The 275,572-nt window shown below is 47.9% G+C and overlaps 17 protein-coding genes and 1 long non-coding RNA gene across 73 annotated transcripts; 9 read left to right on the forward strand and 9 right to left on the reverse strand.

Annotated features, from left to right (window-relative positions):
- The first annotated feature begins 12,500 nt into the window (after nt 1-12,500).
- Nucleotides 12,501-42,967, forward strand: RBBP6 (RB binding protein 6, ubiquitin ligase). Of its 13 annotated transcripts, none has more exons than XM_085514098.1 (18): nt 12,501-13,062; nt 19,399-19,498; nt 21,300-21,338; nt 21,973-22,009; nt 26,467-26,511; nt 28,927-29,015; nt 29,138-29,234; nt 30,015-30,154; nt 31,046-31,218; nt 31,926-32,029; nt 32,399-32,739; nt 33,824-33,917; nt 34,000-34,096; nt 34,197-34,254; nt 35,452-35,817; nt 36,176-36,277; nt 37,666-39,414; nt 40,397-42,967. In XM_085514098.1, the coding sequence occupies exons 1-18, from the start codon at nt 12,897-12,899 to the stop codon at nt 42,468-42,470; spliced, it is 5,871 nt and encodes a 1,956-aa protein (XP_085370224.1). In that variant the 5' UTR covers nt 12,501-12,896; the 3' UTR covers nt 42,471-42,967. The 13 variants fall into 13 exon arrangements, with proteins under 13 accessions (XP_085370224.1, XP_085370225.1, XP_085370231.1 ...); XM_085514099.1 differs by having other exon boundaries at nt 34,018-34,096; XM_085514107.1 differs by lacking the exon at nt 12,501-13,062 and adding an exon at nt 13,172-13,326.
- Nucleotides 42,968-43,261: 294 nt separating this feature from the next.
- Nucleotides 43,262-43,727, forward strand: LOC146758695 (uncharacterized). The gene is made up of 2 exons (XR_014933853.1): nt 43,262-43,393; nt 43,528-43,727. It is a non-coding gene; the product is annotated as an uncharacterized LOC146758695 (long non-coding RNA).
- A 2,783-nt stretch (nt 43,728-46,510) lies between these two features.
- On the forward strand, nt 46,511-106,039 carry TNRC6A (trinucleotide repeat containing adaptor 6A). 28 transcript variants are annotated; one of them, XM_085514085.1, is made up of 27 exons: nt 46,511-46,784; nt 53,471-53,544; nt 64,537-64,584; nt 66,927-66,962; nt 73,079-73,210; nt 76,112-76,133; nt 82,163-82,498; nt 84,828-84,875; nt 88,037-90,628; nt 91,498-91,662; nt 91,974-92,149; nt 92,442-92,522; nt 92,966-93,017; nt 94,416-94,558; nt 94,907-95,053; nt 95,229-95,366; nt 95,606-95,734; nt 95,848-95,925; nt 96,185-96,395; nt 98,558-98,692; nt 100,129-100,287; nt 100,680-100,820; nt 101,314-101,421; nt 101,627-101,848; nt 102,413-102,483; nt 102,599-102,738; nt 102,953-106,039. In XM_085514085.1, exons 5-27 carry the CDS (start codon nt 73,151-73,153, stop codon nt 103,326-103,328), a joined length of 5,730 nt encoding a protein of 1,909 aa, XP_085370211.1. In that variant the 5' UTR covers nt 46,511-46,784; nt 53,471-53,544; nt 64,537-64,584; nt 66,927-66,962; nt 73,079-73,150; the 3' UTR covers nt 103,329-106,039. The 28 variants fall into 28 exon arrangements, with proteins under 28 accessions (XP_085370211.1, XP_085370197.1, XP_085370209.1 ...); XM_085514071.1 differs by lacking the exon at nt 46,511-46,784 and adding an exon at nt 47,546-48,415 and having other exon boundaries at nt 73,120-73,210; XM_085514083.1 differs by lacking the exon at nt 46,511-46,784 and adding an exon at nt 51,562-51,797 and having other exon boundaries at nt 73,120-73,210.
- On the reverse strand, nt 57,892-59,142 carry LOC146758696 (uncharacterized). The gene is made up of 2 exons (XM_085514119.1): nt 58,140-59,142; nt 57,892-57,992 (listed from the first exon to the last, which is right to left on the reverse strand). Exons 1-2 carry the CDS (start codon nt 58,711-58,713, stop codon nt 57,958-57,960), a joined length of 609 nt encoding a protein of 202 aa, XP_085370245.1. The 5' UTR covers nt 58,714-59,142; the 3' UTR covers nt 57,892-57,957.
- On the reverse strand, nt 105,558-111,134 carry LOC107320658 (uncharacterized). Of its 2 annotated transcripts, XM_015876750.3 has the most exons (11): nt 110,860-111,131; nt 109,942-110,049; nt 108,199-109,818; nt 108,008-108,120; nt 107,873-107,931; nt 107,634-107,791; nt 107,384-107,540; nt 107,117-107,308; nt 106,822-107,025; nt 106,246-106,399; nt 105,558-106,144 (listed from the first exon to the last, which is right to left on the reverse strand). In XM_015876750.3, the coding sequence occupies exons 1-11, from the start codon at nt 110,891-110,893 to the stop codon at nt 106,070-106,072; spliced, it is 2,874 nt and encodes a 957-aa protein (XP_015732236.2). In that variant the 5' UTR covers nt 110,894-111,131; the 3' UTR covers nt 105,558-106,069. The 2 variants fall into 2 exon arrangements, with proteins under 2 accessions (XP_015732236.2, XP_085370239.1); XM_085514113.1 differs by having other exon boundaries at nt 107,384-107,791; nt 110,860-111,134.
- Nucleotides 111,135-112,149: 1,015 nt separating this feature from the next.
- On the reverse strand, nt 112,150-114,007 carry NDUFAB1 (NADH:ubiquinone oxidoreductase subunit AB1). Its single transcript, XM_015876945.2, has 4 exons — nt 113,706-114,007; nt 113,531-113,618; nt 112,941-113,052; nt 112,150-112,322 (listed from the first exon to the last, which is right to left on the reverse strand). The coding sequence occupies exons 1-3, from the start codon at nt 113,976-113,978 to the stop codon at nt 112,961-112,963; spliced, it is 453 nt and encodes a 150-aa protein (XP_015732431.1). The 5' UTR covers nt 113,979-114,007; the 3' UTR covers nt 112,150-112,322; nt 112,941-112,960.
- A 115-nt stretch (nt 114,008-114,122) lies between these two features.
- Nucleotides 114,123-122,856, reverse strand: PALB2 (partner and localizer of BRCA2). Of its 7 annotated transcripts, none has more exons than XR_014933849.1 (13): nt 122,704-122,856; nt 122,562-122,621; nt 122,383-122,479; nt 120,333-122,213; nt 118,792-119,494; nt 118,375-118,458; nt 117,671-117,832; nt 117,117-117,202; nt 116,679-116,840; nt 116,419-116,535; nt 115,978-116,065; nt 115,239-115,387; nt 114,123-114,400 (listed from the first exon to the last, which is right to left on the reverse strand). XR_014933849.1 is itself a non-coding variant. In XM_015876941.2 (13 exons), the coding sequence occupies exons 1-13, from the start codon at nt 122,752-122,754 to the stop codon at nt 114,175-114,177; spliced, it is 3,975 nt and encodes a 1,324-aa protein (XP_015732427.2). In that variant the 5' UTR covers nt 122,755-122,767; the 3' UTR covers nt 114,123-114,174. The 7 variants fall into 7 exon arrangements, 2 of the variants coding, with proteins under 2 accessions (XP_015732427.2, XP_085370238.1); XR_014933846.1 differs by having other exon boundaries at nt 117,671-117,938; nt 118,792-119,603; XM_015876941.2 differs by having other exon boundaries at nt 118,792-119,603; nt 122,704-122,767.
- DCTN5 (dynactin subunit 5) lies at nt 122,839-128,535 on the forward strand. Of its 2 annotated transcripts, XM_015876942.3 has the most exons (7): nt 122,839-122,927; nt 123,355-123,423; nt 123,594-123,712; nt 124,162-124,273; nt 124,439-124,541; nt 125,292-125,383; nt 127,806-128,535. In XM_015876942.3, exons 1-7 carry the CDS (start codon nt 122,880-122,882, stop codon nt 127,824-127,826), a joined length of 564 nt encoding a protein of 187 aa, XP_015732428.1. In that variant the 5' UTR covers nt 122,839-122,879; the 3' UTR covers nt 127,827-128,535. The 2 variants fall into 2 exon arrangements, with proteins under 2 accessions (XP_015732428.1, XP_015732430.1); XM_015876944.3 differs by lacking the exon at nt 125,292-125,383.
- A 1,160-nt stretch (nt 128,536-129,695) lies between these two features.
- Nucleotides 129,696-134,684, forward strand: PLK1 (polo like kinase 1). Its single transcript, XM_015876835.2, has 10 exons — nt 129,696-130,180; nt 130,337-130,505; nt 130,598-130,742; nt 130,943-131,036; nt 131,336-131,555; nt 131,866-132,024; nt 132,242-132,319; nt 132,791-132,945; nt 133,380-133,562; nt 133,925-134,684. Exons 1-10 carry the CDS (start codon nt 129,803-129,805, stop codon nt 134,129-134,131), a joined length of 1,788 nt encoding a protein of 595 aa, XP_015732321.1. The 5' UTR covers nt 129,696-129,802; the 3' UTR covers nt 134,132-134,684.
- Nucleotides 134,685-135,014: 330 nt separating this feature from the next.
- ERN2 (endoplasmic reticulum to nucleus signaling 2) lies at nt 135,015-144,253 on the reverse strand. The gene is made up of 22 exons (XM_015876833.3): nt 143,445-144,253; nt 142,098-142,215; nt 141,819-141,852; nt 141,354-141,426; nt 141,067-141,139; nt 140,758-140,880; nt 140,398-140,499; nt 139,821-140,082; nt 139,553-139,631; nt 139,337-139,487; nt 139,135-139,256; nt 138,787-138,966; nt 138,454-138,697; nt 138,290-138,380; nt 137,888-138,077; nt 137,621-137,720; nt 137,282-137,481; nt 136,705-136,852; nt 136,480-136,607; nt 136,277-136,400; nt 136,061-136,128; nt 135,015-135,993 (listed from the first exon to the last, which is right to left on the reverse strand). Exons 1-22 carry the CDS (start codon nt 143,706-143,708, stop codon nt 135,802-135,804), a joined length of 3,066 nt encoding a protein of 1,021 aa, XP_015732319.2. The 5' UTR covers nt 143,709-144,253; the 3' UTR covers nt 135,015-135,801.
- On the reverse strand, nt 144,252-153,794 carry UBFD1 (ubiquitin family domain containing 1). Of its 2 annotated transcripts, XM_015876836.3 has the most exons (7): nt 153,741-153,794; nt 153,352-153,588; nt 153,074-153,282; nt 152,024-152,089; nt 151,696-151,801; nt 149,701-149,783; nt 144,252-148,461 (listed from the first exon to the last, which is right to left on the reverse strand). In XM_015876836.3, the coding sequence occupies exons 1-7, from the start codon at nt 153,769-153,771 to the stop codon at nt 148,351-148,353; spliced, it is 843 nt and encodes a 280-aa protein (XP_015732322.2). In that variant the 5' UTR covers nt 153,772-153,794; the 3' UTR covers nt 144,252-148,350. The 2 variants fall into 2 exon arrangements, with proteins under 2 accessions (XP_015732322.2, XP_085370244.1); XM_085514118.1 differs by lacking the exon at nt 149,701-149,783 and having other exon boundaries at nt 148,088-148,461.
- Nucleotides 153,795-153,984: 190 nt separating this feature from the next.
- Nucleotides 153,985-159,665, forward strand: EARS2 (glutamyl-tRNA synthetase 2, mitochondrial). Of its 2 annotated transcripts, none has more exons than XM_085514117.1 (9): nt 153,985-154,044; nt 154,170-154,325; nt 154,838-155,049; nt 155,293-155,765; nt 156,597-156,705; nt 156,860-157,013; nt 157,668-157,798; nt 158,322-158,457; nt 159,052-159,665. In XM_085514117.1, exons 4-9 carry the CDS (start codon nt 155,522-155,524, stop codon nt 159,133-159,135), a joined length of 858 nt encoding a protein of 285 aa, XP_085370243.1. In that variant the 5' UTR covers nt 153,985-154,044; nt 154,170-154,325; nt 154,838-155,049; nt 155,293-155,521; the 3' UTR covers nt 159,136-159,665. The 2 variants fall into 2 exon arrangements, with proteins under 2 accessions (XP_085370243.1, XP_015732490.2); XM_015877004.3 differs by having other exon boundaries at nt 154,860-155,049.
- Nucleotides 159,666-159,758: 93 nt separating this feature from the next.
- Nucleotides 159,759-168,441, forward strand: GGA2 (golgi associated, gamma adaptin ear containing, ARF binding protein 2). 2 transcript variants are annotated; one of them, XM_015876927.2, is made up of 17 exons: nt 159,759-159,839; nt 160,155-160,239; nt 160,416-160,491; nt 160,948-161,046; nt 161,635-161,758; nt 162,173-162,276; nt 162,718-162,798; nt 163,439-163,576; nt 164,030-164,111; nt 164,347-164,466; nt 164,733-164,900; nt 165,142-165,197; nt 165,498-165,646; nt 166,393-166,562; nt 167,298-167,467; nt 167,599-167,709; nt 168,179-168,441. In XM_015876927.2, the coding sequence occupies exons 1-17, from the start codon at nt 159,806-159,808 to the stop codon at nt 168,284-168,286; spliced, it is 1,875 nt and encodes a 624-aa protein (XP_015732413.2). In that variant the 5' UTR covers nt 159,759-159,805; the 3' UTR covers nt 168,287-168,441. The 2 variants fall into 2 exon arrangements, 1 of the variants encoding a protein (XP_015732413.2); XR_014933852.1 differs by lacking the exon at nt 166,393-166,562.
- A 131-nt stretch (nt 168,442-168,572) lies between these two features.
- COG7 (component of oligomeric golgi complex 7) lies at nt 168,573-187,584 on the forward strand. 2 transcript variants are annotated; one of them, XM_015876925.3, is made up of 17 exons: nt 168,573-168,746; nt 168,848-168,996; nt 169,892-170,008; nt 170,171-170,339; nt 171,164-171,246; nt 172,022-172,144; nt 173,862-174,060; nt 176,142-176,269; nt 176,567-176,721; nt 177,864-177,980; nt 178,507-178,572; nt 180,114-180,300; nt 181,209-181,349; nt 181,804-181,887; nt 182,592-182,706; nt 185,632-185,775; nt 186,831-187,584. In XM_015876925.3, the coding sequence occupies exons 1-17, from the start codon at nt 168,581-168,583 to the stop codon at nt 186,995-186,997; spliced, it is 2,310 nt and encodes a 769-aa protein (XP_015732411.2). In that variant the 5' UTR covers nt 168,573-168,580; the 3' UTR covers nt 186,998-187,584. The 2 variants fall into 2 exon arrangements, 1 of the variants encoding a protein (XP_015732411.2); XR_014933851.1 differs by lacking the exon at nt 180,114-180,300.
- Nucleotides 187,585-190,146: 2,562 nt separating this feature from the next.
- SCNN1B (sodium channel epithelial 1 subunit beta) lies at nt 190,147-201,466 on the reverse strand. Of its 3 annotated transcripts, XM_085514115.1 has the most exons (14): nt 201,237-201,466; nt 198,307-198,397; nt 198,079-198,191; nt 196,972-197,287; nt 196,515-196,708; nt 195,623-195,726; nt 195,030-195,193; nt 194,652-194,759; nt 192,874-192,991; nt 192,530-192,605; nt 192,287-192,344; nt 191,896-191,957; nt 190,747-190,822; nt 190,147-190,670 (listed from the first exon to the last, which is right to left on the reverse strand). In XM_085514115.1, exons 1-14 carry the CDS (start codon nt 201,449-201,451, stop codon nt 190,254-190,256), a joined length of 2,112 nt encoding a protein of 703 aa, XP_085370241.1. In that variant the 5' UTR covers nt 201,452-201,466; the 3' UTR covers nt 190,147-190,253. The 3 variants fall into 3 exon arrangements, with proteins under 3 accessions (XP_085370241.1, XP_015732497.2, XP_085370242.1); XM_015877011.2 differs by having other exon boundaries at nt 198,079-198,397; nt 201,237-201,362; XM_085514116.1 differs by lacking the exons at nt 198,079-198,191; nt 198,307-198,397; nt 201,237-201,466 and having other exon boundaries at nt 196,515-196,673; nt 196,972-197,109.
- A 4,010-nt stretch (nt 201,467-205,476) lies between these two features.
- SCNN1G (sodium channel epithelial 1 subunit gamma) lies at nt 205,477-215,703 on the reverse strand. 3 transcript variants are annotated; one of them, XR_014934086.1, is made up of 13 exons: nt 215,591-215,703; nt 214,962-215,280; nt 214,158-214,452; nt 213,537-213,730; nt 212,498-212,601; nt 211,898-212,061; nt 209,271-209,369; nt 208,086-208,220; nt 207,891-207,969; nt 207,756-207,813; nt 207,456-207,517; nt 207,200-207,275; nt 205,477-206,971 (listed from the first exon to the last, which is right to left on the reverse strand). XR_014934086.1 is itself a non-coding variant. In XM_015876991.3 (13 exons), exons 1-13 carry the CDS (start codon nt 215,616-215,618, stop codon nt 206,582-206,584), a joined length of 1,986 nt encoding a protein of 661 aa, XP_015732477.1. In that variant the 5' UTR covers nt 215,619-215,703; the 3' UTR covers nt 205,477-206,581. The 3 variants fall into 3 exon arrangements, 2 of the variants coding, with proteins under 2 accessions (XP_015732477.1, XP_085370838.1); XM_015876991.3 differs by having other exon boundaries at nt 208,086-208,203; XM_085514712.1 differs by lacking the exon at nt 213,537-213,730 and having other exon boundaries at nt 208,086-208,203; nt 215,591-215,700.
- A 137-nt stretch (nt 215,704-215,840) lies between these two features.
- On the forward strand, nt 215,841-238,263 carry USP31 (ubiquitin specific peptidase 31). The gene is made up of 16 exons (XM_015876953.3): nt 215,841-216,547; nt 221,827-221,964; nt 222,415-222,503; nt 223,572-223,664; nt 223,797-223,932; nt 224,425-224,569; nt 225,349-225,532; nt 225,788-225,899; nt 226,459-226,553; nt 227,053-227,130; nt 227,619-227,748; nt 228,747-228,866; nt 229,042-229,267; nt 230,049-230,207; nt 230,863-231,015; nt 231,523-238,263. The coding sequence occupies exons 1-16, from the start codon at nt 215,963-215,965 to the stop codon at nt 233,064-233,066; spliced, it is 3,987 nt and encodes a 1,328-aa protein (XP_015732439.2). The 5' UTR covers nt 215,841-215,962; the 3' UTR covers nt 233,067-238,263.
- Nucleotides 238,264-254,855: 16,592 nt separating this feature from the next.
- Nucleotides 254,856-264,667, reverse strand: HS3ST2 (heparan sulfate-glucosamine 3-sulfotransferase 2). The gene is made up of 2 exons (XM_015877027.3): nt 263,649-264,667; nt 254,856-256,027 (listed from the first exon to the last, which is right to left on the reverse strand). Exons 1-2 carry the CDS (start codon nt 264,119-264,121, stop codon nt 255,409-255,411), a joined length of 1,092 nt encoding a protein of 363 aa, XP_015732513.1. The 5' UTR covers nt 264,122-264,667; the 3' UTR covers nt 254,856-255,408.
- Nucleotides 264,668-275,572: the final 10,905 nt, after the last annotated feature.

A 275,572-nucleotide genomic window follows, 5' to 3' on the forward strand; every position in this document is an offset into this window, starting at 1 on the left:
AGCAGGGACTAAGCAGCTGCTCCTAGAACTGTGCACTTAGAGGAAGCCTCAAGTAACTGCCAGACCAAAATGATGGATTCCCACAGCAGCACCATGGGTGTAGGAGGCAGAAAAGCCCCCGACTGCCCTGTGCAAGGGAAGTTCCCGGTGCAGCTCCTGTCCTCGTGGCTTGTTTGCTGCTGTTGTAAGGAGTGGGCGAGAAGTCCTATTCGGATGCTAATTAGGCCTCTTAATTGCAGCAGTCGCTGATTGCATTATTAAAAACAGCCGAGGAAGTGAAGCATCCCGATCCTAGGGAAATATTTAAACATGAAGTAGTGAAGGAACTTGTGGTGTAGAATGCAGAAACAGCAACGTTTTAATTAACCTGGGGTGTGATCACCAGCCCCGCAGGTGTTTACAGCTCCCAGCACACCTCCTCCAGGTGGGTACCCTTAGAAAACATCTTGAGCAATGCCAGGGTGTCCTGGTGGCCAGCAGGCTGAGCATGAGCCAATAGTGTGCTTTCATGGCCAAGAAGACTAATGGTGTCCTCATCAACCTATGGTTGGCCAATAGTTGATGATGAGCCAGCAGTGTGTCCTGGTGGCCAAGAATGCCAATGGAACCCTGGGCTGCATTGCACAGTGAGGCCATCAGGTGAGAGTGGTGATCTTCCCTTCTGCTCTGCCCTGGGGAGGCCACACCTGGAGCACTGTGCCCAGTGTGGGCTCCCCAGGTATAGACAGACAGGGAACTGCTAGAGAGAGCCCAGCAGAGGACTGCAAACCTGTCTGGATGCATCTCTGTGCAACCTGCTGCAGGGAACCTGCTGTGGGGATTGGACTGGGGGGGCTCCAGCGCACCCTTCCAACACCTACAGCTCTGTGCCTCTTCTTCAGAACTACATCCCCAGAAAGCAGCTTCCAGCGAAGTCATCAAACACTGCAGGTAAGAATCTCTGATTGTACTTACCCGGAACAGCAAAGTGTGTGAGCCGGGAGCACGAGTAGCTGGGAACAAATCCTAGCAGCACAGCACAGCACAGCATACAATCCCCTGTCCCCCCAGCAGGAGGAGCAGCTACAGGGTTGGGTGGAGTGCAGGAGGCGATGAATGCCAGGAAGTGATGGTCTGCTGCAGGCAGAGAAACTCCAGCGTCATGGCAATTATTGGTGATGTAACTGAGAGCGTTGTTACAATGATGGCATCTGCTGTCTTGTATTTACTGCCTTTATGGTCACGTGTGAGAGCAGTGCTTGGAAGGAACTGGGGTGCTACCGTGCTATGTGTTGCACCAGCACAGCATTACTTTGGTGCACCAGAGTCATGTTAGGGATGGTTTGTGTTGCTGGTGTTTTCCTTGAGGGAAGTGAGCCAGGAGATGGCAAAGGACAGAGAATTGATTTTCCAAAGGTAACTGAGTTATCTCTGAGTCACTGACAAGAAACAGGAGGTGCCCTAGGCCATGATCTCTCTGTGGGGTGCCGGGGATGCAGCAGCACAGGCTGCACACCTCTGCTTTGCTTTCCTGGAAGCTGAGCTTGCTATCTGAAAGGTTTGTTTGGTTATTTCTGAAGCAGACCGCCTCCAGCTATTGCTCTCTGTAATGTCATTGTCCTTTTGTTTGGTTGGTTGGCTTTTTTTGTTGTTCTTTGTCCTCTATCCTGCCCAGCACGCAGCACCTCTGCTTCTGGCTGGGGAAAACAGGTACTGCCACTGCATCTGGTGGTAGTGCTCCAGCAAAGGCTGAGCTGGGAGGTGTCAGCAGAAAAGAGAGACAAACATGAAGACCTGGGAGCAGAGCAGAGGCACGGCCTTACAAATAGTGACATGAAATGAGTTGCAGCTGCTCCCTGTGAGCCTGAGTGGTGTGGCAAAGGGATGCAGGCAGGAGGTGGTAGAAGATGCTCTCTGCCATGTGCCATGTCTGCCCTGCATGCCTCTGTCTTTGTCCTGAGAGGGAAAATCAATACCCAGGCTAAATCCAGAGGCTTCGATATTTTTCACAGAAGCCAGAATCAATATGGATTTCTTAACAAGTTTAATTTCAATACCTGAAAGTCTGCATTCTGCCTATCTCCCAATCTTTCCAACCCTTCAGGGAAAAAAAGATTTAAAAGATTTGTTCACATTCAAGGAACTGGACCAGCAGCTGCCCCCTCACCTCCTTCTCTTGCTGCCAACCACAGGGAGCAGTGAGGGTGCTCACCACATGCTGTGTCCCCACGGATACCACCATGAGCAGGGGCCCCTGCTGCTCCTCCTCCCAGCCTGCACCAGCCAGCCAGCCCCAGCCTACATGGTGTGTGAGCAGCCTGATTTAAGGGTGCTGCAGAGCTCAGGAACAGCTCTGTATTTATCATACAAAGCCTTTTTGCAGTTTTAGATCATTATGTGGTCACTGCAAAATACTGCACAATGAGCACAAGCTGTGGGCTCACCTCACCTGAGCAGACGACTTCAGGTAGTGTTATTGCCCTCGGAATGACCCCACTGAAAATGTAATGAGCTTCATTCTGGTTACGCTGCTAATGCAACCGTGTCCACCAAGGTCAGTGTCTGTTGTTCCAATGTCAGCACAGGAGTGGCTGTTGCCATGGGTACTGCATCCATCCTTCTGCAGAGGGACCACTCAGTAGGGGCATGCAGGGGGCAGAGGAATGGGGCCAGAGGCACAGCCATGGGATGGGGATGTCAGCAGGGAGCTACAGCCCCTGCGTTCTGGTCACTGCAGGTCCTGCTGCTGCTTTCATCTCGAGGGAGTGCTTTAATTACTGTATTCCTGTTTTAGTAGACAGAAATCCCAACTAGGAGCTGCACACGTCAGCTGGCAGAAGTTGGCACCCATACAGAGATGGAGGGAACATCACCTGAATGTGGATCAGCGTGGAGCTTCCCTTCTCCTCCTCCCTTTCTCTTCCTTCCCATCCCACCATGTTTTCTCAAGCCCAGCTCTGCAGGTACTCACATCTCACACCGTGTTGTGGGATGAGCTGCTCAGCCCCAGCAGCCACCTCCTTGGTTGCTCCTTCCCTGACATTGTCCTTTGCCCTCCCTTGCTTTGATTTGTTTGTTGTTCTTTTTCTACCATTTGAAATAACTCTGAAAAGCCCAGGTGGGTCCAAGCAATTCATAGCGTGTGTTTATTATTTTCTTGATGGACAGTAATGGATTCTGCAGTGCCATTACTATATGTCATCTAAATCCAAGCTCTGAGGTGCTCCAAAGGGCAGCCTTCATTCAGCAGCTGCAAGAGCTCCTCCAGCACCGTTATCAGCTGCTGGGAGTGCTGCGCACCTTAAATCTTTGCCTGGCCATGGCTGCTAAGCCCAGCTCTTAAATTTCCCCAGGAAATGCCCAAGCAGCCAACCCTCATCTCAGTGACGTCTCTTTGCTGACAAACTGCTGTCACTCCATCACAGCTTCCCCCATCTTTAGTAACCATCAGGTCTGCTGGAAAACTGCACCAAGTAGTGTTAAGAAGCAACTTGGTACGTTTATTTTGATGAAATGCAATAATTATCATGCTTAGCAGCTGTTGCTATTTAAAATAAGAAAAAACGGAGCTTGCATTGAAAATGTTTTGTAAACCATGTGCACCAACAATCTGTTCCAATGAAACCAGCCATTATGGAAACCGTATAATAGCAGGAGCTCATTATGGAAAGTTAAATTGCAAATCATATTTTGTTTTAAATGAGCAAGATGAATGCATAATTTGCCTCAAAGAAATAGTTTTGCAGTTCTCATCCTGCTGCCAAGCACCGAAGCTCTCAGGCTGCAGCTGCTGGAGCTCTGATTGTCCATTTCAGACAACAGGAAGTTTTGGTTTCAAAGGAAGATTTGAAGAGAGAAGGGGAGGAATAACAGCAAAGGAAAAAAAAAATAAATAGGCCAAACGCTGCTGCTGCTCTCACAGTGCAGCACTTGCAATGCTCAGCGAGTTTCCTGCAGAGATCCCAGCACTGAAGTGGCAGAAGGCAAAAGGCTGCAGGGCTGGGGCCACCCTGCTGTGACACCAGATGATGGTGGCTGGGAGGCCCTGCAGGGGTCCCTGGTGGGTGCAGCCCTTCCTGCACAGAGCTCACAGCACCAGTCTTCAGCCTGCATGTGTTCTTCCATAGCGAGAGTGTCACTTATGCACGTGGCAGTGGTTATTATCCTTCCATCACTGCTCTGTCCCAGTGAGTCCAGCAATCCCCACACAATAATGCCATCAGAGCTCATCTATTTGCACCAATTAAAAGCAATAGTAAATACTCCATGGAGATTCAAGTCTCATCTGCTCCTCCCTGGGGCTCGGAGTTTTCCTTATTCCCTGTAGGAACACAACACTCCATTGAGTGGCTCTGAGGCTGCTGAGAGTGCAGATGCCATGTGTCCCCTGCACATGTCCCCAGTCCACAGGGATGGAGATCCCAGCACTGGGAGAGGCTCCCAGGAGCAGCACTCAGTGCGGCAGCACTGTCAACCCCCACATCAATGCAAACTACTGCCGCCAGGTTTTATCGACAGCCTTAAACCAGAGCATATGTAGTAATGGGACTTGGCAGGGGATCCGGACACACTCCTATAAATTCTACAGCTGATGGGGAACAGAGCAGAGAACTTCTGCCTTCTGGGAACACTGCAGGGAGCTGAGGGGTGGGCATTGACCATGGGATGGCAGTTGGGGGGGGGGTTGCCCCAGCAAAAGCCATACCAAAAGGACAGCATTGGGGGGAGGGAGAGGGGTTGTTCAAGAGCCAAAGTACAACAAAAACCTGCACTAAGGGCACCACACAGGCACTCCCTGTCCCTTGTCCCCAAACCATGACACTACAAGGGCTATCCAAGGAGTCAGTGAGCACAAAGCACACCTGCAGCAGGGCTAATTGGGGTGGCATTGATTGCAGCTGTACCAAAGGTGCAGGCAGCTGTGGGGGACCAGGCACAGTGGGGGCTCTGGGGGCTGTTCCTAACCTGCTGGGTGGAGCTCACTGCATCCTCAGGGTGCCAGGAACTGCTGTATCCAGTGCCAGGTGAGCCCATTGCTGCTGAGAGCTCTGCAAGCACTGCTGGCACCAGCGATGTGGCTGAGCAAAAAGTGCTCCGTTTGTCTCTTTCAGGCTTACAGCAAATGGAAAAGCAAGAAATTGGCAGCAGGTAAATTGTTGCTATTTGAGACTATAAAATAATGGAGAAGGAGCAAGCACAGCAAGCGGTGCAGTTGCAGGGCTGGGAGCAAGGAGTGTTCTCCTCCCAGGGCAGGCATGTGGCTCCTCAAAGCCTTTCAAGGTGCTATACATCTTCACAGAGGATTTCAAACCAGTTAACATAGCAGCAAGCCAGCACAAATAATTGAGAAGGCTAACGAGTGTCCCATAACCTTCATAAAAATAGCAAATATTTAATACTGCAGGCTTTTATTTTTTCTTGAATGTGGGCTTTTTTTCCCCTTTTTTTCTTGTCCTGGATCTCAAATCATACAGGTGATTCTTTCTGTTTCGCAGTCTTAATTAGCTTCTCTTTCCTGCCTCTTGTCAACACTGTGCAGCCAACTCATCTCTTCATGCTGCTGCCGGGTATCTGTGCTGCATGGCTGTGCTCTGGAATTAAAATGTTTATACGAAAGCCAAGATTTCAGAGTCTGCATCTTTACAAACCTCCTTTAAGGAAACAACAGTAAACCATGGGTGTCAGTGCCCCATCCTGGAGGGATGCTGGGATGTACCTGGGTCACACCTTCCTCTTACCAATGTAGGGCTGCAGAAGTCTCCTTACCTTACTCTCTTTTTGATCATGAGGCTGATTCCCTGCACCAGGTGTACTGAAGCTGTTTGCCCTGTGACAAGGCACATTTAGGCTAACATACAGTTGTGCTGGGCCTGATGAGAAGCCTTGTCAGATTCACAGATCTTCCCTTGGCTCACCCCCTGACGGTCGCTCATTGGGCATTCAGCTCAATGCTGGCTGCAGTTCAGCTGCTCACAGCCCGCATCGCCCAGCTTCTCTGCCTCCAGCACTGCTTAATCCGAGGCAGCACCTGGAGTGTGTGGCAATGATTTTGTCCTTCTTGAATCCTCTGTCCTCTCTTATTCCCTCTGTCTCACTCTGGGAGATCTCCAGTTCCCTCTGGAGGAGAATGTTACAGCTTAGTGCTGTGATGTCTCGAACTCCCTGGACTCAGGTCATGCTGGGGGATGTTCAGGTTGGATATTAGGAATAATTTCTTCTCTGAAGGAGCAGACAGGCACCTCCACTGCCCAGGGAGGTGGTGGAGTTGCTGTACCTGGAGACGTTCAAGAACCATGGAGATGTGGACCTGAGAGACGGTGGGCGAAGTGGGATGGGCTGGGGTAAAACTTGGTGATCTGAGAGGGCTTTTCCAACATCAATGGTTCCATGATTCACAGCCCTGTGCCCCCTGGCCTCTGCTCATGGGGCCATGCCACAGCACCAGATGTATTTAGGTGGAAGGGGCAGGCCATGGATCAGCCTGAGTAGGGCTGAACCTGGAGTGGGGTGCAGGTACACCTACCCCACAGGTGCTGCTTTGGCTCTGCTGGCAACAGGTACAAGCTCCAAAGATTTTGTGGATGATAACAAGCTGTGCCTTTATGGGTAGCGATCAGCAGTTACAGCCTGACAGCAGTTCCTCTAGCTGCCATTTTGCAGCCTGAGCATCTCTGATGTTTTTCTTCTAATTACTCTGTTAAAGCTCCCTCACAGGGCACTGGCAAACATCCGTCCAGCACATTGCTGCCTGTGGGTCCCTGAACTCTCCCACAAAGAGCAGTTTCCCAGGGAAACAAGACAAGAAGCAGACCAAAGAAACCCAAGCATCCTGCTTCCTTCCGCCACCAGATCTACAGATCATTCTGCTCTTTCACTCTCCTAACACTGACACCAGCTAATTGGCATCGGGCCTCAATACAACGATTTGTTCTTTTTCATCCATTTGTTCCATTCCTCCTGCACGTTATTCTCTCTATCCTCTGCCTGGCTCCCTGCTCATCCCTCTCTGTCTTGATTGCAATGAGAAGATGGAGAGGGTGCCCAGCGCCAGGTCAGGGCCACTGGTGCTGTAGTGACAGAACACCGAGCTCAGAGAGAGCCAAAGTCTTCCTGTAAAAGGGACATGACAAATGCAGGACGTGCCGCAGCTGCTGCTCATTGCCTGTGTCCCACTCATGGGTCTGATCATTATTTTAATGAGTTGCAGCATCTCATAGTGCACAGCACAGAGAAAATTATATTAAACAACTGTGAAAAGAAATCATTTATTTCCCTAATGTCTGTGTTTTGGGTTGTGGGGGAGGGGGGGAGGGGGGGAACAGACTCCAGCAATGTGACTTTTCCTGCCGAGCCACAATGTAGTAGGCTGCTCGTTAGCTTAGATCATCGCTGCTCAAAATGTAATCATCTTTAAAAATGATTAAAACCATGAGCCTGGCCAACAGAATGCACGGAGGCCAAGATGGCAAAGGGCCTGGAGCTTCCAGCACCTGGACTTTACTTTGGCCTGTGCTCTGCCCACCCGCAGACCTCAACAGCTTTAGGGCTGGAGGTATATGTACCCCAAAGCAGAGCCAGGAGGTGCTGCTCCCTCACAGGGCTCATTAGTAGAGCCCTATGCCGCACAGCCAGTGCATGAACCCAGATGGGAAATAAGCATGAAATCTGATTGCAAGGTTCGGCAGAGCTGATGGGCCTGGGCAGCTGGGACCACGGCACCTCGAAGGAAGCTGGGTGAGCACTGCTGGGCTCTTCCAAACACTGTTAAATAATCATCTATAGCCAATGATTATTCATGAGCACAATGAAGATTATCATTCAGATTCCTTAACAATTCCACACGGCTCCTGTTTGATGTGGTGAGGCTCTAGCAGTGCATTTGCATTAGAGAAAGTATTACTACTTTTGATGGAGAAGGATTACAGGAGAAATCTGCATAAATTTATTGGTAAATGTCATTTAGCATATGTCCAAATGTAATGTATCACTGTTTGTAGTGCAGACTCCCTGATTCACACAGGGCTTTTTTATTCAGAAGACAGACAAATAACCCCTGGGACACCCATCACCTCTATGAGATCGGACATTGTCACCACTGCACTGCTGAGTGAGTTCAGAGCTAGCCCCACAAGCTGGGCTTTCCATGCATGCAATGGAAGCCATGCAAACGCCCTGGGGCAGGGGAAGCCTTCACCTTCTGCCAACAGACATTCGCTTCTGCAGTGAATTCTGCACCAGATTCCCAGTGCTTCACCACCACACATCTCTGTCAGGCAAGCAAAGGCAATGCTCCATCATGACTACCTGATATGTCTTATCATCTTGTTAGCAATTAATATTAGCACGGTAGAAATTGCTAATATGTGATATACAATAATTAGAATTCAGTTTAATTGCTGAGGAGCTCTTGCACTTCGCATACAAATGTGGCTCTTCCCCCTTGGACCAAAGATGGTGCACGGTGAGGAAGTCTTCAGAGCTCTGCAGCTGCACTTCATTGGGTCCAGCAGCACCCTGTGTTCAGCTGTGCCTTATTGCAAGAGGATATGACCTCTTCCATTTGTGTCTTGAATGAGAGGGGGAGAAAATGCTTCTCCTGAAAACAGCAGGATGCTTTGTGTGTAACTGCAGGTACAAGATAAAAGGAGGGAAGTTTTGCAGGGGCAGCACTATGTGCACTAGTGTAGGTGGGAGTGTGGCCTGGAAAGCAGTGGATCTATAGAAAGCTTTGGGGCCATGGCAGATACCCAGCAGCATGTGGCCAGCTGAGTGGTTTGCAGTAATGGCTCTGCAGCATGACCAGGACAGCTTCAAGCAGGAACTCATCCTGAACTGTGCTTATTCCTGTGCAGAAGGGGCTGGCTGAGGATGCTATCTCCCAGGGATTTGTGGCTGCTGGTGACTCAGAACTGAGATGACTCAAAAGAAAGGCAGTATCTGAGGAATAAAATCAGCTGCCACAGCCCCACCGTCATCCAGTTCCACACCCCAGCACAATGTCTGGAGCGATTAGTGCACTGCATAGGGACCTTACAGAGGAGAAGCTCTCGGTTTTGGCACTGGAATTCTTCATCTGTTTGCTGCGATAGTGCCATGCACAGCAGCAGGGCCTGGCTGGGGCTGAGAGAGGGAGGCTCTGGAGGATGCAGAGAAGGGGCCTTTGATCCCCATAATTAACTTTGATTTAAAATGCATTATGAAGCTGAGAATTAGGAGGAAGCTGGGGCTGCTTTGATGTGTGCATAGGGACGTGGCCAGGAGGCTGTGGGGGGCAGAGGGTGCAGAGCAGCTGGGGCTGTATGCAGGAGAGGAGCACTGAGCAGGAAGGGCACTTGGGTGCTGCCCTCGGGGGAGACCACTGTCTGTACAAAGGGCTCCAGCACTCAGAAATAGAGGAGTGCTCTGTGCTGAGGGGAATTTCATGTCCTTCGAGCAGCCTTAAGCTGGGGAAGGCTATTTGTACAGGGCTGCTTTTTGCCAAACTGTCACTGATGAAGGTGACCTTCTGAGTTAACTACAGGGTGTTTCCTGCCCTTCAAAGCAGGAACAGCCACAGGTACCTCTTCCGCACTTGTACAAGTAGTCACTGCCGCAGCAGCTGCTCACACCTACGGCTTTGATGCCTTTGATACGGCTCGGTGAGGAGCTGCGGGCCCGTGTGAGGCTGCGGTGCCGGGACAAGCGAGGTCCTGTTTTGGACCCGCAGTGTTGAGAGTGAAGCGCACAGAGTGAGGTGCGGGGAGCGGGCCCGGCACCTGCCGGCTCTGCTGGAAACTGCAGGCTGAGCTTCGCTGAGCTCGTTTGCTCCTCGCTATGCAGGAGCAGCGCTGTGGATTTATTTGTTTCTTGAGTTTTGGCGTAACTTTTGAGGTTTTCCCCGACTCTAAGTCCTTCGAGCCTAAGGGAGCTGTAAAACATCACCAAATGCGAAACGGGATTGCAAACTGGGAGAGGAGCTTGGAAAATGGCTTTGGAAAACAAGCAGATGAGCTGTGCCAGCGCCTGCAGACTCACTAAGAAAGAATTCCCCCATTTCCTGGGGCACACACACCCAGAGATGAGGTCAGGTTTCCTCTGTCAAGCAGACTCGAGCTGTGCTATGGCATATCTGTAGGATTCTTCCTCCCTCCATCCTTCCCTGAGGTCATGAGGGCAAACAGGGCTGCAGTGTGCAGCACCTGATGGTTTTATCCCTGAATTTGCTCAAGCTGAGTCAGATCTGATAGGCAAGAATGAGCCATAATCATGGGCTCTGGTAAGAAGCTGAAGCTTAAGAAGTCAAAAGCAGGAAGAAAAGCTATCCAGCTGTGTGGGCCTTGGGATTGGCATTGTGTTCAGAACCTGGAAGCTCTCTGGGGCAGCCTGGCTGTGTGCTCTCACACTGCAGCTACAGCCATTCCTGTTGCTAGCACCCTTCAGGGCCTAATTAATGTCTGAGAAGCAACGTACAGATAAAAACTGCAAACACACAACAGTCCCAAATAGTAGGTTGGGCAAGAAGAGGTCTGACCCATAATGTTGCTTTGCTGAATGTTTCCTGGAGATATTCACCCACTAGGAAACAAGTTTGTGTTGTAGGGTGTTCTGCCTATGCTGGCAGAAACTGATGGAGTGGCTGCTGCCCAGCTCCTGGGAGCCTCTATGGCAGGACAAAAACCACACGCAGTTTTCTTCCTCGTTGCCAGGGATGCCGGATGGCAGCACTGCTGGTCACATGCTGCTTTGCAAAGGAACTACAGGGACAAGTAGTTCCAAAACCTCTGAGCACTTTTGGTGAATAAGACCAGCATGAGAGCAGTTATCATCTTTGGGGGTGTTAAATCCTAAGGAATATACATGGCATTGCTGAAAATCTATAGGTGACCCTATGAAGTCAAACTTCCCCTCAGTCTGTAGATCTCTCTCCTTTGTTAATTATTTCTCCTTCCTTTCACTTCATACTGCAGGACATTTGCTCACAGCTCACTGTAATATTTATTGGCACTTAAGGTAATAAACAACCCCTCCTGTGTCCGCCTGGAGTCCATTCATCCAGACTTTAGACCCCATCTGGCAGCAGTGATGGCTGTGGGGCAACTCGTGGTGATGACGGGGTGCAGGGGTCATGTGGGTCCTTATCTTTAGTGAATTGTCCCAGATCTCCAATGGATTATTATTATTATCATCATGGCAAAGTAATCTGATAGCTCAAAGTGGAGCAGCCAGGTGCTAATGGACTCCCGGGAGCTTTACCAACTTCCACCTCTGGGGGACTGCTCTGTATCAGGACAGGTAGGGAAAAGCCCTGGGATACCATGTGAATGAATTTGCTGTATTTCTCTAGTTACCAGGTGCAGATACAAATGTCACCACGATGCTCCTCCTTATCTGCCCCAGCAGGAGCTTCAGTGATTCAGCTGGGGACGTGGGCAAGGCACAGCACAGTCCTGTGGGCTTGCAGGTGAGGCAAGTTCCTCTTGTCTTGCACAGAAGTCACAATTACAGACAAAACACACTGAAACTCCATTTTAAATCAAATACACTCCCTTTATTGCACTTTTTAAAACTCATCTGAGTCTGATCTTAGAGAATGACAGCCAAACTTCCAGGCAACTCACTCTGCGGGTTGTTTTGCAGAGCTTAAAAGGCCAATTTACTGCTGAACGCATCTGAGAGTAAAGGGGTAAGTAACATTACAGACCAGTTTGAGGTGGTTCGTTATCACAGAATCACAGAATGACCCAGGTTGGAAGGGACCACAAGGATCATGTAGTTCCAACCCCCCTGCCTGGCAGGGCCACCAAACACACACCTTTACTAGATCAGGTTGTCCAGGAGACCCCATAGAGACCCCATAGATCAGGTTGCCCATGGCCCCGTCCAACCTGGCCTTGAACACCTCCAAGGACGGGGCATCCACAACCTCCCTGGGCAGCCTGTTCCAGGGCCTAACCACTCTCCTAGTAAAGAACTTCCCCCTAACATCCAACCTAAATCTTCCCTCTTTTAACTTAAAACCATTTCCCCGTGTCCTGCTATTATCAGCCCTTTCCAAGAGTTTACTCCCCTCCTGGGAGTAAGTTCCCTTCAGGTACTGAAAGGCTGCAATGAGGTCACCCCGCAACCTTCTCTTCTCCAGGCTGAACAAACCCAACTCCCTCAGCCTGTCCTCATAGGGGAGCTGCTCCAGCCCCCTGATCATCTTCCTGTCCCTCCTCTGGACCCTTTCCAAAGTCTCCATGTCTTTTTTGTACTGAGGGCTCCACACAAAGATGTCCAAGTGTGTCGAAGATCCGGCGGCCCCGCTCATCCACGCGGTGTATAACGCGTCGCGCCGGTAACGGCTGGGGGCGTTGTACCGCTCGTGGCGGCGTTGTACCGCTAGGGGGCGCCCCGCCCACATGCAAAAAGGGGGCGGAGCCACCTCCAGCCACGTGACCCGGGGCAGCGGTTCCTTTGTCATAATGCGCCGCGTCACGTGAGCGCTGGGCGTGACGTGCCGTTGCGCAGCCGCAGTGCGGTGCCCCGTGCGGTTGGCGGCTGGGAAACCCCTCGGAGAAACGCTGAGGCGGGGGCGCTGGATCCGCCATAGGCAGAGTGTGGGCCTGGGAACGGCGCGAGAGGACGAGGAGCGGGGCCGAGCGGAGCCCAGCAGCGGGGACGCTCCGCTAGGAAGAGCCGGGTGGGCCGCCGTGCTGCCGAGGCCTAGCTCGGTCGTCGAGAACCGGAGTCGTCGTGGACGCGGGGAGCGGGGCCTACCGCCGCCGCCATGGAGCCCTGAGGCCTCCCCGAGCGGAGCGTGCCTAGGCCGCGCGGCCCGGCCATGGCGCTGCGCTGCGGCCTCTGAGCGCCGCCCGCCTCAACTCGGCGCCGCCGCCCGCCCGGAGCTCGGTGCGGCCTGACCTGGAGCGCAGGCATCGCCGCCGCCCGGCAGCACCATGTCGTGCGTCCATTACAAGTTCTCTTCTAAGCTGAACTATGACACCGTCACCTTTGACGGCCTTCACATCTCCCTGTGCGACCTCAAGCGCCAGATCATGGCTCGAGAGAAGCTGAAAGCGGCCGACTGCGACCTGCAGATCACTAACGCCCAGACCAAAGAAGGTGCGTTGGGGGGCGGGCGGCTCCGGGCCGGGCCGAGCGGGGGTTGGGTGCAGGCGGTGCCGTGTGCTCGGGCCATAGGGAGCCGTGCTTATAGAGCCGGCAGGGCCGAGTTGTAAATTCAGAGCTACATGAAGAAGAACGTGAGGCCGATACGTGGTTACCGGTTGCCTGGAATTGTGATTAAAATAAGGAAAGATGGGAGGTTAACTTGTTACAACGAACTTGCTAGATTTATGTGAAATCTGATGGAGAAAGCTGTGAGAGGTAAACGTAAAACAGCTGTCTAACTTATCTAAAGAATTAAAGTAGGTTTGATAACTTCATTTACTGCATTGGAAAGCTGTTTTTGTGTCCAGAAACCGCTCCTCGGTCACAAGTTATCTGATCTATCGTCTTTGCAAAGCCTTAAAAGCCATTTTGTTCTCTACATGTAAATTATACTTTGAAATTTCCTGTTAGAGCAACTTTTGTCCCTCTTTTGCATTATTACATAGTAACTATGGCAGGGAAGTGCTGCATCTAATGGCAGAGGGCTCGTGGGGAGTTTGAGAAGGAATGTACTTGAAAATAACATCAATTCTTCTAATTCCAATATGGAATTATCAGTGATGATAATGGGTCTTTATTGCTTGGGGTGGTACTACAGTTTGTGGTGGTGCTGTGCCATCCTGATGTGTTTGGATGCGATTAAGGACTTTGGGATGTCGTTTCTCAGAAATAAAATGTATTTTGAAGTGTTTTTATGAAGCAGTGAGCTTTTCTGTTTGCCTTGTGGTTCTGGGACACTCTTACGTTTTTCCTTTATTAATGTGTGTTTTTTGTTTCACATTAAAATTCAAGCAATATAATTTGTATGCCAGTAACTGTAACTTCAACCGTAGCATTTCAGGTGAGTGGGCTTAAAGCTGATTCTCTACAGATACTAAGAAACTATTTTCAGGATGTTGATAAAGGGACTTAACGAGCATAACACCAGGAAGCTGCTGAGAGATGCCATTGTATCACATGTGTAGGTAGATGCACGTGTTACAAAACCCCTCAACTTTTGTATTGGAACTGAGTAAAATGGTGAGATGCTTTTGGAAATGTTTCATTTTAAGGACTTTACTCAGGAATGATCTGTGAATTCTGTGTGCACTTACTGGCTTCACAGAACTTGCAGCCTGAGTGAACAGCTGATACTGTGTTGTAACAGCCAGGTCAGTTTAAAACACAGCCTTCATACCTCAGTGTTAGATGGTAACAAACTGTGATGCAGACCCATTATTACCAGAACAAAAAGCTTTGATTTGATTTGGTTTGTTTGGCTTGTTTAGAGGTTTTCTTGTTTCTAACAGAATCTCATCACAGCAGGTGAGGAGCAGAAAGCAAAATGCTAAAGGAAAACAACACTAATTTATGCACATATAAGTGTGCATCCCATAAAGTGTTACTCGTATTCTTAATACGTATCAGAATCCTGTGGAGAAAAAGTATCTGCCTCAGTAGGTTGTTAAGAGTGGTGTTGTCTAAAGGTGGAGTATCTCTTCAAAGAGTAAGGCCCTTGTTTAAGGGCAACAGGATTGTCTTCTGGCCCCCTGCATTGCTTTTAGGTCACTATGAGAATAAGGGTAACTTGCAGACTTGATGTATTAGTGGTATGGATGCCTACTGAAGTTTTGTAGGACTAACTTCCACTTGAAATAAATAACTGAGGGTTTCAGGGCAAGGCCAGGTGCCAGTTATTTTAGTTTATACATACCCTTGAGTTTTGTATTAATCAGATTGAGGTGTTTGAATACACTATCAAAAGAAGAAGGAAAAATCAGACTAAGATGTTTTACTTGGATTGGATGTCTTGAGTTCTTGTATATGGACACAGAGTGTTCGTTTCTTGTGATTTCATGTATTTGTGGGGGGTTCTGACAGATGTTGATGTGATGCTGGAAAGAATAAAGTGAAACTTGACTGATGCTGGCCTGCTGGATCTGATTCTTTTGGATGCTCTTTCCTGCCCTAAAACCTTCTGAATCAAAAGCACTTAAGAGAATGTGCTATACTGCTAATATATATAAATACATTACAATGAGTTACAAGCTAGAAGTGAGTGAGCTGCTCGTGGTGGGATGAATAGTTTTCAGGAGGAGTGGTATCTTAAAATCTTGGAACTGGGATTTTGTATGAGTTCAGTGCTGTAGTTTGTCCTTAGCAGCTTTTCTGGTGCCCATTGTGGTGCCTTCAAACTCATGTTCACTCTGAAATCACATGAGCTCACAGCTGATGTCTGTGTGCTGGGGTGTCTTCAGCAGTTTGCAAACACAGCACTAAAGGTGAGACATTTAAGCAACTTTTAAGCCTTGTCGTTCACTGTACGATTTTATGCTGCAGTGCTAATGCTTTAGTTATACCTCAGTACAACCCTTGGGTTGCTATGCAATACTGGTACATAGAGCTGTCAGAAAGGATGTGGAGTTCCCCGTTGCCCTGGGAGGAGGGTAAGTTATGTACCTAGTCAAGGTCTGGTGTGGAGCTCAGATGCGGTGCTTGTCTGTGTCAGATGCTTTAACTGGCACCAGCAGGTCTGAGATCCATCCTCTTCGTGGGTGTCAGCTGGATTAATATCCCTTTGGCAGATGCTGTGGGCAAGCTCAGCCTGATCCATCTTCACAGTGTCTCCAGCATTGCTTTCACTTTCTCCTCAGTGACACAAGTGGAGCCAACTGAACGCTGAGGCTTTGGGCAGCCTGTGTGCTCAGATCGATGGTTATATGTTAGACTCTGACTCATCTATTCAGGATCACATAAGTGCTCTTATGAAGCACAGCACTTCACAGTAATGATGCAAATGAAAGGTCTGTGAACTATGTGACAGGTGAACTGGCTCATTAAAGAAATAGTATGTCAGGTGAGGTCATCGATACCTATTGTGGTGGATGCTGAAAACCAGAAATAGCTGCCCACTCCATTAATCAGAGTGTTTCAAGGCAATTTTTCAGTGCCAGCTACATAACTTATTTGCTTTTTCCAAAATAAAAATTGTAAGTATTGATTAAAACAGAGTAAAAAATAATTGATAATGAGGGAGCGTATTTTGAAGTGCCAAGGAGAAAAAAGCATCTTCAGGAGTTGCCCTATTTTATTTTTCTTTTAGATTAGACAGTTTTGAATGTTAGTGGTTGGTTTCCTCTCTTACTTTACAGATCCTTCCACCAATAGCACAGTGTCTGATAAGTGAGATATCGAAGCCTAGCAAAGGTCATTTTGCACACAGCCTCATGTTATTGAAGAGCACTTCCTCTCTATGCTGTGCTCAGAAAGATGCAGTGCTGTCAGACTGAAACCAGTGCATTAAAACAGACCATAAAATGCAGTAAGAACTTCTTAGAGTCACTCATTTGTAGTATGCGTAACAGAAATTACTAAAACCATCAGATTTTCAGCATTTTATACTTCTCTTTTTTGCAGAAGGTTACATAAATGAATGTTTTTTCATTTAAACCAGTTATTTTTTGATGTCTACCTCCATACAGTCCTTGAAATGTCTCTTTTGCTTGACCCTATCAAGTATATTATTTTCTTGTAGAACAGATAGCAACTTTTATACTGTTATGTCACTTCTGCTTAATTTGTAGTCCACATTTCCTTTGGTTTTGCAAGTTTTTCAGACTGAGTTCTGCATTTTAATCACAGGTCGGATTGACTAAAGCCTGGTGGCCACTCACTGGCTGGCACCATCAGTAAAGTGACTTTTGAGGAATCAACAATTCATGTACCTCCTGCTTTGTGGAGGATTTCTGTTAGAGCTCTGCTTGTCAAGTGTGAAAAGTGGCCTTGTTGAACATGATGTCACTGCTCTTTTGCAGATGTTCAGTCACATGGTGAAGCAGGGTGTGCAGTGACACTGCTTTGCAGATCCTGGGAGCTGCCAAGTCCCTGCTAGGCAATATTGCTATAGGGGAACAAGCTTGTGCTGGAGATGCCAGCTCAATCTGAGAGCTGTTAGACTGAGCTGGCTTCTGTTAAATTCAGATTGAACAAATGCATTTCAAGGTATTTGAGGAGTAGCTTCAGCTTTCATCCTTTTTTAAAGGAAGTTAAGTTTGTACTTTGCATTGTTTTACTTCGCTTTTAATAAAATTTAATCACCAAAATGCATTCAAGTAGTTAGGATCAAAAAGAAATAAACATACTGCAGCCAATAGATTCCAAGTCCTTTTGCAGATGTAACTCAACTTGTGCACTCAGCTGCAGGTAGTCACTCTTCCCCAGTTCTCTGTCACGCTATTATGGTGACAGAGCAAATGGGATGAAATAAATACCAAATACAAATGTGTCATAAGTGTCCTATGCAGGTAAAGTCTGCTTCACGAGGAGATATTGGTCTTCTGTTGATCAGTTTAAATATGAAAGCACTGATGACATTGGAATTTGCTTTTGTATCACTGCTCCTGGATGGCTGGAACTCTTTTAACATGCAGACTGAAAGCAAGCAGAGCATCTGTGTGCACGTAAGGGCAGCTTATTCCAAGGGCTCCTGTGTTGGTGCTTCTCTTCTAAGGGTCAGTAAATTGTCACAAATGACTAAAAGAAGATTTCTTCACCCTTACAACTTTTGTATGCATTTGGTTTGGCCTCTGCAGGCTTGCATGATTTATGAATAAAGCCATTGTCTGCAGGAGAGAATGGTTTAGACTCAACAGATTTATAATAGGAACAGAAATGAAGCCAGTTTTCACTACAGAAAAACAGATTGTGTATTTAAAAACAAAACGCAGTGTGTTTTTGAAGAGGAAAAGCGGAAGGTCCCAAAGTGTGTCTTCTGTGAATGGCTTTGGCTGTCCTAATTTAGTATTAAATTCAACTTTTTTAGTGTTAGTTTTCTGTTTGTGAGCTAGAAATTTTAAAAAGGAAAAAAAAGGGGGGGGGGGGGGGGGGGGGGCACTTCAAAGGTAATTCCTCATAACATTCATTGCCTGCGGTTCTTTTGCCTGTATTTCTGTATTTACGTTAGCCTAGGTTTTCCTGGATAATTTCCATGTATGTGTAATGCACATTGAGAGGAGTCCTTTCTGTTCCTTTCAGCTGAGGTCCGGACAAATCAGTCAGCTGCTCCCTTGTTCACTGTCTAGGAGAGGTGCAAAAATATGCAGTCTATAGAACTAATAATGTTTGTATTAGGAACAAGCATAGGAAGTTCCTACTTTGTTGAGGAGCCACTGTTGGTTATCCCAGAGCTCTGAAATCTTCATCCAGTGGCTCCTAATCTGAACTTCTCCATTGAGATGTCCTACTGCATGCAGGCCTTTCATGACAGCTTGCTTCGTAATGATTAGATTTTCCTAGAGCTCTACGGGGTGGTTTCAGGATATATAACTAAAGAAAAGCTGCTGTTTTCATAGATGTCATTAGGAATAGTCCTTTCTCGCACAGTTCTAAATGACTGAAATTCAGAGGAAGCTGCTGCTCAATTCCCTTGGGGAAGTTCAGAAATTAGTTTCAGCTGGATGATTTTTCAGTTTTTCAAAGCAGTAATTTATCATCTGGAAATAGGAATAAATCTTTCATTTCAGAGTTGAAATGATACCCTCTGGTCGGTGTGTTTCAGTCTAAATGAAGCTTCTTTTTCTACAAGTAACATGCTGAAAAATGGAGTGCAAGTCATAAAATAGTCTTACTTTGTGTGTGATCACTGGGCAAAACCACAGTGTGAGTGTATGCGTGATGGGTTACACAGAGCCTTTGGTTTGCCAATTAGTTCTGCAAAGCTTAATGGCTTTTTGTATTTAAAACTGTGGGTGGGTTATAGGGAATGGATGCTGACGGTGCTTTAGGATAGTCGTAGTTGGCTTGTAGAAGTTCAGTATAAAAGCCATTCTGATGGAGAGACTTTGGTGTTTCAATCTTATTCAGCATTGAAAGCAATAGCTCAGAGTTGTCACATTTAGTTAAGTCTCTGTCTTATTATTACAGAGCAGGATAACTGGGCTTAAAAATTAGTTTTGTGCTTGTGGGACTGCAGTGGTTTGTTTTTTCTCCCAAAGCCTATTGATATTGTCGCCTAACAGAAGTAAAAGCAACCTACTGTAGAAGGAATGAACCCTGTGCACTCACATACTCTTTCAGTGACCTTTGAGGCCATTTTGCTGTTGGCATCCAGAGTAGCTTAAAGTTGTTGCTTACGTTCGATTATCAAACTTAGTTTTTTTTTGAGTAGACCGTTATTTTAAGGCAGTAAAAGTGCAGATGGTATGTGTATATTTCTGCTTTTCTATCATTAAAAGAGTGCTCTGAAGTGTTATCAGAATGCATGTCAATATATGCTCTTATGACCTTTTTTCTGCGTTTGTGTTTTTTTAGAATACACAGATGATAACGCTCTGATTCCCAAGAATTCATCTGTAATTGTTAGAAGAATCCCTATTGGTGGAGTTAAGGCTACAAGCAAAACATATGTTATGTAAGTATACGTAAAGCACTCTATTCTTTGTGAGATGTTTCTTCACTTTTTGGATTGGCATGAGTTCCTAAAGGCATTCATATTGTATATTTATTTTTAAAGCTGCCATTATTTTTATCTTTGTATTGGGGTGGATTTTTATGCCTGCCAGCAGCAGCGACTTTTGAGGTGGTTCTGTTGGCTTTGTTCTTGGGGCCAATTTTCTGAGACCAAAGACTTTAGATCCCGTTTCCTCTACATGAGGAGATTCCTTATTATATACATTACTCTATTTGACTTTGTGGTAGATCAAAATTTACACTACTATGCCTATTTGTATGTTATTCCCATCTCAGCAGTCTGCTTCTCAGTGTGAAACCTTACTTGCCACATCACTAAGACAAAAATGCAAGATTCTTATGGCCCAAACCTGGTATTTTTGCATGCTAGCAATATAGGATGGAGCAAGGGTTACCAGTTGGTGAGCCATGCAAGTGAGACATGTCATGCATAACTGATTAGATTCCTTAAGACAATAATTGTCTCAAGCAAGTGAAAAAGAACAATACCCTTAAGTTTCTTGCTTTTTGTGTGAGTACCATGGAGGAATAGCTACAGCTTTCCTGACTTTAAACTTGGCAAGTGTGTTAGCATGCTGCCAAATGTTACTATTTAGCTTTCTGATTTTACCTTAATTAAGCTGGTATCTGTGCTCCAGGTTTTCGTCTTAGTATTCTTGGAGAACAGAGAATCACATGTATTTATTATAATTAGACTATGGGATTGTTGCTGTCATTTATTTATTCACAGAATCCAGTTCTGCGTCAGCTGCTAGCATTGTTTGAATGACCCAGTTTTCTGGCCTTCTCAAAGATACCTCTCCAATACAATCAGTAGCTGTTAGTAACTTGTGGTTTTACCTCATCTTTTTAACATTGATTCTCAGCAGATAAAGTTTACTGATGAGTTACAGTTTGTCTTTTCCAAACGCTGCAACAGTACCTTGGTACCCATGAAGCATTTGCAAGCAAAAAGGTTGAATTTACGTGGCCCTGCACATGAACTTCAGTATATTACTGCCATAGTTATTTTTAGCCCTTTCAGACTCTACCTAGTAATTCTGGACCGTATAGCACAGTGCTATAAGTATCACCTTGTCTTGTTGATGCATCCTCCATCTCTGGTTGGATGGCACCCCCTCCTGGTATCATAATGCTGCTCTAAAACTAGTGGACAGATGCAGCTAGTATCAATGATCTAATAAATATATTTATGTGGGGATAAAGGAAGAATTGTGCTGCTGTTTTAATGTTGAAAATTAACCAGGTAGATTAGCTTTCTATTCCTTCACCTGGAAACTCTGCAGAAACAAGTGGCAGAGTGGCTAAGTCTTGGGAATTATGAGCACATGCTCTAATGGCGGAGAGGCCTTTGTAAATGTTTTATTCTTCACGGAGTTTGTTCTTCAAGGTAAACACATAAAGAAACTTCTGCATGGTAATCTATAGTATTTCCATATACCTCCTCATCTTCGGGGTTTGCAGTATCAGCCCCGTGGTTTCCTAGCAGTGGCAGGGAACACAAGCCTGTCCCTGCATATGTCAGTTCCACAGCAGCCTTTAAATCGCTGCTGCTTATGGGACAAGTTCCAATGTTTGAACTGTTTGTGAATTCTGTCAGGGGCTGTGTGTCAGATTCAGGAGCAGTGTGTGGAATCTCAGCAAGTTGTCAAACATAAGAAATATTTCCTAAAGTATTGTAGAATTTTCAAGATTATTTTTAAAGCAAATTCTGGCAATTAAGACCGTTTTTTTTGTCACAGGACTCCTAAATCGCACAAAATCGTAGAAACTCCTTTCAGGTGACATTTCTACTACTATTTTCAGTCAATATAGCATAGATAACAAGTTCTAATATTTTGGCAATTTCATAGCTGAATATAGCAGATATCTGAACACAGTGCTTGGGCTTCCACAAACAAACACTGTTCTAAAGACTCCAAAGCAGAGATTTTTGTTATTGTCAGATGACTGACTATGAAATTACTTTTTGTTCACTTGAGTATATTTGCACTTCAGAGTATCTGGACTGTAAGTTCTCTTTTTCTATCAGCCCACTCATTGTAACGCTGGGGATATACAGATTGGCTAAAGCCGGCTTCATGCTTAGAATGTTATTGAAGAACACAAAGCCATAGTACAGATGTCATGTTTTTTTGCTGCTTACATAGCAGAGACAAAATGCTTGAGGATTTCTGCTTGCGTTGTTATATATCTGTAAATATATCAGATATATCTGTAAGTCTTAAAATCATATTTAACAGAGTAGAAATGTGGTTTTTTTTCATTGTACTGAATGTACAGAGGGAGAAGAGTTTGTTTAAATGTCTAATTTCACTGGACTTTCAGAATGTGATTTTTCAATGCTCAGGTTGTATAATCTCTTTGTACAAGTGCTTTTCCTTAAATTCTGATCACCTCTATTTCTTCTTCTAGAAGTCGAACTGAACCAGTGAGTGGAACATCAAAAGCAGTATGTAAAAACACAATCTCACACTTTCTTTTTCTACACACTGCACTTAATTATAAACCATGTAGTCTTACATTAATTTTCCAATTATTAACTTAATATCTTTTCAATCAAAACATAGTCTATGTTGTAAATACAATGTATTTGATTCAGAGTAGTAAAAACTGAGTAATGATATCATTTGCACAGTTCTAATGTGAATCTTGGTATTTGTGCCTAGTAATGCATTGTATTTCATATTGAACGTGCTAGAATATTCCCTGTATGACTTTTTGTTGTACAGATACTGTATGATCGTTTTAGATCGTGTAGGTTTGAGGTTTGCACAATTGAACATGGTGCCATGTTCTACATCTGTCTGTCTATAGCTAGTGATATGTATGTTTGTATAGGTTGTTGTGTGCTTTTTGTTCCTTGCAATAAAAATGTTTGGAGTGTATTTTTTTGCCATTTTCACATTGTATCACTTAGTTTTTGTTTTTAAATACCTTTTTTTGCCTAATGGTTTTTGAAAATGTTATCAAAAACCACTGAGAAACCATTATTGTTAAACTGGGTATTGTTTCTTACTTTTGACCTGGGGGTTCAAACAAATACCAAAACCAACATATCCCGTGCATTTTCTGAGGACGTTTCTGTGCAGCTAAATAATTCCTTTTCAAGTCCTTAAACACTTGAGTGTTTGCTCCTCAAACTGTAATTGAAGTGATATTGTTTGGGCCCCTCTGAGTACACGAATGTCTTGAAAAATCAACTTGAATTTGAGTATCATTGAATATCATTGCTACAAAGTGGTATTCTAAAGCTCTGCATTCGGACTTTTCACTTTATCTAATGAAACAGTTGAATAGTTTAAGTGAAAATGTCTAAAACGTGGTATACAAACTTCAGCACAAGGATAGAGCCTGGTGCGTTTGTGGCTAAAGTCTGTGTCAGCTTTCTGAACTTTCCTTCGTAGTGTATTTTTGAATCTGGGTGACCTCAGGGTTGGATGCTGCTTTAATTTCCCAAAGGTTAAGCCTCTCTTTAGTATACCACCATTTTGGATTTACATTTGGAAAAGGGGAAGTGTTTTTTGTCAGGCTTGAAAACACACTGTTACTCTGTTGCTAAAATATAGATAAGTACACAAGGAAATACTTGATTGGGAATGACCTAAATATTGATTTGCCACTTGGGTCAAATATTATGTATTATTCTGAATTTCAATATAGTCCGTACAGTATTAAAATTATTGTTTGGTGGTTTTTATTTTTCATCTTTAAGTATAACTGCTTTTTCTTCACCAGAATGGTGTGAGGCATTACACTAACCCTGGATCATTGGATCTGATCACTTTGAGTTGTTAGGATAACATAACATAGAAATCCATAAACCCAGTGTCTGTGTTCTATCAAGAATACAGCCTCTGGTTCTCACGGAATGGTTCACAATCAACTTCAGATCAAAACCTTTTTGTATGTAGGCCTAAAAAGACTTTAAGTCTGAATCTGACATCTGTAATTCAATCCCTGATTGGTTTGAATTCCTTTTGTGACATAAATACCTCTCATTATGAGTTCAAGTTAGCTTAACTGGGCCAGTGACCCTAGTAGTTAATGTAATGCATTTGCGTAAACCACGTTTAAGTATTTGATCTAATTCAGATGGCTTTTTATTTCTTGGTAACAGTTATTTTTCTTTTTGTTTACTAGCATGTGTATAAACACAAACCACATGTTCATAAATAAAGTTAACCTTCTTTTAGCCTTGTGTGTTCCCTGGCATGTCTGTATTGCATTCTTAAGTAGCATCTTATCATAAGCTAACGTAGATATCTCAAAAAAAGAAAAAAGGGTATCTGGAGTGTGTTGGGGGGGGATTAGTGTTAGTTAGGACTAATTAAAGTAAATGGAAGACAAAGCAAAAACCTTTCCCTCTTGTTTGCTCTGACTGCGCCCGGTTTGGGCTGTGGATGGGCATAGAGAGAGTGGAAACTCCCTGCATGTATATATATATATGTATATGCAGATATAAAAATAAAAGATTACTTTAAAATCACTGCATTGTCAGGGGCTTCTAGAGTTGGAAGCCCAGTGAGATTCGCTTCTAAAGGCAGCTCAGATCTTTGTCTAATGAGTATTTTCTTTTTATTTGAAGTAAATACAGAAACAAACAACCCAGGATGCACAAAAGCTTGAAGCATATTTTTTTCATTGTTTCTCTTTCATGATAGCTGTCCTGCTTCAAAATGTGTGTTGTTACGTTGTTAATACAGCTGAATCAAGGCAGTAGGTTATTTTGTTCTAGCATTAGCATTTCAGGAACTGCCAGAATCACTGTTTGGCGTTTATCCTTAGAGGCTGCAGAAATGCACAGTTCTGTCCTGTATTTTAGGGCCATGAAATACAGCTGCAATTCTTCCTTGCTGAATTTGCAGTTCATCTAAGTTTTGAGGTTTTAGACAACAGCTGTAGCTTAGCTCTAGCGTTCCAGCAGCAAGATTAGCCTTTTCCCTGTTTTCTGTCCCCTTTTCTCTCTGTTACCTTTTGTTTAGTCTTCTGTAGGAATTGAGAGTTAATGCATCTGACTGGTAACTCTGTAGGTTTCCCCCCCCCCCCTAGTTCTCCTGCAGTAGCACCTTAAGGCTGTGCACAGCATTCCTGGAGGTGTTTCTGCTTGACTCATTGGATGGCCTGGCAGGAATTAGTTTAGCCAAAATATAATGGGGGGAAAAAAAAATAGACAAGAGTGCAGGATCTTTGGAAGGATGGCCATTGGGCAAATGCACTGCATTATCTGCTTGCTGCTTTTGGTAGAATGGAGTATTGTTACCTCCTTAGGAAATCAAACTGTTGCCTGCAGGCCATGTATTGCGCCTTCCCAATGAAGTACAAGAACCGATGAATATTTTGTTTGTTCCTTATCAGTACCAGACTGTTCAATGTATCATCACATTTCTAGGCTTCATTTGGTAGTGTCCTTAACTTTTAATTTGCCCCTGAAAAACCACCAAATGATAGTGGCCAAGTTGTGCCTCCCATGAAACAACATAGGTCTCTCTTTCTTTCAATTTTAATGGAGTAGCACATGGAGTGTCATGCTTCTCAATGCTCAGTCTGACATCCTTTTTAACCTAATTGCATTTTCTGAAAAGAAAATGTCATTAACTAAAACCTGTGTGAGTGTTCATCTCCAGATAGGTATTTTCTTCCCCACAATCTGCTCAAGTTGTTGCCTTGGATCTTTCCTCTCTGTTAGGCAATAAGGTTTATTTTTCAAGGAAGGGTTGTTTATCACTTTTCTGATCAGTTCAGAGATCTCTCAAGGTCTGTTCAGTTCACATGCTGAAATTTTTTTCTACTCTTCTGAACTTACTATGTTTTAAGTCTAATTTTGAGCGTCTTTCTGGTAGTGCTTTACTAGTGTAAGCCTGCTGCTGCTTGTGACGTGATTCAAAAGCCAGATAAGGGTGCTTTCCAGTAGTGGGAAAACTATGCTTTGGTTCTCAGTAGTCTCAGTTCTCTGTGGACCATTATTAAGTGGCCTTAAGACCTCATTCCTGTAGGTTGATCCTGTATGCTGGAAGGGAGAAAAGTAGTTGTGACCGTGAAAAATACTGTTACGCTCTTTTCATTATTACCTTATTGTATGCTGTGTTTTCTTGCTTTTGTGCATTTAGCATTTGGAAGCTATTTTTGTATGATAGCAGGGAAAGCATTGAATTTTCATACTTTCTAAACTAATTCATATAGTAAGTGCTCTATTAAAGTAGTAGAAATCAGTTGTCATAGACTACTCTGTCATGGTAAGCCCCTTTATTTCAATAATTTAATCAGGGTTTTATTTGTTCGGGTTTTTTAGACAGAAAGCTGATGGGTTGCTTTTATGACCAATGCTTTGGGTTGCTATTTTTATTTGGGTTTGGTGGGGTTTGATTTGTCCCTCTCATTTAGAAATAGCAGAGTTCATAGTTTGGAGCTGATAGGCCTGTGCTTTACTTTTGCAGGCTGCCACTATGTTCAAATAAGCTTAACCGTGTGCATTTATAAATGGAGAAACATTAAGAGATTAATTTACCAATTACAGTGAAAATAAGTTTCCCCATGATGTTTCCTCCTCAAATAAATATAAATATTATTTTAAAAATCCCTTTTAACTGAAAATTGACAGTTTCCCAATCTACTGGACTTTTATTCCCTTGGGAACATTTGACAAAGGTATCTCGTTGAGGTACACATGAACAATAAGTTGATCTCAGTTGGATTTGGTTGTTTTTGTTTCTTCTCGTTAACCATATAGATACCCTTTAGCTCTCAATTGTGTGGAATTTGTTTTGAATAAATACAAATTATACGTTTAGTTGAAAATGCATCTTCAAGAGACGGGCAATATAGTGCAGACTTTGACTACAGTAGAGGTTAAATGTTGCCATGTTTTGATTGTAGAACTTGAATATGTGTTTAATTTTTTGTGAACAGATTGATGACTCTTCTGCATCTATTTCTCTGGCCCAGCTTACGAAGGTATATATATATTCTTGTCAAGTACTAAAAAAAAGCGTTTGCTTCGTATTTTTAAATCTCCTATTGTGATCTATAGTTGAGTTACTGTTGTAATTTGAAGAAATCTTTAATATTTACTAAGATTTTTAAGTATTGATTTTAATTTAAAACTGTGTGTAAATTTTGATACTATCCTGTAAAGAGTAGTTCCCAGTTTGGGAAGATGGAAGGGGAGTACCTTATCAGCCTCAACATAATGTTGCAGTATTACTCATCTTCAAGACACAAAGAAGAAGCACTTCAGAAGCGGTTTACCGTTTTTCATACGTTTCGTTAATTTTTCGTTGGAAACTAACACAATTTTTACAGAAGAATTTAATTGGCTGTAAGTTATGGACATTCCAGAGGGTTTTGCAACAGCCAAAAAACGAGTGTTTCTGTCACATGGACAATTGCATGGCTATTTTTGAATTTGTAGTCTTCCCAGATACAGATCCATTCCTGAATGTTGCACAGTTTTATAAGTTGTAGTATCTATAGTGGGCAACACAATCTAATTTGTTTGAACACAGACTGTAAGTTGTGTAAATGTACCTAATTGTTTATAGGAATATACCAATGTGTATGTGTGGCATATTAGCAGATGTGACCTTCTGAAACTGTTGTAATGCCATGTTTTGCTATGAAACTGCTTGCATATTTTGCTCAATAATGTGTGACTTTGTCTGGGAAAGCACTAGTGAATTGCACTTTGAAAAGGCTTAGTACCAGCCGATTAAACTGCTAGTCATCACAATCACAAAGATCAGAGAAGGCAGGGACTAATGCAGTGTAGCTGGAGTCTGTTCTTCTGACAGTAAATGCTGGAGTTAACTTCCAAGAGAGAAGTCTGCCCACTGGTAAATTCTTCCCTTACCTGCTACAGAAAAGTAAGTTCCATCCATCTGGCCAAGGGGAAAAAATAAAAAACCCCACCAAAAAAGCAGTTGGAATGTGGCCACCTAAAGAAATTGGTCTCCATTAGTGCTGTCCCTAAATATGTCCTTGGTTCTGTAAGCTCATGTCAAGTTTTATTCTAAAATGTGAGAAGGTGTCCAAGTGATGTACACACATTTAAGCTCTCATGAAAATCTGAGTATTTCAGAAAAGTACAGGAACACAAGAAGGCAGCTCCAAACTGTTACCTACCCTAATCTCTTCAGTGCAGACTGGCTTAGCATGGAGGCGATGTGTTAACAGTTCTGTTTTATTTTCACTATGTATTAAATGCCATATTTGAATTTTGGTCTATTCCTACTAATGTTTTGTGGGTTTTGGGTGTGTTTTGTAAACCGTTTGGGTTCAAACAAATTAGGCAAGCTTTTGTAAAAGTCTTCTGTAAATGTTAATGGAAATGATTTCATAGATGTCGACCTGTTAATGTTGAGAAAAACTGTGTATGTGAAACAACCATTTAATAAAATGTTGAAACTAGTTGGTTGCTTTTGTGAATGAATGCATATAAAAACAAAAACATGAGTGGTTGATCTGAATGATAGGTGCTTGAAGGTCCAAATAATTTGCAGTCACTCCCTTAGACCCTGCTTGTATCTGGACTAGTGTATAACAAAACATTTTTACAAATACCGCCTTAAAAATCAGCTTGCTTCAATGATTTAAAGATCTAGTTCTGTGTAAGGCTTATGTTACATTTTGTATGTTAAAAGGATACAGTGAATTGGGGAGAAAAAAAAATCCCTGCAGGTTTTGCTTGCATTTAAAGCATTTAGTATGAAGTTGTTGTAGTTTGTTGGGGATGATGTGCAGTTTGGACTTTCCACAGCACATGGTGGTCAAATTTCTACCAAAAAGATCCTTTGTCTTACTGAGCGTTTATTAAAAACTAGATTCTATTTAATGCTTCTCTGTCAGCATTTCAGCAAGCAGAAGCAGCTTCCCCAACAGCAAATTGTGTGTCCTTTTAATGATGCAAAATGTAAGAAGTGGTACTTGACATCCATATTTCTGAATTGAATCTATGATGGATATCCTCTCCAAAATAGTCTGGAGCCTAAAAATCAATTTTTAAAATACCAGATAGTTGGTGGTTTGGGGATTTTCTGTTTATTTTTACACGTAGCTTCAGTCCACATTATGTTGAAGAAATTTGGATTGGTTACACAAGTCTTTATGTAAGGTACAAACAGAGCCTAAGGTTTTGAGTGCCCAAGAATGCTCTTTTCAAGTAGATTAACAGGCACATAAACATCATGTAATGGCGTAAGGACTCCCCAGAACATCTTCAGGACAAATATATTTTATATAAGCAGCTGTTTTCATGCAACCTCAGCTAGAGTTGTGCTGCTCTTTACAGGATTGGATGAGTGGTGTTGTCTTTGGCTGTGTGGAATTAAACGTGTTTCTAATGTGTGTGTCAAATAATTACCTGTTAAACAGACTGCCAATCTGGCTGAAGCCAATGCTTCCGAAGAAGATAAAATAAAAGCTATGATGTCACAGTCTGGCCATGAATATGATCCGATCAAGTAAGTGTCAATAAAGTCAAATCTTTGAAGATTGCAGAAAAATATTATAGAGTTGTTTGCTTTAAAGAGAGATACACATGCATACCTTTTTTTTTTTCTTCCCTCCAAAAAAACTTCTATAGTTACATGAAGAAACCCTTGGGTCCGCCTCCACCATCTTACACTTGCTTTCGTTGTGGAAAACCTGGTCACTATATAAAGAACTGCCCAACAAATGGGGTAAGGTTGTGGTGAACTGCTGGCGTTATTTAGTTGCTTACTTATTTAAACTTAGTTACTTCACAAATATATCAACGTTCATTTTAAGAGTCAATTTTCCTGGGGTGAAATACAGAGTTGCAAGACAATATTGCAAAGCCCTTGAAATTTCAAGGGTAAAGGTGGAATTATAAGCATAAAATTTCCTTATTTTCCACAGTAATAGGCTTTAAACATCCCCACAGATCTTTCTCTGTGCATCTGTGTTTGTATTTTGATGCACTCCAGTTTAATTGGATGTTTTCTCCTGAACTTCAAGTTTTTTATGGCCATCAGTTAGTACTTTGTGTTGCAAGTGGATATTTCTGTTGACCCAATCTACTGAAGATTTGTACGTTGAGTATTCATACCATTTAACATTAGTCACTCAGCATAGACCTGTGAGGCATGAATCGAACCTTCATACACAGATAAAGAATTTTGGTCTCCAGTGACTGATTCAGAGCACTGTGATAGACTCCTTCAAAGCAAGGACTTATTTCTGTCTTTGCTGGAATGGTAAACTGGGGAATATTTAACCCCTGAGGAGCCAGAAGGGCATATGAATGTTTTTAAGTTCAGAATACAACTCAAACCTTTGAAACATTCTTACTGTGCTTAGGAAAATTAACATTTCAATCATGCAACCCTCACATCAGAGAAAAGGAGAGGATTAAAAGTTTTCACTGGTTAGAGTAATTTTTAAAATGTCATTTAAGTGTGGCTTTTAGGTTGAAATGTCTGCATTTCTTTTCTTAACAGGACAAAAATTTTGAGTCGGTACCCAGGATTAAAAAGAGCACAGGAATTCCCAGGAGTTTCATGATGGAGGTGAAAGATCCCAATACAAAGGGTGCTATGCTGACAAACACTGGAAAATATGCCATACCAACTATTGATGCGTAAGTATGGGAGTTTCCAGATGGACCATAAAGCAAACAAAATGTCATATGTGAACACCTGAGTGGCAATTCATACAAGTTTTCCAGCATCAGTAATTGGATTGAAGGATGCATTGTCATATTTTGAAATCAGTGTGATGACTATTGATAGTAAAATAGGGTGGTTTTACTGTTCACCCCTATAGAATTGGGTTAAACTAAGAACCCATATTTCTGCAGAACATTGTGGTAGTGTTTACAGTCAGAATTGTTCTACTGAGATAGCTTGATTTGTTTCTGGTTTGTGCTTCTGGTTTGTTTCTTGAAAGGTTTAACAAATAGCTGTAGATCTGAGATTTCCTCCCCCTCTGTCTATCAGATCTCACTTGTGAAACAGTGAAGTTTTCTTGCTGGTGTGAAGTGAGAAATACTAGTGTGCTCTGGGAGTAGTGTCTGTCTCTACTCCAGTTTTGGAAGTGTTTGGTGACACTTCTGTTTTTCTGTTTTGGATCTGCTTTTGTAGAAGCTGTAAGCAGACATTTTTAATTTAGAAAATGTAATTTCCCAGAGATTAAGTATATCCTGAGCCTACAACTTTGGTTTACGTTTGTACTGAAGAGGTGGAATTCTCTACACATGATTTCCAGCTCCAACTGTCAGTTATCTTTCTAGTCCAGGCTTCTTTTCTGTCTTGGTTGAGCTAAGAGTTGGAAGGATTTTCTAGAGAGGATGGACACTCCCTCTGATTGCATTGTGGCTGTAGGAAAAAAGGTTTAATCACAAGGCTAATAATAAAGTCCTCTGATAAAGTCAAAACCTTGGATAAGTTTAGGTTGTTTTTGGTTTTATTTTAATCTATATTCAAATTATTTTCTCTTTTCCTTCCCCTCCCATCTCCCTCCCTCCCTCCAGGGAAGCTTATGCTATAGGAAAGAAGGAAAAGCCTCCTTTCTTGCCAGAAGAGCCATCCTCCTCCTCAGAAGAGGATGATCCTATTCCAGATGAGTTGTTATGTCTGATTTGTAAAGATATAATGACAGATGCAGTTGTTATTCCCTGCTGTGGAAACAGTTACTGTGATGAATGTAAGTATTACTCCCAAATTTGTTAATTCAGAACATCAAACATGATCTACCGATGGGAGAAGTAGGAGCTAAGAAAATTGGTTTTGTTACCAGCTCTGTTTAGTACTGAAGTATAGCCTAATTAGAGAGGTACAAGTGGGGGGGTGGGGGGGGGGTGGAAGCAGAAAGCTTTTGTTGTCTGCAGAAGGATAGGTATGAGAAGTGTACTTATTTGTGCTGATCATTACAGTGCTAGGTGTTGAATACATTTACTTTGTCTCCAGCCTTTTCTTTCATTATGCAGTGTTAACATTATAGTTCAGAAGTCTTGACTTACTGTGATCTGAAACAAATGGATAGTTAGGTATTCAATGCAAGTTTTTCTAGTGAGGGAAGGTTGAGAACTTGTGAATCTGAGCTTACTGATGTTTTTTAGCAATGTTGTATTTGTTATTTGGAGGGTAGTTGACAGCTCACTGTAATAGGCAATGGGAAGGACTGGCTGAAATGGCATGATGCAGTCTGCTGCAGCTTCAAATGTTGCAACAATTAAGTATTGAAACTGTATAGTTGTTCGCTGAATATTCTTTCTTTTTATTCTATTAAACACTTAGAGCTTTCTGCCCTCAATTCAGGACCACGCTCATTAATCATGCACATGATTTTATAAATGATTAGAATTTTCTCAGTGTGCCTAAAAGTTATATTATTTTTCTAATTATTCACAGGTATCAGAACGGCATTATTGGAATCTGAGGAACATACATGCCCAACATGTCATCAAACAGATGTGTCTCCAGATGCTCTAATTGCCAACAAGTTCTTACGCCAGGTAATACGATCACTTTCACATAAACTGTAAGAAAAAAATGATTTCTAAAAAGCTAAAGTGGAAGAAAATACTGATTGTTGTCTCCTTCAGCAAGGCTACATTGAGTAAGGCTAAATCTGCTTCTCAAGTACACTGTCTGTTATTACAGAGGACCAACAGCTCTGTAGTGGCAGTTGGTGAACTATGGTCACTGTTTTTTTTAAAAATGATTGTCTTGCATTGGGTTTCAGCGTTAATGTTGAAGTCAAGAATTCTAAATACAGATACATTGACAGAATTGATTCCACGTGTAGTTTTACACCTTGGAAGCTTTTGTTTTGTTGCTGAATTTTCTTAACGACTTCTTTGCAAATGTTTTTCCACCTGTAGGCTGTGAACAACTTCAAAAATGAAACTGGCTACACAAAAAGGCTCCGTAAGATTCAGCAGCAACAGCAGCAGCCACCACCACCACCTCCACCGCCACCACCACTAATGAGACAAACGATAACACGCAACCTGCAACCTCTAATGAGGCCAGCAATTTCCAGACAGCAGGACCCATTAATGATTCCATTAGCTTCTCTGTCTTCTCACTCTGCTGCTGCCTTGGCACCTGGTCAGTCTGTTGCAGCTGGACTACCAGTAAATCCATCTTCTGTCCTTGTCTCCGATCTCCCTCCAGCAGTGTCTCTGTCTCTCCGTGGTGAAAAGCCAGATGGACCTTTTCGGTAAGCTAATCTGTAGCTCAACACAAATACAAAAGACAACAAAATGATGAAGTTAGGTTATTCCTATGAAGCTTCATGGTGATTTAAGTATGGATTGCTAATGACAGTTCCCAGTAGTTGTGTAAGTTCTGCTTTTTGTTTTTGCTTTGGATGAGGATGCTTTAGATTGGAGTTGTCTCATTCAAGACCTTCTAAGCGTTTCTTGTTTGATTCCCTATCAGTCATTTAGAATACATTTACTCTGTAGCAGGATTTCTTTTCTTCAGCAGCCCTTTATTTTAACAACAAGCAATTCCTAAAGTGATCATTTAGCTATCGCGTGAATTCGTTATGAGTGTAAGATTAATTTTCCTGTTACTGAGGAGACAGCCTTTTCATGAAAAGTATACAAGGTCAGTTATAGGTAAAATTAACCAGGTGTTTTCGTGTTACTTTTTTCTACAACAATTCTGTCATCATTACTACGATGTCAGAATCATCTTTAGTAAAACAGAGTTTAGTCAGTGACTCATACAGATTTGGGTAATAGTTCTTCAAAACATTGTAAGTTTGAAGTGTTTATAAACATAAAAGTCAAAGTTTGCAATCCAGTGAACTTGACTGAAAATATATTTATGATAGCAACTATTGTTCAGGGTTTTATATCCTTTTAACTTTATGCTTTAAATGCAAGTAGCTGCTCTGTCCAGAAGGCTGTCAGGCTCAGCTGTACTGTTGAGGACAGAGGGTCACAATGTAAAGGAAACCTCTAAAGCAGCTTTATGAACTTGTACATAAGCATGTCCTAGTAGAATTTAAGTGCTTCTTGCATCTTCCAAAACTGAGTTTGAGTGTGTAGGTTATAGGTACTCTAACCCTTTCGTTTGCATCTAGCTTAATAAAACATTTTTCCATTGAACTTTTTGTAGTTCGAATTGAATTCAGTACTTCATTTGTAATCAGCCAACTTTAATTTTGTAAATCTGGTGTAGATTATTTTTTAATTTATTTTTCCTTTTATGGTACTCTGCCTTTTCTTACTTGGAAATTTATATTTCCAGTAGCTCTTCAAAACAGTGTATTTGTTGGTTATTTTTTTCTCTAGTGATCCAGATATTATACCTCCTGCCGCTCTGGTGTCTGCTGCAGAGCTTTCTAAATCTTCCTCTTTGGCAATCAGCAGTTTGTTGGAAGAGAAGGTAAAGTTTATTTCAACAGATAATTGTATTTTAACCGATTTCAGCATCTTCTTGTATTTTAATTAATCTTATTTTCTAACAGTTTGCGTTTATTCACAAGGGCTATCAGGTTCCTGTATTAAGGCAACCAGCAATACCTAGTCTTCTGGGCCCACAAGGACAATCAATTCCCACAACTGGTCAGTATCTGCAGCTTTAGAATTTAAAAACAATCAAACGAAAAACCACTTCAGATAAACTGAATGGAGTTTTTTCCTTTTCTTCTTTCAAATCCAAAAGGTCATCCAATGAGACTTGGTGCAATTCGCGCAGCTGGTGGCAGGCCAGGTTGGGAACTGTAAGTATATTCTACAGAAATTCAATATATCATTACTTGCGACTCTTTGAGTATGCCAGTGACACATAACTTAGTCAACAGTTGATTTATAATGATATAAGAATATATATATAAGTACGTACAAACAATTATATAAGTATATATATACATAAGTATGTACATAGAATTGTGGAGCGGTAATTAATTTTTAAATGGCTTTATTTGAATTAGGTCTAACAGAGGGAATCTGAACTTCTAAAAAGATTATTTGAAAGAAGGCTATGTTGCGTAATTGAAGAGGACTGTGAAAAATGAACTCTTTTTGAGGAGTCAGTGATTACATATTCAAATAAAATATAACTAAAAGTCCAGATGGAAAGCTCTTAGGCTGAATATGATCAAATAAGTTGATTTCATGGAAATGAATCTCCAACACTATTTTTTTTCAGCAAATTAGTTGTTATATTAGTTGAACGAATTAGTGGCAAATTCAGTGCTCTTATTTTACAACTATTTGGAGTTTTTTCAGTCCTCTCAAACAGCCAGACTGCTTTCTCTCACTTGGAGAGAGAGGGGTCTGTTTTAATTTATTAATCATAGTGTTAAGTTTAGTCTTTTATTCTGTTAAATATTTGCTATAGATTAGTTTTAAGTATGCAGTAGGTTTATAAAATCTTAAGGATAAGTCAAAACAAAAACAAAAATTCGTCCCACAAATGAGGTGAAATTTCAGGTTCAACACGAAGGAAAAATAACAATTTAGGGATGAGGACAGGCCATCATCATGAGGCAACAACGTAGGATGCCAATGTGGAAGATGCTAGAAGAAATTCAAGAGAAGATTAGTTAATATTTGTGCTCTACTTCGAAGATCAGAAGTGAGAAATATTAGGTGTTTCAAGGAGTGGCAGAGAAACGATGGGCACCTGTCACATGGGAAATGGGAGTCTCTTTTAAGCATAGGCAGCCTCCATCTGTGGTTATGAAGATGAGTGTAAGCAGAGAAGACTGAGGGAGTTGTTAGGAGTGTGAGGATGAGGAAAGCAAGTATGAGGATCAGGAAATGAATGTAGACTGAAATGACCGGAAGGCAGGGAGAAAAGCACTTAAGTTCAGAACAAGATGTGGTCACCACTGCGCTCCTGCTTCATTTGCTTTCCTCTTTAAAATCAGGGCAAAGTGTAACAAACAGTGATACGTGTTTTTGGGTTTCTTTAGAAGTTCAAATCGAGGACGCCCGCATAGTGAACGTTCCCAAAGGACTCAGGCCCCAACACTACCAGCATCAGCACCAGTCTTTGTGCCTGTGCCTCCACCTCCCTTGTATCCTCCACCTCCCCATGCACTTCCTCTTCCACCGGGGGTACCACCACCACAGTTTCCTCCTCAGTTTCCACCTGGTCAGCCTCCATCAGCTGGGTACCCTGTTCCCCCTCCAGGATATCCCCCAGCTCCTGCAAACATGTCATCAGCTTGGGTACCAACAGCAGTACCAACGGCTCATTCAAATACCATCCCAACGACACAAGCACCTCCTTTATCTAGGGAGGAGTTTTACAGAGAACAACGGAGACTTAAAGAGGAGTAAGTATTTGGCTCAGTGAAATTGTGGTGTTTTTCATTTTTGTATTTCAGTAGCATATCGGACTGCAGTTACACCTAAAGTACATCTGACATAAGCCAAAATTACATATAGAGCATTTTCTTCCAATATACTTTTTCATTGCGGATGGTAAACTTGCAAAACTAAAGACAAATGTAACTCTAAAACTTTCCCTAAAACTCAGAGGAATTCTAAACTGTTTTGCGTAAATAGGATGTTCGCCTTTTGCATTTGCATGCAGTATACATTTTCTCATATCGGCCATGTTTTGTTTCTTGATGTCTTTTTGTAATAAAGGTCAAACTATAATTGTAATAAAGGTCAAACTTATTTTAACAGGGAAAAGAAAAAGTCCAAACTTGATGAGTTTACAAATGATTTTGCTAAGGAATTGATGGAATATAAAAAGATTCAAAAGGAGCGTAGGCGTTCGTTTTCCAGGTAACTGCTTTACATGTCCGTAATGGAGAAGCAGATTGTCTAGAAGAATCAGGAGGAGGTCCACTCCACCTCACTATCTTTAGATGGATTGGATAATTAAAGGGCTTAGTGTTGTTAGGAGTTTCATTTGAAGGTTGCTAGCTCAGATATGGCAGAGCACAGTTGACTTATAATTTGGCAGCAGTTATTGAGGAGCAGGTGTCTCTTTCACTAAAGTATTTCTGTAACCATCCATCACTTCCTGACAACCTTGAGGAGGCAAAGAACTGAGTAGGTTTAGTAGCTGGATTTTCTCTGTCACCCTATTGTGATTACAACTATTGCCTCAAAGCACTTGGGAGGAAATAAATGAGAGAAATTGTCTTCATTTCCTCTTGTTTCTCATGTGGTTACATGGAGAGATTTCAACCTGGACTGCAAACTGATGGCTTGCGCTAGTGTCTTGTTGACATTGATAAGTTTTTCTTAGGAATCGAAAGGTCAGATGTGTTTATAATGAAATCTTAAAGTGCTGAGGGACTTTTAGAGGAAAAGTGATGCTAATGAGCATGTGCAGAATAATGAGGAATAGTTGTTATAAAAATAGTCAAGGAAAAACTTGTCAAGGGGAATTCTTAGGGTAGCTGATATTTTCTATCCCAAAAAATCACTTGGACAACAGACTGAATAACTATCTATTAGTAATGCTATAAGTGTATTCCTTAGAATAATGGCATAATATTACTATTAGATAAGACCTTATTTGAAGCAGTGTCGCTAGTCTTGGTTAGAGATATGCGCAAAATTTTACTGGAACATCTGCCTAGAAGAGTTGATTAAATTTTGTGTTATGTAACCTTGCAGTATGAAGTATTATACATCCTTTACAGATTACTAAATAAACAGTGAAGTTAATTAGGCTGGTATTCTAAAATTGAGCTTTACTGTCTTCTAGTTGAATTCATATTTTCTTATTGCTTGATACCGTACTGTAGCGATTAAGACTTGCTCTTTTTGCGTCTTACTACATCATAAGTTGTACTTCATGTAGTTGCTAAATAGTGCTGGAAAAATCGTGCGTTCATGTACCAGTAGAGGTCAGCGTACTCCAACTTAAATATATCGATAGCTATAGTAGTTAATTTGATAGAAGCAAGTGGAAATAGACTTACCCTTCCTGTGTGTTTTTACACTAACAAAGCAGTGACTGTTTTGTCTTGTAAGCACAAACTTCTGCGTGTTATCAGGTTCTTCAATTTGCAGTAGCATTATGCCAGCAGCTGAAAGAAGCTTTGACATAAGCATATGGAGATTAAAAAAAAAATTAAAATTTAAAAAATGGGGAGAGCAGCTGTTTTGAATTAAATTATTTTCCTTTTCTTTTTTTTTTGTGCTGTGTTTTTTTGAAGGTCCAAGTCTCCCTATAGTGCTTCGTCTTACTCGAGAAGCTCGTATACCTACTCCAAGTCAAGATCGGGTTCCTCACGCTCCCGTTCCTACTCTCGGTCATTTAGTCGTTCCCATTCTCGTTCCTACTCACGTTCACCTCCGTATCCAAGAAGAGGCAAAGGGAAGAGTCGTAACTATCGTTCTAGGTCAAGGTCACATGGTTATCACCGTTCAAGGTCAAGGTCACCACCATACAGAAGATACCATTCACGGTCCAGATCTCCAGTATTTAGAGGCCAGTCTCCCACTAAACGGACTGTACCTCAAGGGGAAGGAGAAAGAGAGTATTTCAATAGGTACAGAGAAGTTCCACCATATGATATGAAAGCTTACTATGGCAGATCTATTGACTTTAGAGATCCATTTGAAAAGGAAAGATACAGAGAATGGGAAAGGAACTACAGAGAATGGTATGAAAAGTTTTACAAGGACTATGCTGTTGGAGCCCAACCTCGACCTCCAGTAAACAGAGAGAACTTTTCTCCAGATAGATTCGGTCCACCTGGAACCAGAAGAGAAAATTCACCATATGCTCGGGGGCGTAGGGAGGATTATGCTGGTGGGCAGAGCCATAGAAATCGGAATATAGCTGGAAATTTCCCTGAAAAGCTTTCAGGAAGAGAGGGCCACGGTATAAAAGATCCTACAAAATCAAAAGAGAAGGAAGTGGAAAATCCCCTGGGAGATGGCAAAGGAAACAAACATAAAAAACACAGGAAGAGGAGAAAAGGGGATGAGAGTGAAGGGTTTCCCAATGCTGAGTTGTTAGAAAGTACGAAAAAACCAAGGGAACCGGGTGCAGCAGAGGACGTTAAATCAGACTCTCTGTTCATGGTCCCAAGTAGAGACGATGCCACCCCAGTGCGAGATGAACCTATGGAAGCAGATTCTATAGCTTTCAAACCAGTGTCCGAAAAAGAGAAAAAAGACAAGGATAAGCCAAAAGCAAAAACTGATAAGACAAAACGGAAAGCAGAAGTAGCTGCTCCTCCAAAGAAAGACAATGTAACAAAACCAGCTAAAACTTCCCAAGAGAAGGTGGACGCTGATCGTGAAAAATCTCCTCGAATGGAACCTCCTGTGAAAAAAGCAAAGGAGGAGTTGCCGAAGACAGACAGTGTTAAAGCATCTTCCTCTCAAAAGGATGAGAAGACTGTTGGTACACCACGGAAAGTTCATCCAAAAGTGGCAAAAGATCACCCAGAAGCCAGACCGGCCAAGGAAGAAAAGGCAAAGAAGGACCATCCAAAAGAATTAAAGTCAGAAAAGCCGTCCAGCAAAGAGGACAAGTCAAAAAAAGCAGTTGAAAAAAGCAAATCTTCTGATGCAAAAGCTGAAAAAAGAAAAAGAAAAGCCGATGAAAAGGCTGATAAAGAACATGAAGCAGCTTCTGTAAAGGCCTCTAAACCAGAAACTGCCGAATCAAAAACATCGCCAAAGGGGAAAACTGAACCTGATGGTGAGAAAGGAGAGAGAACTCCAGAAAAGGATAAATCTGGTTTCCTTATCACTCCTGCAAAAAAGATTAAACTTAACCGAGAAACTGGCAAAAAGATTGTGAGTGGAGAAAATGTGCCACCCGTGAAGGAACCTGTTGAGAAAGTTGAACCGAGCAGCAGCAAAGTTAAGCAAGAAAAAGCAAAAGGAAAAGTGAGAAGAAAAGTAACAGCAGCTGATGGATCTAGTTCAACTCTTGTAGATTACACCAGGTACTTCATCATTTCTTTTCCTACATTTTCTCACTCCTCTCCCTCTAAAATTTTATAACTGATATTTATAACTGATGAAAGGAGAAGCTAAATCCATTCTCAGTGAATATGTGAATAATCTGTGAGGATTTTCTGCTAATCTGTACAATTGAAATTTTGTTGCAGCAAACAAGCAGTCTGAACAGAAAGCTGGTAAATTTAATGAATGGGTGACATTTGACCCTTACTTCTGGGACTTTTTTCCCCTCCTAATAATTAGACTTTTGAATACAGCTACATATTGAATCTTTGTTGTGTCCTCTCCATGTCTTCCCTCAAATCCTGCTTAATACCAAAGGCAAGGATAACAGATATATCTGTATCCTGCAGTATTTTGTATTTTTAAAATTGCAAGGTACTGTAAGTGATGATTTTTTTGCTACTATGACATGAAATTATAATTTGCAGAAATAGCAACTTGGCTGCCTATACTGCCTTGAGCACATAATCACTCCTTAATTGCTTGCTTGCTTGTTGAAACGAGAAGGTTTATCTAATTTGTCTACCACAGATAGAAATAGGACGTCATGGAATTACCTGATCAGGCAATTCCTGATCCAGTAGTAGAATCATAGAATGGTTTGGGTTGGAAGAGATCTTTAAGATCACCTCGTTCCAACTTCCCAGCTATAGGCAGGGTCACCCACCTCTAGACCAGTTTGCTCACAGCCTCATCCAGTCTGGTTTTGAATGCTTCCAGGGAGGAAGCATTGATGATCTTGTGTCTTTGTTAATTAAATGTGTAGGAGGAAGACACTAATTGGTTGCTCATAATCTTAGTCAACGGACTCATCCTTCATCTTGGCTGTCCCCTTAGTTGATCATCTTTTGAAAAACTACTGGACTTTACAAGTGAAACAGAAGTCATTTTATAAAATACTGCAAAAGACAGCTGTGCTTGCATCTCTACCATTTTGTTAATTTGTGATATTTTTCTTCTTAGCACCAGTTCTACTGGAGGGAGCCCTGTTAGAAAGCCTGAAGAGAAGACGGATACAAAGCGGACTGTCATTAAGACAATGGAGGAGTATAATAATGATATAACTGCCCCTGCTGAAGACGTCATTATTATGATCCAGGTCCCTCAGTCAAAGTGGGATAAAGATGACTTTGAGTCTGAGGAGGAAGACATTAAATCTACCCAGCCATCTTCAAACATAGGAAAACCTGCTAGTGTTGTAAAAAATGTGAGTGCTAAGCCACAAAATCCCATAAAACACAATGAAAAAGAAACGGAGCCTTTGGAGAAAATACAGAAAACTACAAAAGAGGTGAGTTATGAAAGCTCTCAGCATGATGTAAAAGGTTCAAAGAGTTCATTGTTGAATGAAAAAGGGAAAGCCAAAGAGCGGGATCATTCTCTGTCAGATAAGGACACTTCTGAAAAGAGGAAGAGCGGTGTTCAGCCAGAAAAAGAGCACTCAGAACGTGCAACTGAACAAGGAAATGGAAAAAATATTTCTCAATCTTCCAAAGACAGCAGATCTTCAGAGAAACACGATACTAGCCGTGGATCCACTGCTAAGGACTTCACTCCTAATCGAGACAAAAAATCTGACCATGACAGCAACAGAGAGCATTCTAGTTCCAAGCGTAGAGATGAAAAAAGTGAATTAGCAAGGAGAAAAGACTCTCCTTCGCGAAACAGAGAATCTACATCAGGACAAAAAAGTAAGCCAAGAGATGAACGAGCAGAGCCCTCCAAAAAGGGTGCTGGAGATTCCAAACGAAGCAGTTACAGCCCTTCACGTGACCGAAAGCAATCAGATCACAAAACTGCTCATGATTCCAAGCGTTCACTAGAGGAACACAAGCCCCTAGATAAAAATTCAGGTAAAGAGAAGGAAAAAGAAAAGGAGAGGGAAAAAGAGAAGGATAAAGAAAAAGAGAAGGAAAAGGAGAAGGACAAAGAAAAGGAAAGGGAGAGGGAGAAGGAAAAGGAAAGGGAGAGGGAGAAAGAAAAGGACAAAGAAAAGGAGAGGGAAAAAGACAAGGAGAAGGAAAAGGAGAGGGAGAAAGAAAAGGAAAAAGAAAAGGAGAAGGAAAAGGAGAGAGAAAAAGACAAGGAGAGGGAAAAGGAAAGGGAGAGGGAGAAAGAAAAGGAGAGGGAGAAAGAAAAGGAGAAGGAGAGGGAGAAAGAAAAAGAAAAAGAAAGGGAAAAGGAGAGGGAAAGGGAGAGGGAGAAGGAAAAAGAAAAAGAGAGAGAAAAAGAAAAGGAAAAGGAGAAGGAAAAAGAAAAAGAGAAGGAAAAGGAGAAGGAAAAAGAAAAGGAGAGGGAAAAGGAGAAGGAGAAGGAAAAAGAAAAGGAAAAGGAAAAAGAAAAAGAGAGGGAAAAGGAGGAGGACAAAGACAAGTACGCATCTGAGATAAAGAGCAATAAAGAGAAAGAGCCAAGTTGCAATAAGCCATCGCCAATACAAGAATCACCAGATGCAAAAAATGAGAAAGAAAATATGACTGGACAGAATGATAAAACTTGTGTCAAGATTAAGCCTCAGGTAAGCAACCCCTCGCGGCTCTCTTCCGATCCAACTCGAGAAACTGATGAGGCCGCATTTGTACCAGACTACAACGAAAGTGACAGCGAAAGCAATGTATCTGCAAAAGATGAGGAAACTGTAGGAAAAAATGCTAAAGAACAGAAAGAAAAAGATGTTGACAAGGTTAAGGAGGATACAGCAGCACCTGCCACGGCGAGCCAGCCTGAAGCAAGCAGAAGTCAAAGCCAGAGCAGCCCCAGTGTTAGCCGCAGTCGTAGTCAAAGCCCTGCTGGGAGTCAGACTCGAAGCCACAGCAGCAGTGCCAGCTCAGGAGAGAGTCAAGACAGCAAGAAGAAGAAGAAGAAGAAAGAGAAAAAGAAGCACAAGAAACACAAAAAACACAAGAAGCATAAGAAACACGCTGAAAATGAGCCGGAATTGGAGAAAAGCCAAAAACACAAACACAAGAAGAAAAAATCAAAGAAGAGCAAAGATAAAGAGAAAGATGACCAAAAAGTTAAATCTGTCACCATATAGAATGACAGATAGGAAAAAGAAAAACAACAAAAAAAAAACAAAAAAAAAATTGACTTAATTCCTAAGTCATCTGTATTAAATTTTGTTAAAATGTAAACGAATTCAAGCGTTGTAAATAATGACATGAAAGACCCTGTGCTGCACTTAAAACATTGCTGCTTGATTATTTGATTTTTACATCAGAGCTTTATAAAAAACAAAAAAGTGAACATTTTGTACAGAATTGTGAGTTGTGACCATGTAACATGAAAAGGTTTCGCTGGGGCGTCTTATTTTTCACCACCGTTAATTAGTTTGGGTGGAGTTTACTGTAACTGTGAAAATTTTCACATTTGACTTATTATTATTATTATTATTTGTTTTTGGTTTTTTTTTTTAATTGCCTGGCAGAAGAAGCTGGTATCCGTTATAAAATATCAGCGGAATGATTTGCGGAATACATTACGGCCCTGTTATGTCACTTTTTGATTACAATAAAAGGTTTTCAGTAAACTTGATATTCGGTGTGATGAGATTTCGGAGTCTCAGCTGGACATGGCAGCAGTTATAAGAGCATCCAATAAGAGCTGCTGGCTAAAGCGTATGGGAAGCTGTGTGTCGGTCTGCAGAGGCTGGATCAAGTGGAGCTCTTTGAACAGGTGGCAAAAATATGCAGCTATATTGTAAGATATGCCATAATCTCTGTCCTCTCACGAAGATGCTGATCACCAGCGTGTTTGGTTTTGATACAGCTTTGTTTGATGTTTCACATCTTCATACAGTGACTCAACGTGGCGCGTTGCCATGAATGGATTTGACAAGACAAGGAAAGCCAGTCAGGGCGGCAGAGTTCTACTTTAGACTGGCATGACGTCCCAGTGATGGCTGAGTTTGGTGGTGAAAGCCCTCTGCTGTTCATAGGGTTTGCCCCAAAGGAATTTCAGGTGCTACAACTGAAGCAGCTTTTCAGGGCTTCCTGCTTTGTGGAGGTGGTACAAAAAGTGCCACGTGTAGGAACTATCACTAGGATATTTAGTAGTACAAAGACAGTAAAATCATTCTTCCTTTTGCTTTTCAGTCGAGTGACTCAGCTTAGATATGGAGCATCCTTTCCTTCTGATGGTTAAAGCAGTAACAGACCAGAACTAGTACTTTGCACCTGTGTATGCCAAGGCACTCTTGGTGGATGTTTCCTGCGCAAGGTGAAGCAGGCGTTCAGAGGAAGCCACTCAAATATTTACATTCCAGAAGAAAAATAAAGTCTCTATAGTCATTCAATGGGCTCATCTAGCATTTACTGTTTGTGGTCCAGCAAACTCATTCCCCCAAAGCAAACACCAGCCGTGTTGGATGTGAGGGCATTCTCAGAGCTCTCTAGCAGTGCAGCTGATGGTTTTCCAGTCTGCCATGCATTTAATTGACTGTGCATGGAATTTCCTATCATTACTTTTTTTCCCAAGCTTTGTTCTTCGGAGCCAGAGGGATGCACTCACACTCAGTCCTGAGTGGGTGTTTGTTACTGCAGTCACGGTAAGAGCTTTTCAGCCTGGATTTCTGCAGCAGTGTGAAGGGGGGGGGTGTCATGGTGGCACAGGGGCTGTGTTAGCTGAGTTCTCTGCCAGTCGTGTTTTCCTGATTCAAAGTGATTTTTTAGGTGTGATTATGTAAAGAGTGAAGGTTTTGTCAGTAGTTTGCATTGGCTGTATGGTCTGATGGGAAACATCACAGTAAAGCGGTGCTTTATGAGGTTTTAACCCCTTCAATGGAAAAGGGGTGCCAAGGGCTGGGGCAGGTGGATGGGGAATGCTGGGGTTTGTTAACGGAGCAGGAGAGAAAGCAAAGGCAGCCCAAGGTTGAAGGAGGTGACGCCTCTGATTGAGACTAATTAAAAGGAAGAGCTAATCAAGGCCTGGAGCTCTCAGGAATCCCACTGGGCGGGGGGGAATGTGGGGTGAGCTGCTGCTGATGGAGCACGTTGCAGGGGAAGGAGGTTTCTCATTAACTGGGGTTGCTGAGGTGGAGGTGGGGGTGTTGGCAGGATCCAGAGCCTGCCCTGGGGGCACAGGGCAGTGGGACCCCTGGTGGTGTGGGCAAGGCCAGGAGGGCCCAGGAGCAGCAAGTTGTGTGACAGTGAGCCAAGCTGGGGGCTGCACACAATGATTGGAGCTCCACTACATCCATAGTCATTCAGCAAACACAAGTGGCCAGGTAGGAATAGCCCCAGCTGTCCCCCATGTCACAGACGGTTCATGCAGGGCTCCATGGTGTCAGGGGGTGCAGGGAGCATTTCATTTGAGAGCTGGATGATTGGAGGCGATGCATTCAGCAGCAGAATCCCTCAGCTCTGATTTGCCTCAGCTCCAGCACTGCACAGTGTGGGACCACAGAGCCAGAGACCACTCAGCACTGCTCCCCATGAGCCCTTTGGATTCTCCTTCTGCAGGTTCCTTCCATCCCTGTGTGTGTGTGTGTGTGTACGTGTGGGCTTTGGCCTCCTCTTTGCACACACAGTGGTAGCAGCGAGTGGGGCTCCGTGCCAACACCACCTCATTAAGCATATGCAGATTTGCCTCGTTTTTGGCTAATGACAGCTGCAAACAATTGCATGTTGTGCTTGTTGATTGGTGAAGGTGAGGCCGTGCAAGAATAGTGAACGAATGCTTGTCCTCAGGGCTGGGCATGTCCCATTGGCATCAGTGCTGCTCCCTGCACACCATGCTGGGATGGGGAGGGAGTCCCCTATAGGGCACAACAGGGGGGAACTCAGCCCCGGTGGCAGCTCCTGTCCAGCCCCACAGAGATGGATGAGCTGGATCTGGGTCCTGTGAGGAGCTCTGATGCCTCTGAGAACATTCGGAAGAGTTCCTGATTTTAATTGGGTTTCCTTAATTATTATTTACTTTGACTGAAGAAACTGTTGTGTTTAAATAACACAAATTTTTTTTGCCAAAATGCTGTCACAGAGAAGCTGCTTTCCCTTCAGGAGCCCTCAAACATGGGCTCCCTTCCAAACCTTGGGGCTGCACCCACAGCCGTGCTCCTTCCTGAGCCCAGTTGGGTTGGGGGGGGCCTGGGGGCCAGGTGAGCCCCATACAACATCCATGGTGAAGAGGGAGAGCAGCCCCACAGCATCACTGTGCACACCGGGCTGTGCGGGGACCCCGTGTTCCCATTGCCCGGACTCCTTATTTGGTATTTCTTTAATAATTAGCAGCAGATTTTGTACTTATGTTTGCAATTATCCGAATGCCTCTGGGACGTGTTCTGCCGGATAATTGAATCTCGTTGGTATGTGGCTGTGGAGATGCTGTCGGTGTGCACACAGTCAGTGTGTGCTGCTGCCTTTTGGGGTCACGCTCAGATAAATGAGGCTTTCTCCTGTTAAAATGTGAATAGAAACCAAGTGTTTTGCTCTGCCATCTTTAGCAGAAGCTTTACTAGTAGCCCATCCTCGGGAGGGAAATGCATTATTATCACTAATTAAATAGATGTACATGTTAATTCTATGCAGTGGCTCTTTCCTGGGCTCTGGTGACCCTTCCATGTGCAGCAGCAGCAGGAGAAGCAGGTGGATTGAGCCCAATTCATGTGTTCACTTCCCCTAAGGAAAAGCACTTCTATTCCTTATGTACCCGTGCTTCCCCTTGGGGCTTGGTGCTGGGGGCACTGCTGGGCACTGGGTCAGTGGTGGCTGTGCCCCTTACCCACCTGCAGCTGCCATGTCTATGTAGCAGACCATGGCCCCTTGGTGTGGTGAGCAGAGGGGTGGATGCTCCTGGGCATGACATGCCCTCTGCTCCAGCTCATCAGGGCCTCTCCACCCATGACAGCACACACAGAGCCATGATGCCAACAGGGCACAGCGCTGCTGCAGGCTCCTGCCTGACCCACATCCTGCTGCCCACAGACCCAGTGCCAGCAGCCCCCCATGCCGCTCTGTGCTTCGCCCCAGCCACAAAGCAGTTAACATGTGTTGATGGCAGCGGCGTGCTCGGCTCCGTGCAGCTCTCGCAGGCAGCGCGATCCTCCCCGGTCTCCAGGGATCTCGTGGCATTTTGCCCAGATGGCATCGGTCTGTGTCTCAAGGACATAACGCAGCAGCGCCGCGCTGACAGATGAAGCCGGGGCGCTCCTTCGTCTCCTCTGAGAGGGAAGAGAAGCTCCTCGACATGCCAGGGCTGCAGCCGGCCGCTCCCTTTCACCTCTGCGAATGAGGCAGTGCCTGGTGCCCACCTGGGTTGCAGCGCGTGGGGCAGCGCTGGCCAAGCACGAGGCCCCCCCCGTCCCCGTGGAGCAGCGGGCGCTCGGCCCTGTCCTCCCCCGCTGGCACTGCAGGTAGGTGTGGGACGGTGCTGGTCCATTGGGGCACTGCTGGTAGCGACAACGTGGGCTGGAAATGCCGCTCCCTGGGATGGCTGCTGGGGCCTCGCAGCCTCATGGGGAGCCCACGTGTGGTCTCGGTGGCTGCCAGCACAAGGGATGGCACAATGGTCTGGGGATGACCTGTGGAATGCATGTAGCATGCATGCAGTGGCCATGCTGGCACCATGGGCATGAGATTGGTGGTGCCCTCATCAGCTGTATTTAATTGGTGCATTCTGTTTTCTTGAACACGCTGTGGTGATGGAGCTGGCTCTGCTGCTGTTGTGCACGTGGGGATGAGTGGGGATGAGGTCGCAGTGGGGGCTGTGCCATGAGCCTGTCAGGGATGACATGGGACCTCCGGGAGGGATCCACCATGGGATGGAGAGTGACAGCATCCTGTGTTGCCATGGGATGGGTGGCAGCGGGATGTGGGGCTTCCAGGGCCTCCCCCAAACCTTCCCTTTTGTCCCCAGAGCCCCTCATTTCCCTGTTCTGTGTGTAGCTCATTTCATGCCAAATGGAAATGGGGTTTGTTTTTCCTTTTTTCCCCCCCTTTGCTCCTGCATGTGGCCAATGGAGTGTTTCCTCGCCGCGTTTCATTACAGCCCGTGCCGCTCAGACACCGCTCCCAGCGCTGCCGTGTGCCGGGAATGCCAATGAGCCCACACTGCCACTGCAAAGCCTATTTGTCCTGAATGCAGAATAATTAATGGTTTGGGAGAACCGAGCGAATTACATTGGAGCTGTTGCCCAATTAGTTAAACTAATTGAGAAGCGGGGGCAGCTACCACAGACCCTGCAGCATCACGGTGCTCCAACTCTGCTTCAGGAATGGGGCCATCCCCATGCATCCCCATAGAGCTCAGCGTTCTCTTTTGGATGTTCTGCTCCGTTTTCTGTCTGTTCCTACACAAACGTGTGTGTGTGTATGTTGGGTGGAGCTGGAGGGATGGGAGCACGATGCAGCACCATCGCTGCTCTGCAGGCGCTGTGGGGCCGGGCACTCACAGAGCTGCTCTTCCCCCATATGCGCTGTGACAGATTACAGCTTGATAGAGCCACAAACACCGAAGAGCAACAGAGGCGTCAATTTAGTTATTAACAAAGGGCAGCATTCAAATGGAGCTGGCGCGGCTCCAAGTCACCGAGCTCATGAGCATTTATTAAATATTCATCGAAATCTTGGCATTTCGCTCCCCTTTCACTCCCCCACCCCCCGAAATGAGTTGGTTCTAAAGGTTAGGAGCCCGCTTCAAAAAAATTAATTATTTCGTTAGCTCGCTGTAAATTAGATCTTTACAATGAAGTTTCAGAGGGTCGGTGCATGATGGGGTCACGGTGGCACTTTGGGGGCAGGTTGGCTCATCACGCTCACCCTGACCCTGCCACGTGGCGGCGTGTGGCCCCAAATGCTGCGTGAGCTCCACAAAAGAAAGAAAAGAAAGGAGAAAAAAAAACTTAAATACAAAAACACCAGCAGGTCTGTCTGCTTCCTTCACCTGCCCCTTTGTCTCCGAGCCGTACCTGCAGCACACAGAGCTCCGTGTCACCGCCGCGCTGCGAGACTCTGCCCTCTGCTTTGGCACCGCAGCTCCCGTTTGGTGAGTGCACCGCTGCTGCCAGCAAGTAATTGGCGCAGCAATCCCACCATCACTCATTAGCATGCAGGGTGCGTGCGGGAGCTTCGATGCCTGCAGCCTTGGCATGGGGCTGCTGGGTGTGGGAGTGTGGTGGGGTGCTGCAGGTTGTGGGGTGCTGCAGGTTGTGGGGTGCTGCAGGTTGTGGGGTGCTGCAGGTTATGGGGTGCTGCAGGTTGTGAGGTGCTGCAGGTTGTGGGGTGCTGCAGGTTGTGAGGTGCTGCAGGCTGTGGGGTGCTGCTGCTCATGCAGAGCCATGCACCAAGGGCTGTTGCTTGGTGTCTCTTCCTCCCACCAGCTCCCTGCTGTGCTCCTGTGGCTGCATCCCTGCAGCCGTTGTGATGCTCCCAGTGCTCCAGGCTGGTGGGACACCTGAAGCTGCCATAGCTCATTGCCTTGATGCTGGGATTAATTGTTTTTCTTCCCCATCTGTAAGCATTTGGGGTGAGTGTTTGGAGTGTGTGCTGTGCCGTGGTGCTGAGTCCAGGCTCCGCCATGCCCTGGTGCCCCACCTGCCCCCTGCCATGCTCATAGCATGCAAACAACCACACAACCCCAAAGGCAGACAGGGCCATGGGCTCAGCCCCAGCCTGGAAGGGGCTGCAGGGGCCCGACACAGGCACTGTCCATTAGGATGCAGGTCCATCGCCATCTCCCTGGAGACCATGGGAACAGAGGGCACGCAGAGCCGGTGCCTGGCAGCCACGCTGGGAAGGGGCAGCTGTGCATCGACTCTGAGAGCGCCGATGAATTACTGCCCCTGTTCAGGCAGGAGCCTTTGTTCCCCGCGCATTGTCAGCAGAGAAATTGGAGAGAAAAGTAAAATTAATCAGGCTCAGCTCGAGATATGGGGAGACAATGAGCCGAGCGCGTACCAGGAGATAGCGCTGTGCGGAGCATCCGCTCCGTTTTAAGCATTAGTAGCAATTTTTTTCCTGTCCTTGAACTAATTATCTACAAAAGCTCCTTTGAGCCGACGCTGGGTATGAATTGCCGTGCTGGTGCTGCATTGTGACGGCAGTGATCCCGTATTTAATACGCGGGGCATTCCTGGGTAATGGCTGGCCCCTTTGTGCCGCTGAAGGAAGCCATATGTTTCAGAGACATCCCGAAAGATCTCACAGCAACAACAAAACGGGGATTTCTGCGGCTGCTGAATGTGGCTGCCAATCATCCACATCCCGCTGCCGGTGCTGTGTGGGTCACTGCGGGACTGTGTTAGAGGAGGGATGTGCTGGCTGGGCACTGAACTCTCCGCGCTGCTGAAGTGCACCAAGGGAGCTGCTTTTCCTCCTCACTGCAGCTCCGTGTCCATCACAGAGAGCTGAGGAGCCTCCTGTCCCAGTTCCCGAGGTGCAGCTTGGGCGCAGTGTGCAGGGTTTTCTCTGTGGGTTTTTCCTTCCTTTTTGCTTGTACGGATTCGCTCCCAGCCATCTTTTGCGCCAGATTAAAACCTGTGAGCCCATGACTTCCTAGGGCATAGCTTTGCAATTGGTAGGAATGGGTTTCAAAGCCCCTCCTGTCCCATGGTGCTGAGCCCCAGCAGTGTGCCCAGTCCTACTCCTCCCCTCCCAGCACAGGGCAAGACCTGTTCCCATCCGCTCCCTTTGCTCTTTGGGTTCCCCATCTGACAGTCAGCACAAAGCACAGCTCCATCTTGATTTAGTAAGTACCTGGAAATGTCATCAAAGATGTGATAATAAAATATCAAATGCAGGCAAATGACTAGCCAAAAGGCATTTAAAAAAGTGAAGAGTGTCTGTGTAGTAGATTAAGACAGCCATTCCCATCCTGTACGGTCTCACCACCTGTCCATTACCTACATTTGATGCTTTATCACTCCAAAGGCTCAGCTCACCCAGCTCACATCCTCAGTTCATGCACTGCTACTTACAAGGCAGACAGAGACACTGATGGCAACAGCTACAGCTGAGTTCTGATGCTCAGAAGTCTCTCAGCAAATTAAAGCCCAGCCCCACACCCGAAGCAATAAGGACAGAGCCAGCTCAGCAGCACAGGGATGGATGTGTTAATGTTTTAATAGGCTGATTACCTCATAAATAATTTGCTCAGTTCTAGAGTAATTGACCCGGTCACAGAGGTAATAAAGGGCTTTCCCTTGGGTTCTTGTTCAAAGGCTCAGCAAACCCTTTCCAAGGGAGCCCTAAGTGCCTTTTAACAATATGTGTTTTATATGGTCACAGTCTGGTACCCTGCTAATTCAGCAGTCACTGCAAACACCATCAGTTCAGCTCCATGGACAATTCAATTAAATTAAAAATAATAATAATAAAATAAAGAAGAAGGGGAACCAACACCTTCAGCCCCAGGAGCTCTGTGCTGCTGTGTGTGGGCACTGCCCTCCTGCAGCTCCACTGTGCAGCCCCTCGGCTGTGCCCCTGCCCCCCGCTACTCCTGGCACTGGGCTTGTCTATGGCTGTGGGTCACTGTCCTGCAGCAGGAGCGGGCAGAGCTCAGGGCACAGCTTCAAGCTCTGACTCATTCACCCATCCCATTCATGTCAATATACTGAGGTTGTGCCCGTTGCTTTGGGCTCTCGTGTGCTGGGGATTCCTGCTGTGTGCTGTGGGTTCCTCTTAATTACTGTTTTCCTCCCCTCTGATGGGTTTTTTCCCGTGTGTGCTGGGTATTCCTGGGGTGTACTGCACGTTCCTGATGCATTTTTGCTGTTCTTCCTGCATCCCAGCTATTCCCATTGCACACTGTGCCCTTCTCCTTGCTGGCACTGGGAGCTGCAGAGCCAGGCTGTGGCCCAAACCGTCAGACATAAATCTAGCTGTGATGGAAAGTAAATTCAATATCCTTGCCCTTATTTTTGTAAATTAGTGTAACCGTCAGCTGCAGAATAAATGACACCTAATTACTGATGGGGCAGCTCGTGCAGGAGCGCGGAGCTGGGAGGCGATCATAGCAAAGCACTGTCAGTGATGGGAAATGAGCACGATGCCGGCTGTAGGGAGCTGTAATTACGGAGGACTGACACACTGTGAGCTGTTTATGGTAATGAAGCGGTGCATCAAATCAAATTAACCTTAGTTATTTGGCACAGAACGCACTGAGGACTTCTCTCAGTCGATGCCGAACCCAAACCCAGAGCGGTCGCCCTTTGGACCCAAAGAGTCAGAAATCTGCTGAAGGTGGAGGCAGTGGCTCTGATTTAGGATGTGTGCATGGCTGTGTGCAGGGTCAGGGATGCAGGGCCGGGCAGGTTGCAGTGCCCTGTGCCCTATGGGCATCCCCATGACCCCATGTCACCATGCACTGGGCACAGCTGGAGCAGGTCAGCTGGAGGAACGCCCACATCAGGATCCCTTCCCCCTGACAGGTGAGTAACATTTTCGATTAACCCAAATGCTTCATTAAAGATTAACGAGCTTTTAGCAAGGTCCCCCCACTGCAGTGTGTGCTGCATGGGGAGCAGGAGCCGGCACAGGGAGTATGTGGGCACGGGGTGCAGCTCATCCCTGTGCTGTGGGATGGACGAGGAGGGAGGGTCTCTACTGGAATGGCCGTGTCCCAGCAGCGCCTGCAGTTTGCCACGGACCCCTTTTACTGCTATGAGCCCCCGTTTGGCATCGGGAAGGATTTGCTCTACACCCCCCTGCCTGCATCGGGCCTCGGGGGGGGGGAGCCAGGCCCCTCCTCCAGGAAAAGGAATCCAGTGCAGAACTTCCCATTGGTTGGCAAATGTGAACTGCTGCTGCATTGAAACGGTTCGTTCCTCTGCTTAACTCAGAGCTGCGAGCACTGGAAAACCCGCCGCCGAACTGACCCTGAGCTGTATTCCTGCGTCACTCTGTGCTTACCTGGTTGGGTTTAGTTGGGGCAGGAGGAGCCGCACATCCTGCTGTCATTGAGCCCTGGTTCGTGGTGCAGGGTATGGGGCTTTTTGCTTATGGGTACGTTCTCTTCTTTCCATCACTGTGAAAATGCCTCGCAAGTCCCAACAGTTAATCTCTATTGTATGGGGAAAAAAAAAAAAGAGGGGAGATTTTCTCTAATCCCTTTTAAATGGCCTCCAAATGAGGGCTCAAGCGAAGATGACTAACGACAGACCTGATTAAACTAATTTGGGAGGGGGAGCTCTGACAGGAGCCCTCCAAGCCCAGGTTTAGCCCCGGGGATGCCTCAGTGCCATCCATGCTGCTCATCTCCTTTGCTGTGACATCTGAACCAAGTGAATTCATTGCTTTGTGGCTGTGATTTGACCAGATTTCCTTCTTCATTGCAAATGTTTTTGTCTGTTTGTCTGCAGACCTTTCACTTTGTGCTGCCAGATACATTCCCATTAATGGGATGTTAAACCCCAGTTTGCCAGCAGCCAGCCCTGCACCTCCCATACCTCTCACCAAAGCTCTCCCTCTGAACGTGCCTTCAGCTTCCCAGAACTGATAACATGAAGATACCCAAAGTATAGAGATACACAGACAGGCTCAGAGTGTCCCATCCCTTCCCTGTAGTACTAGCAGTGATTAATGTGACACCCATTCTGTCCATCTCGCTTTTGTTTAATTATCACAGTTGCATTGTTTGTGTCTCCAGAGACCCGATCTGGTGGGATTGCCCTGATGGATTATGTATGAAATCCAGGTCAGCGCGTCCAAGTATTACTGCCTCATAATTTGCTGCGCCGCAGAGGCCAATAGAGATGCCTTGTATTATTAATTATACCAATATATTTTCATGAGTAATGTGATTAATTAGGCCTGTGTATATTACAGTTCCAGGTCTGTTCTGTCGTGTGTTTGTTCTCAGATGGAGGTGGCTGACTCAGAGCAAGCGGCAAAATCTGCTCTGGGCAGAACTACCCAGTGCCAGGCAGGATGCACAGCCCCAGCAGCACAGCAGCCCCGGGGCCATGGGCAGTGCCATGGTGGTGGTGCCATGGTGGTGGTACCAGCACTGAGTTGGCACGAGCTGCACCACAGACACAGCTCTCAGGCTCCAGGCTCTGAATCTGGCACAGCTGAACTTCTCCCATCTCTTGTTTCCATATAGGTCCAAGAAGAGTCACCACCATTTAAGTGCCAAGAAAAGGCCTTCCACTCTCTGGTACAAGAAGAATTCGAACAGTAAGGCAGCATTTTTTTCTTTCTGAGCAGTTGCTGCTGGGTTGCATTTTACTCTGGCCATTTCTTCTTGCTGTGTGTTTGATCACAGGGGTCTGTTTCTTTGCTTTTTGACATAGCTCCGCTCTGGCAGGCACAAAAACAGTTGTATCGGGGATGGGTATCGTCCTGTCTGCTCGTGTTGAATTCCTTCCAGCAGTGCTTCATGCCCTCGAGTTGCAGTTTTCCCACCCAGCTGCCTCACTCATCCCTGTCATCCCCTCTCCTTGGCACCAAGGGAGTTAACCCAGCGGGCAATGCTGCACTGTGCTGGTGCAATGCAAGCACCTGCCCTGTGTTGTAGCACTATGCATGGAGCATGGCGAGGAGACCATCCTCAGCCACTCCCCAACCCTGCCTGGAGCTCAGCACAGAGGGAATCCTTCCTGGGATAACCTGAATGTCACTGTGCCAGTCTGCGGCCAAGAGCCAGGGAGGAGCCTCCTTGATTCTGCATTTAACCCCCAGGATTCACCCCTCCTCTAGGACAAACCCATGGTTGCAAATGCCTTTAGAAACTCCGGTCACAGACAGAATTAAATCAGAAAATGAACTATTACTCAAAGTGACTCGGAGTTGCCTGAGATTTATACGCATTGGGCAGCTTGAGCTCCATTTGCTGGGTACCTTGGAAGCCTCACCACTTCACACCGTGACCGTCTGCAATTTCACACCGCTATAAGCTCGCTCTCATTGAGATTGGGGAGATGAAAAGTGTCTTCATTAAGGGCAGTCACAGGTCCCCGATTGGCTGCTAAGTATGTATGTGGGGTGAGGGGTGCAGGGCTGCGGGTGGCATTGTAGTGACTGAGCTCCTGTGAGAGCTTGGTGGGAGAACTCCAGGTGAAGGATTTAGCTGTGGTTTTTTGGCTACTTGGACTGACTCGAGATGGTGGATGGCTCTTGCTTCAGGGCATTGTGGGGCTGTGCACCCCGGGACAGGCTGTGAAGTTGCATTGCCTCCACCTGTGCGGTGTTGCAGGTCCTCGCACTGCTGCCTTTTGCTGCCTATTTTGCTCCTTGAGAAACCTTGTGACATTCCCATTGCCATGTTTCCTCCTGCCCCCCCTGCCCCAGGATTTGTGGAGCTGCTCCACAGGGAGCTCTCACTGTATTCCTTGCAGTTCTTGGTGGTACCTCCTGTGGAGTGGCTGTGCACAGACACCCCTATATGCACAGGTGCGTTGTGCTCTATCAGTTCTCTCCATTACATATTCCTTGTGCTCCTAACAGTGATCATGCCCTGGTCACCTCCTTGAGTCATCGTCTGCATCCCAAGCAAGTCCTGTACGCTGCAGACAGAGCCGTGGGAGCGGCTGCTGCTTCCCGCTGCTCCTGTTTCCCCAGCACACCTCTGGGGGTGTCCAGCCCATAATGATCTTTTATTCCCACATTTGTGTTTTTACTCCAGGAATCATGCACTGAACCTGGAGCGAAGTCAAGCACGGAGCCTCCTCCCAGCTCATCCAGCAACACGTTCACAAAAGGCCCTGTTATTATCCCCACATCCACACTCTCTAACCCTGTAATTAGATGCTTAGGCTATGATTGCCCCATTGTCCGCTGGATGGGTTTAATCATTCTTTCCTCCTACAGTGGCAATTTTGTCCCAATTAATTATTTCAGTTTGAACAGCAATAGCTGGTTGAGTTTAGAGAGAAATTAAAAGGGTAGAGGAGAATAATGAAGAGCGAGGTAACAAGGGAAAGGCTGCAGACAGGGCTGCTGCTCCAAGGGCCGGAGCATGGAGCACCCCCTTGCCTGTGCATGGCAGCAGAGCTGTGTGTTCATCCTCAGGCCCAGCAGAAGGTGCTCCTTCACAGCGGTGGTGGCTCCAAGGTGAGTGGCAATGCAGGCAGAGCAAAGTGATGAGGGCAGTGCCACAGATTAGGGTCAGCCTATGGCTATTGGAGGCAGTTCCCAGAGGGGACAGTTCTGTCGAGGCGGACCCCTGAGGTCTGGGCTGTGCTCTCTGCCCACTCATCCTGCACCCAAACCCTCCCATTCACTCTTGGCCCCACGCTGTGACAGAGCCCTGCAGCTCCCCAGCGCTGCAGCGTGTGTTTTGGTGGCTCTCAGCAGGATACGTGCAGTTCTCCAGTTGATTTGGAATGCAATTGAATTGGGTTAAAATAAAAATAATAAGAAACGTTAAGGTTATATAAGGAGAGAGGGGGAAAAAATTCATGCCTTTCAGGAGTTACAAAAACGCTGCCTGTGCAATTCATGTATAATTCAATGAATTCCAGAGTAGTTTGAATATTTAAATTATGCATGATCAAAGCAATAAAGAAATCTGCATTTCCTCACTCCGAGCCCCCAGACATAATGCTCCCGAGCCGCCCCTCCCCAGAAGGCAGCTCCTCGCCTCCATTGTGCCTCATTGCTGCAAAGAAATTGAGCTTGTCTGGAAGAATGCAGCTCTGAGTGCAGCCGCTGTTCCCCAGCAGCCGTGCAGAGGTGGGCAGGTGGGGTCAGCCCAGCAGCATCCCAACCTCACCTCATCTCTGTGCTGGGACACCCAGGTGCAGGGTGGGGGGGTCTGGGCTGCATCTGGGGCTGAAGATCCCCAGCAAAATGGGTGGGGAATAAAGCAGAAGGGAGGGGGGAAACAGACAGAATGCTGCCTCTGCCCCTCCCTCTGGTTCCTGTCCAGATGCTGTAAATTGTCATTGGTAATCTGTAATTTAATGATCTATTCCCAAGAGAAAATTAGTCGTCAGTTTACCAAAAAAAAAAAAATCTGTTAATTTAAGCATAATGGTGGGAGAGCAGTGTGAGTGCTGCAGCCGTCCTCAGCCTCTGTGCTTCCCTCTGCTCAGCTCTGCAGAGGACAATTACAAGGCAGAATCTTAGTAATACGCTGAAGTCCATTTGAAATCTCCCAGCAAAGACTGCAGAGAGGTTCCTGGGGGCATGAAAAGCAATTTCCTCCTGGAACAGGAGGTGGTTCCGAGCTGGCACGTGGCTCAGCTGAATGAAGGCACTGAGACCTGGAGAGTAGGAATAGGTCCTGGGCTGGGGATGGCAGCGGGCACACCCCAATGATGTGGGCACACCTCAATGATGTGGGCACACCCCAATGATGTGGGCACACTCCAATGATGTGGGCACACCCCAATGATGTGGGTACACCCCACTGGTGGGGGCAGAACCTGAGCAGCGTGGCAGAGGCCATCCCCTCTGTGGGTATAGAGATGGATGGTGGTGGCTTTGCTCATTAGAGCCTGTGGCAAAGGGTCGGTGCTGGAAGTCTCCGTTGTGGGGAAGAGCTGTGAGGGGAGCTCATTAACTTGAAAAATTGGATCCAGAGGGCTCATTTGTCTGATATCAGCTCTGTGTTTTCTCTAGTAATGTAGAAAATGAGGGAGGGGGATCTGAGCAGCCCCTCAGTGACCGACTCTTTGATTTAGCTCTTCCTGATCCATGTCTTCTCTTTCAAATAGCCTGCAGCACAGTTTGCTTTCCATCGTTTTAAGCCTGTCCATGTGAACACAGCCAGGCCCTGCACCACACAGCTGTGCTTCCAAGGAACACACGGCTGTGCCCTTTGTCCAGGTGCTCATGGAGCAAGGTCCGGGCAGTGCAGAGCAGGGCAGCTTTGGACCACTGCAGGCCACCAGTTGCTGCTGTCAGGGAGCCAAAGCCATGTGCTGCATCCACACTACAACCGTGGCCATGCACACCACAAAGCAGGGATCTGGGCTGCTCCTCGATCCCACGCACCCAGCACTGTGCTGCCCCTGAGGCTCTGAATGCATTTGCAGCAGGGACCCCAGCCTGCTGGAACCCGGCCAGCAGCAAAAGTGACAATTAATGACAGCTTGAACAACAATCCTGCTAATTGCATCACACTATTAATAAGGCAGAGCTGTCAAAGCACAGCAACTGCTCGAGTGGAAGTCAGGCTCCATCCGTGCCAACCGTGGTCCCCAGCCCCACACGTGGCATAGGGGGAGGACGGGGAAGGTTGTGGGGCTCAGTGCTGCTGCTCCATGTGGGGGCAGCTCCCAGCCCCCAGCAGCTGCCAGAGGTGTAAGCAATGTTCTCTTTGCAGTCTCTCCCATTAAATTAGAAGGGAAATCTATTTCCTGTTTTGAAAACGAAGGCGAGCGAAGTCGGTGTCAAATATAGATATACGGTATGTAAATGAAGCTGACAACTGAGTGAATAAAAAATGAAGGTGTGAATTATTGAAGGGTGGGAGGAGATGGCGCATGCAAATAGCGTTAATGTGGCAGGAGGCAGCTCTACGAGCAGGGAACGGAGCTTCGGAAACGAAATGATTTCCTTTAAGAAAAGGGCAGCAGATGAAACAAAAGCCAACAGCAAGTGGCACGCGTTTATTTCAGAGGCCTTTCCTCCTGTCGTGCCACTTCATTCTCCTGCCATTTTTGTTTTCATTTCTTTGCCTGCAAATCAATGAGAGCGATCAAGGCTGCCGGTGCGCATTGCTGCAGGGATGCAGCGAACGGTCGTTTCTTCCCCCATGCACAGCAGGGCTGGCACCTTGCTGCACAGGGGGCTTCCTGCCCAGGAGCCCTGTGCATTGCACATACCCTGCGTGCATCCCGCGTGCATCCCGTGCACCCCCCGCCGCTCCGCCGCCATCTCCGTGGTAACGGAGCCGCTCCGCTCCTTTGTGTGCAGCGCGGCGCTGGCGAACGGCCAGGAGCGGCCCCAACCCGGAGCTCCGCAGCGGGGCCGGCTGTTTTCCGCCCTGCCACAAGCGAAGGGGCCCCGGGAGGGGAGCGGCGTGGCGGCCACGGGGCTCTCGGAACGGCCGGGCACGCGGTGCTGGCTGCTGAGCTGGAGGGGATCCAGCAGCAAAGAGCGTAGTGCCAGCAGGGCGATGCGATGCAAAGGAACGCCAGCAAAGCCGGCAATTCGATGCCAGCAGTGAGATGCAGCGGTACCAGCCCAGCCTGCTGCTCCCAGGAGGGTCAGAGCTTCCCCTGGGGCTTCTTTGCCACCCCAGAATGTGAAAGTCTTAAAGGCTGGATGTGGCTTTGGTGGCTGGCAGCCCTGCACGTGGTGGAGGGGTTGAAACGAGATGATGGCTGTGGTCCTTTTCAACCCAGGCCGTTCTATGACTCTATAAAACACAGCACTTACAGCTAAATGGAAATCCATTTGTCAAAACCAACACACTGGCCCTAAGCCCTAAGCAATGTGTTTGTTTGGCTGTGCAGTGAAGAAGGAAGAGATCTTCATCTGTGATCTCCAATGGGCTCCTCAGAACTGAACAGAAAGGGAAAATAAGGGCAGTTTATTCAAATAAAACAACAACAGCAAAAACATCCACGGGGAACATAAAGCAAACAAGCACAACAAAAAGAACAAACTTTTGTAGATGTAAATGAAAACAGACCCGACAAAAAGGAATGATACACTTGATGCTGAAATGTTTGTCAGGTTGGCAGAGATTTGTAATTAGATTCTTGTGCAGCACCTGGAAAGGGAGAAGGTGCACTGAGGTACCAGAGCAGGTCTGGAGCAGCAGACCTCACCTGTCCAAGTGTCCCCTCAGTGGCCATATGAGCCCTCCCCCTGCCATGCAGGGAACATCAGGGCAGCACTAGGATCCCAGTAGTGATGGGGACAGGGAGAAGCCCATGTTTTTTCCCTGCACTCCTCACCCCATAGTCCTGATGATGGTGGTGGAAGAGGACCCTGTTTTGTCACTGCATGCTTCTCCAAACAGTGCTGCACTACTTTAAGATTTGCTTTTTTATCTAGGAAAAATGAAAACAGACAAACAAAACTTGCAGAAACCAAGGCCATAAAGCTGCTAGCCATGACTCAGGTGGCTCCAGCACAGGCACAGCCTGGGGACTGATGCTGTGCCTGTGTCCCCTCCACATGGTGGGAAGGATGGAATGGACCCTCAGTGCAATTTCCTTCTGAGGTGTGGTGCAGCCCTGGCAAATAAATAAGCATCTATTGGAAGCATCTATTGCACTGTGCCACTTAGGAGACCAGGGGACTTGAGGACAGTGTAATTGGCTGGATGCAGAGTGAAAGTCAGGCTGAGCGATTCCATTTTACAGTTGGCAGCCTTCCCAAGTGCAGATCAAGGGAAGCAAGTTGGACTAGCTTTAAAACGTGGGGAAATTTGTTATCTTTTATAATTTTTTGCTGATTTAAAGGGTAGGATTAAATTCTCATTTAATAAGCCCAAGTGCCTGCTCCCCCCATTCTGATTGCTGTGTGTCACAGCGATAATGTTGGAAAGGCATTGGGAGCCTGGAGGCATGGCAGCAAATTCTGTCTTCCCAAGCACAGATCTGATGATTGCTCGCTGCTGCAGCCCATGAGCAGGCACTGGCTGCTTTGCAGTGAGCCTTGCATCATGGTATGGGAGCTGCCTCCCAGGGCTGCTCGGAAGGCAAGCCCAACATTTGGTGTTAGCACCTTCCAACTCTGTCGTTTGCATTGCCTCCTCCTAATTAAGGATCCTACAGAGACCCAGATGTGGAGCATAAATAGTTTGGTTGGCTCAACTGAGCTGCTCCTGGGCAGGCTTTGTTTTATAAGCAGGAACTGCTTCTTCAGGGCTTTCACCTTCCCAGCTCCTCCCACCAGCAATGTTATTTTTAAATAGTTCTAAAAATGCATCCTGTAAATAAAACCCCAACCATGAATGAGGAGAAGAGCTGTTCCGCAGTGCACAGAGCTTCTCTGTGAGCAAGAGAACTGTTTTCTCTTGTCTGTCAGATCAGCTCATTTAGATTATTTAAGTCAAGTGCAATTTTGAAAACAATCTGCTTTGCTCGTGACGGTTCCTCCATTCATGCATAATGATGCTGAATGTAACAAGCAGCAAAGGGTTACTGACGGCAAATTTTCCACATACTCAGGCCTGTGCTTCTCATGTAGACTTATAAAGGAGCCGCTTGCTTTATTTTCCCCAGACATTAGGCAGCAAGTATTTCCTAACATGTCAGCTTTAGAACTCGGTGCTGAAGCTTCATTTCACGTGAAGCCTTCACAGCAAACACAGATAAAGGGGAGGGTGGAGGGAAGGGGAGCTCTGAAATGGCGCCAGCTCCTTTTTAACTGCTTTTAGCCAACACGTTCTTCTGTCTCTTGCAGTTTATTCTCTCACTCTGATTATGTAAAAATCCTAATTAAAAAGTTAATGGGGAACTGAAGACAGGAGGATCCAGATGCATGCCAGGCTGGCAGGGGGCAGATGGGAGCTGCTGTTGGGAGAGGATATGTGGGGATCAGTGACCAGAAGGCCATGTTTACTGAGTGGTGAAAATGTAACAGAGATCCTTCGCTGGCAGCTGCCTGACGGCAGAGCAGGTTGTTCCCTTCAGTAGTTGTTTCCATTATTTCTAGTTTCACATATGGCCGTGGTGCTTTGGAGATGTTCAAGTACATATTGGGAAAGCAGCAAAGTTCAGTGCCAGCAGGACACGATGTGCTGCCTCCCAAGTCCCAAAGTACCTTTGTTTTGCTGGGATGCAGGCAGGAACAGGGCTGAAATAAAGTGCCACTTGGGAGGGTGAACGCTGAAGGAGTGCTGGGTTGGTGTGAGGAGATGTTGGGATAAGTAGTGGGGTTAGTTAATGCAGCTGATTGGCCAGCAGTACAGACAATTGTAATATTTATAAGACAGAATGGAAGCATTTTCTGCAGCAGTCTGGCATAAATGAAATTAGGGAACAATCTAAAATAATACAGAAAACTACAGATCTCGACTATGAATTTTATTGCAAGAGGCATAATAAAGTTAACAAAACAACATGAAAAGAATACATAATGAATGTATTAGCCTTCATCACTGAGGACTAACTTAACAGCAGCCCTCCTACATTGCGCAGTCCCTTTAAAGCCAGATAAAACAGAACTGCAGTGAATGAAACAGCCAAAGGAAGCTGAATCCAGATGCCAGCAAATAGCAGCTTTTAGTTGCACACAATTACATGACAATCCTAACTTCCCCACAAAAAAAAAAATAAACATTAAGACCAAATTTAACTTCCAAGTTATTAATAGAAGCAGAGAAACTAATTTCAAGCTGTCAGGGCTCCTTTAAGTATGTGAAAAATTATGCTATCACTTTATGCATGTGCATGTTCAGCTCACAGCAATGCAAGATCTATCATTAAGCCTCTAGGAAGAGGACAAAAATAACCTTGCTGGCTAGGCTGCATTGTCATAAGTGCTCATCTTGAATAAAGTAGGATCTGCTTCAGTTGAAAAATACTCCATTCATGCTGGCAGAAAAGCAGGTGATAGTGCAGGATACTTTCAGAGACAATTGCTCATTTGTCCAGGGCACCCATTTATTTTAAAGGCGAATAAAATGGCATTCATTATTATTTTATTTTTTTCACTAACATTAATAAGAATGGTGAAAGCCAATTGAAACTGAGCAGGTAAACGTTCATGATGATGTTGCAAGCTGGATGCATGAAGAGAGCAAGGACTTCCCCATGCTAAGAAAACCACTTTTCAATGCAGCTCTTATAATAAAGCAAGCAGGACGATGCTTATTTCCATGTGAACAGTGGAAGGGAGCTTAGAAGAAAATGAAATTCCTGAACAGTACTGCAGGCACATACAATAACAGTGATTCCTTGAACTGTAGCTGTTCAGACTGCTGGGATATTTTTAACTAGGGCTTTAGAACTAAATGCAGGAATGGCAGCAAGCAGCTGACTGAATGACAGTTTGGCTGTGCACAAAAACAACCCAGCATGGGGCCAGACAGAATATATTGAAAGCTAATATATCTCAATATTTTTCCTTGCAGAGATGTAGTAGCTACAAGTATGACATCAGTGTACTTGGTATGGCACAAGTGCCTTCACAGACCAGCCTTTCTAAAAAGAAAAGGATGATTTGTACTCACTGTATGATCTGTATTCACATATCAGACAGCCTGCTCAGAGTGGTGCATCTGCCGCTTTCTAAGAATATTATCCTGTAAGCTTTGGAACTTGGCAGCAGAAGTCAGCCATAGTGTTTGTAAATGCTTGTTAAGTTGACGAGTTTAAAACTAGTATTGCAAATCACCCCCTTATAAAAGCTTATTGTTTATGCCAGTAACAGCACTTTAAATTGCTCTAACTATATATATATATGTTTAAGACCCTCTTTGCCATTAGTTATTCTGTAGACTTGGGCAGTGAAAATTAAATGATTTCACTTTCATTTTTAGGAACTTTGCAGCTTACACTGGCAGTATTTGGGCCACAAAGACCCCATCCCAGAGCTTCCTCAGCCTCTGTGGATGCGGCTCTGCCTACTGCAGATTTCTGTCTGATCTCATCTTCCTTATCTCAGCATCACAGTTCTCAACATTACTGTTCTCAATTCGCTTCCTGTCAGCCCTCTCAACTGGTTTGATTTCTCCAAAGTAATTTATGGGATATTTTGACTGAACTTGAGAGCAGTAAAGCAGAGTGTGGCTCAGAGCTTCTCCTCTCTATTGCATGCATATGAAGTTCCAATAGCTCTGTTTACTCTTTGCATTAAGTTTAGTGTTCATATCAATCAACTTCTAGCTAGGTTAGTGAGCACTGGGTGCTTTTCAGCTCCTTCCCTCGACTTTATGAAGCTTGTGGAAGGATAATTGAAGCAGAATTGTCTTATTTGATGGTGGTTATTTTGACATTAATGCTTTTCCACCAGTCTTAGCAGCTACTGATGACCCAAAATTCAGAGCAGAGCTGTATCAGCAGTGCCCAGGAACAGAAAGAACCGTGACACAAAGGGGAAAATATCGGTGGAAATCTGTGTTATTTTCCTATTTGCGTGTTATTTTGCAATCCTCGGGGATGTGGCTGCTCTTTTCTATGGGATGCTTCATAAAGGAATGCTTAGAACTCAGTGTGTTTTCAAGGTTAGTAAGGAGTGCACTGACACCCAAAGCAATTTGCTGGTCAAAGGGAAGGAGCTCTGCTCAGATCTATCCATCCACACACAGATGGACACTGCCGAGGCCTAGTCCGGGTCAGGCCCCGAAACGAAGCGAGGGCTCCGTCACTTCAACCCGTCTCTAGGGCGGTTGCTACGGCGCCATGTTGGGAGAGCTCGGCAACCCGGAAGCGCTTCGGGGGGCGGGGTTTCGTTTCCTGTGCGGCGGGGCCGGACCCGGCCGGGTTAGGAGGCAGGAAATGGCGGCGGTGCTGCAGCAGCAGCTGCCGGGCCCTCCCGCTCCGCAGTGCCGGGCCCAGGCCGCTTAGAGCCGCCGTGCCAGCGCCGGGCCCGGGCCGCAGCCACGCCGGGCCGGACTCCGAGCACTTTACATACATGAGGTAGCGGGCGGGGCCGGGCGAAGGGAAGGGCGGGAGCCGCCGGGCTGAGGAGCCAGAGGGGTCTGGGGCGGCGGGCGGGGGAGGGGCTGGGAGGCGGCGGGGGAAGGGAATGGGAATAGGAAAGGGGAGAGAAGGGGAAGGGAAGGAAAGGAAAGGGAAGGGGGGCTCGGGGCGGCCCCGCCCGGCTGCGGGCTCGGCCCACCCGGCGGGAGCGGCCTCGGGCGCGGGAGGAGGCGCGGCGGATCGCTCCGCTCCGCTGCTGAGCTTTGCCCTCCCGTCCCGCTGCCGTTCGCTCCGTTCCTCTCCCGCAGTCGGTGCATGGGCTGAGGAGATGGGGAGGGATCACAAGAAATGAGGAGGGATCGGAGATGTGGGGATTGTGGTTTTGAGACGGATCCCCAAGTTTCAGTGATGCAGCAGAATCGCGTCCTTTGAAGTGCTGGAAACAATCCGGTGCGGGATGTGCGCTGTGGAAGGCTCCCCGGGCTCCGCTCCGTGCCCCGCTGTCCCCGGTTGACGGCCCGGCGCTCCGTGCTCCCCCCTGTGCTGCCGGCCGCCATGGGGCGCGGTGCGATGCGATGCGATGCGGGTGCGGCTCAGCGCCCCGCGGGTTGTGTTGGGTCGTTGCTTCCTGTCGCGTTGCTGTTGTTGATATGGGAACCGACATCGTTTTTTGTTCCAGAGAGTTGGAAGCTAAAGCTACCAAAGAAGTCGAAAGAAAACTAAGCAGGTAAGATGATCGAATCCACTCCTGAACTCAGAGCGTGGGGTTGGAAGCACTGTGGGGGTTGATCTGGGCCTTTAATGTAACGCTAATTGTACAGATTTAATCAAACGATGACTTGAAAATACATCCTGCTATTGCATAGAGGCATTGCTGTGATTTTAGTAAATATGCTGAGCACTTTGATGTGGTTTCTTACACATACAACATCAGATTCTATAATAGAATTTCTTTATTAGGATAGAATGCTTATGAAGAGACAAATAACTTGGCATTCTGTCCTAAGTTGAACCTAACAGTATTCCAAAAATGAATGAAGGTGAGGTTGGTTGGTTTGATTTTCCCATTATTCCTATACAGTTCAGGCAAATGTTGTTGAGAAGCAAGAAATTACTGTCTCAGGGGGGAAAAAACCCGGCTTTGAACTGAAATAAACTGCTGTGTGATTATGGGGTTTTTGCTTCTCATTAAGAGTTAAAGGTGGGAAATTTCTAGTTGTTGTGTAGTTTTTATCTCAGCATTTTACAGAATGGGCTGTTCCTTTTCAAATCCGTAACTCAACAGTAAAGAGTTACATTGAAGTGGGGATTTTGTGTGAGTTATATATGTCACTTCTGTATATAAGAGTTATTTTGCACTGTTTCAAGTCCAGTCGCATTCTTGCAAATATCTGTCATTTCTCTTCATCTCTTTCTATTCTCGTCCTACCTTTGTATGTATTCTTTTTCATTTAGGCCTTACAGGGACTTTCACGAGGGCCATTTGAAATACGCTGAAAGCCTGAATGTAGCTGATAGATTGCTGGTTTGAGCTCCTGGCAGCCTGTGTTTTTCTTGCTTACTGTGATTAATCAGTCCTGAACTTTCAGATTGATTTCCAATTCCACTGTGAAAACTGATTGGCTTTCCCCTATTGTCAGCGTATGTCTTTGGTTGTTTGGGGTTCTTTTGGTAGTAGGTTTAAATAGGAATAATTGTCCCGTTTTATTGATGGCATTTATGTAACTTACACAGAATCCTTAAGATTAATTAAAAGGGTCATTGTTAAATGGGTTTTACTTGAGTAGTAAAGCACGATTTTTTAAGTAATCAAATTATAATAAATCAAATTTCAACTTTTTAAGTAATCCTTCCACCAGAGATTCCAGAACAGTGTAAAAAACATAATGAAATCATTTTCATTCTGTACATAGTGCTTAGTATAACAGATAGCAGAAGCAATTTCAGAAACATATTCTTTAGATACGGTGATAAATTAAAAGTATTACGTCTCAAGTCTTAGTCGTAAGAATGTGATGATCTGTTGACTGAACTGTGAGCTCTTGTACTGGCAGCATAGATAGTGTAAAGAGGTGAAAGTAAACTAGAGCTGTGTAAACGAGGTGTTTGTGGGCAATGGGAGCAGATCAAGGTTCACTTCTGATATGAAACGGTTCTTGGTTTTGTGACCCAGGTATTTGTTTTACTCACTTAAAATATTCAGAACTTTTTTCTTTTCACTTTAACATGAATGTATCAGTTATTTTCAGAAAACTTTCTTCTAATTGCTTTCTTCTTAGTGAGGATGTTTGTTCCATGTGGGAGCACAGCTTGGCACAACGTGCCTGCTCTGCATGGGCTTGGTAATTGCATTAGTATTGCAGAACTCAACAGATAGCTGTCATTCTTTCTCTACTGTCATTATCTATGATCTTATTAAATTTGCAGTGACCTAGTCAAGTTGTAAAAGAACAAATATATCTTTTTTTATCATTATCTAGTAGTCCTGTGCCACAGTTTGTCTTAATGTAAAATTGTGGACTGTATATACATTCTGTTGTAAATTCAGTGGGATGCTGGCATTGCTTCATGTAAGTTCTGCAATTCCCTTTGGAGTTGATGCTCATGAATAAATTGTTTTTTAATCTCGCTAAGAATATTGCCTTAGACTATTGGTTTGTGATAGAATGAACGTTACAGCTGTTAATACAGATAGCTTATCCAGTTAAAGCGATGACTTTTAACCTCAGGTTTAGAAGTCTGGCAAGCTTGGCCTTTCATAGAAGGGTCTTCATTGGGTCAGCATCTTTAAAATGCTCTTTTGCAGAGCACTAGGTGTGTATTGCTGCTTGAGAAATAAGCACAGTGCGTGACTCAAACAGTAATTCAAATAAACACGTCTCACTTTTTGTTGTTGCATATTACAAGTGAAATGTCACCTGTTCAATCTGCCTCTGAACAAGAGTGTGTAACCCTCTGCTATTAACCAGAGGAACGCAGCTTAAATTTGGTTAAAATGAGGAGGAGTACAAAGGGCCATTCAGTTCTTCTGGTTTAAGAAATAACTTGTTAATTCTGTTTGATAAACAGGGCTTTCCTGCCTCACTTATGTGGAACTGAGAGAAGGTAAATATCTGAAATACATTTACAGTTTTATTCCTGAGCACATAGGTTTGACTTTTACTTCCCAAGCATGCATGTCACGAGAAAGGTTCACAGCACAGCTTTCATTCACCCATTTTTCTGCTCCATCTGCTTTGGCTGCAGGCTCTCTGTGTTCTCGGGGAACTGACTTTACCTGACATCACATGTACCTCTACATCTCACCCACATATTCTGCTAAGTTTCTGCTGCGTGATTTTCTTTCTTCACTCTTCTGTGTTAGATTAACAACCATCTTTCCACAAGGCTTTCCTGATTTGCTTTTGAAAATAGCTGAGATGGCTCAGCGATAGAGGCATAGGGATGAGAATCAGAGTGTGAAATGCAGCGGTTTCTGCTGATTCTTGATTTCTGTTTGTGTTGGGAGAGCAGGGGTTTCGTTTTATTTTTTTCCCCAATAAACTTCTGCAGTCAAATGGGAAGAGCTTATTGCAAAGAGGCAGCATCCTTTCAGAACCCTTAGAGATGCTTAGGCAAAATGATACATTACTTTCTCATCTACCCAATAAGTAAGATGCTTTTTCAGCTCGTGTGTAATTGTCAGGTTGTCCCTGGAAGACAGTTTGCTCTTACCAGACCCATCCTGCAGTACGCTTCTTGACTCTGCGTTGATAATACTGAAGCTGTAAGGGATGCACAGCTGTACGGTGAAGGTGGTGGACTGGAACAGTCAGCGTTCACATTCATGCCTCTGTTACAGATATCCTGTATGACCAGTTTGTTTAAGGAGGAGCAGTTTAATAGTTCTTTGCTTTCCCATTTGTAACGAAGATAGGGATTGTTTATTGCAGCTGCTGAAGTCTTGTATATTTGGGTGACAAATGTGTTGGGAAAGAGATTTGTGTGCTTATGTAGCAGTGAACATTGATAGACCCTAATCTGGAATGAAGCTTCAGGGACAAAATGTAACAAAAATATTATTCTGGAGTTACGGTGTATTTTCAGTTGTTGTAGTTTGGAATGTGGTTCTGTTGAACCAGCTTCTGCATGAGAAGAATGAGAAAGGTGAGTGAATTCCACACGGTTGTTAGTGCTAGACGTGTTAGTTGAATTTTTATCACTTTTATGGTGGTAATTTGAAGACTGGTATTTAAAAGTAAAAAAGAAAGTAGCTGGCACTCATTTGCCAATTAGTTATGCATTGAAGTATCAGTTTATAGCTTGGCAGCACCTCTTCTATACCTTAATAGCTGGAAAGAACACAGATGTAACATTTCTGATTCAGTGGTTTTCTCATTGGTGGCTTTCTTGGCTCTTGTGTAACGTACTGGGTTTTTGTGAACTTCATAGTAATGGCTTCTGTGCTGTGAACTTGGAGAGTGTTCCTTTCATTGTGATGCACTGTTTTGCGGGAAGCATTAATAAGGGAATTAAGGGGTCAATTTTTAGCCAGAACACACCTTTTCTAATTGGTTCTTGTATAGAAAAGTTAGCTACTGGTTTTTAGAAACTGAGAAATAACTTTATTGTCAGCTGTATATGATTGCACTATTAAAAATATCTTAGCAAACTATTAGGCAGAAATAAAGATGTTCTAAGTTCTGGAAGTATGTTTGGAAGGCTGCATGTAATGCCAACACGTTGGGTATGTAGTACATGCTCCATGCTTAGTGCCTTTGCAGAATTATAAGTGACTTTTCAGCTCTGTATTCTTATGTGCAGTTTTCTGTCAGTGTTACATCTGTGGTGTTGCAGCTTAATTTGTAACTAGAAGATAACCAAGATATATATATCACCGTAAATTTTAGAGTGGTTTCAAAACTGTATATAATGACTTCTAATTGCGTTTATGTTTAGTAGTGTAGTCATGAACTTAGATAAGGCAGAAATCCAGAAATCCTGAAGGCAGAAGCTGATGACTGGTGATACAGCATCCTGAGTGATGCTGTCCTCTGAAGAAGTGGGTGATGGATATTGATTTACATTCAGTTATTAATAAATATCTTTTCCCTCTCAGGGCCACCAAGGGCTGGTTGGTTCCTGGTCTCATTCCTGCAGCGTGAGGTGCCCCATGGGAGTCCCCCATTGGCTGGGAGCAGTGGGCACAGTGTTCTTAGTGTAGGGACAGAGCACTCCAAAAGCTTCAGCTCAGTGTTCGGAGAGCTTCAACATCAACCTAAGATGTAACACCTCTGGGAGAAGCCCTGCACAGCCTCACTGCTTCTGAAAGCATTTTCCACTGTTGTTAACGGTGCCTTTAAAAATGTGCTAGCACCATCTTGTGGGGCAGTGAGACTTTAATTGGGTTTGAAAGTGAGTTCAGGAGGTATCTGCTTGGCAAGCAAACACTGTGTGAGCATCTGTAACAGTGCTGACATCTTCAGAAGCATTTGAAGGATGAATTCTAACTGCTAGTGTTAGCTTGAAGAATCTCAAAGCCCAATTAATGCAATTCTGTTACAGAAGTAGTTTGGTTCTGGTAAATGCTGGATAACTGCTGTTAGTGGTGAGATGGCACATTGTTTTCTTTCAGAATTGACATTTGCAGTGTGTTTGCACTGTGTGCTTTTCGCTCTGAGATGCTGCGTTCATAATAATGCAGGGAGAGTCTTAGATCTTAATTTGTGTCAAAATTCTTCTTGTAACCATGATTCCCTCAGTGGGGTGACAAGAATTGTAATTTCATTGAGGCATAACGTCTTCCCTTTTGTAAATTATAAGAGCAAAGATAGCATGCTGTACAAACATTAATCACTGAATCCTCATTATGTCTTCCAGAAAGAGTGCGGTTCTCCTGTAGTGTAAGAAGAGAAGCTAAACACGTCTAACTGTCTTCTCTGTTTTGGCACAGATAATTTTACAGTGCCAAGCTGGAACTTTTAAAATCAGACATCATTAGAACCTTGTGGAAGAATTAAAGTTATAAGTACAATATGATTTGATGTAAGTTAGTATCTGGGCTGCTTACATTTGGAACATTGTGACTGCTTCAGTTTGCAAATAACAAATGAAGCCTCAGTGATAATAGGTATGAACTGAAAGACTCGAACTCATGTCACCCAGAATCAAAGGCACTTCTCTGTCTTGTAAAAGTGATGCAGACATTTGAGAAGGTGAGTGAGGTGCAGTTACAAGGTGGGCCAGATGTGCTGCTGCCGGCACTGTCCATGTACCCCATCAACGGGATAAACCTACCCAGATGCAGGGAAGAGTTCAGCTAGGGAATTTAGTCATCTTCCTTTTTTTTTTTTGGTCTTATTTCTGTGTTTCATGTGAGGTCCTACAAAGTATCATGGAGCTGTTGACAGTTTGTAGACTGTTACCAGAAATTTGAGTACCAAACAGGAATAGGGAGCTATTCAAGGGCAGGATGATACAAGGGAAATACTGTGTTACACTTCTGTTTCTAGGAATGTAGCATTAAAATGTATTATTGGTTGTATGTTTTAATAGGTGTTGGGGTTGGGTCTGTGGCACTCAGTGTCATGCATTTATGTGTTAGAAATAAAAGAAACTTGCTCTTTCAGCTGTTGGAGGTGGAAACTTAGGTGGAAACTTAGGAGTCTGCTTTGGACTGATAGCTTAATAGGAATTAACTTTGTATTTTAGGTTTAAGTAAGAGTGTCTTCCTCAAAAAATGGATGTTTTTAATGCAGAGGATGGGCAATAAGGGCTTTACTGCTAATTAACTGCAGAGTGGGTCAGTTTTGCTTTTCAGTCACTGAGATGTGACGTAATGGTAATGTAATGCTATTTTTAGGAGCTGCCTATAGGTAGGCAGCGTGCTGCGTTGTCTAGGGCTCTGATGCATACTAACCATGGTGTGTGTGTTCTGAGCTGGCTTTGTCATGCAAAGTCAATTTAAATACATAAAAATTGAATAATTAGTGTTATAATTTAAGTATTCTGTTGTTGCTGTACCGTGGTAGAGTAATCCAGAAGTAACTGTGTCGGTTGGTAACATTTGTATTCTAAAAACGTAATCATTTTGACTTAGTTGTAGCAGGACGAGTCACTTTTTTTGTTGTGAAAATACTACTTTGCATCGTACAGTGCTGCAGCTTTCTTCTAAAACCCGAATGATTTCAGTTTGCGCATTCCCAGGGCTCAAGGCGAGGATGGACAAAACATGTGTCACATACACAGCACACAAATGTCACTGCGGGTTAATCATTACCCCAAATTTGCACAGCATCCAAGGGGTTGCTTTAAAGCAAATTGGCACGCTGTGACTGTTTCCTGCAGTTACATGACTAAGCTCTTAGTTATCCGTGGAAGATTTTTGATGCTTAACTGCAAATTGTTTTTATATATAAAGACAGCCCTTTTTTTGTACAGAGCTAAACACTGGAGATATACGCCTGATAAGGCTGCTTATCCCCACTTTGACATAGGTTCGCTTCCGTCAGTTGTTTCTCAGCTTTTCCTTTTTCTGTGGTAAATAGCATGGGAGACTGCTCAGTTGTACTGCCCGAGAGCTGCACGGCAGCCAGGAATCCCAGCTCTTCTGGAACTGCAGCTGGTGAGGCACAAAGCACAGGCAGCAATGGGACAGGGCTGACTGCTTGTGAAATGCTACTCTACAAGTGAGGGCTTCTTCTGTTCTGAAATTTATTCATAGAGTAAATGAGGTGTCATCTTCCTTAGTCAACACTCGTGGAGTTTGTTCCCACATCCCATTCAAAGTATGCTAGAAACTAGGGAGGTGTTTGGAGAACATGATTGGCTCAGTGAGAGGGCGGTGTGCGCTGGACCGAGCATTAGGGCTCTGCATATCTGGTTGTTTGTGGCAGCCTATGAATGCTTCAGGAAGAGGCTGCAAAACATCTTCAGCCTTGTTTTTTTGTGGTTTTTTTTGGAGGGGGTCATTGTTGTTAGTCTTGTCCAAGCTAGAAGCTTCCAAGCCCTCCACCTTTAAACATTCCTAACTCTCACATGGTGAAAGTAGCCTTACAAGTAGGCTTTCTAGGAAATACAAATTCTTTACTGTCTGAATCTCGGACACTGAAGTAAGCAGGCATTGGTAGGTTTCCTCTGCCTTAAAGCATTTGGTGCAAGCTGCTGCCACTTGCCTTTTTATATTTGGTTTCATTGCTGTTTTCTTGACTTTGGAATCCTTCTTTTTGTGAGCAATAGTTTTTATTCTGATACCTGAAACAATGCATTAATCTTTGTGCATTTTGTTTTGTCGTGAGCTTTTTTGCATGATTAGCCCAAGTCCTTGTTTTGTCTGCTGACTCCCAGTCTTTTCTACCCATTGTGGTTTTGTGTAGATTTCCTTCTTGTTCTCATCAATAATCACTGCGTCTCCTCAAGCATGACATTAAAATACAGTTTGTTATTAGTTCATGCTGACACAAATAGATTGCATGCCTTCATTCTTTCCTGCTTTTGGTGCTCTCCGTGTTTTCTCTACTGTTTTTATTTACTAAGGTCTGACTTGAAGAGTGTAGCATAATCTGGGAAGCGGTGTTACTGCAAAGCCTTCTGTTTTAGCACCTGAAACTTTGTATTACGTGCATTTAAAATTAATGACATGTGAAAGCAAAACCTGTTATTACAAGTTAAAGTTTTGTCACTCAGTTTAGGAGCTCTAAAATTGCACTGCTGTTGAGAGCTCTGCTCTGACCATGCTCTTCAGTTGGTACCTGCTTGTTCATACATTCTTTATGTCAGCAGTAGCATCTGTACACGTGCACAGCTTGCTGAATTAGCTCAGTGCTTTGGCAACAAAATGGGTATGCGTTGCTTGGTTGTTGGCAGAGACAGTGTATAAGATGTGTGAGTGCTGCAGATGCCTGCCTGGGGTTGATAGAGGCAGTGCATGTGGCTGGGGAGCTGCCCACGGCCTGGTTCATGCTGGGTCAGAAACAATGGCACATGGCAGTGGGAAACATGGTCTGCGAGAGCTCAGGAACTGATTCACAACAGGGAGAGTTTTGGGGGGCTTGAGGGGGAAGGGTGGAAATCTTGTATGTACCTTGGCACTGCAGCTGCCCTTAAAAGTTTTGTCACTTGTGATTTGCAGTGAAAGTACATTGTCCCTGTGGGAGTCTTGCTTCTAATTGGATAATATTTCTCAGTTCCTTTTGGGTCTCTCTGATATAATTGTTCTAAAATGAATGTATGTGTGTACACAGATTGTATTTTGGGAGAGTTAATTACCAACTGTGTGGTTCAGGGATTTAGTGCAAGAAGAGGAAGAACAGTTGATGGAAGAAAGGAAAAAGAGAAAAGAAGACAAGAAGAAGAAGGAAGCTGCTCAAAAAAAGGTACGTTGAGCTTTAAAAAAGAGCACTGGTGGATTTTGCTTCATTAATACTAAATATTGTTTGATCTGGTCTTTAACAGCAGTGTTCTCTTAATTTCGCTTTTTATGCTTTATGTGTTCTGCCAGTATTATAATGGTAACTGACATCTTGAACGTCTTAACTGGCTTTGTGTACAGGTTACTTAGAGACTAAATATTCTTCTGAGATAACCTCTCACTTTCCTGATTCTGTTCTCTAATTGAAAGCTTCCTCAGGGGCAGTTCTTTGGCCTAAACAGAGGTGTTCCCTGGGCACCTATGGAAAATTAGGTATGTTTAATCTTACAGCAAATCTAAGTTTAAATCACATGTAAAAGCTGCTTTTGGAAGAAGTGAGATATTTGCTCACGTTCCAAACTAGAGCTTCCCTAATCTTTTCAGCAGCTGACAGCAAAACTGCATCGTCACTATTGGATCTCAGTTGTAAAAGTATAACTCATTTTCCTCTTGAAATTTTTAATCAAAGGCTGTAGTGGAGAGGCAGCTGGTTTACTTGATGAATGTAAATCTTCTCAGAGGTTCTTCATAGCCCCCCAAAGTTTAAAATTGTCATGAGTTTGAAAGACATGCTTGAATGTAACCTTTAGGAGAATTAAAAGCTAAATTGCCTGAAATTGAAAGTTTGGGTTTGCTTTTTCTGGTGGTGGAGTACCTGCTAAACTGTTCCTAAGCCATGTGGCTTTGTTTACTTGCTGTATGCTGAGAATAGCAAAATGTTACATACCTGGACTTCATACATCAAAAAATGTGAGAAGTTCCTATGGATGGAGCAAGAATCTGTATGATGCTGTAAGGGGGGTTATTTGTGTTTCTGGAGAAGCTTGAACTTGATCTGGATTAAAGATAACTCTCTGAGAAACGGCAGTAACAAGCTGTTAACCATTGAAAAGAAAAAAAACAGTTAAATAGTCCTAGTACAGACGTGGCTTGATTCTAGAATTAAATGGTAAACTTAATAAATTAGCTCTCAAATGTTCTGGGGAATTTTTAACTGCTCCTTCATATTTGTGAGTAGTTTCAGTTTGTCCAAAACTGCTCATTTCATCTGATAGTCTTTTTCTGTTTGATCTCTTCAGAACTTACTATCTGGTAATATATATATATATCAGTATATATCAGTCTTGGGCATGCTAGCAAAGGCTTGAAAGCGCATAACCATGTACAAGCTAATGGAAGGGAAAGCTAATGCTTGGTTTTGTGCATGCTGTAGTCTTATAAAAAAAGGAACTAAAAGACGATGCTGTAGGAGATCAGCAGTGGTTACAGATGTGTGGCACTTGGCTTGCAGAAGGTCTGTCCTTTTATTTGCACCTTGATGCAGAGCAGATTTTGCAGGACATCAACCTTTGGATTCCATACACCTTTTTATGCCCATAAAAAATATGCGTGGAAGCAAGTGTTCAGAACCAGCTGTTGTGCATAAACTATCCTGGAGATCCAAGTGCCCAGGAAACTTCCCAAGGCTTCAGTGTAATTTTTTTTTGTTAAACATATTGGTTAAATAAAGTCAGCATAGTGAAGAGTCATGTTATGTAGCAACCACAGGTACTGCAGCTGCCTTTTGGACAATGAGGAAGAGGAGCACTGACATTGGAGTCAGGGTATAAGGATAAGGGTAAACAGGCAAACTGAAAATGAATGGGATGAGGTTTTTAGAGGCATTGATATAAGCAGCCCTTGGTTTTACTTTGCTCTCGTTATTCCAGTGGGTGATGCATTGCCATTAGTAGAGTGGATTTTCTTCAGAGGAGATTTTGCAGACCTCTTAGTGTAGCTATTTTTATCAATCTCTAACAGCATAATTTTTATTAAAATAAATCTTTCTTGGGAGCACGAGGCTGTGTTTAGACAGTACAGCAATTTTTTGCAAGTGCCTTTGCCAGTTTAAGAAATTGAAGTGTTTTTCTGTTGATGTACTGTTAATTTCCAGAGAAGTGAGGATATGACAGTGAAGTGTCATGAATATCTTTTCTGTGTAAGCCCCAAGAGTATTAATATCTAAACCTAACCAAGGTTGACATCAAATGAGTGAATGAATTTTTTCATGTGCGCATGCTCTGTCTTTCTCTCAAGGTTTGAACTACAGATAATCAGAGCCTAAATATTGCTGCAAATGACTTCATTGTGTCACATGAATATGTGCAGTGCTGTAGTTAAGACAGGTTGTGTACAGTTACCAAAGTAACCCTATTAGATTAAGTCTCATTCCGCTTTAGCAATATAATGCATTTTGGAAGTGATAACTGAGAAGACTCTTCAGCTGGGAAGAACTGATTTCTGCTTCTGAGAGATCTTTTCTGAAGCCTGTTTCACTTGCTTTTCTAGGTAAATCCCCACCATTAAAATGTGTTTCCATACAAGAGATGTTTCTATCCTCATTTTTATTACAGGAAACTTTATTGCAGTAGATCTCCTATCTTTTCACTGTCACAGGAGCAACAAATTGAGCTGTGGAAATGAAAGACTGAGAGCTCTGGCATTTACTTTGCCTGCTTTAGATTTCTATGTTCCTCTTTGTTTCCCTGCTGTATTCTTCATGAGATGTGGTTGTGGCTTCCAGGCACAGTTTTTCACTCACATCAAACAGGTTAATTTGTAAGTTTAATTTAGTCTGTTTCACATGCTTATCTTTCAAATTAATTTGTCTTCTCTAACATTTTAGCAGCTTTCTAGGTGTGAGGAATAATAGGCGTGGGTTGGTTAGGGAGAAGTAGAAGGTTCTGATGGAGATTATTAAATAATTTTAAAGCATTTTAAAAGGAGGAAAGGCAAAAGCTAACGTTACTTGTGTAGCTGGCATGTGTACACGTGGCTCTTCCTCTTACCTGTGCAAACCACTAACACTTCTTCTTTCTTATTCTAGGCCATTGAACAAAAAATCAAAGGTAAGTTACTTTAGAGTTTTCTCTCTGTATAATATTTCTGCATTTTTAAGTATGGTGAATCATGTGGCTTAGCTGAAAGCTGTTGGAAAATGGGATCTCTGAGGTGTCAAAAAGTTGACACAAGTGGAAGAGTAAAAGGGAATGGTTTCTTCCTCGAGCAGGAATTTTTCTCACCTTCCTGTTTTCCATTCTTAATTACTTACTCAGCATTAGGCAAGTATGTAATACCTCAAGATCTCCTTAATTGCTTTTTTGCTCTTCTCGTCTGACTAGACCCACCAAATGGATCTGTTCAGAATGGATTTTCTAAGTTACATGTTAGTGAGGCTGGGAACATGATATATAAGGGACTGGTGTGTCCAGTTCTGATTGCTGTATGTGGAGGGTTGTTCCTGGCAAAATTATCCGTACTGTAAGAGCTGTAATGTAGCTGTTTGGTGCAGGCTGGGAATGCTGCCATTGCTCTCAGTGTTTGCAGGTTTAATAAATCCTCTGTTCCTTCTAGAAGCAGTGGAAACATCATTTTCACTTTCTTTTTAAGTTAGCTGGAAAGTGAATAACAGTCACATACGCAGTTGCACGGTGTGCTTCTTGAATCACTTTTCTGTGGGAACATTGGGTTTAGTTTAATAACTTGATCGATGTTAGAAACAGGAGCTTGGAAACCCTGCTCAGCATTGCTGCAGGTTTTGCTGAAAAATAGAAAACGCTGGAAGTGCTGCTGTGGTGTGAGGCAGCATGGTGGTGCAGGATGCTCTGTGCCTGCCTTCTAAGACGATATACCAGATCTAAATGGTGGAAGTGTTTGTATGTATTCTGAATTAACCATGTCTGGGGGAGAAAAATTATTAGCAAGGGAGAAAAATGATACAATACTTAGTTTTAAATAATAACATCCATTTTGGATGAACACCTGACCTGTGTACTTAGACGGTCCTGGTGTTGCATTAGAGATGGCCCTGCAGCAGCAACTGGCTAAACATGGCCTGGGGGGGTGAGCAGGGCACCCCGGGGGGGTCTTTACACAGTGGGGAAAATGCCTTTCTTATGAAGGATGAAATAAACTGTTTGTTTGCTTTCTCTTTGGAGATTGAGGGTTGTTTACAGAATAGAAATCTAGCATTCCAAACATAATGTTACCATGTTATTAAAAGGGTGTTTCAGCAAGCGTAGTGGGAATTCAGAGTTGTCAAAGAAGCACAAGCTGGCAGTCCCCTGAAGATGTATGGGCACGGTGGGATTCACATATGCAACTTTTTGCAAGAGTTTCTATAGGAACAAAATTTGTTGCTTGTGTTGCACCTCGCTCGTTCCTTGTTCTGCCTGTGTGTGTGTTCAGGATGCAAATTAATGTTTCATTAAGTCTCCGAGTTTCCATCACGTTGATGTCTTAAATTATTTATTTTGTGCATGAGCTGAAGATAAAATACAAGAGTGTAGGATCTCTAAATAATTCAGAATTATGTTCTTTCAGAAAAGTAGCCACTTCCAGGGGGGTGGGGAGCACAGGGGTTCGTTCTTTATTTCTAAGCACACCCTGGATGTTTCCATAATGTTTGTTTAGCAGAGGTAGAAATTGTTGCACCAGTAGCTGTCAGTGTGCATGCAAAGTATTGGAGCACCTGCTAAAGGAGTCAGAGGTGCTGATTTTTTTCTTCTTCCTTTTCGGGATTGAGAATGGAAGTAGTGGAGAACTGTCGATGTAAACTGTTTGGGTACAAATAGCATTTAACACAGTAGTATTGGTATTAAATATGTGCTTCATTCTTGTGGATCCCAGATATTCTAACCTGTCTGGTTCTATACATCTGGTTTTATCAAAAGAGGGAAGATGGTGTTCACAGGAGTTAAGGACAAACGCATTGAGTAGCTGTGAAGGTTTCTCTGTGTGACAGCCAGCAGAACAAATCCCTGTCTTGACAAGTGCCCTCCAAGTACTCTTGTATCAGGGGTTTTAGAAAAGAATGAAAGTCCTCTAACAGCTCCATAGAATTCTCAACAATCGCTCTGGTCTTCTGTCTGATGCCACAAAATAGGTATTTTTGCTGTGTTTGATGTTAGCACTGCTTTGGACAGATAAATCAATCCATTTCCCTGGGATTTCTCCTGAAACAGGCATCTGCAAACCATGCCTTGGCCAGGAGCAGTGATACACAGAGCACCAGCCTAAATGCTGCATAAGAATGTTTGGGGTTTGGTTTTGATGCTCACTTCAGTAACACGGTGCTGCTGCAGAATGGGAGATTTCATTAGGGGATCTTTTTTTAGAGTCAGACTTTAATTACATACAGAATAGCGTTGTGAAAGGATTTACAACAGCGGAGCACTGATGTTTGTGTGGATGCTGTGGAGGTGGCTGGTTGGTTGTTCTTAATGTTTTTTGTGCTTTGCAAAAACAGTAAAGCTGGATCCGAGCACATCCGTCAATCTCCTTTGCTTTGTGGAAGGCGCAGCTGTAAGGGCTGACTTCTCTTGCAGAACAGAATAAACTTCGAATCAGCCACTGAAACAGAAAGTGCTTTTAAAAATAGCTGGGTGTGGAATTGAAATCTTTGACTCATATTTCCCACCGTGGAAACTTCTTAATTCGTTTTTCTTCCCCGTGAAGCAGAATTGCTGGAGCACACTGAGCCTTCTGTTTGCATTGGGTGCGGGGTGTTTTTTTCGTCTGCCGAACTCTGCTTTACCTGATTGCAAGAGCTCTTGCGTTAGCTTTTCAACGTGTAAATAGCAAAAAATGAACAGAACTGTAAGTGCTTGCAGCTAAAATTGCCTGTATAAATGGCATCTGACTTACCTTTGTGCGGATCTTCAGGGGTTAATGAATTGGCAAACAGTGAGATATTTTCCAGATCAGCTAGCTGAGCTTACAGCTGCGGCCATTTTTCCACAACGAAAATTCTAGCACTACATCTTACGTGTGTCAGCTTGAAAGCCAGACTTCCTCTGTTTGCCCTTCAGCATTCCAGCACTGACAACTCTTTGGGGCATGACGTGCAGGCAGAGTGTGTTACAGTATATTTTTAAGGGGTCAGCTTAAACAGCAGCGAGAAGCAACGTTTAAATGACAGCTCGGTGCTGCTCTTTGTGTGGTTTAGGGGACGATTTGATCTTTGTGAGCTCATTTTGTTGCGAGCGAGAAACTGTTTTCCATCTGCACCGAAGTTATTCAGACAGCTGCCATTTTTTTTTTTACTGGAGGGGGAGTTGAAGTCACTGGGCCCCTACTCCAGGAGGAGTTGGCAGGCAGCACTCCTGTAGCAGTAAAATGACACCATGCTTCTCCTCCATTTTCTAATGAAATCTGCAGAGTGGGAAAGCAACACAAGTTGGAAGCGTCTGTCTTTGGAATCTCTCTGCAAACTTTAACTTCGCCATCCCCTGCTCTGTGCGTTCTCAGCAGGTTTGTTCTTTATAAAGAATCTGTGATTTTTATTTTTTTTTTTGGTGTTATTCCTTTCTGTAAAATGGCTGTTGTTTGACAAGTAAATTAGCTGTGATAGATAGTCTGCTAATAACGCTACTGTTCTGCTTTACAGTGGTTCAGAACAGAACGCTGCTGTGCACAACTGTTAATTAAGCAAGCAACTTGTTTGTAAGAAACTAGAAATGCTAAGGATTACGGGGTGCTGGAATTTCTAGTGGCCGCACTGGAATATGATCTATTATTTGATCTCCTGGGAAGTTGTGAAGCAGAAACTGTTGGGCACGATAAATTGTGGAGCTTTAAACTTACTCTGTGGTGCTCGGGGAAGTGAAGATGAAGTAATTCCATTGCACCTAAAAAGCACCTCTGATTTATTAACATACAAATATAAACTCTACCCATTTTAGTCTAACTGTATTAGCTGGTGATATTTCTCTATGTAGTTTGCTGATTGAAGCACAAAGAATACCATATTTCTTAAGGAAATTAATGCATTATATGAGAAGGATGTAATTTTCTTTAACTGTTTGGGAATCCCTGTTGATTTTGTAGCTTCTGGGTGGCTTGGCAGAAAGTAGCCTGGTCGTTATGTGTGTTCTTTTATAGTTGAAAGTGGTTCAAAGATCTAAAGGTCGATTAGATCTTTAGTTGTGAGCACTTAGTCTTAAAGCAGCAGTAATTAGGAAAGCAAACGATTAACATGATTAACATTGCTGTGTTGCAGCGATGCCCTAAACTTACTGCTTTCATCTGTTTGCATGTCTCATGATGTCGTACGGAGATAGTTTCACTTTATCTGAGAGGAGCAATTGTATATGAATGGAAATGGAAGAGAAGTGAATTTTTGGTTGACAGTTGTATGTGGGATCCAAAATCTCTTCTTGGGGGGTTACTTTCCACCAAGGCTGGCAGTGAAGCTAACAGATGTTACACACAGTGTGCAGAAGGCTACAGGAGCTGTGTGTGACCTTCAGCATTGCCATCGCTGTGTGACTGCCTTGGCGTGGTGATGGTTTGCTTGCTGCAAGGAGCCCTTGTTTTGTGTCGCGCTGTCAGCACGCCTCAGGTGTGAGCTGTAAGGAAGCCCTACAATTAGCATGAATCAGTTGTGGAAGGCGTGCTGATAGATCACAAAGCTGAGCTCTGGCCATTGGCTGCACAGACTGCCATATGTGAAGGAAACTGTTTTAATTTCCAAGCTTATTGCAGTACGTAGACCACAGAGATGTGATTGCTGCTCCTGTGTTGGGCTGCTCACAGATTCTGAGATATTTGCTAAAATGGATAGAACAACAAAATACGCTCAGTTATTTTTCATTTATCTCACTTCTAAAGCAGGAACTGTTGGAAGCATGGAGTGGAAATGCACTTGCATAAGATTTGTTTTTACTGAAATTGAGTTTCGATCTAAATTTGTTGTCATGCACAGAGTTTCATATGCATATAGGAGGGAATCTGAATTATCCGCTTATTGAATGTAGGCAATAACTTTAATGAATGGAATCTCATGCAGCGCTAGTAATTTTTTATCAGCTCCAATTTATCTGTGAGCTTTTGAATACCTTCTACTCCACGTGCTCTGTGCATTAAATTGACTCATGTCTGGGCCGTTCCTCCTCGTAGTTCCGTCCCTCTCCAGCCAGCTGTGAAATAGGGAGCAGCAGGTCAGCACTGTCAGAGTGTCTGAGTGCTGCTCTGCTCCACCCCCAGGATGTGCCAAAGGGTCTCCTGGGAAGCAATGGCTCATCCTCATTTTTCTATAGTAGCCTAAATATAATATTTCATTAAAACACAAAGCAGATGCTGAGTCTTAGGTGACGTTTTATTCTGAGTGTCCTGTTCGTCTCCTTTTCCTATGAGATCGTAACTTTTTGTATATGTTACACTTCTAAGTTTCCCATGGGAGTAAGAGTTCTATTTTTAGTATTTGAATGTTTTAACATAAGATTTAATTGTCAGAATGAACAGATGTAGCCCCTTTTCAGTATCTGAAGGGGGAGCTACAGGAAGTAAGGGGACAGAACCTTTAGCAAAGTCTGTGGTGATAGAACAAGGGGGAAGTGGCTTCGAGCACGAAGTGGGTAGATTTAGGTTGGATATAAGCAAAACATGTTTTACACTGAGGGTGGTGAGGTGCTGGAACAGGCTGCCCAGAGGTGTGGTTGGTTCCCCATCCCTGGAGACTTTCAAGGTGAGGCTGGATCAGGCCCTGGGCAACCTGATTTAGCTGTGGTGTCCCTGTTGATTGCAGGGAAGTTGGACTACGCAGCCCTTCAGAGGTCCCTTCCAACTCTAAGGATTCTCTGATTCTATGATTTGTCAGAAAAAGAGTGTAGGTTTCTTAGTAGTAGTGTGCTTTACCTTTGCTAGAAGGGATAGCGAGGCATTCCTACATCCAGATCTGTGCTGTTAAAGCTGTATGACTATGGGATAGTAGAGCTTTTAATGAGGAGTGAATTAAAATTATAATCAGGAAAAAAATAATTGCCATTGCATGATATCTAAACATATCGAAGCGTATCTACTTAGTGTTGAGTTATTTTAAGTTACTGTTCTGATGAATAACTTTGTCTAACTTTCTTTTTTTTGGGGGTGGGGGTAGTGCCAGAACAAACCAAGACAAGTGTAAGCCAGCCTCAGCCTGTCACCTCTAACGGCACTTCCACAGCAACCAGCACTAATAATAATGCCAAGCGGGCCACAGCCAACAATCAGCAGCAGCAAACCTTGCCTCGATACCCTCCTCGTGAAGTACCACCGCGATTTCGACACCAGGAACAGAAACAGCTTCTGAAACGAGGTCAGCAGTTACCAGTTATAGCTGCAAACCTGGGATCTACTCCTAAAGTATTAAACGGCCAGTCAGGAGGCAGCACTGTCACAACCAAACAGCCAGTGACCAACGGAGAAGTGCCGAACAGCAGCAAAAAACAGCCAGGTGAGGGGCAAGTGCCTTGGTTTTCTTTAATTAGAGCTGGATACTTGAAATGGGATTACTGACGAGCTATTTGTTCTAATATTACTTCAGGTGTAAGCTGTGGCATAATGAGAGATTCTCCAATGTTGTAGATTAATATTAAACATCACAGAATAATTTCAGCCATCTTTGTGCAAGATTGCCTAAAATGAAAGGCATCTGCTATATGTTGTTGCTGGTGGTGTACAGCAGATGCATACCAGTTTTTTAATAGATGTTGAAGCCAAGGTGACCACTACTGTATGTTCTGAATTTCCATTCTTTATCCTAATAGTTGGTTCAAGTATGATGATGGTACAAAGAAGTACATTCAGTTTTGATACGCGTATCTCAGGAAGAAGGATCTTTCAACTTCCAATTCTGAGTAGTATCTCAGACTTTTGTTTTTCAGATTTAGAAATGAATGGGATATGTCATCCTAGAATATCCAAATTGCTTTTGTTGTTAGGTCAGAGTTTCTCTTTCTTCATTAACCGGAATTTTGATTGTTTTAGAAAATCCTAGAGTCACAGACCAGCTTGGGTTGGAAGGGACCGTAAAGCCCATCCAGTGTTTGAATAGTAGTAGATCTTTGTGTCCTGCAAGTAACTAAAAGAGTGTAAGAGCCATTTGGGAGAGAGAAACGTTGGCCAAATTCCCTTCCCATTGTACAAAAGATTTGTGTTATCTTTAGTGTCCTCTCAGTCTTTGTGATGGCAGATCTTCTTAAACTGTGAGCAGTACTCAGGGCATTCCTGCACGTGCAAGGTAGACTTGTCAAATCTGGCAAATGGCATTGGGAGGCCGAGGTCTCACTTCTGTATGTACTGTGTGCGTGTCTGCTTGAAAGTTCTTTTGCCCAGTATAACCAGTGATAGTGTCTGTATGAGATGTTGTGAAGGTGAGTGCTTTGAGATGTGCAGGAAAGATGACAATAAAGGAAAATGATTTTTTCAGTGCTGGGTTTTTGTAATGGTTTCAGAATGTAGACTAATGAATTGATTTGTAAAGTAACGTAGCGGTGATGATAGTCCAGCATTGTGCAGGAGTACCTTAATTCTTTTGGGACTGAAAGCCTTGGTCTTATTCACCTTCCACAGTTTGTCTTCTAGACTCCAACCAGTACTTCTCCAATACACCCTGGAGTAACAACTTTTGAGTTTAGCTGTGATTCTAACTTTGGGTAGGTGATTTGTAAAAGCCAGGCAACACATGTACAGCTATATTTACATGCTTCCTTAAATAAACAAGCAAAAAACCACCCCTTTGTCTGTATTTAGTGTGTACAATCATCTGCAGTGCCATGTGCTCCTTTGGAAAGAGATACAGACTTATTGTACAGTTATTATTAAAATACAGTTATTTTAAGAAATCTACATAAATAACTCTTTACCAGAACATTTTCATACCAAATTCAGGTGATTGTAGTGCTGAAACTTCCCTCTGTGTATAAACTTCATGTAAGAGGAGGGTCTTGAATGCCACCTTGGTATGTTTGCTTGCCTTTATGCTTTGTTTCACATCAGAATAGCCAGGTGTTTATTCCACTGTGAAATGATTTATATAGTTACCTAAAATATTTGCTAGCAGTAATTACTTACAACTGTGGGATATAAGAGAACACGAGAGCTGTCAGGATTCTGGCTTTTGTCCAGGCTGAGTTATTTTGATTCTTTCATTGACATGAGTCATTCTTGCTTTATTCTTATACATCTTGCAGCAGTGCAGCTAATTTGCAACCAGAGCCTTTGGAAACAGAGTTCTTCATGTAAATTACATTGGTGTGGTCTTTTTTTGTCTTTTTTTTTTTTTCCCCTTGTGTATTGTAGGAGTAAGGGAAGAAGTGAGCAATTGAGACTGGCAGTTAGTAGAAATAAAGGTTGACTTAATTTAGGAAACATTGCCTTAAATGTAACAGTTATGATCTCCAGCTGAAAATGTGCCCCATTCTATATAAATGAAATCTTTCACATTAAGGAAAGAATTGGTCAAATTCTTAAATTAAAACCAGTTAAATGCCAAATGTATAAAAGCTAACTAGTGGTGGAAATACTTAGTAAAACCAGCAAAATTTCTACTTCATCTGGCCTACATTTAGGACTGAACTTTATATCAGTCTCTCTCCCCCTGTGCTGTGTTCTGAGCTATGGCGAGGCAAGTGATAGACCGAGAGAGAGCACTCTCAAGAGAAATCTCTCCTGAAGAGGGATGCTAATAGGTGGTTTAGAAGTTAAAAGTGCTTTAGGATCTCAAAGCTCTGAGTTACTTAAGCAGTGCTTCTGTAATTTTCTTGCTTTATTTTTTTTTGTAGGCATGCCTCCCATTCGGGACTTGGTGAGCCACTCCCCTAACCAGTCAGGTTAGCCATTTCAATCTCACCTTTTTTCACACGATGTGTGTTTGTAGTAGTTCTGTGTCTCACACAGTTCTGTCTGATTTTTTTTTTTCCAGTTCTATGGCTTATGTCTTTTCAATAGCATGTGCTGTGTGAATGTCTGACTCACATGTACTTTGTTTACACCTAGGTAAACATTTTCGATTTTCTAAGCTGTTAGGGTTCATGCAGAATTTTTTCTTTATTTTATTTTTTAAGACCAGGCTATGTGGCAACTTAGCTCTTAAATATGAGGGTTTTTTGCTTTTTTAAAAACCTCTCTGCTTGCTTGCTGTCTCTCGATGTTAAGGTGAATAATTTATGCAAGTTTGCTTTCTATCAGGGGTGTTTCACAGCATGGAGAGGAATTAAGTAGGTGATCATAGTCTGGAAATCTTCCTGTTCCAAGTACCCAGTTAGTGTTGGGCTGCATGTACATGTGGCTGTAGCTGTGTATGTTGCTTGCTAGGTGAGGCTGTGAGAAGCTCCTGCTGTTTAGCTAATTTACCAGAGGGCTAGATACTTGCCCAAGGGTGGGCAAACCACAGCTCGTGGTTGTGCTGCATGTGTAAGGGAAGGCCAGAAGAGGGGAGAGCGCGGGTATTTTTGTGCTATCTGCCAGATGAAAGGTGAGAGAGAATAGCTTCCTTCCTCAGAGTTTGGATTTTTTTATAGTTCAGGAGTTTGTGGGCTATGGAGATTTGAACAGGAGGATTTCGGAGCAGTGTGAAATCACTGATACATACTTGTGTCCAGGAAAAGGATGATTAGCCGAGGTAGTTCTGTTGGTAATAGAATGGGAGTCTGGATGGCTGGAAATTAATCATTACACCATGCTTCTCTATTGTGCTTGTCACAAACCATATTGCATCTAAATTAATACAATAGATTTCAATAAATTTAAGCTTTCATTCAATATATTCTCTTGCTGTGCAAATTACTGTGCTGCCATTTCACTCTGGCTTGTAGTCATAGCCTTTATCTCTTCACACTGAATTCAGACTGCTTGCCACCTATCTGTGTACTTCCATGCTGTTTTATAAAGCTGATCACGTTATTGGGATAACACTTATGCAATAACATCATGTTTTGTTAGGACGACTTTTTAATGCTCTCACTTCTCTTCTTCAAGTGAATGCAGGCAACTCTTTGATTAGTCCTTTGATGTAAGTTAAATGTCATCTTATGAAATGTCAGTGTGAGGTTTGAAATCTTGGACAGCTGCTCGTGTACTACAGTGTTTTTCCAGTAACATATCAGTGGGCAGGTTCTAGATTATGTTCTTCTGAATGAATGCTTTCCAGTTCCCCCGAGGTTGCTGTGTGGTTCCCTCCTCCAAGAGCCCAGAGCTGTAGAGTCGAGTAATGATTCAAATTTGTTATTCTCATTCAAAAATACAGGGTTTTCTCATTCCCATGGTATCCTCAAGTTCCTTTTGAGGGGCAGTAGCTCTCAAGCAAGGTCTCTTTAAATTGATATCACCTTCACTTCTCCTCAGTTCAGCCATTCATGCTTACCATGATAAACCTCGTCAGCTCTTCTTGCAGTGGAATCAGAGTGCTGAGAACAGGCTCCTGCTAAGTCATCTTTAGATGCTTTCTGTGTTTGGAACAGTTATTACCAGAAGTTGTATCTTATGTGTGTTTTAACCTCTGTTTTATTAATGTTTTTAATAGAGAAGGTGCAGTCTGTAAGGGATTGGAGCATGCTGGGACTTGAGGCTTCAGTTTGTGCACAGAGATGGTGTTGCTGGGAGCAGAAGGGAGAAACTAGAGGGACAGGCAGCTTCCCTTCACACTTAAAATCTGTTTCTAGGAAACACGAGAAGCTTATAAGTTAGTACTTCATTGTTAAAAACAGGCAGTTGCTACATGTTCTGTAGATAGCTTTTGAGAAAATTATGGATGGATGCCCGTAGCATTTTGTTACTGTTAGCTCTGTCTTAGCAGGGACAGGTCCAGCTTCATAAAGGCATTCAGTCAACATGAGTAGCCTTCTCTAGACAGATGTAAGGCATGTACTGTAAAAATCCATTGAGAATGAATACTAACAGGGATTTTCTTTAGACACATGCATTTACCATATTCTAAGGAAAGGCACAAAAAAAAACCCCAGCATTGCTTTTAGAAAAGCAGACTTTTAAAAACAAGAGATGATTTTATTGAGCAGACAGGTGACTTGCTACATATACAGCAACTGAGCATATGTTGTTTCAGTTCAGGGAAATAAGTAAACTGCACTGGCAGGTGTTGTATTTGTGTTTTGTTGCCATCTTCCTTACTGTATTTCTGTATGCCTCGTACTTCTGTAGTTTCATGTTGTGGTACATTTGTCTGTGCTTAGATTTAACAATTGGGGGGGGGGGGGGGGAGAGACAAATCTCTGCAATAAAGCTTTAGAAATATGAAATGAAAATAGACAGCACTTAATTTTATAGCAAATACTTCATGATATGTGTACTTAACCATGAAATATTTGTAAGTCTATTGAGATGTATTTCTTCCTGACTCCTGGACATAATCGTCCTATTAATTAAAAAAGAAATGGTAGTTCTTACATCAATGACAATGAGAAGTAGTAGTTCAGTTGCTGCACTATATGTGTGTTCCTACAGCAGCAGAACTTTAGATTGGCATTGTGACTTTTGTGTCGGGTTGTTGTTGTATAAAAGAATTAATTTGTACCTGAGAAAACACACATAATATCTTTTAATGGTGTGTGTTTCTGCAGCTATTGTCACACAGCATTTGCTATTGCTAGGTCAGTGTAATATCCAGTTTAGATTACTGCCTTTCAGAATCTTTGAATTAAAACACATTTTTCATAAAGAATTTTCTGTCTATTGGTACAGAGTATTAGAAGAAAACAAAAGCAGCACTATTTGGGGGAAAAAAAAGAACAGTTTAGTCGTGCTTTTTGTGAGAATTCTGCTTCGTGCATTTGATGAGAATTGTTCTAGGTTATGCATAGGGTGATGTTCTGAGCAAGTGTGCCGTAAAGTTTTCTCTGTAGTTTTCAGTGAGTGGTGTTAAAACAAGCAAAATAATTCTTGACTTGGTGTCTTTGTACATTGTTTTTCTTCTGTTTAATGCAGTAATAATACTGTGTTTATAATAATGGTCTTGGACTTTCCTTCTTCTCTTTAGATCTGAACCACAGTGGTCTAGGATCCCATTATGAAAATTCTCACTGGGGACCAGTCTCTTCAAATAGTGACTCCAGCACAAACTGGGATAAAGTTATTGTAGACGGCTCTGACAAAGAAGCATGGCCATCAATCACTGGCAGTGACCCAGAGTTGACATCAGAATGTATGGACACTGACTCTGCCTCTAGCTCTGGGTCAGAGAGAAACCTCATTATAATGGCTTCAGGGAGCACAGGTGGTGAAAGTGATGGCATTCGAAATGGCATCGGACATGGTTCTCAAAATAAGTTTGTGGTTGGTAGCAACAGCAATAATGTGGGCAATGGAAGTATTAATGGGCCATGGGGTTTATCCCATGGGACCATAATAAGCACATGTCAAGTTTCTGTGGATGCTCCTGACAGCAAATCTGAAAGTAGCAACAATAGAATGAATGCTTGGGGCACCATAAACTCTTCATCAAATGGAGGGTTAAATCCAAGCACTTTGAATTCAAATGGCAACCATGGTGCCTGGCCTGTATTGGAGAACAATGGACATGCCCTGAAAGGGTCTGTAGGGAGTGGTAATTCTGGCACAAATATTCAGTGCAGTACCATAGGTCAGATATCTAACAGTCAGAGTATTAGCTCTAAAGTGGGTGGTTCAGCCCATGGTTCCTGGGGAAGCCTTCAGGAAAATTGTGATTCTGAAGTAAATGGTACAAGGAAGGTTTCATTCAGTGGGCAACCTCAAAACCTTAACACTGAAATGAATGGACCAAATAACACTACTAACTTTATGACCTCTAGTTTACCAAACTCTGCTGGTTCAGCGCAGATTAACGAACTGCCTAATAATACAGGGCACGGGGCCTGGCGTGTGAGCACAATGAATCATTCTCAGATTCAGGCCTCTCCAGTTACAAATGGCACTTCCATTTCTCACCTTAGCAATGGTGAGGCGAAAAATGGTGGATCTTATGGTACTACATGGGGTGCCTATGGTTCTAATTACTCTGGAGACAAATGTTCAGGCCCAAACAGCCAAGCTAATGGTGACACTGTGAATGCAACTCTAATGCAGTCAGGCATTAGTGGGCCTGGCAGCACTAACTTTCAAATCAACGGGAATAAAGGAGGAGGGGTGTGGGAAGCAGGGGCAGTCAGCTCCCAGAATATGCCATGGGGAAGTGGAAATGGCGCAAGTGCTGGCGGAAGTAGAAGAGGATGGGGCAACCCTGCACAAAACACTGGCACTAATATTTCAAATGGTGAATGGAGTAAACTGCCTAGTAATCAGCATTCCAATGAAAGTGTAAATGGAAATACCAGGAAGTTTACAAATGGATGGAAATCTACTGAAGAGGATGAGCTTAACAGCCAGAGTTCTGCTGTGTCTCAGATAACTGAGCAGAATAGCGCGTGGGCCAAAACAGGTACAGGGGACGGTGAAGGTAGTACAGAGAGCACTGGATGCCATGAAGATAGAGTAGCTACAGAAGGACAGAATCGAGAGAGAAGAAAAGTTGACCAGCATGCATTACTCCAAAGCATAGTAAATAGAACTGACTTAGATCCACGTGTCCTTTCCAATTCTGGCTGGGGACAGACTCCGATCAAACAGAACACTGCCTGGGATACCGAAACATCACCAAGAGGTGAAAGAAAAACTGACAATGGGACAGAGGCCTGGGGAGGCTCTGTGACACAGACTTCTAGCTCAGGGGGATGTGTGGATAGACCTAGCCCTAATAATAATGATACCTCATCTGTATCAGGGTGGGGAGATCCAAAGTCTGCTACAAGGTGGGGAGACTCCAAAGGGTCAAATAGCCAAGGGGGGTGGGAAGAGGATTCTGCTGCTACAGTAATGGTCAAGAGCAATCAATCATGGGGAAGTGGCAAAGAGGAAAAGTCATCTTGGAATGACACGCAGAAGATGAAACAGGGATGGGTAGAAGGACAAAAGGCCAGCCAGGGTTGGGCTGTTTCTGCCAGCGACAGCTGGGGTGAAAATTCAAGAAGTAACCATTGGGGTGAGACAAAGAAATCCAGTTCAGGAGGTAGCGACAGTGACAGATCAGTATCTGGTTGGAACGAGCCAGGTAAATCAAATTCTGTTACTTGGGGAGGTAGTAATAATACAAACCCAAATAATTCTTCAGGATGGGATGAGCCTGCAAAGTCTAATCAGAGCCAGAGCTGGGGAGACCCTCCTAAATCCAGTCAGCCTCAAGGTTGGGGGGATTCATCAAAGCCAATCAACTCTCCAGAATGGAACAAACAAGATGTTGGATCTTGGGGAGCACCGTCTGCCACCAATAAACCGCCAGGCTCAGGCTGGCTGGGGGGACCGATGCCAGCCCCAGCGAAGGAGGAGGAACCCACTGGCTGGGAGGAGCCATCCCCTGAATCAATACGCCGCAAAATGGAAATTGATGATGGAACTTCTGCTTGGGGTGATCCAAGCAAATACAACTACAAAAATGTGAATATGTGGAATAAAAATGTCCCAAACAGTAGCAGCAGTTCAGACCAGCAAGCACAGGTACATCAGCAGCTACTGTCTTCAAGTGCCATGTCTAGCAAGGAGAGCAGTTCGGGTTCTGGTAAGACTTGACTTTACACAAGCTTGTGCTTTTGTTTAGTTGTAAAACGTTTCTCTTCTACTTGTTTCATGTAACATATTTTAGATTCAATGTGGAGGGGCGGAGGTGGCAACAGAAGTACCTTTTTATTATCGGTATTATAATTAAAGGAGAATGCAGGTAGATGCTTTGATATTTTTATACAAATTGGAAGATCTGTTCTCATTTTAAATAGTTTCAGTAATGTAGACTAGACAGCTCTGTTGAAATCCTGGGGTGTGGGAACAAAGGGTGAGTGCTAAATGCATATAAATATATAGATAGATATATCTAGGGAATAGTGTTTTTCTTCATTTGATTCTAAAAGCTACAACTTAATGTTGCCAAATAATCAAAAAAACCCAAAAAACAACAAAAAAAAAAAAACAAAGAAAACACCCAAATACCAAACCGAGTTGGGCTGCTACCAGGCAGAGTGAAATATGATTATTTTATATGCACCAAAGATCAGAATTTGCAGGCTTGTAGTTTTGGGAGCAGTAAATAGTTGTGGATGTGTCTTTGCAATGCATGCGAAGTGCTTTGTGCTGTCTTTTTGCAGCTGCAAAGAGGAGTAGCTTAAACACAAGGAGCAGCCCTTAGGAACTTAGTATTTTAGAAATGTCTGTTCTCAGTGTAATTCTTTATATATGAAATTTGTATTTTTGCTTCTTTTTAATGGAACAGTTTACAGTTTTAATAATGACCTTCGTGCAAAATGCAAATGTTTACTAATAAGCTCTTTACTGTATGCTATGGCTTTGAAAAGGCAAAGCACTTGATTCTTTAAAGTGGCTTTTAAAATCCTGTTTTAAAAAAAACATGCCAGTAACTCATACTGCTTTAAAAAGGTTGGGGAGAGCCTTCTACTCCAGCCACTACTGTAGATAATGGAACTTCAGCGTGGGGTAAGCCCATGGATACTGGTACTAGCTGGGGAGAACCCATCAGCGATGCAGGAGGCACCTCTGGCTGGGGAAACGCTTCTCTTGGTCAACAGGCTCCAAATAAACCCGGTGAGTGCTTTTGCACTGTCTTTGAGTAACAATACTGAAGGTGAAATGCTTATCTTTTTTGGAGGCTTTAATTTGAAATAAGCTCATTTCTGCCTGTGTTAAGGGCAGCCAATGCAAACTGATGGTTTTTTTTGTACTGGAGTAGCTACTCATTGGTGTGTGTTTTCCTTTACTACCGTGCCATTACTGATCTGACACTGGGCATGATTAAAGAAACTACTTCAGGTTTTAGTAGCTGATTTGAGTGGAGATTTTTGTGGTTTTAAGTGTTAACGTGTTGGGGTTTTGTTTTGGTTTGTTTTTACAACCAGGGCCTAAATCTATGCAAGATAGTTGGTGTGGAGACGATATGCCATTGACAGGCAGTCGTCAGACCAGCTGGGAGGAAGAAGAGGATGTAGAGATTGGAATGTGGAACAGCAGTTCTTCACAAGAAGCTAACACGTCTTTGAACTGGCCACCCTATATGAAGAAAATGCCCACAAAGGTAATTGTGACTTGTGAGATGTCAAGTCCACACACAGGTGCAAGTTGGCAATGGAAAGAAAGAAAAATTTATGAGGCTCCTGAGAATTATTTCTTCTCACTGTGTAAAATGGTTTCCTCAGGAGGTTGTGTCAGGGTTTTTGCACCGTTGTCATTCCTGAAAACTAAGAACGGGTTGCTGTGCTGAATGGAGTACCATAGAGCTTTCATCTTCATAATGTTTTATGGTTTAATTTAAGCAGTGGGTGGTAAATATCTTCTGAGTATCATGGGAATTCCTTTCTGTTTTTCAGGGAATAATGAAAGGTGGAAATAAGCAAGATGAAGCATGGATCAATCCATTCATTAAGCAATTCACAAATCTCAGTTTTTCAGTAAGTATTACACCTTTCCTGTCAGCGTTGCCTTTTTAGAGTGTTAGTTGCAATGCACAAAGATGAAAACACTTGATTGTCTGAAGCTCATTTTCATCGTATTTTCCTTTTTACTTCTATTTGTCTCCTCTGTCGCTCATCCCTTTTTTTCTTTGTACATTCTCAGTATAAAAAGACTTACTTACGAAGAAAGGCGTTGTTGTAAACACTACCAGTTATTCATCCAGTAGTCTGCTGCTCTAGTTGGTTACATGTGGATGTTGGTAAATACACCTGTTTTCAGTGGGGATATCAAAGGGACAAAATGCTTTAAGATAGAGCCCAATTATCTTGATGGTTTTCTTTTTTCCTGCAGGTCTGAATTGTTATAATATATATGAATCTCTTTGTTTTAGCTTCTAAAAAGATTATTATTAAATAATTGATTCATTTTATTACTTCAGAGAGAATCACCAGAAGAAACCATACAGAGCAATAAGATGGACTTGTCTGGAGGTAAGAAGAAAACATAATTAGATTTTACAGCTTTCCAATCTGTTAGCTTAAATATATCAGTTTGCATAAGTATATATTGTGATTTCTTTTATTTATTTGTGTATTTGCATGTATATATAATATTTCCTTAAATAATACTCTTGTAGAGCAGGAAAAAAAAAGACTTGTGCGTATAACACTGCGTACCTGATTGCTGCAGTATTGTTAATCCAGAAGTCAAACTAATCTTATACATACAGAGCTGGCATGAAAGTGTACTTATGTGGTGTGGGGTTTTGGTTTTTTGTTTTCTTAATACAAGTATCCAGACTGCTTTGTGGACAGCTTCCCTAAATAGGCACAGATGTTCTGAATACCACACTTGCTTCTTGTGGTTCATTCTTAGAAACACATTTTCAGTTCGAAGAAGTAAATTAATACCGAACAGTTACTTCAGATACATTTATACTTGAATGCAAAAATCACTTTTGAGCAGCCTTTGAGCTCATTTGCCATTGTGATTCCTCTAGCAAATGAAAAATAGGATAATTAAATTTAATCAATGGCCAGCAGTATATGATAGTAGGACATATGATGAAAAATAATTGTGGTGCTGTGTTTATTGTAGCTGCACTTCTTAATTTTAGTTGCAAATTGCTTTTTTCACTTTTGGCTCATGATCTGTATTGCATGAGTTCTTTGCATTTCAGATATTAAAAAAAATAATAGAAAGCCTCATGCTTAAATGATCTCAGTTCTTGAATTTGAATTCGAAATATCTGCTTGGAAACAATTCTCTTGCAGTGCATGCAGTGGAGTATTAATGGAGTATTATGCAATGAAGTACGCTGCTTTACTACTGCTTGTATTTTGATCTCCAAGCTTGCTTAGTAGCATTAACAATGAAAGTGAGATGTTACAATGAGCTTTCAGTAAACACCAGTATTTAAAATGTTCCCATCTGTTTGGTTGTCATTCCCTCCACAATAACTGAATCAAATTAAAGACCCTCTGAAATCTTATGCAGATGAAGGGCATGTAATAAAGATACTGCTTCAGATCCAAGACAGCACTTGTTGTGACTCTTCAAAGAAAAAACAAAAAGCTGACATTAATGTCTGTCTTAAACAATTATACTTGCCTTGTTTTTGCAGGCTGAGAATATTTTTGGGGAAGTGTGCAAAGTGTTGATGCTTTTCTGATTCCCAATTTGAAGCTGTCTGTAGCCACTATTCATAGTGTTCCCTTTCCTTTGAAGCGAAACCCAGGCAGTTTAAAATGGAACTGATGTTTTCTTTTACTAGTGCCAAGCCTGAATGCTGTGTTCTGTATTTCATGAGCATAAATCCATTCCGACTGTATCTGGAAAACGATGTGATCCTTCAATGTCGTAGTCACATCTCTCTCGCTTTCTCTTAGGGTTATTGCAAGATAAGAGAATGGAGATTGATAAGCATGGCCTCGGTGTTGGAGATTACAATCGTGTGGTTGGAAAAGGCCCTGGTTCTCGTCCTCAGATTTCCAAAGAGTCTTCCATGGATCGCAGTCCTTATTTTGATAAGGTTAGTAGCTGTCTTATTGGTGGACATTCAGAACTTCTTTGATTCAGCATTCCAAGTAATTGTCTGTGCACTCCTTAGCTTTCTGCATTTGGTGGAGAAGAAACTTAGTGCTTTCTTGTTAATCCATAAGATATGTTTTGTTCTCTTTAACTTACTGATATATAATACTAAGCACTTTCTGTAGCCCATTTGCAGTGCAAATAACTAACCTGATCTCTTTTGTTTTCTGCCTATTTCCTGCTGATGCTGGACTCTCATGTGACTCTTCCCTTCTGTTCCTGGCAATGGTTTCTCCCTACTGCTTGCTTGCTGGCTGGTTGTTGCGCATCGGTTTGTCCGTCCAATCAGGATGGCATTGTAGCAGACGAGTCCCAAAACATGCAGTTTATGTCCAATCAAAACATGAAGCTTCCCCCTTCAAATAGTGCACTACCTAACCAAGCCCTTGGCTCCCTGGCAGGGCTGGGTATGCAAAACTTGAATTCTGTTAGACAGGTAAGGCTGTGTGCATATCCTTGGCATGTTACTTGACAGTATTTAATACCTTTTATTTTAACATCCTAGCTACTAATGTGATTAATATGTTTTCTGGTTATAATGTAAATGTATAGGGGTGGGAGAAGTAGCAGAAGAGGTTTATTGTCACTAACCATCCATCTTTTTTCCCCAGAATGGCAATCCCAGTGTGTTTGGTGTTGGTAATATAGCAGCACAGCCCAGGAGCATGCAGCAGCCTCCAGCACAACCTCTTAATTCATCTCAGCCTAATCCACGTGCTCAAGTGCCTCCTCCATTACTATCCCCTCAGGTAACTAAGTACTTGGAACATTCTACGTATAAGCTAACAAAATGCTGCTTCAGAAGAATTTTCTATTTACTGGTATGGCTGATGTCTATTCTGTAAATGTTTGGAAACTTACTCGTCCTGATTGGTGTATCAGAAAATGGGCAACTGTTAACCTGAGATTGTAATATCCCATGGTTAGTATAACTACTTGTGCATACTTCATACATCAGTGTCACTGATTGTGCTGGTCCGTTCTGCAGGTTCCGGTATCATTACTGAAGTATGCACCAAACAACGGTGGCCTGAGCCCACTTTTTGGCCCACAACAGGTAGCCATGTTGAATCAACTGTCCCAGTTAAACCAGCTTTCTCAGATCTCCCAGTTACAGGTAAGCTAAAAAAGGTAGATGCTCTGTGTTCTGTTTGAACATGCAAGTAGAAAATTACCTCAACTGTACGTTTCTCTAAAACAAACAAACAACACCAAAACACTGTCTCCTAGCGGTTGTTGGCTCAGCAGCAAAAAGTGCAGAATCAAAGAAGCATGCCTTCTGGTGGTCGTCAGCAGCAGGAGCAGCAGGTAAATACTTTTATTATTAACTTCTCAAATAACTTTTTAAAACTGGCTTTGATCTTGAGCTGCGTTTCTTGTTATAAGTTGTATAAAAACGTGCAACAAGGAATTGGGTTTTGACAAGCTTTAAAGGAATATGCTTAGCTTAACGCTGGGTTTTTGCTGTGCTAACATGCATGAAACAAAGATTGATTTATTATCTTTAAGTGTAGAAGAGCTTTTGACTACTGATATTGTAACTGCTTTGTGTTTTTTTTTTTTGAAGGGTCGATCTATTAGTATGCAGCAACAGATGATGCAACAGTCCCGTCAGCTTGATCCAAACCTGTTAATGAAGCAGCAGACTCCACCCTCTCAACAGCAGTCACTCCATCAACCCTCCATGAAATCTTTCCTTGAGAATGTCATCCCCCACGCTACTCCTGAGCTACAAAAAGGGCCATCACCAATAAATTCATTCAGCAGCTTCCCTATAGGTGAGTTTTTTCATGCGAACTTCATACAGTCGATATTTATGTAACAAAGGGCACACAGCCTTTCTTTTGATCTTGCCTGCAGTTTTCCTCTGAAAACAATAGTGGTTGTAATCCTGTTAGTATGTACAGTTTTAACTGTGGTAGTAATAGTTAACGGGAGTCAGCCAGTTACCAAATAGCTTTTTCCACAAGTCTGCTTATGCCCAGAAATGATTATCAATATTTCAGTGCAAAATGTCTTCCATTTTGATAGTACGTCTGTTTCCTTTTACTTCTTGCTTATCCTACAGATCTCAAAGATAACACAAAGTCATTTTGCAGTCACATATCCTGAAGCTAAAGAACGTTAGGAAAGTAGAATCTATACAAAGAACCCATTGAAGCGGTCACATTTCTTTGAATTTAAAGGGAGTTTTCAATTAATCTGGAATCATATGGGTAAAACAAAGAAATGAATTTCTCTTCTAGTTGTTTTGTCCAGAAGAGGAAGCTTTTAGTTTTGTGTTTTTTAAAGAATGGTTGTCTCATTCCAGACAAAATGTCTGACCATTTATAAATGCAAGTATCTCCTGTTTCTTTCTCCCTACGTTTCCAGGCTTCAGTCCAATTTCTACTTCAGAAATTCCAGGCTTGTATATTTTCTCCTTATTTTAGGTCCCTTTTAAATGCTATCTTAATACAACTGTATACCATTTACCCCTGGTTTTTACCTCTATTTTTGTTCCTCCTTTTTACTTTGCTTTTCTTCTGTATTCTTTCAATCCTGCCTTTTCTGCTGAGCTGATTTCCTTTGCATTCTCATTGCCTTTCATGGAAAACTTTTGTTTAATTGAGACTACTGCTAAAATCCTTGTGCTTGTAGGTGAGGTGTTACAGAGCCAGGGAGCCGGTGCAAGCTGTGCTGTTGCAGTGCATGTGGCACATTGGAATTTTGCTTAAGTCCAGGCTGTTATTTAATGGTTGCTGCTGCTGATTGGCATCAAAATTAACTACTGCATTCATCCAAAGGGCAAGGCAGAGACATGAAGTTTGCTTTGCCATTAGAGGCACTGTTAGTTCTAATAAAAGGAATATTGAACTTTCTTGCCAAACTTCATACCAAGTATTTGCATCCTGTCTGTATTAGTTTCTTGTTGTTTCCACTAGATGTGGAATTCATTTGAAATGCCATTTAATATCATTAAGCAGCTGTTTTCTCACCTCAATCACTGCTACATTTCAGTAACCTGCAGTATATATTAATGCTTTGGGATCTCTTTGGTGTAGTACTGTGTAGTCAGAGAAGCAGGTGGAGTCACACTCAATCCACAGTTAAATGGTTTTAGGGAAGAAATAAGTTGCTGGAATTTCTTCACACCCCAGTGGTGAATTAGAATCAAGAGGAGTTTTTATGCACTTGGAGGATACTCAGAGCTATGGGAGAAGGAGCAGAAGTTGCCAAACTGTGTTCTGGAAAATTTTGTGCTGTTTTATTTTCTCCATGTTTTACTGTCAGCACCAGGAGATTTAGCAATGAGAGCAGGAAGCCCCGTGCACGTTCTGGATGACTGAATTGGTCAAAGTTGACCAGACCCATCAGCAGCAGAGACCTGGGGGGGTTGTGTGTGTGGTTTTTCTCTCCAGTTGACCAGTGCTGCAGTCAAGTTCTAATTCCTTTACAGAATTAAGTATTTTGAATAATAAATCTTGAATAAGAATGGGGTTGAGGGTCTAACTGCAAGTTCCAGTATGTAACTTTTGCTGAATAGGGATGTACTGTCACACCTTCCTGCTGGGAAAGGGGTCTGTCTTAGAGTTGAGCGTAGTTCTTCAAGGTACAGTCCTTGAGTTCAGCTGTTACACCAGTGCTACACTGGTACTAAAATGCCACACTTCTTTAGATGTTTACATTTTAGTTTCTCTTCCACAATGGCTTCTTCCACTGACACTTCTGCATGAAGACATCAGCTGTGAACTTCAGAGTGCTTTGCATTGCTTAGCTTAGCTTCTGTCTGTAGTAAGTTCACTGCATCAAGTGCTACTTAAATGGATGTTTCTCACACAGACTTGGAAGCATGAAAGAACTGTCGTAATATGCTCATAAATGTTGATTAGAACAGTAATGGTAATTACCACAATAAAGGCATTCAGTCTGTCTTTCATAAGTTGTGTGTATCTTTTAGGAATGAACTCAAACTTGAATGTAAACATGGATATGAGCAGTATTAAAGAGCCACCACAATCTCGATTGAGGAAATGGACTACAGTAGACAGCATTTCTGTGAACACATCTTTAGAGCAAAACTCCAGCAAACATGGTATGTTAAGTGCATCTTTAAATAGCATCTGACCTGTCACCTCAGAATTTCAAGTTCTGTGTGTAAGATTCAAGTTTGCTGTATTTATGCTTGTACTTGTAATACTTGTGTTGCTGCAGCTGTCAGTATTGTCTGTGCTGAACTTGCTGCTTGTCTTGTACAGCAGCCCACAGCTTTCTTAGAATTTTATCTTACAGAAGTCTTATGATGAGACTAGTAGGAATGTTGTGCAGGATTCCTTTAAGACTTTCAGCATGCCTGTTGCTACTAGCTTTACCTTAATCTGAGTTGGAAGTCTTCATACGTTTATAAAACCAGCATTAGATTTTTCCATCTACACCCCAACCCCTGCCCCACTGTGATGCCATCTCTGGAGGCATTTGAGGCCAGGCTGGATGGGCCCTAGCTAGCTGATCTGGTGGGTGGTGGTCCTGCCCATGGCAGAGGGCTTGGAACCAGATGGTGCCTTCCAACCTAAGCTGTTCTCTGGTTCTGTGATATCTCATTCCAGCGATCTGGGATTCACGTAATGTTTCAACTGTTGCGGTTGCTTGAAATTTCATCCAGTTAAAATTTGATTCTGTAGCACAAAGGTTCTATGTCTAAAGATAGTTAAAAATGTCTCCAGTCTCCTGTTACTGTTCAGATTGTTTGGATATTTTTAGATTTGTCAGCTGCTTTAATGCCGTGGAATAGTTTGCTGCCTGAAGCACGTAGTGGGGACATCCTGCTGCTGCACTTGCTTGCTCTAAACTTCAGCTCATTATTACCCATGGAAGTCTGAAGTGTTGATGTTGCTTTAATGTTTTCTCAACAGTGTTGCAAATTTGATCTTTTGAGCTCTATTGCACTAAATCAACAGTGACAGTTGCGTATTCCTCCAAAACTGTAGAATACAGCTTTTTTTGCTGTATAACTTCAAAGTTCTGACAGGATTTGCCCAGAACTGTGAATGCTGCTTTTCTTTCTTGCTCTGTTGCTGGTAACTTTTTTCTTTTCCTTATGGAAATATGAGCAAAACTTAAGAGCTTTCCAGTAGTTAAAGGTCATTTCGGACTTAGTAGGTGCTTCTTCAGGAGCATTCTCATCACAGAGAGTATATTTGCTCTATTTGTTATCCAGCTGGAGTCTTACATCTTGGTTTTAACCTCTTGAACTAATATTTTGGTTAAATTTATAGACGTGCTGGTTTAGAGATGATTGCATGGGGTTGTATTCTTCAGGTTTTCTGCTGAGTTCCTCAGAGACCTTCCATTTTAGATTATATGCACTTCTATGACTTCCTGTGTCACTGAACACAATTAGAGAGCAGTATGCTGGCATGTATTTTATGACTGCTTTACCTGGGCTTGTTTTTATTTTACACGTGTGCGATTTATACCCAGAATTGTCTATAGAAAATATAACCTTATTTTTATTTTTATTTTTTAACGTAGGTGCTATTTCAAGTGGTTTTAGGCTGGAAGATTCTCCGTTTGTTCCATATGACTTTATGAACAGCAGTACTTCACCAGCCAGTCCTCCTGGATCAATTGGGGATGGCTGGCCCCGTGCCAAATCGCCTAATGGCTCTAGCAGTGTTAACTGGCCACCAGGTATGCAGTGCCACCACTTGCATGGTTCTTAGTGGTCAGCATTCTTCCACATCCCTTGGCTGTTACGTGTGGAGGGTCACAAAAACAATACACAGTAAGCTATGAAGGATGTGCTGTATTTTACCTGATAGAAATTGAGAGCAATATTTTGATGGCACAGAGAAATATATGTCCCTGCTTGCAAATTTTACCCTGGTAAAACTAGAGATTAAGAAAGTGAAGACTAACAGAAGTAAATTAAGTACTTAAAAGGTCGTGGATTTTAAGTTATCTACTTAGCTGTCTTAACAATACATCTATACCTCCTGATTTAAGTGTGTGTATATATATATATACCAATAGGGGGGGAAAAAAGCAACACAAAATCTTCTTTTCTGAATCTCTGTTCCTAGAATTTCGTCCTGGTGAGCCATGGAAAGGTTATCCAAACATCGACCCTGAAACTGACCCTTACGTCACTCCTGGCAGTGTCATAAACAATCTTTCAATTAATACTGTGCGGGAAGTTGACCACCTCAGGGACAGGAACAGTGGTACGTTCGGGGGGTATTTCGCAGTGAGTTGTGCATTAGTCTGTTTGCAGTCGCATAGAGCAGTGGTTTATTTGAAAATCTGTTTGGTACTTTCTCATCTTGTTTATCTGTTGTATTGTGGATTTCATGACTGAAAGCTCATCTTTGGATCAGACACTGTTGCTTGATGCAATGCAGCAGATATTCCAAGAATGCAGTTAAGAGTGAGTGAGTACAACTGATGTGCATTCTGATGTAATCCTCCTGAGCACAGACAGGCAGTGTATTGGGAAGCAGGCAGTCTAGCCACTGCAGTAATGGAATGAGCTTTGCTTGTGGTGAGTGTAGGGTGCTTCCTGATGTCAAGTATGCTTGCCACCACTTGCCTTTGGTTACGAATGAGGACTAAGAAGAGTGGAGAAGATCATGTTTGACTCTGCAGATGTGTTCAGTCTCTTAACGTTTTTGCAATGTTGACACGCTGTCCTGTGACAGATTTGTATTTTTATTATAGGGTCATCCTCATCTTTGAACACCACGCTGCCTTCAACTAGTGCCTGGTCATCCATTCGTGCCTCCAACTACAATGTTTCCCTCAGCAGTACAGCACAAAGCACTTCAGGTAACATCGTCTTGTATTGCTCTGAGCAGACATTTTGTGCCTTTCCTGTTCTTCAGTGAAGTACTGCGTTGTCAGTAAAAATTAGGCGTGGGGTCTCATCTGAGTGGTAACTCAAACCCTTATTTTACTCTCCTTTATCAGCATTTATTTGTAGACTGGTGCAAGTGCTGCAGAGTATTGATTTCTTGTTGTCTTTGTCTCCTAGTAGCCAGAAACAGTGATTCCAAATCAACATGGTCTCCTGGATCAGTCACTAACACCTCTCTGGCTCATGAGCTGTGGAAGGTCCCTTTGCCACCTAAAAGCATCACTGCTCCGTCCCGCCCACCTCCAGGGCTAACAGGCCAGAAACCACCTTTGTCCACTTGGGATAATTCCCTTCGTTTGGGTGGAGGATGGGGAAATTCTGATGCCAGATATACCCCTGGTAAGGATGATTATGGTTTTTATTAGTAAGCTACATAATTTGTCAGTATCAGCTGGTACCTCATACCATTTGTCTTGCCAAAAGCATAAACAGGTTTGTATCTCCTAAACAGCATTGCTGAAAATCCAGCAGGCAAAATTGGTTTTAGGGCTGCATTGTTGTATTTAGCCATTGTGTGCAGCAGGAATGTGAGTGGCAGTAGTGTTATTTCTGCTTGTGTATGAAACATCTCACCAAGGCCTTGCTGAGTTTGACATCTCTGCAGCTGAGTAGTTGCCTGATAAGCATTGCTTCTAGAGTGGCTCATATAGTAACGAGCCAGATCGTGGTATGTAGTATGGGGAATCCTTAGCCAGGCTTCACAGCTATTCTTAGCTTGCAATGAGTGGAAACAAATACACTTAATGTGTGGGTTATTTTTTTTTTTAGTTGCAATTATCTGATGACAGTTCTTTCTTATTCATCAGTGCTCCTGTCAGTTGCCACGCAGCTTCTTGTGCACTTCTCCTAATGCCTTTGTGTTCAGTATGACAAGGCACTTACTGCTCTATTTTCCTCATTTAGGTTCAAGCTGGGGTGAGAGCAGCTCAGGGAGAATAACAAATTGGCTTGTTCTAAAAAACCTTACACCTCAGGTAAGGCTGGGGCTTCACGGCTGTGTGCGGGCTGGGGGGGCAGCACTGCCCTGCTGCAGTCCAAGCTTTGTGCTGCCTGTTCTCACCCTGTTCTCTGCCTTTGTTTCACCCTTAGATCGATGGCTCAACCCTGCGTACTCTGTGCATGCAGCACGGTCCACTAATAACATTCCACCTTAACCTCCCACATGGTAATGCTTTGGTCCGTTACAGTTCAAAAGAAGAGGTAGTGAAGGCACAAAAATCTCTGCACATGTAAGTTTTGTTTTTCCCTTTCTTAGTCTAAATTTTAAGTGGTTGTAAATGTTTTGCTGGGGTTGGAATACGTTTTGTGTGCAGGGATGTAAGGATTCACAGTGGCGGCTTAGCATCTGACGGGCTAATGCCAGGGTGTTGGGAGTGCTTGGTTAACAAAGAGATGAAGACAGAGAGAACCTCTTTAAAATGTGCTCTTGTCATCCTTCCGCAGGTGTGTTTTAGGGAACACTACTATTCTTGCTGAGTTTGCCAGTGAAGAGGAGATTAGTCGCTTCTTTGCACAAGGCCAGTCTCTGACTCCGTCTCCTGGCTGGCAATCTCTTGGATCCAGCCAGAACCGACTCGGATCCATTGATGGTTCCCATTCGTTCTCAAACCGTAATGATCTAAATCACTGGAATGGTGCTGGGCTGTCGGGAACTAGCAGTGGAGACCTTCATGGCACTTCACTTTGGGGGAGCCCCAACTATTCCACAAGCCTGTGGGGCACCCCGAGCAGCAATGACACCAGGGGAATTAGCAGCCCATCCCCCATCAACGCTTTCCTTTCTGTTGACCACCTAGGTGGAGGTGGAGAGTCCATGTAACCTTTTACTTTTTTCAACTAATAAACTGTGACCTCAAAATGTAACAAAGCAGCACTAATTTGGACTTTTCACCTACAGCCAAGGGGGTCACCTGTGGAAACAGTTACTTTCTGCACATTTTCCACTTTGTTTTAGCCCAAAACATATCAGTTTGAATACTTGAATCATGCAGGCCAATATTATAATGTGAAAAAAAAAAAAATAGTATATATTTACACTTCCAGATAGTGCTATCCATATAAAACTGCTTGGAATGAGCTCATTTGTGTATATTCATCATGTTTATCCTTGGAATTCCTTCTCTCTCTTTTTTTTTTTCCTGTTTTGCTGGTAATGTTGGAATATGAGCTTTTTTGGGTTGTTTTTATTTTACCTTTGCACTGAATGATGCCCTCTCCGTCCAATCGGCAATACCGGGGAGGCAGCAGTTCACGTGTAAATGTTTACTCAAGGATGTTCTTAACAAACAGTGTGCGCTCTCTACTATGCCTTGATGTATGCCTACCTTATCGTGGTATCGTGGCGTTTCAAGATCAAGTGACGATGCTGACTTTAGGATTACGAATGAAAGTATTGCACCAGTTGTTTGTTTGTTTGTTTCGGGGGGGTTTGTTTTTTTTTTTTTCATGTATAAAAACTAAAGAATTTAGCTCTGCAGTTTTAAAACATAGAAGTAAAAAAAAACTGTGGCCACAGCTGTGACTTTGCAACCCAGCCTGCAAGCCAGGGCGGGTCCTGCACTTTCAATAGGCTTTCAATTTTGTTTTGGGGGTTTGCCCTTACTGGGGAACCCTCCTTGTTTACAGAATCGTTGTGAGGTGTTTTTTTTTTGTTTTGCTTTTCTTTTATTTGAGGGGGGGAGGGGGGAGGGGGTTTGTTTTTGTTTTTGGAGAAGAAAAACTAAAAGAAATGTTTACTCTTCCATCCTTTTAAAACATTTGTAAAAAGACAAAAAAAGAAAAAAAAAAAAAAAAAAAGAAAAAAAAATGGAGAATGAAAATAAATAATAATAATAATAAAAAAAAAAAAAGATGCTTTCTATCTCTGGGAATAACCAACAGTGTTTGGCCATGTCCTTTTGTTTTCTAGTCCTGTCTCCTAAATCAAAGAGCATGGCTCTCAGGAAAAACCAGTTTCCCCAGTCAAAACTCCTTGTAGTTTCTTATAGGAAAAAAAAACATTAAAAAAAAGACAAAAAAAAAAAAAAAAAAGACAAAAAAACTCAACTTTTCGCACTGATGATCCTTATTATTGCTCTGTAAGACTTTTCTCTCTGCCAAAAAAACAGCAACAACAACAACACGCTTCGAGCTGGAGTTGTGGACGTCCTGCTTTCTGACGCTGTCCTTTTTTCCTTAGTGAGTGCTGGTGGTTTGCTAATGATCCGTAGCTCTACGATCCTTTTTTGTAATCCCATCCAGAGTGGCTGTTTTCTGCTCCTGTGACTGTGTTAACGTTGAACTGTCGTACCTTAAAGCCGAACTGAGTTAACTATGCATTACTGTAACCAAGCGATTGGGCTTACAGAATCGTTTGTTGTTATACCAAGTTTTAAATGTTCGAAAAGTTCTCTCGCAAATAAGTTGAAACGAGTTCCATCTCTTTGCCACACAAGGTGTTATGGATGCTTGTTTAGTCGGCGCGTTCCAGACTAGGCAAGGGTAAAAAAGAAACAGAACCTTTTAACAGTGCAGAAATCGCCATCATTTCATTGCCTTGATTCTAACTGTTTGTGTCCCAAGATGCAAAAGAAGTCAGTGGCTTTTAACTGTTTACAAATAGAATGTGATTGTAAAATGTACAGTTTGGTTGTGTTTGAATTATGAAGTTTCTCCAGATATGAATAAATCATGATGTTTTTGGCTGCTCAGCATATAACTGTCTATTTTTTGTGACTTTATTTGTAGGCTGTTTTCTATACGACGAAGGTATCGCACCATATAGCTCTGTATCCCCATAGGTCCAGTTTTTCTTTTAGCCTCCCGATTTCTTTTCCTTTGTTTAATTTTAATGAACAAATCTGTGTTTTTATCCTCGCAAAACTCTCCCTCAGCACCTGCTGGGAGCTGAGAATCTTTAAGTGCAGAAACCTGCAGCTTGCTTTTCCTTTTCTATTTGAGCACCTTTGGAATCAACCCCGTTGCCCTCCCTCCATAAGCTTCCACTGCCCCCCCCCCACCATTTGTGCCCAGCAGATGCTCAAGAGGACACTTGCAAATAAGGAGAGCATTTTGGAAAATAAACTTTTAATGCTTAAAACGTACTGGTGTTTAAATTTATACCTCATTTACATTAATCGTGACAAACGATGCAGCAGCGCTTACTTTGTATTTCACTTCACAGTGGCTTTAGCTTGTTCTGAAATGGCTATAGGGCAGACCATGTATGTACATAGTATGATGTGACTTCAACAGTCTGTTTAGCCTTTACTTTCAAACTGCCGGATGTAAGTCATTAACTCTGTTGGATGCCAGCATTGTGTGTTATTGGACACTTCTCTGTACCTACTCGCTTATGAACGACGCTGTCCCAGCCCACGCTGGCTCCCGAGTGTGCTCTGACCCCGGTGAAACCGTTGCCTGATAATCTTTCAGGACTCCGCATCGAGTGGAACTGACATCACACCCGCGTTGATTGTATTGTCAAAGTGTTTGGACTTCTTTCACTGAGCTTGTTACGTGGAAATAAAATGTGGTTGGTTTTAAAGCTGATGCTTGGTGCCGTGCTTCACTCTGTAGCGCTCAGGCCGTCCAACTCCGCTCCAGTGTGGACAGCTCCATCCCATCGCAGAAGGAGCGTGGCCGCCTGCCTGGATGCTGGGAGAGAAGGGGGCTGAAGGGGGAGGCTCTACCTATATCCCCTATTTTGGATGGGTTGATGTGACCCCTGTGCCCCCCAGCTTTGGCCTGATGCTCACCAGCTGCTGCCTGGAGAGCTGCTGCAGGAGGGAGAAGGGCGCCCAGGGGCTGGGCTCCACGGGCCAGCTGGACACCGAGATGTCACTGGCTTTGCCTGAGTCCACCATGGGCTCGTTCACGCTGCTGCAGCTCGTGTCCCAGCCGTACTGGAAGCTGGTGGCAAAACACATTGGGAGTGAATCAGAATAGAGCTGGAAGGGGGTCAAAATATCTACCTGGCACAGCAACCCCAGGGCCCTTGGGACAGTGATGGAGCCCTGGGCCGTTGTGCTGGAGCTGCAGCGGCTGGGGCTGTTCTGAGAGCAGCGGTGCCAGAGGGAAGAAGGGCCCAGAATGCGGGAGGCTGCGCCCTGGTACTGGGGGAGCAGCTGGGAGCTTCCCGCTCCCTTACTGCATTATAACCACTAGAGTAAAATTACGAGCCCGCGTGGGCACGCAATGTACCGCTCTTTACAAGGGAGGAAACCACCCCTCCCTGCTCCGTGCCGCACAAGGTCTCTGCGCCGCCGGACTTGAGATCCCGCGTGGTGCTGAGCTCGGCCCCGCAGCTCCCCGTCCCGCAGCCCCGCACGTACCCGTGCCCACGGGCGGGCGGCTCCGGACACCGCGCGGCGCCGAGCGGGTCCCGGCGGCAGCAGCAGCCGTCGTCCGGGAGGTGCAGGTGCAGGAGCTCCTCGGAGCGGCTGAAGGCGGGGTTGTCCAGCGAACTGCCCGAGCCCGGCCACGAGCGCGCCCAGTGCGGGACCGCGGCCTCGTCCGGGCGGCAGAAGCGGCGGTAGCTGCGGGCGGTGAGCGCTGCGGAGCTCCGGGGCACCGTCCGTCCCCAGGGGCCGTTCGTTCGGCCCCGCTCCCCGCCCCGCCCGCACCCACCTGCTGCGGCCCTGCTCGGCCCGCGCCTCCCGCAGCAGCGCCCGGAACCTGCGGACCACGGCGGCCCCGACGGCGACCCCCAGGAGGACGACGCCGAGCAGAGCGCCCGCGGCCGCGCCCAGCAGCCCCGACAGCGTCACTCGCCGCTCGCAGCGCAGCCCCACGAACCAAACGTCGCTGCCCGCGGGGCACCTGCGTGGGGATGCGGGGCGCTGAGCGGAGAACACGCGGGGCGACGGGGAGGAGGGCGGGTGGGGAGGCACCCACCGGCACAACGGGCCGCGGCCGCGGGGATGCGCGCACACGCCGTGGTTGCGGCAGTAATCGCGGTGGCAGAGGGACGTGCACGTGGCGTTCCCGTCCGGTCGCACGACGCAGGCGAAGCCGTCGGGGCAGGAGAACAGCGCGGCGCAGGGCTCCGGAGCTGCGGGGAGAACGGGACAGAGGACGGGGGGGGGCGGTGCCGCTTCACACCCCCCGACGGCCGCCGGGCCCCGCGCCCCCCGCCCGCACTCACCGCGCGCCTCGTGCCGCACGACTCGGGCTGTGCCCACCGCCGTCGTTCCGCCGGAGCGCAGCGCCGCGTCCAGGAGCGCTCCCAGCGCCGACACCCGCACGAGCTCGGCCGCGAACAGCGCGTCGTAGCGCAGCTCCACCCGACGGGCTCTGCCCTCCCTGCGGGACACGGTACTGCGGCTGCGCCCAAAACTCCCCGCACCAACGCGGTACCGCCGGGCACCGCGGGGCCGTCCCTACCTGACGGCCGTCACCTCGAGGCGCACGAAGCCGGGCACCGCCGCCAGCCGGGCCGCCACCTGCGTGGGAGCCACGGGAGCCGTTCGGGACCGTCCCCGAGCCACCCTCCAACCCGCGGGGCGGCCCCACGCTCACCGTCCGGTTGAAGCCGCTCAGCAGCACGTGGCGCTCGTGGGACGTCGGGTCGCGCAGGGCGGGCACGAAGGTCATGTCCAGCGCCAGCTCGCAGGGCACGCGCAGGAGGGACGCTGCGGGGACGGGAGGAAGCTCAGCATCGCCACCACCCCCCGCACCGGCGGCTCCGGGAGGGTCACCCCGCGGCCCACCTCGCAGCAGCGGCGGTTGATCCTCCACGATGAACACCGGGGTGGCCCTTCCTGCTGCCGCCGGGTTTGGTGTCACACACGTGGGGCCGGCGTGGGGCCGCTCCGTGGGGCTGCTTTGTGGCTGGAGCGACTCTGCACCTCCGGGGGGGTCTGTGGGCTGATGGGGGGACCCTGGCACCACACGGGGCCCCCGCGTCAGCTCCTCCACAGCCCCCTGACATGCAGCAGTGCTGGGCTCCGGCAGGGCTGTCCTCTCATCCCTGAGCAATGTGGGGCTGGTGGCAGTATCCGTGCTGGTGGCTGTGGCTGTGGCTGTGCTGGCAACAGTGGTGGTGATGCTGGTGGTGGTGGTGATGCTGCTGATAGAGCTAATGGCAAAGCTAAGCAGCAGTGGAGACGATGAGGGCTGGGCCAGGGCTGGCTGCAGTGGGGAGCTGGGGGCTACGGGAAGGGCTGTGCTCAGTGGTGCAGTCACTGCCCAAGGTTCAGCATCACCTGCCCACACCGGGACCTGAGGGCTCACAGCATGTTCATGCCCTGGGGACGCTACTGGGGGGGTGTCTGCAGTGGGGCTGAGCCCCAGGGAGAGCTGTGGGCCTGGTGAGGTTGGGGCTTCCCTTGGCAAGGCTGAGATATGCCAGGTTTGGTTCATGGGGTCACGGTTGGGCCCAGGGGGACCCTGAGTGTTGGGCAGCCCCAACACCTCTGTGGTCAGGTCTGGGGCTCCCTCAAGACCAGGGGACATCACCCCTGTGGCAGTGGCTGTGGTGCTGTGGTCAGGAGGTAGATGTGACTCCATGGGCAGTAGGGCCGTGCTGGCCCCAGGGCCCCTGGGATGCCACATCAGTCCTCCACGGCCACCAACCCCTGGGGACAGCATAGAGGGGTGGGAGGTGGCATGAGGACCCAGCCAGGCCATGGTTGTCCCCTGCAATGGGTGGGACTCTCCTGCTGGCCCTGTCCCTGCCAGCACTTGATGCATCCGTCCTAGTTCCCCAGGGGAGCTCTGCAGATTCTGCATCCCCCCCACAAAAGGCAGCGTCCCACTCGTCCCTGGCACAGGGCTGTCTGTTGTGTGGCCCTGGGGTGTCCCTGCTCTGCTGTCACTGGGCGGGATGGTGGCACCCCTGCCCTGTGGCTTCAGGTACGAGGGACTGATTGAGTCCCCCCAGCTCTGTGTGAACTCTGTCCTCATAGTGCTGGGGGTTCCCCGCTGCCCCCCAGTGCTGCTGGACACCGTTACATGGGACAACGAATGCAAGAGGGTCCTCTGTGAGGCTGGGGCATTTTCTGCCTTCTCATTTCCTATGGGCTCAGTCCGGGGGGCAGCGCTGATGGCTGGAGCTGTGCTCAGCTCCACGGTGACCGCTGTGAGCCCCCAGGCAGGGCTGTCCCCGGGGCGTGTGGGAGACGTTCCATCTCTGCCTTCAGCTGCATCAGTGGTACCAGCAGAGAGTGAAGGCTGCGCCTCGGTGCTCACTCCATCCCGCACCGCAGGGCCCGTCCCAGCCTCCCCGGGGCTGCTGCTGGTGCCGGGGGGCTCAGCGGTCCCGGGTGGGGTCCCAGGGAAGGGGAACAGCTCAGCCTCTGTTTGCAGCCACCCCGCTCCGTGCTGCGGATCTGTGGGCAGAGGCAGCAGAACGCTGGGGAACGCGGAGCCTGGCGGGCACCCTCCGGCAAAGCACCGGCCAACGGGGCCACCCCGCGGGCAAAGGGCCCGTGGGCCCCATGGCGACACGGTACCTGTCCTGCAGCGCTGCCCTGGGTGGGCGCAGGGGGCGGCCGTGCCCCGCGTGGAGCCCGTCCCACCGCCGAGAGCGGGGCAGAGCCGCGCGCAGCAGCCCACGAGCACTGCGGGGTGAACGGATCGAGCGTCAGCGCCGAGCTCAGCCCCGGGGACACGTCGGGGTTCGGCCCGTCCCGCACCGCGACCTCGAGCCCCCGAAGGCGCCGCCCTCAAACCCGCACGAGCCCGAGGAGCTGCCAGGAATCGGCCGCACGTTGCGGGCACGGAGCCGCGGGGCTGAGCCGAGCGTGAAGCGTTTTCCGCTTTTTGAGCTCAGCTCCCGCGGGGCAGCGGCGGGTGTGGGACCGTGTGTGCGCCGGGATCATTTCCTGCCAAGGGAACAGCGCGGGCATCGCTCGGCGCCCGCCTGGAACCCGCCGCCTTTGTCTCGGTGCACGGAACGGAGCCGCTGCCCCGCGCTGCCGCTGCCGGCCCCGGAGCTGCGCGGCCCCCGGGCACCGCACGGACGGGACGGAGCGCGGAGGAAGGACCCGCTCGGCCCGGCGCCCTCCGACCCCCCGCCCCGCGGTGCCGGCACGGGGACGCGCACGAGGACAAACGCCGCCCGGCGCGGGGTGGGGACGCGCATCCCCCGGGGAAAACGGGGCCGCGGCCGCCGCCCGTCAATGTGAGGACGGAGCCGGGGGGCACCGGGCGCTGCGGGGGGTCCCGGACCCTCTCCCGCCGCACGTGGCTGCCCCGGGGCCGCCCCCGCCCCCTGCCCCGAGCTGAGCTGAGCTCCCTGCGGGCGCCGGGCCCGGCCGAGAGAAGCCGATGCCGCGCGGTGACGGCTCCGGCCCCCGCAGCTCCCCGCAGCCCCTCCCGCCCTATCGCGGTGCGGGGTCTCGGTCCCGCTGGGGGCTCCCTTCATTCACCTGCGGCGGCGACGAGCCGCGGGACGCGCTCCATGATGCTGCTGCTGCTGCTGCTGCTGCTGCTGCCGGCGGCGGCTCCGGAGCGCAGGAAGCCCCCGCCCGTTCCCGCTGTCGCGGGGCGGAGGCGCCCGGAGCCGCAGCCCCCGGCCCGGCCCGGCCCAGCGGGGAGCGGCGGGGATGGGGCGGGCCCGGCTGCGGGCGGAACCCGGCCCTGCGGCACCCGCGGGCGTCGAGCGGGGACCCGAAGCCGCGATCTCCCCCGGGAGCTGCCCGTCCCCGCCCGTGGCCACATCCCTCGGACACGGCTCAGCTCCCCCCGGGGCTGGGAAGGACCCGAGGTCCCCGTTGCCGCCCTCCCGGCAGCTGCAGCTTGACCCGGCCAAGGCTCTCACACACCGACCCCAACACGAGCTGTGACCGGGTACCACCCCAATGAGAGCCGACACGAGTGATTTCTCCCGTTTCCATTGCACGGCCCGTTCAGAGAGTATTTCATAGTTCGTTTAAGAGGAAAGAGCTGTTTCTGATGGCCAGTGCCTTACACTCAATGAAAGCAAAATACAGGCAATGGGGAGCAGTGGGAGACCCTCGAGCCGGGGGCACACGGCAATCTTAAAAGTGAAATGTGGATCTACAGAGGAGGCTCTGAAAACAAAGCACCCACCCCATATTAAGGCTCCATGTGGAGCTTGTTTTCCCCCACCCCATCACCCAGATTGCCAGAGGAAGACACGTTATCAACTGACCCTTCTTGGCCCACAGCCCAGCAGTGCCTCTTTGACATAGAAAAGCATTTCTTGGCTGAGAAGAAAAACTGCACAGCGTCCAGAAATAACTTTTCTTACTTTCTTTTCCCTGTCTCAAGTGAGATCGAAAGCAAACCTCCCATGATGGGCTGTGCTTACCCACACACCGATGTGGTTTTGCTTTCCAGCAGCAGGTATTGCCATGCCCTCCTCTAAGTTCCATTGAGAGAGCAGAAGCAAAAAACAGGACTCATTTTTAGCAGCATTGATGAAATAAATAGTAAAGGTAGAAAAAAAGAGCATCTTATTGGAAAGAATAGGCACTATGAGCAGTGAGAGCACAGCATTCAGCTCAGCAGCAGAGGCTGCACTGCTAGTACTAGAGCTCTTCATGTCTGCCATACAAGGAGCCCTCCAGGCTGTGCAGCTGAAGCTGGCAGCTCACAGCACAACGAGCCCCTATTTCAAGCCCCTGTATCTCATACCCTAAAGACCAGCCCCAATGGGCTGCAACTGTGAAACAAAAGAGGCATCAACACTCCCATGGTCTTATATATTTATTCCTTTTTTTCTCTCGTTTTCAAAGGACAACACATTCAGACAGCTTTAAATACAACGTCCAAGTATCCAAGTACAACTTTCTGATGAAAGCAGCAGCAGTGCAGCGTGTGCGCTTATACCCACTGACATCAAGGCCATCCTAGTGGTAGACACCTCCTGTTAAAGAAAACCATCCACACATTCAGTAATTCATCAGCTGAAAGCTACAACGTTAAGGAACGAAACAGGCTGGTCTGGCAGAGACGTGGTAAGTACCAAAGAACACCAAGGGAAGCCACATACACAATGACACAAGTCTTACACCCTTCTTTTCCCATCCATTCGTGGCTCAGAAAGAGCTGCAAACAGGCACAGCTCCTTCACTGACCCTTTACACCTCAACCCCATGGAGGATGGAGGGAGGGGGGAGGTGAGAAGCGTGTACAAGAGCAACAAACAGGAATCTGCCTCAACGTGCTACAGCTGCACACAGCCCTAAGGCCACCGCTCATTTCCCCTGCAGCCCTCAAGTGCCTCAGGCTGCCGCTGGAATAAACCCTTTCCTGATCGTTTCCTTTCCTGCCGCTGTCCCAGGCTGTGACTGTCCAGAAAGCAGCTGCAGCAGCTCAGAGCTGTGCTGTCAGCTACCCCTAGAGAGCGCTGCTCAGCACCTCTGCGAGCAGCCAAAGAGCTCTGAAGGATGGACTCAAAGTCAGTTCATCTACTAACACACTGGTGGATTCCTGCACCTCTTGCAGTGGCACAGAGACCCCGCAGGGGCACGTTTACACTTACTCTGCTTTAGAGAACTGCTTTTATTCATAAACATCCTTCTTATCCGCGATGTAATCTACAATCTCTTGTGGACACATCAATTTTTCTGCATCTCCATCAGGAATTTCAAAGCCTGGAAGCAAACACAGAGATTGAGCCCAAAACAATGGAAATGGGAGCAAGGCTGAAGGAAGCAATTCCTGCTGGGTCTGATGATGTCTGCAATAATAAAATAAACACACAGACGCTGCTTTTCCACTGCAGCTTCTTGTTCCTACAGTGAGACTCAGGCTGTGCTATGCCTTATGTGACACTGACTGTGGGCAAGGCAGAAGCAGCAGGGGCTGCAGAGATAGACAGTGTCCCTGAGCACCATTGAAGCCATCAGTGCCTAATGAGGGCTCCAACAGAACACAGAAATGGGATGTTCTGGGTAACTGCAGGCAAGCAGGAGCCAAAGCCCCGTGGGTTGAGTTTGCTGTTGAGCACTTATAGAACAAACAGAGCCAACTGCATGGGATGGGGAGCAGTGAATGAGCTCAGAAGCACAGCTCAGCACACAGCGGCTGTTCTATCTGTACTAACACCCCGTGCCCGCAATGCACCATTACCGAACTCATCCTCCATGGCCATGATGATCTCCACTTGGTCCAGGCTGTCCAGCCCCAGGTCCTTCATGAAATGCGCCTCTGCCGTCAGCTGTGGGCACACACACACACACACACACACACACACATTAATACCCGTATCAGGTCAGTTCCCGTTCCCCGCCCCGTCCCCGTTCACCTTCTCGGGGTCGATCTTGTCGTACAGTTTCAGCACGTACAGGACTCGCTCCTTGATATCGGCCAACGTCAGCGGGGGCAGCTCCGAGTATTGGCGGCACAGCGCAGGGCCCAACCGCGACACCGGCGGCACCGTGCGGAGCAATGAGGGCTGAGGGACCCGAGGATGGGCGGGACAGAGCGTGCCCAGAGCGGAGCGGGGAACCGGGAGGGCGGCGGGGATGGAGCGGGGCAGCAGGCGGCGGACACAGGCCGAGAGGACACGGGCCGCCATGGTGACCTGAACCCAGCAGCCACAGCGCCAACACCGGAACCACGTGTGCTCGGAGCGGCGGCGAGCAGCGAGCAGCGCCCCCTGGCGGCGGGAGGCCGCGTAGCTCCCAACCCCAGCACGGCGCAGACACAGAGCGGCACCGAACCGAACCGAACCACTTTAATATTAAACAGCAACAAACCCGAGCGAGGCCCGGTCAGCCGGCGCCGTGCTGCACGTAGCGATACACACACACGCTGCCGTCCTCCTGCCCCGCCAGCAGACCCGAGCCCGCCGCGCTCCAGCGCACCACGGCCCAGCGGCTGTCGGAGCCCGGCGGCAGCAGCGCGGTGCAGCAGCCCAGCAGCAGGTCCCACACCGCGATGCAGCCCGAGCTCAGCACGGCTGCAGCACAGGCGGCCTTCACCTCCCCTTCCAGGTACCTGCGGGAGACACCGTGTGTCATTGGGCTGTAGGAAACATCGGCATTGCCTTTAATGCAGAGCTCGAATGCACCCAGAGAATCTGCAAGTGTGTTTAAGGTTTATAGAGAAGCACGTTATGTTAAATATTGCAGCTTTAGTGCGTCTGGAAGAAAAGGAGGTTCATGCAATCCTCCCCTATCCACAGAACATGAGAACTGTTCTGTTTGCCACGACCTCAACCTGCTGCCACTCATGCACATAGGAAATGTGACAGATGTAAGTGTGCTGCAACACTGGGTCTTAAATAGATTACGCTTCAAAACGCAAGATACAGGAAAGAAAAGGTCATCAGACTGCAAACAGCTGCTTTACATAAATAAACCTGGCAAACTACTTAACATCACAAAGGCACATTACACCGGTCTCATTTGCAGATATTCTCTCAGGAGGTTTTTGACTAAGGAGTTTGGCTGGTGAATCCTGCTACAGCATTTCCATAATCACTTTGGTGGGGGGGGGAGGGGAAAGAAAGCCACAGCATGTAGAAAATCACTTGTTTGCACACAGAGCTGTGGGGAGCAGAGCCCCCCGCTGAGCCATGACGCAGGGAGCTCAGAGGTCAGCTCCCAGCCTGGTGCAGGAAGCAAGGCAGGAAGCAGCCAACACCCTCATTGAGTTATAACAAACGCACAGCGCGAGTGGAAGTGATGGATGGCAGCTTTCTTATCAGCAGAAGGATGGCAAGTGGCTCAGTGCCAGCACTGCTGCTCAGCTCATTAAAGCTGTGCTCCTCCAAAAGCACTACATGAACCATGGTACCATGAAGATGAGCACGCAGCATCCCTAAGGTACTTGCCTTCCTGTGTGTCCAGGTGGGAGGGATGAAAACATCACCCCGGTGCTTCTGGCTGTTTTTGGGTTGAAGGCGACCACACGGAACGCGGGGTTTCCACAGGACTCGCTCTCTTTGGCATGGGGATGACTTAAAACAACAAACAGAAGGCCCTGATACACAGAGGAAAAAAGACATCACTAAAAATAACAGTAAGAGAGGAAAAAACTCCCAGGAATTTTCCAAAAATTAATTGCTACGTTCCCTATAATCAAAGCCCCGTGGACAGTGATGCATTGTTTTTACTGAATCAAATACAAGTGGTTTACTTTCCTTATCAAATGAGATATAAAGCAAAGCAGCTGCTGACTGATAAGGGCTGATGTAATGCAGCAGAATGACAGCTCAGTGACCCCATGGACTTATGCACTTACCTTTCTGCTTGGAAAAGCTAAACTTGCTGTAGGATCAGGGGACACTGAAAGTAAAATTTCTGGGCCTTAGCAGTATTACTGCTTCCCACATAGAAGCTCACCTGGCCTAAGCTTTGCAATGCACTTTGATGCATCGCTCTTACTTTATCAGTACAATGCAGAAAGCCAATAATAAGACAGTGTGGCTTATTTGTTCTAGTTAACCTGCTTTCTTCTGAAGTATCTTCAGTGATTCTAAATAGAGATGGTATTTCAATTCACTCCTTCAAGTTCCCACCACAGTTAGTGCAGTCTATGCATAGGCTAAGTACCATATTTCACATACGTACAGAGTCAGAATATGCTCGATGGCAGATTGAAGCTGGGTAGGAATAGCCAATGTGCATCTTCTTCAGGAGTTGTCCTGTGTTCAGATTCCTGCAGTTGGCAAAGAGACAAATTCTGACTGCATTTCCATCCTCAGTCTGGTTTTCTAATCATAACTGTACCACTACACGACAGTTTTGATTTCATAGAAAGCAAACTGAAACATGACAAGAGGCTGCGGAAAAAGATGAATATGACACAAAAGCAAATGGAATTACAGCAGCACAGTTAATTCACTACCTACCTGGCTGCATAGAACTTAAAGGGCCACACCAGGCCCTCTGATAATTATTATTTCACAGACAAACCAGCATCCAGCCAACACATCTATATGATGCCTGCAGCTGTCAGAGCCACTGCTTACACCCAGAACTGAGCCATTTAATTGCAAGGGAAGTACTGACCAAATTGCAACACTGTTTACTGCAGTGGTGCCAACCAAGGCGTCTCTCACTCCTTCCACTTCAGCAAAAGCCAGAACAGTTTCTTCGGGAGGCATCAAAGTCTGTCTGTCCTTGCACCTGAACAGCAGATGCAAACCAGTGAGCAAAGGCAGTCAGAACAGTAACTTGGTTCTGTACTCAGCCCACTTCCAAGAAGAGAAACCTTCTTCCCTACATTCCTTACTTTTGTACCAAGACCACCCCAAAACTAAAAGACTCACCTTCCCGTCTCTGAAACTGATACTATTTCCACTTGCTGCTCCTGCATGGTTCTGCTGCTGCTGACCAGCCTCCCATCCTTCAGCCCAAGAACAGCTTTTATATTCCCACTTTTCACTAGTGATTGCTTGAATGAGTCATTCTCAGAAGAATAAAGCAAGAGCCTAAATTAGGAGAAAATTATGCATCACAACAGAAGGAAGCATCATTCAAACACACCTCAGCATATTGAAAATATACACTTAAACTGTCTGTCACCTCCAGGGTGAATAAGCAAATCTTTACATTTCATTTTTAGAAATTCTTTCTATATTTTCTATATTTAAAAGCGACTGAAATAGTGACACATTACTAAGAGTCAATTTCAGCTACTACACAAGAGGAGAGTTAAGCAGCAGCTATCTGGGGAGCAAAACACTAGCAAGAAATAAATACAATACCTTATTTCTTCAATCTCCAGATTTCCCAAAGCTATACACACCAGATTGCAGGTGTCTGGCAGAGGAATGATCTGTATTACAGGAATCTAGGAGAGCACAGCAAGAATTCCATGTTACCCACAATGTCCCTCTTCCTTTGACTGCATTCCCTTTTTCTAGAGTGTTTCAAGCATAACTGTATGGAGCAGACCTAATCCTCAGACCCCTCTGAAGAAACATACTTAGTCGAACAGCTGATTTTTTTGCTGCTTATCTAAGTAAACAATCCCTACTGACATGAGGCAAAAGGTGTCTCCAGGGATCTAAAAGGAAGAGCACAGAGCAGCCACCATTCAGTACACGAAGTGTCAAGTTCCAGCAGATAACTTGGAACCATACAAAACACTGTCCTTCCTCATCACTGGTGTATGTCATTCTGTTACCTCATGCAGTGAAAAACACCACCTAAAGAACAAATCTTGCTCCCAAGACTTCAAGCTCCTTGTTTCTTTGGAATTAACGCAGTGATACAAGAAAGCTGTTTTGAGTTCTAGAAATAAAGATTGTACCCATACCTCTCCAAGCTGCCAAGTATAGACCTTCTCCCAGCAGTCAAGTGCCTGAGGTTTCCACAGGGAAACTGAGCTCTCACAGGCAGTCACCACACACAGCTCTCTGCAGCCGGCTGCTTCCCACCACACGCTGCTCACATCCACAGCACAAGAACTTGAAGAATCCTATCTCAGACAAAACAGTGCTGGTTTTCTTCTGATGGCTGTGATAGCACAGAGGCTCAGATTGAGAAAAACACTTCTTGAGACTCAGCGCAATGACAATTTGAGGCTAAAATTTAATGTTCAAGATGTTAATGTTCAAGTAAAGTGCCAGTAAGGCACCACAAAAAACAAACCTGTTGGATTGTGCCCTCTGAGCAGCAAGCAGTCAGCTCCCTTCACAAAAATCACTTATCATTCAAACCAACAAAGCCCCACTGAGCCCAGAGCATGGACTTGGGCTGGATATACCATGTGTTCAGACATTTGTTAGTCAGAAAGAAACACCAAAATTCAGTCAATATGACATATTTAGGAATCTAGCTTATCAGCATGCTTTATCACACAAGAAGACAGAACTGATTGAATTAGGCAAAGTGCTTTTTCTTAGTTCCTTTTTTTTTTACCCCTCCAACTCATCATCTTGCATTTGGTTGCATTCTTTGTTAAACTCTTATTAAAGAGCTGTTACTAACTCAGCAGACAATTGTCTGATGTTATCCTACCTTCAGCTTTGAAATGAACTGCAAGTTCTCTTCTCTCAAGCCATCAAGCAGCACTGGAGTCACCTGTTCTGCTTCAGTTTGCTTCTGCACAAACAAGAAAAGAAGAATAATTTAACTTCAAAATTAGATTCAGCACCTGCAAGAATTGGGCAGAATTTTGAATTCACTTTGTACACAGCAGAGATAACAGCTGCAATAGGAGCACCTCCTTTTGCTCTTGCATGCCTCTGAAAGACAAGAGAGCCCAGATAGTTTCCAGGGGAAAATGGGCACCCTATTCCTTCACACATTTACGAAGTCAGCTTGAAGACAACACGCGGGGTTGTCATCCAAGGAAGTCTCTCCTTAAAAGTCAGATGAGACTTTGGATGAGGACTCACCCACAAGACTACTGGCATAGTACACTTGGCATGTTACCTGTTCAGGAGAAGCTCTGCTGGATCCCTCTTGTTTGCTCTGTGACTGCTGATGCTTCTCCAAGTCCACAGCCCCATCAGATCTGTTATTAGGACATCTTTCAACTTCTAAATGACATGTTGTACCTTGCCCCTCCTCCTTCCTAGCAGATCCTGCACCACAGCTATCCAAGTGCAGTGGAATGGCAGAGTCTTCGCATTCCCTATTATCCTTGACCTGTGCAGGTGCTTCTTTGGAGGAATGCAGACTCACTTGCAAAGGAGGAAGAGAACATGTATTGGGGAAGACCTCACTGCACAGTGATGGTAAAACAGCTGGGGTTGCACCCAAGACAGGGAAAACAGATGAGGAAATCTGCGACTCATGCTGAGCAGGAGCACCAGTTAAGACGGTCCCCATGGGAGTAAACAGCAATTCATGTGTAGAAAGTTCCACCTTGGCTGCTGGGCTTTCCAAATGAGGTAACTCAGACAACCCATTTTTGACTGGTGAAAGCAGATTAGTTTTAAGCTCTTTTTCTTCTGTATTTATTTCTGGAGTTTGTGCATCCTCTGAAGCCACACTATCTCCAAACACAGTAGGAACAAAAACCTCCAAGTCGTTCCCAGGGGAAGATTCATATTTGCCAAGTTTTAGTAGTCCAAATTCCTCATCAGGTAGATGAAAGTCTTTGATATCCAGCTTGGGGGCCAGCCACTGGAAACTGCGAAAGGAAAAGAGAGAGCTGGACATATTGGGGTCTTCAGCAGCAAGGCTGAGAGGAGCAGGACCCTCTGAATTCACTTGAAGGCCAGGTCCTCTTTTGTTCTCACCTAGAATTCAAGAAAGAATATCATATCATAAATTAACCAGCAATCAGAATCTCTTATCAAGAGTCTCATTCTAACCCACTGAAAAAAATAAATCCATCTGAACAGATGGAAGTGGAACTTTCCAGAAAGATGCTACACTCCACAATTGCTCTGCATCAACCCTTCATCTAAAATACTATTGCCAAAGACAACCAAAACTGATTGAGTGCCTGACCAGTTTGTTTTGTTTTTCTCCCAGCATTTTCATTTTCCTACATATTCCTGGGCTTTCAGACAGCAATTCTCATCTTTCTGTTTCAGTTTTTTTTCCCCCACACACAAAAGTTATTAATATGCAGATTCAGTTGGAGAAACAGAGATTTATATCCATTTACTGGAAAATCAGGTAGTGTGCACAACATTGACCTGAGCAGACAAGGCAGGTGAAGAAGTTCCCAGCCCTGCTCATTGTCCATGCACAACTCATTCTATGTCATTCTATGTAATTCAATGTCATTCTATGTCACCGTAGGCAGAAACTTCTGGAATTGCACAAGGAATTTGGGCACCATCATGATCTAAACTAAAAAAAAACCCAACAACTTGTCAAGAAAAGGAAACCAACCCTATTAGACTTTCCTGAATAAAAACACTACAGGGTTTGAACAGCAGTGAATGAACACACGCAGCTGTTTCCTTGCCTTGGCCTTTGGCTCAAGCTTTAGGGAGTGCATGTGTTTGATGAAATACCTTTTGAGACGTGACTGTTTCTCTGTCTCGCAGAACAACGAAGGGAGCGGCGCAGAGGGACTGTGAGGAGCTGCTCAGCCCTGCAGGCTCTTTGCACTTGCTGATTCTTAACATGTTTCACTTGATGTTTATCAGACTGACACACACTTAAGTTGCATTCCAGATCAGTTGTGTGGCTGGTAAAAGTTTCCTTCTCTGGGTTCAGGGAGTCACTTTTCTGCTGTGGATTCTGGACAAGTTCTGAACGAGACTCGCAGCATTTGCCAAGTACTTGGCTTCCAGCAGGAGGATCAGCACTTGTTGGCTTTATCATATCTGTCAATTCGGACCCAAGAGCTGCAGCAACAGAAAACTGTCTCCCATCCAAAGATGATTTTTCAAGATTAGCCTCACAGTTCTCCTTTTCACTCTGATACTCATTTGCTAGCAGACTACTGCTTTCCCTCGGCATTACGAGATCCAGACTGTGTATAACTTCCTGTGACATTTCATTTGCAAGGTGTTTGCAGGCAGACTTTCTTTTTCCCTTTTGTTTCCTCTGTGATTGTCTCTGATCTCGATTTGTGCTTCTGACGCTGTTTTGAGAACTCGATCCAGGTGAGGTGCTGCTACCACTGGGTGTGAGATGTTTCTGAGGACTAGAATTCACTGGATCACTTTCTGCACAAAGGAAAGGGAATGGCACAACTGCTGACTCCAAATGATTTTCAGCAGTTTCTTGGGAGGACTGACCTAAGCTTGTATCTTTCTGCTTGCATTTACTTCTCTGACCTTTCTTGCTCCTGCCCAGATGGCTGAGAATTACAGCATCAAGGTTCACTTTCCTCTGGCAATTAGACATGCGTCGAGTCGTCCTAACATAGTATTCAATTGGAAAGGGAAGTCCTTCAACCACTGTGCAAGAGTTCAGTGCACTTTCAGGAGTTGTAACCTCTTGATGAGAAAGTCTTGATTGAATTTCAAGCTGCTGATCCTCCACCGATTTTTCAGCATTATCCAGAGGAAGATCTGAAGGAAAGGCATTTAAACTACCAGCATCATTTTGATTTCTTGCATGGATTTCGGTCTCATTAATCATACTGTTACTTCTATCAGTGGGCAACACTTCATTTTCTGACATTAAATCCAAAAGCCTACATAATTCTCCCTGATCTTCACACACGCTCGCACTGTCCATTTCTTTTACTGTCCTAAAAGATTCCTTTTTACCACTGGCATCGAGTGAAACAGATTCACCACTCTCTGAACATGGCTGTGCAGCTTCCTGGTTATCAGATGTGACTGTGACACCTGGGGACTCAGGCTGACAGACATCATTGCTGTACCCCAGAGCACACGGGAACAGCTCAGACGCTCCCATAGGAATACTATTACCTTCAGGCATGTCTGGTGAAACTCCAAACTCTGCACCTGGAGGAGTTAATCTGCCTTCCTTTCTCCCCATGAGCACTGATCTGGACTCCATTTGAGCACCATCCTCAGCATTTGAGAAACTGCTTCTCCGGAAGACTGGTGAGCGAAGTTCCTCCATGCTGGCAGGTTGGATTTTCACCATCACATCAGCATTGAAGAGATGGGCATCATGCACTGATTCCTTTCCCTCTGCCACCAGAATCTTTGTCCTCCTCCTCAGCTTCTTCATGCTTCTTTTTTTCTCCTCGGTGGCAGGCACAGAAAGTCCACAGGCAGCACTTTCCTGGCTACCCCATGTACTTTCTGCCTGTGAGCCGTCCTGCAAGCTAACTCCATTACTGAAAAACTCAGAGCTATGTTTCAACACGACAGGTGTTTTCGCCCTTGTGTCAGGGCCTGAGCAGGTTTCACTCTGTAGGCAACACATTTTATGTCCGTCAGCACCAGGAGATACGTTATCACCACAGCCTGCAGGAAGAAATCTCGTGTGTTTAAAGCTGCATCCGAGAAAAAACATCACGCAATGAAATCAGTCAGGTTTGGTAAGAGAGAAAGGCTGGGATCGTATAGTGAGAGTCAGAGCAGTAGGTGAGGGCGGAGCTGCTGCAGGCTGCGATGTAATGCTGGGGGCTCCTACCTGCGGGGCTCCTCGGGGTCTCCCCCGTCCCAGGCCGCCGGGCTCCTTCTGTCGCCTTCCCGCCGTGGCTCTTTGCCCGCTCGGCTCTCTGTGCCCGCTGCGGACATAACACGGTGTAAGGGCTCGGATCGGCCCCGGACACCCCCGACTCCTCCTTCCCGGCCCAGCCCCCTCCTCACCTGCAGCCGGCTGACGGTCTCGCTGTACTCCCTCCTCAGCAATGCCAGCTTCTCCCGCAGCTGTAAAATACAACCAACAGAGCTGGGACTGCGACCTCAGCCTCAGATCCGGCCCATCAACCCCGACCCGACCCGGCCAGACCTTCTCCTTGTCGGCCCCGCTCAGCACCGCGCCGCCCGCCGCCTCCGCCATGTTTACCGCCTCCCGTGTCCACGGCAACAGCGCCGCCATTGGCTGAACGCACAGCGGAAGTTCCGGGTGGCGGCAGGAAGTGACGGACGGGAAGTGCAGAGCGGCTTTAAGGAAGCGCTGCGGCCATGGAGCTGAGCGAGATGTTGTACAATAAGTCCGAGTACATCGAGACGGTGCGGGGGGAGCGGGGTTGGGGCGGGGGGCTGGGCTGGGCTGGGCCGGGCCGGGCCGGGCCGGGCCCTGGGCCCTGGGCTCTGGGCTCTGGGCCGGGCTCTGGGCCGGGCCCTGGGCTGGGCCCTGGGCTGGGCTAGGCCCTGGTTTGGGCTGGGCTGGGCTCTGGGCTGGGCTCTGGGCTGGGCTCTGGGCTGGGCTCTGGGCTGGGCTCTGGGCCGGGCTCTGGACTCTGGGCTGGGCTGGGCTGGGCTCTGGGCTGGGCCCTGGGTTGGGCTGGGCCCTGGGTTGGGCTGGGCCCTGGGTTGGGCTGGGCTGGGCTCTGGGCTGGGCTCTGGGCTGGGCTTTGGGCTGGGCCGGGCTCTGGGCTCGGCTCTGGGCTCGGCTCTGGGCTCGGCTCGGCTTGTTGACTGCCTCTTCCCCCCTCAGGCCTCTGGCAATAAGGTGAGCAGGCAGTCTGTTCTCTGTGGCAGCCAGAACATCGTTCTCAATGGCAAGGTAAGCACTGGGATCATCATCATCATCATAGTCATAGTCTTGTGCGGGTTGGAAGGGACCTTAGAGATCATTGAATTATGGGGGAAGACTGTATCTGTCCCCCCGTTGTCTGCCCCTGGTGATGCAGCAGGTGTTTCAGCTCACTCATTTCTCTTCCCTTTCTTGCCCAGACGATAGTTATGAATGACTGCATCATCCGTGGAGACCTGGCAAATGTAAGAGTGGGACGGCATTGTGTGGTGAAGAGCCGCAGTGTTATCAGACCCCCCTTCAAGAAGTTTAGCAAAGGGTGAGAGAAATCTTTCCTTCAGGGGAGCTGAGGTTGAACTCTGTATGCTTATAGAATGTATTGATGTACATAAGGTTTGCATATGCAGAGGGCTGTAATTTGTGTAAATGTCCCTATAAAGCCTTTTCTCAAACATTCAGTTTTATCGGGAGAGTCAGTGTTCCCTTCAGACCATAATATGGAAAGGCTGTGATCTATTACAATAGGCAGGTGATGAACATGTTTCACTTGATCTTTGCTTGTTTGCAGCGTTTTCCTGTTGCTTATCTTGACCATCCTTTGGAATTATCTGAGCAAAGAGTAGTTCCTGTTCTGTTTTCCATAGCATCAAGTCCACATCTGGTATTCCAGTTGGAAACAAGAGACTTTGCAGTGTGATTTGGGGTCTGATAATGTTGCCATTTAGTTTATATGTTGTACCATCTGAATAAAAGACTCTCCTGTTGCAGGGTTGCTTTTTTCCCTCTCCACATTGGTGATCATGTCTTCATAGAAGAGGACTGTGTTGTTAATGCAGCTCAGATTGGCTCCTATGTCCACATAGGCAAGAACTGTGTCATTGTGAGTACTCTTTCCCAGTCTTTTCTTGATCCTCTTGGGAGGTTCAAGTCTCTTAAGACCTTGTAATAGCTGTGGAAAGGTGTCTGTGCCAGCCATCAAGAACAAGCGTACTTACTGTATAATGTTCCTTTCTCATCATTTTTTTCCTCCTAATCTTTGTTTTAGGGTCGTAGGTGTGTTTTAAAAGACTGCTGCAAAATCTTAGACAACACGGTACTACCTCCTGAAACAGTAGTCCCACCTTTCACAGTCTTCTCAGGCTGCCCAGGTATGCTCCCTCTAATTCTACTTGTACATAAACGTGGTTAAAATGGATATTCTTATTTTGAAACAAGATTGCTGTGACAGAGACTCCTGCTGGCATTTAGCCCGTAGGAATGAAGGTACAGGACACTTGGTGAACTCTAAAGTAACAGCTTTAACTTGTGAATCTCACTGCTGTAGTGTATGTTAGGTAGGTGGTATATGTTTATGTATAATAATGGTATGTTTGGGATGCCAATGTGTATGCCAGCTGTGATCATCCTGTATGGTAAGCAACAGTCTTTCAGGCATGGAGAATTGAACTGGACTCTGGGAGAAGGAGCACTCCTTTGGTGGTTTCTGTTTTTCCAGCTGTTTTAGTAGCTCAGCTGTAGTAAGTTGAGCTGCTTGTAATGATGTAAAGAGGAAGGTAGGTACGTTAGACTGAGGTATATAAATATGTAGTTCCAGCTCATCTGTCTGTCTGTCTGCTCTCAAGGTCTCATTGTACAAGTGACAGGTGGTTGCTTATCTTGTGATTGTGCTTTATAGGTAACAGCAGAAGCTGTTATGGGATCTAGCTGCAGCAGGCTGTCTGATGTCCATCCCAGGAGTACAATGGGATGGATCCTGCTTTATTCCTTTACATAAGAGAAGAGCCCTTAGCTTAGTATTTGCTTACAGATCAAAGTAATTGTTTTGAATGTTGAATTTTAGCTTATTTCTGCTTTCTTCTGCAAGAACGTCGATGGTCATACTCATATTCTTCTTCTAGGACTCTTCTCTGGTGAACTCCCTGAATGCACCCAGGAACTCATGATCGATGTTACAAAGAGCTACTACCAGAAGTTCTTGCCACTAACTCAGGTCTAGTAGCCTATTTACCATGTTTCAAAGCAGTAAAGGCACACAGAAGTATTTTGGGAGCAGAGAGAAGAATATTGTCCAAAGAGTCCAAGGCATGGCCTTGTGCTGTTCCTGAACACTTCTGTGAGCATCCCTGAACACTAATGGTCGGGCCAAGCAGTCCCCTGTGCAAGCTGCTGTGTTTTGTTGTTTAACCTTTGCATGTTCATCTGAATGTAATTCATCCCATGTTGTCTGAATGGTGCCATTAAATGTTCTGGAGCTAGGAAAGTTGATTCCATTCCCTGAGGCAACATCTCATTGCAGCTGGGCAAGAGTTGACAACATACTCTGCAGCCAAAAGCGTGTCTTTCATCTCTGTTCTGTTCCTGTCCCAAAGTCAAGTGGGTTCACGTTTGCTTAGAGCAGTCTCCATCCTAGATAATAAGTGCTGTGTGGCTGACATGCTTTTTGTGGGCAGTATTTACCATTAGAGGCAACTCTTTCCTTCATAAAAGTATTTGCTAATGCATAGGCCTGTTTGTTGAGGTTCCTTTTCTCCACATGGGCTGTGATTCTGTCCTGTAGGGCCAGGATATCTTCTGTCATCCTGTGATTGGCTTTAGGCTGTCTTTATATGCTTTGAAAGCTGTCTTTAAATGCTTTGCCTGTGTCTTGGTTTTGGCTGTGACAAAGATCATTTTGTTAGTGGTAGCTCACGTAGGGCTACACTGATAATACACCAGTGTTTTAGTATTTACTGAGCAGTGCTTACATTGAGTCAAGGCCTTCTGCTTCTCATGCTGCCTGGCTGTGGGAGCACAAGAAGCTGAGAGGGGACGGAGCCAGGACAGCTGACCGAGCTGACTGAAGAGATGTTCCATACAAAACAATGCCTCTCTGCTCAAGAATAAAAGCTAGAGGGAAAGAAGGATGGGGGAGAGGAAACATTCAGAGTTACAGCATTTGTCTTTCCAAGTCACATTTAGAGGTGATGGAGCCTTGCTTTCTTAGAAATGGTTCAATATCCATCAGCCAATGGAAAGTAGTAAACACATTCATTTTTTCACTTTGCTTATGTGCACAACTTTATCTCAGCCAGTGAGTTTTCTTACAGCTGAGAGATCAGCAGCCCTGGAGCCTTCAGCTGTTGTATATAGCGCAAAGTGCTGCTATACTTTGTATAGCAAACAGCAACACAAGTACTAACGTGTAGAAAACTGTCGATAATCAAATGTAAAACCGCTGTCTGGTTTGTTTGTATTTTTACTGTGCATAAATTAAAGTCTTTTAAGTTGTTAAAGTATCTTAATATTGTGACTTTTTAAATCAAACTTGAGACCAGAGTGAGGTTCCTGTCGTGCCTGTGCATTACGAGTCACAGTCTCTTGTTCTGTGACTTGCAGGCGTACTACATCAGTGCATTAAGCACGGTGTGAAACCCCGCCTGTTCTGCACCTGAGCTGGTGACTTTCACTAGCAAATGTTTGCAGTGTAGCTAGTTTGTAATGGCTGTGCCACAGAATGAATGCCTTTGCTTCTATTCTTGATGCCAAAGCGAAAATCCTCATGCCTCCTAGGTGGCTGTACAGTCCTCTCTTCAGCTCTGAAATGTAGGACTGTTGCTCCAGCAGCATTGCTTCAAGCATTTGGAAATCAGGCCATCCCAGATGGTACGACTCTTTTGGCAGAAAAGCAAGAGCTGAAACCAGCTTGTGTGAGTTGAGGCTGATGTCCCTGTGAAAATTCCAGTCTTGCCACTTTTTCTACCTAAGTGGAAAAAATACCAAGTTAGAAATGTTCCTTGTGCTGCATCTGTACTGCAGGCAGCTTTCTAATTGACTTCAGCTTCCAAAAATGTTCACTTCCTCCTGTCCAAGATCTTCGTAGCCCTTGCAAAAGCCGCTTGTTGAGGGACTGTCGGAGCCTTCCTTGGTCATCAGACCAGACAGCTTTTGGCATTCACGGGAGATCTCCAAGTCAGATACTCTAGTCTTTATAGTGCCACACACAAATACTATTTTGCCCTGTTAGCTTAATGTCAGCCATCTCTGGAGATGTGGGAAGCAGTGCTGTGCTTGGTCAGGGAGGGTTGTCTGTGCTTTGTTGCCATGGTGTCCCTTCAAGGTTTCAACACCACATAGTGCACTTCACTGGGATTGCTTGGTCAACGACCACGGAGGGCAGCAGGAAAATGGGCTGATGATATGGGGGGGTAGGAGGAGGTGGCTGCCAAAGGGATGCAAGCTTGGGAGAGGACGAGACTGCAACTGGAGGAGTTTCAGACACACATTCCCATAACTATTTGAGCAGTGCAGCTGCAGTGTGCTGAGGGATGCATAACTACACAGAGCATCACATATTTCTCAATCTATTCTTCTTTCCAGCAGGCTGACCCAACCCTTCTGCTTTAATTGAAACCTGTTTTATTGTCTCTGTTAAGGTGGCCTCTGCCAGGGTTTAAAAAGTCACCACTGAAGATCTCAAATGCTCAGCACTGTTAACATTCCTTACACCTGGTTACTTTATCCTGTCCTCTGAAGCATCACTGACCTGGGCTCACCTCCACACCTGTGCCAGCTCTCTGCCACGATGCACCCAGCTGGCCTGTAGCCATTGACACAACTGCAGTACCCAAGGTTCCAGCAAATAGCAAAGCACAGAATATGCTGGCCGGCCAGGGCCATCAACTCTGTCCTAAAAGAAACAGCTTTCCTTATTGGGAAGGGAAGCTACAACAGAACTGTCCTCATTTGACTTTCAGCAGGGTGGAGCCGTGCATGCCTGAAGGGAGAAGGCATGAGAAGCTCATGGCCAGAGCTGCCGCAGATGGTTTTTGCTCTGTTTGTGGCTGTTTTCCTTTGGTGTTCTATTCTGCTCCAGAATGATCACATTAGGGGATGAGAATGTAAAGTTACTTTTCTCACCAAATGATGTTAGGCTGCAGTGAACTCTCCAGCCTTAGTGCATGCGGTTTGTTGCTGACGTTCTCTTTACCAGCTCGTGTTCCACGTTATGGCTGGTGAGGGAAAAGAATCATCAAGGAGGCTGGGTACAATCACACCCACCTGGTGATATGGCACCTTGGTGGCAGAGGGGGGAAGAAGCTGAAGAATATGCCAACAAAATGGGTGGGATTCTGCACAATAAAGAAGTGTCACATTCTTGGGTCAGTGTGGAAATGTATTTTATAAGCCAAACGTTGTCACATGGAAGCATCACAACGGGCTGTGTGGAAAAACACATCGAGCATGAATTCCCTTCACACAGTGAAGTGTGGCAGTGTGAAAAGCTGCTCACAGCCCACAGGGAGAGGGAGGAGATGGATAAATCCCATTGCGTGATCCCTGCAGCAGCTTCAGCCCCACACTGAGCGGGGACACCCACAGCTCCATCAGTGCTCAGAGCCCCATCCAGCCTGACCATGGGTGTCTGCAGGGATGGGGCACCACCACCTCTCTAGGCACCCTGTGCCATTCCTCACCCCCCTCTCTGCAAACAGCTTTACATCCAGTTGAAGTTTACATCCCGTTTAAAACCGTTTCCCCTTGTCCCACCTCACAGACCTAGCATCCATCCCCTCCTTTCTTATAGCTCCCCTTCAGCTCTCCCGTCTCCCCGGAGGGCTGGCAGTGTCCATTAGTTCTCCCGTGTAGGGATCTCCCTGCTGCCCGTTCCTGCCCCAGCCGTGCCAATAACCCACTGCAATGCCAATAACCCACTGCAATGCCAATAACCCACTGGGTGCCAATAACCCACTGCGGTGCCAATAACCCACTGCAATGCCAATAACCCACTGGGTGCCAATAACCCACTGCAATGCCAATAACCCACTGGGTGCCAATAACCCACTGCGGTGCCAATAACCCACTGCAATGCCAATAACCCACTGGGTGCCAATAACCCACTGCAGTGCCAATAACCACTGCAATGCCAATAACCCACTGCAATGCCAATAACCCACTGCAATGCCAATAACCCACTGGGTGCCAATAACCCACTGCAATGCCCATAACCCACTGCAGTGCCAATAACCCACTGGGTGCCAATAACCCACTGGGTGCCAATAACCCACTGCAGTGCCAATAACCCACTGCAATGCCAATAACCCACTGCGTTGCCCATAACCCGCCGCGCCGCTCGCTCCTCCCGCCCGCTGGGTGGCGCTGTGCTCCGTCCCCGCCGGTTCCTGTCTCTTTAAGCCGGGCTGTGTCGCTCCGCTCCCATGTTGCGCCGCGGCGGGCGGCGTGGATTTTAAATCCTCCGGACCAATGAGGAGCCGCCGCGGGCGCGTAACGCTCGGGGGCCGCGTTTGAATCGGTCTGAGCGCCGCACATAGAGACACAGCGCGTCCCGCACGGCTCCGCTTCGGGGTTCGGATCCGGTTCGGTTCCGCCACATTCGGCTTTGACTGCAGTTCTCAGCTCGGACAGCGGCACCATGAACGCGGCGGGCGGCAAAGCCCGGCCGGTGGCTGCGGTGGAACCGGCCCGATCGGGTGGAGCGACGGCGGCTGCGGGTAAAGAGGTTCCGAAGGTTCTGCTGGACCCGCGGACCAGGCGCAGTTACGTGCGGGGCCGGTTCCTGGGCAAGGGCGGCTTCGCTCGGTGCTACGAACTGACCGAGAACGAGAGCAGGGAGGTGTTCGCTGGGAAAGTGGTGCCCAAATCGCTGCTGGCCAAACCGCACCAGAAGGAGAAGATGTCGATGGAGATCGCCATCCACCGCAGCCTGGCGCACCAGCACGTCGTGGGCTTCCAGGGGTTCTTCGAGGACAGCGATTTCGTCTACGTGGTGTTGGAGCTGTGCCGCCGCAGGGTGAGGGCGGGGGGTGCGGGTGGGGGCTGAGCGGGATGGGAGCGGGGTGACCAACACCCCGACCAACACCCCATCACCGTGACCAACACCCCCATCCCCATGACCAACACCCCCATCCCTATGTGCTCTTATCCCCGTGTGTTCTTATCCCCGCAGTCGCTGCTGGAGCTGCACAAGCGGCGGAAGGCGCTGAGCGAGCCCGAGGTGCGTTATTACCTGCGGCAAACCATCCTGGGCTGCCAGTACCTGCACAGCCAGCGCGTCATTCACCGTGACCTCAAGCTGGGAAACCTCTTCCTTAGCGATGACATGGAGGTGAAGATTGGTAGGTGTCGGGGTGCGGTGCCTGCAGGACCCCCATGGCTGTCCCACCCCACCTGGGTTCTCTCATTGCTCCCATCTCTGTGTCTCCCCAAGGTGACTTTGGCTTGGCCACCAAAGTGGAGTATGATGGTGAGCGCAAGAAGACCCTGTGTGGGACCCCCAACTACATCGCCCCGGAGGTGCTGGGCAAGAAGGGGCACAGCTTTGAAGTGGATGTGTGGTCCATTGGCTGTATCATGTGAGTCAAAGTGTCTCCTGCAGGGCTGTGAGGTCCCTGTGCCCCACATCCTGTTGGCCCTGTGAGGTTCTGGTGTATCCTGCAGCTATGGATGTGCTGTATCCAGCACACTGCCATGGCTGCTGGCACCTGACCTCCCTGGTGCTCTGGGGGAGGAAGGGGAATAAATCTAACACACTTCCATGTCTACAAACACGCAGGTATACTCTGCTGGTGGGGAAACCACCTTTTGAAACCTCTTGTCTCAAAGAAACATACCTCCGAATCAAGAAGAATGAGTATACTATTCCCAAGGTAAAGTACTTCTCATGGGTGGGTCTATTCATCTTGCAGCCGTTCTTGTACCATCCCATTTCTGGCACTTAGTGGGCTCTCACATAATAGTGAAGCAGCTATTATCACAGTGAGGTGGGAAGGGGCTGTATAAGTCGGTGGCAGAGTGAACCTGTATGGTTCTGTCTCCCAGGCTTATGTCCTTCTTGCCTGACCCAGAGCTGTGCTCTGAGCAGAACCTGTTGTATTATACAGAGCAGATGCCACTAATGTGTGCTTGTCCTTCTGCTTGACTCACAACTCTGCTTGTCTCCTCCTAGCACATCAACCCTGTAGCTGCTAACCTCATTCAGAAGATGCTGAGATCTGACCCTGCCACGCGCCCAACTATCAATGAGTTGCTGAACGATGAGTTCTTCACATCAGGGTACATCCCCAGCCGCCTGCCCACCAGCTGTCTCACTGTTGCACCTCGGTTTTCAATCGCTCCCAGCACACTTGAACTGAATGGGCGAAAGCCACTGACGGCACTCAACAAAGGTAAGAGGAGGCGTCTGGAAGTGAGGGCTGAGGACTGCAGCACTGGATGAGTGCCTGCCTGGCCTCTAGCAACACACAGACCCATCTGTGGGGAATATAGTGCTGCCTCACCTACTCTCCCAGTTCTCATGATAACTAGAACATATCGTGTCTGGGAGTTCTCCTTGTTCTTTGTCCAGAACCAAAGCAGGGAGCAGTTCAGCTATGAGGTGCATAATGTGTTTCTTATAACTAGGGTAGCATGTAAATTGGTGCTTTTAGAAACTTGCTGCTCATGTTTCTGCAATCTTCTCTTTTTTTTCTGGCCCAGGACCAGAAAGCCCTGCATTAGAAAACCTGCCTGAAAAGGAAGATGCAGCTGGGCTGCGGGAGGTGGGAGACAGCATTGAGTGTCACTTAGCAGACATGTTACAGCAGCTGACTGCAGTCAACTCAGCCAAACCCTCTGAGAGAACTGCAGTGAGACAAGGTGAGTCTGAGGACAATCCCACAGGCACTGACATTTTTGGACAACTTGCTTCTGTCATTGATGCCTCTTGGCTGAACTGAGGGACCAACTGACCTCAGCTTCAACCTGAAAGGCAGAAAAGCAATGTGGAAGCTACTTACCTTCCTCTTGGCCTTGCTTGCTGTGCTGCACAGCATGCCTTAAAATGTCTTCTAACAAACTCCTTTTCTCCTTGCAGAAGAAGCTGAAGACCCAGCCTGTATTCCCATCTTCTGGGTTAGCAAATGGGTGGACTACTCGGATAAGTATGGTCTAGGTAAATAACATGATGGCAGTACTTCAGCCTTTTCTAGCTCCTGAAGCAGCTGATAGAAGTTCTGATTTGTGCTCAGTGTAGATTTAGTTCTTAAATCATGATCAGTGTTTGCATTCAAGAGTATCACCGGGAGCACCATCAAACACTAAGTGAACACAGAGTAATGGCCACTGAATATCTACCCTGGCCACATTAAGGATGCAGGCAGCAGGACCCTGTGGATCCAAAGTGGCTAATGTGTGTACTCAGTGTAGGAGTTGAAGTTGCTTATGCAGCAGATAATGCAGCAAAGGAGGGTGACAAACCCAGAGGAGAAAAAAGTGCCATCTCGACCTCTGTAAAAAGGAGGATCTTTAAAATTGATGAGGTGGCCTCCAGGGATCCCCTAGATGACAAATGATCCAGCTCTGTATTTCATGTAACCAAGGGGCCCATGTGTGTGAAGGTCTGACAGGCTTTTTTTTCAACCAGGTTATCAGTTATGTGACAACAGTGTTGGAGTTCTCTTCAATGACTCCACTCGTCTCATTATGTACAATGATGGGGACAGCTTGCAGTACATTGAGCAAAACAACACCGAGTCCTACTTCACTGTGAGATCCTGCCCCTCTGCCTTGAATAAGAAGGTCAGTCCAGAGGACAGGAGACTCCTGCAGGTCTCGTTGAGCTTTGATATCAGGGTGGACAGTGGGGGGGGGGAAAACATCTGTTACTGGGAGTTGCATTCAGCAGGCTTCCCGTTGGCTGGTAAAATGTGACCCAAAAGAGAGATGCTGGCAGCATCTTGCTTTTTTCTAGTTGCTAACTGAAGCTCATTTCTGAGCAGCTTCACATAAATAAACTCTCATGAAGCTGACATGTGCTGAAGCATTCAGCAAAATGAGTCTTGTACTCAGACAGCAAAGTTAACTCTGGTGGTGCTTGAGACTTGCACCAGTTTGTGCAGTGACCCCTTAAGCTCTGAAAGACATAAGTCTCAATTTGTGGTAACAGCTCCTACTCTCCCCAGATATCAGGGCTCATCCTCAGCCTGTCTATTGACAGCCTGTTCTATTTGCAGATAACACTATTGAAATACTTCAGGAACTACATGAGTGAGCACTTGCTGAAGGCAGGTGCTAACATCACACCTCGGGAAGGAGACGAGCTGGCACGTTTACCCTACCTCTGCACATGGTTCCGGACCCGCAGTGCCATCATCCTGCACCTCAGCAATGGCACCGTGCAGATCAACTTCTTCCAGGTAAGGCTGTTGTACTACATTCAGTGCTATGTGGTAAGGTGGTGATTCCTGCAGGCAGTTACAACCTGAGCTGAAGCTTTGCCCTGTGAACGTAGCACTAGAAGGCTCCTTGCTCTGCTTGCTGGTATTATAGCCATCCGGCCATTCCTAGCTCATCTAGTGGTTGTTTCCTTTAGCATGAACTTGTTTCCCTTTGCTTCACTCTATGAGTAAGAGCTTTCTTGTTGTGGCTTTTCTGCAGTGTTGTGCTTTGTCAGCGTGCTGCTGGCCTGCAGTTGGGGTGACCTTGCTGTGTTGGTTCATCCGAAGGAGTGAAAAACATTGCAGAGCAATGTGCTGACCTTGTGTTCTCTCCCCCACAGGACCACACCAAAGTCATTTTGTGCCCTCTAATGGCTGCTGTCACATATATAGATGAGAAACGGGACTTCCGCACATACAAGCTGAGCCTCATTGAGGAGCATGGATGTTGCAAGGAGCTGGCCAGCCGACTACGCTATGCTCGCACCATGGTGGAGAAGCTCCTCAGTTCAAAATCTGGCTCAGCCCGTGTGAAATCCTCTGTTTAGGTTTTGGTCTTGATGGAACCAACATCTGTGCCAAACCGGCTCAGCTGTGGACAGGGAAGTTTATTAGCATCCCTTGTACTGTAACTTGCCATCACACAGCTGGGTTCCTGCTTCTGGGTATACTCTGATTGCCCCCAGGGAGCCCCTGATGCTGTGGTGATGGTGCTGTGTTCACTGTGAGTGGTGCACAAAGGGGTTTCTTGCTCTTCCCAATACAAAGTGTTTTTTTAAAATTACTTATATAGTCTTTTTTTTTCCCCATCCCCTTAACTTTTCAAAGCCTAAAGCCTGACTCAAACACCAACCCTCTTGTTGGAGGTTCCTGGGCCTTCTAATGAGATAAAGCGTGGGGTTCTCCCCAGAACGATCATGTAAGTTTTGTACATGTCTGTGCATGATGCTCTGGACTTTGTTTCCTTTTGTCACAGTACAACTAATGTATTTAACCTGCCCAGGTTGAGACTGAGCAATCTGCATTTTAATACTGAACTTGTTCTACATGCAAACTAAACTTTTGTATATTGTATAACTTGATTAAAGATTGTTCTTGGGAGTGTCCAGCCTCTCTTGGTTCCTTGACAGGGAGGCAGCAGCATGTTACTTGTAGATTCCTCTTGACCTATCATCTCCACCAGCTCTTCCCACCAGCTGCTGGCTGAGCTCAGCCTTGGATTTGCTCTTTGGCAATGCCAAAAAGAAAATAGAGAAGAGCCTTGGGGCTTATTGCAGGAGGAAAGCAGTTCTATGCCTCCCCTTTTCTGTTTGATCAGAGCCTTTGATTATGTTTCATGTTGTAAGTACTTTGCTAACACTGTAGTCATGCTGGACTGCTGCAATAGTCTAGTGCTGATGGCTGGCATCTGCTGCTGTTGTACAAGTCTGGTTTAAAGCAAGACAAGCTTTTTTTTTTATTATTATTATTTTGTAACATTCTGTATAAAATGTTCTTGGCCATACAGTGTTCTGAAGATAAACCAGGTACAAATGCCTTGTTACCTACAGTAACAAGATCCCATATTCCAGCAAAAAGAGGAATGGGTCTGCACAAACCCAGCTTGCTATCAGCACTGTGATGGGGACTTCAAGCCTCCCCCTGGGCCTGGCATGTCCTCCTAGTCCCGCTGCAAAGAGGGAGGCTGAAGCCCCGGGACAGATGCTGAGCACTGATTTGTGTGCTGTCAGCTGGGGATAAAGACTGTGTCCAGGGTCAGCACTGTGCTATCAGTCCTTCTGCTCCCATCTCTGTGTTAAGCGTGCAGACAGCTGCTTCCCCAGGAGGAACCTTGGGAACAAGGCTGCTGATCTGAGGAGCAACCTGTGGGCTCCAGATGCTCCCAGGAAAGTGGTTTTGTTTTCCTTCCTTCCCTGACCTCTCAAAATACCGCATCTGCAGTAGAGAATTTTTACTCTCTGGTCTTCAAGCTCCTATGTCTGGACCCCAAGGCTCTGCAAAGGCAGAAGCCCCGTGGGTCTGGCAGACCCTACATGCACCACAAGGTGCCCATGTCCTCATCTCATCCTGTCCAACTCTGGGGAGAGAAGGATGCCAGAAGGTTCCGGGGCCATCCAGGAGGATTGCTGTGGCTGAGTCCCATACAGGTAAGCCCCAAAGGTCAATAATCTGGCAGCCTGGGCTATGAGGAGCGGTGCTGCAACCACACTGACCCTGCTCACCTCCCTGTGCCCACCAGCTCAGGGCTATAGTAGGGGTGGAAGAGCCGCTCATGGGCGCAGAGCTGCATGGCACCATGTGTGTGCAGCAGCAGCCGGGGGAAGCGGGAGGTGAAGTACTGCACGAAGCCATCGGGGACGGGGCCCAGCGCCTCACGGACCTCAGCAGGCAGCTCATGGTAGTGGTGCTTCTGCAGGAGAAGGGGGGTGTGAGGGATGGCAGTGCAGTGTGGGCTGGGGGGGGTGGGTGGGATGTACCTTGTTCCTCATGGCACGCAGCAGGTCACGCACTGAGCCGCCCTTGTAGGTGCGGAACTTGCGCAGGTCTGTGGGGAGAGCAGATAAGAGGGTGCTGGGAGCACAGCCCCACAGCCATGGGGTTCTGCTCTGCATGCCTCCATCACCTCCAGTGTCTGACCATGGGGCTCTCTGACACCCGGAATGTTCCATTCCCTGTATATTTCTGCTTCTTACCCATCTGCAGCGGCAGGGAGATGTGCATCCTCCAGTTTGTCCTCACCACAGCACGGCCACCCGCCTCCAGGGCTGTCACCAGGGCCCCTTCAGCTGGCTCCTTCTCCACGCGGTCACTGACATCCTGCACCATGCAGTGGGGATGTGTGAGATGTGAGGAAGAAATTCATTGCCCACAGTGTAATGTAGTGCATGGCACACACCTGGAAGAACTGCAGCTGCTTCTCTGCGCTCCAGAAGAAGGGGTGCATGAGGACAGCAGGGGCTGAGGGTCGCCTCTGGGGTTCACTGCTGAGCATGGATGTGATCAGCTCCCTGGCCACGACCTTGTCTGGTGCATGGAACAGAAGAGAGCAGTGGTAGCACGAGGAAGATGGGCACAGGGCTCAGTGCAGGGACGGCACTGCAGGCACCCACTGCAGCCTCACCGTGCACATCCTCCTGCAGGCAGGGCAGCTGGCAGGCACCTGCCAGGATGTTGGCCTGGCGCCGCAGGCTGTCCCCAAAGGGGTGCTGTCCTCCTGACACCACGTAGTAGAAAACACAGCCAGCAGAGAAGATGTCCACTGCGCATGTCTGCAAGACACAGGCAGGAGATGGGCCCCTCACAGCCCACAGCAGCTTCTCCATTCTGTGATGGAGCATATGCCAGACAAACTCAGCAGAGCAGTTGCTGCCCTTGCGCCCACATGAGCTGACCCAAGCACAAGGCAACCTAGAACCAGCAGGTGTGCAACCTCCACCTGCCCCATGTTTGCCAAAGCAGGGCCAAGAAACAGAGGGATGAAGCAGCGCTTCTGCTCCACCAGGCTTCCATTGCATTGGGAAGGAGCAATGCAGCAGGGCTGCCTGGAGGAGCTCTGGCACTGAACACTGCTGTGCTGGGGCCACATTTTGCTCCCAGAGCTCTGGTCTGAACTGTGTGTTCCAGCAGCACACTGCAAGCAAGGAGGAGGCAGCAGGGGAAGGCTGGTGAGTGCTAAGCAGGACGTGTGGCTCACTGACGGGGTTCTCCTTCGGTGCTTCCTGCAGCACCTCAGGTGCGATCCAGCCCTCGGTGCCGGGGATGCCAGAGCGCAGGCTGAAGCTGTGCCGCCCGCCCTGCAGCTTCTTGCACAGCCCAAAGTCAGAGATGACAGCTCGGATCTGCCCATGGCTGTTGGGGACAGAGATGAGGATGTTGCAGGGCTTCAGATCACGATGAACTGCAAGAGACGGGTTGCAGCGTTACCCGCAGGCGGAGCTGTGGCTGCAGGGCCAAGTCAGAGGATGCTGCTGTGCTGGCTAAGAACAGGACACGGTGCCCTGATGGATGCCATCACCACAGGGATGCTGCTGCCTCACCAATGCTGAGTGAATGCAGGTGCGCCAGCCCTGACATGGTCTGGTGCAGGACAGACACTGGGTCCAGGCTGCGCCGATCGAAGCTGGGGCTCTCCACATACTGCAACCAGAGAAAGGCAGAGAGGTGAGCTGGGGCCAGTATTGATGCAAACAGAGCACAGCTGGACAGGAAGAGTGTCAGGTGTATGAGCTCACAGAGCCATTCACCCAAAGCTTGTCATGCCCAGGGTGACCACAGCTCATGGCATGGCAGGACTGTGCACTCACCTCCTGCAGCGTGGCAGAGCAGAGCTCAATAGCGATGTAGTGGAACAGCCTGTCCTTCTCAGTGCAGAAGTAGCGCACGACGTGGGGGTGCTCGTCTGACTCCTGCAGCAGTTGCACCTCACGGTCCACGAGGTGGAAGCACTCGGGCAGAAGACGCTTCACTGCTACATTCCGGCCTTCAAACTGCCCCCTGTGTGCAGATGGACAGAGATGGCTGGGCACCAGGCAACACCGCAACCCCCCGCATGGGAGGGATGCCCAGAGCTGAACACCAGAGGTTCAGCTAAGGTTTGTTGTAGGAAAATCACACCCCTCACTGTGCTGGAGGCTCTGGGTTGATGCGCAGTGAGGGGCCATCTCCCCATAGTCATAGCAGAACGGGTCCCAGTGCCACGCACCCACCTGAAGACGAAGGTCCCTCCTGCTCCGTGGCCCAACACATCCTTGGGGTTAAAGGAAACTTTCCCAACGACAACCACATCGGACTCCAGTTCTGCAGAGGAATGCAGACACTCTGCAGCCTTCCAGCATTGCTCCTCCACAAAGGACATTGGTTCAGTTCCTACCTGCAGACTCTGCTGGCTTCATGCTCACCATCCCATTCACCAGCTCCGTGGGGCCACAAGGATCAGTGCTTGGCTCCAGCCCAGGTGCACTTCCCCTGCTCCCCGCTGGCTGCTTGTTGGGTGCTGCAGGGATGCCCTCACCGGAGCTGCGATGTGGGAGCAGCATCTCCTGCTGTTGCTGCTGCAAGAGCTGAATCTGCTTCTCCAGCTGCTGCTGCTGCACTTCATGCTGCTTCTGCAGCTTCTGGAGCATGAAGGAGGAATCCTCTCAGCTGCTGCCAGCACCCACAGCCTTAGCATGCTCTGAGAGGTGATACCATGCAGCCCACGCACCATGACGAGGAGCAGCAGGATCCCACCGCCCAGCAGCGCTGTGCCGACAGCAGCCAGCAGCAGGTCCCAGTTGCCAGTATCCGGATACACCTCTGTTTGCTCCCTGTTGCCAGGCTCAGGTGGGACGTGCCCCTCGCTGCCCCGCAGTGCCAGCTCCTCCATACTGCTGGGTGCCAGGAACTGCATGAGAGGGGATTCTGCGTTATGACAACACCTGGGGCTCCCAGCTATTCCCAAAGGCCCCCCCCGACACCACCCCATATGCTGGGACTCCGTCCAACCCACACAACCCCTCACGGCCCAAGGTGCCCCCAGCAGAGCAGTGACACACAGTGCTCCACCACTCACCTCGTCAAACAGGGTCCTGGCAGGAGAGCTGCGGGGAATGATGGTTTCTGTCGCCTTCCTCAGGTTCTCAGGGAAGGCTCTGAGCATGGTGGTGTGCACCACGGGAGGCAGCTCATGGTGCCCTGGGGTGAAGGAAAGCAGAGAGCTGAGAGCTGTAGCTGCACAGCAAGGCAGCCCCCACCCACCATATGCGGCCCCGCACCTATCAGCAGCCACTGGTTGTGTAGTGCAGTGATGCTGCCCTGTGGGTACTTGACATCGGTGCTGGGGGTGATCTCACACTCTCCTGACTCTCTCATGGTCACGTCAGCTGTGGTGGGGCCATCGATCCTGGCCAGCGTGATCCCTTGTGGCTGCAGGATGGGGGCAATGGGGATGAGGTGCACACACAGGATGGCACAGGGATTCAGATACTCACCACCAGTGCTACACTGCCGTGCACCAGGGAGGTCAATGCATAGAAGCTGGCTGCGTGCTTCCCCACGTACAGCGCTGGCCTGCAATACAGGTGCAGCATCAGCTCAGTGGGGCAGGTGGGTATGAGCACTCCAGTGCCATGGCTTGTCACTGCTGGGACCCACTGGTATCTCACATCCCTTAAGATGCTGGCAGCTGTGACAGTGCCTCACTGACACTAAGCCACCACCTGGAGCCACCCCAGTGGGACCTCACACTGTGTCACCTACAGCAGCTGGGTCTTGGTGGCCGTGAAGTCCTTCATGCTCTGGTGGCCCCAGCTGGGGAGGTGGATGTCCTGAGAGTGGAAGGTCAGGTAGCGCAGTGTCTCCATGGCCATGTTGAGGTGGGGGATGCGCCGCAGGCTGTCCTGGTGCCACATGTAGATGCCAACCACAGGTGAGCCATAGTTCTGTGCCCACAGCACCTCACCGCTCTCCTTGTCCAGTGTCACTACCAGGCCGTCCCCGCTGGAGGCAAAGTGAGACATTTCTGGATGGACACAGAAAGGGAGGCAATGTAGAGCTGCTGCTTGTGTGGCTGCATCCCTCTGCCCATGCCAGCCATGCACTGTGGGCTTGGGGTGAACCAATGCATCCCGCAGCTCCATGGGTATCTTACAAGGCACAGCAATAGGACAAGAGGACTGTGTGCCAGTGAAATGCATGCTGCCCATCCCAGAGCCATGGCTCCATCTCTGCCAGGCAGGTGAGCCTTAGCACAGCACGGCACAGCAGCTGCCATGGCAGGTCCCAGCTGCAGCAGCACCATGGCACAGCCAGTGTGGGCAGGGCCAGGAACACTCACTGTAGGGGTAGGACTCCTCGTAGAGCGGTGCTGAATAGTCAGAGTAGGTGGCGTTCCAGCGCAGCTCCCTTGTCTTGGTGTCATACATGGTGATGACGTACTCTAGGGCATGAGCAGAGCAGCACAGTCACTGTGTGCCACGGGGACGATGCCTTGGATGTGGAGGGGACATGCTGACACCCCAGGAGCTGCCAGCATGAGGCCAGTGCCAGTTCCAGCCCCAGCACACGAATTCCAAAGGGACAGCAGAGCCTGCTGCTGGCAGCAGTCACACAGACCACCCCAGATAGCTGCAGAGGAGGTTGAACAGCCCAGCATCCCCCGGGACCCACAGGGTGAGCGGGGGGTGTACAGCCTTACGGGTGCGTCCGATGTAGAGCAGTGGGCTGGAGGGGCACACCCCATCCCAGGCCTCTGTTGAGAGCGTGGTCTGCTTCTCCCCTGACTTGGGGTCCACAATGAACCAGGTGTCCTGCTTCTTCCCTGCCAACGAGAGCACACTTTGCCCTAAAGCTCTGCAGCGCTGCTCTCCCACTCAGCAGCTGCCTCCTGCCCACCTCTCCCAGCATCTGGCCACACATCCACAAGTTCCCCCCACTCCCTCCCTGCAGCTCCACACTCACACATCAGGCACCTTCCCCAGCAGCAGTGCTGCCTTAGCTCCCATACCCGTGTAGAGCACCCCATCCGAGCTGCGGCATGGTGACGACTGGACCAGCTCTGGGATGGTGAACGGCAGCTTCTGCAACACAAAGAGAGTGTGGCCATGGTGCCACAGCCAGCTCGAGCTGCAGCCTCCCTGCACCCAGAGCTGAGCCGGGATGCTCCCAGACAGCACAGCCCAGTGCAGCTGTACCATCCCATGCCACCCAACCAACACGTCACGGTGTCAAGGACCAACAGCTGCCACAGCCCAGGGGAGCAGAAGGGACAGGTGGGCTGCAGCCCCCACTGACCATCAGGCCTTCTTTTTTCTTCCCTCCCAGGATGTACAGGCTGCCATCGTTGGGGTCTGGCAGAAAAGCTGGTCTGAAAAGCGGGAGAACAACGTGTGAGCTGCCCCCAACCTCCAGGCTGAGCAGGAGCTGCAGTAAGGTGACCCCTCCAGCAGAGGTCCTGCATGGTTCCCTCCTGCCCCAAGCCAGCACGAGCAGCTCCCTGCTGTCCCCAGGTCCTCTGCAGCTTGAAGGGGACTCAGAGATTTCCTCTGTTCTCTCCCTTCCTTTTGTGCATGGTGCTACTGGTCTGCCACAGCTACTGCACATCATCGTGCATGAAGTGCCAGCACAAAGGTGGGCATGGTGACTTTCACTAAGGCTGTGAATGGTTGGTTTCTCAGGGCAGCCCCATCTATCAGCATCCCCGAATGCCTCTTGCAGGGCTGGAGGTAACAGGCTGCCTGGCAGGACAGCAATACTCACTCTGCGACATAGACCGGCACCTGCAGAATGGGATCTGAAAAAGAGAGCGAAACACACACGTCAGCAGCCTCACCCCTTGCAGGGCACAGCGTGGCAGTGTTTACACACAGCCGTGTGCTGCCATGCTCAGGGCAGACCTATTTGCATGTCAGACCCAGAATAGTCACAGCCAGCAGCACAGCCAATGCTCCCTGCCAGCAGCTGTGTGGGGACAGAGCTGTGCCCGGCGGCCCTGGGGGGCACATAGAGCTGCAGGGTGAGCCCTGAGCTGGCACTCACCATCCTTCAGGGTCCACCTGACATCGCCGGTGCTCTTACTGACTGCGTGGAGGTTTCCATCCAGCGTGGATATGAAGAGCAGAGTTTCTGGGATGGTCACAGCGCTGTCTGTGAGGCACTGCGGGCAGAAATGGAGGCCTCAGGGCACGGATGGACTGGGGATGAGCATGGTGCTGTGCCATCCAACAGCACTGTGCTGTATGGCACTCACAGAGCAAGGCAGCGGGCTGCAGGGGAGCAGAACGTGGTCCTCCCTGCTCCCAAGTGAGGAAAACCTTCTGTGCCAAGCACAGCACAGCCAGCCATCAGGTCTGTGACATGGAATGGCAGAGGATGACAGCTGCAGCACCCAGAGGTGCTGTGTTTTATGAATGGGTGGCAGAAGTGCCAAAGCCCCGCTGCTCTGGGGCACGCTGTGCCTGCGGGGCTGGCTGTGGGGTGACCTGCTGTCCTCACGGCCCCTCCTAATGGTGACACACGTAGCCCGGCCACCAGCTCCTTCCAGAACCAACTTGTTGGGTGAGTTTTAATGCCAGAAGTGCAACTAATGGTGAAGGCTCTCACAGTTGTGCGCTTCAGCTGCCTTTATGATATAGGACTAATTGCAAACCTACTTTGGAACTGCTGCTTCCGTGTGCCATGTCCACATTCATGAGCGCCAGCTCACCTGCCACGCTCACCCTGTGGCCTCACCCCATTAACAAACAGGATGGGGATAGGAGTGACGCGGTACAGGAAGCACAGGGACAGCACCTGCTGCCCGACTGCTCGCTGCCCGCAGACCGACGCTCGGTGCACGGGGTCCCGGCTGCTCATCCCACCGCCGCGGCGGCTCTGACCCGCAGCTCACCACGTCCTCGGCCGTGAGCCAAGCACGGGGCTCAGCCTGAGGACCCGGCCAGGCGGATAGAGCAGGACCCAGCACAACCGCTGCCCGCGGGGCCGCTGCGTGCCCGCCCGTAGGACCCAGCGGCGGTCGCAGCGGAGCCCACCGGCAGAAATCCCCCCCCCCGGTGCCGCAGCCCTGAGGGTCGTCGTGGGGTCCGGAACCGACACGGTTGTGTCGCAGAAGTCACCGCCGGAGCCTCCCTCCGTCCCTCCAAACCTCCCTCGGCCCTCGCAGCTCCGTCCCTTTCTTCTCCTTCTGGCAGCTCGGTCGCAGCCCGCTGCCGGCCCCGCTCCGTACCGCATCGCATCACATCGCACCGCCCGTCCAGCTGCGGGTTGCCCAGACGGAGCGCACCCGCCGCTCCCGCACTCGGCCCGTCCCACGGGCTCCCCACGCAGCGCCGCTCGCAGAACCACGCGTGGCGCGTCCCGCAGTCCCGCAGTCCCGCAGTCCCGTACCTTTGCGGGCGGCACAAGGAGCAGCAGCAGCACAGGGATCAACGCGGCAGGGCCGCCCATGGCACGGACATGCCGCTGGCACAACGCGGGGCCGGGCGGAGCCGCGTTATCGCCCGAGAGGCAACGGGGCCGGGCCGGAACCAGGACGCGGCTTCCTCCCCGCCGCCCCCTCCCGGCCCGGGGCGGCCGCACGAGGACGGGGCGGGTGGTTTGACTCCCTGGGAGCGCCCTCAGATCCCACCCCCCCCGGCCCCTACAAATCATGACATTGCCCCTTATGATTTAGAGCATATCGCGCGGAATGGACGTTACTCCATCTGACGCACGTGTGTTATCATCTGCGTTGAACTTCATTGCAGCACTAACGCTGGAAGTTTATCTCATCCCATTCTTCCACCCCTCCCCGCCCCCCAGTGGATGGAGAGAGGGGAAGAAAGTTTCTAAAGCGCGTGACGGCACATGCTGAGCATTAAGAGCCAGGGCTGTAGGGACACCTGCTTTTTAGGGGCCGACCCTGCCCATATCAGGATACGGGCTGGGCACACTCAACATCCTATGAACTAAAACAAGGCTGTACCCTTAGGGTGAACAGGGAACTAAGGAAGTGCTGACCGTAACTCACCTCCTTTTAGTAATCAGCAACATAAGGCACCGAGCTGAAATCTCCCATTGAGCAGCACTGATAGCATCGGGATCAGCCCTGGTGCAGGGGCTCCTGGCTGTGACAGCCCCAGGCTCCAGCTTTGCTCATGCCACGAGCTGCAGTTGGTGTGTGCAGAATGCCCAAAGACTCCGACACAGACAGGCTTCATTATCAAACTTTAATTCATAAGACTAATTAATCTTACAGAATAAAACAATAGGATAACCAGTCAAGGTTACACTTAAAAAATCCAGCAGTGCAAATCTAAGACTAAATATGTCATCTCCCGCTCCCCAGAAATAGGCAATAAGATTATTTAAAAATACCATTAAACATGGTACTTACATATTCCATTTAAAATAAACCTGCAGTGGACACAAACATCTAAGATCTTTTTGTTTTGTTAGAACAAGAAACGAAAGAATGAATTGCTCGGAACATGGATAAGACATCGTGAACTGTGAGTGCAGCGAGCAAATCCGTGGCTGAAGGCAACAGGGGGAACGTGGCACAGAACGAAAGCAGATCAATTGGGAAATGATGTTACAGAGGGGAAAGAGGAAGCCAACAAAGGAAGACTGAAAGCAAACTGCTGCGTGGGGTTGGCACAGTGCTGGGTGGGAATGCTGTGCTGTAGGGGCATGGGAAGCCTTGGCCACAGCTCAGGGATGGCAGGAATTGGGGCTGATGTGTGTGTGTGTGTGTACACCAGATGTGAGCACTGTGTGTGAACAGCTTGTCTGGGTCCTGGAACTCATCTCCCCTTCTCTCTTTTGTGAGCTTAATTACCTGTTTCTCATTAGACACTGTCACTGATGGAAATTAATGATATGAAAAATGTGTAAATAATACAGCGCTTTCATGCAGGACACATTCTATGATCGGACCCAAACAAAGTTTAAACGATATCTTTTTAAAATCCAAGTGAAAAATGTATCCAGGAATTGCTCATTCTTGGGATGCAAAGCAGCTGCAGAAGGAATGCTGCGCTCTGAACAAGGAGAGGAAGGGGACCCCGTCAGCGGGCAGGGGGTGTGGGAACAGCACTGGGGGAGCTGGAGCACCACAATGAGCAAACTGAGTGCAGGGCTGCTGGGGTGGGACAGGGCAGCAGTGGGGGTGGGAATTGCAGCTGTCACCACATGTTTGTGCTCTGGTTGCTTCCACCGCTGAGCAATAAACCTGACACACCTGGTATGGTTTCCTAAGGAACCCCCATACACAGCGCTCATGGGGAAAGACACCTATACACACAACAGGGAAACAATCTCCATAGAAAGGCATCGTATTGTTGTTTAAGTGTTGTTTAAGCTTTTGCATAGGAATCGCTGCAGCTATTACCAAAAACTTCCTATGGAAGAGCACACATTGGATCTCAAAGCAATCTTCATCAGCCAACTGAAAGCACTCCTTACATCTCACATCACATCTGACACCACGTCTCAGTGGGGACCAAAGCTGCCTCCTGCACAGCATTGCTTTATGCCCACCAGCCCTGGGACGCACCACAGCTCTCAGAGCAAACCCAGAGGCAGCAGGAGCCTGGTACACAGCTCCAGTCAGGCTACAGCACAGCAGGACTAAACACACAGCATGTTCTCTTGGATGTTAATGATCAATGACAATAACCGCCTTGAAGAAATGGGCACACAGAAGATGAGAAAGAGCTCCATGTCCTTCCAAAAAGAGAGAGGATCTTAAAAGAGATGCTGCTAAGTTCAGGAGGAATATTGGCTTCAGAGAACTCCTGAGAAACCCACTGTAATGATCCAACAAACACCAATTAAAGCACTTCCAGCAAGCATCACTTTGCTGTATTTTAAATTGAATTCAAAGAAATTCAAGACTTCAAATCAAATTTAAATAGAAGAACCTAAACAGAACCACTTTTGATCATCTTTGTTTAAATTTTTTTCTTCTTCATATCTAAAGCTGCTTTGTTACCCCCAACTTTCATACTCAGTTTGAGACAAGTTGCTGTCCCCAGCAGAGTGGGGACAGGCTGGGAAGGTGCAGGGAAGGTGCACCGCTGCTCCTGGTGCCCCCTCTGGTCTCAGCAGTGGGCAGTGCCCACGGTGCCCCATGTACTCACCATGATCCTGCACCAAACCCAGACTCCACAGCAACTCGGGGAGGAGCTGAGCCACAGACAAATGGATCAGGGGCAAGCCAGGGAAAGAGCAGGGAAGGAAATCGGGTGTGAATGGATGCAGAGCTCCAAGCAAGCCAGGCAGTGAGTGGAGCTGACAGCCTGAACCAAAGAGACAGATGAGTGCAAAGGTGAACCCAAGGGACAGAAGACACCAACATCATTAATTACCCTCATACACCAGCTACACCAAATGATGGAGTACTGCAGCACATACACCTTCCACCAGGGACTGAAAGTGAAAATTAAAGCATTAACACCCGCACTGGCAATCAGAAAGTAAGAGTGACAGAAGAATTGCTATCTCCAACCCACTGCAAGAGCCCCCACCTGCAGCACCACAGGCTGAGACCTCACATAATGGCAGTAACCAGAACATCACCAGTTTCTATCTTGGATATGGAACACCTTTACAATTCGTATTGCAACAGTACTCTAACTGAAAGGACAAAACAAAAGCTGCTTACATTGCTATCTAGAGCCTACAGGTAAATACGCACCCTTAAGACATACCATGAAGTGAATACTTTCCCAAGCCTCTCGGATAAAACAAATAGTTATTTAGGAGTTTGCACCTGCTGAGTTTCAACTGGGCTATTTCAAGGCAAGCAAAAGATGGATATGGAATAGATTCAGTTCAGCTGCTCCTAAAAGGACATTTCTAAGCAAGTTTCACAAAATGCTGAGCTATTTGGGATTGAGGATATTAAGCTTACAGGGTTAAAACAACCAAAACCAAACTGCCATCTGTTAGCTGCAGATTTAACACACAGCCAGACTGACTCAGTCTGACTGCACATACAATCTGGTAGGGACGTGCACCTTGTCAGGACTGGAAGGTCCCTGCAGAAAACCTGAGATAAATGGCACATTAATTGCTGAGATGACATTGAATACCACAAACCAATGGCACGGAATGGTATTTCGGACAGAACTGGATGCAAGAACTTACTGTAAACTTGAGCCAAAGAAAAGCTGGAAGGTAACTGAAATTTCAGATCAGTTGCTGGACAGGTCCCCCTGGTTTGGCAGGGTTCACTGAAGAAGATACCCATACGCTTTCAGATTTGGATCACAAAAGGCTACTGCAGTTATTTACGATGCAAAATGGCATCAGAACTTCCTTCTCCCACCTCTGTCCTCCTCCCCAGCATAAATAGAAGGAAGGCCTATTCAGTTCGCTTCCTTTGCACACACCAGCATGGTTATGGAGTGCAGCCCGGAGCTTTCTGAAGGTTTGTTCTCCACTTAGACAGGTAAGTGTTGTCGCAACAGCTGCAATGTGACCCAGATTGACTCAGTGTGCACAGAGCTCCGAAACACAGCACTCCAGGCAGAAATGGAGCAGAGAGGGAAACAACGGCGGCACAAAGCAGGACAATGAGCAGCACCGGGTCACAGTGCTTACAGAACATCCACAGTGGTGTTCCTCTGCTCCATACATGCCATGGAGTACCAACCCACAGCTTCCAGCACTGGGAGAGAGGGGGAGGGGGGTTAAACAAGACAAAAAAAGGAAGGGCATCTTTGGGTTTATAAAAGCAAATAAATGCAGAGCTTTGCCACCGAAAGAAAAGGGCCAGCAGAATATGGCTTGCTGAACATCCATTTTGCATACTGTTACACTGCTTCAAGTTTACTTCTAAAAATAAACTGGTTCTGAAATTCTCAGTCACAACCAAGTCACTAAATTAAGTCGAATGCTCGTAACTGAAAGGTTATGAAAATAGTAGTTTTTGTTCAAACCATGTAAAAAACCAAAAAATCCTCAATATTACATCGTAATAGTTGCTTTTTAGAACTAAATTGGAAGATCAACTCTCAGCGGATTTAAGTGTATTACACACAATATTTTGTGAATTAGAATTTATTGATTTCCACTGCATTTTGCTTTAAATACGGTTGAAGCTGACTGCAGAAAAGGGATGGTGAAAATTTTTAAGTTAAAAGTAAACTAATGGTGAAAGAACATCACCTCTGGCTTCCATCAATGCCTCTTTTATCATATTTTATTAATAAGTTCCAGGACTGTCACATCCAGGCATGCTGGAGGCCTCTCCCAGCAGTGTCCTTTAGCTTTGTGTCATTTTCCTGTGCCAGAGGTGAGCGTGCTTTCAAAAATACTGCCATTTTCCCAGCACCGTGTCTTTGATTGCATCAACATACTGATTTGGTACCCAATAGACCCAGTAGTAAGACGCTTCTGTTGGGCCCAGCTGAAATGCCTGCAAAGTTAAGAACAACAACATTTACAAACGGGAATCAGAACAGCTGATAGCAGACAGAGCGGATGTATGTTTATGCTCTGCAAAATCACACAAGGCTGCTACAGCACGGCCTCCTCCAAACACCTCTAAGCACTACAGGCATTTCATATGCAATGAAAGGAAACATCCTTCTGTGAAACAACTGCAAAGTACCCGTGGGAGCAACGAGCTCTTTCTTTTTAAGATACTCTCGCTGCAACAAACTCTCAGCCAGTTTCAAGGACATGAGGAATTTACTCTGGAAGATAGAACATACTGTGTAACCCAAAGATAAGTTTCTACAGATAGCACCAGAATGCACAAAGCTAGGAAGCTGAACAGGAACTAAGGCGATGATCATGTTTTAATTAATCAAATCTCACAGACTAGAATAGATTTAGGTAATGTCCTGTTCTCTAGTTCTGTCAAAAGGGAGAGGGGAGGACGAGCACCACAGCATGCCAACAACCTCCACCCTTGTCTTAGAATCACTCTCGTATCATATCCAGAAGAGGACATTTTCTTTTATCAGTGATCAAAAACCAAATAGTCGAGCAAATAGTCGACCAGCTCACTCCTGCAGACTGTTTTAAGGTACAGCATTTCTTCCCCTAAAGTAAGGGCACAGACTTATATACAAAACTTACTTCAGCATTAGAAGTTACTTATTGTGCTCCATAAAGCAAAACCTCAAAAGAAACCAGAGATTAAAAGAAACAGACAAAAAAAAATCCAGCAGAATCAGCACTGCTTTCCTCTTAAGTGTGTTACTTTCCTGCACCCAACAGCAGCTTTTCAGAAAATCCCATGGGGAAAAATATTATAGAATCAAACCACTTTTCACTTTTAAACCTCCAGCAAGGCCTGTTTATACAAACAGAATACAATAGAAACCAGAAATTAAACTAGATAAAGGAAAGTCTCTCTAATGCTAAGAAATCCCAAGTTATGCTCGTACACCGTAAAAATGCTCGTGCTGTCACAAGACAGAGGGCACTAATTTGCACTGACACTTGTGAAACCATCCCAGATTTCCACAGTGGCAGACACTCAATGTGCCAGCCCAAATATTTACAGTGTTAGCAGACAGTGTTGACATTCTGACATTCCACAACACACCAAGCTGGTACTGCTTTCAGTTTCAGCATTGCTCTATTCTGACAGCTTTACTTCTGCATATTCTGTAACTGGAATGATATTATTGGAGACATTACTTACCATCATGTGATAATCCTCATGTCCTTCAATAGGTTCACTCACCACATTTTTAATGGACGCCATGGGTAACTTTTCTGTTCTTTCTACATTAAAATTGATCAAAGCATTATTTCCGATGTATGAGGAAGTAGAATGTTATGCTAACTTCAAACACCACCTCCGTTACTTCCAAAAACTCCACTCTTACCAGCACAGCGCTCACACTGAGAGCCAGGACAGGGAAGAGCACTCAGGACTGACTATCAGGGATTACACAGAACTACAAGGCTGAACACAGCTGAGCCAAGTGAGGCTGGCTAACCCTTAGCTAGCCCTGGCTTCATCATAAGACAGTGGACCACTGTTACTTTAGGAGCACAGGAAAAGAAACATTTATGGATAAACGGGGAATGAAAATGGCTACAACTCCTGCAGCCTGATGCCAGCCAGCAGTAACCACCTACAAGCACAAAGTACATCACTCATGGCAGATTTCTCTCCTATGTCCCCACTTCTTTCTGATGACTTAACCCCAAGGTGCTCCCTTCCAGTTCAGCTTTCCATATCAGCCTAACATTATCTTCTTGGATATGACAGAGAAAACCACAAGTATTCTACAGAGGAGAAATTAAATAATGAATTCCTTAGATCTATATAACTACTCTGTGATCCAGAAGAAAAACAAACAACAAACCAAACTTTTTAATAATAAGTAAGCAGGGAAATAAGCATTGTGATGTAAAGACAAAAGAATCAGTTTCAGTTTTTCAGGACTGATAAATGAAGAAAACACGTTAACAGCCAGTTGTGCTCATCCTAGCCCTGACGTGTTGGCATGGGCCATGCATTTCTCAGAGCAGGAAGGAGTTTTTCCCCTAACAACAGCCAGCAATTACAGCCAGTCCCTGAAGGAAGTAAGCTGCTGCTAATTTCATTAAGTAGGGAAACAGGTTATATTAAAGACAGTCAATTACGTGGAGAATCAAGTTTCAAAGCTTAAGAAGCAGTAATGTAGAACACCTCAGAAATACTGAATTTGAAACTGATGTAGGAGAGAAGAGTATTAATTACCTAAACACTAATCACGCACTTTAAATACATTATCAATGACAAAAAGACCCACCTGCCCAACCTATAGAAAATACATAATTTCTGTCATTAAGTCTAAGAGATGCTACTCCAATGGGTGTCCATAGAGTTTTTAAAGCCAGAAAGTTTTCATAATCAAGTTTGCTGTAGACAGGAAAGGAGATTTCTGCTTACTTTGGAAATAATGTAGCAGCTGAATGTGCCAACCAAAGCTAATATTATATCCAATTAGGTTACTTTACTGGCAGAGTGAGCAAGCCCTTTTATTCATTACAATATTGTTCCATCCCAGCCAAACTAAAAGTGCACAGCTTCCTTTGGAAGCAGGAGGATTCTTTGGGACACCTTCAGTGCTGCATGCTATCACTGCAGCTCTTTCAGCTCCTTCTGGCACCACTCGAGACAGTAAACTGACTCCTCTGAACAGCAACACATGCTGTAGCTCCTGCAGCTGTACATCAGTGAAACAAGACACCCCCCTGATTTTTGCTGGAAGGACAGATAACAACAAAGATGCCAACACTCCTACTCTTACTCCCAGTTCTAGGATTCTTCAGAGTCTCAGCCAAGTCACCGGGCCTCTATGCGATGCTGGCATTGAACCAATGTTTATGAAGAGCTTTTGAGATACATGAGAAATGCCAAATATTGTAATTCACGTTTGGAACTATGAATAGCAGACTGGAATGCACGTCTGGCACCACTGAGCTCAAGTTTTTCAAGAACAGAAATAATGTATCAACTAATGTTCAACAACTGGAGAGAAAGGCATTTGAGGAACAGCAGCAAAATTTAGTTTTGAAGCGATGAGATAACAATATTATCTCTCAAACACAATTCAGTCGCGCCAGAAGATATTTCTCGTTCCCACGATTCACTTATGCTCCAATTACCAATTAACCACCTCAGAGTTTTAGCGCTTCTCACCTTTTGTACCAATCCATAGCTGGTCTTGCTCGAGTTTAAAGGTCAATCTTACTTTCCCCCCTGATTTATTGTACATGCCAGATAATGGTACAGCTGGTAGGCGCTCCTACAACAAAGGCAACATGGTAAGTCACAGGGAACAAGCAACAGGAAAAGCTGTATCCTCTTACTTTCTGAAGCATAAAAACAATCCAACTTAGCAGTTTTCTTCCCAGACACAAATGAAAGCTAAAACCAGCACAGTCAGTCTCAAACCACACAAAACAAAACAAGAAAAAATCCACCTCTTCTCCAATTGTGACAATAATCCATGTACCCACTTACCTACCTGAACACCTTTAATGGAAGGCATCACATCGTCAGGTTTTCCTTTATCCAATACTTTTCTGTGTTGCTACAAGGTAAAAACAGAAATGAGAATTTACACCTACACAACAGAGTTTCTCAATTTGCTTCCGACGCACCCTGAATCCAACAGATCCCAATAGCACTAAGAGACAGTTAAAGACCATCCATAGACCATTTATCACGCAGGAAACGGTTAATTCTCAAAGTTAACTGAGCACTCCCTACAATAGCCTGCATAAATTATAGAGATGAATAAAATCCCAGTGTAACGTGAAGTGTAACATCCCTTGTAGGATGCACAAAGATATAAATATATACACGTAAAAAGAATACGAGTTTCACTTTGAAAAGTACATGCTGAATCACATGGCTGGCACTGGGCAAGGCAGTTTTAACAGTCAGGGGTTATATTCAGTGAATGGTAGAAAGTCCTCTAGATCTGACAGTGCAGCATACCGCAACACAGCACCAAACAGGGAGATTAGAGCAGTAGTAACCAAGAAAACCATGCTCAGAGCTCATAAGTTGCTGAGTACCTTTAAGCAATGATGGAACTTACAGTGAACGTGAACTATGATAAATTACAGAAAAAACAAAAGCACGTCTCATAAAGGTTGCAGATCAACGGTGTACATTTCTAAGCTGTTAAGCTAGTTTATCTGAGGGAGGTCGCTAACACCTTGAGCTGTAATTCTCCACCAGCTCACAATACTACGGTGCAGCCACAGAATGGCACTGCAGGATGGAGTCCCTGGTGTGAGGGGGATGCTCGGCAGCCACGCTGTCCTCAGCACAGAGACAACTGCCCTGCACACATTTGAAAGTCAGCTTTTAGAAACCCAATTGTTTTACACCAACAAAAAGTCGTCAGCTGTGAGTTACAATTGAAACTAGCTTTACTTGTGCTAACAACATGAAATGTTTCTGCTGCTTAAAGCCCCAGGGGGGACCGCACAGCTCCACAACCATTGGGGCACAGAGCAGGGTGCAAGCAGCACACAGTCCCACCCACCCCCTGGGACCCCCGCACCTTCTGCCTGCAGAGCGGCTCCTTCTTGCTCTCCTCTGCCTTCCCCTCTTGCTGAGCCGCATCCTTGGGTGTGTTGACGGCCAGCACGTCGTTGATGGTGGATCCCACCACCATGATCTTGGCACCGTTGGTGACTTTGATCTCTCGCAGCGTCTTCTCCTCGGGCAGCAGCCCTTTGAACATCACCTTCTGCATGGCGGGCGGCAGGCCTAGGGGGAACGGGGACGGGGGTGAGGGGGCGGCGGCCGGGCCGGGGCCTGAGGGGCCGCCCCACGCACCTGTCAGCGAGTGGATCTTCTGCTTCAGGTCCGCGCCCGTGCTGTCCAGGCGGAACTTCACGTCGTACTTGTTCTTGTTCCAGATCACCCGCAGCTCCACCAGCTCCTGCCCGCTCTCCGAGTCGCTGCCGTTGCTGACGGCTCCCGGCGGTGCGGACATACGCTCCTCACCCCGAGGCGAGCCGCCTCCCTCGCCACAACCCGGCGCTTCAGCCTCCATGCCCGGCTCCGCGGCACCTGCGAGGAGCGGAGGGAAACAGCCCGGCCCCGGGGAACCGCCCAGCCCCGGCCCTCGTCGTTCCGCCTACCGCCACCGGCCCCGCCCCGCGCCGCCTCGGCCCCGCCCCGCCGGCCCCGGCCCCACGTCGCCCCGGGCCGCCCGCTCCTACCTGCGGCGGCGGCGGACGCGGCGGCGGCCATGATGATTGTGTACAATCTGCCGCGGGGGGCGCCGGGAAACGCCGCCGCTCAGCTCTGGGCCGCGCCGGCCCCCGTAGCCCCGCCCACCGCCCCGCCCGCCAATCGCAGCTCCGCCTCCCGCTCCTCCCACCAATCGGATCTCCTCCTCCAATCCACCCCTGGGCACGAAGTCCCGCCCCCCCGGTGCTGATGGGCGCCGCGGATTGGCTGAGCGCGGCGGGCGGAAGCGGCGTGTCGGCATGGCGCGGGTGCGATTCGGGCCCAGCCCCACAGGTACGGCCTGGTATCATAAGGGTTCCGGGCCCAATGGTGCGGGTCCGGCTGGGCTCGGGGCTGTGGGGGTGCCCCGTTCTCCTTCTTTCCAGTCATTGCACTTTGTGCCTTACACACGGTCACAGGTTTCCTGCACCTGGGCGGGCTCCGCACCGCGCTGTACAATTACATCTTCGCCAAACAGCAGCGGGGGAGCTTCGTGCTGAGAGTGGAGGACACGGACCAAGGCCGGGTGGTGCCCGGGGCTGCTGAGAGCATAGAGGACATGCTGCAATGGGCAGGTAAACCCCGAGGCAGCGTGTCAGATTTAAGGCGAAAGTTGTTTAAAATAAGGATGGTGAGACAGCAACACTGTGTGCACTGAGAGCTGGAGGTGCCCCATCCCTGCAGGTCAGTCAGGCTGAATGGGGGCTCTGAGCATTGATGGAGCTATAAGTGGCCCTGCCCAGTGCAGGGAGTGGGACCAGCTGGCCATTAGAGATCCCTTCCAACCATCCGATGGTTCAATGATAACGTAGTGCTGAGCTGTGTAGGACTGACCAGCAGGTTGGTCTGCACTGTTTGACACTCACACTCCCACCTGTGGCAGTGGCACAACTCAGCTTTAACAGGGCCTGTATGTGGGAGACACACAGAAAGGGCAGAGTCGCTCTGACCCACTGTATGTTGGTACATTCTTTGTGTGTGGGTGTTTGCCAGAAGAGCTCTGGAAGTGTCTGATTCCATGTGTTTTTTGTTTTCTTTTTCCTCCTTGAGTTCTACAACTGAAAGGGGACTTTGGGACCCTTTCTAGGTTCACTGTGTGGCTCTTCCAGGCATTCCTCCTGATGAGAGCCCTCGCCGTGGTGGTCCCTTTGGCCCCTACCAGCAGTCCCTCAGACTTGAGCACTACAGGGCTGCCAGTGAAGTGCTGCTGGACCGTGGTGCTGCGTACCGCTGCTTCTGCACCCCACAGCGCCTGGAGCTGCTGAGGAAGGAGGCCCTGCGCAACCAGCAGACCCCACGGTAGGAGACTGCCCAATCTGCCCTGCTTTCTCCCAAATGTGGGGCAAAGTGTGTGGCAGGAGGGTTGTCTTCTCAACCTTAGGGGCTTAGGGAAGTGATCAGTGAAAGTGGAGGTGTTGTATAGATACACAGTGAGCAGATCATAGCTAAAAGTCATAAGTCTGTCTAGAGTGCTGGGGACGTGAAATACACTGGTGGGTTTGGCCTGTATTGATCTTAGACCTCCATTCTCCTCTCCCAAAGATATGACAACCGGTGCCGCCACCTGACACACAAGGAGGTGGCTGAGAAGTTGGCACAGGGCCTGGACTGGGTTGTGCGCTTCCGACTGGAGCGGGGCGTGGAGCCCTTCCAGGACCTGGTCTATGGCTGGAACAAGCACGAGGTGGCAGAGGTGGAAGGTGACCCGGTGATCCTCAAGGGAGATGGCTTCCCCACGTACCACCTGGCCAACGTGGTGGATGACCATCATATGGGCATCAGCCACGTCCTGCGTGGAACTGAGTGGCTTACTTCAACATCCAAGCACCTCCTCCTCTACAAAGCCTTTGGCTGGGACCCCCCGCAGTTTGGGCACCTTCCACTGCTTCTGAACAAGGATGGCAGTAAGCTGTCCAAGAGGCAGGGGGACATCTTCCTGGAGCGCTTTGCTCAGGAGGGCTACCTGCCTGAGGCTCTGCTGGACATGATAACCAACTGCGGCTCTGGGTTTGCAGGTAATGAGAGCAGGCTTGTTGCTTAGTAGGAACCCCTTGGGGCTGACTTTAGGGAGAGGGATTGATTTATTTAAGTATTCTGGAAGATTAAGAGGAAGTGGGTGTCAGGCAAGCGGTCTGAGTGAGCCTCTGTCACTGAAATGCCATCACAGCTTCTGCAGAGCTCCTTTGCAGGACTAGATGATGGGAATCTTTCTGTCTCTATTCGGCCATTCAAATTGAGAGGTGCTTAATGTGTTTTCACCCAGGACAACTTTCATCTCAGAGGGATTAAACTGTCTGCAAAGTCCTGGGAAAACTTGTATTCTCTGGTTAATAATTGCAGTGTCACGTATTACATCTTTCACATTTCTTGTTTGACCTGAAAGACCACAAGTAGTTGAGTCAACTATTCCTTTTGTTGTTTTGGCTGTGTGAGTATCACATTTATGTATATTTCAGGAACTCTGCTTGGGTATGAATCCTTTGCTGGGCAGGGAAGCCTCCTGGCCAAGTACTGTTTCTGTTGGGCTGAGTGATGCAAGGGGTGTTTTGCCAAGGGGTGAAACAGAGCAAAGCAGAATGTCCCAGGTTTAGTTCCTTGTTATCAGTCTGCTTTACAGAAGGGGCAGCTTCCTGTGCATGCTTACCAGAAGTTACCTCTTGTTTGCCAAGGTATGTCCCTGCTCTTCCTAGCACTGAAAGAAACCCTTCTTTCTCACTAACTCACTTTCTTCCCTCAGCTGTGCTGCTGTACCAGCAGTGATCTTGCCTTCTCTAATGAAAAGCAACGACTCCAGCTTTCTGCTGAAGAGCCAATGGATGTCATAACCTTGCTGAATTATTTTGCAGAGAAACAGATGGGGAGGACTTTGGAGGAACTGATCTCACAGTTTGAAATAAGCAGAATTACAACCCATTCTGCACTAATGGATCTTGAGCAACTCCCAGAATTCAACAGGTAGAAATATCAGTGGTAGATAAATATTTAATACTTTGTCGGATGTCTGTCCAAGGTGTAATGTTGCCTTTCCAACTGTTCTAGTTTTAACTGATAAATATGAGATGGGGATGATTAGAGTGAACAAAACCCAGAGCAGTTTCTCTTTGTCCAGGATACACCTCACTCGCCATATTGAGAATGAAGGGCTACGGCAAAAGCTAATTCAAGAGCTGCAGTTGCTGGTGGAGCAGGTCTATGGGGATCAACAAGTGGATAAGGAAGTTCTGGAAAAGGAGTACGTGGAGCGAGTCCTTCTGCTGAGAAAAGTATGAGAAGTGATGAAATGGTGTTACCTTTTTGTGGAGGGCTGGAGCATGGGCTGAGCAGACTCCTCATACTGCCAGGCAGCTTACGCCTGGTTTTTTGCTAATAGGGCAGAGTAAAACTGCTTGTGTTGCTACTACTCTGTGCTTTGAAAGCAAAGTCAAAGCGACTGCTTAGCAGAGATGGATGAAGCTCTTGATGGTTCAACTAATGGCACCCGGGTGTGTGGAGCCCTGGTCTCAAGTCAGTGGCAGAGGGGAGTAAAACACGTCTGTAAGGGCAGGCAGACACCCCGTCTGTCAGCAGAGGTTTTGCTGTGGGCTGCCCATGTGACTCCCTGTGCATCTCGTGAGAGGCAGCAAATGAGTGTGGCAAGCCACTTCCAGGGACAGAGTGAGTCAGCTGCATGTGCTGTGCAGGACTGGTACCAAACCCTTCAGGCTGCTTTTGTATCTCTGTGTGCACCAGGCAGTTATGGGTGTGAAAAACAGCGGCCAAAATGTCAGCAGTTCATGTTTCTTCTAAACAGACTCAAAGCACAAGGCTGCAGTGTGCTGGGACCTTCTTCATCTGTGAAGCATGGGGAGAAGGGTCTCTTCCCTCCCCAAACTGTCACTGTCACCCCTGGTCTTGCCAGCTCTGCTTTCTTTCCCCAGGGCCACATAATCCGTCTGAAGGACCTGGTGCTGGATAACTATTCCTACTTGTGGGTTAGGCCCTCAGTGTCCCGAGAGCAGCTACAGACAATATCTGTGGAAGTAGATGAAATAGGAAAGCTAGTCCTAGGGTAAGTGACTCCTTGCAGCTCTGTACACACACACCTGATTTCTCTCCAGTCAGAAGCATCACTGGGATGGCAGACTGTCTGTCCAACCTTTGCTAGGTCCTTTCTTCTGTATCAAGGAATTCTGTGGGGGTTTTGCCCACGTGTTTCATTTCTGCCTTGTATATTCCCCTATTGCTCCATGCCTTGCAGCTGGGAGGGATGCTGTGTCAATCTCTTTTCCTGCCCAGATTCTGTGTATACCAGGTCAAAGTTTTTGATGCAAATGAGCCCCGAACACCTCAGAGAGAAGCTGAGGTGGCAATAGCTGCAAGATTAACTCTTATTTTCAGCTGTCTGCAAAGCTGATTGCCCCTGTCACAGCTGAATGGTAACTGAGTCCAGGCGATGGCAATTTAAATGTCAGAATCCTGCCTCTCCTGTGGAGATAATAGTACTGCTGTCTATATCTGATGCTGCCAGAAATGACTCCCGCAACTTTACAAATTGTATTTATTCAGAAATCTGAATTACTCATTTCCTAAAGGCTTATGACAAAACCAGCAGCTGTTTGGACCATCGAGGAGTTGAACAAAGACCTCAGAAACATCCAGAAGGAGACCAGAGAGACCAAGTACAGCAGCATGATGAAGCTCCTCCGCATGGCTATCAGTGGGCAGCAGGTAAAAAACCAATTCCAGTGCTGGGACCTCATGGTTCTGTGTGTGGTTTTTAACCAGCATCTTTCTGTGCTATCAAGATACCAGCATTTGGGTTGGATTCAATACAAGAATTTGTGTCAGTTGTTAGGAGTGAAAGCACTGACATAAAGCAGTTCTGGATGAAAAGGCTGTTCTGACAGTTCCAGAAAGGTGTTTTTAAGGCATGAATATGCTGCTTGCAAATCTGAAGTTAGCAAAACTTCTGGACCAGCTGTAGAGGGCGTTAGCAACCTTGTGAGTTTTATGCCATAAGAGGATCTCGTGCAATGCTCTGCATTCATCTGCTGTACAAAGTTCAAACCCAAGTTCTACAGGAGGCATTCTTCACAGCCTGCTTCTGGCTTAGGCTCTGAGGTTGCTTTTTGGTTCAGTTTGACCATTTTATTTCAGGAAGAAAGAGCAAAACCTCACTTTGAGATTGCTAACAAAACCCCCGCCCTTGGTCTAGCAGCAATCTGATAGCTTGTCACTTATCACTTCCTGCCTGCTGCTACAGCCTTTTGTACTGGAAAGTGTAAGTTGCCGTCTGTACAATGATTTCTTCTGTGCTTTCAGCATGGACCAAGCGTGGCTGAGATGATGGTGACGTTGGGCCCCAGAGAAGTGTGTGGAAGGATACACAAAGTGCTGTCCAGCTAACGTGGGACCCACAGCATGGACAGTGCTGGCTCTGTGGGGTGTGGGTACCAGCTGTCATCATCCCAGAGCTGGACTTCTTGGTGACAGTGCGATTATCTCTGATCAGATGTGCTGGGCTTTGGGCCACGCGGGTGTCTGTGTGTCTGTACACTCAGTCTGTGTGGGAGAGGAACTGCATACAGAGAGAGGTCTGTCCTTGTGCTGTCACCCTGTGGAAGCAGCCAAGTGTTCTGGCTGGGACCCAGAGACTTCTATCAGCAGTTCAGTGCCTACAGATGGAAGGCAGTGCCGTGCCAGCTGCCCACCTTGCTCTGGGCATTGCCCTACAGCTAAAGGAGCCCGGCCAGCACCAGAACACTGTCTCGGGGGGGCGGGGATGGTGAGCAGCTGCTACCTGCTGCTATGGAGAATATGGAGAAAGGACTTTAACTGTGCAGTGTACGCGATTCAGCTGAAACGTGGAACTTTTCCTATTGGAGGGCCGGCCTCTAAGTGTTAAATAGCTCTGGTGATGGCTATCACCAAAAACACCTTACTGTGTCTTACCGCTGTCTGGGCGGGGTGGGCGGGGGATGGGGGGGGGGGGGGCGGCTGGACTGCGCCGAGTGCAGCCCTTCCTGGGCGGCCCCGGGAGCGGGCGGGGCGGCGGAGCGGGCCGCAGCGGGAGCCCATGGCCGGAGCGGAGCGGCTGCAGCGGTGGCTCAGTGAGTGCGGGCGGGGATGGGGTGCGGGCAGCGCTACGGCCGCCGTGTGCCTGCGGGAGCCGCTGGAACGGCGGGGCTGGGGGCGGTGGCTGCGGGCACGGCGGGGCGGGATGGGAGCGTTCCGCGGCTCCGCACTACGGGGCTGAAAGCTCCGCTCCCACCTTGGGCTATTGGATGGGGGGCTCAGCACTGCGTTTTGACGCAGGTGTCGCTGATGATCGCTTCCTGCCCGTCGTTTGCCTTCTATTTCTGCCTTTCGCATAAAGGCCCCGCGATCTCACACCGAAACCTTATTTCTTTCCTCCCCCGGGTAAGATGAAGCCACCGATCCAAGTGTCCCCGAGGAGAAATGGGAATGCATCCAACAGTTCTGCTCGCAGCTGAACGCGGACGCGGAGGGGTAAGGAGAGCGAAGGAGAGCGGCGGCCCCGCTCAGCCCGCAGCGCCGGGTGCGGGGCCCGGCTGGGCTGCGAAGGTCGCAGCGCTCGGCTCGGGCGATCGCTCATCCCCGCAGGGCACAGTTGGCAGAGCTGGGTTATCTCGAGGGCTGGCTGACCTCGTTCTGTTGCTCCGCAGCCCACCGCTGGCAGCGCGACTGCTGGCACACAAGATACAGTCGCCCCAGGAGGTGGAAGCTCTCCATGCGCTGACAGTAAGTGCTCTCGGCCACGTGCGAAGAGAGGCAGCAACGATTGCGGGCTTGGGGCAGTGAGACCGCTGCTTCTTTTTCTTCCTGATGTCCCCCCCCCTGTTTCTTTTTCTCGTGGGTGTATACCCTAGTTTGGGTCACAAGATGAATGGAGAAACAGGAGTGAATTCTTTGGCTCCTTTCTGTGGCTGCAGCTGTTGTGCCTGTGCTATTGCCTCAGGGTCAGCAGCTCCAGAAGTTATTAATAAAGGGGAGGACAGCACAGTGGTCTAAAGCACCTTCCTTGAGAAGGTTGGGTGAAGAAAAGATACTTTTGCTGTGTAACTTCTGTAGTATCTCTGTGTCTGTACTCACACAGTGTCAGAAAGGCCTTAGATGTAACATCGTAGTAACAAAGTCTTTAGGAATTCCCTAAGCTGTGTGTATGGCTCTGTTTTCTAACTGGTTCCTTTTCTGCAGGTGCTGGAGACGTGCATGAATAACTGCGGTGAGAAATTTCACAATGAAATAGCAAAGTTCCGGTTTCTGAATGAACTGATTAAAGTGCTGTCCCCAAAGGTGGGTGGTTGTGGCTGCCCAGCATGTGACGAGGGGATGTGCTGCGTGTTTCAGCCCGGATGGGAAAGCTTAGACTGAATGTCATGTAGAAATAGAGCACAGTTTCTATTCTGTGCCTCCGAGCACAAGGGGTGGATGTGAATTTCCCTGTAAAGAAAGTAGTAATTGTAACTCTTGCTGTCCTCGCTTTCTTTCCTACATAGAAGGTAGCCAAGCTTGGGCTGTGCTCATGGAGCAGGGTCAGCCTGAATAAAGCACAGGGCTATTTTCACTAAAAGAGCTGAAAAAGTTTTGGTTTCAGATGTAGTAACTGATCAGAGAGTCTTTGAAATGGTTTCCTGTTGATTGTCATGTTATATTAATGACCTTGGCACACGGGCAATAGCATTGCTTTTATTTACAGCCACTGCTGTGCACGCTGTTTCATGTATTGCAAGAAACACAGCTGACAGCACTGTGTGTGTACTGGGAGTCCATTTGCTGTTTGATCTCTGCGTGCAAGCAACTTGGGGCCAGATCTGTATGCCACACATGCTGCAGACTCTTCAGTTTTGATCTATTTTTCTTATCATTTTTGTTCTTCCCTAGTACTATGGAACCTGGTCATCAGAAAAAGTCAAGTCCAGAGTGACTGAAATAATATTCAGTTGGACGGTTTGGTTTCCTCAGGAAGTTAAAATCCGGGATGCTTATCAGATGTTGAAGAAACAAGGTTCAGTTCTGTTATTTCAGTTTCCTTCTTAACTTTGAGGTCACGTGGCTTCAGCCCACACTTCTCTGTCCTCTTTGCTTTTGTGACTCAGCTTTTTCTGTAAGACATTATGTGTGAGGGGGAAAGGCCAAAGGCTGCTTCCAAGGCTGCTGGGCTGCTTAGAGATGCCCGTAACTGTGTAAAGAGATTTACCCAACAATGGTTGTATTGAGCCATTCCAGCCTTGTGGCTGCTGTTCTCACAGTGCTCCCCCCTGGGGTGTGGTGAAAAGGTACAGAGCAATTTGAGGGGCTCTTTGCACTGGGATGCTGTTGCTGGGCATGGGTGCTCAGCTGGGTGCAGGACCAGCATGCTGCTGAGCATTGTGTTGTGGCAGCTTGGGCACTGCTGAACCCATATTGTTTATCATTCCAGGGATTGTAAAAGAAGACCCCAAGTTGCCAGAGGACAAAATCTTACCTCCCCCTTCTCCAAGACCTCAGAACTCCATCTTTGACACTGATGAAGAGAAATCCAAGGTAAACCTTAAGGCTTTCCTTCCTGCTCCCCCTCTGATTTTTACCGCTGAAAGCACATGCAGATATATTCAGAGCAATGCAGTTGCTTCTGCTGCACGACAGGTGGGAAATTGTGATATTTCATCAGAAAGCATTGCTTGGTCAAAAGTGAAACATTTTTACAGAAATAGTCAGTTTTCTTTGCATTTCAGAGGGAAGGTCCCTCTGGGCCCTTCTTCTGCCCCGTGCTGTGTTACTGCACTGTTCTGTGCTGCCCTGGGCTCGGCCATACTCCCCCTTTTTCTCACACTCCTGATGCCAGAAAGTCATTTGTTCTCAGCTGTCTGCACTGAGCTGCTGACAGTGGGTGTTCCTGAGCACTGGGGTGTGTACCTGTGGGGTGTACCCAACACAGAGCCTAGAGAATGCTGCTGACTGCTGTACAATGGTTTCCCCTCACAGCTCCTAGCAAGGCTGTTGAAGAGTAACCATGCTGAGGACCTGCAGGCTGCCAACCGGTTGATCAAGAGCATGATCAAGGAGGTGGGTGTCCATGGGAGCCGTAGCCCCTCAGAACAGAAGGAGGGATGGCAGGGAACCTGGCAGTTCGGCCTGTGACTTTATGTTCTATGTATGACATCCAGAACGTCTGCCACCATCCTGGCATTAATGGGGGTGGTAATGTGGGAGCCATAACCTAACATCAGACTCAGATGAACTACTTAGGTTACCAGGTGAAAAGAGCTGCATTTGTAGGGAACTGCCTTTCTCCTGTAGGCACTATGTGCGTCTCGCCCTCATTTCCCATCTGAAAGGTTCAGCCCACCTCTGATTAAAAAAAACCTCATTGCAGTCATTATGAGTGCCTTTCTGTGTGGCAGAAGCCATCAATTCCCAGCTCTAATTTTGTAGGCTTCTTTATGCCTATGGTATCATGCATCCCTGTACACCAGCACATGCTGCCCAATGCCCTGAGGAGGGCAGTTGTACTGCCTCCTTTCTCAACACCTCTATATGGCACAGGTACGATACTGGAGCCTCTTTATGGATTTTGTGCCATACTTTGTCTGTAGTGACATATTTATAGGAAGCTGCTTCTGCCAAGAGTGATCCAGAGTGACCCAGACATGCACACACTCTGTATTAGTTGAGTCACTATCTACTTTTATTCCGTTTTTCAAAGGAGCAAGAAAAGTCAGCTAAGGTGTCCAGAAGAGAGAATACAATCAGTGAAGTTTCTGAGAATGTTAAACGAATGGATGAATTGCTGGAAGGTTATAAGAGACAGGAATTACCCAAATCTGACCATGAAACGCTCCAGGTAGGTGTTCCTTTTTCATGCATCAGAGGCTCTTTTAATTGTGACTGGGAGGGCCTGGGACAATGGGATTCAATTGGCAGCAAGCTGCACTCCATTTCTGCAGGAGAAGAGCATTATTGTAGCAGGAATAACTTCCAGTGTGCTTGGTGAGTGATAGTCCCTCTCATCTGAGAAATGAAGTTGGAATGAAACTGTCTCTTGCTGTACAAATTCTAGATTCTGTTCAGATCAGCTGCTCTTGTGGTATCTTATGGGGAAGTGATTCTTCCTCCAACAGTGGAGTAACGTATGGGAATTCCCTTAGCCCAGTCGTGGTTAGGTGGGTGTGAGGAGATGTGATCAAGGAAGCTCAAAGCTATTGTCTCTTTGACTTGTACTCTGGTTACTGTGATTCCTGTTTTGTGGATCAGGTCTGCTTCAGAAGTACTGACCACTGAATGTTTCTTTCCCCAGAGCCTGTTCCAGCGCTGTGAGAAGCTCAGGCCGCTGCTGTTCCGCCTGGCCAGTGAGACAGTTGATGATGATGAGGCTTTAGGTAAGAGCCAACGCTGTCCTTGGAGCTCTTAGCATTTACGTTCATTTAACTTCATTTCCTATGTGAAGTACTCTTTTTCTTATAGAAGGAATGCTTAGGCATTTGCTACCCAAACTTTCTGCTTGGAATGATAAACTGTGTCTGGGAAGTGGCACAGAACTACTCGTCCCCAAAGAAGCTATTAATTTTCACTTGGAGCCCAAAGTTAAATAACTGCTGCTCTCTTCTTTTCCAGCTGAGCTGCTGAAGGCCAACGACAGGCTCACACAGGTGCTGGGACGGTACAGGCAGACTGTAGGCAGTCATGAAGATGGTGGGGGAGAATGTTCTGCCAGCAGCTCCTCTGATACACCAGGTAAAGAACCTCACAGTGCTCCACAACAGCTCTGCCTCCTGCATTTCATGGGAGAGCAGAGTCTGGAAGGGGACCACTTATCAGAGAACAGATGTGGGCAAAACCCTTAAGCACATGGAAACTATTACATAGCTATTTTCTTTTACATGCATTTGAATGAAAACGTTCCTGGAGCTCTTCACCTGAGTCCCTTAGCATGTGCCTGTAGCCACATGTGCACTGCTGCTTTCAGGAGATCTCTATAACTTGTCCTGCTCTTTCCAAAGCACATCGAACGCCCCCAAGGCGCATGAAGAGCTACACACTGATCGACTTCTCTGAGCTGGAGGCCATGTCCCAGTCTCCTGCAGACCAGTTTTCGGACATCACCTCTGCCTCGCGACACAGCAGCACCACCTCTGCTTGTCTGCTGGAGGAGGAGCTGAAGTCATTAGGTCTGTATGTACAATTCAGTACAGTGTTAGCCTTGTTACTAGAGCCTGTAGTGCTTAATAAATATGGAACTTTGACTTCAGTGCTTGTCTTAAAATAGTCCCTCTAGCTAGGGGAAGTTTTTAGGAGTATTGTTGCTTTACTGGTGTTAAAGGCAAACTGCAGTTAGACAATGAAGGAGGAGGCTGTGGGAAAACAACTTGTTTTCTGTAACTGATCTGTGCCTTTTGGTGTCTTTCTTAGATCTCAGCGACTCTCTGGTTTTACAGGAGCCACCGCCTGACTTTGGTTTTTCAGAGGTGAGTGATCCTCAGCTATGGACAGTCCATAAAACACAAAGGACAAACACTGGATGGGATTCTTGATCTCCCATCTTTCACCAGCAGCCTATTTATTTATTTATCTTACACCCTTCTACTCTGCAGTGCAGTGAATTGATGGATTGCAGTTTGCAACCAGATTACTCGAATTTATTTCTACTTTAATTAATCTTATGTGTATTTAAAAAAAAATAAATAAAGTTTTAGTGGAACGGGTTTGATCGATTGATTGATTTTCCTGGTGATCTGAAGCATGAACCAAAAGTGCCTCTTTTCCAGGCTGCTGTACACAATGGATATAGTAAAAATGGAAGTGCTGTTGAACCACTGGAACTGGAGGGAAGCTGGGAAGGCAGCTGCTCAGAGAAGATTGTATTTCAGGGCCTTGATCAGCGCTCTCCACCTCCCAGGACAAAGATGTTATCCTCGTAAGCAAGCTCTATGCAGTACAGTCTGACTTTGGAGAAGTACTGCTTTTACAGCAGCGAGGTTTGGAAAAACCTTTTAGCTACAACTGGGTAATGATGGCAAGCTGTCCATCTGTGCACTGGCTCTTAAAGCAGCAGCTGTGCACCTGTTAATTCTAATTCTGAACAATTGTACACCTGGACCTTCACAGGGTCAGAAACTTGGTGGAACAAACCTCATGGCTTAGCAACAAGGTGTTCTTGAGCTAAAGGAACAAAAACATCCAAGTCAGATCTCTTTTCTCCAGCTTTTCTTCAGGCTTTGACAAGATAGGCTTCTAAGGAATGCCTGGAAACTAACATTTATCATCCACAGGTCTTCAGAGCAGGTGACCATTATGATAAGCATATCCAGTTTATCCAATCTGACAGAACATACTCCAAGAAGTGTTTGTGGAGTTTCCTAGCCTTTTACATTGACTGAGCTAAAGCTTACTTTAACCTTACTGACAGCTCCAGAGAGCCTGCATAACAAAGTTTCATGACTGTAACAGAAACAAGACTCTGCCTTAGTGAGTGCTGAAACAGCAGTGTCTTCCATATAAAGTAGAGGCAGTTTTTAAACTTCGTAGGAACTCAGAGTAAGTTTGTACTTTGTACCTAAAAGGGATGAGGGATTGGGAACACAAACAGGGACTCAGCAGAGGATGGTTTATACCGTGTATCTCCCCAGTTAATATAAGCTTTCTACATGCTTTTCTTTCCAGGGATTTATCACCAATGAAATTGCCCTTTCCAGATCTTCCAAATAGCTCAATGGCAGATCCTTCATTCTCCAGCCTAGGCTACGAGCTGAAGCCTGCTGCCTCTTTGCATCCAGCTTCCAATGATGCTTCTCTAGCAAACCTTTTTGTCCCTTTAATTTCAATTACACCGAGTAAGTGCAATGATTTCTGTGCCCCAGCTCTGCTTAATAGAGCTCTCCTGTGATTTTGCAGGGGAGCAAGCAAGCCAAAGTAGCTTCATGCTTTGAGGGTCAGCTGGAGAAAACTGACTATTCTATGAAGGGTGTAATGTATCTGAGAATTTGAGCAAGAGCTAGGAATGATACCATGGAAATGTCCTGCTCAGTAGTCAGAAGTTTCATGCCCTGGCTAATCTTTTTAGTGTGCTTCTAAACTCTTTGACCCTGACATCTTCTGTGAAACTTCAATACTTCTCTAGAGGCTTAAGAGATACTTACGGGTCCTAGAAGACAGTTCTGCCTTGACTTCAGTCTCTCAAGTTAAGGATTTAGCAGATTCTGGAAGGGCTGAATGGTGATGGTCAGCTATGGATTTACCCCAGTAATAAGGCTAAGTCCTGTAAGCTGCTGAAGTGTTATATTTTTGCTTTTCCCATCATATGTTTTGGATTAGTAGCTCATCTCTTTAACTGACAGCTGCCAGTTACCTCATACCTTATGACATGTAGATTCCTCTCTATGCTTTGGAGGTGAAATGTAAATCACAGGCCACTGTTGTCCTCTGCCTGGCCTATGAGTTTGCTAAAGCAAGTAACAGTCTGTATGAATTTTTCCTTTCTGCTGATCTTAGCTTACCTTCACTGTTCTGCCCTCAGAAGAGAGGGGAAATCCATGCTTTGTCTCTTATTTTCCTTTTGTCTCTGGCAGGTAGTATCTGTCCACTTACAGTGTATGACAAGGATGGTTTCAAAGCTATGCTCCACTTCTCCAGAGACCCAGCTCCAGGCCGACCAGATGTGCTGGTGATGGTTCTCTCCATGCTGAGCACATCAGCACAGCCAATTAAGGACATTGTGTTTCAGGCTGCAGTCCCAAAGGTAAGAAGCCTATAACGAATAAAATGGAGTGGGACTACTCAGAAATGTCTTGAAGGTGAAGAGACTTCTCTTAGTACTCCCAGCTCCATTTCAGTGTGGACCAAAAGATTTCCTTTTGCTTTCTCTTTCAGACCATGAAAATAAAGTTGCAGCCAGCATCCGGTTCTGAGCTCCCAGCCTTCAGCCCGCTGCTTCCCCCAGCAGTGGTGTCTCAGGTCCTGCTGCTTGCCAATCCGCACAAAGTACGTGGCAGTGGTTCTGCGGTGGGTCACTGAATGTGGCCATAATGCATCTGTGTGAAGGGCAGGGGCAGTGCTGTCTGCAAGGAGATTTATGGGAGGGACAAGCTGGGTTGTGCTGGAGGGCATTCTTTCTGCTGCAGTGGTCTGTACAGGTGCTGGGATGGCACCTGGGAGACACCCTGCAGCTGTCAGCAACTAATGGTGTGGCTGTGTGTGTCATCTCTGTTGCACTGATAAATAATTATGAGTCAGAAAATGGATGCAAGGAAGAATCCCAACACTGAGGGGGGGTGGCCAGGCCTGGATTTCCAATCATGAGCTGTGTGGCCTGTGCAGGTCTCCCTTCCCATGGCTCTTATGTTATCATCTGGGTCTTGCAGAGGGCGATGCAGTGCAGCAGGGCTGTGAGGGATGAGCTGGAAGGAGGCAGCAGCTGTGACATGCCCCTTTCTGCTTTCTTCTCCCCCAGGATCCCATCCGCTTAAAGTACAAGCTGGCGTTCAGGCACGGCGTGCAGCCCGTCAGCGAGGAGGGAGAGGTGACCGGCTTTCCCGGAGCGGAGCTGTGGGGCAGCTGAACTTCAATAAGCGCAGACATCGCCGTTTGCATCGGGGGGAAGCGGGGCCCAAAGCACCAGAACGGCTCCAGGCCTGGGCCGTGCTGCCCGTGTCCGGCTGATCGCGGCCCAGCTGTGCGCTGCGTGACTGCATAAATCCAAAGCTGTTGTCGGAACCGGCCTGGCCTCGTGTTTATTAACGCCCCCCGAGGCGGAGCGACCGAACGGGGCCGTGTGGGGGCGGAGCGTCTCTCTGGGCCGGCCCAGTCGCGGGGCGGAGCGGGGCGCGCTGGCTGCTGGGCCCGGTGCGGAACCATGGATATCTCCCGCTTTATGGCCGATGATTTCGAGGTGAAGAGTTGGGTGAACGCGGCCTTTAGAGCCGGGCAGCAGGACGCACCCGGGCAGGCGGACGCCCACGCCTCCACCCTGGTGATGAAGCTGCAGGTGTTCATCCAGGAGGTCAACAACGTGGTGGAAGGTGACGGGCGGGCGGTGGGGACGTGGCTGCTTTGCTTGTGGGAGGGGTGTCGGCTCCTTGCAGCTCTCAGCACTGTGCTGCTGTGCCGTTGTGTCCCGCAGAAGCCAGCCAGCAGGCCCTGCACAGCATGCCCAGGGTGCTGCGAGAGGTGGAGGCCCTGCGGCAGGAGGCGGCCTTCCTGCGGGAGCAGATGGTGCTGGTGAAGGAGGACATCAGGAGGTTCGAGGAGGACACGGCGCAGTCGATGCAGGTGGGCTCCTGCCTTACTTGGTGACCACCAGCAGCGCGTGGAGCCCGGCATTCAAAGAGCAGTTTGTTCTGAGCGGCCCAGTGAGCTAAATATGCACAAAACGGCTTCTTTTGGTGTTAATGGGAGAAAAGTGAGCACCAGCAACACAGCCCGGTGTGCAGTCTGCGTGTTGTAGGATCATTTAAGTGGGAAAGGACCTATAAAGGCCATGTGGTCCCATTCCCTGCTCTGAGCAGGGACACCCACAGCTCCATCAGTGCTCAGAGCCCTACGCAGCCCTTCTGTGGGTGTCTGCAGGGATGGGGCAATGCCAGCTCTTGGCACCCTGTGCTATTCCACACTGCCCTCGTTGTAAAGCACTTCTTCCTCGTATCCAATCTAAATCTCATTTTAGTTTGAAACCATTTCCCCTTATCCTATCACAACAGACCTTGCTGAAGGAATCTGTCCTCTTTTAGTCCCTATTTAGATACTGAAAAGCTGCTGTCAGGTCTCCCTGGAGCCTTCTTTTCTCCAGGCTGAACAGCCCCAGCTCTTCCAGCCTATCCTCATGTCTATGTCATTATGGTTAGCCAAACAGTTTAATTAGCTTCTGTTACCAATTGCTATACCAATGGCCCAGGGTTCTCCCTGCTGATAGCTCTGTATGCAGCATGAGGCCAAGTGGCTGCAAAAGTATAAACTGGGGATTCAAGCCAACCTTTGGTTGTTTGGCATTGGGAAGTTGTTTTAATATCACCAGCTTTTTTAACCAATTCCTGTCTCCTTGTAACAGCTGTGATTGGTTCACCCAGTTTTAAAATCCAAACTAAAAGTAACTCCCATACTATAAGCATCTGTGGCAGTTATCTTTTCTATCAACAGGCGACGTTTTAATTCTTTTTACATCTCCTAGGTCCTGGTAGAGATTGACAAAGTGAAATCTAGAATGCAGTTGGCTGCTGAGTCCCTTCAGGAAGCAGACAAATGGACTACATTAAGTGCAGACATCGAAGAGACCCTTAAGACACAGGTAGAGGCCATGTAGTTATTTTGATCTTTGGCCCTTCATCTTTCCAAGAAAACTGTGTTTAAAAGCAGGTTGTTGAAGTGCTTTTAAGATGTCATTATGAAACAGACATTAATGCTGTGTAATCTTACACTCAATAAGCTGGTTCTCCTTTCCTGGTGGCAGGATGTGTCTGCAATTTCAGCCAAGCTAACAAGTATGCAGAGCAGCTTGGCTATGCTTGTGGATACACCAGATTACTCTGAGAAGTGCGTGCATCTTGAGGCTCTGAAGAACCGCCTGGAGGCCATGGCCAGCCCACAGATCGTGGCTGCTTTTAACTCTCAGTCTGTAGGTCAGTAAGGCTTGATGTTATTTACTATCAGTGCAGAGTTTTTATTCAAAAAGTAACATGTTGTTTGGGTAAGAAGATGTGTGTCCTGAAGGCCCCTGGCTGTGGCCTGTGTGCTTTTTGTGGTGCAGCCAGGTGCCAGCTCCTATGAAAGTAATACAAACCTATCACCAGAGAGCTTGTCTTCTGTGACTTGCATAGCTGCAAAGCACTTAAATGACTTCGTGTTCTACTTTGTCTCCTCGCTGGGTCTTTTTTAGAAATGAAAGTTCTCATTACTAGTTTCTCTAACTCCATAACTTTTTTTCTGGAGAGAACTATAGTCATTGCCCTTATGGTACAAAACTGACTTGTGAGGAACTTGAGTTTAAAGGCCTTGTCTGAAGAGCTGACTGTGTCCTCAGTCAGTTTTCAGACTGCTAATTTAGGTAGTAGATTGAAGAGCAGTGAAAGCAAAATGGAGGACTTTGCAAGGTGCCATTTAGTTCTGTACACAGTGGCTTTTTTTCTGGAAAATAATTTCCTTCTAGGAATTGTTCTGGTTTTATCCATCTTATGCCGAAAGCTTTTACCTGTTAAGACATTAAATCAATTTGTCTCAAGTCTGCTGCATGTTCTGATGTGAAAGGGGATTTTTAAGCAGTTTTGCTTCTGTTTGAGAGGATGAGCAAACAAAAGATTAAAGTGTGTCCTTCTTTATGGGCCATTGTGCATGTTCACTTAACAGAAGGTTTTTCTTGCTCTATTGGGGATGAGATCTTTTGTAGGTGTAATGTTTCACTACCACTTGGAGACTGTTAACTGCCTATTATGTTTGTTTTAATTAGATCAGGCAAAGATGTTTGTGAAGGTCTTCACTGAAATTGATCGAATGCCTCAGCTTCTTGCTTACTATTATAAGTGTCACAAAGTAAGTATTTGGATGTTTTGATGTGGAGAAATGAAAACTTGAGTGCTTGCTTGGCTTAGGCTGTAGGGGGAGCTGTTACATCACATTGCCTGTTCTGTTCAAAGAAGATGGAACCTATTCTCTTCCGGATCTGGAACTTCTCCTGGCTCTTAACAGCTTTGGTTACAACTCATGTTTTGCGGGAAATCCTCCACTGAGGGCTTTGTGTTTCGGTTTTGAAATAGACATAGGATATGTGTGTTCTGCTCGAGTTATCTCTGTGCCTTGTAGTTGTTCTTGCTTTGCTTTTCTCGGAGGTGACAGTGTCAGTAATGACTTTATTGCTGCAACCTGCCAGCTGCCGACTTCTGTAAACTCTTTTCAGGTAAGATTAAAAGTTGGAATTCCAGACAGTTCTGTAACCATAACCTGATCCTCAGCGGTTCTCTCATGACTGTGACTTTTGAGGATTAAGTTCAAGGCTAGGGCTTGCCAGGTATTTCAACTATTATGTGGGGATATCGGTTACAGTCTCGTTTTATGAGTCAAATACCAATGTTAATTAAAACTTTGAATCAGTTAAGAAGCCTCCAGCTTCATGCTGAAAATTGGTTCCTTTGGTGGTGCTGAATTATAGCAAAGTGTTACATTAAAATCTGCAGAGGAAAGTCAGGGTGGGCATTGTGTTTTAGCAGAAGAGCTTTACTTGAGAAGATCTTGGTTTGCAATAACAAAATATAGATCTGTAAGCTGTTAGTTCTCTCAAAACGGTTCTTATTACCTTATTACCCTGCAGGTGCAGCTGGTGGCAGTATGGCAGGATCTTTGCCAGAGTGACTTAAGCTTGAATCGCCAGCTGACTGAACTGTATGACACACTCCTTGGGACCTGGCACTCGCAACTTCAGTGGGCAACGCAGGTGCAGTCACTGTTTAATACTGGTGGGAGGGGTGGTATGGGAGAGGACAAGAATGACCACACTCTTCATTCTCGTAAAGCTTGGACTAATTCATCACTATTCATTCCTTCAGTTATCCTGTGTTCTGTCAGTGAAAGGCAGGACTTGGAACTTTGTCTTGTCTAACTCTTGCAGACAGGATTTGATTCCTGGTATCCTACCAAAGGCAAGGTTGCTGTGTTATTAACATTAAAGCTGCTCTATCACTTTTATCTATAACTTAAGTTCAATATAATTTGTTAGTGTTGCAAATGTGTTCTGCTGCATGACAGTTAAAATGCCCCAACTGATTTATTTGTTCATGACCTGGAGGAAAGCCTCAAGGTCATACTGGAGTGATTTGTGTCATGTATAGATAGAATAAGATACTGGAGGGGCTTCTGCTGTCACTTCTTGAAGTTTTTCTGGACAGGAATAATGTGAGATCCCCCAAAGTTGTCTTTCTTCAGTTAAATGAAAGAATGTGTTCATATAGTTAAGTCCATAAGAGTTTTTCATCCATGAAGGGTAGGAGATTCTTATCTTTGTGTTACTAAGCTTGCTCCCAAGTGCTCACCCTCATCCTGCAAAGGAGCTCAGTGTTTTCTTGCAATGTATTTTTTTCTACCTAATGATTGGATTGAATTTTGGGCTGAGTTTTGGGTCAGGTATCTTACATGTTAGCAGATATTTTTTAAACTGGGAGATCGAAAGAGAGAAGTGGCACACAGCACACAGCACAAGGTTTGTGTCGTTTACACTGTGTGCTTCTGCTTTCTGAAGAATTTTTGGACTTCTTTCCTGCTTCTCACTTTCTATGGTAGCCTTGCTGCAGGAGACTGCTGGTGATCCCAGATTTCAGAGCAGCTGAGAGGGAATAGCTGGCAAGAGTAACAGTAGAAGGCTGTAACGCGTGTTATATTACTAGATTTGAGGGTGGTGCATGTAAATAAAAGTTCCCAGCTGATTACGGTATTACTAGCCTTTCCAGTGCTGACTTCTGCTTATCTGACCACTAATTTGGCTCATGATATAGTACTATTGCTTCACAGCTTACCAATGTGTGTATTTTTTTCCAACACACCTGTGTAAACTGAGTGTGCTGTTTCCAAATGCCGTTCTCTGCCAGCTGGTTATCCCAGTGACTACAGTGCCTGTGTTCTGGTGAATTCAGTTTTTGACAAACCTGCTGCTGCTGCATTCAAAGTACAGTTTCAGTAGTAAAGTGCCTGTTGACTTGGTTTTGGGAAGTGAGATTCTCGCTGTCTTAGCAGGCCTTTGCTTTTTTACTATTGGTGGGGTTTTATTCAGTTTGTTTGGTTGGGATTATGTCATTTGAGGAGTCTGTGGTCTGTTAGTTCACAAAATGCCATCTTCTCAATCTTTATATCACTGTCACCAATCGATAGTTCTTTTTAAGCTATTGAAGGATAATCACTTCAGCCCTATTCTGGGGGTACGTTTTAATATTTCTCACATTTCTGTGGTATTTTGAAGATTCTTTGGTAGTTTCTGGTAATTAGGTCAGTGAGGGTCAAGTAGCATTCAAATCTCCCATGTCTGCTTCTTTCCAGCAGTCCAGTTCTCTGCTGCTTTCTCTTCTAGCTGTTTACTTCCTGGCTTCAGCATCCCGTGTTTGACACCTGTTTTGTTCCTCTGAGATAATGTGCTTTTGCTAATAGCTTTTCTGTTACCACAGGTTTTCAAGAAACCCCAGGAAATTGTGACTGTGTTGCTGATTCAAACTCTAGGAGCATTGGTGCCATCCATCCCTGTCTGCCTCAGCACTGCCATGGAGAGAACGGGTCAAGAAACCAAGCTGAGCAAGCTGCTGGAGCTCTATGATGCCACTGTCCACTTTGCAAAAGGGCTGGAAATGGCCATGCTGTCAAATCTGAGTAGGGCTTCTGCACTGGATTTTTGTTGCACTGTTCTGTCAACACCTCTGTACATCTCTGAGATTTTGTTTAGTTTGACATGGAGGGAAAGATTACATCTTCTATAGGATCTACCACTCACGTGGCATTTGTACCTTTGTGTGTGTGTGTTATGTTTGTGTGTGTGTACAACCTAGGCTAAACATATTGACACAGAACTGAATGAGTTTACTAAAGCAGGCCTGTTGTGAGTGTGCTTGCTGCCTTGAATAAATAGTATTTAGCGCTTTTTCTTTTACAAGCATTAGCATTTCTTCTGCCTAGCAGCTGAGGAAATATCTCCAAGGAACCATGGAACCTATTGTGAAAGACCACAAAAAATTAAAGTTGAGGAGGTTCCTGGAATTAAGTAACACCTTCCTAAATAAGTAAATTTCAAATAGAGTTTCTCTTCCATCGGATTTTTAAGTTGTATTGGCAGCTTTTCTGCTGATAATGGGTTATGTATTGATCAATTGATAGTATGGGACCAAGTATTATTTCTGAGCTGTTTGTAACTTATTCTTTAGCACCATCCTTGACATGTGATTCAACTATCCAATGTTTTCCTGACCCTGTGATGTTTGTCGCCTTGTCTTGATCATGATTTGGTGAATAATTCCCACAAACCACAAAGCAGCGAGATGCAGCGTTTACATAGGTTTATACCTAACTTGGACTGTAGGCTGTTTATAGTCTTAGGTTTATCCGGTAGGGGCCCTTCAAACACTAGGTATGGGAAAATCCTAAAATAGAGCATTTTTAATACTGTGTTTCCTGTTTTGATTCTTCATAACATTGTCTTGAGCTACTTAAACCCATATTCTTATTTGATCACATAAATTATGATTACTGGGTAGTTTCCGGGAGTATGACTGTCATTGTGTCTGTTTTTGTTGCCTTCGTGATTGTGTACTCATCAGTCACTTTATATCCTTGGCTTGGCTTAATTTGTGGCTCATAGTAGAAGAAATTAAAAAGAAATTGGAAAAATAGAAAATCCTGGAAGATGATAGAATAGGAAGACAGTTACTGAACTGTTTCCTGAGTGTGTATGTTTGTTTGTTAAAAAGGAGAAGAAAAAAGAGGTTTTGTTCTTTATTACCATTTCTTGTGCTGACTGGTGAGATGTTTGGGAACAAGAAATATCTTAAGAATGGAAAAGCTAAGTGACTCAGCAGGACAGGGTCAAACCAGTTCCTGCTTAGTGAGGGGAGGGTTCAGTTATGATTCATAGGATAATTCAGGTTTGAAGGGACCTCGGGAGATGATCTAATCTGACCTCCTGTCAGATCAAGGTCCGCTAGGAGCTCAGGCAGTGTTTCGTGTTTTACTCTCTAGTCTGATCTCAAAAGTTTCCAGGCATGAAGTCTGCATGAACTTCAGGTGACCCATTCCATTACTTGGCTGTCTGTAGGGTGTAAAAGCTTTTGCTTACAACCAGAATTCAAACTCATTCTGGTTTGGTGCTAATTTGAGTTTGGCAAAACTTTGTGGCACCAACTGGCATCCAGTTCTGATTCAAGGAATAATCATTCAGACCTGGCTTTTGTTTGGATTTGGTGCAGCTCTCTGCTCAGCAGAATGTCACTGGGAGCTTTAGCTCAAGGTTCCTTGGTTGATGAACGAAGTGAAGTAGTAGACCTAAGTAAATTGAATTACTGTCAGTTACTTCAAGTACGAACCAGACTTTCTGATAAATTAGCTTTGCCCCCATTTTGAGTTGTGGCTGTAATGTGTTTCACCTCTCAGACAGTTTCAATACTTTACTGTAAATTGAAATATTTAATAGATTTTTGTCACCCAGGCTGTTTTGGAGCAGTTATTGATTTTCTTGAGGTGCTTGTTGAGGCAGAACATCTTGGTTTTAAGAAGCAGGCAGGGATAATAATTTTGCTTTAAAAAAAAAACAACAACTTTGTAATTGAGACTTTGAGTTGTTGGGCAACTTTGCAAGCTTACATAGGCAGAGATCTACTTGAAGAACTCATGCATGTTGCTTGAAATAAAGTTCTTAATGGTGCATTCATTTACTTGTAGCCTAAACATCTGATTCTTTGTAGAGGAGCAGAACTTGGTAAAAGTGATGGAACTGGTAGAAGCGGTGTATCATCCATACAAGCCCTTTCAACTCAAGTACGGAGATCTCGAAGAAGAAAATCTGCTCATTCAGATCAGCGCAGTGCCCTTGGTAATGCAGTATTCTTTGCTCATCTATGTGGGGAGAGGTTTGAAACTTCTACTAAATATGAGGGTCTTTGGTAAAGCCATTGCTCTCTTTTCTCGTTTAACTTTTTGGCAGTATATTTTTGCTGTGTATTTAGTTACTGTTAAGTAAATTTTGCTGAATAGCTCCTTTCTTCTGCTCTTCTACCCCTTAACAGTCACTGTATATATCTGCTTAATCTGCTGGAGAAAAACTTTATCAGTTGTTGCTGCCAATGCAGAGGTGGCTTCAGCCTTTCAACCTGTTCTTGTTTTTATTTAGGAACATTGGGAAGTAATTGACTGTGTCCAAGAACTGAATCATTCAGTCAGCAAACTCTTCATTCTGGCTTCTGGAGCCATCGACAACTGCATTAAACTCACTGATGGTCTGGGAGTGTGTGGGCTTCTCAAGGCCCTGAAAGCACTGTTTGCAAAGTAAGGTGCTTCTAATTACATTGCTGCATGTATCCTAAGGGAGAGTAACAAGCATTTGGCTTGTGGCCAGTGACTTTGTAGTTGATGAAAGGTGGCTGGGTGCTGAAGGTATCTGTAACTGTAATATGTGTCATTTGATATCCCCTTCTATCACTTCATTCAGGCAGTGACAATTTCTTAGTGGAGAATCTGAGGATCTTGTGACTGAAGGGAAAATATCCTTCAGATATTTTTCAGACTTTGCTTTTTAGTAAATGCTTTTGAAAGGGGAAAGGTTTCCAAGGGCAGAATATAAGAAAAACAAGTTGCTGAAAGTAGAACTCTGTAGGGAAGTATACTCTTATTGATACAAGTGACTTTGTATTTGGAGTCTGCTTATATGTGCAAGACACCCTTGTGAGTGAGATTCACCCTAAGTTCTTGCCTTATAATGTAACTGACAGCCCATTTAGATGGTATTCCAGTGCTGATTACTTCCTTATTCTTTTCTGATATTGAAAGAGTTGCTCACAAGCTGTTACCTTGCTGTTCTAGGGGAAGAGGGAAAAGAAAAGCACACTTCTCTGACCTCATCTCCTTTATAGGCAATTACATAGCAGTGTGCATGCCGTCAGCTTATGGGCATCATTTAGACAGGAAAATAAGTCTTGAGGAGGAGAAACAAAATGTTCTTTTTAAATTTGTTCTCATCTGGGGAGTAGCTGAGAAAACAAATTCATGAGATTGTTGTCACACTGTTCCTGGAACAAGGGCCAAGTGATGTTGGAGCAGTCTTATAAACTGTCTGCTCCCTCCTAGGAGAGGTGATTAGTGCAGTGATAACAAAAATGTCTCGCACATACATTGTCATAAGCGTGAGGAGTTCCTAGTAACGCATACGCAGCAAATTGAAGTAGCAAGCACGCAATCTGAGTTTCTCCCTGATTTCTAATGTAGGCTTCAGTGGACAGCGGCTGTTCAGATCTTCATGTATACGTGCTTGGGCTGAAACAACAGTGTCACTTCTGAACTCTTGTAATATTTCTGGTTCTTACTTCACTACTGTAGAGGTCTGAGTGAGCAGATCACAGGATCTGCAGTAAGTTGCTCTCCGGACTGTTGTCTCACACAAGTACTTGTCTTTTCTCCGTTTCTCATTACAGGTATACATCTGATTTTACAAATACATTGCAGTCGATACGAAAGAAATGTAAACTGGATGATATTCCATCAGACTCCCTTTTCCAGGAGGACTGGACTGCATTCCAAAACTCTGTTCGGTAAAGGGGATTTTCTTTTTGGACCGTCTCAGAGCTGATTTTCTATCAGAGGTGGAAAGGAATTACGTGGGGTCAGTTTACGCCAAGTTCTTAGTGCAGAATGCAGGGCTGTGCCTACTTAGCTGTAGTGCTTCTAGTAGCAATGGTATTAGTGGCTGGGTTTCAGGTTGCTGCTGGCACAGTAAGGGCTGTGAGACCCCTTCCCCACACCATCTGGGGCAAGACTGCATGTCATAGCACTCAAAATACCAGCAGCTCTTAGAAATGCTCCCAGTGATGCTGAGCTGGTATTAGCCATGATGACAGTAAAGAATGTGTGGATGAGGCTGTCTGGCAAAAGTTTGACAGCTGGATGTTAAGCAATGGGTGCAGAGTTGGTACCCATGTTAAAAGTTGTCCTCTGAGGACTCTAGTTTGGTTGTTGCCTTTTTAGGAATTTATTTATGCCTTTGTTAGGTGGGTTCTTTAGGGGTCTGACATTATCTGCCTAAAATCACAAAATAGGTTTTGGCTTGTTCTTTTCCAGAATCATTACTACTTGTGGTGAGCTCCTTCGTCAGTGTGGGGACTTTGAGCAGCAACTGGCCAACAGGTAAGTGTTGCTGAACTGAATACGTAAGGCGTCACAATAGGTAACAAGTCAAAAGAAAATAAATCTCAAGGTGCTTTCCCTTTGTAGACTGTAGAGGGGGGGAAAAAAAGCCACAGTGATTGTTTTCTCCTCATCAGAGGAGCATCTGAGATGGATCAGAAAGTGTTTCACTCAGTTCTGTGCTCTGAGACAGTCGTAAGAATCCATTTCCTTGGATGGATAGGTGATGTGTCTTGTTCACCTGGCTGGGCATCAAATGGACTAGATTTTGCTGAGGAAAGAATTTTCCACTGGATTTCTTTGGATTCTTACACCCTCCTCTTCCCTCCCTGCAGTGACATGGGAAGTGAATTATTTGCCAATATGCACCTATGTGTGCCTTCACCAATCAGTTCCTTGTAACATGAGGAGTCTAAAGCACAGCTGGCATGTTGCTCTTCTGTTGCCTGTAAGCAGTGCACTGTTCAGCCTCTTGTGTGTTCAGGTGCTTTATTCTGACTAACGTGGCAGTATGTGATGCAATACACAGCAGCCTGTAGCTCCCAGGAGTTTATTCCATATTTCTTCTACTTGTAGAGCCCTCTCCTCCCTTTTTCAGCCCAGTACTTGTGCAGTCTTTGAGTTGCATGGTAGAGTGAGAGCTGGCTGTTATTAGTGCCTGCCACAAGTGAAGGCTCTCTCCCTTAAACGGGTGTGAAGGCAGCACTGATGATTAAAGACACTTAGCAGTTCTTGAACAATTAAAAACTTGCATATGTTTTTCAGTTTCTTCTGTCTTGCCCAGGGCAGTTAACCTTGTACTGAAAAATGTATATAAGATACATATATGTGAATGTATATTCATATAGATTTATATTGCAGACAGCTGTACAAGTCTGTCTAGTCAAACACCATGCAGTGCAAAGGACAGAGGAACTTGGGCAGAAGTACCATGACTTCTGCTATTAAGCTGTTCATAAGTGCATGCCCTGTGCTACCTAGTGATCATACCAGAGAAAAGATTTATGCCCTGCATCTACTGCTTCTAAGACCCCAAAGGCAATGGGACTTAACTTGCTGTGCAAAAGGGAGTGTCCTGTTATTGCCATACACTTCCTTTATGGAAGCTGTGAAAACCTGGTTTCAAAATATTCCTACCAATACTTTGGAATCTCTGCATGATCTCTTTGCAGTGGTTCTGCTACTTTTTTTTGCTGTTATTTTAGTATTGAATGTAACTGGCTTTTTTTCCTCTGCCTCTGGAGGGCTCACTGTGCAGTATGGTGCACAGTAGGAAGCTGTGGAGCCATCTGTGCTGCAGTCTTCCAGCTGTGGGAGGGAAGGTATGCAACTGAATCACCTGTCATCTCACAAGAGAGGGTAGAGCTATAATCACAGGCTGTGTCAAAAGGGTGACTGAGTCAGAGGCCCCAGTAGTTCTGATTGCTGCTTTTTCTTCTACTTATGTTGAGATGCTGCCAGGGGTTTTCTTTGGAGCAACAGGAAGATGGTTGTGCTAATTTTGCAGAACGTTGCTGGTGACTGTTTGCAATTGTTTATAGGATTCTGTCAACTGCTGGGAAGTATCTCTCGGACTCCTACAGCCCCTGTAGCTTTTCTGGCTTTCAGGATACCAGTGCTACAGAAAAGAAGAGCAGTGTGAAGAACCCTTGGCAAGAATACAATTACCTTTTGAAGGAAAATCCATCTGAGTACGCTAGCCTTATGGAAACGCTGTACACCCTGAAGGTAGCCTACCTGGAGAGAGCCTGCCTTTATATCAAGCTGCTGTTGGGTGCACAGTTGAAAGATGAGGCCTGGATTCCCCCATCAGAGAGATTACATTTAATCTTTTGATGGGCTACGTTCTAATACGAATCTGCTGAGAAATGAAACATCCAAACCTAGGAAATCTGGGCTCATATCATGTCTTCTCCGTATCCTGTCTGTTTTGTGAACAAACTCCTGTCTGTTCTGATGGGGGAGATTCTGTCATGGAAAGCACTGGGATGATAGTGCTGATGATGGAGATCTCAAATTTTGCACTCCACATCTTCTCAAGACTTTCTTTACCACTTACACTCCATTACCTTATCCATTATCAAATATAGTTCTGCAAGATCATTCATGCATGCATTTGTGAACAAGGCAGAACAACTGTAGTTGTCTCCTTGTAGAGCTGAGTTATGTTTGCTGTTGTCTTGAACTTACAACAGTGAGGTCAAGTTTATTATTTGTCTCTTATTTCCTCGGGATGTTTTGATTTCTTTTGTGCTTAATTTACCTGCAATTTGTGCAGCTGTGCCTTAAGTATGTTGACCTTAAAGCTTTACTAAGCAGTTCCACATGTGCTCTTCATGTAAAACAGTTAATTAGAAGAATCGTTTCTCACTATCTGGCCTGTGCTGGCGCTTGGTGTGGCTGGAAAGTGATGCTGAAATTTTTGTTAGAAATTTCAGGAAGCAGTGCTCAGTTTCTATGGCAAATAAATAGTTGGAGTAGGGCATCCCAAAGGAAATAGGCTCTATCGTGGCAGAGGAATGCTCTTTTTATTAGGATGGCCTATTGAAGACCCCTTTGAGAACATCAATGTAGATTTTCTGTGATCAGCTCAGCGCCATCTTTGTGTAAAAACTCTTTCTGTGTGTCTGTGTTAGGAGAAAGGGACGAGTAACCACAACTTGCTGTCTTCATCTCGATCTGCGCTGAGCCGCCTCAACCAGCTGGCCCATCACTTGGCTTTTGATTCTGTGTTCCTTCGCATCAAGCAACAGCTCTTACTTGTTTCAAAGATGGAGGTGAGTAATGGATATAGAGTAATAACTGAGCTGGTCTGCTCTGTGGTGGGGCTTACCCATGGGATACCTTAGGGTGGAGTAAAGCTCTATATTTCTTACTTTTCTCATTTTCAGGAAGTTTCACTGTGGTATCGCTTTTCTTCCCTTGAGTAGTGCTCAGTGGAAAACAGCATTTGTGGCAGGCAGCTGTGTTTGAAAGCTCTGATGTTTGTTGGAGATCCTGCTTTTCTAACCTGTGTGAGCGGGTATTTCCCATAGGGGTCTGTGTGGAAGGGTTATGTATGTTTTGGGGCTGTAGGAGGACAAGAGAAGCAGCTTTTTCACCATCTGTCTTCTGATTTCTAGAAATTCATGGGTAGTCTTAGTTTGTGTAGCTGAGTGATCCCTTCCCAGAATGCTTATAGACTCTGTGTTCCAGAAAGCCATAGATTTATTCTGTTTGTTTGCCTAACAGAGTTGGACCACTGGTGGCGTTGGTGAGACCCTGACAGAGGACCTGCCAAACTTCAGCCTGACTCCTCTTGAGTATATCAGCAATGTAAGAGCATGAGAAGATAGTTACTGGGAGCCCAACTCTGAGGGGAAGGGATCTCTTCTGTGTTTCACCATTTCTTTGCAAAATCTTAGTATTTAAATTGTAGTACGGTGGTGATAGATCCTCTCAGTGGCACAGTCCTCATTAATTGTACCATTCTTTGTAGCTTTCATGAAATCTGTCAAATCCTAGAATAGCCAGATAGCTTTGGGAGCATAAGGAGAGCTGCTTCTTAATTGAACTGTGCTGTTCTCGGTGTTAATTCTTGTAACGGGATGGGAAATGCCAACTTCTGTTTGTAGTGGTGAATACAGAGCATAGCTTTATATTGCAGCTCATGTAGCAGGCAAGTTCCTGCAGTGTGTACTGGAGTGATTTAATCATACAATAAAGGCTTGAGCATGTTTTTAAAGCTCTATTTATTTAATAGAAATGGGTATTCAGCCAAGCTGTGAGATAGCTAGAATCAGAGCTACTCATGATAAAGTTATCTGAGGACTTAGGAACTTTCCAAACCTCACCAGAGAAGTGTATCAGGTAAAGTTTCAAGGGGAGGTTGCTTACTGAATTTCTGAGTGTCTTTCTAAATAACACTGCTCAGCAGCAGGTTGCTTTCAGGTGTGGTTTGCTGCAGTTGACTTTTTTCACAAGCAAGGCGCTTGCTTCACATTTGTTTGGTGACTCAGCTCTTTGTGCTTTTATTCTAGATTGGGCAATACATTATGTCGCTTCCTCTCCACCTTGAACCATTTGTCACTCAGGAGGATTCTGCTTTGGAACTGGCATTACATGCTGGAAAACTGCCTTATCCCCCAGAACAAGGTGAGGTGAAACCAAAGATGATGTGTCTGGTGGAAAGTTTTCACATTCTGACCTTATGTGGGTATGATCTGTTACAGTAACAAAGCTGTTTGAGATCCGTTTTCTACATCAGCTTGTGCTGTTTCTTCCAAGAGTCTCTAGATGATAAATAAGACTGTTTTTTAGCTTTGTTCAAACTGGAAGCTTTAGTTCAGCTTATTTAAGTTTGTCAGTCATTAAAACTTTGCGTTGAATTCAGGGCGTGAATTACTGCTGTATCATAGCTGGAGCAGCATCTAATATCCTAGCTGCTTTCTCATGTGCAGAGTGAGATCCTGATATGCTGTCTTTTGTCCTTTAAGGGCAGTGTGCTGTCATTACCGTTGTTTTTGGGGTGCTCACACACAACACAGATTTGTGGTGGCTTCAGTAGAAGCTTGGGCTGTTATTTTCTCTGACTTTGCACCTTTTTCTTTGGTAGTGTGGTAAATGAGTTCTGGAAATGGATCAGGCAGAAAATAAGGCATTGTGTAGTGAGCTTTGCAGAACTGGTTTTCAGGCAGGAGAATGCCTTGAATCAGAAGTCATAGTGTGAGGAGCAGAAGCTGCAGGGAGTGAGGCTGCTTTGATCTTGTTCTGGTGTAGCTTTTGCTGCTCTGTAACTATGGCTTGACTGTAGTCTTGGGCCTTTGCTACTGCTGAGTTCTTCAGTGATGTTCTGATGCCCAATAAATATCTGTTTTCTGCTGCTTTTGCTGTGATCAAACTTCCTGTACTGCTGCAGTGCTCATGCACGTAGCAGATTGAAGCAGACCTGCATGGCCCTGTTAAAAGCAAATGAACCTTTTGAGAAAACATTCTTAATTGCTGAAGGTAACATTGGTCTTACGGCTGTTTTGGCAAGAAGGAATTGCTAAGTAATGAGCTCTGCCCTTGATATTTCAGGTCAGTACATTTTACTCTAGTATCTCCTATTAAGCTCAAAAGCAGTTTGCTGTGTTTCATTTAGTCCTCAGGGGACCATTTTTTGCCCTGCAAATGGAGGGAAGGAAGCACTGGGGTGCTGAAGCTCTTAAACTCAGACAGAAGACATCTGGGTCTGTGTGCAGCATTCCAGCAAAACAAGGCATTTCAAATCCACTTGGGGATAAAATAAATGGAGCTCCTTGAGCCTCACATTAAGACTTGCTTTACAGTTCCTGGTTGTTTTTGTTGCCTGTCCTCTGTTTCTGGTATTTCCGCGTATTTCTTGAAATAGGGATGTCAGCATGTGATACCATTTTCTAACTTTGCCTTTGTCATTATATATAGAGGGGTGAGATAACTTTGCCTAATTTGGTTTGATTGCCAGAGCTTTATACTAGCTAGGTTGTATTCTTCTTGCCACAGCCCAGTGCTGAGAATGTGTGTCAAAGTGAAAACCCAGTGACAGAAAAGGCTTCCCAGTGTCACTGCTTTTCAGAGCAAGAATCTGAGTTATTGATGTCCAACATTGTTTGCTTTGTATTTGACAATATTAAAATGTGCTTGGTTTGTGTTTAGCTGTATTTGTGTACTGGGAGGTGGCAGGGAGAGGAAATTCTTGTGAACTAATTGTCTTGTTTGAACAGGTTCTCAACTTAGCTTTTATGGCTTCTGCTCCTTATCATGTCTACTGCTGTACAGTCCAGAGCGGCTTGGCTGCCTAACAACCTGATGAAGGAGGAGCCTTGCTCCAGCTTTGCAGTCCTGCCCTCTCCTTTGTGCTGATTCCATGGCATGGCCATATCCACTCTTAAACTCCACAGAAAAGTATTCTCTTTTTTGTGTTCCTTTTGGGTTTGTTTCTTTCAAGTATGTTAATAAAGGGATTTGAATCAGTTTCCTGAAAGTCCTGTGACACACCAGAGCCATGCAGGAGTGCAGAGCAAGGTGCAAGTGAAGAGGTGGAATCTTGTAACCTTGTTTAGAAGCAGTGAACTGTTATTTTGGCTGGCCATCTTCTGTGATGCCCCCACAGTGGTCATACGGTGTGTTCTTGTCCCCAGACAGTATCCAAACTGGGATTCTCAAGGCAGCTGCTGAAGGAACCGACCCACTATGAAGTAGCTCAGCTGTCAGACCCGATGAAAACAGCAGAGAACGTCCCATAAACTTAATCTTACATCTATCAGTTGTTGTGTTAAACAAACAAACAGAACGTGGCCACTTCTGCAGTCTTCCATGACCTGACTCAGATCCAATGACCCTTCATTTGTTGTTAGAGAAAGGGTGGAGGACTCACCGAGCTCTTTTCCACAGAAAAAAGGTTATTTGTTCTTCAGCAGAATAGTAATGCTGTTTGTTAATAAGCAGGCCTTCCACCTATCACTTTCCTCTGTAAATCCAGGAAAAAAACTTCCAGTTATACCCTACGTGACACACCAAGCTGCGCCTTTCTGTTATAAAGGTTAGGAGCCCATGGTCAGAAACTGCTCTGCAGTCTGTCTTGTTTCAGGACAGGTTCTGCATCTTTGGGAATTTATTAACATTTGGGAATTTATTAACATCCAGCCCTGTGTTCTGTCCCTGTAGTCAGGATCTTTCTCAGAAAGGACACAATCCTGAAATACTGACCACTTCAGTTAAATGTCTTTTCCGTACTGTTTCAGTTCCAGCTGCAAAGTCATTAAAGCTCCACTGCTTCCTGTGCCACATGGGTTTTAGTGGTCAGATACCAGCCAGAGTGATAAAAACCGTGCACTAAAGGAAGTGCAGTGACTGCTGTGACACCAACAGTGCACTTGCCTCTTTGAGACCTTCTCTGTTCTTCCTATATGTTTTTCACTCATTCCTTGCAGCAAGCTGACTTTTGGCTCACATCCATTCTTCATATGGCTGTTCATACCTGTTGTTCTTATCCTATGAAAGTGAATGAGACTGCTGATCTCTAATTTGCTATTCTGCTAATGTGCATTTTCTGTCCAGGAGATGAACTACCCGAGCTGGACAACATGGCTGACTACTGGTTGGGCTCCATCGCCAGGGCTACAATGCAGACCTACTGCGAAGTCATCCTGCAGATACCAGAGCTCACAGTGCATTCAACAAAGCAGCTTTCCACAGATATCGGTAAGGCTGGTGCACGTGTTGTCCTGAGAAGTGTTGCTGTGGCACGTGGGTTCTTTCATTGGTTTAGGAACTGCAGTGTGGGTTTCTCCTTTAGTCATGAGCATGTTTATCTGACACATTGCATGGAGGAGTGAGTGGTTCACAGCTTTGCAGTTTGGTTGCATGTGTCTTTGAGGGAAGGTTGGTTTTCCAGTAGGTGCTCCTGCTTCTTTCCTGCTCTGTTTTTCTGTCTGTCAGAGTCATTCTGAATGGAGACAGTTTCCTTACAGCCAGTCTTAGCAAGGAATACATTGATACTAACGTTGAATGTATATGTGTGTGCTGAGTCTGGGAAGTGCTCCAGTTAGCTATGAAGAGGGCACCTGGTTGATTTCTTCCATCCACATATTAGCTGAAGTAGGTGAAATCAGCCACAAGCTTTCTAAAAGCCATTGTGGGGCACCTGACCGTCATCCTTTATTGACAAAGCCTGTCAGATCTCCTCCTCTGTGATGATTAACTTACAGCCCTTTAGCTCTGAAGGTGTTAACTGACTGAAGTTACTTTTAATGTGGAGGAATTTTCAAGAACAGAGTGAGAGACAGTTGGCATGTGTCTGCTTCTGTCTTCTCCCATGCCACACAGAGTGACCAAGGGAGGACTGCTAGGAAGGTGTTGGGAAAGTGGTTGTGTAGTACACTGAGGTGTTTATTTCTTATCCTAAGTTCACAAGAGTGTCACCATGAGACCACTGCAGAAATTGGTAACACAAGGTGTCTTCAAAGCTCTTTGCCTTTGAAAATGCAATTGTGATCTGTGATCATGATGAACGTCATGTGCAGATCGTGAAACATGGCAGAATACATCTCATGCCTCTGAAGATAACAGTTATCTGAGCTGGTGTACAGGAAGCCAAAAATACTCATCAGTACAGTTAGATTCCAGATACACTGCAGTTTTTCAGTGGTTTTGAGCCAGCAGTGACAGTGTTCTGGCTGCCATGATGAAAACTTATTTGGGTGTTGTTTGCGGAGTCTGTTCCCTGTTCAAATACATGTTTGTCTTTCATCTTGCAGATTATCTAATAAATGTGATGGATGCCCTTGGCCTTCAGCCATCAAGAACACTGCAAAATATTGTAACTCTGTTGAAGGCAAAGCCAGAGGACTACAGGCAAGCTGCTAAAAGTGTGCCTCGCAGGATGGCCAGCAGCATTGCTGCAATGAGAGGCCTGGAGTGTTAGCTGTAATGCTCACACTGCTGGTCACGGCTCAAGTACTGAACTGGTTTTGCTTTTGGTTTTCTTTTTAATTCCATATAAACTTTGCAAGGACTGTGAAAACGTTTCTGGAAATGAGGAGGATTCACTCCTGAATAATGTCTAATTAAAAACCTTTGTCTAGGAAAAGCTTCTTCAATTTTTCCAACTTTAAAAGCGTGGAAATGTCCTGCAACCAAATGTACCGAAAACCACCTGGATGGTATTGAACAGACAAAACAGTGCTGGCTTCTAAGCAGGAATGTTCTGCTGCTTGCTGGGAGATCCGTGCTTCGTGCCATTGAGATGACTGGCTTTGTCAGGACAGTTTAATCAATTCTGAATCTGAAATTATGGGGTAGGTGCAAAAGAGATGAACTGATTGGAAGCCCTCTTACCTGGGGGCGGTGGGCATTGCTCAAGTCTGTCATTATTCACCATGTGAAGAAGGCAGGCTCATCAGTGAGCAGAACAGGCACGATTGAGCTCAATTCTGAGAATAAAACCAGTTTTGTAAGTTGTTTCTTTTGTGATTGATGTGCAATAGTGAAAGCTGTGATAAGTGAAAGAAATCTAATACAAGTTTTGTTTTCTTGTTAAATTCATTTAAACCAGGTCTGCCCGATCTGTCTCTATTCCTCAGCAGTCCTGTGTGTGTTTCTGCCACATGGACATTTCTGAAAGCATGGAAAGCCTATTCAGAAATCTACAAGTGAGGAAGAAATCTGGTGCTGTGCTCAACTACAGCTTCTCAGGTGCCTGTTTGGCTGTGCTTTGCCCTGTGCACAGTGAGCTGAGCCTTCGTGCGGCTGCGCTGCTGCTGCAGTGAGAGCGAACCCTTCGCACACGTACACTTATCTGCCTGATGCAATCAGTCCATTTGGGGGAGAGAGCTAAACTATTAAAGAGCCTAAGTCAAGTACCTGAGACACTTTCCACTTTTATTAGTTGTCAGACGCCCTCAATAAACCAGCAGTAACTGGAATAGTAAACTGTCCCTGTCCTGCCAGAGTACACGCTGTTCCAATTTGCCATTGGGGTGAGAAGGGGCGAATCTCATTGTTTGTGCCTCTCCCATCTTTCTCCTGCCTCGCAACTGGAAAGTGAGGGTTTCTGTGGCTGTCTCACCTGCTGTTACTGCAGTGCAGAGGGCAAATGGCCCCGGGCAGGCACCCAGCTGGGGCCAAAGGTGCCTGGAGCTGAAGTTGCTGGGGCTGGAGCTGCCTTGTGCTCAGTGTGGCAGCAGCAGCTCAAGTCAGGGCTGTGAATATTCCCGGTGTGTCTAAAAGCATCTCATCGTGAAACTTTTAAGACTGAGTTAAGGCAATGAATATTCTAGTGCTTTGTTATCTCACGGCTGTGTGCACTTGTAATTAAGGGACTGACTTTTGTCAGTTTTTGAATGCTGAAGTTCCTTGCAGCTGAGATACATCAGTGATAGTGTAGCTTAAGCAAAGGAATCATTGTCCCCAGTAGGTGAATAGTAGGAAGCAACAGTGCTCATAATTGCAGATGTAGGTATGACAGTAAGAAATTGTGATGCTGGTTGTTCTTCATATACCTGCTCCCTTCAGCTCCTCGCCTTCTATGCCTGTAACACCACGGTGGGCCACGTGAAGGCATTTTCCTATGGGGATGGTGAGGCGTAGCCCCCGCTTGCTGATCACATGAAGCCTGGACCTGGAGACCCATCACTTCTTCAGCCCTTCAGTAGCCAAAGGAACTTGAGCCGTGAAATCAATTTACTGTTTGAACACTCAGGGACTTCATGCTCCAGGCAATTAGTCAAGGTAAATCTGTCCCTCTGTATCTTTCTTTGTTTGTTGATAGGCGCAGGAAAGGAAATGTAAGCATAAAAGCTGTGGGCAGTGGTAACTGGTTCCAGCCCATGTGAATGTGGCAACCTGGAACAGCCTCCTGCTTTAAGAACAGCTTGTCACGGGAGGCTGCTGGGATTTCAAGAACTTTGCTTTTCTGACCCGTGCTTCCACCTGTGTGTGTGTGCAGGCTGGGACCCCTCACCTGTTGGAAACAGAGGAAACGGGCTGTGCAAATGGCAGTAACAGAAATGGGCAAAACAACAGTGAGCTCCGCAAGAAGCGGCTGCGTCCAGGTCAGCGTTTCACCCCACCTGTTTTGGTGCCCAGTTGTCACAGTTGGGTGCTCAGTGTGCACGAGATGAGGTGCTTTGTGCTATGGATGTGTGTCCAGACATGGGAGCGCCGTGGGAGGTGGTTGGTGGCAGCTGGGCTCGCTGCCTCTGTGGGCAGCTCTGAGACCCGCGGGCAGGGAGGTGCTGGGACCCGCGGTTGCTGTGCTGGGAACCATGCCCAGGACATCATGTTCCTGGCCCTGTGATTTACCCACACGATCATGTTTCCTCTTGAGGTTGTGCACAGGTACTTCAATAAAGCAGATCATTGGTGTGGAGGAGGAGGTGGTGGTGGTGGTGGTGGGCACAGTGGCCCTGGGGAATGCATGGTGTGAACCCAGCCAGGCATGGGAACCAATGTTCCCAGATCAGCCCCTTGCCCACGAGCTGCTGCTCAGCGCCTGGTGCCAGCAGGAACTTCTCCAATAGAGACTTTTCAATGAATTTGTTTGTTTATTGCTGAGAATAGCACTGTGAATGGCTTGGCACTTCCTCCCTGCACCTGAAGCTTTATCGCGTCTGGAGTATTTATCTCTGACACACATTAACTGGCATGCCCACCTGCAGGCAGCATTAACAGTTCCTGAGCAGCAAACCCAGACTACAAACAGAGTGTGCGAGGCCTCCAAGCAGCAGAGGGATGTTCTTTCCACTCTGTTTACATTAGCGTCACTTAGACATGGAAATACCATGACCTCAAGCCAAAAGCAGCTTAGATCCTGTGGTCCCAGTTCAGCTCTCAGTGCAGACCCCTTGGAGCACTGGGCATGCTGTCCCCAACCAGTGGGCTGTAGCAATGCCTGCCTGCACTGCCAGCCAGCACTGCCTCCTTGGCCCCAGCATCTTCCAGCTCTGTTGCTCCCAGAAGCTCAGCACCCACTGAGCCGGAGCTGTGCACAACCATGTTGTGTTGTAGAGAAGTAGCAACCCACTCCTGTATACTAGAACCAATGCATACCAGCTCCAAGAGCATGATGCTGACTGAAATTTACTACAGGATTTATTAGATAGAGCTTCTTCAGTGAGTGTCTGAGGGAAGGGGAGGAGGTGAGGGCTGCTGGCTCCCTGATTTGGATGGAGCTCTGATGGTCACTCAGCCCAAACCGAGACATCCCCTTGGTGGTTGGCTGCAGGATGCTGCTCTTCACCCTCAGTGTCACTGTCTGTGCCCGGGTTGTGCGGTGTCTGCACACGCAGTGAGTCGTAGTTGGGTGGGGGGGTGCCGGGCTCAGGGGGCAGTGCCTCTCCCTGCATCGCAGTGCTGGTCTCCTCGTGCTGGAAGCCCAGGTTGGTGTGAGCCTCCACCAGCTCTGACACTGTTGGTGGCATGTCTGGGTACCGTGCCTGCGCACGCTTCTGCTTCAGGCCCTTGCACCAGCTGATAATGTTGATTACGGTGATCCACAGTGAGTCGATGATGATTTCCCCGAACTCAATGAGGCACAGCACGGAGCCCCCCATCCAGAACCCAAACTGACCTCCCAGGCTCGACAGCAACCACACGATCTGCAGGTAGGAGCAGGGAGGAGGTGTGATTAAGGCCGAGCTCATGGCACTGCACCAGCACCATGTGGACACTCACCGTGGTGGCAGCTGACTCTGAGATGGTCCGGTAGTTGTACTCCTGGAAGTAAATGTTCAGCTTGATGATGCCATTCCTGTAACACACAAAGTGGGAGCTCCAAGCAAACCTGCACTGCAGGTGTCCCACGCGTGCATCTCGTCTGCACGTGGGGATGGGCTGCTCCAAGCCATGCTGTAACTGCTTGCAATGCAAACCTCTGCCTGGTGCAGGGAAAGGTTAAGAAGTGCTCCTGGCTGTGAAGCACGTGCTGGGGGACAGATATGACTCTGCTCCTGAGCAAACACGTGTGCACCCAGAGCCTTCTGTGGGGCTGTCTGATTGGGTTTTCCCTACCTGCCTTAATCAGTGCAGAGCTCCTGCTCTGTCCTGGCTGCTTGTGCTGTGTGGGTATGGAAGGAACTGGTGGCCTGAGTCCCAGCTAGTCTTTGCTCGCTATCTGCCCTGCACTCAGTGGGTCGCAGCACACATACAGCATGTGGGAGCCTGGGTGGTGCTGGTGGGTGTTTGCTCACCGTGCACAAGTTGAGCATCTCTTTGTTTCGCTCTGTTTTGTTTCCAAGGCCCGGCATGAGGGCAGGACTGGGTTAGGGCTTTGTACCACCCCAGAGGGCTGTGTTGCAATGTGTGGGTTAATGCAAGGCCTCCACAAGAACTGGCTTGTCAGGCAGGCTAAGCAGTGAGTGCTGTGGGAGCTGTCTGTGCTCCCACATCTGGCCATTCCTTTCCTCCCCATAATTCAGGGCTTTGGTTATCAGTGGATAACTCATCGGTGCAGCCCCGTCCTGCTACTGTTGGCAGAGCCTACATGGGTATAAAGGGCCACATGCAGCCATCCAGGAGCTGAACCCCAGCAGCTCAGCGCTTCAGGCTGCTGCATGCAACCAATTGGGTATGTGTGGTTAACATTCCTTTTGCTTTAACTGCATGTTTGGGTTTGTGTCTGGCCCAGCTCATTCTGATGGGGAGCAGAGCAAGTGCATGAAGCGCAGCTGAGGATCGCTTTATGTATCTTCCAGGCAAGCGCGTGCCACAGCTTGTTCTCCCGTCTGCGTTAGCGCGTGTGCTCTGGCTGGTGGCCAAGGCTCATGTAAATCTAATGTTAACAGGCGCAGTAGAGAAGATAAAGTGGTTGTTCCTTTCACTTACCTGTCCAGAGTCACATTTGTTGACATATCCCTTTCATAAGACAAAATATGGAAAATCCAGTCCTAGGAAAACAGAACTCGTTCAGAGCCAAGGAGCAGCATTCTGGCTGAGCACTTGCCAGGGCAGGAGCCCAGCGAAGGAGGAAACCTGTCCTGAATAGTCCTGTTCTAATGCAGCTCTGTTGCATTAACAGCACGAGGAAGGGTTGCGCAAGGCTGTGCCACCGTAGCGTTTCACCCCTGGTGCCAGGCTCTGTTTGCTGGCTGAACGTGTGTAATTGAGCACCGAGGCTCTGGCTACCTGAACATTAGCTCTAAAAATACAGAGTGATTCACGCGGTTACCAACAGGTGGTTATTAATGGCTGCTTCAAAACAAGAAACTGGAGTTACCTCGGAAGCCTCAGAGGGCCAATCTGCCATGGAGATGGTCATCTTGTACTGCGTGTCACTGGAAAGAGGAAAGGAGAGTGTGAGTACTGGGCTTCCCCTGTTGGGAGTCACTGGGACTTCAGTGCTGTTTAGACAGCAGCCCCATGTGGGTTTCTGCAACTTTAAAGAGGTGAGGATTGATGGGAGATGAAATGCAGGATTCCCTCCACCGTTACAGCTGCCAGAAGTGGTTTAAGCACTTACTTGCACGTTTCCTTACAAGAGTCAATGCAAATTTGTCTGTGCTTTATGCTGGATCTCAGTGACGAATAGCAATACGCTGTTTGGTGAGAAGAAGTCACAGCATTGGTTTAGATAAGAACCCCACTTACTGGATTGTGTTAATTCCCCCTACTCAGTATTTCAATATGAGCATGCTGCACGAGTTTGCTTTCTTCCCTCTAAGAGAAACTCAGAGCGGAGCAAGGGCAGTGCCAGCCAAAGCAGTTCAGCTGCAGGACTTGCAGCAGCAGCGATGCATGGTCTGATCCCTCCCTCCTCACTCGCGTGCCCTGGGAGCTGTGTGGTTGACTTTTCCATGTCCTTACCCCAGCCAGGGTTATCTTCGTTATTGCAGTAAGTTACTTCTTCTGGTAAAGGAAACATGTAGTGACCACATCCACAGGTTTCCGTCATGTGGTTCTGGAAACAGGAGCGCAGGCAAGCCTGGAAAAAGGGAACAGGGAGCTGCTTACAAGGGGAATGGACTTTCCTGTGTTGCTTTGAGAACTGCCCTGCTCCAGGCACACTCCTTACTCTGGTTCTCCTGCACAGAGCAGAATGCTCTGGGGCTGTGTGTGGTTAGAGGCCAGCACTGCTGTGGGGCTCTGCTGCTGCTGTGGGGCTGTGCTGTAGCCCCTCCAATCAGTCATCCAGTGGGGGATGCACCGGGATGATGAGGTGGGTGAATTAGCCAGCATGTTTAAAGTTGCTCTGCAATGACGCTTTTCCTTACAGTGCATTTTTACTACTACTCTGGATTTTAGCACATTTTAGTGGCAAGTAAAATAGAGGTAATTCTCCTTGCAGGTATAGAAGGAGTTATTGTAGGGTTTTGTGGCAGCGATTTAGAGATTCCAAAATGGAATAAAAATGCCTTATTTTATCCACAGATACGTGTTGTCTCCGGGCTTCCTATTGCGTGCTGACAAAGGGCTGGTTTTCACTTTAAAGCCAAGGCTTTAGGAACATTTTGACATAAAGAGCAGGTTTTAGAACTCGGAATGATCTCATCTGGGCATCTGCTTCTCTCCTGGAACGGAGAGCAGCTGTAGTGCCGTCAGCTCAGCGAGGTGTGACGTTAATCAGCAGAGATCCGAGTGGGATTTGTCATGAAACAATGCACAAAGCAATAACAAAGTCTATGAGAAGGTAATTGAATTGAAGAGCTTTGGCAAGGCAGGGCAAGTGGAGAGCGTCTGCGTGGCATGAAATGTGTGTAGAGTTTGCTATGGAAAAGGTTTTGCTGAGGGGTCTCTGAAGGGACATAATGATGTGGGCACAGGAGCATGGTGAGCATTTAGCAACTTCTAAGTAATAATGCAATCATTTCAAGTATTTACTTAAAGGTTATACAAGCATCTTAGAAGAAAAGGTGAAGTGATCCACTTATTGGAATTACATAAAGTCAGAAATATATATATATATGTCTAACCTCGCTAACCAAAGCCCTTCAGCCCATCTGAGATGTATCCCTCAGCCATCTGTAAATAACCCCAAAATGGTTTTGATGTTTTCCTTATTGCGGGGTCTCACCCTCAGAACTGCTTCTCCCTTCTGTTACAGCCTGTTACAAATTAACCAGCGCTCCCTGTTTGCACTGTTTTTATTAGGGAGTCAAGGTTTACAAACACTCAACTTTCTCATCCCAATTTTAAAGTGAAGAAAAGACAAAGCTCTGTCTTCACATCCCGCACAAAACAAGTGGCCTTCTCAGCGTGAGAAGGGACTTATTTCTCTTGAGAAGGATTAGGAGGAGCAGGGAGCAATCCCTGCAGCATTCATCGCAGCTGGGATAAACCCTATTCCTTGCTGCGTGAGCTGCATGGCAGTGAGAAAGGTGGTTATCTGCCAAAGCAGCATTACTAACCTCTTGATGTAAGTCTTAATAATTGTGTTATTAGGTTTTCATCCTGCGACACAGCATTATTTCCACCAGATTGTTTCCAAACCTGGGGCTGCTGCATGCTCAGACTCGAGTTCTGAATTACTGCGCTTCCTTTGCTGTTGTTGCTGAGGCTGTGGGAACCTGGCATGTCTGGCACAAATTGTAACTGTTCTGAGGATTTTCCTTAAAAGCCGTGTTTGATTTACAGTCCCGTTTTACCTGTATGGAATAGGAAGTATTGTATTCGCTGTAGAGGTTCTTTACTGGGACGTCAGACCCGTTCATGGTGCAGTCGCTGTAGGGATAGCCCATCCGCTCCAGCTCATCCTGCAGGAAAACCCAAACAGCAAAGCTCTGAGCTATGCCAGCACGCACAGGAGGAGCTACGCTTTCCAGGGCTCCCGTAAGGCTTTGATAAAGCACTTTGCCAGGACAGTTACATAAAAGTCTCCATAAACCGTTCCAGCCCACAGCTAGTGTGTGCCTTGACTCTTTTGGTTTGAGCCAGTTCAGCCAAGACTTAAAACAAACTTGGTTGCGGTCCCATCAGATAACATTATTCTCAGACAATCTGCTCTAGAGGAATGCCACACATACCACTAACACACCGATGGAGGTTTCTGTCCCAGCCATTGCATAGATGCCCTGATCCTTAAGGAAAGGGAAGCTCTTCTGTTGGTGCAGCATCAGCCGTGCCCCAGCGGCAGACGACAGGTAGGGGATGTAGTCCTGCTGGCTGATGTCCAGGATTAACTTCAGCCCTGTGACAGCAGGCAAAATAATCAGAGCAGGAAACTGGAGTCTTTGGTTAAACAGTACTACGAGCATCTTTTCCTCTCCCTGTGCACAGGAATCTCCATCCCTTGAGGGGAGAACCTGCATCTGTCTGTTGCATTGCCCTTATGTGTGCTTAAATAAATGGCAAATGCACAGAATGGAAGCATCCCATTGAATGTTCAGCCATTCCCTCATGCTTTGGCTGGTCAGACGTTATGCTTCTGCTAGCTGCAGTCACACCAATTGTCTCTATGCAGTCAAGTTCCCTGTTGGGAGCTTATCCCCCCCTGGAAAAGTTACTCCCTGCTCTAGTGATCTAGAGAAACAGACATCATAGATCTGTTACTGGTAACAGAAGTTCCCAGCACTTCTGTTCCTTTAACTCCTCCTGCTTCAATGGAGCTTTCTCTTACCAAACTCGGCTCCTGGGTTGGAAGAATTCAAAGCCTCTTTGTCCATGCCCCAGTTAAAGATGTAGCAGTTACCGTGGTCTGGGTGATAAATTTGGGTGAAATTCCTGGAAGAATCATACACGTCAAACTGTGACTCGGGGAGAACTTAAAGGTTATAGAATACTGCATCTGGTGAGGCTGGATTTGGGCAGCTAGGTCTGGGATTCGCTTTAAATTGCTTCATTTGTTCAACACTTGCATAGAAATTTCAGCTGACTTAATTTCAATCAATCTGCTGTTGAAAAGAAGAAAAGCCAGGTACTGGCATGGGCTGAAGTGCAGCTGGTGAGGATAACGATTTGTCGTAATGGAAAGGAATACTTTGTCATGCAGATGAGACCAAAAAATACTGGCTTGCTCTGAGCTCTGCTAACAGGCTTCGGCTGGTGTTACACCTCACTCTTGGACAATAGTTCTCTGTTGTTCTCTGTGCAGAAGTGGCATTGCTGGCAGGGCTGCCTGCAGCCTGAGCTGCTGCTGTGCACCCATGTTTATCAAAACTGTGTGTAAATTTGGCATTCACAAGAAACAGAGATGGATAAAATGCATCTCTTAGAGCCTTGTGAAAAAGAGAGTGAAATTGCTGGCAGCTGACTATTGCTAAATACCTCAGGAAGCCCTCATGGGTGTTGGTAAGTCACAAGCCAAACAGCCCATCCAAAACCAAGCCAGTGCTATCCTCTAATACTGTTACAGCCAGGATCATGTCCTGAAAGCCTCTGGGAACTGCCATTAGACTTAAGGACCAGTGGAGATCTTTCCATTAACTGAGATACAAAAAGGCTGTCACGCCTTTAGCATCCCACACCATCCCTGTGTGCCAGGAAGGGCAGGATGCTCAGCATCCACCTACTTGTAGTTGCAGGGTTCGGCCCCATAGAGACACGCCAGGATCATGTCTTCTGCCTGGTATCCCATCCTAATCCTCTCCTGCAGCGGCACTTTGGACAGGATGCTGGTGGACTGCAGGATGTACCACTCGGTCACCGCCTGCGCCGCGCTGGTGAAGTTCCTGTAGGTGCAGTTGTTGGAGCCCTGGTGGCTGCACTGGAGACACACACGGTCAGGTCTCCCCATTCCCCCCCAGGGCACACCCTGCTCCATGCCACCCCATCCACTGTCCTCGTGAGAGCAAACAGGGGAGCTGTGGAAGCAGCGGTCTCAGCTGGGTGTGCTCAGCAGACACTTCCCTGGGGCATTTCTCTGTTGGACAAGTTGGCCCCAGAAGTTACCAACCCGTGCTTACAGTGATCATCACATAGGGGCTTAGAAATACTTTCAGCTATAGGCTTTCTGCAGCACCCCCTTACCAGCTTCACCGCCAGTTTGTACTTCTTCTCCTCAGACGTCGTGTTGGTAGAGGCAGGAGGAGCAGCAGTCTGGTTCCCTGCAGCGCTCTGGTTGGTCTCAAAGATCTCCACGATGACTGGGTTGTCCTTGTCCTGCTCATCGATGAGCACCAGCGGGATCTGGTTCCAGAGCTCCAGGTCCAGCCCATCAGTGGCGTTGCTGCTGTTCAGCAGCAGGGGTGAGATGGGGTCCCCATGTGTGGGCTGCAGGATCCTCTCCAGCGCCGCCTCAATGAGCTTGTCCAGCTCCTTCAGCAGGGGCCTCACCTCTGAGTACCTGCAGGGACACATGGGGAGGGTAGCAGTGCATGGCAGCCCCCACACTAGGAACACCCCGTGCTGCAGATGTGCTGCACAGCAGCAGGATGTACCGGCAGCCAGAGCCACAGGGACCCTGTGCTGCCAAATCTGTTGTGTTCACACAGAACTGCACGGCTCTATTGCAGTGATTTGCTGTAGTTTACACAAAACACTTCTTGCAAGGAGAGAGGAAAAACCAACTTATCCCCATGTGTCAGTCGGGAGCATCTGGCCTTGCATGACTCTATTGCACGGGTATAAATTTGAAGTGACTCCACCAAAGATCTGTTGCTCCTTTGAAATCACAGCTGAATTATATTACTGTAGCTCAGGGCTGATACTGCTGTTTAACTAGCTGTTAATGGCTGAGTGTGTGTGATAAGAGAGACGTTCATGGCAAGGAAAAAGAAAGAAAGGGATTGTGGGGAGAGATCACGAGACTGATTTGGATTGTGACAAGTTAGTTGAACTTCAAGTTTTTTTTCTGAGCCAGGGAAAGTTTACAAGGAGGCAATAACCATTATTAGATTAACTGATACGGTAATGAGAACAGACAAACCCGCAGGTACACAAACCCTTCTCTGGATCTCAGCCAATTGTTTTTATATTGTGCTCATTTGTTTGCTTTTCTGTGCCACTCCGTGAGTCAAAGAACCATTTTCACTGATGCTCCTAATGCATCTGAGCCAGGAACAGACCCACGGATCTTTGGCCAGCAACACAACTGAGTGTGCTAATGTGGGGTGAGCTGGAGGAAGCACAGCTTACTTGAAAGGGTTGGCATTGCAGACTGTGACTGCTGGGAACTTCATGGTCTTAAAGCCAATAGAGAGCGATGAGGTGACGTTGTAGGAAAGGTAGGTGTTGATGAGGATTCCCCACTGCCAGAAGACCAAGGAGGCGAAGAGCAGCGTTAGGAAGAACCACATTACTTTCTTCTTTGGCCCCTCCTTGATGATGCGCTTAGGGCCATGCGTGTTGGTGTTGTCGCAGTACCAGACCAGCAGCTCCTTGTAGGTGTAGCCAGGGCCCTTCTGGAGGCGGTGCAGGGCCCGGACAAAATATTTCTTCAGATTCATCCTGTTGTCTGCAAGTGGGAAAATGAGGTCAGAGCAGCTGCTGGGAAACACAGGGCTTGCATTGCTGTGTGCTGACATGGCTGTGGGTCACAGCCTGGGGGGATGTGGGACAGACCATGGGAGCTGATCACAAGCTGCAGTGGGACTGGGCTTAGTGCTCATGGGGCTCAATGGAGTATTTCTTAAATGGATGAGGAGAAAGTATTCAGGGATACCAGAGCAGTGGTTGGGGGGGGGTCGGGTTGAGGATGTAGAAAGGGCAGACTCTTTCCCAGGACCAAGAATGCTGCTCAGTATGTGCTGCCTGCTACAAGAAGAACAATAGATGTGTGTTTTTTTTTTTCCCCACCAAATTCCTTTGTCTTTAAGATAATATCGGTATGTTTCCACCGCTCATGTGAGGGATGCTGCATATTTTACATTCATATTGTGAGTAAATAGAACATTTTGTGCTGCTGTTTTTAAGGCGAGAATTTGTGTTACTAAATCTTAATATCCTGGGGCAGGATTTCAAAACAGTCAGTTACCTGGAGGATTCCTCAGCCCTCAGCTGTGGGAGAACAGAACCAGAGATCAGTGTTGAGCCCATCACAGCATCTTGTGCTCATACAGTACTATTTCCATTGAGGCACAACCTGAGACACAAGGCAGCAAATGCTGCACTTTTGTATCTGAATGAAGTCCCTGCTGCCAGGCTTGAGCCTGCCTGCCTCTTTGTTCAGTTCTATGGGTGTCATGCACACATTTAGTCTTCGTCTTGAGTTAATTTCTGTTTAACTGCCAAATCTGAATGCGCTGTTCCTGGCTACTGACAGCAATGGGAAGAAGCACTGTGGTAGCAAAGGCAAAGCAGCTTCACATGGGGTTTAAGGATCAGGAGCCTCCCAGTTTGCTTCATCTGCTCAGCAGCCATACAAACACTGCACTGAAGGATGGCATTGTCACTTTTAAAGTTATGTTCATAGGATCATAACACGGCTTGGGAGATCATCCATTTCCAACACACAGGAAGGGTTGCCAACCCATAAAGCAGGCAGCAGCTCAGGCTGCCCAGTGCCCATCCATGGCCTTGGGCATCTGCAAGGATGGGGCACAGCTCTCTGGACAGGACCTGTCTGTCCTCTGAGTGAAAAACTCCCCCTGCCATCCAATCTCAGAGGGCACTGCCACTGCCCTCACCTCCCTGTGGCCACAATCCCAGCACCATCCTAATGAAACTCCTCCACCTCAGCAGTGAGATCAGGCTCCCACGTTACGAAATGACAGTGCTGGCTGTGTTTAGTTCGCTCCCGGCTCTTCCCAGGGCAGTCACCATTTACAGGAAATAAAGACATCAGCAAAACTCAGCTCACTGCTGGAAACTGTAGGGTGATACTGGGGCTATAAAATCACCCCAGCAGCGCCCAGCCCTGATACTGCAATTACTGCACACTTTCTCTGCTGATACATACTGCAGTCACCGCTCTCTGCTCACACACTGTGTTCTCCAGGGCTGCAGCAGCAGCAGCTGGTAGCAAGGAGTTGGCCATGTCCTCCTGGGGAGGGCAGTGATGCTCTCCAATGGTGCTTTTGCAGCTCACAGAAAAGGCTTTTACCCCATTGTAAGGTCACAGGATGGCATTTAGCAGGAAAGTGGAGTGGCACCACATCACTGCCAATGGAGCCCCCACGCCCAGGGTACAGCATGTCCAGTGGGGTTGGTTCTGCTCTGCTTTCTGCCTCTGCAACAAGGCAGCAACCAGCAGCTCATGCCTGCTATGTGCCTCCCAGCCTTTGCTGAGTGTGTGCAGCGCTGAGGAGCAGCACCAGGCAGAGGTGCAAAGCACCACCTGGCTCCCTGCAGTGGGTTAAGTGCCCCCATCTATCCCACCTCTTTCTGCCCCTCCACTTCCCACAGCATCACTGTCTCCAGGGGCAGTGAGAAGCCTCACTCCTCGCACGGCAGCACAGTCACATTGCTGAGAGTCAGCTCCGCTGCCGGGGCACTGAGCAACGCAGATCCCATGGTGCGGAGGGCCAGAGCCCCCGGCAGCTGCCCCCAGGCCCTGAACAGGAGCGTCCCCAAAGGCAGCGGACAGAGGAACGCTCAGAGAGAGCTGCGGTCTATTTCCATACCTCTTATCGGTGAGATTAAGGTATGAAAGCCGTGTGTAAATAGAGGGTAAATCAGTCCGGCTGCGCCCAGCAGCGCAGCGCATCCAGCGCGCCGCTGGCACCGGGAGCTCCGCCGGTGTCTGAGTGTCAGCCCGGCAGCTCACCCCGAGGGACTCCGTGACTGAGCGAGCGTTTCTCATCCCACAACGAATGTCAACAAAGAAATACGCTGAAATATTTTTTTCCTCCTTCTGCGAGCAGCGCTACACCTGCCGGGATGGTAACCTCAGCCTTAGCTGTGGGAGGCAGAACAGCACAGGCTAAACGTTACAGCTCGGGCTGTTCACAGATGCCTGGAGCTCCGCACCGCTCGGCTCCGAACACCAGCAGAACGCTCTTAACGCTCTTAATATTGAGCCTTATTGAGCCCCCTCCGCTCACCCCCAAGTAATTTCTCACGAACGCTTTAGCAGCCGACGTTGGGTGACCGGCGGCCCCGCACAGCGCTCCTTGCCCGGCTCCGCACGGCTCTGCCCGGCTCTCCGAGCACTGCGGGGCAGCCCCGCAGGAACAACCAACCCCCTCCACCCCCGTCCGTCCGTCCGTCCCCGGCTCCCACCGGGGCTCCGCCGAGCCGCCGCCTCCCCCGAGCCCCGCAGGACGGAGCCCGTAGGGTGGGAAAGAAGCGGTGGGGATGATACGCCGCCCGCAGCCGGCCCCGCGCTGCCCATCCCCGCCGCCCCCTGCCCGTACCTGCTCCGTCGCGCTGAGCCCCGATGCCACCGGGCCCCGCGGCGCCCCGCCCTTCCTCCCGCCCCGTGTCCCGCACGGCATCCGGAGCCGCCCAGCGCCGCCGCCCGCGCTCCTCCCGGGGCTGTTCCCCGCGTCCCGGCCCCGTGTCCTGCGCCTCCTCCGCTGCAGGCGCCTCCCGCCGCGTGTTTCCCAACGGGGGAGCGGCGGAGCCCCATTGGAAGGAGGCCCGCACCGGGGCCGGGTGGGCTGCGCTGTTAGTGCGCCGTGCCCGTATTGCCGGGGGGCTTTGGCACCGCAGCCGAACTGCACAGCGCAGACGGTTCCGAACGGCTCCATAAGATCGGTTATGGCGTTTTATTTTTATTTTTTTTTCTTTTCTTTTCTTTTCTTTTTTTTTCCCCCTCACTTTTCTGCTCCGGAGCTCCCCTGGCAGCTGTGTTTAGCAGCAGGACGCTGCTGGGCACGCTTTCCCGAGGGTGTTTTGTACATCGCCGCCTTCACGTGCGGACTATGGAGAGTGTTGATGCTTAAACAGAAGGCAGCGGTGGCCACCTCCTGCCCGGGACGAGGGACCTCCGCCTCCCTGACTCGATAGCAAAGCCGCAGTGCCGCGGTGTGGGGATAACGCCCGGCGCATCCCCATCAGGGAATGGGAATGAGGCCCTTAGAGCCATAAATCACCGCTCAGCGTTGTAAAACACAGTCGCTCCTTGTTAGGCAAAGTAACCACGGCACCGTGCTGGATCAGAACTCGGTCAGACCTTCTGGAGTGTGCCCACGTTTGGTTGTTTGGGAACAAAAGGGATTTTTATTTCTAAATTGCACAAGCGCACCTCCAGCCGTGAGGTCAGACGTGGAATGCAGGATCGTATTTAAGCAGTGTTTTCAGGTGAAGCCAGCACGAACAGGTTTGGTGGTGAACACCAGCACTCACCCGGCCTATAACCTCTGTCCTGTCAAAATAATTGCCCTTCTATTGCTGCTGATCTCCCTGCAGAACAATGTCTGCTAGCAGAACTGGCAGCCCTGATGGTTCAACACAGCCAGTGATGGAGGTGACCTTGAGTTTTGCTCGGCCTGCTGGCGTGTCCCTCACTTGCTTCTTGAGAGAGTTTATTTCATAAGCAGAAACCTGCTGCTAAAAACACAGCTGGGAGGCAGGCGGCGGTGCCCCCACACCACACCATTGTGCTCCCACTCTGCACAGCAGGGCATGCAGCGCTGCTGGTGTCTGCTAAACACAGCTGGGAAATGGGATCCGGGGGCAGCCTGTGCTGAAAGTATCAGCTGGCCTTGGTTGTGTCTGGGAAGGTGAAAATGTTGTAATGATGAAGGTGGAAAAGGCTCCTGGGGTGGCTTCTAGGATGAGGTAGGTCACCCTGGTGTCACTGATCTCCCACTGTGGCCTCTAGCAAGGGGATGGGAAAACACCCAGAGAGTGCTGCAGGTGCCGTGGTGTTACTGTGCATTCGTGGCCCCAGGCTGCCCACACCCCACAGCCTGGCACAGCGCTGCTGGTTCACAACACAGGGGCTGCTTGGTGCCAGTGGGCAGGAGCTGCGGGGTGCTGTGCAACACTGCTCACTGCTGCATTGATCACTTCTATCCAGACACCTGATGTCCCTACGGGACCAAGGAGGCAGCGCTGCCTGCAGTGCCCTGACCTGTGTGTCCTGTGCTGCCCATGGAAATGGCATCCCCTGTTCCTATATATGGTACAAAGAGGCTAATTCAGCACTTTAATCTCTTGCTTTATCAGGTGCCCTTTCAGAAACGCCATTATTAAACAAAATAATACAGCGAGTAATTTAGTTTCAGCCCGTAAAGTTGCAGTCAAAAGATACTGAGCATCCAACCTGCAGAGCTGTTACACGGGCAATCACAGCATATAAAACCTTTTAACTAATCTCTGTTTGCGTTACAAAGATCAGGCAGTAAAATGGAGCCCGGTGAGGTTTACAGCCGGATCGCTGCCCGCGGGGCTGCCGGGCCATCCCAATGCACTGTGTTGTGTGACACCGAGGGGCAGACAGGGGGCAATGGGGGTGGGGAGGTGATGTGATGGGGCAGAGAGGTGATGGGGAGGCAGAGTGATGGGGTGATGGGGTGATGGGGTGATGGGATCACTGCCAGGGCTGCTGGGGTGTGGTTTCCATGCACACTCTTTCCATGCACAGCACAGATATGGGGAGGTCCTGTTTGATTCAGAGAGTGAGAGGGGGGCAAACCTTATTTCAACTACAGACTGAGCAGTGAATGAACCTCAACCCATGGCTGCACACATCTTTGTGCCTTAAAACAGCCAGCACTCAGACAAGGGTTTGTCACAGGTGGTGATGTTCTCTGTGACGTGATGGGGAATTGGCTGCCCCGATTTGCTCTTTCTGCCATAAAATTTTAGCAGAAAAATTAACTTGGTGGCGACTGTGCGGCGCTGCTGAGGCACAGCCCATAATCCATCAGTGCTATAGAGGGGGAGTGCTGTGGAGGGCCCCAGGGCAGTGCTTTATGGTCCTTTCCCATGCTCTGGGGATAATATGTAAAATATTTTGTGACCAATGAACTTTTATAACGAGAAGGAGACGGAGGGATGATTGCTCGCAGCAATTACCTCAAGGAACTCGTTGTACCTTTCAGGATTGATTATGTAAACTTGGGTGAGAAGGTCTTAAAATATAACAGAGGAAGAACTGTAGCAATATTGCCCTATGAAAACACCGTGATTCATGGTGACTCTGTGCCGCAGCGGGCTTTAGCCGTGCTTCACAGCGATTGCATCTTCCGCCGGCACCGCAGCGTGCTTTTAGTTTCAGATGAGTTAATGCAGTGAATGCGGACGTTTTTCCATCTCAAGGAACATACCTGGGGAAAAAATACATGAGGAGAAAGAGACAGAGGAATGGTCGTGGCTCAGGATGCTGCATGGGACTGAGCTTGGACAGTCAGCTTTAAAACCCCGGGTCTGATTTGGAGTTCACAGATTGACTGGAGGGCACCAACACACAGACTGGGATGCAGGAGAGGACGGAATGCCTGAACACACCACCCGTGGGCCTGGAGCCGGGCTGTTTTCATGTTTGCTGCTCCAGCTATGTTGCAACCAGGCTGGGAGCAGAACGAGTCCCAGCTCAGCTCTGAACTGAAGCGTGATCTCAGTGTGAGCCAGGGGAAGCGCCGCATTAGCAAGGAACTCGCCGCGCTGCATTCCGCGGTGCTCCGCGCTCAGCACAGCACAGTGCCGGCCAACAACTGTGCCCAAGCTGTGGTGCCCTGAGCACCGGGTGGGACAGAGCATGCCCCATGTCTGTGTCCATGTCCCATGTCCTGTATCTATGTCCCCTGTGTCAGTGTCCGTGTCCACATCCATGTCCCCCATCCCATGTCTCTTGTCTCATATTCATGCCCATATCCATGTCCCCTATTCCATGTCTGGTGTCCCATGTCCCCTGTCCCATATCCACATTCATATCCATATCCCCTGCCTATTGCTGTGGTCCAGCTGCCCTATTTCTGTGCTTACTGTGCTGTGTGCCAGCATCCCTGTTCTTAACTAAGGGTTTTCCAGGGCTCAGTTGCAGTGCCCTGCACGCAGTGGGGTAATGGGGCTGTGCTCTGTATAGGTCAAAGCACCAGGCCAGGTGGGATGAGACCCTGGGCAGTCTGGTCTGGTACTAAATGGGGAGGTTGGTGGCCCTGCCTGTGGTAGGGGGTTGGAGATTCATGATCCTTGAGGTTCCTTCCAACCCAGGCCATTCTGTGATTCTGCCTTATCTGCTCTGGCACCATTTCATTACACTTTTCTGGGTCAGGATGAGTAAGTTCATGTCCTGAAAAAATGGAAGGTGAACAAGAAAGGCGATGCACATCTGTCCCTGTGTCACAGGTGGGGGCTGAGCCCCAAGGCCTTTCCCATAGGCACGTGCCAGAGATGCCTTTCCCCAGCCCCAGCCATTTACATTAATGAGGCATTCAACCCTCAAACCTGTTTGTAGCCCACTGCCATGTCACTGCATGGAAGGGGACTCTCAGGTACCATCCACCTCATCATGCTGCACAGCCACGTTGGTAGCACCCCCGGGAATGCAGAGGTCCCTTGGATGTAAGGAAGAAGCTGTTCACACTGTGAACAGTGGGGCAGGGTCCAGTTGCGAGGAGCACTTGGGGCTGGTTTAATTGAGGGGACTGGGGGGGGGGGAGGGGAGGTGGAGGAAAAAATAAAGAAAAAAACATGTAGGAAGCATTTATTCAAAAATATATCTTTATTTTGTTTTAGTTTATCGGCTGTTTAAATAATCCAGTTAAAATATATTTTATTGCACATGAAAGAACCTTTCTGGATTCTCCCTTTCCTATATAAAATAAGTTCATCTAGAGAGAAAAAGCAAGAGAGGGACTCCTGTACACACACATGCACTCACACTTGCACATTCACTACTCAGTACCAAAGCAGCCAACCCCCTGCAGGCTGCTCCTGCACATCCAACAGCTGCAGGCAGTGGGGATGGGCTACAGTGGGCACTGCAGGAGCCCACAGGAAGGCAGTTACAGGCCAGGGAAGGGAAGCTGCAGCCCCTCGCTGTGCCCAGAATAGGGCACACATAGAACCTGAACAGCTGCTCTAAGGCTGTGTGTAATGAGTGCCTCAAACCATGTTAAATGGAAGAAGCTTGCGGGATTTGCCATTCATTACTGCAATCCAAATTTGATTTCATGCCCTTTTCGGGTGATTATTTTGGGATGACTGAGGTCCTCCGACTCAAGCTGTGAGTAATTTGCTCTGCACACACATTGTGACTGTCCCAAATTTAATCCCAGAATAACACCTTTGGAATCAGGATCCTAATCAAAATCCACCTCAAGAACCTTCCTTGTATCCACCGTGTGCTCTTTCCAAACCTCTGTTTTTCCCCTTCCTGCATTCCTGAAAGCCCGGGGTTTTTCCCACAAGTCAGGCCACACAGCAGAGAGCAATTAGTGTTGATAGTCAGTGTGGCATCAATCTTCTACTATGGAGTAACTCCTGTCCACAAATGACTGGGTGCATGCAGCTGGTTGCTAAGGCAAGTCCTCCCTGCTCAGTGCTGCAGTGCTGCATCCTGCTCCAACCACCTCCTGCAGTAATTAACTGGGGAATTGGTGTTGTTTGAAGTTCCTAATGTCTCTAAGCCCTTGGCTTTTGTGTCCGAGCTTTGCTCAGAGAGGCTCTGACCACAAGTTCCATTCCTGAATAAGGGTCCGACCCAACAGCCCTTCTTCAGTGCTTGCTGGGTGCACACCTCTCATCCCGACACAGGGCAGGGGCATCCACCCACAACCCTGGCACCTGGATGAGGGGTAAGGAGGCATCAGTGCTGCCCGGTCTCCAGCGTGTCGGGGAGCTGCTCCGTGAAGGCGGTCTCCAACCGCAAAGTGCTGTAGTTTGGGGGGGGAGTCCTGGGCAGGTGGCCCTCCTGGGGCAGTGGCAGGTGTAGGGCGGTATTGAAGGTGGGCAGGTCCTCGTCGATGCAGGCGGGGTTGTCGTGGCCCTGCTGCTCTGCATCGCTCGCCTCAGGGGGTTTGTCCGTCCCGTCCTTTTTCCGGTGGTTCCACCACTTCTTTGCCTTCTGCCATTGGCGCCGCATGACGATAGAGAAGGAATCGATGAAGAAGACCTCGATGATCTCGATGACGCAGACAACTGAGCAGCTCATCCACAGGCCCAACTGCCCTCCAAAGTTGGACAGAAGGATGACAAGCTGGGGGACAGGAGAGCAAAGAGTCAGAAGGCACCCAATGCAGGGATGCCATGTCATGCCAGGGCTTACTGTGAGTCCCCACCCCACCTCCTGCCCCCTGCCCCACTGCTCGGGGCAGCCTGAAAGGCTGGGCAGGGCAGGGTAGAACCACCCCCCCCCCCCCCATGGCCAGGTGACAGCCCCCAGCCTGCAGGAGGAAGGTGGCACAGCCCTTGTGCTCCCACTCACCGTGTTGGCGGGGTTCTCTGAGATGAAGCGTTCATTCAGGTCTTTGTAGAACACCATGAGGTTTGCAAGGTCCGTTCTGAAGAGGGAGTTTGGTAAAACAATAACATGAAACATACTGAAAAACTATGTCAATAACCAGTTGGACCAGTAGGGCTGGGCCGCTCTAAGGGAGCTTTTTCCCCAATTGCCATCATTAAGGCTGCTGAGATTGTATCTAAGCTTGAGGTGCAAGCTAGAAACAGAAATGGCAACTTACTTGTTCAGCTTCTTGTTGATTTTCTGTCCTTTGTCCCAAGAGAGTACTCGAAGCATCCAATCCTGGAAACAAACATAGAAAATGGTGCTATAGGTGTGTGCACTTGTGCAGAGATTCACTAGAAAGGCTCCATACCTCCTGGGACCAGCATGGACTCCAGAAACAGATGTCTGTGATGAGTCAGCTGTCCCACAGGGACATGAGCCAAACTCCAGCTTAATGGCTGATGTACAGCCCAGACCCCACCTTGGGGTCTGTTAGCAAAGTGAACTGTTATGACTGTGCAGAACTGGAACTGACCTCAGACACAGTGGAGGGCCATTGGGCGATGCTGGTGGTGAGCGCCCACTCCTTGAAGCTGCAGGGAAAGGCAGACAGTGAGTGGTGAGCCTGCACCCATGCACCTCTGCACCTCCTGCCTCTGGCAGGACTCACCTGCAGGCATCCTTGCAGATCTGCTGGCAGCCCAGCTGCTCCTTCACGAACTTCTCGTGCAGTCTGTAGTAGCAGTACACTGCAAGAAAGGAACACGATGGGTATTTGAAAAGCTGGAAAGAAAAGCAATGATATTTTCCTGGAATGGGGCTAACAGGGTGTAGGCGGCCCCTGTAGCCATCATCCGGCACTTACTCCAGTTGGGGTTCTTCTTGTAGTTGCAGTATTCTGCTCCATTGGGCAGTGGCTGTGCATACTGGGCACAGCCACAGGACTCCACCATGGCTTTCTGGAAGCAGGAGTGCAGGCAAATCTGGGAAACAGAACAAACTGTGCCTCAGAGATACAGGCAGCTGTCCTGTGCTTGTGTAGCACTGCCCCTGCAGCAAGCACAAACAGAGCAGTGAGATCTGCAGAGTGTGATATAGTGCAAGAACAGGAATGTGATCCCTGTGAGGGGAGATGCTCCCTTCCCTCACAGCCCTGCAGTTCTTCCCAAGGCCAGGGAGGTTTTTAATGGCACCCAGTCTGTGGAATTACAATGCAGTGGGTGAGTGACTTGCTTGTAAAAATGCTCATGGCTCTGATTTGTGCTGGTGCAAGACTGGAAATCAGAAATTGGAAGGGTTAAAAGGGCAGTGGAGGCAGTGTTTGGTGCTAAAATGCTTCATCAGTTGGAGTAAAAGCATGATCTGAGCTTTACTTCTAGAACTCAGGGTGATATCTTCTTTACCCAGACCCAGCCCACTTGAGCCTTGAGTTCTGGTGAAGAACTGTTATTAAAAACCTGAGATAATGTCTGTGTGATCCTGCCTGGCAATGCAGCACAGCAAATTTCAGGTATAGTACCCATAAAACAAAAACTCAGCCTACACACAGGGTTTGCAGAAGGCAGCAGCTAATACAGTTACCATTCTTCAGTTGTTCTGACACTATCCAAGAAGACCCAATTACAGAAACCGTGCAAAATTAGTGGAAACTTACTCTGCAAACAAACATCCTGCTATCTGGATACTGATTAGATGGTATCTGTTATTCTTGGAGTCCTAAAGGTCACAATTTCTGGCTTCAAGGGTTACTAAGCTGCAACATTTACTTGGCCAATATTTTCCAGTCTCACATTGCTTGAAAATTGCCTAATGAGCTCATGTTCCTTCTTTATCTAACAAGGTGCCTAAGGGAACTTCAAACATCAACCACTTAGGAATAAAACTTGGATACAAAAAAGCGCTGTGGCATTTTACATTGGTGATTAAAAGCAGTGACCCTGTGCCTGCACTGTTAACAATCTCAGATCTGAACTACAGAACACTGTAGAGCTTTTCATGATGGTAGTTTTTTTTCAAGCAATTGATAAAAACAAATGCAATAGAGATTTACCTGGAGGGAGTAGCTCTTGTTATAGAGGTTTTCTACTGGTATATCAGCACCGGTTTCTGTGCAATCACTGTAGGGTTTGCTCAGCTTGCGGGACCGTGTCTGAGAACAGGAAAAGAACAATCTCATGTTCTGGGCATCACAGAGTGCACAGCATTTAGCAGCAGTTCATTGGGATCTAAGTCCTGAAGTGATGGGAAAGGTTGGAACAGCACGTTTACTTTTTGTCATCTCAAATGGACATAAAAGGGTTTTTGTTTTGTGGTGTTTATTCCCCAAACGTGCTCTAGCTGGGCTATCTGGTGCCACTATATACCCCCTCTGCAGGGGTGCTGTGGTGGTATTACTGTAACAGTGAATGGCTTCTGTGGAAAACCTTCACACTGGGTTTCTCTCCCTGCAGAGTCCCAGGGACCATACACCACTCACCCTGGAGGGAAGGCCCCAGGGCTGCACAGCTCTATGCTGCACTGAGCTGCTCCTGCTCTGCGGGGAGCGGCACTTCAGGCTCCACCAGTGCTCAACAGCACCTCTCCAACATCACTCCAAGTGAAATGTTTCTGCACTGTTTCCATGAACTGCTCTGACCCTTCCACTGTTGAACACTCGCAGCTTCCCCTGTTCTGCAGTCTCTGCCCACAGAACAGAGCTCTGCAGTGCCACGTGCTGTGCTCGCATGTGACTTGGACCCCTCACATTCACCAGACCTGATCCAGGTAACATTGCAGCTGCCTGCAGCCCATGCCTCCCCCAGCCCCATATTCCCACTTTTTGCTGAAATTATCTACTTTATGGCAAGGAAAGTGGCCTGAAATGACAAGGAACAATACACGCTTCAGATTCCATTCACTTGTCTTTCTGAACGGAGTTTAAATCAGCGGCTGAGCCTTTAAAGGACCTGTTTTGTAGGAACTGACAGATGCTGCCTACCTCTGAGGCACTGCCTGCAGACCCACAGGTTCCCGAGGCCACGCCTGGCACCAAGCATCACCCCTCTGTCTCACTGCAGGAATGCTAACTCTGCAAGCATGGACTTGGCAATAGAAAGCCCTGTGGCGTGCCACGGCAAGTTGCTGGTTTTAGAAATATGCTCAAAACTCTTTGCAGGGACACAGAAATTTGGGACTTCAGCATTGCAGACAACCTAATGCTTCAGAAGATACCCTCTGGCATAGATAGATGATAGATCCTTTGTATAGATTTTTCTTTTTGTCATGGTTTATACCCCTGTAAAAGCACACTTCATTCAGGTGCTGAAATAATTTCCAAACTAAATATTTAACTCAAGTACTGAAACTCCTACCAAGCAATGCCTTGTTTGCATTCCTAACATCTTGGAATATTTTTAGAGGGAGGGCGGTCCTAGTGCCCAACAGAAATACATGAGCCATAGCCCAAACACTGATGTCTGCATTTGGAAAACGGCCCTTGCCATGCTCAGGCCTACAGAGCAGTGCTACCTGTGGCACATGGCTGCTGTGTCCTTCATACCCTTAGATGTGGGGACATGGCTGAGCCAGCAGCTCAGCTGCAGCCTGCTGGGCCAGCTCCCTGCAGCCCTGCTTGGCTGCTGCACTGCTCACTTCTCCACAGCCCTGTTTATCTCCCTGCAGCCCTACTTGGCTGCAGCCCTGCAGCACCACACTTTCCTGGTGCAGGCTGCTGTTTTGGGTCCAGACACCAAGTGCAGCTTCTATTTCAGCCGATACTTTTAGGATGCAATCAGACCAAATCTTCATGCCAAATCTTTTGAACACAGCTACCAGGATGTGCTCAGTCTTGTTCTTTATGCGATGTGCAATAGCCCAAACATACCATGCCAGGGAACTTTTACAGCAAGTATTGATGCTCCATGCAATGACTTTCTCCCATACAGCATATGAGTTATAGAAATACTGTTTGACAAGAGCCTGCCTCCTCTCCACCATTCTCATTCTGATGTTTCCTGTTTGCTTTCTGATATTCAGGCAGTGTTTATCCTTTCTGCTTCGACCAAACAGTGCCCATTTTCCAGACATAACTATCTGCACATTTTAAAACCATCAGCCCTGTCCTTAACGCCTTTTCTAATGCGTGGACTATCTCGATCTGGCACACCCAGGGACATACAAGGGCAGGCTGATCAGTTTGACCCATCAGTGATGAAAGGGCAGAGTTAAAAGGCTCCCCTAACAGCCCATCCAGATGAAAGGGGAATGCCTGGCTCTGCTGATGGCACTGCACTATGCAGGAAGGAGTCCCCTGGGTCAGGTCTGCACTGAGCTCACTGGGGAAATCTGGGGTGAAAACAGAACCACTGCCACTAAGGTTTACTTTGCAGCTGGGGTAGTAAGAAACCAAACCAAACAAGATGTGCACAGTCCAGACTGCGGTGGTTTGCTCACCCCCCAGACCTGGCCCTGAAGCAGGCTGCCACCGCCCCGCTCAGCCTCTGCTTACCCCGCAGCCAAACTGAGTGTTTGGTTGGCCAGTGCTGTGACTGTGAGTTCTGCAGTGAAAACAACAACAAAAACCCTGGAAAGCCGAAGAGATGGAGAAAAGGAAGGGCAAAGCAAATCCCCAGGAGTGGCAGCTTTATGAAGACCTGATCTTTGACCTGCTTGAAACAAGATTGTGGATTGAACACTCACAAAGTGCATCCCTATGGAGGTGGCCGCCGCCGTCTCGATTTCTGTGCCAATGTCCTCAATGAAGGGATATTCATCTTGGTCGTGGACAATGATCTTGGCTCCTGTTGATGTCACCAGGAAGGGATTGTAGTCTGCTTCGTCGATGTACAGAACAACCTGCAGCCCTGAAGGACAGAGAGGCAGGAGCTGCGTTATACCAGAGCCAGAGCTCATTTGCAGGATAGGCAGCAGTGCGCTGAGCACTACGTGCCCTTAAGTGCAGTTTAAGAACCAGGCAGTCCCTCTGTTGTACTATGCAACAAGTTGTGACCCTGCACAGCCCTGAGTGCCACAAATAGACGGCGTCTCCTCGGAAAGAGCAGAAATTACTTTTAGAAGTTATATAACCGGGAAGCAGTAATTTCAGATTGGAAAACATTAGTGATGCAATGATATTATCTTTGTATTCTCTGGCAACAGTTTGCGCTAGTTCAAACAAGCACTTCCCCAATCAGGCTGCACATCTAGAGCCAACACATCAGTCACCCTCCAGCAGGATCCAGTTTGCCGAGCAGGGCGCTGACAGCTCTGCCAGCTCCTTACCATATTCCAGCTCCTTACCGTATTCGCTGCCGCCGGTGGAGGTGCTCAGCACCGTCCCGTTCTCCCCACTGTTGAATGTGTAGCAGTTGCCATGCAGGGGGTGATGGAAACGGGTGAAGTGCCTGAGAAATCAAACATTGTTACATTGCCCCCTCTGCAGTTATAACTGTCCAGGGCAGAAACTCAGCAGGTCTGGATGTTGCTTTGGCAGAGACAGAGCAGGACAGGATTTTTCTTTTTCTTTATTCCTACAAATGCTTCCCCTCCCCTGTCCCTCCCTCTCCCTCCTCCTTAATATCTTGAAACTACATGGAAACATGACCTGGTTTAACAGCACTAGAAAATGAAAAATGTTGTAGGTTTTCACAGGGGAGAGGGGGCTCAGAATTACTGAGGAAGCACAAAAGAGGCAGTGGAGGGCAGAGTACTTTCTCATCCAACAGCCCAATATCTATAGGGACCCAGACCTGCACTGGGCAGGGAAGATGCCATAGCCACTGCCATATCACACCCTAGTGATTCAAGCACATTCATGTTTCTCCTGAGAATCTCCCCTCCCATTCAGGCAAACGTCTTTAATTCCAAGAAAATATGACATACTTGCACCATCACAGACATAAGCAAAACGCTTCCAGAAATGATTCAGTAATACCTGCTGAACGCAGCCAGCTTTGCACATGACAGTGGGAAAACTGCCAAAGCCACGTACAAGTGCAATTCTATTCTGACGGCTGCACCTGGGAGCTCTGCTGTTGTCCCCAGCATTGAGGGATGTTTCCCCTGCTGCCAGGGCACACAGCAATTGCACTGCAGCAATTGTAAGCAGGTGGACCTGATTACGTCCAAAACTATTATGTCCAACTAATCCAGTTTTATCTGAAACGTGGACAGCGGAAACTAAGACAAATAAAACTAAAGACCGTAACTGAAGTTCTTCATACGTGAAAGTTTGCTTTCATTTAAAAGTGGAAGTGGTTCTTGCTGGAATTCAGCAAACACCAAACATTAAATTTCTCTGTACCATATATTTGGAAATAAGCTGTTAACTGGCACTGACCTTTTGTCACAAGATAGGCCATCAAAAAAACATGTCAGTAGAAGGTCATCAGCAGAATAACTCAATTCTTCTTTAGTCTCCAAGGGAATCTGTGCCATGATGTTCATGTAATGCAGCTTGTACCATTCTTGGATAGCATTAACACCAGAACTGAATGTATAAAGTGCACACTCACTGCTGTTGTTTGCATCGCACTGACAATCACAAAGGGGAAGAAGCATTTCAGATGGAAAGAAATGATGTGCTCTATCAAGTATGCCTGGTATCATTTCTTTCTCTCAATAATAATCACGTGATGTTACAGTGGCTGCAAGTGACACAAGGGCACCCAAGACCTTTCATCTGGGGCCAAATGGTTTGACCAGATGTTTCAGGCCCACAGGAAGGGTTGTGGATGGCATTAGGTATATGTTGGCTGGACTTCACCATTGGCATTTCTATTCCAGAGAGCTGGAGGTGGGTCTGCAGGCAGCCACAGAGGCACGGCACAATGGGTAAAGGAGCAGAAGGAGCTTTAATCGCTGCCACTAAACAAGCAATAGGTCTATCCAGTGGGATACCTGCCCCAGCCCCTTTGCCACCCCACAAAGAACATGCTGGCTAGGGAATGGTGGCACTCACCAGCTGAAATCCAATGATATCATTTGAATCTCCAGAGTTCACTATGGACGAGTCCTTGTGGAAGACTCTGCCCTCGACTTTCCTCTTCCTCCCGCTGCGGAGGTCGGTGGCGGTTCTGAAGGAGTCCTCGACCCTCAGCAGTGGGATCTGCCTTAAGAACAGGCTCTCGGTGCCATTCCAGTCACCCGCTGCCCGCTTCACCTTGGACTTGCCCTCAGAGAATCCATAGAACGTCTCCAATGCTTTTTTTGTCTCTTTGTCCAACTCAGATAAATAATCCTTCATTGAACTGTACCTGCATTGGAGAAAACGTGAGAAAATCACATTGTTCACCTCATCTTCCACGTACTGCACCGGGAATCCCATCGCTCAGCCGTGCTCTTTGTCACTGGCACAGATTTCCTTCAACCTCACTAAGTCAAATCAATGTGGATAGGGGAGAGTGAAGGGAAAGGACCATCAGGAGGATGCTGACCATGGAGAAACCCCTCATGGTGCTGAGCTGCAGGATGCAGAGCGAGGAGCAGCACAGATGGGGACACAACCTGTAACCAAGTGGCACCTATGGAACCGAGGGAGGGGGAGCTGGGGGAAGCCGGCAGTGCAACAGAGAGCACGGCATGGCAGGAAAAGAAGCAGCGCTGACTGAAAAAGGCAGAGCATCCCGAGAGGGATGGAAGAGGTGACAGAGGAAGGATAGCTGCTCCCTTCGCAGTTCTCAGGAGATGGCATTGCTTGTAATACCAGCGCTGGGAAAAGGGAATCTGATCAGAGCGGCAGAGGGACACCCAGCGCCTGCCTTACTTGTAGGGGTTGATGTTGCAGATGGTGACGGCGGGGAAGGGCAGCTTCTGGAACTGCACGGTGACGGACACGGACGCGCTGTAGTAGTTCAAGAGCAGCTCGGCGCATTGCCAGAGGATCAGCCCCACGGCTCCCAGCGTCAGCAGGATCCAGATGAACCTGCGCAACCGCCCGCGGGACACCACGATGCGGCGGCAGCCGTGAGTGTTGGTGTTCAGGCAGTACCAGCGCATCAACTCCCGCAGCGTGGGCGCCTGCGGGCCGCGAACCGGCAGCGTCTTCTTGATGCGGGCGGTGATCTTCAGCCCGGGGGCCATGGCTGCGGGCAGAGAGGGGCTGTGAGCTGGGGGCGGCCGGGTGGGGACGGTGCCCCCAAAGCCCAGAGCCCAAATCCCAAATCCCAAAGCTCAGAGCCCAGAGCCAAGAGCCCAGAGCCCAAACCCCAAAGCCCAGAGCCCAGATCCCAAACCCCAAAGCCCAAATCCCATCCCGCTGCTCGGCTGGTCACTCTGCAGCGTTTCTCCGCGCACAGCCGCGATCCGGCGTTACCGCAGCGCTTCCCTCTCCCGCCCCATTTAACACCGTAAAACGGCTTTTTCCCCTAGAATACCGCACCGCTCCCCGCTCACCTCGGCCGTCCTGGCCCGACGGGGCCATGCTGCTCCCGGCCCCGCCGCCGCTCTGATGGCGCTGCGCGCTCCCTCCCCGCCACTACCCCGCCGCCCGCCCCCGTCCCGCCCCGTCCCGCCCCCTTCGCGGCTCCGCGGGCTCCGAGCGCCGCCATCCGGCTGGGGGTGGGGACCGTGCGGCCGCGGGTTCCTCCCCGCCCTCACTAAAGGTGGCGGCGGCGGCGTCAGCCCGGTGCGGGGATGGCGGCGCGGACACGTGACCCCTCGCCCCGCCCCGCCCGCCGCATGGCGGCGCCGTGAGGTGTCGGGCCGCCCGGAGCGGAGCGGGCCTGGCCGGGCGGGCGGTGGGGATGCGCGCGGCGCCGCCCGGTCATGTCGCGGGTGAGCGGCCCCGGGCCGGCGGGCAGCGCCAAGGAGAAGCGCTCCTTCAGCAAGCGGCTCTTCCGCGGGAGGGCGGCGGGCGGCGGCGCGGCCCCGTCCCCGGCTCCATCCGCCGCCTCCTCCTCCTCCTCCCCGTCCGCAGCTCCGGGGCGGTCGCTCGGCGGCTTCATGAGCCGCGTGCTGAAGACCCTGTCCACGCTGTCGCATTACAGCAGCGAGCCCGAGCCCCGCGGTCCGCAGGCCCCGCGCCTGCCCCCGCCTCGAGCCGCCGGCGGCCTGAGCAGCTGCCTCCCGCCGGGCCGCCCCGAGCCCCCGGCACCGGAGCGCGGATCCGAGGCGGTGCCCGGCGTGGCGGGGCTGCGCAACCACGGCAACACCTGCTTCATGAACGCCATCCTGCAGTGCCTCAGTAACACCGAGCTGTTCGCAGAGTTCCTGGCTCTCGAGCAGTTCCGCGGCCCCGCGGAGCCCGGCCCGCCGCCCCCGGCGCCCGGAGAGGTGACGGAGCAGCTGGCGCAGCTGGTGCGGGCGCTGTGGACGCTGGAATACACCCCGCAGCACAGCCGGGACTTCAAGGTGAGCCGGGATGGGAGCGGGGACCTGCGGCCCGGCCCTGCGGGTCCGCTCGGTGGGCCTCGGGCCTGGGCACGGCTCGAGGTTTGGGCCTGGCCGGGCCGCTGCCGTGTGCGATGGGAGCTGTACGGCCGGAGCTGCACGGCCGGCAATAGGGTTCTATGGTGGAGGCCCGGTGGCTTCGCGCTGCTTCCCACGTGCCAGGGCCGTGTTTAGGCTGACACTAATAAACAGGTTCTCCCCCACGCTGCTCCGTGTCCCGCAGCCAGCTGGGCGCTCACAACGTTGGACGTGGAAGGTTTGTTGCTGCTCTGGGTGCACAACGAGGAGTGTTGGTGGCTGCCCACCCCTCAGGAGGAGCAGAAGCCCCGGTCTCGGTGCAGCACACAGCCTGTTGCTTTCCACTGCACAGTGAAGCCACCAGCAGCTTTGTGCCTGATGCTGGAGGTGCCCGTTTTGCTGTTTCATGCCTGTTATGCTGTGGTGCCCGGCTGCAGCTCGCTGCTGTATAGGACTGCTGGCATGGGAGGGGGGCCTGACCCCCTCCGTCCCCCCATGGTGCTGCTGGGGCACTGAGGGCTCTGTCCCTGGTTGTGTCTAGCACACTGTCCCAGATGAGCCCTGTAGCAGGTGCACTCTGTGCAGCTGTGGGTCACAGACACCTTGGGATGCTGTAGGAAAAACGAGGCCCAACATCTGGTGGGGAGCATGAGGTGCTGCCACCTCCCTTTTGGCTCTGCTAGAACTGCTCCCCAACTTGTGAGGGCTCCCTGACAGAAGCAGTGGTGAATTTCTCATGTAGTGATGGGAGGCTTGAGGAGGCAAAGCTGCCTTTTACCAATACAGATGATAAAGAGGAGAGCAGAGCAGCCCTGAGGTGAAGAAGCCCTATGTGCGGGCTTGGAGTAGAGTTGCTTGGATAGGAGTGGCAGAACGAGAAGGGAAACAGAGCCATGCATTCAGCTCAGGCTGCGTTCCAAGTTCTTCTAATCATGGAATTTACTTTGCCTGCTGGCCATCATCGCTGACAGTAAATGACTGCGTGCCTGGTCCGTGCTGGGGATCTGGAGCCATCAGGCACCGCCACCGGGCCTCAAAGCTGGTACTGGGAGTGTGGTGCAGGTGGGCCCCAGGGCTGTGCCCAGAGTGAGCTCAGAGCAGCCTCAGCTTTGAGGTGAGCGTGTGGCTGCTTCCTCACTGGGGTCAGTTTCAGTAGTAAATGAATGCCTATGAAGACAGTTAAGTAGCACGAGCCTGCTATTACATTCACTGTTCTTAATTAAAACTTTCTTCATCAGGTTAGCATGGTTTATATAAAGGTGTAAACAAGAGGCTCACACGTAAGGAAGGTGAAGGCTGATGCTTTCACTGCTGTTTTCCCCCTGAGAACGTCCTTCAAAGCCTGTTTCTTTTCTGTTTGAAATAGAAGTGTTTTTAGGAGTCGTTCTGCACTTTCACTCCTATAGCAGTGCTTACTGACGCTCATGTTTATTTGCTGCTGGCAAAGCTCTTTAGGCAGTGCTAAGCAGTAGGAGCGGGGGATTTTTATTGTGGTGCTGGGTATAATGGGGTAAAGACAGTTCCTGATCTCTGAGTGCTTATCTGCAGGTGCTAAGCGCCTTTTAGGATACAGGATAAGTATTATCTCTTGGCTTGTTCTGACATCTGTAGGCTCTGTTCTTGGGGTAGGGAAGATGGTGCTTTGATGGAAGGCTTCTCTGGGCCATTCAGGATGGAGACCTTTGGGGTTGATGGGAAAGGGGCTGTGGGGCTGTTTCCTCTATGGGTTTCCCAGGAGGGGATGTTCTGCACTGTGGTGGAGGAGGCAGGTGCAGTTTGGGGTCACCTCCCCTCTGGCCTTGTGCTCTTTTACAGTTGTTTGAGCAACCTCTTTCTCCTGGTGTGCAGTGGTTTTTATTTTCCTGCCTAAACAGAACCGCTGCTTTCATAACTGGGACCAATATTGCAGCCTGCGCTTCCTTTTTCCCTTTGTGATGATGTGACAATAGCAGCAAACACGCATTGTGTCAGCAGTAGCCGTGCTTGGGGCTCGTTGTTTGCAGGGCTCTGTCCCGCTTTGTCCATCAGCTGCAGGGACAGAGTGCCCTTTGTGCCAGGAATGGAGGGGCTGCGGGGGGAGAGCTTCTATTGAAACTTACTGGGCTTGAAAATTGTATACCCTGTACCCAGATCCTCTGCCTTTGTCTTTCCTGGAGTTGTGATCTCCTGTGGATGGTGAAGTTATTTGCTGTTTTGAGGCTTTCCTCATCACTAGGCTGGCTGCACACTGGAGCTCTGTGACGTTCTCCAGGGCCCTGCTGTACTCGTGCTGTCCCGGTTTCTTTTCCTGCCCTACAAGATGAAACAGCCTGTAGTGTGTACAGCAAATACAGCCCAGCCATAGGAATGGGATGGAGTTGGATTATCAGAATTAGAACTGGACCCAAAGCAAATCCCTGTTAGTGGAGCAGGGATTATTGTGCCAAGTAAATATTGTCATTTCTATTTTTTTTTTCCTTTATAAACCCGTGCTACCAGTAACAATAATAGCAGTGTGTAACTTAGTGTCACAGTGCTGGTGTTTTGGAAAGCTCTTGGTGTAAATATTGCACCTGGGATGAGTGGCCCATTGGTTGTGTTTCATATCTGTGGGATCTGAATGTCTGCAACCTGTGGAGCTATGTTGTGTCCTATGGACACAACCAGTCCTTGGCCCCCTGCTCTGAGAGAGGAGGGCAGTGGTGCTTGGCCCCCCCAGCTGTGACCTGGCCCCATGTTTTCTGTGTTCCTGGAGCAGGCAGAACTGGGTGCCATGGGGTTTCAAGGTGCTTGCCCCAGTTGGCATTGCCCATCCATCCTTCCAGCTGCAGTCCCCGTGTTCCTTCTGTGTCTGTGGTGCCACTGCCCTGTGCCTGGGCAGCTCTCCTGGCTGCTCTACCCCCTGCAGCAGGTCTGTGTTGGCATTGGGTCCATGCCCCCCATAGTTGGTTCACGACACCCCCAACCATGGTGGCCTTGGCACTGTCCTCAGGGCTGTGGATGGCTGCCAGGTTGGAGCTGTTGTTTCCCAGGTTTTGCTTTCCCTGGAGAGGAAATCTCTCTTGGAGAGGGGAAGTTGCCATGTTTGTGTGTGACCTCTTCGTGAGGTGTCTGTTTAGAAGCTACCCAAACACAAAGCTGTCTGGGATTTAAAAACAACACAATCTCTGCCTGAGCCCAACTTCACAATGTTCGATGACAGACAAATAATAGGCTCTTTTCCTGCTCACGTGTGTCATTGTTTCATTGTGTCATGAGCCAGTTCCATCCATTCATGTCTACAGACCTTTCAGCAGCTGCTTCCTACCAGAGGCACGCTGGAAAACAGCAGGCTGACATTTTCCCTTCAGTTGCCACCTGGAAGAAGCACAGCAGCAAAGGAGTGTCTGGTGGTTCAGCTATGGTTGGCTTTATTTATGGCATCTATTTAGAGCAATAGATGATTAAACTTTCATTGGACTGATAAAAACGGTAATGCATCTTTGCTGTAAATCAGCTTTATGGACAGACAGGGACTTGGTTGTGGGGTGCTTGCATTAGGGGGCTGTATATCTGCGATCAACACAAGTTGTAATTTCCCCTTTCTCTCTTCCAGTAGTGCTGCTTCCATTCAGGGTGTCTGAGTGCTGGGAGGATCTCATCCTGCTGGCTGAGGGTGGTGGGGCCTCAGAGCCCATTCCCACACTGCTGCTCACAGCTGGAGCAGCTGCATTGCCCTGTGAGATGGAGCCTGGTGGGATGTGCCACCTCTGCTTGCAGCCCAGATTAGGGGCAGGGGATTAAAGGCTAGGAGTCTGGTGGATGCGCTGTTCTTAATGTGTTTTTATGCATGTTTAAACCATTTGCTTCTTAACTCCTTATTTGCAGCCAGTCTCAATTGCTGTTGCTTTATTGTACGGTTCAAACAAGAACAAATCTGTTTGTAGCAGTGGCAGCAGGAAGCAGGACGAATAATAGGAGCACGCTGCTGGTGCTGGAGTGGTTTGGGAGCGCAGACTGCAACCTGCAGGCAACCCTTGGTGCACACAGGATCCAGCACCCAGGTCTTTGCCAGAACTGTGCCAGTGGTGCTGGGAGGGGACAGTGAGAAATCAGTCCTTGCTGGGAGTCCAGAGTTCCTTGGCACTCAGGGTGCTCTCACCTTCAACCCTGTCTGAAGTGGAATGGCCAGCTCTGTGCACAGTGGCTGTTCTCAGGACACTGCTCGCTGCTTTAGCACCATGTTGGTGTGTTTGAGCTGGGAGGGTCCTGGCCCTTGTGCCTTCAGGGGCAGGAAATCCCGTGTCAGAAGGGCATGCACATGTGTAATGAGAGCAGATTATTTCTGTTTTCCCTTGTTTTGCTGCCTTGAGGCAGGTGGACGGATTATAGAGGATAGAGAATATGTGTCTGTCGGTCCTTCCCTGTCTTTCTCATCACCCTTCCCTTCTGGTGACCCCATTTTTAGAGGGATAAAGCAAGCAGCCCATCCCCTTCTCAAATCTGTTGTGAAGTCTGATTAGAGAAATGAAGGAGGTTTGTGGTGGGCATGCAGTGTGTCTGGTGCTGCCAGGGTGCAGGGCTGCTGTGCCTTTGTGCTGCACGTGGATGGTGCCAGCATTGTGTCACTTCAGTGCTCCCTGCGTCCCTGAAGAAGCAGGAAAAGCTGATTTTTGTTTTTCCCTGCAGCAGAGGTTACTTTCTCCTCAGTTTGTAACTTTCCAGGTTCAGCCCATCATGTCCTGTTACTTTGGAGGGCATTCAGTCAGGGTGCTTGGTGGTAGTGCATGGTTCCTGTCCCCTGGGACTGTACCATGCCACCTGCACACAGAGCTGTCTGTCCCAGTGCTGTAGGGAAGGTGAAAGTGAGATCAGGGAGCTGCAGCACATGAGGCACCTCCTGATGCTGATTGCTCATGTTGGGAAGGATGCCTCTGAGCCTCCTGGCTTCTGTGTGGGGAGGAAGAGGCTCGTGTGTCCTGGCTGGGGCTCAGCACAATTGTCAGCATTGTGGAAGGTGTCTTGGAGCTGCAGGGAAGGGGCTGGCCTGTGGAAGTGCAGATTTCTGTTGCTGGTGAATTTTCAAGCCCTTCCCATTTGCGTCCGGAAGAAAAACAGATTTGAGCAAATCCCTTGGGCGTGCTGCTCTTCTCCTGAGATGGCTTTTCTGGAAATCCAAGTGTAAATTACATCCTCAGACTCCTGAAAGCTTATCCGGAGTAGTGCCAGTTGTCTTACTGCATGCAGTCTCTGTTCCTCTGCAGAACATTGTGTCCAAGAATGCCATGCAGTACCGTGGGAATGCCCAGCACGACGCGCAGGAGTTCCTGCTTTGGCTCCTAGACAGAGTCCACGAGGATCTGAACAACGCGGTGAATTACAGCGGCATGCCTCCGCTCAAGGTAAGGAATTCTGCTGACAACCTACGTGGGAGATCAGCTGTCGCTTGGCATGCAATCTTTCTCTTCAAATCAAATCTGCCTGTTGGTGCCTGAACTCCATTGGTTCGAATGAGACAAAAGCTTGTGTTCAAATGCTGTTTGTTTCTGGCCCTGTGAATATAGCTAGCTGTTTCAGTAATCCCTGGCACAGGATCCCTGACGCAACCCTTAGAGAATGCTGACACTCAGAGTAAATGCTGCCAGCCTTGCATCTGGTGCAAGACCCCTGCCTGTCCTGCGGTCACAGGGGCCCTGACCACCTGTGTGGGCAAAGAGCACTGCTTAAAAATCTTGGACGCTTTCCTGATGTTTCTGGTCAGGGAGGGCACAGATTTGGCTAGGAGTGCTGGAGTCAGCTGATGCACACCTACACGCTTGGCTATGCTTCTGGGGTTTCTTCTTTTCTTTTAGCCACCGCTGGAGGATGATGTGCTGCTTGAGGGACCAGCCTTTCCCATCAGTAGTACTTTCGTGCAGGAACTCTTTCAAGCCCAGTACAGGTAGGACATTTGTACATTCTGAGGCGTTACTGCACGCACTGGTGACCCCAGTTTAATTGTGCCATGACGCTGGCTCACAATACAGTTGGGACTGTTAACAGATGTTCCTGAATTTTTGCTGAATAAAAATTGCACTAGGATCTTTCACCAGAAGGGAGAGAGAAAGAGTTTGATTACTTCAAATATGGTATATTCTACAGTATGTACCCCTTCGCCACCTGCCATGACGCAGCCTGAAAACAAGGCAGTGCTTAACAGAGCAAAGGCCTGGGGTGCTCAGTGCTGTGGAGCTCACCCTGCCCGCTCAGAGGCAAGAGCCTGCAGCAAGGTGCAGAGATGCCTGGAGACCGCTGGGGAGTTGCAGATGGATCCCAGGCACCTTGCAGAGTTCTTGTTATCTGGCACTTGGGTATCCTGAGCTGAATCTTTCAGTGTCCCTTCAGGTTATTTCCCATGAGTTTCTCATACTTCTGGGAAGTGAGCTTTCTAATTTCAGAACTAGTGCAGAACTAATTCCAGTGTTCCTCAATGTCCTGTATCTGTGTCGCTATAGGAACTTGAATTACTGGGCATTCTCCCCAGTTCTTGCCTTATGTCTAGTGTAAAACACTGCCAGTGTTAGGTGCAGGTTGATTTGGAAGGAGGTGTGTTGGGAGTTGTCCCCTTCTGAGTAAGAGATCTTTGCTCCTGCAGTACTGAATGTCACAGTTTCCTTCCCATCACTTCACCTCTCTTCAAAGAAAAAATCCTTTCAGGTCTTTCATGTTGGAGCTGCTGTGGGTGAATTATTAATCTTGGAGTGATGCTTACTCAAAGCCCAGTTCAGTGTCTTGAGTGAAGTCTTTTCCTCGCATGCCCTGTGATGAACTTTGAGGCTAATTACTTTGAAATTATCTAGAAATTCAGTATCCTTCTCTTACAGCAATTATGTCTGTTCTGTTTCTGTGCTGAGCCACTTTGTATAGAGGAAGAAAAGTGTGACACATGAGGATGGTTATTTATGATGTATGATTTATCCATTCCCAATGAAAGGATGTATAACTGTCCTGTTATTGGTGTTTGTACCAGGTCCTCTCTGACGTGCCCTCATTGCCAGAAGCAGAGCAACACCTTTGACCCTTTTCTTTGCATCTCTCTGCCGATTCCATTGCCTCACACGCGGTATGTAACAGTGTCTTGAAGTGTATGTTGTCTGTTTCCCACATTGCAATGAGACTCTGGTCAGGCTAATTCCCCTTTGGGTGCTGTAAAGCCTGTGCCTGAGGTCCTCTGAGCTGTTTGTGCTTTCTGCAGGCCACTGTACGTCACTGTGGTGTACCAGGGGAAGTGCTCCCATTGCATGCGCATTGGGGTGGCAGTACCCATCGCTGGGACGGTGGCCAGGCTGCGGGAGGCTGTGTCCTCAGAAACCAAGATACCCACCGAGCAGGTAAGGACTGGTCTTGCCTGAGCTCTCCTGCCAAAAGAGGCCAATACCGTGGCATTCATCCCGTGTGCAAGCAGTGTTGGATGTGTAGAATTGCAATTTGCAATCCATAGCAGTGTGGTGATATCCTGGATCCTGCTTTTTCCTGTGGGCTGACTTCTCAAAATCTAGGTGTTAGGATCACCTCCTGCACAGACTTTGTGCTGTGCTGCCCAATAACCCTGTGGTTTTTATTTATCGGGGAACTGTCAGGTGCCTATGGGCACAGGAGGAGTTCCAAGAAGGCTGTCAGATCCCACCAAACCCCCCGCATGCTGCCATTGCTTTGGCTTCTACTCTCCCACAGCCCTCTTCTCTACTCCTTGCTCTGGGCCAGCACATGAGACTTTGAAGAATGCACTCTGCAGCAGGCAGCCTGTGCTGAGAGAGGGATGGGGCAGCTCAGCAGGACTGGGTGATGGTGGCTTCATGGGTTTTTGCTTCTGCTGGCTCTAGATTGTGCTGACGGAGATGTACTATGATGGGTTTCATCGTTCCTTCTGTGACACTGATGACCTGGACACAATTCATGAAAGTGACTGCATTTTTGCCTTTGAGACCCCGGAAATCTTTAGGCCTGAGGGTATCCTTAGTCAGAGAGGTAAGTGGAAAGCACTGGTTTGTGCCCACCCCAAGTGATTAGATGAGAGAGGTTTGATTTTTGGAAGAGAACTCACTCAATAATTTATGTCCTACAAATAGTCACTTCTCTGGTGTATTGATTTAGGCTCTGGCTTTGTCCAGTCTCATTCCAGTAGGTGTAATGGTGGTGCCAGCTGGGAGGTTATCAAGAAGCGATGTACGTGACTTTCTTCCTCTTCCTGGGCTTGTTCTGCAGGCCTGGCTGGCTTAATTTGATATCTGCTTAGTTTTCGTTTAAAGGTCTTCTAAGGACCAGATCAAGCCACCAAAATCATGTTATTTAAAATCAGATTGTCAATGATGAATGAACAGGCTCAGGAATGAGCAAGCACTTTTCTCTATTAAAGCTCAAGAAATGCGGTTTTTCTATCTCCCTCTCAGAGAAAGGGAGTAATTGCATCCTGGGTGGACAGAGGGTAATCAAAGGTAAATTTTCCTATTGAATGTAACAAGTAGAGTTTCTGTCACTTCAGCTTTTCATGCGGGCAGACAAGCTATGAGTATTTGCACAAATTACTGTGAAAAATCAGTTAGGTGAGCACTTGCATCTAATTTTTCTCTGTAGAGTAGTAGTCACCATGAAAAGTAATTGCTCTTTGAAGCCTTTGTGTTAGTCGAATAAAGATGGTGAGTTTCTCTTCCATAGTGACCTGCTCCCTGATGCCCAAGGAAGGTTTCCCAGAGGGATGCACATTGTAAATGATATAATGAAGTAATTTATTTCTACTACTTCTTCAGGAATACATGTGAACAATAACCTGAATAACTTAAAATACAGCACTGAACAGTCACGAACAGTATCGTACTCTCAAGGAACAGTGGTGTCTGGAAAACTGGAACAGTCCTCTACTAGACAAGGAGCAAGTGACAAGATTGTCTTGCTGGTGTGTAACAGAGCGTGCACTGGACAGCAGAGCAGAAGGTGAGTGCCAGCTTCCCCGTCAGGCTGACTGTTGTGGCTGTTTCCTGAATGACCTGTGTTTTCCTCACTGAGTAGTGAAAACACAAGTGCATTCAGGGGTGGGGGAAAGAGAAGTGACCTTGGCAAGGCTGTGCTGAATGCCTTGTTTCTGAGGAGTTTCTGTAGGAGCAGAGTGACACTGTCCTAGTTTGGGGACTGGGTTACTGAAAAGAACAATCTTGTAATTTCTTCCTCAAACGCTCCTCCATTGTCTAGGTTTGGCTTGCCCTTTGTGTTGCATTTGGAAAAAACAATTGCTTGGGATATTCTGCAGAAGGAGATCTTGGAGAAGATGCAGTATTTCCTGCGGCCTGCAGCCTGCTTGCAGGTGAGGCATATGGCTCAGTTTCTATGGCGTGTCCTGTGCTGTGTGATGACCTGACCAGGAAACCTGTTTACTGCAAGCAATGCACGTGCTGTGCTGATGCTTTCCCATATTTGTTTGTGCAATAATGTCCAAGTCACCTGTGCTAGTTGCTGAGTATTCCAAGTAAGAGTAGATTGGTCAGGTGAAGAAATTACATGCCTTGCATCCTTCCCTACCCCCAAGAGGCACTTGAAAAATGAGTGCTGCTGTCAGCACTAGAAATCCCCTGACTGGTGGTGCTTGCCGTAAGGAAAGTGTGGAATTTGCTTAGTGGTTGCGTGTTTCTGCTGAGAGCTCTCTGAGCAGTGATGTGAGGGGGCAGATGTCTGGTCACTGCAGTGGTGGTCTGGGTATGGAACATCAACTGCTGTCTGTACCCTTCTTCTAGCTGCCTCGCATAATTGGAACTTGGATACTCTTATGGAAAACCTGCTTTGAGTTAAATTCAGTGTCTGTCCAAGTTGGGAGCAAGGTAACTTGTGTTGGAGTTGTTTACATGGCTTCTGCTGTCTTGCTGCAGGTCTGCCCATTCAGCTTGCGAGTGGTCAGTGTTGTGGGCATAACGTATTTGCTACCTCAGGAGGAGCGGCCCCTCTGCCATCCAACAGTGGAAAGGTAGGTGGTGCTGCTCCTCCAGGGTGCGGAGAGGTTTGTCAGCTGGGAGCTGAAGTGCAGCCGCATGGAAGGGGGCAGTCCCGGTGTGGATGTGTGTGGGTGAACCAGGAGCAGAGGAGTGGCTGGGCATCCTCAAGGAGTTGTCAGGATTGCTCAGTAGTGTGCCTTGCCATCTGGACTCTGTCTTCTTTGCAAATGGAGAAGAGAATGTAAGCATCCCCCACAGGCTTTTTTTTTTTTTCCTTGACTGATCTTCAGAAGATTGTTTCTTTTTTTTAGGTGTATGTTCCATAAATAAACACACATTCATTTCCAGAACTAAGTACTTAAGTAAATACAGTTCTCTCTTTGCCAAGCTTTTTGCTGTGTGAATTCCTTTTAAACTTGATCTGGATGGCAATGGGGAAGGCAAAGGGCAAAGGGAAAGAAGTTATATACATATGGAAGATAATGTAGGTGTCAGATTCCAAGGTGCTCTAACTTGTCTTTTCTTCTCCAGGGCGTTGAAGTCGTGTGGACAGGGGGGAACTGCTCATGTGAAATTGGTTGTAGAATGGGACAAAGAAACGAAAGATTTGTAAGTATGAAATAGAAAGCTGTGAAGTGTGTTGACCTCTGGCTTGTGGCACTGTATAAACTGGGATCTCCCAGCACGCACCAGACCTCAGAACCTGCATCCATGCCCTGGCTGCTGTTGGTGGGGGGCAGGCAAGGGTTGTGTGTGCTGGGCTTGCTCTGGCTTATGGAGCCCTTTGCTCTGTAGCTGGGGGGGGGGGGGGGTGTCTGAATTATAGAGCCTGTGTCTCACTTGTGGCTCCTTCCTTCAGGAATTATATTCACTTGAGAGATTCTGTGGGCAGTGAGCAGCTTTTTCTACCAAAGCTGTTTGTTCCTGTGTTCAGTTATGTTCCTCTGGTGGGATCTGTTTCCAGGCAGTTCTTGCTCATATGTAAAAAGGCAAATCCAGGAAAAGGGTGCTAATTCTACTTGTATTTCCACAAAAGCTCAGTGGCAGAAGGGGAAAGCAGGTGGCTCTGCTGGTAAAAATGTGTTGTATCTCTGCAGCTTGTTTGTGAACACAGAGGATGAGTATATTCCAGACTCTGAAAGCGTCCGCCAGCAGAGAGAGCTTCATCACCAACCTCAGACCTGCACTTTATCTCAGTGTTTCCAACTGTACACCAAAGAGGAGCAGGTAGGACCAGACTGTACGGCAGCCATGTCACTGTATGTCTGGTTGGTCTGTGTGCTGCCTGAATGGCATACTCAGCAGTGTAGCTGTTTTCTGCAAGTACTGATTTGTTGAGGCAGGAGAATAAATTTGTTAACACAGCACTAGTTAGCAGTCCTGCTAGCAGTTTTTCTGCAGTGAGGAGAAAGCTGAGGGCAGTACTGTTCCTTCTCCACCCTTGATTTTTATCACTGCAGAATAGAAGAACAAGCTCCTGTTTCCTCCTGTGAAACAGCAGTGTCTTTTTCTGGCATACAGATAAAGGATTAAAACATTGTGGCATCTTTGTGGGAATGTGCTGCTCTGTGTTGGAACAGTTATGCTCTCCCAGTGCTGAGTGAGGCAGCAGCAGGCTCAAGGCAGCCTGTGCTGAGCAGGGTCCTGCTGCACAGCCACCCAGGGACTGGCTGCTCTCCTCCTCCAGCTCAGCTCTTGATGCGAGGAGGTGAAATGGGCAGAAGCAATAGTGTACCACAGGGCAGGTTCGAGATGGGTCTGATCTGGAACTTGCTTGGAACATGCATGTGTGTCTTTGACAATGCAAGTTTCTGTAGCTTGTAAGCCTGGGCTATTGGCACATAAGGAGTAAAAGGATTCTCAGAGGGCAGCATGGTATCAGAGATGCAATTTGAAGTATGCCAGCATTCCTTTTGTTCAGTTGCCTTTTCTGCTGCTGGTTTTCTCGTGAGGATAACTCTACTCAGAGCTTCGTTTGTTTTTTGTTCATTTCTAAGGGACTGTGGTCTTTGAAAAGTGGAAGTAATTAACATGCACAGCAGCTATAGGTGAATTCTGCCTTGTTATTTTGAAAGGCATCACCGGGAACCCTGAAGCTTGATGAATGGCTGGAGGTAGTTGGGATTTGTGGATCAGTGCCTGTGCTGAGCCTTGGCCAGTGAAGAAGCAGTGGCTGCTGCCTTGGAATTTGGAAACTAATACCAGCTCATGCCTCTTTCTTGTAGCTTGCCCCAGATGATGCATGGCGATGCCCACACTGCAAGCAGTTACAGCAGGGTAGCATTACACTGAGCCTCTGGACCTTACCTGATGTTCTCATCATACACCTCAAAAGGTTTAGGCAGGTAAGGATGTCTGCAGTGATGCTGGAGGACTGCTTGTTTAGCCACAGAGTGACCTGACAAGAGCACCTCTTCAGCAGCTCTGCTTGTTCCTGTGCATTTCTCTCCTGGCTTTTGTTTTCCCCAAGGATGCTGGCCTTGCTGTCACTGCAGTTCATGCTGTCCTCTCTTCGCACAGGAAGGAGACCGAAGGATGAAACTTCAAAACATGGTTAAATTTCCCTTGAGCGGTTTGGACATGACCCCTCACGTTGTTAAGCGCAGTCAGAGCAGCTGGAGTCTGCCATCCCACTGGTCACCCTGGAGGCGACCTTATGGTCTTGGGAGGGATCCTGAGGACTATATCTATGACCTGTATGCAGTCTGCAATCATCACGGCACCATGCAAGGGGGACACTATACAGGCAAGTTTCCTGCAATATTATGTCCTTTCAGAAAGAAAACAGTTATCTTTTCTATTCTATTCTGTGGCTTCTTTCTCTTCTTTGACAAAATGACCTAACACAGCTCATAAGGGCTTGCTATTTAATACTGGAAGGGTAACTTTTATGACTCCGGGAAATGGAACAATGCCTTTAGACCCTGTAGATCCTACTGTACATTCTTTTCTGCAAAATTTTCCCTTGGGAGTAATGTCACCATGTTTCAAAAATGTTCTTTCTGACTTCTATAGTTGCAAGCAACTATTATATATAAAGTATTTGCACATAGCCTGTGTGCACAGCCCACATATGTATCCCTCTTTGCATTTTTCGATAGCTCTGTGATGGTTATAGGATCTGAATGTCTTCAGCACAGAAAATGTACGTGTTTGGTTTTGACTTCAGATGGATGCCTCTGGGCCACATTGTCTTGGGTGGGCTCAGGCAGGAGGAGATTCACTGATGGAAGCAGCCTGCCACAAATAACAGAACAAGAAATGACTGAAGCCACCCCAAGTGGTGTTCTGTTCTGAGCAGCAATACTGAGAAAAGGCCATCCTGAAATGAGAGCTGCTTGTTGCATTCTGGTTGTCTCAGGCTTCCTTCTTGCTAGTCAGGCTGGAAGAGGATGTGTTACATGAATAAATCCATTCCTTTCATTCTCCTCTGAGTCCATCAGAGCACATAATTAAAGCACAACCTTATCATACAGCAAACGAGAGAGTAGTAGGAGTGAGGAAAGTAATGGTAATGTTTCTCTCAGCATATTGCAAAAACTCGGTTGATGGCCAGTGGTACTGCTTTGATGACAGTGATGTTCAGCAGCTCTCTGAAAATGAAGTCTGCAAGCAGACAGCGTATATTCTTTTCTACCAGAGACGCACAGCAATCCCATCGTGGTCTGCTAACAGCTCTGTGGCAGGTAAGCCCTGTTGGCTCTGTCAGGAAATGGTTATCATTTGTTCTGCATAGAACTGAATAATTTCTCTGCTCAGCTCTGACTCAGAGTTCACAGCGAGCTGGTATGAGTCCTCTGCTACGCATGGGAGACATGGGCAGCTTTCCACGTGTTCTGACCCCCCACCCTCTCTTGGCTAATTATGACACGTGAGCTGTGGACATGCGGGAGCCCCTTCTGCTGCCATGTGCTCAGAGCTGCCTGCATAGAAACCACTATGCTATAGCAATGGGCCTGGTTCATTTGCACTAGCAGTGCAGCTGGCAGCTGAATGTATTGGTTTGGAACCTGGGGTGAGCAGGGGGAGGTAAAGGTTTGGTGACTTGCCTTTGGGAAGAAAAGGATTTGCACATTTTCCTGTGGCAGCTCAAGGACTGTCCTCTGCCTGTATGCTGCGATGTTAATCCTTTTAATTCACAACATGCTGGGACAAGTATAATTATCTCTTGTTTGTGACCATAACTATGTGTGAATAGAGATTTATCACTGTGGCTACATGAGACAGTCCCAGAGCCTATTGAAGCTGGTGCAGTACATACCTGACGCTGATCTTCCTAGGGGTTCACGTGTTTTGCAGCTTCATGCTCCTGGCCTGATGTCTCTGCCCTGTTCCTTGCAGGCTCCACGAGCTCCTCACTCTGTGAGCACTGGGTTAGCCGTCTTCCTGGCAGCAAGCAGCCCAGCATTGCTTCTGCAGCCTCATCACGGCGTACGTCTCTGGCTTCGCTCTCAGAATCAGTGGAGCTGACTGGAGAAAGGAGTGAGGATGACGGTGTGTATCAATGCTGAGGTGCACGGGGAGGGTGACCTGGGTCAAGAAAAGAAAAACTCTCAGGCTGCCAGTCTTTCAACTCCAAGTTGCCTATAGGGGACAGTTCCATTAGCAGCTGGGGGGAGGTTAGCACATGTTGAATCCTTTAGCTTTTGTGCAAGACAATTGTGCCTGAAGCAGGCATGAAGAGACAGGTGTGTGGTGTAGATGTCTCTGTCTGACTCTTTTAGGGAATGGTTTTAAAGAGGGGAGATTTAGATTAGATGTTGGAAGGAAATTCTTTCCTCAGAGGTAGCAGCCCAGAGCTGTTGGTGCCCCACCCCATCACCATGGATGGAGATCTGGGCAGCCTGAGTTGGTGGAGGGTAACCAGCCAGTGGCTGGCTGAGGAGACTTTAAAGTTTCTTCCAACTCAACCATTCTGTGAAGTTGCATTTGTGGATGGGTGACATAAACTGACTGCAGGCTTGGCTTTAGTACTGATGGCATTGCTTTCTTGCTCTGCAGGAGGTTTTTCAACTCGGCCCTTTGTAAGAAGTGTCCAGCGTCAGAGCTTGTCATCCAGATCTTCTGTCACCAGCCCACTGGCTGTGAGTGAGAACGGTGTCAGACCCTCATGGTCACTCTCTGCAAAACTGCAGATGCGCTCCAACTCTCCGTCGCGCTTCTCTGGAGATTCCCCTGTACACACTTCTGCTTCCACCCTGGAGAAGATCGGGGAGGCTGCTGATGATAAAGTCTCCACCTCTTGCTTTGGCAGCTTGAGGAATCTCTCTAGCAGCTACCTGGAGCCCTGTGATGGTGGCCGGAGAGAGCACAAGGCGGCTCGCAGGGCCCCCTTAGCTGTCATGGAAGGGGCATTCAGGGAAGAGCCTGTTGTAAGGACGTCGAGCTCAGATCTTTCAGATGGGCTTGGTAAGAGTTCTGAACAGCCAGACAGGAACCACCCTGCTTTGGACCCTTTTGATAACAACAATCAAATTGCCTTTGTTGATCAGAGTGATTCTGTGGATAGCTCTCCAGTCAAGGAGGTGAAAGCCCCCAGTGGGACAGGACTAGCTCCAGAGAAAGCAGAGGGAACCCCAAAGAAGGCTCACAGCTCCAAGGGAGTTTCTGAGGGAGACAGAAGTTTGAGGAAAGGAAGGACAGTCTTATCTACCCAAGAGTCTAAAGTGTCTCGCTCTTCTCCTCCTCCCCTCAAGAGTTCCCAGAAGGTTTCCCGGTCGAGGAGTAAGACCGATGCCTCTAGGGCCACTGGGCGACATGGGTCTCCTGCACCCACCCAGGCTAGGAAAGACCATAGCACCAAGTCTGCTGAGGCGGCTGTCCCATTGACTCAACAGAAACAAAAGTCAGGTTCCTCTCCATCCTCCACAGCTGCCAAGAAGGCCACATCAGGCTCATTGACTAAGGGCTCTTCTGCTGGGAAGAGCCGGACTTCAGAGCGAAGCCTCAGCAGGGAGGGCTCTAAAGTAAGCCTGGGGTCGGATAAAACGAGTGTTACCAGCAGTTCAAGAACAAGTTCCCCACGGATCAGCCACTCCAGGAGTGACAGCAGAGCAGTAGACAGCAAGCACATGCGGAGCTCCTCCATGGCAAACCTGCGGTCTCCAAATGTTGGTATGCGTTCTGGTTTGAAGAGAGACAGCAAATCAGAAGAGAAAGGATTGTCTTTCTTCAAATCAGCCTTAAGGCAGAAGGAGACCCGTAGGTCAGCTGACCTGGGAAAGACAACGATGCTCTCGAAAAAGGCAGTGGGTGGCAGCTCCAAATCAGCCAGCAAAAACGTGCTGGAGGACAAATCTGAGAAGGGTGGTGTCCCACCAGCCTCTCAAACCAATGCCAACGTTACTGCAAAAGAAAAACTTGTCCCAAAAGATGCCGCACCCAACAAACATTCTCTGCTATCCAGCCGCAAGTCCAAGTCTTCCCTGCTAGATCCCGGAGCTCGGTCTCCTCCTTCCAGTGGCAAGCAAGCTGCAGACAAGCCACTGAAAAGGTTACCTTCCAGCATGCAGGTGTCTGTACGGCCTTCTATGGAACCTCAGTGAAATGCTGCAATCCAGGTGTCTTTTCTGCTGAGAAGCTAATTTATTCTGAGCTCTTTTTTGTTTTGTTTTGTTTTGTTCATGTGCCTAATGTATGTTTTGAGGAGAAGTTAACTGCAAGTTGTTAAAGCGCCTTTTGATTCTGCCATCAAACCAAATAGCCACAGGCAGCCAGCACTGATGCAAGTAGGCTGGAGTCATCGTCAAACGTGAACGCAGCTGTCCCATAGCACTTGTACAGGAGTCTCTCTGTAGAAAATGCAGCAACTTTTTTCAGGCTCGAAGTCTGAAACCCAGTTGTACTGACACTGGCGTGCTTTGTAGGACTGTGAACTGATATTCCTTAGGTCATTTTCTGAGCAGGCTGTTTCCACGTTGGATTGCAGCCTTGTTCTGTGCTGGGAGGATGAGAAGGAAACCGGACAGGAGAGACTGCCGCTGCTTACGCTCTCTCTCAGCCCTTTCTCCCTACTCCCTTCCATTTTCAAGCTTTCTAAAGGGCAATATCTCAAACACTAATGTTGTTTCTCAGGTATATACTCAGCCAGTATAGGAGGGACTAGCATTAGTGGATGGACAGAAAGGTACCTGTGTGTCTGCCTATATATGTCTTTGTAATAGATACCATTCTTGCATTCCAACAGCAGAAAGATTTCTTTCATAAAATGTAATCTGCTTTCTTTTTTTCTGTTATTGCTGTGTCTGTGGAGAGTTTTACTTTCTCCATACCTAAGACAATCTCTGGCCTGTCCTCTTTAATTGCTTTCTATCTTCCAAAATCCTATACTAAATGATGGAAGCCACTGAGCAGCAGCTGGTCACCGGCTTGTACCTGTGAGAGTACAGGGTGGAGGTTGTTACAGTGCCATGGGAGACAGCTGTCTTAGTGTCTGAATGGCAGTGGTGCCGTACAGAACACCACTGTACCTCCTGAGAAGAAGCTTCTGTGCTTAGATGCTTAATTGTAGCGTGAACGTGGCATCCGCTGTTTATAGGAGTAATACTTAGATAAGCAAAGCGTTGTCTCACCTTCTTTGCCTGCTCTGACCGTGCCCTGAACAAGCTGTCCCGTGTGGGCTGTAGGTGCCTGAGTGCTGAGGAGGAGCAGTCGTGCTGCAGAGCTCTGCTGCGCTCCTCCCTGCCTGGCACTGGGGTGAAGCACTGCTGGGCCTTGTGGTCACGGTGGGCTCTGTCAGGGGTAAAGCACTGCATTTGTGATGTCCTTGTTTACATGCCCTTCTGAAAGGGGAGAGTCCTCACACTCTAGGAAGTGGATTCTTCAAGTCCTTTTATATATGTGTGGTATAACCTTTTTTTCTTTTTTTTTTTTTGGGTAATTGAATGAGTTTTTATTAATGCTCTGCATATCCTTTATGTACAGCAGCAGCCTGTTGTTTGCTTGTCTGCCTCATAGGGCAAAGCTTCTCCAGGCTGAGCTGTGGGCAGCCCTGCTGGCACATCTCTGTTGGCACTGCGGTGAGTGGCCCTCAAAACCAGCACTTCTTTCAGCTGGCCTCTTCCACCTGCACTCTGAGCTGCTGTTGGGTCCCTGCAAGGAGCCTCACCTCGGGCCATTGGGCACATGGCTGCTCCCTGATCCTCCTCTTACCCAGCTCACTGCTTTGGAGCTCAGTATGCTCAGGTTGAGGTGGCTGTCACCTTGGAGCTGAGGAGTTGGCCTGGGGTGCCACAGAGCTCTGCTGGTGTGTGGCCATGAGCCCACCTGCAGCACAGCCTCTGCTCCATCCCAGCTGTGCTCTGCAGGGCCTACCTTTGTGCAGCACAGAAGCAATGCCAGTGGCCTGCGTGTTTATACAACGTGTTGGACTCTGTGCCCTGGACTATTTTTAAGCCTAAACACAACTGTCTTGATCTATTTCTTCTCCCTTGCATTGTTTCCTTCTCATTTAGTACAGCAACAAGAAGCAATGATTGCATTACTTGCTTCTTCTGTGTATAACTGGGATTATTCTTGGATTACTTTTTGTTGTATCCAGCAGATCAGATAGGACTTGCTTCACATTGTGGTACTTAAATTACTCCCTGTAATGTCAATATTGAAGTATTTAAGATTTTATCTGTATTAAGATCTCGCATCGTGTTGGCTCTTCTCTTGTAACAACTCCTCTAGCAAGAATGTAATTCCAGAAGCTACTGCTAACTTGGTTTGATATCTTTTAATAAGACAGAGCCTAGTTTTCTGTGCACTTCACCATGGGACGTTTGTGAAAGGTTATGTTTATCAAGTGACGTTTTTCTTTTCATGTCATCCATTTTTCACTGGAGAAGTTGAAACTGGGAGCTGGTTGTGTGGTTTTTGAGGTATCTTCTGCTGATGCCTGTGCTGAAGGAAACTTGAAGCCATGTCCAAGCTGGTGTTCTGCTGAGTGCCGGTTAGTATGTCTGTATTTGGGGCACGAGAGCGGTCATGAGAGCTGCCAGTTGGACAAAGAGAGGTCGTGGTGCCAAGCGTTCCTGTAGCTGAGGTTAGAAACAGTCCAATCTCCGCACTGCTGTGAGAAGTCATCCAGCTCTTCTCTCTGTGCTTACTGTACTTCCTGATGGCACTCGCTGCCAGCTCCAGCACTGGTTGCTCTCTGCACGCTGCCTGTTTGGATCTCTGCCTGTCCCTTTGGAAACAAGCTGTAGTGCACCGAGTCATTGTGCTGTGAACAAGTATAGGGTGGGCTGAGTAGCTGATGCTGACAGTGCCCTCTCCTTCCCATTGATCTGTTGTCTTAGAGCACGTTTTTCTGGCTCAGGAGGGCTTGACTTTGGCTGTCCTCAAGCAAAGTGCTTTGATGTAGCAGGGTGTGCTGTAGTTCCTGTTGAATATAAGGCACACATCAGGGACAACGTGCAAAGCTTGGCTGTACAGGACCTGGAAGATACAGGACCTGGAAGATTCAGTCCCTGCTTTCTTGGCTGTGTCGATTCAGTAACAACAGCAGTTTGGGAAGTAGCTGCCTGCTGCCACTCTGCATCCTCTGCTCCTCAGTGTCACAGATCCCCAACAGCGTGGGAGCTTCCTCACATAGGAGAGGGCTGAGGGATGTGAGCCCAGGAAGCAGCAGTGTTCCCAATGGGTGTAAAACCACGCCTGATTGCTGTTAAAACCATGGTTGCACCAGTGGTGGAGGGTAAACCTCTGCCCAGTGCCAGAGCTCTGCTGGAGTCACCTACAGAAGTTATTTTTTACCCTTTTTGGGCTTTGTCTTTTGGATCGTGTTTAGTAGTGTACAAAATTATAAGCACATTTTTGACGATGATGTGTATTGAAGGGGCACCTTTTATTTGTATTAATCGCGTTTGATAGACAATTTGGTGCCTGCAGTTCTTGGTAAACTGTAAATGTCTCACTTTGGGTGTATAAATTGTTAACCCTTTGGAACTTATCAAAAATGGCTAAGTTAAAAAACAAGCAAACAAAAATGCTTAGGATAGAAAATTAGCAGCTTAATGACAACACACTTATTCCACTGCAAGTGCCCTCATCCTTCCTAGCTGCAGAGTTGTTTGCTTTCCAAAGCTGAAACTTGAGCATGGTCAACCATTTTTTCTCAGTAACAAAGGCAGTTTTGCATGGCAGTTCTCTTGCTGTACTCAAATGCATGCACTTATTATCTATGCAAGCATCTAATACGAACCACAGTCCGTGCTTTCAGTACCCAGAGCTGCTCGGTGGGCACCAGAGCATGCTTTGACTCTGTGCTTCTGTTCCTTGGTGCAGCGCCATGTTGGCACATAGGAGCATGTACCTGGTTTCCTGCTTTATTTGCACATCTTTGATTCTTTCCTTTGCAGAATTCGGGATAACTGACAAGGCTGGAGTGCAGCGTAATATCAAAGGAATTTGAGATGTTGAAATGAGAACAAACTGGTTTTCTGTATTGTATTGTTTTCCTTTATTCCTTTTCCTTTTTTTTTTTTTTTTTTTTTTCTTTGTGTGATTTTTTGGGGGTTTTTCTTTTGTTTGTTTGTTTTAAAACAGGGCAGTCCTGGTCAGCGTACTATATGTAGCCTGCTGCTTTGTGTACCTTTGCTGACACACTCTGGGTGGTGAGAAGGGGCTGTGGGGCAGAGCCGTGCCCCCCCCCATGGGCTGTGCCCAGGGCTCAGCCACTGCAGAGAGGGGTGGGAAGTGACATTCCAATTGGTTTTGCTGTCATCTTTCTTTCTATCTTTGTCATTGCCTCCTGATCAGAAACAATTTGGCGGCATCCAACGTTACCTGTGGAGGGAACTGAAATTTAGTTTTAATCTGTGGTGAGATGAAAGCACTACTACGTGGTTTCCTTAACAAAAGCACCATGAAGCATCTACTATTAGGAGCTTTACTTTGTCAAATAAAGGTACGTGAAGACTTGCACAGTATCTATCTTAGGCCTAAAGGTTTAGGAAGTCTTCTGTTTATTTCAAGGCGATAGCACTCAGTTTATCTGCAGATAGTGGTTTCTTTATTTTAAAGACACAGATTAAAACTAAGTGTAAACACCAATCCTGTTTCACTCTAGGCCCTGCAGCACAGCGTGCTGCCAGAAGGTTAGCGTTAGTGTTGTATGGCATTAGTGCAGTGCAATAAGCAAATATTCTTTTAGGTGCTACATTGCCTTGGGTAGGGTGACACAAGGGAATACAGGCTACAAGCGGCTACATTATTTTCTTGTGGCCTTCCAAGTATTAATTTGTACAGATTTGCTCACCAACTGTGCCTCACCATTGGTTAAAATTGAATTTTAAGTCCTGTTACAAATGTAGTTTCTCCTCTGGGACGCAGCGTCAGATTTTACACTGGAATATCTTATGGTTCTGAACTGCATGTCACATCACTGTACGCCGATCCTGGGACGTGGGGTTTGCCCACACCTTTGATATTCTCTTCTGTATTTTAATGTTTTTGAACTGTACAGCAATCTGGAGAGCAGGCTGTCTTTACTTGGGATTGAACATTGTACCATAAATTTTAAATTATTTGAGGACAAGTGCATGAGACTGTGTCAATGCCTTTTATTATTTATTTGTATGTTTTATTATTCGAGGTGTATGCACTTTTAATATGCAGAATTTCTATTTTTATGTTGAAAAATCATTTTCTTTCAGAAAGAAGAGTGGGAATATGAGGAATTGGAATTCAGTGGAAAAAAAAAAGGGGGGGGGAAATGTAATAAAATACAATAAATTTATTACTAGGCCTCCTGCATGAGCGAGTGTTTTTCAGTCCACTCTGGCTGTCCCTCAGCATTGTCCTTTGGGGTTGGGGCAGCCCTGCACCCTGTGTCCTTGGGATGTGCCTTGTTCCTAAATCTTGCTGCTTTCTGCCTGTAGTTGCACAACACTGCATGGGGTACAGCAGCCCCGGCTCTGCACAGTGCTGGCATCATCCTGAGGGCTGCTGAGCACCGTGGGGATGGAGCCCAGCATGGATTCTAGTGCACAGAGGCCGTATGTTACACCAGCTGTTTGCTAGTGTAAAGGATCTGGGCTTATATTAGTTATTAGGGAGCATAATTACTTGTATGGAAATGGGGCTGACAGATGTCATACCAAATCGTGGGGTCATCACTTATTTATAGGTGATTACATTAAACAGATATTAATATTGCCGAGGGCTTTGCAGGATTAGAGTTAATATATTTTTGTTTATTATATTTGCTGATATTTCTCCAATCCCGAAGGCTTTTTGTGGCCACTTATTAAACAGGGAGACTGCACTTCCCTTCATCTTGCTGGGAGGTTGGTGGGGGCAACTGGAAAATATGTGAGAACTCAGAGCTTCGAGTGAATCAATTTTATTGCTCCTTGTTTATGAGGAGTTGAGAAATGAGGTGGGCAGGTGAGGGTTCTGTGCCTGTTATGGGTGGTTTTGACCCTGGGCTGGGCTTGAGCTGTGCTGGGGAGGGTGAGCGTTGCATAGGATCCTGGTGCTGGGTACAGTACTGTGCCTGAGGGCTGGTGGCCCCATGGCCTGGCCCCAAAGTCTGCAGGGCCTGAGCAAGCTGGGGTGCAACCCCATAGCATGTAAGCTGCATTGCACCCTGTGTTCTGCACTGCTGCCTCTAAGCTGAGTGACACCAAGAATTGGAGGCTGTTGATAAATTATAAGGTATTAGGCACTGTCATCGCTACCTCTGGACTCTTAAATTTGGTTCTAATTAGAGCATTGCTTTTCCTTCCTCAGCACTTTCTCCCCTCTGCTGCATATTGATCTGCTCGCTGTGGGGATCTGACCAACTGTTGACAATTTATGATAACATAAACCTGGTCCCTCTTACAGCAAAAACAGCTTTTAATAAACCTGCTGACACTGCCTCACTGTCGGTCTGACCCGGTTAGTGACTGGACTTGGCAGTGAGGGATTGGTACCATGGATGTTCTGTGCATGGGGACTGCTCAGCTGTCATCATATTTTGTAACCACACCTTTAACTGATGGAAATTGGTGTGTCTGAGAGTGAGCTGCCAAAACTGAGCTGGACTTGGACACCTTTTCTACATTAGTTTTGTCCAGTGCAAAAAGAACAGCACGCCTGGTGTAACGACAGGAGTTCCTTAACAAAGGAATGCAATAGGAGCGGCTGTACATTAGTTACCATTGAGTCTGAGCCGAGCTGTGATGAATTGATCCACCCTCATGGTATCGAGTGCTTCGCAAACTATTCATCAGCCCCACGACAAATATCTCTGCCAGCCCTCGCTGACGTCCTATTTTAAACACCTCTTCCAGGGCACCAGCACGGAGTGGTGCCTGCCTGGGAAGCAGGGCTTTATCATTATTTAATGCGCTGCAGTCCTTGGGCTTATAGAATATTTATAACGATGCCGGTATTTACCAAACAAGTGCTGTTTGCAGGATCCCCTGAGTGTGTGTGTGGGATCCCAATGGACAGTGCAGCCCATAGCCAGGAGCTGCCTGCCCTGCTCTGCCCTCCCGCCTGGCTGGAAGTGCCTGCTGTGCCATCCACCTCTATCAGCTTGTTCTTTGGGGTGTCACAAACGCTGCAACATCTGCTCTCTCCGCCGTTTGCTTCCGTCTAATTCTTTTTTTATTGAAATCAGTTTAAATTGTGTGAGAATATATTAGATTACTCTCTCCCCGAGGTTAGCGCGCTTGTATGATGTGGGTAAGTGCGCGGTTAGCAGCGCTCGCTCCCTTTTTTAATCTACCAGAAGCTGCTCCCTGGAGAACTGGCGCGCTTCCTAACGACCTTAATGAGTTTCCATAGCTGAGGTCAGATTATCTCGAAGGGCGGTAATGGCAGGGCAGGAGGTGGCTCTCTGCACTGCTGTGAGTCTCTGATAGCTTTGTACTCCAGCCTGTAAATAAAGCAGAATTTGATAGCTCTGCCTGGATCCACCGTGAATACATTTTCCCCTTTAATAGACAGAAGCGTGTGTGTTGTAAAGCAATTCATGAAGACCATATGACAATCTCGGAGCATTTTAATATTTTGCAAATGATTTATCATAGGTAATGAGCAGATGATACACTCCACTTCAAGGGTATGGATTATCCATTAAACTCCCCACGTAGGAGACATCTGTAGGTGACGTACCGCTAACAGAAAGCTGAAAGCACAACTTCTCTTTTGTTTCCTGGGAGAGGTCAGCAGCTCATGAGGCCTCTCCCCTCCTCCTGTATGTTGGTAAATATCCCCTGGGTTTGGGCATGGTGCTGTGTGGTCCTGCTCCTCTCCTTGTTCTGCCTTTGGGGGCTTCAGAACGTTGAGCTTGAGCTTAGTGCTTGGCTAAGGGCTGAGTGCGGCACTGATTCACTGCTGGATCAGTGCACGGTCTCTGATAGCACCTCTCCAGGGCTGTCTGTGCTCCGAGCCCTTTGGGAGAAGTCTGCTTGCTTATTTTTACCTGAAGTGGTCCATGTGCGGGGGCTGTTTGCATTGCAGAGCCACCATGTGGGCCATGGCAATGGGCAATGGCCCGGAGCTGCCCCAGTGCTGCAAGGTGAGCTGAAGCAGCCCAGGATGCACAGTGCAGATGTGCATGAGTGAGTGCATGCAGCAGATGTGTGCGTGTGCAATGGAGTGAGTGCAGCACAGCGTGGCATGGTGTGGAGCAGCGTGGTATAAGGGGCCTGGAGGGGAGTAAACTCTTCGAAAGGGCTGACAATAGCAGGACTAGGAGAAATGGTTTTAAGTTAAAAGAGGGAAGATTTAGGTTGGATGTTAGGGGGAAGTTCTTTACTAGGAGAGTGGTTAGGCCCTGGAACAGACTGCCCAGGGAAGTTGTGGATGCCCCGTCCTTGGAGGTGTTCAAGGCCAGGTTGGACGGGGCCATGGGCAACCTGATCTATGGGGTCTCTATGGGGATCTATGGGGTCTCCTGGGCAACCTGATCTAGTAAAGGTGTATGTTTGGTGGCCCTGCCAGGCAGGGGGTTGGAACTACATGATCCTTGAGGTCCCTTCCAACCCGGGTCATTCTGTGATTCTGTGTGATTCTGTGACTCCGTTATTGTGAAGTGAACCTGGTTGTTGGCTGAGAGCTTCATCCCTGAGTGTTTCCTCTTAGCTGCTGAGACCAACCTCAGCGCAGATTTATCACCCAGCAAATAAATAAAAGCGCAGGTCTATTTGGCCGCCTTGTTCATCAGCAAGGAATGAGAATGTAAGCAAAATATTAAAAATAAAATAGTCTCAGTTTTACTTTAATTGACCTTTGATTTTTAGCTTAATACCTTCCCCGTGTTGCTGCTTCAGCCTTTAATTTCTCTTGGTGAAGTGGCTGTGTTCAATGATTCATTCTGTCCTGAGGCAAAGCACACACTGTAATTGGTTTTTAACTTCCTGGAATGTCAAAGCCAGGATTGAAATTTTACGTATCACACCACCAATTCAATACTGGCTTTAATAATAATGTTGCAGAAAGGAAGGCAGATTTACAGCTGTAGAAAAATGTAATCAAATTTTGAGCCAGAACGCAGTAAGTCCAAATGCTGGTTTTCATTTGGAAGCTTGTTAGATAAATGCGGCATCACCTGAGCTGCCTTGCAGGAGTTTCTGCTGCTCCCCAGATACGTGCAGTGCTGTGGAGGCAGTGGGTGACCCCGCAGCCCCCAGGCTGTCCTGCAGCAGCTCTGCCTTTGTGCCTATGGCTGTGCCAGGCTTGGGCTGTGCTGGGGCTTGTGGTGGCTGCAGGGACCTGGAGCTGCTCTTGGCTTGGGTGGTTGATGCCCAGAGCCCAGCATGGCCACTGCCACCTGCCCTGCTCTGCCAGCTGGGGGCTCTGGGAGGAGTGCCCCTAATATACTGCAAATGCCAAAGATGTAATCGATTCTGGCCAATTAATGTCTGATAAAAACTAATAACCCTTCTCTCTCATTCTTATTACCGAATGACCTCCAGCAATCCATTAGTTTTACAAATGATATGCGAGTCTTCAGCATGGCTAATGGTGCTGGATTAAACCCAGTGACACCCCATCCATCAGCGCTCCGGTACCGCAGTGCCCATTAATGCTCGGTGCCGTCCATCACAGCGGTTCTATGCGGGCACAGTGTGAGCAGCATTTCTCTGAGTGGAGGCGGCCCGGGGTACACCACATACCCATGTCTGTGATGGCTGCTTGCTGCAGCTGAAGCACAAAGGGTCTACTGGCAGCCAGCTCTACTGGGCACCCTGCACTGCCTGGTGTCAGCCCCAGTGCATTGCCCACAGCCCTTACCCCTGCCCTGCAGCTGCTGCAGCACCGCGCCTGCTGCCTGCAGCTCTGCTCTTGTTCCCTCCTTGTGCTGCCCTAAAAAGCTAACTAAGCTGAAATTATTTTCTTTCCTTAGAAGAGCCTTTAAATAATGCATTGCCTTCACTTGCTGTTACTGAATGCCTTAAAAATCCAGAGGACTTTTCCTCCTCGCTTGTGTGTTTGCATCTGTTTGCTGGGGCTGTGCACTGCTGCAGGCAGGTGCTGCCAGGCACTCACTCACAGGCCTGTGCCCCCAGCCTGGTTCATAGGGCCCAGAGCAGCCCCTCACCCTGCATTTAGGTGGCAGCAAACTGCAATTAAATTGGAGCCACTGGGACCAGAGTCCCTGCAAACACCTCCCCAAGAGATGTACCTCCTGGGGAATGGTGATAAGGACTTGTTGATGGGATGGTAATTAAATTAAGGAAACTGTCAGCAAAGGCAACACCTTCCTGTCTGGAGCAGGCAGTGAGATGTTTCTGTTCTGTGCTGGTTTCGGACAGGTACATGTATGTTCTGGGTGGCTTTAATATTTCAATCAGCATGAGTACAAGCATTTAGAGACCACCAGGCTCCTGCGCTCCGTGTTCCTGGTGGGCTGCTGTTGGAATGGAATCACATATTGGAGCCACTTTCCTGGATGGCTGAGCAGCCAAACTCCTCTAAAACCTGAACTCCACAGTAAGTTAAGTTCTCCCAATAGAGCTAAAGAAAATATGAAACTGGGTAAATGTTAAACCTGTTAGAAACGTGTCCCATAAAATTCCTTCCAGATATATCTCTCTTTTCCCTGAGGTGATAGTACTTTTGAATCATGTTTCCATAAAGTACGGGGCATTCCCAGAAGGAGCTGCCCTCACTGTGCTGCCTGCTCAGTGATATCATGGGGCTCCCAGGGGGAACTGCACGCTCCTGGGGCTGTGCTGGGAGTGGTGTGGGTGTGGGATGGGATGGTGAGTGCTGGGATGAGGATGGGGATGGGATGGAGGTGGGGATGGGCAGGAGATGGGATGGGGATGGAAGTGGGGATGGGTTGTGGATGAAGATGGGATGGGGACAGGAATGGGGTGAGGTGGAGATGAGAACGCAGTGTAGGTTCTGCACCCCTGATGGAGATGGGGAATGTGTGGTCCTCACCCCATCAGAAGTTAGACTGCTGCATGCTCCACATCAGATTCCAAGATGAGGCTCTGTATAAATATTACATCAAACTGTCAAGACTGTTTTTCATGTTGGACCACCACCTTGTCGACAGAATCCTTTGAATGTGCAATTAGGGGATGTGAACAGCAATTACTGGGGGCTGCTGGGCAGTTGTGCAGGGGAGCTGCTCCGGTCCTTTAGGCTGCCTGCAGGTGATGAATACCCTCTGGGTTTTCAGAGTGACAGGGGATGATGCTGCAGTGCATAGGGTGGGATGGGGCAGTGGGCAGTGAAAGGCAGTGAGTGCAGCTATGATGGGTGAGCCTGGTGTGGGACAGGCAGCTCAAGCACTGTGTGGTTCCACCAGCCCCATGCTGGCTCCTGCTGCTTCTGATGGTCAGATTGAGGCCAGGAAGACAATAAAGAACAGCGTCATATATGGAAATGAATCTCCAAACTCATACAGTGTCTGTTTTGCATGATTGATTTCTCTTGAATTACTGCTGTGCCAACACACTGGCAGAGCCCAGTGGGTTTGTGCTTTCTAGAGAATGGGAGTTCCCTTGATGGCTGCCCCAAGACACATCTCTCACCAAGAGCTGCTTCCCAGTTGTCCTTTCATCCCTCCTTCACAGCGCATTATTTTCTCTGATGATTCAGCTCCCAGCCTCACGCTCGCTGTAAGGCAGTGTTTAATGTTTAAACACTTGTCACCAGGGCTTGAGGCTCTGCACGCAGTCATCCAGGGCCCTCCTCAGCCCCAAGCACTGACTGGGATGGAGCCGCATGCAGATTGCTGCTGGCCCCCAGATGGCTCATTGCAGGGTGCCCATCTCTGCTCTGTTTCTCCTCTCACTGGGACCCTCAATCCCAGTTTACTGTGATCTCAGCTACCAGCACCAGGCATAGAGCTGCTGCTTGGCGGCTGAGATAAGGGATAGAGGGCAGATGCACACAGAGCAGTTTCCTGTGCTCTCTGACTTAGACATTGATAGGGAATGAGCCTACTTGGCAGAAACTGAGCAAAATCCCTGTTTGCATTTTATTTATTTATTTATTTATTTATTTATTTATTTATTTATTTATTTTGCAGAGTTTGCAACAATTCTTTTTTGCTGTTTGGCTTTGTTGCCTGGGACCGAGCCACTGAAAAATAGAACCAATGGCTTTGGAAGATAACAGTGGGCAGAGGGGCTCAGAGGGGCTCCCCATGCTCACATTGGATCCCATGTAGGGGTTGGTGTTGGGGTACCACCCCTTCTGCCACATTGATGGGAACTGCCTGTACTGCTGATCTCCGGCTCCCAGTCCCGGTGTGGGATGATTGCTCCTCTGCTTCCACTGAGTCCTTCCTGTGTGAGTTTATGGAATGAGGCCCCAGCTTAATTGGTGCTATTGCTGGCTCTGCGGCTAATTCTGTTGTTTTACAGCAACAGGACCGTGTTGTCTATTGATTTCATAGGTTGCTAATGGTTTCTTTCGTACTATAAGAGGCTTTTGTGGGGACAGCTTAATCCAGTGGTATCGCAGGGTGAAATTGCACAGCTTACTGCAGAGGCTTCCAGGACGTGAGCTGCTTTAATAGCAGAAGCACTTTTATCCAATACTTTTAATGCTCCAACATTTGTATGACACGGGGGCTCTAATTGAGCTATGTTTCTACACCAGGAGCACACAGGCACAAAGCCACTCCTGTGCTGCCCAGGGAGTGGTGGGCACTGTCCTGACACATGGTGACTCATATGGTGGTACTGACATACACTGCATGACCACCACCTTCCCCAGCTGCTCCTTAGAGCCCTGCTGCCCATGGTGCAGGATGTGCTCATGCTCACCCTGTAGTGCAGGATGCCCTCCATGCAGACAGATCTGTGTTGGCACGGGCCGGGTTCAGCATCGTTTGAAGGGTCCCATCCTGCTCTGAGAGCGGTGCTGCTGAGGAGTATGCATGGACGGGATGGGGCTGTGCTGCTGCCTTTGAATAGAACAAACGGGAGATACCTAAATGGATTGTGACTGCCAGGATTAGGGGTTAAGGAATTTCTCTGTGTATCTTATGTAAATGAGGACTAATGAGGTTTTCATGATTATGCTTAATTAGCTTTCCCCAAAGTAGTGCTGATTTGTATAGTGTAGTGAGAGCCTGGACAGCTGACGCATGCATACACACACAGCCACGCACCTTCATTAAAAGCATTGTTAAAAATGAATCTGCAACGTGCAAAATGTCCATTAAACACTCAGGAAAAGGACACTAAGGAGAAAAAGCCCCAGAGAAGCAGCAGCTCTGCAAGGCCACGGTAGTTTGTGCTGTCCCAAAGCCACTTGCAGGGCACCCAGCTGCTGGTACCTGCATGGACACAGTGGCACCATGGGTGTTGGGTTGGGTGGGGAGCAGGGAAGTGGCAGCAGGACAAGGATGTAGTGCACCATGCAGCAGCAGTGAGGTGTGCAGGGAGGCTGCGTCCAATTAGCCTGACATCAGTCCTGAACAAAGCAGTGGGAGAACTGCTGCAAGAGTCAATTAATGGGAGAATTAGAGCCTGGGAACATAAATTTCTGCCTGTCAGCCTGGCTGAAAAGGAGCAGGTCTGTCAGACAAACCTGATTTCATCCTCTGATGAGATTACAAGTTTACCCAATGGGGGTAATGGCACAGAAGTGATGGGTGCTGGGGGGGCAGGCAGGGAGCAGACACTGGGGCGGCTTGGGGACATAGGGACATGGGGATATGGGCCATGGGGACACAGGGCCATGGGTAGGGGGGTATGGGGGTGGTGAGAAGTGTGGAGACAGGGGCAGGGAACAGGAGGGAGCGTGACTGCCCCATGGGACAGTGTGAAAGCGAGGGGAATGGGAAACCCTTGTACTGCATTCAGAGAGCCAAGTGCTGGGCTGGCCCTGCTGTGCAGTCAGTGGGGAAATCACAAGCAGCCTCTCAGAGGAAAATGTGTGCACTCAGAAAGTGTTGTGCTTGCTTTATTTCTCTGAATCTCTCTGGGAAGATGATTCTGAGAGGAGAGAAAGTGTGCCCAAAGAAAGACCGAAATCCATCTGATTATGAATGGATTTAATTAACCGCCATACTCCCTTTTACTGGAGCTGCAGCAAAAGGCAGATTTATGCAGCTCTTGTCTCTGCCGTCCTCAACACTTCGGTGCATGTTTCAAGGGGAAGGAGGAGGGCCCCAGCTAACACAGAACCTCTGCTGTTTCCTCAGTGTGTGTGTGCAGGGGATGCTGAGCTCCTGTCGATGTGCTGGGTCCTGTCCCTGGAAGTGGCACCCAGCAGTGCTGCTCTTAGCACTGGGAGTCCCTGCATGGGGTGGGATGCAGAATGCAGTGCTTTGTGTGCTGCAGCCAGTGCTGCTCAGCCCATGGCACACGTTGCAGCTCCCACGTGTCCTTTGCCTGTGAAGAGCCCCATTACAGCACATTAATAAACCATGACAGGTTACCTTTCTTCTCTAAAATAGTACAACAGCTTTTCAAACACACAAGTAATGAAATTTTTATTGCAGTCAACCTGATCTCCTGCAGGCCCGTTGTTCGAGGCAGCCCACCCAGAGCCCACTGAGCTGCCACCAGACTCTGAGTGGCTGCTGATAGGCCGAGCACGGGCTCTCCAGCTCCTCCGTGGGGCTGCTCCAGGCCAATTGCTTCCATTTTTCAGCTTTTTGATGCACGTCCTTGCACGGCCCTGGGCTCCCACCTCTGTGGAAGATGGTGCTTCTGCAGCCATGGGGTGCTGCAAAGGGGGGAAGTGGCTGTGGGATGCTGTGTGCAGGGTGGCAAGCAGCAGCTGCTGCCTGTCATGGGGATGTGTCCAGAGCCCTGCAGTGATCCTAGGACAGTGATGGGCTGGAGTTCCTGCGTGCCAGGACAACACCAGAAGCCCAAGCAGTGTTCAGGTATGCAGTGAATAATGGTCTGATTGCTCTTCCCATGGGTTGGCTTATATAAAGTGCAATGAAGCAGCGCCTTTTACTAACTCCATCCAGGCAGTGTTAAGACATGAAGCTAAAGAATGCGTAATACGGTTTATCTGTGTTATTTATGCAGAGGAGGGTGAGGAAGTAAAGCGTGAAGTCCTCACATCCCTGCTCAGAGCCAGGGTTGCCTAGCCCTATGTCGCCTGGGGCTTGAGCCACTGCTCATTATGGGATGGATGCATCATGACACCTTCAGCCAGAAGTGCCCGTTAGCTGCCCCGGGGATGCTTCATGACACCAAGGGGGAGGTGATGAGCACTGGGATAGTGGATACTGGGCACCCAGCGGTGCCTCCAGCTCCAGCTCCGCCGCTGACTCCTCCAATTTCCCCCTGGAAATTGCTTCTGTCAATATTTTAATTTCATTTGGGCTGCACAGGCAGAGGCGGAGGCAGCTCATCCTCAGCAGATCATTTGTCACCCACTCTGGATCTCGGTGGGTGCCCGCCATGGGAAATATCTGCAGCTCTGGGCTGGGGCAGAGCAGTGGGGCAGGAGGGACACTGACAACAGAGTCATCGGGCTCCAGCATGGCTCCTCTGAGCCCAGCAAATCCATGCAGGGCTGGGACAGGCTCTGTGTGCTGATCCCATTTCTCATGTTTTCTGCAGATGCCATTTCTGTTGATGAGGAACGTTTAACCGGGGGAAAGAAATGAAGTCCTAACCAGATGGTGGGGCTAATAAATTGCTCAGGAAAAGCAAGCTAGTGCTTGCAGCGTGTGCCTCCCCTGCACATCTATTGCAGAGTGCCAACAGAAATCTGTCTCAGGAATTATTTCAGAGAGGGTAATTTCTGTTTCCCTGTTGCTTTCATACATTAGAAATATCTGAAATGCCTCCAGTTGGTTACCAGCAGTGAGGAGCAGCCAGGGGCTGCCATGTATGAGGAGCACTAAAAGAAAATAAATTAGCCTCTTGCACTCAGCCCTTCCTCAGCTGCTGAACCACAAGTGTTGAGCGGCTGTTGCTTAAGTAACGACCAGAATAATGAGGAGAAGAAGCTCCACCAGGGAATATTAACTCGGAGCAGCAGCGTTTTCTCTCCCTTTGAAGCTGCGTCCAGGTGTGGCTGTGCTGCATGTCCCATGCTTGGTTCTGATGCCTCTCCCCATCACACAGTCATGAGTCCTTGTACCAGGTTGGACTGTGCTGCCTGCCCCGTGCTGATGGACCTGGCTGATCCTGGCAGGGACATTTCCCACTGGTTTTGTGTTGCTTTATTCACTGAGTGCTTACACACTGCAGGACCAGTGCAGTCCTGTGTTGCTCTGCCCAGTGCCTGCTGGTGACACGTGTGAGCCTGTCACACTACCAGGAGCACATTATGGAAGAGAGCCCCTCCAACATTGTACAACAGAAGCACTGACAGTGCTCAATTCCTCTATTTCCTCACCAGTTACTCTATCTCTCCTGGCTGTTTGAGTCACCTGGGGAACATTCCCCTGACTTACTGCTGTTATTAGGATCCACTAGCAGTTATATGGGGGAGCAGATCTGAGTACCGCTTTGTCTCCCAGCATGTGATTAACGATGGGATTCCCCTTCCCATCAACAGTTCGTTGGGCACCTGTTGCACTGCAGCTGCCCTCGGGAGGATGTGTTCATTTAATGTGACATCTCAGGGAAAAACAGGAGTTCTTCTGCCAAAAAGAGGTAATAAAGCAAACCTAAATGGGGCCATAACTTCTCTTCGCTTTGTTTCTCTGCAGTGCCCTTCTCCATCCCCTCCAACACGTCCATCGGCCACACGGATGAGCCTGGCTGCATTGAGCAGCCTTGGTTGGGCAGCAGAGCCTGATATTTTGCAGGTGAAAAGAAAAATTACAACACGCTCCATCAAAATTATTATGGCACCGTCCCTCAGAGTCAGCAGTCCAGAGCTGTGCGGGAGTTTTCTGCCTTGTTTTTCCCTTCTAACAAGGCACGCAGCACAGCTCCGGCCACCAGGCACCCGGGCACAGCTCTCCAGCACGCAGGCAGCCCGCGTTAATTGCAGCACAGCTCATGTCAGGGCTGAAATTGCGTTAGCAGGTTGGGGGCTGGGGAATGGTGCTGGCATTAAGAACCCTGCGTGCTCTGATTATTTCTACTGAGATACACGTCTGAACGAGCTTGTCAAGTGAAATTTTCTGTCTGGTTAGAAATGGATTTTTGAGCTTCTTGCTCACATGTAAACATTTTTAGTGGTCCCCAGCCAAAGCAGAGCAGCAAAGCAAACATCAGAGTGAGCAGACCCAATCCCTTCAGGGAAATCATCAGCCGCAGAAGGAAACAAAATGCACGATGGCTTCAAAAGACATCCATTAAACTGTGTGCTGGAGTGATTCATGGTGCTGGTAGTTAGGGTTTAATTAGATCTTAATCACGTAATTTTATCTTTGTTTTAGAAATTAGAGCTTAATGACTGCATTGCTTTCACAACAGTGCCGTAACTAAACATGGTGATAGCACATGGCAGCACTGCAGTGGGCAGAGATGGGACAGAGATTATCTGAGCTCTCAGATCATTATTTCTTAAATAAAGTGTTTGAATCCACAAGAACCCGGCAGTGCTGGGGGGAACTGGGGAGGCTGAGGGTTGCTGGAGGAGGAGGGTGGTTGCTGTGGTCCCATCCCAGGAGCAGCAAAGGGAGATGCAGCGTGGTACCGAGGGATGGAGTGAGGCTCATCCTTCTCTGCTGCTGGGAGCCCCTGTGCCTCTAAGCTCCATGCCCCCGCTGTCCTTGGGCCCTGCCGTGCCCCTGCCGCAATGCCTGCCCCTTCCCCCTCCTGTTTGTTATGCCACATCAGCCATTGAACTCATTACTGTGGCAGATTATAGGTCCCCAGGTAATCACGCATATTCAGATAATTACTAACAGACCCTCTAATAGGAATGAACTCAGCTGAATCCCTTCAATCTCTGGGTAAATATTTATACCTGAGCCATCCTTATCTCCAGCCCTGCAGCACGCTGGCACTGCTGCCATCACTGCTGCACACATGGGCTGCAGAGAGCAGCCCCACCATCACCTCTGTCCCTGTGCCCCTGGTGCTGTGCAGCCACTGTTGGGTGGGCTGTGACCAAGCCCATAGCCATGCACTGCCACCTGTGCCTTTGGAGATGGTTTCCTTGCAGGGGATGAGGGGCAGCATTTCCCAGTCAGTACTGAAATGTTTTTGTTGGGAGCATTCACAGCCATCCCTGTGCTCAGTGCCCACCACTGGCTCAGCATGGCAGTGCCCTGGCAGCAGGGAGCTGTCCTAATTGGGCATCTGTCTAATTAGCTGTCAGGTGATGAATAATACAGTGATGCCCAGACTTCCACGAAGTATTGATACCATCACATCCTCTCATTTTCATACACTCTTGTTCACTGGAGCACTGAACAGAGCTCATGGAAGAGCTTGGAAAACCTTCAAAGTGAATTAACTGTACCCATTGGTGTGCACAGTGGCAGGAGGTTCTTAAGTTATTGTGGCTGTGCCTGTGCCTCTGGGGGCTCACCTGGCTCTGCACTGCCAGGCACCAGCACTGGCACTGCTGGGGATGGTGGTACCAATGGGGATGATGGCACTGTGCAGGGCTGCTCTGACAGCACACTGCTGTCGGCTGCTGCAGCCCAGTAAAATACAAGGAAGGAGCCTGACCTACTTGAATGCATTGCCATCCCAACTCTTGCCTGAGCATTAATCATTTCCAAGGGGTTAGAGGTTCCTGTTAATGAGCGCGTTTATTTGCTGCCCGGCTCCTCTTGGGTGGAGAGAAATGTAGTTAGAACTCTGTGTAACTGGGTGCAAAGGCGCAGGTGGGTGGGAGTGGAAGCAGTCAGCACCGGGCACTGGGCAAGCACTGTGTGCTGAGAACTGAGCACAGAGGGACTGGGAAGCAGGATGGGACCTGGAGCTGACATCCTGCAGGACAGCCCCTCAGAGCATCACAGGAGATGTGGAGTGACCCAGGGATGGGGTGGATGTGGTTCCTAAGTGAACGAAACTCCACAGAAGGCCTGAGGTTCAGAGGAACATGATCAGTTTGTACACTGTACCTTACTGGCTCACATAAAAATCAGATTGACTTCTGCAATAGGAAGGGAGCAGTGGGTCCGTCTGTGGGTCTGACCGTGGCTCTGTCCATCACTGGGTCCATCTGCCTGGCCCAGCAGCAACCTGTGGCCATAGAGCTCTTGAAGGGAGAGGGATGCAACTCAGGTTCCCTCCAGCTCTAAGGGTCTCACTTGGCTCCTGCTCCCTGCTGCAGCCAATAAACGTGGAGCCAGCAGTGAAGGTGAATTATATTAATTAAGAAGAAGTTAATGAAATTTTCTCACCGCTTACGGATACGTGATCCCACTTCAGTTTGAGAGATGAATGATGCTTCTCGAGCAACTGAAAATACTGCAGTCATCCACCATGCAGCCCAGAGCTGTGTGGTGCAGTGTGGAGCTCATGGCTGGGATACCCCAACCCCTGGTGCCACTGAGCAGCACCACACCAGGAGAGGAGAGCAGCTGAGTGCCCGCAGCTCTGTGCATGCATCTGCATGCTCACATCCACATCCTGCCTTTGCTGGGGTCTTGCCATGAGAGGACAGGTTTCCTCTGACCCAGCATGGCTCAAGAGCACTTCAGCATAAACAGGACCGGGGACCACTTAAATCGCATTCATTACATTTAAGTATTTATGAGCTGATAAATATTAAACAGCCACTCAAGGGGCTTCAAGCCTGAGCGACCCGATCACAACACAGAACACGCGATGGTTGCAGGGCTGCAGTACTGGGGGGCTATGGCAGTGCCCTGAGCCCTGCAGCCCCACAGGGGTACACAGCCCTGGGCCTGCAGCAGGACGGAGGGAGCAGACACCCTCCTGCCCTGGGAGAACCCATCCTGAGCTGTGCTGTAGGGGCAGCTTTGTGTCTTTGTGCACTGAACGTGAGTGCTGACATCCACGGCTGCAGCCTGATCCCCCTCGCGTGCAGCTGGATGTAGTGCTCTGATCTTGGCACGCATGTTAACCAAGTCACCCAAAGGTTGCTGTGCCATTCTGTCCATGGACGTTTCCATCAAGCCATGATGCACTCTGCAGCCCAGCACTCTGCTGCCCTTAACTAGAACATAAGGGACAGGATCAGCATACCCATTAAAATCACACAGTGATTTATGATTTACATGCTGGCTTATAAAGTTCACTTCTAAACCATTTTCCTACCACCTATTATGACCATTTAATCACAGGAATGCTGCTCAGGACAGCAGCTGTACAGCACAGGAAATACATCTGACATAGCCAATTACCTTGGGCTGCTCCAAGCATCCCCATCTCACAGGGCTCTCTCTGGGTGCCATTGGCACTGACTGCCCCTCCTGTGTGGATGTGGGCCCAGCATTGCCCCACACTGTGACCAGCCCCTGCCTGGCTTTGGCCAGGATGAATGGGAGCCCATGCCAGCCCTGACCCCCATGCACCTCCTCCTCCCTGACTCTGCACGTGCTCATGGGCACTCCCAGCACTCACTAAGCCAGGGCTTTTGGCTGATTTAGCCACTGGGAGGGGATTAGTCCTTCTAATCCGAGCTGCTGTGCACCAGGGGGCTCTGTCCTGCGTGCTCAGGACCCAATGGCATTTGGGAGCTTGGGGGGACACAGCTCTGTGCTGACACCCAGGTCCCTTCTGCAGTCTCACTGCACAGCACTGGCATTGCCATGTGTAGGTTGCCCAATTGAAAGCTTTTTAAGCCATGTTTTGGGAGCTTCCAACATGATCAGCATCGTCAGCACAGCCCTTTCTGAGCCCTCATTTGCCTCCCTCTTGGAAATTTAATACCTGATGCAGGCTCATTTCTGCTCCCTACATTTGTAAGGATGAATGTAGAGTAATTGTTTGATATTGCAGTTGTTTTCCCAGCCTCCAGCTCTAATTTCCCACTAATACGGCATTGCTGGGGGGATCAATCTAGCCCAGTACCTTCTGCTTCCTTGGAGTGGATAGGAAATGGCTTTTTCACTGCAAGCCTGGGATTTGTGAGTCTTGCTGTGAATGTTTATTTATTTATTTTCCTTTAAAGGAATAAAATCATATCAGAAGACATCCCATCTCCCTGATAATCCCCTCCGGGCTACTGCCTGCCCACAGCTGTCCGTGGGGCCTCACTGCTGGGTGCTGCCCAGCTCCTCCAGCTGCTGCTGGAAGATGGTGGGAGGGATGCAGGGAGCATGATGTAAGATGGCCATGAATTACCTCCAAGCTGTTCTCATCAGAGTTCTTTACACAGGAATCAGTCCCAGGAAGGCTCAGAAAGAGCATTCCAGCACTGGCATTGATTGCCCAGGGAGATGGTGGAGTCACCATCCCTGGAGGTGTTCAGGAACTGTGGAGATGTGCACTGGGGTACACAGCTGGTGGACATGGAGGGATGGGATGGGGTTGGGTTTGATGACCCCAGAGGCCTTTTCCAACCTTAATGTTTCTGTGATGCTATCTATGGTTCTACGGGCATGGGGCTGCCAGCAGGCAGGGCAGGCTGCAGCTCGGGATTTAGATGCTAGTGGTAAATTGCAACCTTTGACAGAAATACCTGAGATTTACTGTGAAAATCAATAGATGATTCAAACAGTTCAACGCTCGGAAAGGCAGAGAACATCTCTCGAGCAGGAGCTGCTGTTGATATGCACGACCAGTGGTGCTTGTTACTGTGACTGCTAATAGCCTGCTGAGATGGAGTGCTGCAGGATGGGACAGGCCATGAGTGCACAACCACAGCTCAGATCTGCCCCGTTGTGCCCAGCCATGTCACTATCATTCCTGGTATCATGACTGGAGCAGCTGAACCCCATGTCAAGCTCCGCAAGGCCTCCTCCCTCCCTCTTGTGCTGTCCCTGGGTCTCCACCTGCAACACCAGCAGCCCAGCAGCACGGCTGGGAGCAGGATGCCATGGGGCTGCCCCAAACACAGAAGAGATTGCCCTAAGAAAAGCCCATGCGTAAGGACCAGTGGTAGCCGCTTTTATTTACACAAGGGATCACATGCTGAACAAGGACGCTAGTGCCACTGAAGTACCCGTAACAGCAGGATTCTGTGCTTTATTCACAGGACAAAATATCGGTACAACATGTTTCAAAGACGTTTTGTTTCAAGCAGATACATCTCACCCTCCTGACGGCCACACTTCTCTGCAGGGACAGAAGGCTGTGGGAAGCAGAGCCCTGACTGCCCTGGGCACATCCTCTGTTCTGGCTGCCTGGCTCCCTTTGGGGTGCTGAGGAGGGACATACCCTGGAAGTGGGGCCATCACCACAGCACCACCACAAGGGACTCCACAGCAATGCATTGGGATGGCAGCACCTGTGGCACTTACCCTGCATCTGCAGATGGACACTGTGGTCCTGGCTCTGCTCACCCTGCAGCAGCCTGGCCCCCTCCTGCCATGCCACAGCTGCAGGAAGGATGGGGCTGGTGCAGGTCCTGGCCCTACCCCCCCCACACTGCCCCATGGAAGACTGCAGCTCATGTCACTGCAGCTCCACTCCTGGCTGCTCATTCCCACCTGAAGTCTTGCCCAACTGTTTCATAGAACTTGATGTTGTAAGGTCTATAAAAGTCCCGAAGCTGCTCTATCACCTCGGGGTCTATCTGTACATGAGTCCTCCCCTTGGATTTGCCCAGGCAGCGAGGTGAGCTGTTGCTCTCTGTTTTTTTCAGGCAAGGAAAGCCTTTTGTCTTGTTGAAGTAGAAGTGCTTATCGGTGATGACCCTCCGGATGCCCAGGAAGTCCTGCACCTTACCCATCTCTCCAGCTGGGTCAGTGATCAGCTTCTCCCCACTGACAAAATGGATCTGAGAGAGGGGGAAGTACTGCAGCCAGCTCTGCAGGTGCACAGCATACATCCCGATACGGATGGCGTTCCAGGAGGTGTCCACCAGGCCCAGGCTGCGGTTGCGGAAGGACAGCCCCTCAAAGGTGGGGATGTCTGGCTTCTTGGAGAGCGTCTGCGTGTAGTCCGAGATGGCGCGGGTGACGGGGTTGCGCACCACCACGATCAGCTTGGTGTCCCGAGACATGTTGAAGATCCGCCGTGGGGCCTCCTTGGTGACGAAGTAGCTGGGGGTCTTCTCCACTGTGATCTGGCTGTCGAGTGTGCGCGGCATCAGGCTCCTGCAAGCAGAGAATGTGGTGGTGAGGAGGAGCAGAACCAGGCTGGCAGGGTGTCCTTTCCCAGCAGGACCAGATGGCAGGAGGACACAGCTCCATCCTGCTTTGCTGCAGGGGCTGCCTCAGCCATGTCCTGTCCCAACTCCTGTGGGGCTGCACATACCTGGGTTGCTCAGCCCCAAGGGCTCAGGGCCAGGTAGGACAGAAGGGAGGGCACTGCACTGGAGAGGTGCCATGCAGCAGCTGTGGCTGCTCCATCTCCACTGGTGCTGAATTCACCAGCTTCAGGGCAGTATATGAGTTCACTCTGCAGCCATCTGCCCCGGTAGCTGCCATGGCATTAACCATGAGAAAACCTCTGTGGAGCCACCAGTCCATTCATCACATATTGCTACACTGGTTGTCATTTCCAAAAGAAATTACAGCTGCTGCAATTGCCCCTGCCACAATTGCATTACAGCACTGCTGGGCACTACCAGTGAGAGACAAGTGCCAGCCCCAAGTGCAGCCCCACTCCATGGGGACACAGCTGTCCCCACCTATGCCTGGCCCCCAGCAGTCCCACGCAGCCCTGGTTCCCCTCTCTGGGTGAAGGCAGAGCTGCAGGGCTGGGAGCACTGGGGCAGGCAGCTCCGCTTAGTGCTAATTAAATCATTTGCTTTGACGCGTGAACATCCAAATCAAATAAAATCTAATGGGATGGAAAGATTTATAAATTGCCCTTGTACTACCAGATTCAACCATTAGATCCATTGCAGCAGGAGGGCAGGGTGGCTGCACAGTGCCATTTGCTGGCACCAGTTCCCTGGGGCTTACTGGCGCTGTGACAGTGCTGGGACAACACCTGTATTGATGGCAATCGTTTGGTTGGACTGCAAGCAGAATGGCCTCTCCTCCACCTTCAGGTCTTTGGAAGGAACAAGGGGAGAGTGGTGCTGGACACATGTGGCTGCAGCACTGCCCTGCGCTCTGGGCATGCACCAGGGACTGCACCCCAAGGGCCTCCTGTGCTCACAGGCACTTTACGTTTCAATTATGTTTATTGCTCAAAAGCATCTGTTACTTCTTCCATTCTGCAGTGGAAGTTAGTGGCTAGCTGATTACAATTCATCTGTGAGCTGTAAAGGCACAAGCAGATGCTGCCTGGGGAGAGCTTTACGGTGAGCTCTGAGATGTGCCTCCAGGAAGGCTTTGCTGGCAACAAACCATGCATGCTGCCAGGGACCTGCTGCAGCTGCTGGCTGTGGGGGTCATGGGCTCCCAGGTCTCCTGCAATAGGATAGGCAAAGCCATGCATGGGAGTGCGAGGGAACAACGTCCTGAGCCCATCTCCATGGGATGCAGACAAACCAAACAGCAGACCCAGCCCAGAGGAGACTCATTGGTGGCATCACCTGGGCACGGTGTTTCAGCCCTCACCTGCTCTTGACCATTTCTTTTGTTTGAAAGAGAACTAATTCGCTAGCATAAATTAATAGAGATGTATTACACAGGTACCTGAGCACAGCCGTGGCTTAATTGGCCTTTCCCACTGCTCCGCTCCAAACCCCATAAATCCAGATTATGATTCCCATTGTTTAATGACTGTCAGGAAGTGCTAATTTAGTGCCAGGCAACACTGCTGCTATCTCCATATCACAAACAAGTTTCAGCGTAAATCAGTGCAGGACAGCTTTATAAGCGAGTTGCTGTTACAATATATTGTTGGAGAATCATAAAACTGCTGTTTCATTAATGGCTCATCTTCAGGCTTGTTAGACTTTCATTACGTGAGCTAATAGGTCCACGTATTTAAAAAATGAAATTACAGGTTCTAATCAATTATGAAAAACACAAAATCTCCGCATAATAAATTACAGAAATGAGACAGGAGTTGTTTTCTTTTTAAATGGACTCCCAGTGTTCGCTGCTCCTGAACAACAGAGACTGCTGAGACAACAAAACCCAGCCCGAATAGATAAATAAATCACCAGCAAAACCATGCGAGGGGGAGAAATGTCATCCACACATTCATCTTTGTGTTAACGGCGGGATCCCCAGAGCTGCAGGAGCTGGGAAATGCATTGCAAACTTAATTACAGTTGACTTTAAAATGATATTTTTGGACTTTTGCATTCTGAAAGTTATTTGCATACAAATAGCATGTCACATAGTTTTAAGCCCAGGGCTGGCATATTCGGGTTTGAAGGCTTCCAGCACCTGCATGGCGCTGTGGGTGCAGTGGGCTCCTTGCTGGGTGCTCCTTAGCCAAATATGCAGCAGGTTGTGGTGCCGGACCCCTGTGCTATGTCAGAGGCAGTGCCTGTGCAGTGACATGCTGGTGACATGGAAGGGCCAGGCTCACTGCAGCACTCACTCAGGTGTGGGACATGCAGAGGTGGGACACAAATGCTGCTGGCTCTGGGGCTGCTGCTGGATGCTCAGGGGTTCACCTGCGTGGTCCCACCTGGGGACCAGGGTGATGCCACCATCATGAGTGCTCACAGCACCCGCAGGCTGCAGCAGCCATACCAGAGCTGTCCATCTGGCAGCATGTGCACAAGTGCTTTGTCGTGGTGAAGAGAATCTGCAACACAGCAGAAATGGAGGAGGTTAAAGCTGATGCTGAGTGAGCAGCAGGGCACGGACATGACTGGGGACGTGGCAGGGTGAGCTCCACCATAGTCTGACTGAAGCAGTGTGGGCTGCAGAGCAGCCACTTCCCTCACCTGCCCCTGTGATCAGCTGTGGGAGCAGGGACACGTCCTGGGGCAGTGGGAGTAGTCGGGGGCTCCCTGGCACAGTGCTCTCTGCACACACATTCTGCTTGGCTGACAGTGTGGGACAGCTGACAGCTCCTTCCTTGGGACACAGTGGGGCCCTGCACTGCTGCAGACACTTGGGGAGGAGGGCAGTGCCTCCCCAGCACAGCACAGGGCTGCACTGCCCTATGGTGCCCCACTGCCACTCTGATTGCCCAGGGTGCAACCCAGGGATGTGCATCAAACCTACTGGGCATCCCCAGCCCTAGCAAATCCCCCGCTCACTGCACTAATCTGGCTGGAGATACAGCATTAATTCCTCTTGAATTAGAGATTATTTTTATTGTAGTTACTAAATTCTTAAAGCCCTTTAGTACATTGTAGATGAGCATTAATGCTCTCTCCCAACCTGCGAAACGACGCCTGCCCAGAAGGAGTTAACTTCTCTCCAGCACCTTTCCCAGACCTGAATTATTAATTCTCTTATAATCTGCCTTTGGGCACCCTGCAGTCCCTACAACACTCCCACATTAAAGAAACATACGCTCCCTTGCTGGCTACGTTGCTTTGATGTTGAACATGCGTGAAACACTCTCCCAGGGATAAATTTGTACAAAAATTCATCAGATGATTGAGATATTGCGGATCAACGTGCATGGGGGGAGCGCGTGCTCAGTAATCCCGTTACAGCTCTGCCTTCAGCCCTCATAGTGCTGCACGGAGCACTGCCAGCTCCGGGCAAATATTTGCTGCCGCTGCTCGTTGTGTGCTGAAGATTTGGAGGGTGCAGCTGGAGCTCCGAGGCCACAAACTGATGTGTGTGCAATCCTGGACTTCAGCCACTCATCGGCATGAGACCAAACTGTTTAATTTGGCAAAAAAATACCCTGTGCTGGCTCTGGTGGGAGGGCTGAGTGTACCTGTGTACCTGTGGCTGGGATGTGCCACATGGACACAGAGCTGAGAAGCTGTATGTGCCATGCTGTGCCCTGCTATGCCATGCTGTGCTGTGCTGTGCAAAGCCATGCAATGCTGTGCCACCCTCTGCCATACCAGGCGTGGCAAGATTGCAAACAGTGTCAGTAGATGAAAGCACAAGCCCAGCTCCACGAAGATTTTAGCAAAACTGGGTCAAGCATGCGAGAAACTGAGGTGTGAGGGAGATAAAAGAAGCTCTCACCAGCAGAGTGACATTGCAGCAGACTTTCAGGACGCAACACTACGGCAGCTGACACCCGAACAGCTGCTGCTCATGCAGGGACATGGAGCTGGGAGCAGCCCCAGCCCCAGCCCCTGGTGGGGGATGCGGATGGCAGCGCTGTGGGATGCCTGGCAGCAGTGCTTTGCTGCTGCTCAGCCCTGCAGGGTGGGCTCAGCACCATCCCCTAAAGCTGTATGGTTGAGGGGATCTGTCCCCACTGGGAAGTGCTGTGCTGAGAGGGGACCCAGAGAAACCCAGCCCAGCCCCAGGCAGTGCGAAGTGTTAATGACAGAGCAGCTCCCTTTAATAAATGTTTATGTTCAAAGAACTTACACCAGTGCTCACAGACAGATAATGAGGGACATTTCAATGCATAAAAGCAGTGTGAACACAGTAATTAACTTTGTTGCTGATTCATTTTTAATCATTCAAACGCTCCAGAGATTTGTGGTGTCCTTTAAGTCAACACAATCTTTTCCAAAAGGCACAGTGCTGCTGACCGTCACGCATGCAGGCACTGTGCAGCTCCCCTCTCACTGAACACCCCTGCCCCAAATCCTACAGCTGGGAGCTGCTGGGCCAGGGGAGCTTCAGCTCATGGGGATCCTTCACGCAGCCACACACAGCACACTGGGGGCTGAGGGCACTGCCCAGCCCTGCAGCACAGCAGCTCCCATGGGCACTGCAGGCTGTGTGCAGCCCTTGATGGGTGCCAGCAGCATCCTTCACCTCTCAGATTTGGAGCCCACAGCCATGCTGGGATCTGAGCAGGATCTCATGCTACAAAGCGAAGGTTATAACAAATTGCAGGGCTTACAAACAAGGTCATGGAAGACAGAACGGGAACACACATCATTAACACTGAAGGCTCAATGCTCTGCAAGGAGGTACCTCCCCATGCCCTTCCAGCACTCTGGAGGGGAAGTTCCCATGCACTGTGATCACTGTCAGGGTCAGTGCTGTGCCTGCAGCCCCATGCTCTGCTCTTGGGCACTGCAGCCCCTGTGGGGCCATGCACCCATCCTCTGAGCCAGGGCCCTGTCTGAAGTCAAGGAAACTTCAAAGCATCCTTGAAGCTTGCTGCCTTCCTCTCTTCTTGCTAATTAACTTTAGCAAAATGCACTGTCAGTCAAGCCCACAAAACAGTCCATGTCGTTGGGCGAAACCTAATGGGCTCCCATTTGTGTGAGAGCCAACGTGGCCATTAGCAGAGAGCAATTAGTGAGGCGGAGTGCGGGAGCCAGGGTTTGCAGCTCCCTCCTGCAGGCACAGGGAAACGTGACCACTTCCCTCCCACCTGAGGTTCTGCTCCCCTCTGTGCAGGGACCACAGCTGGGCAGTGCCCTAAAGCCCCAGCTGCCACAAACCACTGTGAGAGCATTGCTGGAACATCCCATGGGGTCATGTAGGAATCCTGCAGAGGAAAGCTGCACCCCAAGTTGCCGTTCAAAGTTAACTGTAAATTAAATGACACCAATTTCTCTGTGTTCTGGAAAATATTGAAGGTTATTGGCACACTGCTGCAGCAGGAGAAGCTCCATATTGAGCATTGAGCCCAGAATTGGTGATGAATCGATCCTCTCCAGTAGCTGGCAGGTTGGTTTCGGCTGTCTTAAAACAGATCTTGCTAAAAATATCTTTCCTGTAGTGTTTCTCTTGCTAATGAAGAGGATAAGAAAGGCTGATGGGAACAGCAAGGGTGGGGTTGGTTGGACGCTAAGGAAGCAGTGCCTGGGCTGCATGGGGAGCAGAGGGGTTGGACATTGGCTCTGCTCACCGAGGACAGCATTTGCCCTTCCATACAGCCCATGTCCCCAGTGGGTCCAGGGTGTCCCCTCTCTCCCATTAGTGACAGCTGCTGGCTGTGCTGGCATCAGCCCCTCGCTGGGTGCCAGTGCTGCCCTTTCCCTGCTCCCCTGCTCTCCTGGCAAGGTGATGGCAGCTCATCACGCTGAGCATTAGACCTGCTCCACATTTAATTGCTCCACTTGCAAGGAGTAAAATCAATTCCACACTTTGTACATTAGCAGCCGCTGCGCTTAAGTTTTGGCACATTTGTGAGATAAAAAAAAAAAAAAGTAATAAAACCGGGGAAGTGTCATTTAATTGTTTTATCTGAAGTAATTTGGAGACTCCACTGTCCTGATGTGATCTCTCCATTGATCTAGACACAGCTCCAGGCCCCGCAGCACCCAGCCATGCTCTCATCACCACCATGAGTTTTGGTCCCCTGCTGTCAGTGAGGCTCTCAGCCCTGAGCTCCCCCCACCTCACTGTAACCCAGGGGGTCTGCAAGGCCCAGGACGGTGCTGCTTCCCAGCCAGATGCAAGGCACACAGAGCTCCCACTGGATTTGGGGCTCGGCAGGACCCTGCTTCTCACCCAACCTGCTACACTGGGGCCCTTCAGCCAAACTGCTGCAGTTCCTGTCACTGTCTGCCTGTATCACAGAATCACCCCCTCATGGCTTCTAGGCAATCTGCAGTTCCTTTAGGACAGGAAAAGGGCTTCATAGCTCTCCACCTGCACCCATACTAGCTCACCAATCACCTGCCAGCAGAACCATTGCACACAGAGCAGCACACCTCTGGCTACACTGCTCTCCATGATCCTGGCACAGCGGCTGCCTGCACGCCTTGACAGCCCTCCTGCTGCTGTGCTGGGGCTGGCCCCCTGGGCAGGGATGTTGGAGGACTAGCCCAGCACTCAAACAACGCACAGAGCAGCCCTGACCCACTCGCAGTCAGCAAGCAGCATCCTGACGCCACAGGCATGACTCATGTCTGGCCTGCACAGAGACAAACACAGAAGGGCCAAGAGCAAGTATCACATCGCACTGCTTCCCAACCCATTTGGGAGCCGACGAGCACCACTTTGCTCAGGGAACATGGAAGAGAGCAGAGCTGGGTGCACAGCCCCACAGCCAGATGCATTGCTCTGCACACACCTGTGCCAGGCATCCTCCCCTGTTGCACACTCACAGGTACAGGTGGCCTCCCGAGGCTGATGCCCTACGAGCACCAAACCCTGCCTGGGAGCTGCCCAAGGCTCCCACAGTGCTCACCGCAGAACAAGGCAGCACGCTGAGCAGGAACCAGCCAGCATGCAGCCTGGGCTGTGGGTGTGGATGAGCACCCTCCACCCTATGCTGAGCATCACCAAACAGTCCACAAAAACCTTTACTTAAATGAAAATCTCACCATCTCCTCCTGGAGATGCACTCGCTGTTATCTGCGAATTATGAGGGACCGTGAGCACACTCTCGCTTATCTGACTCGAGGCACACGGGGAGCAGGAGGACGTTCCGCCCTTTCACAGACCCTGCCATTAAAGCTGTCGGCAGAGCGGCTCCGAGGGACGCTGCGCAGGGCTGCGGTACCGGGGCGGTCGCGGTTCGGGGGCCGCTTCTCGGTGTGCGCATCCCGTGATGAGCTGGAGACGCGGCATCGCCCAGGTTGCAGCGGAGGGACCCGCTGGGCAGGGGCTGCCGAACCGGGACCTCCCCGGCCGCCTGCGCTCAGCCTCGCCCCAGGGATGCGGGAGCCGAAGGTCTCCGCAACCGCTCGGCGCAGAGCCGCGATTCTGCGGGCAGCCCGAGCCGGGCGGGCGATGCGGGGCGGGAGAGGAGCGGGGCAGCGCGGGGCGACGCCGCTTCGGGGGCCGTTCCCGTATCACCGCTCACCTGTACCACTCCAGCCCGCGGTCGTAGTTGCGGTCGAAGAAGTGGGGCTCGGTGCCCAGGGCGCGCACGTCGGGGTGCACGCGGATGAACTCCAGCACGGCGCGGGTGCCGCCCTTCTTGACGCCCACCACGATGGCCTGCGGCAGCCGCTTACTGCCCGGACGGGCCGGGCCCGGGGCGCTGCCTGCGGGCGGTGCCGGGGGCTCCCGAGGGCGGCGGGCGGGCGCGGAGCTGCCCGGAGGTTCCGCGGGAGGCGGCCGGCAGGACCGAGACTTCTGCAGAAGTTTCTTGGCGGCGGCGGCGCTGCGGGCGGGCGCGCAGCGGGCGCGGGGCGCGGCGGGGCCGCCGCAGCAGCAGAGGAGGCTGTAGCAGAGGTAGGAGCAGGACAGCGACAGCGTGAAAAGGAAGAGCACCCTCCGCGCCAGCCGCCGGGATGGAGCCACGGCCCGCCCGCTGGGCGCCCTATGCGCCATGGCTCCATGGGGCCACACCGGCGGGCATGGCGCTGCCCGGCGCGGCGCGGCTCGGCGCGGCTCAGCGCGGCGGTGGGACGAGCCGCTGCCCCCGGGGCTCCGCGGCGGGGCCGGCGCCGCGCTCCCGGCGGGGCCGCTCGGGCACGGGCATGGCTGGCGGCTACGAGGCGGCTCGGCCGGGCCACCCCGCGGGACTGCGCCCTCCGCACCGGCCCCCGCGCGTCCGCGGCCCCGGCGCCGCCGCTCCCATCCCCGGCGGGCGCGGCTGCGGCTCTCGGCTCCGCGGGAAGTGCCGGGGCAGAGGCGGCTGCGCTGCTATTTAAGGGGCCGCCTGACGTCAGCTCCTCCCGGAGCCCCCGCGATCGCACGGCGGCCGCTGCCTCCCCCGAGCCGCGCCGCGGGGCTCCCGCCCGCCCGGGACGGAGACGGGGACGCGACGGGGACCGGCCTCGTTCCTCCGCTGCGCCGGACCCCGGTTGGGGTGCGGGCTGCCCGCCCCGCTCTGCCCGCCGGGCTCTGAGCTGCCTGAGCTCTTAGCGAGCCTCGCCGACGGGGAGGCGCTGAGCGATCCCGTCCCCGTGAGAGGTGCCCGGAGGTGTAGCCCTGTCCCACGCCCGACACAGCTCCAATAGCTCTGCCGTCAGAACCGGGCAGGGTTGGAGGCAGCCGCTGTCCCGCCGGGCCCTGCACATCGCTTGAACCTGAGTCCTGAACTACGCAGAGGTGCAGCACGGGGCGGAGTGCCTATTGCCTCGCACGAGTCCCTGCGCTCAGGGCACGACACGGCGCTGGGTCGTGGTGGACCTGGAGTGAGAAGGACCGGGAGTCGGGAAGTCAAAGCTGCGGAGGACAAGGCAGCCCGGCACGGGGTCCGTCCTGCTCCCGGGCTGCCTCCGCGCCGGGTCCTTGAGCAGCTCCTTCCCTGCGGCATCCACTGAGGGAGGGGACAGAGCGAGGAGGGGCCTCCCCGCATTCAGCTGTGATTTCTGTCCTCAGCAAGGGCAGAAGGAGCAGCCATCGGCTGCTGTGGTATGAGCTGTAAGAGGAAAAATCTTGAAGAAAACGCAGATATTGCCAGTTTGGGGATGCTCGGCCTCACCCGTTTGCTTTGTGATGCCCTAAAAGCAGATTGACCTGGGAAAGGATTTTGCAGTGACCTGCAAGGATTTTGCAAGATACGGATGCAGACTGTTGCTTCATCCCCAGCCCTCCAGCTCCCTCCACTTGTCATGCTTCCTTCCCTCTCACACCCTTCCATCCCAGGCTTCTGCTTGACTGCTCATGCCAAAGGACTGTGTGCAGCACCACATAAACATTAAGTCACTCTCCCTGCCTTCTCAGCATAGAAAGCTTGTTCTGCTTCAGAAAACTACTTGTCGTGTTACTTGGGAAGAAGGATGGTGATAGAGTGAGACAGGCACAAGGTACCAGCCCAACACAACCAGTGTAGCTGTGGGCTCCCTGGCAGCAAGGTGGGGAGGAGATTTCCTCCTGTGCAACACCTGGGAACTCAGTGCAGATGTAAAGAAAGGTGGAAAAGATGGCTGAAAAGCAGTGCTCTCTGCAGTTTCTTTTGCCTGCACTTGTGTGGGAGCAGTGAAATTGGACCTTGCTGGGAGTTTAAAAATAGTCACTTAAGCAACAAAGAAGCTGATGGCTCAGGAGAGCTCTGGAGTACCAAGATGGGACTGAGCTCTCATGGGACTGGCATCACTGTAGTGGGTGAAGTGACCCACCTGGGCCACTGGATACTGTGTTTTCCTCAGAGTAGAGGATTAACGCTAGTACATCTGTGCAGATCACAATCAAAACCAGCACCATGTCAGCCTAAAGGAGCCCACAGGCTCATGGTGTAAACTCAGCCATGCTTGGTGCTTCCCTGAGCTGGGCAGCCCTCCTCAAGCTGGTGCAGTGCTCAGCAAGGAGAGAGGGCAGATGAAGCCCTGCCCTGACTGCAGCCCTCAGCAGGAGCTGCCTGGCCTGGGCAGAGATAGGAACAGGAGTGTGGGAGCAGGGCAGTGAGCGGCTGGGTACCGGCAGGTTCCCTTTCTAGGGCCAGAAAGCATCAATCACTCGGTTCTGCTGCATGACAGAGTGCCAAAGGAAATCTGTGGGAAAGTTGCTTTATCCATTTTTAGCCGTTTTATTGCTTCCATGTGGTGATCCAGCCCTGGCTGCAAACACACTGCTTAGGCATGAACATTAGAGGTGTCTGGATAAATAAAGCTGGTGTGGATGCTTAGACACCCCCAGGTTTCTCTGCTTGCAAGGGAGGAATGTTTTCTAAAGCTGACAATTTGGCTTCCAGTCTCTCTATCATTGCAGGGCATGTTTGCTCTGTGACATGTTTGCTGTTTACACCCTGCTCCACACAAACAACAGCTTCCTGGTGCTTTTGGCACTCTGTGGCCCTTCCGCCTGCGCCGGCACAGCCCCATGGGTCACCCTGATCCCGCTCTCACCATCAGGGTTGGAAGCCACAGCCCTGGAATAGGGGAGAGCCACCCCCAAAGGGCTGCTGGTGCAGTGCAAGCCCCAACAGAGAGAGGAGTCCCAGGGAAGGCTTTCCCCTGCTGCCCCTCTCATAGGGCAGCAACAGCTGGTAGGATCACAATGTGATCAGGAACCATGGAAGAATGTGGGGCTCAGCTCCAGCCCACAGCCAACAGTGCTGGGGGCTCCTGGTGATGTGCCTTTGTCAGAGAGGACCCCATTGAAGGGCTCATCCCAAGTGCAGGCAGCTGACAGGCGAACAAAAAGAGAAGGCTGCAGAAATGTTTGGATCATTGAAGATTATTACAGAAATACACAAAGAAAAAGAGTGCTGGGAGCACATAAAATCTATAGGAAGAGAGGGAAGCAATAAAATGCATACTGGAAATAGCAAATAAGATTAAAGGTGATATTCTACCCTTGATGTCTTCAGGTTGTAGGCAGAAGAGATCAAGGTTAGAATTTATTTCCAGAGCCCAGAAAAGCCCTCAGGGCCAAAGTGTCGTTGTTAATCCAGTTTTCTGTGTCTAATATGTATGTCATTAACAACCTTTTGATTCTGGGCTGACAAACTGCCACCTTTTCTTGTGCTGCAAATGGATGGCTGAGCAGTACATCTACCTGGACAAGGATGCTCGGTGCCACAGGCAGATGGGGCTGAGCTGCCCCTGCCTTGCAGTGTCCTTGAATGCCTGCAATCCCCACGTGGTCTGCTGCTCCAAGTGCCTTCTGGCTCTCCCTGTTTGATGGGGAACAGGGAGCTAGAATAGGCAATCCCAGGGTGTGCAATTGGGATGTAGAGGAGAATGGCTGGGCCAGGTCCACAGGAATCAGCCCACATGGAATCAGGGTCTCAGTGGTCACATTAACAAGTGCTGTGTTGGCTGCCCTGGCCTCTGTGCAGCTGCCAAGAGCTCATCCTGGTCCTGTATGTAGCCCTCTGGTCTCACATCATCACCAAACTCAGCGCACACTGCAGGTCCTCAGACTCTGATTGTGTGATCTCATTGGGACAGGGGGTCTCAAAGTCCCTCCAAACAGCACACAGGGAGTGGAGGCCTTGGAACTGCCTTCAGCCAAGTCTGAAACTGTCTGTAAGCCTCATTAGTCACTTGTAAATGCACTGTACTCCAAAAAAGGTCAGAAACAATAAATTTAATTTGGACTCTGACTTGAGCTAATTCTCAGCATCTCTCCCAGCCAGAGCGGCCAGACACGGCCCCGCTGCACAAACTCATTTGATTCTGAAATGTATTTTTAAGAAGGCTGGAAGGGTGCTTAAAAGCTAAATGGCTTCCCCGGCTGTAATCACTGCTAGCGGAGTCCTGGAATGAAAGGGATAAAGCCTGGGGGCGGGGAGAGTCTTTAATCTCGCTGAGTAGATTACAGAGATTACTTCAATTTAATCCTTAGGTATCTGTCACTGACGCTGCAAAGAACATAACGGGACGTGGGCTGGGTGCTCCCAGCCCTGTGCCCAGTGCTTTGCAGGCACAGGGTCAGTGCAGACCCACAGAGTGAGGGCATCATGGGTCAACGGGTTCTTCCTCCCCGTTAGCATCCTCCAAACCCCTCAGAAAGGGCCAGAATCCTCTGCTTTCAGAGGTGCATGTGCATGTTCTGTGCCCTGGAGAGGCTGTATGAACTGTGCTGTGCAGAAAATAATGCAGTCAGAGTTCATCTGCAGGCTGCAGCAGGCAGGGACCCCACAGACGTGGCTCCTCATCATTGCTCCATCACACACCAGGCTCTCCACGGTGGCTGCTTAGGTTAAATCTCATTATTGCTCCTTGGGGATCACAGGGGCAGCAGCTAGTTCTCCAATAACTAGAAATAGCTCTTTCGCTCACAGACCTTCATGATTATATTTAACTCCAAATGAGGAATCTGTACCCAAACACAGGCTGGTACATATATATATTTTTAAAAGCTTTTTTTCCCTTCAATGTTGCCTCATCTCCAACCTAGCTCATCTGTAATTTTAAACCCTATCCTTGCCTTATGTAAGCCCTAGAGTAGAGAAGAAGAGGAAATCTGCCCCATTCACAGGGATGGGAGAGAACCAGATGGTGTATACTCACCACAACACAGCTGTGTTCTCCAGCACTGAAGCAGAGCCTGTCCTCCTTGCTGCAGACCCTCACACGTGCTGGTCACATTCTTCTCTCCTGTTTAGGACCATGGGAACATCCACTGCCCCATCCCAGCAGCTCCAGTACTTGTAATAGGGGTGACAAAAGTGCCTTCTGTTACAGCACTTTCTCAAGGACTTCCAGCATCAGAAATGCCCCACATGACCCCCAGGCCATGCTGGGGTGCTGCAGCACCAACACTGCAGTTGGCTCCAAAACCAACAAGAAGGATTTGACCACCCGTGCCAAGGGGCAGGGGATGCTGCATGGCCAGGGGTCAAGTGTTTGCCCATGCAGCACATCCTTCAGATCAGAGGTGCTCTCCATCAGGAGCACTTTGAAACACCCAGCTTCTTATTTTTAATGGGATTGAAGAGAGAACAAAACCGTTTAAGAACCCGAGGAATCAAAGTAAGTGTCCCCACATCACACTCGGTGCTCACAGCTATATCCTGATTAATGACAAGCAGGAGAGAGGAAACAATATTTAATCACACCCTGTTTATACTGGAGCCAAAAATCAAAGCGCTGCATTTCTCTTTCATGAGAAAAACGAGGTGGGCATTTACCCTCTGGTGATTAAGTTTCCCACTACGAGCACATCAATTTCCGTACTTTGGCATGGGGTCCTCTATCACACCACAAACGAGGACTTCCTTAGCAACAAAATATTACAAACGCCGAGCTGGATCCATACACAAGACAGAGATGTACATCTATCATTTTGCCTGGATTATCTCAGTGCGCTTCTCCTCGAGGAGCTGGAGAGAAAACAGCTGCAGCCAAACCACCTTTAACGATTGGCACAGCTACAGCAGCCCTGGGCCGAGGACACCGTGGTGCTCCAGCCACCAAACCCATGGCCATGGGCATGTGGCCTCACTGGGGTACTGCTGCCCATGTGTACATGGCTGTGCTCATGCAGTGTTTGAGGTACTGTGCCCACAGACAGAGCCCCATGTATGGAGTAATGTCACAGTCCAGAGAAGTGGGTCAGGCAGCACATCACCCTACGACACCTCTCCCTCCCTCCTCGGCTTCCCTCCTGCCCACATTGATTTGCTCTGGATTCCTTGATTAATTAATCTGAGAGAAATGCAAGGTCTGTTAATTACCCCTGATTAATTAGGGTGAACTTTTAATTGTATCCCTAAGCTGAGACGTGCCGTTCAATAGGCTCTGTAATTAGTGACCCAGCAATCTCTTTTAAACCAATTAGCTCTGCGTAACAAGCAGACCAGGCTGGAACTGCCCGGTGGGCAGCGATACTCCCAGACGTGTGGGCACAGCTCTCTAGAATGGCAGGGATGTCCCCTTCCCTCCCTGTATGGGATCTGTGAGTCAGCCCTGCCCACACAGAGCTGTGCCCACTCTGCACATCCCGTGTCACAGTGGGATGCAATGTGGGGCAGACCCCTGCCCTGCTCACTGCCCCATCACGTCCCTCTATCCGTCCTTCTGTCCTTCTGCCTGAACTTGCTCACTCTGAGCAAAAAAAGGCTCTGGCAGGCGAAAGAAAACTTTCTTCCCATTGACATATTTTCATCATCTGCTGCAATTTAATATCCAGGTCAGGAAGCAGATGGAAACCAGCCTGGTTGTCCTGGATAATGGGGACAGTAACAGTTGTTTATGAGCTCTTGTTTAGCGAATCAATTAACTGTGCAAACAAAACCAGCCGCTCGCCTCCTCGTGTTCTTGCTCCCGTGCCTCCCGCTGTAGCTCAGCACATAATTACCACGTGCAGCTCAGTGGTGCACAGGACAGCAGCAGGCGCCCAGGCTGCACATTGTCCCATGGGGCAAAAACCCATGGGGAAGCAATGTGGGGAGCAGCAGGGTCTGATAGCAGGGAACCTCCCTACCCCCCAGCCCCCAGCTTAAATTCCCTCTGGGTTGTGGGAGTCTTGTGTCTCAGGTCCACCTATGGGCTTCCAGCATCTCGTGCTACCCAGGAGCCAGAGGTGAGGGCCTGAACTGGGCACTGTCAGCACTGAACACTGCTGTGCTCAGGGGAAGGCAGCCCCAGGTCCCCTCATCCACCCCTTAATGCCACCCTACTGCGGGCACCAAGTGTCCCTGTCTGTCCCCTGCTGGTGTCAGGCTCTGCTCGCTGCCTGCCCCGGAGACTCATGGCAAAACTACCCAGGGCCCAGGGAAGTCATTAGTAATTAATTTGGTTTCTAATCCTCTAATCCAGCTGCTCCTTGATTTGATAAGCGAAAAATCTGCTCCAGCCACATGGTCCTTGTTCCATCTGATATTTCCAGTTGGAGGCACTGACACAAACACATGTCACCTCGCACTCTTTTTGTTGCATCCCTGTGTGCAAGGGCCAGCCTGCTACACAGCTTTTCCAAGGTCAAAGGACTCCAGGGTCCTGCTTAACCATGCTGCGCTGTGCTGTACCACGCTATACTGTGCTGCTCCATGCCACATTGTGCTATACTGTGCTATGTCATGCCACTCCACACCATCTCCATTGCCCATTTCATTTGTCACCCAGGTTCCTTGCAGTGCAGAGCAGCAGGGCTGTATCCCTGAAGTGGTCCCTACTCCCAGAGGCACGGAGCCACGCACCGCCCACAGGGATGTGGCCTTGGGGAGCGGGGCTGTGGCACATAACGGGATGAGGGAACATCACAGATGAGAGGCTAAATCCTTCATTAAATCCCACATTAATCTCTGAGAACAGTGATGTCAAAAATCTTAGCAGCAAAATTAAATTTTGTAGCTATATTTCAGCTGCACAAAATCAATATTAATTACAGTGAGAGAGACATTGCTGAGAGAGGGCCTGACCCAGTATTTCCCCGCTGCAGTAAAACCCCATCCTGGTAACTTGTTTATATAAAATTACTGTACATCTTTGTGTGGCACACAGCATCCAACCTGATGGGCTGCCGTGGCTGAATACTAACGGGAGCTGGAAACAAACAGCAGCTCTCCATGCCACTGTTTGGGAACTGCTCAGCCCCAGGGTGCACAGGGTGCTGTGGGTACCCTGTGATATTGGGTCTGAGCAGCAGTGCTCAGCAGTGCAGGGAAATGAGTGTGGGGCAGCCCCATGCCTGTCAGAGGCAACCTGTGTAGTATCAGGAGATGATCCATAATAGGGAGGTTGGGGCCAAAGGGATTGAAATGGGAGGGAGAGTTTTAATTAGAGAAGGAAGTCAGAGCCCAAAATCAGCTGGGTGAGTGACTGCCTGCTGTGGGGTGGGGGTGGCTGGACACACTGCTCAGATTCTTCTCACTCTGTGTTGTGTTGGTTCCACTGACTTTCTGCCCACTGCTGGGGTACGCTCAGCTGCCATCTGCAGGGGTTTCTTATGGAAACATGTTTCATGCACCAGTTATTTAACAGTGAGGAGGTAAAACAGTTCATGTCCTGGATTTCTCTGGGATGAGAGTGGTTTTCCTGGAGATGGAGCTGTTGGAAATTGCGTGCTGCCATGCTGTGCCAAACAGAGGGCAAAACCTGTGCTGGGTGCACATGGGGATGAGAAATGCTGGTGAGGGGCTCGCATTGGCCTTTGACCATGGGCAGGGAGAGGAGGGGAGAGAATGGGGCAGCAAGTGGTGCACGGTGTCAGACACTGTGTGTGACCATGGCTGCGGGCAGCGTGCACAATACAAAGCCATGTCCCAGCACCTCCCCAGCTCTGTGCTGGAAGGGGCTCAGTCAGTGCGGGAGCACAGTGGTCTGGGAGCACTCTGCTACTTCTGCTGCCTGGGGCTTCTCACCCCACGTGCCTGTTTGCAGGGCACTCGCACCCTGCCAGCAGCTGAGCTAAACACTTTTGACTCTATTTATTACTAAAAAAATTATGCAACTGGGTCGTGTGCTTGCTATTTTTTATGCATGAGCCAAGCAGCAAATTCCATTATTTAAAAAAAAAAAACTGTTTTAGCTAGTGATGCACTAGACCACGCAAGTAAATGCCCAAAATAATTCCAGCTGACACCTTTATGAAGGCAGAGTGAAGTTTAAAGTCTACACAAGCCTTTCATTTGTAATCCAACATCCCTGCTAACATGCTGCTGGGAGCCGTGTTCTCACCCAGCTCTCATCCAGCGGCAGCGGGTGCCTGTGCCTCGGTGGGGCTGTGCAATGCCCTGGGAGGGGGTCCCAGCCTGGTGGGAAGTGTCTGCAAACATTTGGGATGTCTGGAAAATCTGCAGGCACTTGAGAAATTTGTGAAGAGTTGGGAACGTTTGGAACATTTGCCTGCAGCACCCCGGGCAGAGACACCAACCGGGAGGATCTTTAAGGGCAAAAATGTTCCTTTGGTGACTCAACGAGACAGAGAGGTTGAGCACTGAAGGATCCTGCGGGATGGCTCCGGGAGCTGGTGATGCTTTGTTTTGAGGCTGGCTTCACCTGCATTGCTCTGCGGGGCAGAGAGGCCGCTGCTAACTGCACCCACCTGATCGCTCCCAGCGAAATTCCACCCTTCGGAGTGACCTTGCTGCTTTAACGAATGGGATGCTGAGGTTTTTTCGTACCATAACAAATTTCAGTTGACCCCAAAAGTAACAGATGACAAACAAACTGTGGCATAAATAACCTTGCTCCTGGTAAAAAAAAAAAAAAAGAGCATTAAAGGTAACTTATCAATTAGCCCTTTTCTCATCGGTAGATCACCTGACCCTGGATAGCTGACATTTCTATAACCCATTTGCCACTGTTCACGTATTAAATGGCTTCCAGTCACCCTAAATTTGGAGATTTTAATCTCCTATATTAAGTCAGTGGTTCTTAGTAATTCAGTGAATCTATTTTTATTGGCTTTGTAAATCAGAGTTATCCATGTCAGTGACCGTGGTCAGGGAGAGAAGCGTTTGTCTGTGAAATTGGGTTGACACAGACCATTGACTGCAATGATAACAAGTGATTTGCAGGGCTGGGTGGACAAGCTATTTGCACTAAGCAGATTATAATATAACAATAAAAAAAGTTTAATTACTGGAAAAACGGGATAAGCCGTGGCACACCTTGATGAAGGTACAGGATGAGTCAGTGTGGGGCAGAGGGAACTGTGCCTGGGGGACACTGGGGGACATTGGTCAGAACTGGAGGGAGAAGCACCTCTCTGCTTCTGCTGCAGGACCTGCCAGATGCTGAACATGTCTACACTCAAAACAACATGGGCCTGGGATGGGGAACAAGGTGCATCTCAAGAGCTTTTGTGATAATTTAATTGACTTCAGGCTACTCATTGATGACTGCAGAGTACTGTCTGAGGCACTTGTGGCTGCAGGAGGCTCAGGATGTCCCAGCACAGCTGCAGTGGTGCTGCTCAGTCTGTGCTGACGCTGCAGGTGCAGCCGCTCCGTGGTACCCAGCAGGAGCAGCTCCCTGGCAGCACTGAGTAATGCCATCAGCTGCTGAACACGTGTCGGGTGACCTTTCCCTGCACTCTCCACAAAATCCCATTAATCAGAAGAGCTGAGCAGAGCTAAGAACTCTTTAACAAAATTATTGTAATCTCTGGGTTTCTCATTCATCATGTGGCAGCTCAGAAGCCTCTGTGCTCCCTGAGGGTGTTACTGGATCCCCGTCCTTGCTCTGAAACACCCTTCCTTTTTCTTCCTCTATCCTCCAGCTCTATGGGTTCGTGGCTCCTTTTCCAACTGGAGCTTCCCAAACTCCCTGCTCCTCAGGTAGGAATTACACAGCCCCTCCTGTCCGCTCACAAAGCAGCAGCATGCAGGTTCATGTGGGCAGTGGGAGTGGGCATGGGGGCTGCGCTGTGTGCATCACTACACTGAAACAAGAAGGGGAGCAGCCCCTGGGTCTTGGCTGCCCTGGGGCACAGCAGCCATCTCTGCAGTCAGGCCCATGTATGCAAGGTGTGCAGGTGGGATATGGGACTCGCACTTCTGGCTGCTGGTGTTTCCAAACGAACAAGAAAAGGACATTAGCCGAGGTAATTATTTGCCTTCTCAAAGCTTTGAAAGCAACAGAAAGCAGCTCAGATGCAGAGGGGGCTGCTCAGGCTGTGGCTCCTGGTGTCAAAGTGCCAGGTGTCCTGTGGGCTGGGAAGTTGTGGGGAGAATGAGCTCAGAAACCATGGAAGGTCCCCATTGAAACATCTCAGCCTGATAACATAACCATGATGATATCTCATGGAAGAGGCAATACTGGAGGAAAGCTGGAACAAAACAGAGAGGGAGAACTATAATGAAGTATGGCATTTATACTTCAAATCATCTCAAGTTTTCCTGTTGAGAGCTTCATCAGTGCTGACACATTCCTTCACATCCTCTCAGTGTCAGCACACAGTGTCCTGGCGGGAGGAACAGTGCGGACTGGGGGCTCCCATGCCAGCCTGGCCCTGTGCCCACAGCATGCCTGCACCCAGAGCCCTCCTCCACAAGGAAGGTGCTGTGTGCACAGTGCTGCTCAGCCTCTGCCCTCTGCCATATTCCCTGTGTGCACTACAGCTGGGCATGAGGCTCTGACACCCTCTGTGTTCGCCTGATGCCTGGCCATTGGGGTAGAACTGCTCACTCAGGTAGTCCTTGTCCCAGGAGCAGCTGTTCTGTGGGTGCCACTGCAGACCCCAATTACCAGCACTGCTTTGCCTGCACCTTGAAATCCACACAACAGCTGAAAGAATTAATTTTCAGCTGTAGACTGGCATTCTAAAATACCCCCTGGCATCTTCCTTTCCAGTAAGCTCCAGCTTGCAAGGTCTGTGCTAATTATTGAATTAAATACTCCAGAGCTCAGACTGTCTTGTTGTAATTCACATTCTCTTGTAGTCTGGTTTCACTGCACATCACCCACTTGGGGTTTTCATAGCTCCCCCAGTGATGGCTGA

Source organism: Coturnix japonica, chromosome 13, assembly GCF_054131305.1.
Source record: "Coturnix japonica strain WE chromosome 13, WE-NBRP24, whole genome shotgun sequence".
Lineage (NCBI taxonomy): Eukaryota > Metazoa > Chordata > Aves > Galliformes > Phasianidae > Coturnix > Coturnix japonica.

Bases quoted from the DNA above. Each gene is read 5' to 3' on its own strand.
- RBBP6 (XM_085514098.1), top strand. From the start codon at position 12,897: ATGTCGTGCGTCCATTACAAGTTCTCTTCTAAGCTGAACTATGACACC. The intron at 36,278-37,665 runs GTAACTGCTTTA...GTTTTTTTGAAG, and splicing joins CGTAGGCGTTCGTTTTCCAG to GTCCAAGTCTCCCTATAGTG. The intron at 39,415-40,396 runs GTACTTCATCAT...TTTTCTTCTTAG, and splicing joins ACTCTTGTAGATTACACCAG to CACCAGTTCTACTGGAGGGA.
- ERN2 (XM_015876833.3), bottom strand. From the start codon at position 143,708: ATGATTTGTAGGGGCCGGGGGGGGTGGGATCTGAGGGCGCTCCCAGGG. The intron at 140,500-140,757 runs GTAAGGCTGTAC...CTCATGCCCTAG, and splicing joins GCTCTACATCGGACGCACCC to AGTACGTCATCACCATGTAT. The intron at 138,698-138,786 runs GTGCGTGGGCTG...TTCATGCTCCAG, and splicing joins TCCTGCTGCTCCTCGTCATG to AAGCTGCAGAAGCAGCATGA.
- USP31 (XM_015876953.3), top strand. From the start codon at position 215,963: ATGTCGCGGGTGAGCGGCCCCGGGCCGGCGGGCAGCGCCAAGGAGAAG. The intron at 225,900-226,458 runs GTGAGGCATATG...GTCTTGCTGCAG, and splicing joins GGCCTGCAGCCTGCTTGCAG to GTCTGCCCATTCAGCTTGCG. The intron at 231,016-231,522 runs GTGTGTATCAAT...CTTGCTCTGCAG, and splicing joins AGAAAGGAGTGAGGATGACG to GAGGTTTTTCAACTCGGCCC.
- EARS2 (XM_015877004.3), top strand. From the start codon at position 154,011: ATGGCGCGGGTGCGATTCGGGCCCAGCCCCACAG. The intron at 155,766-156,596 runs GTAATGAGAGCA...ATTATTTTGCAG, and splicing joins CTGCGGCTCTGGGTTTGCAG to AGAAACAGATGGGGAGGACT. The intron at 158,458-159,051 runs GTAAAAAACCAA...CTGTGCTTTCAG, and splicing joins TGGCTATCAGTGGGCAGCAG to CATGGACCAAGCGTGGCTGA.
- DCTN5 (XM_015876942.3), top strand. From the start codon at position 122,880: ATGGAGCTGAGCGAGATGTTGTACAATAAGTCCGAGTACATCGAGACG. The intron at 123,424-123,593 runs GTAAGCACTGGG...TTTCTTGCCCAG, and splicing joins ACATCGTTCTCAATGGCAAG to ACGATAGTTATGAATGACTG. The intron at 124,542-125,291 runs GTATGCTCCCTC...TTCTTCTTCTAG, and splicing joins AGTCTTCTCAGGCTGCCCAG to GACTCTTCTCTGGTGAACTC.
- COG7 (XM_015876925.3), top strand. From the start codon at position 168,581: ATGGATATCTCCCGCTTTATGGCCGATGATTTCGAGGTGAAGAGTTGG. The intron at 176,722-177,863 runs GTAAGGTGCTTC...TTCTCATTACAG, and splicing joins CTGAAAGCACTGTTTGCAAA to GTATACATCTGATTTTACAA. The intron at 185,776-186,830 runs GTAAGGCTGGTG...TTCATCTTGCAG, and splicing joins GCAGCTTTCCACAGATATCG to ATTATCTAATAAATGTGATG.
- TNRC6A (XM_085514071.1), top strand. From the start codon at position 48,224: ATGCTGCGTGAGCTCCACAAAAGAAAGAAAAGAAAGGAGAAAAAAAAA. The intron at 66,963-73,119 runs GTAAATATCTGA...TGTGTGGTTCAG, and splicing joins TTATGTGGAACTGAGAGAAG to GGATTTAGTGCAAGAAGAGG. The intron at 98,693-100,128 runs GTATGTTAAGTG...TTTTTAACGTAG, and splicing joins GCAAAACTCCAGCAAACATG to GTGCTATTTCAAGTGGTTTT.
- GGA2 (XM_015876927.2), top strand. From the start codon at position 159,806: ATGGCCGGAGCGGAGCGGCTGCAGCGGTGGCTCA. The intron at 162,799-163,438 runs GTGGGTGTCCAT...CGTTTTTCAAAG, and splicing joins TCAAGAGCATGATCAAGGAG to GAGCAAGAAAAGTCAGCTAA. The intron at 167,710-168,178 runs GTACGTGGCAGT...CTTCTCCCCCAG, and splicing joins TGCTTGCCAATCCGCACAAA to GATCCCATCCGCTTAAAGTA.
- LOC146758696 (XM_085514119.1), bottom strand. From the start codon at position 58,713: ATGGATTTCCATTTAGCTGTAAGTGCTGTGTTTTATAGAGTCATAGAA. The intron at 57,993-58,139 runs GTATGTGCAATG...ATTGATTTGCAG, and splicing joins GCACGCGGGATGCACGCAGG to GCAAAGAAATGAAAACAAAA.
- HS3ST2 (XM_015877027.3), bottom strand. From the start codon at position 264,121: ATGGCGCATAGGGCGCCCAGCGGGCGGGCCGTGGCTCCATCCCGGCGG. The intron at 256,028-263,648 runs GTGAGCGGTGAT...CTCTGCTTGCAG, and splicing joins CGCGGGCTGGAGTGGTACAG to GAGCCTGATGCCGCGCACAC.
- UBFD1 (XM_015876836.3), bottom strand. From the start codon at position 153,771: ATGGCCGCCGCCGCGTCCGCCGCCGCCGCAG. The intron at 152,090-153,073 runs GTGCGGGGGTCC...TTTACCTTGTAG, and splicing joins AGCCGCTCTGCAGGCAGAAG to CAACACAGAAAAGTATTGGA. The intron at 148,462-149,700 runs GTAAGTAATGTC...TTAACTTTGCAG, and splicing joins ATGAGGATTATCACATGATG to GCATTTCAGCTGGGCCCAAC.
- PALB2 (XM_015876941.2), bottom strand. From the start codon at position 122,754: ATGGCGGAGGCGGCGGGCGGCGCGGTGCTGAGCGGGGCCGACAAGGAG. The intron at 122,214-122,382 runs GTAGGAGCCCCC...TTCTTCCTGCAG, and splicing joins GACCCCGAGGAGCCCCGCAG to GCTGTGGTGATAACGTATCT. The intron at 117,203-117,670 runs GTATGGGTACAA...GTGCTCTCCTAG, and splicing joins ATACTTGGCAGCTTGGAGAG to ATTCCTGTAATACAGATCAT.
- NDUFAB1 (XM_015876945.2), bottom strand. From the start codon at position 113,978: ATGGCGGCCCGTGTCCTCTCGGCCTGTGTCCGCCGCCTGCTGCCCCGC. The intron at 113,619-113,705 runs GTGAACGGGGAC...GTGTGCCCACAG, and splicing joins ACAAGATCGACCCCGAGAAG to CTGACGGCAGAGGCGCATTT. The intron at 113,053-113,530 runs GTAATGGTGCAT...GTTTGCTTCCAG, and splicing joins GGCCATGGAGGATGAGTTCG to GCTTTGAAATTCCTGATGGA.
- LOC107320658 (XM_085514113.1), bottom strand. From the start codon at position 110,893: ATGGAGCGCGTCCCGCGGCTCGTCGCCGCCGCAG. The intron at 108,121-108,198 runs GTGGGCCGCGGG...CCGTCCCCGCAG, and splicing joins TCAACCGCCGCTGCTGCGAG to CGTCCCTCCTGCGCGTGCCC. The intron at 106,145-106,245 runs GTGAGCATCAGG...CTTCTCTCCCAG, and splicing joins AGCTCTCCAGGCAGCAGCTG to CATCCAGGCAGGCGGCCACG.
- PLK1 (XM_015876835.2), top strand. From the start codon at position 129,803: ATGAACGCGGCGGGCGGCAAAGCCCGGCCGGTGGCTGCGGTGGAACCG. The intron at 130,181-130,336 runs GTGAGGGCGGGG...TTATCCCCGCAG, and splicing joins TGGAGCTGTGCCGCCGCAGG to TCGCTGCTGGAGCTGCACAA. The intron at 130,506-130,597 runs GTAGGTGTCGGG...TGTCTCCCCAAG, and splicing joins TGACATGGAGGTGAAGATTG to GTGACTTTGGCTTGGCCACC.
- SCNN1G (XM_015876991.3), bottom strand. From the start codon at position 215,618: ATGGCCCCGTCGGGCCAGGACGGCCGAG. The intron at 213,731-214,157 runs GTGAGTGCCACC...TGTGATTGTCAG, and splicing joins ATATCATTGGATTTCAGCTG to TGCGATGCAAACAACAGCAG. The intron at 207,814-207,890 runs GTGAGTCCTGCC...CTTTCCCTGCAG, and splicing joins ATCTGCAAGGATGCCTGCAG to CTTCAAGGAGTGGGCGCTCA.
- SCNN1B (XM_085514115.1), bottom strand. From the start codon at position 201,451: ATGGGGCTCCGCCGCTCCCCCGTTGGGAAACACGCGGCGGGAGGCGCC. The intron at 191,958-192,286 runs GTAACTCCAGTT...CTGTTTTCCTAG, and splicing joins GGCCCTCTGAGGCTTCCGAG to GACTGGATTTTCCATATTTT. The intron at 190,671-190,746 runs GTGAGTGTCCAC...TCCTACCTGCAG, and splicing joins CAGAGTCAGCTGCCACCACG to ATCGTGTGGTTGCTGTCGAG.